The sequence below is a fragment of the Andrena cerasifolii genome, chromosome 2 (assembly GCF_050908995.1).
Source record: "Andrena cerasifolii isolate SP2316 chromosome 2, iyAndCera1_principal, whole genome shotgun sequence".
Lineage (NCBI taxonomy): Eukaryota > Metazoa > Arthropoda > Insecta > Hymenoptera > Andrenidae > Andrena > Andrena cerasifolii.
Genome location: NC_135119.1, coordinates 9031840 through 9278546, shown reverse-complemented (window position 1 = coordinate 9278546; position 246707 = coordinate 9031840). Strand labels below are relative to the sequence as shown.

General features: G+C 39.1%; 18 protein-coding genes and 4 long non-coding RNA genes across 47 annotated transcripts; 9 read left to right on the top strand and 13 right to left on the bottom strand.

The window, feature by feature from the left end:
• Positions 1-13125: 13125 nt before the first annotated feature.
• Positions 13126-20861, top strand: Su(dx) (Suppressor of deltex). Of its 4 annotated transcripts, none has more exons than XM_076807377.1 (12): positions 13126-13254; positions 13744-13867; positions 14154-14591; positions 15486-16419; positions 16539-16770; positions 17047-17357; positions 17451-17693; positions 17767-17926; positions 18425-18699; positions 18779-19004; positions 19399-19495; positions 19579-20861. In XM_076807377.1, the coding sequence occupies exons 2-12, from the start codon at positions 13810-13812 to the stop codon at positions 19749-19751; spliced, it is 3147 nt and encodes a 1048-aa protein (XP_076663492.1). In that variant the 5' UTR covers positions 13126-13254; positions 13744-13809; the 3' UTR covers positions 19752-20861. The 4 variants fall into 4 exon arrangements, with proteins under 4 accessions (XP_076663492.1, XP_076663490.1, XP_076663491.1 ...); XM_076807375.1 differs by having other exon boundaries at positions 13144-13321; XM_076807376.1 differs by having other exon boundaries at positions 13144-13321; positions 13729-13867.
• A 2388-nt stretch (positions 20862-23249) lies between these two features.
• LOC143378862 (uncharacterized) lies at positions 23250-27631 on the bottom strand. 2 transcript variants are annotated; one of them, XM_076830890.1, is made up of 4 exons: positions 27434-27631; positions 26590-26794; positions 25862-26199; positions 23250-24081 (listed from the first exon to the last, which is right to left on the bottom strand). In XM_076830890.1, exons 1-4 carry the CDS (start codon positions 27492-27494, stop codon positions 23900-23902), a joined length of 786 nt encoding a protein of 261 aa, XP_076687005.1. In that variant the 5' UTR covers positions 27495-27631; the 3' UTR covers positions 23250-23899. The 2 variants fall into 2 exon arrangements, with proteins under 2 accessions (XP_076687005.1, XP_076687004.1); XM_076830889.1 differs by having other exon boundaries at positions 23253-24081; positions 26590-26815; positions 27434-27628.
• A 14034-nt stretch (positions 27632-41665) lies between these two features.
• On the top strand, positions 41666-53955 carry LOC143366455 (uncharacterized). Its single transcript, XM_076807551.1, has 5 exons — positions 41666-41895; positions 46501-47340; positions 47761-47878; positions 51750-51882; positions 53203-53955. The coding sequence occupies exons 1-5, from the start codon at positions 41805-41807 to the stop codon at positions 53389-53391; spliced, it is 1371 nt and encodes a 456-aa protein (XP_076663666.1). The 5' UTR covers positions 41666-41804; the 3' UTR covers positions 53392-53955.
• LOC143366456 (uncharacterized) lies at positions 53946-61654 on the bottom strand. Its single transcript, XM_076807552.1, has 3 exons — positions 61025-61654; positions 55657-55980; positions 53946-54225 (listed from the first exon to the last, which is right to left on the bottom strand). Exons 1-3 carry the CDS (start codon positions 61301-61303, stop codon positions 54025-54027), a joined length of 804 nt encoding a protein of 267 aa, XP_076663667.1. The 5' UTR covers positions 61304-61654; the 3' UTR covers positions 53946-54024.
• On the top strand, positions 57904-124352 carry LOC143366457 (uncharacterized). The gene is made up of 4 exons (XR_013084738.1): positions 57904-58858; positions 122067-122280; positions 122556-122665; positions 123057-124352. It is a non-coding gene; the product is annotated as an uncharacterized LOC143366457 (long non-coding RNA).
• Positions 67880-118442, bottom strand: Dnt (tyrosine-protein kinase Dnt). Its single transcript, XM_076830546.1, has 8 exons — positions 117867-118442; positions 84483-84610; positions 76400-76806; positions 75674-75859; positions 72980-73118; positions 71758-72050; positions 70323-70482; positions 67880-69021 (listed from the first exon to the last, which is right to left on the bottom strand). The coding sequence occupies exons 1-8, from the start codon at positions 117964-117966 to the stop codon at positions 68773-68775; spliced, it is 1662 nt and encodes a 553-aa protein (XP_076686661.1). The 5' UTR covers positions 117967-118442; the 3' UTR covers positions 67880-68772.
• Positions 124353-128709: 4357 nt separating the features above from the next.
• Positions 128710-131869, top strand: LOC143366476 (uncharacterized). 3 transcript variants are annotated; one of them, XM_076807593.1, is made up of 4 exons: positions 128710-129168; positions 129555-129614; positions 129729-129783; positions 130820-131869. In XM_076807593.1, the coding sequence occupies exons 1-4, from the start codon at positions 129032-129034 to the stop codon at positions 130904-130906; spliced, it is 339 nt and encodes a 112-aa protein (XP_076663708.1). In that variant the 5' UTR covers positions 128710-129031; the 3' UTR covers positions 130907-131869. The 3 variants fall into 3 exon arrangements, with proteins under 3 accessions (XP_076663708.1, XP_076663707.1, XP_076663706.1); XM_076807592.1 differs by lacking the exon at positions 130820-131869 and adding an exon at positions 129846-130109; XM_076807591.1 differs by having other exon boundaries at positions 128721-129168; positions 129555-129783; positions 130820-131112.
• Positions 131870-132595: 726 nt separating this feature from the next.
• Brn (beta-1,3-galactosyltransferase brn) lies at positions 132596-135577 on the top strand. The gene has a single exon (XM_076807587.1). It carries the CDS (start codon positions 132596-132598, stop codon positions 133973-133975), a length of 1380 nt encoding a protein of 459 aa, XP_076663702.1. The 3' UTR covers positions 133976-135577.
• Positions 135074-138605, bottom strand: LOC143366478 (microtubule nucleation factor SSNA1). The gene is made up of 4 exons (XM_076807594.1): positions 138454-138605; positions 137127-137219; positions 136722-136921; positions 135074-135702 (listed from the first exon to the last, which is right to left on the bottom strand). Exons 1-4 carry the CDS (start codon positions 138488-138490, stop codon positions 135586-135588), a joined length of 447 nt encoding a protein of 148 aa, XP_076663709.1. The 5' UTR covers positions 138491-138605; the 3' UTR covers positions 135074-135585.
• Positions 138606-139962: 1357 nt separating this feature from the next.
• On the top strand, positions 139963-141763 carry LOC143366474 (uncharacterized). Of its 2 annotated transcripts, none has more exons than XM_076807588.1 (4): positions 139963-140100; positions 140188-140402; positions 140480-140725; positions 140843-141763. In XM_076807588.1, the coding sequence occupies exons 1-4, from the start codon at positions 139963-139965 to the stop codon at positions 141099-141101; spliced, it is 858 nt and encodes a 285-aa protein (XP_076663703.1). In that variant the 3' UTR covers positions 141102-141763. The 2 variants fall into 2 exon arrangements, with proteins under 2 accessions (XP_076663703.1, XP_076663704.1); XM_076807589.1 differs by having other exon boundaries at positions 139969-140108; positions 140196-140402.
• LOC143366475 (transmembrane protein 223) lies at positions 141514-144010 on the bottom strand. Its single transcript, XM_076807590.1, has 4 exons — positions 143638-144010; positions 143216-143481; positions 142126-142268; positions 141514-141722 (listed from the first exon to the last, which is right to left on the bottom strand). The coding sequence occupies exons 1-4, from the start codon at positions 143802-143804 to the stop codon at positions 141570-141572; spliced, it is 729 nt and encodes a 242-aa protein (XP_076663705.1). The 5' UTR covers positions 143805-144010; the 3' UTR covers positions 141514-141569.
• A 3006-nt stretch (positions 144011-147016) lies between these two features.
• On the top strand, positions 147017-169328 carry LOC143365976 (uncharacterized). 14 transcript variants are annotated; one of them, XM_076806621.1, is made up of 9 exons: positions 147017-147169; positions 147250-147308; positions 150147-150170; positions 150641-150983; positions 151694-152023; positions 152698-152917; positions 153668-153802; positions 159004-159060; positions 165457-166277. In XM_076806621.1, the coding sequence occupies exons 2-9, from the start codon at positions 147300-147302 to the stop codon at positions 165494-165496; spliced, it is 1158 nt and encodes a 385-aa protein (XP_076662736.1). In that variant the 5' UTR covers positions 147017-147169; positions 147250-147299; the 3' UTR covers positions 165497-166277. The 14 variants fall into 14 exon arrangements, with proteins under 14 accessions (XP_076662736.1, XP_076662743.1, XP_076662737.1 ...); XM_076806622.1 differs by having other exon boundaries at positions 147027-147169; positions 147226-147308; XM_076806628.1 differs by lacking the exon at positions 150147-150170.
• LOC143365998 (uncharacterized) lies at positions 152783-153670 on the bottom strand. Its single transcript, XR_013084644.1, has 2 exons — positions 153382-153670; positions 152783-153303 (listed from the first exon to the last, which is right to left on the bottom strand). It is a non-coding gene; the product is annotated as an uncharacterized LOC143365998 (long non-coding RNA).
• Positions 169329-171639: 2311 nt separating the features above from the next.
• LOC143365975 (glucose-fructose oxidoreductase domain-containing protein 1) lies at positions 171640-173198 on the bottom strand. The gene is made up of 2 exons (XM_076806619.1): positions 172529-173198; positions 171640-172445 (listed from the first exon to the last, which is right to left on the bottom strand). The coding sequence occupies exons 1-2, from the start codon at positions 173013-173015 to the stop codon at positions 171772-171774; spliced, it is 1161 nt and encodes a 386-aa protein (XP_076662734.1). The 5' UTR covers positions 173016-173198; the 3' UTR covers positions 171640-171771.
• Positions 173199-174605: 1407 nt separating this feature from the next.
• Positions 174606-184148, top strand: Cds (CDP-diacylglycerol synthase). Of its 2 annotated transcripts, XR_013084632.1 has the most exons (11): positions 174606-174871; positions 175874-175998; positions 176116-176212; positions 176334-176510; positions 178114-178316; positions 178391-178547; positions 179556-179708; positions 179791-179922; positions 180003-180137; positions 181280-182464; positions 182670-184148. XR_013084632.1 is itself a non-coding variant. In XM_076806613.1 (10 exons), the coding sequence occupies exons 1-10, from the start codon at positions 174803-174805 to the stop codon at positions 181367-181369; spliced, it is 1338 nt and encodes a 445-aa protein (XP_076662728.1). In that variant the 5' UTR covers positions 174606-174802; the 3' UTR covers positions 181370-184148. The 2 variants fall into 2 exon arrangements, 1 of the variants encoding a protein (XP_076662728.1); XM_076806613.1 differs by having other exon boundaries at positions 181280-184148.
• Positions 184149-186028: 1880 nt separating this feature from the next.
• Positions 186029-193348, bottom strand: Bbx (bobby sox). Of its 4 annotated transcripts, none has more exons than XM_076806602.1 (8): positions 192890-193348; positions 190309-190509; positions 189633-190088; positions 189371-189558; positions 189151-189273; positions 188955-189062; positions 188547-188875; positions 186029-188028 (listed from the first exon to the last, which is right to left on the bottom strand). In XM_076806602.1, the coding sequence occupies exons 1-8, from the start codon at positions 192914-192916 to the stop codon at positions 187940-187942; spliced, it is 1521 nt and encodes a 506-aa protein (XP_076662717.1). In that variant the 5' UTR covers positions 192917-193348; the 3' UTR covers positions 186029-187939. The 4 variants fall into 4 exon arrangements, with proteins under 4 accessions (XP_076662717.1, XP_076662720.1, XP_076662719.1 ...); XM_076806605.1 differs by lacking the exon at positions 192890-193348 and adding an exon at positions 192534-192847; XM_076806604.1 differs by lacking the exon at positions 192890-193348 and adding an exon at positions 191361-192086.
• A 245-nt stretch (positions 193349-193593) lies between these two features.
• On the top strand, positions 193594-200353 carry Crn (pre-mRNA splicing factor crn). The gene is made up of 14 exons (XM_076806588.1): positions 193594-194266; positions 194358-194447; positions 196474-196634; positions 196782-196978; positions 197048-197349; positions 197765-197879; positions 197957-198132; positions 198232-198332; positions 198396-198507; positions 199142-199288; positions 199366-199442; positions 199521-199638; positions 199726-199986; positions 200070-200353. Exons 1-14 carry the CDS (start codon positions 194231-194233, stop codon positions 200241-200243), a joined length of 2067 nt encoding a protein of 688 aa, XP_076662703.1. The 5' UTR covers positions 193594-194230; the 3' UTR covers positions 200244-200353.
• A 1801-nt stretch (positions 200354-202154) lies between these two features.
• On the bottom strand, positions 202155-202526 carry LOC143378802 (uncharacterized). The gene is made up of 3 exons (XR_013088362.1): positions 202451-202526; positions 202300-202407; positions 202155-202256 (listed from the first exon to the last, which is right to left on the bottom strand). It is a non-coding gene; the product is annotated as an uncharacterized LOC143378802 (long non-coding RNA).
• Positions 202527-202916: 390 nt separating this feature from the next.
• LOC143365979 (inositol-tetrakisphosphate 1-kinase) lies at positions 202917-206365 on the bottom strand. Of its 2 annotated transcripts, none has more exons than XM_076806638.1 (5): positions 205931-206365; positions 205663-205761; positions 205457-205598; positions 204471-204607; positions 202917-203980 (listed from the first exon to the last, which is right to left on the bottom strand). In XM_076806638.1, exons 1-5 carry the CDS (start codon positions 206039-206041, stop codon positions 203393-203395), a joined length of 1077 nt encoding a protein of 358 aa, XP_076662753.1. In that variant the 5' UTR covers positions 206042-206365; the 3' UTR covers positions 202917-203392. The 2 variants fall into 2 exon arrangements, with proteins under 2 accessions (XP_076662753.1, XP_076662754.1); XM_076806639.1 differs by having other exon boundaries at positions 205674-205761; positions 205931-205945.
• A 158-nt stretch (positions 206366-206523) lies between these two features.
• LOC143365953 (uncharacterized) lies at positions 206524-214225 on the bottom strand. Its single transcript, XM_076806564.1, has 6 exons — positions 213897-214225; positions 212747-212913; positions 208055-211477; positions 207104-207140; positions 206811-207002; positions 206524-206696 (listed from the first exon to the last, which is right to left on the bottom strand). The coding sequence occupies exons 1-6, from the start codon at positions 214089-214091 to the stop codon at positions 206667-206669; spliced, it is 4044 nt and encodes a 1347-aa protein (XP_076662679.1). The 5' UTR covers positions 214092-214225; the 3' UTR covers positions 206524-206666.
• A 5858-nt stretch (positions 214226-220083) lies between these two features.
• On the bottom strand, positions 220084-222272 carry LOC143365995 (uncharacterized). The gene is made up of 2 exons (XR_013084638.1): positions 220371-222272; positions 220084-220339 (listed from the first exon to the last, which is right to left on the bottom strand). It is a non-coding gene; the product is annotated as an uncharacterized LOC143365995 (long non-coding RNA).
• Positions 222273-223704: 1432 nt separating this feature from the next.
• Pits (Protein interacting with Ttk69 and Sin3A) lies at positions 223705-245541 on the bottom strand. The gene is made up of 5 exons (XM_076806607.1): positions 243905-245541; positions 226431-226582; positions 226099-226285; positions 224053-224297; positions 223705-223952 (listed from the first exon to the last, which is right to left on the bottom strand). The coding sequence occupies exons 1-5, from the start codon at positions 244614-244616 to the stop codon at positions 223812-223814; spliced, it is 1437 nt and encodes a 478-aa protein (XP_076662722.1). The 5' UTR covers positions 244617-245541; the 3' UTR covers positions 223705-223811.
• Between the last annotated feature and the right edge of the window lie 1166 nt (positions 245542-246707).

Genomic DNA, 246707 nt, shown 5'->3' with positions numbered 1-246707 from the left:
AATGTGAAAAGAATAAAATAATGTTGAGAAGGAAGTTGATGTATTCAACATCTTGTACTGATGTCGATAATTCCAATTATACTTGTTATAAAGTAATTATGTATAAGGATTGTGCAGGTGTGAAATAAAAAAATTTAATAAATTTAACCGAGAATACCTCTCGTCCGTGGTCGCATTCAACTTTATCGATACAGAATCGTTTACGGGAGCACAGACGAGGTATAGGATAGACCTATCAACCAATGCATTTTTCTGTCACCGGTTTGGGGGAGTCCTAGAACCACCTTACCATTTTTGTGTCGCATGCAACGTTACCGATGAAGCCTCGAAACAGATTGTAACGCTACGTGTGGTAGGAATTAGAATTCAAGAAGTCAGTCGAAACCCGCGATTTACAAATGATTCTGTTAGAGTAACAATTTAAAGATCGTTTTATAAACGTATTCCGTGCAACGACCGAGAAAGAAGGATCGCAACAAAACAAGAACACATACGCCTTTTAACCTTGCTATTCTATTCAGGTTTATTTAACGCCAAACAAATTTATTTAACATAAAAATTTATATAAACAACAACATTATTTGTGGAAGACATGTGTTCATGAGTTCAAAATCATCGAAGAAATCGACGAAATGAAATAAATCACGCAAAACCATCGAAGAAATGCATGAAATAGAATAAATCATGTAAAACCATCGAAGAAATACCTACCTGAAAGAGAATAAAATTCTGATTAGATGTCTAGACCGAACCAAACTCACTGAATGTAAGTTTCGCTCGATCTGGACCCTTAAACTAGATCGTAGGCTTTAGCTTGATATCGTTTTGCAAGTCGCAATGCTTGAGAAACGTTACCAAGGAACCGGGCACACCAACGCGGAGGTACCTACGAAAGTGACCCATCCCGAAACAAACACCGATCCCATCCACCCTCCATTTCAATAAACTCATCGCGTCCGTCATTGCTTGCAATGAGGGAAACGATGATTTGACTCTACTATTAGTGACAACCGCGAACGCGAAAGCGAAATCGAAAGAGAGATAGACTGACGATTATCGTCGATCTCTCTGCACTTATACAAGGTACTCGTATTCTACATTCTACGGCATGCATGCTAGTACATCTTAGCTAGCTACCAAGCTAGCATAATTCTAGGCCCTCTCTAGGGCCCACGAGCTAGGCCCTCTCTAGGGCCCATGACTAGGACCCTCTCTAGGGCCTATGCCGAAGGCCCTCTCTAGGGCCCATGACTAGGACCCTCTCTAGGGCCCATGATTAGGACCCTCTCTAGGGCCCACGAGCTAGGCCCTCTCTAGGGCCCATGACTAGGACCCTCTCTAGGGCCTATGCCGAAGGCCCTCTCTAGGGCCCCTGTTCTGGGCCCTCTCTAGGGCCCACAAGCTAGGTCCTTTCTAGGACCTAGAATACCAAGCAGCTGAAAATTGAAGCTAATCGAAAATTTTACTTTACTTTCGCGATGAAAAAGCAATTAGAGCACCGGTGCTCTGGACAAATTTCCGATACGCAAAAGGTTGACTTTACTTTCGCGACGAAAAATCAACACGAGCTCCCGTGCTCTGTATAAATCATAGATCCGCAAAAATTTGACTGTAAATTCGCGGTAATAGAACTCTACACAAGAGCCGCGGCGCTCTTGAAAATATATGGACGCGAAAAAAGCGTGGACTCTACGATCGCATTACCGGCGACCATAAAAGATCTTGCTAGAATGCAAGATTGTTAGGAAGACTAGTTTCATTGAGACCCATTTCAAAAAATTTCGCGGTGACTCTACTTGACTCGATCGATCCGATTATTTTACGAATTATTATTAATCGATATAAAATTGTAAGAATCGCGAGCAACAATTGTATTGATTTATTTTATTTTTTATTTTGAGACAGACACATGCATGTCACTATCTACGAGTACCTTGTATGGTCAGCTCAATCGATGCTGCTCTTTCGAACACACATGCATAACGTTTAGTGGCGCATCTTATATAATTGGCATTAGTTTCGGGAACATTTCTACGATATTTCGTGAATATGATTTAGAAAAGGACCACGCCATAAGGCTACTGCCTAGACGCCCTAGACCATATTCGCGAAATATTGCATAAGAGTTCCCCAAACGAATACCGACCATGTGAAAAGGGCCTCTGCATGTCGTGCATTTGTGTTGGAACGGCCAGAATCGAAAGAGCTAAGTAGCTGTACTACATGCACCCCCATTCAAAGAATGATAAAATGACTCACCGTTCGCTGTCATCATCGGTACTGCATCTCTGCAAACTCGTAACCCTCTGACCAGCATCCCTGAGACCAGCTCCCCTCTGATCACCATCCGTCTGACCAGCATCCCTCTGACCAGCAGCTCCCAGACGAGCACCCCTCAACTCAGCCCCAGCTTAGCTCTCAACGTTGCAGCTGCAGTTGGACTCGTGCATGACTCTACTTTCGCGGTGAAAAAGTTATTAGAGCACCGGTGCTCTCGACTAGCTTTACTTGCGCAAAAACACTGACTCTACGATCGCATTACGGGCGATCACAAACACTATAACTCAAACCGACAATTTATATTTAAACAGCAACTTTTAGCGCTCCTGTTTATTAAACGCGCACATTTCATCTATTTCACATTTCATCTATTTCACATTCCTTAGTTTCTGAATGTGTTTTTGTTGGGTAAGGTCTTTTTGCATGCATTATGTAGGAAGCTTATCCTACCAAATGCATTGCGTGCCTTAGGTATGATGCTTTTCCTTCCAAAATGCACGCACAAAGATTACGACCCACTTATACAAGGTACTCGTATTCTACATTCTACGGCATGCATGCAAGTACATCTTAGCTAGCTACCAAGCTAGCATAATTCTAGGCCCTCTCTAGGGCCCACGAGCTAGGCCCTCTCTAGGGCCCATGACTAGGACCCTCTCTAGGGCCTATGCCGAAGGCCCTCTCTAGGGCCCATGACTAGGACCCTCTCTAGGGCCCATGATTAGGACCCTCTCTAGGGCCCACGAGCTAGGCCCTCTCTAGGGCCCATGACTAGGACCCTCTCTAGGGCCTATGCCGAAGGCCCTCTCTAGGGCCCCTGTTCTGGGCCCTCTCTAGGGCCCACAAGCTAGGTCCTTTCTAGGACCTAGAATACCAAGCAGCTGAAAATTGAAGCTAATCGAAAATTTTACTTTACTTTCGCGATGAAAAAGCAATTAGAGCACCGGTGCTCTGGACAAATTTCCGATACGCAAAAGGTTGACTTTACTTTCGCGACGAAAAATCAACACGAGCTCCCGTGCTCTGTATAAATCATAGATCCGCAAAAATTTGACTGTAAATTCGCGGTAATAGAACTCTACACAAGAGCCGCGGCGCTCTTGAAAATATATGGACGCGAAAAAAGCGTGGACTCTACGATCGCATTACCGGCGACCATAAAAGATCTTGCTAGAATGCAAGATTGTTAGGAAGACTAGTTTCATTGAGACCCATTTCAAAAAATTTCGCGGTGACTCTACTTGACTCGATCGATCCGATTATTTTACGAATTATTATTAATCGATATAAAATTGTAAGAATCGCGAGCAACAATTGTATTGATTTATTTTATTTTTTATTTTGAGACAGACACATGCATGTCACTATCTACGAGTACCTTGTATGGTCAGCTCAATCGATGCTGCTCTTTCGAACACACATGCATAACGTTTAGTGGCGCATCTTATATAATTGGCATTAGTTTCGGGAACATTTCTACGATATTTCGTGAATATGATTTAGAAAAGGACCACGCCATAAGGCTACTGCCTAGACGCCCTAGACCATATTCGCGAAATATTGCATAAGAGTTCCCCAAACGAATACCGACCATGTGAAAAAGGCCTCTGCATGTCGTGCATTAGTGTTGGAACGGCCAGAATCGAAAGAGCTAAGTAGCTGTACTACATGCACCCCCATTCAAAGAATTATAAAATGACTCACCGTTCGCTGTCATCATCGGTACTGCATCTCTGCAAACTCGTAACCCTCTGACCAGCATCCCTGAGACCAGCTCCCCTCTGATCATCACCCATCTGACCAGCATCCCTCTGACCAGCAGCTCTCAGACGAGCACCCTTCAACTCAGCCCCAGCTTAGCTCTCAACGTTGCAGCTGCAGTTGGACTCGTGCATGACTCTACTTTCGCGGTGAAAAAGTTATTAGAGCACCGGTGCTCTCGACTAGCTTTACTTGCGCAAAAACACTGACTCTACGATCGCATTACGGGCGATCACAAACACTATAACTGAAACAGACAATTTGTATTTAAACAAGTTCGAAAAAATTTCCTTTAAATTGCAAGGTGTCACGCAATTCAGACTTTGAGAAAAATTTCCAGCAGCCACATTGGGCGCTCAATGAATTCTGATTCTGTCTGATAGAAAAAAGGAGTGGCCTCTTCGGGCGTTTAAGGTTTTTCAATCTTAATGTATGGAAGGAGTAGCCTTTTTGGGCGCCTAATGCTTTTTAATTCTAATGTACCATCATCAGGTCTCATCCTTTTTAATGTTAATTAAAAAATACAGCAGCCTGTTTAGGCGCATGATAATTCCGAATTGTAAAAGGAAATAGAAGCAGCCTCATCAGGCGCTAATGGCATGGAATGCCAGAAAAATTCCAATTCTACTCTAAAGTGTTAGTAAACCCTAACCCAGATCTAATTCTTCCCTGAAACTAGCAACGAATCTCTTAGTGAATTCTTTATTAAAGAATTCACCAGAGAAAACCTCGGCGAATCCCTCGGCGAATGTTTCGATGATGCGCTTAAAACTGGACTTGCCTGGCTAAATTTTCTAAGTTTCGCAGCACACATATACACTATACTTCGTTATACTAACCCTTTGGACTGTGATTGCGGTATAAGGTAAAAAACTACTAAAATTATTTCCAAAGACTTTACTTTAAAGTCCAAAGGGTTAGCATGCGCGCGTAAGAAAGATAGACGAGAGGTTCTCGTCGATCTTTCTACACATATGCCATTACAATTTCTTTCGCATATTTTAGAGGCACACTTGCACTGGTTTCAAGTGACAAATAGACGCTAAGTATCTCATTGCAGAGATAGAAAAAGAATTGAAAAACGGACACGGATTCGCCGTCGTGAGAGATCTCGAGCTGCTCGATACACTCACGCATTGCAGTTGCACAGACAAAACGCTAATACGCGACCACCATTCATCCAGCCCCCCATTAACGGGAGTTCCCCACTAGGGGCCGCGCCTGAGGGGTCAGACTCACAGCAGCCCGCCTCACAATTAAATCACATGCAGCTGCAATACGCGCTCCCATCACAAAGCCGACAATTTGCACAGGCGAGTGTATCGTGCCCGAGCATCTTGTGCTAATTCAAGATCTCTCCCGAGAGCGAATTATATTACCGGAAAAAAAGAAAAGAGAATTGAAAGTAGGAAATAGAAAATACACTATGACAAGTCTGTAAAAGTATACTAAATGCGAAACGACACGGTGCACGGTGAAGCTAATTGTAAGCAAAAGCAAAGGTAAAAGGCGTCACTCTCAACAAGCAAGCGTACCTCTACCCTTAAATCTAGCCTATCGCACTCTTTACAATGAGCCCTAGTGGCATAATCTATTGCAAATATGCACTTGCGTAACTTTCGAGGGATATGCGAAAGCTAAGAATCTCCCGATTGAGATTGCAAAAGAGACTAAACGACTAAAGGACCGAAAGGCGCGGCGCGACGCGAACATTCACCCTCGATCCACCGAAATTTCGTTTCTACATGGCATGCTCCATATCACGACTTTACACAGCCATGGCGAGCGTGACCGAGAACGAGAACTGTCGCACATCTTCGTCTAACAATGGTCCTCTGTGTAAAGCCGTAATAAGTTGTACCCAGCACAGCCGGCCTATGAAGGGCGAGAACACCATGCGCGAAATAGAAATCAGTGATCGAAGGCGAATTGTATTTCTAGAAGGGTGTGTTTGGCACTCTTATATTTAAAAAGAACGAGGCGGAACAAAAGCTTATCACTCGAAGTACGCAAGTGCATTTCTGAATAGATGTCCAGACCGAACCAAACTCACCGAATGTTAGTTTGGCTTGATCTGGACCCTTAAACTAGATCGTAGGCTTCAGCTTGACAACGTTTTGCAAGACGCAATGCATTGGAAAACGTTACCAAGTCCAGGCACACCAACGCGGAGGTACCTACGAAAGTGACCCATTTCTACGAAATATTTCTGGTCCATATTCGACCAATGCATTTTTGAAAATTTGGAAAAATTCTTACGACTAAAGTTCTTAAATTAAAACTTAATGGACTCTAGGACTATGGCTAGTTAAAACTAAGCACACGTGCAAGTTCTTCCGCGATGTATAAAATTTGTAGGTTTAGTGGCTTAAAGTTATTTTTATGCAAGGGAGAAAGAAATTTAAGTTCATATAGCAGCCACTTTGGCGGCAGTCATTTATTATTATACTGTTATTTTATAAAGGGACCATTTGAGGTCGAGATATCAGGTGGTAAGAGTGGCAATTTTTGATTTCTCGTAATATTACTACCAGTGTGTCTTAATATTTAGCACATGCAACGGGCAAGCAAAACTAGCGAGCATAATAACCAAGTAGTACCAAAAATTACTGTCATTGTTTATTAAGAGAATCTAATGACTCGAATGTAATTACTGTTAAGAGAGAAGATTTGAAAGAACTCGCACGAAAGAGTTCAACTTCAGAAATGTAACTCGTATTCGATACATTAAGCATCCGGAATGATTGTGAAATTAAAGAAAAGAAGTTTAGAATGTTTGAAACGCGATATTAAAACTCCTATCGCGAATTTAAAATTTATTCATTGTATTTTTCTACGTGTATTAAACATTTGGAAGTACACGCATTAAATTTTACTATTCGCGAGTACTAAGTACGTATTCGTGGTCACTATGCTCGCTACAGTAATCATTATGTTCGATAGCATACAGAAAAATTCAAAGAATGAAAAAGTATCACTCACCGTTCGTTGAAAATAGTCTCACTGACAAGCATCCCCTTTTAGCAGTAGCTATTCGATCTGCAGGCGAATGTCCAGCAGTTGCAGGGTCAGTACCCCATAGAATGTGTCACACTTCCAAATATGTCACATTACTTTCGCGATGAAAAAGCAATAGGAGCACTGGTGCTCTGAATTAATTCTAGATGCGTTAAAACACTGACTTTACGTTCGCGTTCACATTACTAATACGCAGGGCCACTGTGCACTATCGAATACTTTATCGCGAAATAAGCACTGATTCTACAATCGCATTGCACACGATTACAAAAGCAGTTCATGTTTTTAAACATATCTCAACAGTGGAAAGATGTGTTCGGACTCGAGTAAAGCGTTTCCAAAATAGTCCTCTAGGTACTGAGTGTAATGTAGTGGAATCTCGTTGAACGATCTCCCACATAGTCCAGTTATCGATGAAATTTATGCAGGAATCGAGAAATCACGAAATAATATGTACACGCACTCACTGATGCGATCACCGTCGCGAGTAAAGTCGAACTGACAGAGGTGACACCGCTTGGCAATGTTGTGACGTAGGGGTTGTTGGCGGTGTTATGGCGCTCGACCGACTCCCAGCTAACTGGAAATTCGTCAAGGCCAGAAATAATTTTATGTAGACACAGTAATTCCACGATGAAAAATCACTTAGAGCACCGGTGCTTTCACTTAAATAGTTCTGTATGCGCAAAACATTGACTCTGCACTCGCGTCCACACAGTGCTCTATGAAATACTTTATCGCGAAATATGTACTGACTCTAAAATCGCATTGCACGCGGTCACAAAAGCACATCACATTTCTAAACATCTCTCAGCAGTGGGAAGTAGTGTTCGGGCTCGCGTAAAATGTTTCCATAAAGGCATCTTGGTATTGAGTGTAATGCAGCAGAATCTTGTTAAACGGCCTCATACATAGTCCAGTAATCGATGAAATTGATGCACGAATCGAGAAATCACGAAATAATATGCAGGTACATTCACTGATCCGATCGCTGCCGCGGTTGAAGTCGAACTGTCAGCTTACACCTTTCGTGAATGTTGTCACATTGGTAGAGGTTGCTGTCGACCTCAACTGTTTCCCATGGAAGTTGAAATTTCACAAAGGCCGGAAATAATTCTATATCGCAATGTCCATTGCGAAATATGTACTTTTCGCAGCTGCAGCCATGCACCCTGCTCTTTCTATGTATACATATATGTCTTTCAAAGTTGAGGAGATGTGATCGGACTCGAGTACAGTGTTTTCAAAAAAGTCTTCCAGATACTTATTTTTAGTGTATTGCAGTAGAATCTGGACGATCGACCTCCCACATATTCCAGTAATCGATGGAAATAATACATTAAGATAGGTATACCATGGCATTTTAAATGTTCATCCGTCCGATCCGTCCTCCGACTTTGGTGAACGTCGTTATTGAACTCCATTATTTCACATATCTTGAGAATTCCACATTACTTTATTTTATATATTTATACATGTGGAAGGAAGGGAAGGAATGATTTATTCAAACATTTCGAGTTACATTTATTTTTACATTATATCAAAGTATTACTATTTAAAGAAATTCTTGTATCTATCTACTTATTTAGGATATTTGACAATCGCAGCAATCGCATCGGCTCTGTTCTCACCAATTACCAGGTCTCGCTACGAGGAGGTCGCAGCGTTTCGAGGCCCGTAGAGAGACTGCCTATTTATGTTTTATTCAGAAAATCTAATGACTCGAATGTAATAACTATTAATAAGAGAAGATTCATAAAACTCATATGAAATATTTAAACTTGAGAAGCGTAACTTGCATGCAAAACATTAAGCATCTCGAATGATTGTGAAATTAAAGAAAAATTGTTTAGAATGTTTAAAACGCGATACTAAAACTTTTATCTAGAATTTAATACATATATATATATAATCGTTTTATTCGGTAGCATGTAGAAAGATTGAACGAGTTGAAAAGTTGCACTGCTATCTCTGCAGATCGCCCCCCCCCCCCAAGAGTAATAAAATAGAAAATATTATGACATTGTGTATAATTCTGTATAAATAATTAATGTGAATTTAATTATTTATACAGAATTATAATTAATGTGAATTTAATTATTTAGGTTACAGTATCAGATTGAGATATTAAAACATAAGTTACAAGCAAATTTTAAATCTTGTGAAAGAGGGTTAAAAAATGTACTTATGTACTTTTACATATTTCGCCCCCTCCAAGAAAGGCTCCTGAATCCGCCTCTCCAGGTGGCTCGGCTGCATCGGGGGGAGGGGGATGGACCCGAGTTGAAACCCTGACCAGGTCCTCAGCAAGTCCAGGAAGTCCAGGAAGTCCAGTAGGTCCAGGTAGCTCGGCAACTGCAGGGTCCCCGGAGGTCCTCCAGGCCCGGAAGACCGACGACGACTGAGTACATGAAGCTCTGTGAGCTCCTTATCTAGACTTCGAGGAACGATGTCTCCCGATCAAAACAAGGTCGACGGTTAATTACAATTGCGAAATCCAACGAATTCTTCGGCAAAAATGGATTTTCTGCTAAAATATACGTTCCATTGGCTATTGCTATGACAAATAATGTTAACAACATTTACCCTAACCGCCCAGTAGAAATTATTATTAACTTTGATCGATAGAACTTGAGATATCAAGCAATTAGTAACATTTGATCTTGAATTTGCAAATGATTTTCTACGCCGAATGAATTCTCTTTTATTCTCAATGTTTAATTGTTCGATACATTAATGTTAATGCTTATACATATCATCTAGTATTATTTATAATGAATAAATACATTTTAGTGGAACTTGGTGTAAATGAATAGTTGCAGGAATATTTGGAGAAATATGAGTGACATACTTGTTTCTCCCCCTTAGTTACTAAGATCGACGAAGTATACGATAGAACCACGGTACTCTATGAAACACTTTTTGGCAGGCACAGGCACTGACTCTACAATCGCATTGCACACGATTACAGAAGCACTTCCTGTTTTTAAACGTCCTTCAGTTTCTGAAAAAGTCTTCTAGGTAACGGGTATATCTAAATGGAATCCTGTTAAAAGGCCTCCCACATGGTCCAGTAATCGATGAAATTTATGCGCGAATTGAGAAATCACGAGACAATATGAACTATGACGTGCACACACTTCACTGAACCGATGAATTTCTCAGCGCTAGACAAAATTTTATTTCCCAATGCGGGTTTCAAAAGTAACTCGACTTGCAGTTGCATCCATGCACACCACGACACTCGTGCATCATGCAACCTTCTGCGAGTCTTTTAAGAATTAGATTTTACTGTAAATTTTAGTGTTGGCCATAAACTAATACTCGTAGCCAGTAATATCCAATTATTATTACTTCAAAAGTGCATTAGAACCTTGCGGGAATGTCAGTAACAGCGTGAATTTTTAATACTTTTCGGCGTACGATACGTGAAAAGGTTCTACTACACGCAAAGTACTAATAAACAATGTCATCTTGCAACTTATAGCTTGCATGGGCTTTGAAGAAATACCATTTTTGTGCTTCATAGTGTCTTGATCCCTGAAATGGATTTTCGGAGAAAAATCGGCGTGAGTCGTTGACAAACCGAGCCAAAGCATAGCGTAGCAAAAGCCTACCTGTGCCAAACTCTCTCTCTAAACGAGTCACACGTATACAAGTACGCAAACACCTTTCAGCCTTTCAACACATGTCAGAGTAGTTGCTGAGTTGAACGCTGTTCATGAGCAGATGCCACTACATTCAGACCTCAAATTATGGGTCGGTAATACAGTTTGGGTGGCGACACGAACATCTATAAGGTGATAGGTCTATGCTGTACCTCGTCTGTGTTGAAACCAATTATGGCGAGGTAAGAGATACTTTTTACCGTGGGTCGGTGATAAGGATAAAGAATGCGATCGTATTTGGATCGATTTCGTTTATTTAGTAATTGAAAAGTAATTTAGTATGCAATTCTTCATTTGCAGTGTTTTCATTTTTCTTAGCAGGGGCAGTTATTTTTCATGTCTATTAACTTTACCGACCTGTATGAATCGGTGGAATATGGTTCTCAGAGTTACCGTTTTTAAACATACAGTGCGCAACACAAGTCACAGTTCTTTCACGAAGTTGTTACTTCAGAGGTGGCACCAGGGGGGCCAAGCTTCCCTCTTACGAAAGTTGAAGCAGAGTTTGTAGCGCCTCCTACCAATGAGGTGCGTACTAAACTGTGAATGTGTGAATTGGTGTGAATCGGGACGTATGTGTATGTGTATACGTGTAATGTACCGTTTACTTTAAAACCTGTCCACGGATCGTCGCGCCAGCGACACGTATGCAGCAGATAGAAGGATAAACATTGAAATTGAATATTTCTTCTTTTCTTAGGAAAAGAAAATATATTCAATTGCTTTGTATATCCTTCTATCTGCTGCATACGCGTCACTGACGCGACAATCCATGGTCAGACGGCCTTAGAAAGGGTAAACCAGGGAAAGTGAGGACACTTCCTCGTGTCTGCGCCAAACATTTCTAAATGACGACGGTCGTCATGGTAACATTTCACCAACGTCGAAAGGTTGTGTGTCGTGCTCACTGATACACGTAGGTATGTGTGTGTGATGTACCTAGCGCCTCCTACCAATACGGTGCTAACTAAACGGGAAAACTTCAGCCAAACAAAGACGGCTTGGTCCCCCTGGTCCCACATAACACAGCCCAGATAGCACACGTTTTCTATAAGCCGTCTTTAAAACGTCTTCAGACGTCTTGAAAGTCTGAAAGACGTCTTGAAAGTCTGAAAGACCTCTTAAAGACGGCTTATAGACGTCGTGTGCTATCTGGGAGACGTGTTAAAGACATCAACTGTACGTCCGTGTTAGGTCTGGACGACTTTAGAACGTCTTTTGGGCGTCTCTAGACGTCTGTGTGCTATCCGGGGTTCTGATCGCTTTACTAAAAATGATTTCTACTTAGCATAATAATAACCAAAGACACGATTAATATTCATTAGAAAAACATCGACGGTATCGTTATCATCTCTACTTCAAGTTTAAATTTTATTGTAAATTATTGAAACTCAAGGTCGTAATACAGTTATAAAATTTTGTAAGATTAAAGAAAAGGATGTTAAATTTCATGTACATTTTTTTAAGTCAGTTAAAAAAAGGAACAGCTTAAATTCAGAATCTAAAAATTAATTTATAGTATTATTACTTGTATTAAAAATAAATTGTTTTATACATATTTGAAAAGCGGTAATATCACAGACGGTATAGTGTACCTCTATACCTCATCTGTGATAATAAATCATACCATCACTATCGATGGTCCAACTATCGGAAACTATCGATGATCCAACTATCGGAAACTATCGATGGTCCAACTATCGGAAACTATCGATAGTGCACACGTCTGTGTGCTACCTGCACGGAAACGTGATTCCCAACGGTGTAGCATCTTTCCGTGTGGGGAACGGCCACCCACATGCACCTACACTCCATTCCATATAAAAGGGGACCTGCGCTTCTACCGATTTGCGACCGATCTGCGCACTCCCACGGATCTGACACACGTGATTGGTCGTAGCACTTTCCCTGCCGGTTTCCTATCAATCAATCATCAGACACGTCGAGTAATTTAGTAATTTTTCGGGTGTGAACACTAAAATTTAGTCAAGTAGTTAAGTAAAACAATGGTAAATTATTAAATTACTCGCTACTCGTCTAAATTACTCGACGTGTCTGTTCCATCCTTAAAGTGGAATGCAGTGTAGCGCTGTGATTCGCGCCACAGAACATCATATCATAGATGGGAATACTTCGCTTCGTGCCTCTTTCACTGTGTGAGTGCGAGCTGTTCGACATTCATCGTCGCCCGGTGTATACACACACCTACACACATGCATACATATTTTGTTCAACTTATGGTTGATTTGGTTTGGTTTAGTTATGATTGTAGGGAATTTGCAATAGGGACTTAATCTGCTTTACATTTTGTCACATGCTACAAAACGCACACACGCAAATCAATCGCGCTAGTGTGTACATGCATATGCGCATTTACGTTTAAATATATCTACTTTGTCTAGTGATTTACATATTACAAAAGATTCCTACCTTTGACGTATGAAAAGATGGTGACCTACTGATAAAGAAGTTTTGTGATAACGAATAACATGATGCGTAAGGAACGCCTTTCAAAGTGAATATATTGGTAATACATGGAACAGGAGATGCACTGGAACTGGACATATTTCACGCGATCCATTTTAATTATATCCGTGTGTATTGTTATCTGTTTGTTCATTAGTCAAGTGCTTCATTGCTCAATCGTCTTGAACACTTAATGATAATAACAATGTTTTTAATTCGATATCGATAATATTGTAGACTATTTCTCGATGTATTGCGTTCTACAATAATGCACCTATTTGTTATTAATTTTATAGTCTGGATTTTATAGCAGCATTATATTGTTCTGTTTATTTTGTCAAAGAACAATTTTTCCGATAGATTTTCCAGTTTTACGAGCTTACACAGTGGTATAGAGATTCAGTTGACCCGTATAATTTGTCATTTCAACAACAATCTTGCACTTCGTATTAGATTCTGAACTCTTATTATATGTGTATAATAAAAAAACGTTCGTATGGATATTCTTGGACATCAACAGTTGCACTTATTAAAGTTATTTCTATTCCAGGTAACACTACCATATAATAATCAAGGAATTATGAATTCTCATAAACCAGCATATTGAATTTTCACAATGTCCCATTGTGAAGAAGACGTGGTATCATCTGGTTTCCACCAATTAAGTGTTACAAGTAGGTTATAACTTATTTCGGGATAAAGTTTAATTTCACCGTATTCTTGAATTTCTACAATTACTCGAAGTTGTACTTCTATGTATTTAAAAAACAGCGCAGCTGTATATATGAATTAAGTCATACGTCGAGGGACGTTTGACAATTCACGATATAGAGTGCATTAATCTGCACTGCTTTTATAATAAATAATTATATTAAACAATCCTTGAAATTCTAAAGACACTATTCTCACGTATTAATAAAATGCTTTTTGCTTTTCTAATTAAATCTTTTCGTATTTCAGTTGAAGGTGCTATATTAACAAATTCAACTTTTCTAAAACCTAATCCTTATATAGAATTTTCCGTCGACGACAAAAGCCCTCGGAAGACAGAAGTTTCGAAGTCCACATATCAACCAAAATGGAACGAGGAATTTACGATACTTGTGACCCCACATTCGCAGTTACACTTTCGCCTATTAGATCACAGTACATTTCGAAAGGATACATTGATAGGGGAGAAAAGAATAAGTCTCTCTCAAGTGTTGTCTCATTACAATGGGAAATTGGAGAATGTGGAAGTAACCTTTGATCTAATGAGCGAAAATAAACATGATTCTCAGTTGTGCAAGGTTGGCGAGCTGATTACAGTATTCGACGGTTTAAGAATCAACATGCCAAATGTTCCGTCATTAAATATCAATGAACCATTGTGTCAGACACAGTGTATGTCTTCTGATGGTAAGGAATATAAATGTTGTATCGTCGCGATGTGAACTGTTGCATTGCCGTAAAGTGAACATAGCTCAGCATAGCTTTTGATTTGGAGGGAAATTTAAACTGAAGAAAAGGCGAAGAACTACACGAAGTTGTTGGTTTTTCTTGCAATTTTTATTCCCATCCAAATCAAAAGCTATGCTGAGCTACGTTCACATTGATCCGTGAATGATATGTTTTTAACCCTTCGGTGGGCGCGCTCTTCAGACTTGCATGAGTGGGCGCGTTGCGGCCTTTTACACCGCGATCGGAGGTCTCGTTGTTTTACCACTAAATTTAGGCAATTTTAGGTCTCGCAGAAGAAAATCGAAATTACATTAGTTGCTTAATAATATTTTTTTCAATGAACATAGAATATTAATGGCGATGAAGATAATAATAAGGGAATTAGTCCACATCCATCTGCTGCTCGTTTTTACAGTAAATATACGAAATATAAAATTTGCGGCTAACTGCCGCGGGCGCGCCTACCGAAGGGTTAAAGTAAGGTAATTATTTAGAAGTTTTCCATCCTCACCGATTTCAATGATTTTTGGATATGTTATCAAGATCCTGAACAACTTTCTCCTATACATGTTACCGCCGCACCACCTTCGTTTTCGCAAATATCGCGAAAACGAAGGTCGAGCGGCGGTAACGTGTATAGGAAAGAGTTTTTCAGAATCGTGTCCCCGACAACATATCCAAAAATCATTGAAATCGGTGAGGATGGAAAACTTCTAAATAATTACCTAAAGTAATTCCTGATCTATAATACCTAAGTATTTTTTCAATATTAGAGAAAAAAAGAGATCTCAGATACATCAGAAAAAGATTTAACAAACAATTTTTATTCAAACGTATGTAATGGCATTTTAGGTGTCGCGAATAATGATGCGACTAGTAATCGTAGCATTCTCAACGGAGGAGTTCGTGCTCGCATGAGATTACACGGAACAGAGAATGTTGCATCGAATTCTTTGTCGAATGGACATGCGGTATCACCTACGGACAAATCTGTTGTCTTTTTATCAGGGCGTCACGCGGTATCATTATTAGATGGACGCCAAATATCTCGAACAGATATGTCTACACCTGGAACAATAGATGGACGAATTGGTGGATCCGCAGAACAGTTCTCTAAGATTTCTGCCTCCGAAGGTCGTAATAATATTTCTCCAGTAGAGCAATCAATGTTGCCTGGAGCAGTTGGAATATCCAGATCGGACCAGTTACTCGCAACTAACATAGACATACGTTCCCATAATAGAACAGAGCTGTCTGCTCCTAGTGGACGTAACTCTAGAACAGAACAGTTGATAACGACTCCCATTACAGACAGTTTTGGAACTGTGAGAGCGGATCAACTAAGTACTCCTTTGGTAGATGGATGTGTAGCTTCTAGAGTAGACCAACCTACGAGTTCCACTTTAACGGATGATCAGGGAATTACGCACTTGGAACAGCCTGCGCTATTTACGTTACCAGATGGAACTAGCATTTCTCATTTAGAGCAAGCTGGAGCCTGTCAGACCGTTCAAAATACTTCGGAACAATCTACAGCATTACCAATGGCAGAAGGACGTAGACTTCCTCGCTCTGACCAGACTACAACTGCTACGTCAAATGCTCGTTCGAATCCTCGAATAGTGCAACGCGTAGCCTCGTTGACGGGTCAGACTGCCGTGCTACCTGGCCAGTCAACTCCTCAGTCTGGGTCTTCGATAATACTTGCGGAAGTTGAGCCTGCAAATCAATCAGAAGAACCTTTACCACCTGGTTGGGAAGTGAGATATGATATCTATAGAAGAAGGTTATATTATTTTAAAACATTATATAATGAAGTCATTTTTTGTTAAATTTGAATAGTTCGACAAATCGACAAGAAATATGTAACGTTCTTTCTTTTTTCTTTGGCACATTTTTGATTAGATATTATGTTGACCATAATACACGAAGTACCGCTTGGGAAAGGCCACAACCATTGCCACCGGGATGGGAAGTTCGTCGAGATCCAAGGGGTAGAATTTACTACGTGGATCATAATACAAGGAGCACTACGTGGCAAAGACCAAATACAGAAAGATTACAACATTTTCAACATTGGCAAGGTGAAAGGCAACATGTGGTGCAACAAGGTAACCAACGGTTTCTTTATCCTCAAGTAAGTAATAAATATTATACAATACAAGAATAATTATTATCTAAATCAGGCTTGGGAATTAAGCGAACTTGGCGGCCGATTTTCAGAGGCAACGCCTCCTTTCTCCCGCTGCGCGTCTTGGCCCCCGCGGCGGCCTAGGTGCTTGGAGCGCCTCCGGCCCGTTGCCTCTGAAAACCAGCCGCCAAGTTCACTTAATTCCCAAGCCTGATCTAAATATTTAGGTTTATTCCATCTTTCTAATATTTAAAATGGGTATGTTAATTTTAACACGTATAGGCTCACGGAGGTCAAACAGCTATAGCAGGACCGTCCACATCAACGGCTGATGACGATGATGCTTTGGGGCCATTACCCGCTGGATGGGAAAGACGCAAACAACCAGAAGGAAGAGTTTATTATGTGAATCATAAAAATCGTACTACTCAGTGGGAGGATCCTAGGACTCAAGGGCAGGAAATTGGAATTGATGAACCACCATTACCAGATGGTTGGGAGATACGATTAACCGAAGACGGAGTCCGATATTTTGTGGATCACAATACGAGAACAACTACTTTCCAAGATCCAAGACCTGGCGCACCTAAAGGGTTTGTACAGTTTCGTTAATACATCTTGAAATATTTATTCTTCTCTTCCTTTTCCTTTATTATACTGCTTATCGTTATATTACTGTTGTTTAGTCCGAAAGGTATTTATCGCGTACCAAGAGCATACGAAAGATCATTCCGGTGGAAGTTGTCGCAGTTCCGTTTCTTGTGTCAAACCAATGCATTACCGAATCACATAAAGATCAGTGTTAACCGACAAACATTATTTGAAGATTCATATCATCAAATAATGAACGCAGAAGCTTTTGCATTAAGACGCAGGTTATATATAATATTTAAAGGCGAAGAAGGACTCGATTATGGGGGTGTTTCCAGGTAAGAATAAAAAGATTCTCACGATGAAACATTTTTTAATGAAAAAAATACAAGTAACGAATTCTGATTTCAGAGAATGGTTTTTCTTATTGAGCCACGAAGTATTAAATCCAATGTATTGCTTGTTTGAATATGCCAATAAAAGTAATTATAGCTTGCAAATCAATCCAGCATCTTACGTCAATCCAGATCATTTACAATATTTTAAATTCATTGGAAGGTTTATAGCAATGGTATAGTATTAATGATTTCTGTTATGTATCATGTAGTATTAATATTATCAACCCTCGCCTGGCAGATACAGGGTCCGTTCGGAGCCATTCTAAATATCAGACTACGCGCCTTATTTATTATTAGTATTACTTCTTGAAAGAGTCGAGAATTTTAGACGACAATGCGCTCAGTGATCCGCCGTTCGAGGGTTAATAATTGCCGCTCCCAAAAGGACTGTATTCAATAGGAGGGTGCGGATCGTCCCGAGGTTCGGGTTCCCGGCTCTCGGGACGGTTCGGAGAATTTCGGGCGCGATCGGGCGAGGTCCCGATACTTTCATATTGCTCGAGATCCCGAAGTTTTGGGATCCCGAGACCGTCGGGATCTCGAGCAATACGAAAGTATCGAGATCCCGCCCGATTCCGCCCGAAAGTTTCCGGCCCGTTCCGAGCCCCAAATATCGGGTATCCGCACATCCCTGGTATTCAATATTGCATTCAATGACCGCATTTTTGTAGGCTCTTTATCATGGACGGTTTATCTATAGTGGATTCACTATGCCATTTTACAAACGAATGTTGAACAAGAAATTAGTTATGAAAGATATAGAATCTATTGATCCAGAATTTTATAAATCTCTGGTGTGGATAAAAGAAAATAATATCGACGAATGTGGCCTGGAATTATATTATAGTGTTGATTTTGAAATCCTTGGTCAAGTAATACATCACGAATTAAAAGATGGTGGTGACAAAATTAGGGTTATCGAAGACAACAAAGAAGAATATATTAGGTATTACTCTTAAGATTTCATTGGTTGCATGATATTTTAAGGAGAAAAGTGATTCATTGGGCATTACTATTGCTGAAAGGTTGATGACGGAGTGGAGAATGACAAGAGGTATAGAGGACCAAACCAAGGCATTTTTAGAAGGATTTAATTCAGTTGTACCACTAGAATGGTTAAAGTATTTTGATGAGCGTGAATTAGAACTTATGCTTTGTGGTATGCAAGAAATAGACGTGGAAGACTGGCAACGCAATACAATTTACAGACATTACACGCGAAACAGTAAACAAATCTTATGGTTCTGGCAGGTTCGTTATTATACGTGAATATACACTGTCGTTTGCAAAAATGTTGCCGAGCAGAAACTTGGTGGCCCGATCGAGTGTATCCTCATGGGCCCACGGTTCTCTAATGCAGTGGTAGAGGTAAGGCACACGTGTTGCTGCTATTGGCTGACGTGTCACGTCAACAAATCGGTCAGCAGCACCGCGTGACGAAGAGAGCGATGGATGCAGCGTGTGCCGCTAAGAACCTACGAGTGGGGAATTGGGGGGTTCCATGGCAGAGAATGGGGCGGCGCGAGCGAGGTAGCCCCGTGCCCCGCTAAGCATCCGGCCGTCAACATTTTTGCAAACCACAGTAGTAAGTTTAGAAAATCAGTAAATATATGTACTATTTATTACATTCGTGTATTTTATTTAGTTCGTAACAAGAACGGATAGTGAAAAACGAGCTCGGCTTTTACAATTTGTAACGGGCACATGTCGAGTACCTGTTGGAGGATTTGCAGAATTAATGGGTAAATATTACATTCTCGCAATGGAAGGTAAAATGATTAGCTTTAGATTTGCCGGTATGCTTATCCTGATTTTTATGTTTTAGGGAGTAATGGTCCCCAAAGATTTTGCATAGAAAAAGTAGGGAAGGACACGTGGTTACCGAGGTCACATACATGCTTCAATAGATTGGATTTGCCGCCATATAAGAGTTATGAACAATTAGTAGAAAAGTTAAATTACGCGATCGAAGAAACAGAAGGTTTTGGTCAAGAATAATTGCAGCTGTTGTTAAGTATAATATCTAACTGTGTACGGGCTGAAATCTAGTGTAATGATACAAGGTCACTATATTTTTGTTCGTTTTATTTTCGGTAATAATGTATAAGTTCTAAGTAAACATCTACTTAGAGTTTATGAATACAGTAAGCGAGGTGTATTGGAAATACTGATAATTCCATATGAAATTCCTGTAGTAGCTGTAATTGAAAATGTTTTATCTTAGGTTCTATTTCACTTATTTTCGGTACCGCAATTAAAACGAGAAATTTAAAATTCGTAGAAAATATCAATGAAACGCAAATAAATTTATAGAAGTACACGTAGCGAAATGCTAACGAACACTTTATAGAATAAAATGGTAATGAACTTGCCAAAATAAACACAGGTAGTTCCTTTCTACTTTTTATTGCTGGAATTTTTAAATATTTTCGTTAAAAAAAATGGTATTTTCTTACAAAACATTTTTCTCTAATCTGTATAAATGGCTTTTAGTGTGTACAATATATAAAATTATGAATTTTTTTATTATTTCAAACAATTTATTGTATCAGTGAAATCTATTAATTGTAATTTCTTAATCGAAACAATTTATTGATACTTTCTATGATGTGTTGATGATATTGTCCAAGTATTAAAGGGTTTGGAAATTACAATAATAAATATTGTACATATTGATTATTAATATGTAATATATTATAAACAATTAACAATTTCATGGTTTGTCCTAGGTAATTAGTCATAATATACTATTATTTTTCTGTACATATTGTATAACAATGTTTACGTAATTTGCAAGCAAATTTCTTAACAGAATTATAAAATCACTTATATGTATGTATCTTATGATTGATCGAATAATTTATATTAAAACTGTGCTTGTGTTTGTTATTACAGGTTTTATAGTAATGTGTCTTTTTTCGACGGCTTTAAATTAAATCCTGAAATAAATTAATATCTGTGATACCAAACATGTTCAATTCTTAGGATTATAAACATGGAACTTGTTAATTTGTTTATGAGTAATTTGTGCGTCCGTGTGCGCGCACATGTATGTACAAATAAGTATTGTAATTAATGTAACAAATAAATAATGCATTAATATATATATATATATCGCATATATATATATATGTATACACTTGCATGCATGCAGTACAAAACTGTACGTGTGTATTCACAAATTAAGTACACGCAATGCATACTGCAATACCAATTTAATGTTTGCAAGATAGTTATGAAAGATATATGGTACTATTGAAAAAATTAAATACATAGTGATTCGTTTACATGCTTTTTCAAGATTTATAAATACTTGTATCACAACTTTGTATAGTGTTTCCTAATTAAATTGTGGGCTCTATTTCCGAAAACCCCCATGCTCCGAATTGGCTGAAATTTTGGAAATAGGTTCTTTTTTGAGAAAGATGATGATTGCAACATCGACGAAATATAGGGGCGGTATTCTCAGTCGCTACTTATTCTTAAGGAAATGCTTAAGCATGCGGCATCCTTTACTAGCTACTAGGTTAGTAGAGGATGCCGCATGCTTAAGAATAAGTAGCGACTGAGAATACCGGCCTAGGATATACCTATCACAGACCAGGTATAGGAGAGACCTCTCATCCTATTGTCACAGACGAGGTATAGGATAGACCTATCAAACAATGCATTTTTCTGTCACCGGTTTGGGGGGTCCTAGGCCGGTATTCATAGTCGCTGCTTATTTTTAATCAAGTGCTTAAGCATGCGGCATCCTCTACTAACCTAATAGCTTAGTAAAGGATGTCGAATGTTTAAGCATTTGTTTAAGAATAAGTAGCGACTATGAATACCGGCCCCTAGAACCCCCGTACCATTTTTGTGTCGCATGCAACGTTACCGGAGAAGCCTCGAAACAGATTGTAACGATACGTGTGGTAGGAATTAGAATTTAAGAAGTGTAAAATTGGGTCATTCGAAACTCGCGATTTACAAATGATTGTGTTAGAGTAACAATTTAAAGATCGTTTTATAAACGTGTTCCGTGCAACGACCGAGAAAGAAGGATCACAACAAAACAAGAACACATACGCCTTTTAACTTTGCTGTCCTATTCGGGTTTATTTAACGCAAAACAAATTTATTTAACATAGAAATTTATATAAACAACAACATTATTCGAGGAAGACATACTTTGATGATGTAGCGCGGAAAACGTAACTTGGTATATGTATTCTTTAAGGTGCTGGAGCAGAGAGGACTTTAAAAATCATCAAAAACCCACCAGTTACAGTATCTCGCTGAAATATTCCAAGTTTCACTTAACCTTCTATCTTAACGCTATATTCGTATTCTGGAGTCGGGTAGGAACAATCGAACAACAGTTCAAGGTACATTTATTCTAATATTCTACCAAAGTATTGCAAGTTAAAGAGATTTGTACATCCAACTACACTGCGTTCCACATTAGAGCGTACTTGTTTCGCGTAGGGATACACTGTTGATTGGTAGTAATCCGGCAGGGAAAGTGCTACGACCAATCGCGAAAGTGCTACAACCAATCGCATGTGTCAGATCCGTGGGAGCTGCGCAGATCGGTCGAAAATCGGTAGGGGCGTTGGTACGCTCTTATATGGAACGCAGCGTTGGATGCTGTTCACGAGCAGATGCCACTATATTCAGACCTCAAATTATGGCTCGGCAATACAGTTTAGGTAGCGACACGAACATTCATAAGGTGATAGGTCTATCACTCTATCTTATACCTCGTCTGTGGTCTATTGTATACTTGGTCTGTGGTAATATCACCTAAAATTAGTGAATCACAATAGTTATTATGCTTGGATAAAATCGCTGTAGCCCAGCGTCGGTAAAACAGAAACCTGGTAGTTGGTGGATTGCAAAAGTCATCAAATTGCAATCCATCAGTGATTCTAGAGATGTCGCGGCGAGTTCAAGATCATAATTTAACCTTCAGGAATCTTTAATTCTCCAGCCTTCATCCAGTTAATCGGTAATGTATAATTAAATTTATTCCACAAGGCCACATCATGCAAATTCAGAAGAACTAATGATTTTTCATTCCATGTGATTTGTCACATAAATATACTGATTTATTTTAAAGAAATTAAAATAATCTTCCGCAATACATCGCCAATCAATTTCCACTTAAACGACCTTGTAAAAATCGTGCGAAGTTTCTTTCGATAACTGATCGTGCTTATCCATTGGATTCATCTGTTATAACCTGGAAGCGTTTCTAATGAAGTAAAAAGTAACTGAAACACGCAAACCGAAATGCTGCATTCAAAAGTAATTTCGTACGTCCTTGTACTTAAATACCTACTAAAGATCAGTGATTTCGTAGGGCTTTCTTGGTTATGTGTATTCTTTTTACAATACGTATTTTGTTTTCGTGATATTATATAATAAGTATAATTAAAACAACTAAAACCACAGGATATTAATAAAATTTTGTATTGATTTTTAAGCTTTTATTTGATAAATAATACATTACAATTGACTATCGTACTTTAGTATTTCAATGTGTAGTTCAAAATGGTAGTATATGCGATATCGTTTCCCTCGCTGTACAGCTTTATTAACATACAATTTTATGATTTCTTAAATCTTATTTACTTGTGCCACTTGTTACAATGTGTGTATTATTCACCATTACATGAGGTGCAATGTAAATTTTGGTTAATATTTAATTTCCTTTTCTAAAATGTACAAGTAAATTATTGTAATGAGAGGACTTCTAAACAATTTTACAATTTGATGAGGTTCAATCTTATACACCTTACATTCGAAAGGCACTGTTGAAGGTACGATATCATTTCAAAACTTCAATTAAGTTTAGGTAAAACCCACAGCGTGTCAAGTTAAAACGAAATTTTTAGACTCAGGGTTTGTTAATGTTTCTTCTATAAATTTAGTAACAAGAGATTTAATGCAAAAGAATTTCAGCAGTATATTGTGAACATAGATTTATGTGTCACTACTATGATATCCAGAATTTATAAAATCTCCAAAGAATTTTATTTTTTCAATTTAATGAATGAAAGGTTAAAACAATTAAACAACAGCTGGAAAATTAATAATAATTACTAACATTGAAAGTCAATTGAATGCTTCCCTTCGGCAATCACATTTCTAATTTTTTGTTATTTTACATCGTCGTAATATGGCCTGTAAGTGGGATGCCAGTTGTGTATATGAATTGTTGGTTGCCTGTTTTCCCATCTTGATTGATGCGTTGATATGTCCAGTCTAATTGGTCTACGACTTTGTTCCCGCTGTGGTTTAAACTCAATTTCCAATTTGGGTACACGCGAAGGATCTTGACCTGCAAAATTGCAGAATATTAATCGTTTGCTATCAATCAATAAGCGTGGTTGCAGCCATTAGCTCAATAAGATATGTATTACTTTATTAGTAAGATACTTATTAATTATTTACACTTTATATAGTATCCCTAGTAGCATTTCTGGTTGGCCCACAGTATCCCCAAGTTGGAAATTAGTTGGCCATCAAAATGCCAACAATAAATGCTACTAGGGATCACACCAATGTTACGTAACCAGTCTTTTCGTAACATTGAGTCACTAAAGTTGCCAACATATTAAATTTCGATGAAATTTGATTTTCTCAAAAATAGAGCCACATTCAAGAAATAATTATTCTAATAATTTCTGCACATTAATTTATCTCATTTGCATTGTACCATATTTACTGACGAATTTAGCTACATTTTGGTTAGATGCGCATGTACCAGACGTTTTCCAAATCGATTTTCTTATCCAACAAATTTTATTCTGTGTCATTTAAAATATTGCGAGGAAATGCGGCTCAATGTACTATTTTATCCAAATTCTGTATGAACGAGACTGATTTAAATATATAGTCGTAGATATCATTAGCATTAGGGCTGGAACTATTTGTCGAATTTTTCGGTATTCGAATATTCGAATACTTCAGATGCTCAATTATTTGACGAATATAATTCGGATATCCAAGTATTCGAATGCTATTCGAATGCCCAAGTATTCGAATACTATTCGAATGTCCAAGTATTCGAATACTACTCGAATGTCCAAGTATTCGAATACTACTCGAATGTCCAAGTATTCGAATACTGTTCGAATGTCCAAGTATTCGAATACTATTCGAATATTTAAGTACTCGAATACTGATGTATTCGAATAGTATGGGGTGAATTATAAATGAAGTTCTGTAGATTCATTTGTCAGGGTGAAATCTTGTAAGTTAATTTTGACCCACTTCACCCCATACTATTCGAATAATAACATTCGAATACTCAAATATTCGAAGTTTATTCGTAGCATTCGAATACTTGTAAAATATTCGAATACTAAATTATTCGAATAGTTCCAGCCCTAATTAACATCTAGTAAAAATGTGTACACATGTCTGGAATTATTATATGGGTTACAGTTGAGTTGCCACTGCATATAGTGACGGGAGCCTGTAGAAAGCAAACATTGAAATCAATCTTTTTCAAAAAATTGCAAATGGCGCGCCCTATGCGTTTAATAAATTACTATATAATACCAGCTTTACCACTCGGCTTCGCCCAAAATTTAGATTCTGATTTTACAAGAGAAAACATTTTTTGTTTTTTTCTTGTGGGTGAAAATGGTCACATTTATCTGGATTAGCTAGGCATAATGAGCTGGGACATATTTCGTAACCCCAGAGTTTCCCGTTCATAAGTTTTTAGGGGACAGACAAACGCACAAACACTTTCTACCTTATATATTAAGATTGTGCACTAATATACAAAATTTGAAGCAAATCAGTGACCCAAATCGTACTGACTCCCCTTGTGAGTGAATTGAAACACATTTCTAAACTAACTACATAAGTAAGACATAGGCCAATGCTAGAAACACTATATACAAAAATACAAACATAAATAGCGCAATCAACATTCGACGTATGATCTGAATCAAAACAAACGTGGGAGCATTTAAGTGGGCCCTGATACAGCAGCTACCAGATTAAAATCACGCATATACGTGCCAGCGGCCGCTAAAGTGTTGATGCCAAAGATACTGTCTAGGGAACGTAACAACAACGATTATTTTTATTAGGATTCCTGTTACCATTAGTGTTGTGATTTGAATGAACGTTGGTCCACGTCAGTTGCGTGTGATGACTTTGCCCTGGGAACCGAATATTCGTCCCCTGGGAGTGTCCTGCGTTTGCCGCAGTGGACGAAGCTGAAGAGTGCGTAGAACCGGCAGATGACGCGGCCGCAGATGCTACATGGCCAATCCCGACGACGCCGGACGAAGAAGCAACCGCGTTACCAACACCAAATCCTTGGCTGTTCACATTCCCTTGATGAACAAGATGATGTTGTCCGACAGCTTGTGCCACAGCGCCAGAAACTCCTGCTGATCCCGCGGCGAACGACACTGATTGACTTTCCGAAATGGCCCTGAGAAAAAAGCATTTACATCCTCTCCGATTACACAATCGTCTCTGTCGTTATCTGTGCTCACGTTAGAATATATTGCTGAAATAGAACCTAAGAGACACGTAAGAACGAGTAAATGATTTTGGAAATATTCGATAAAGACCAGACAAGAGTTGGATCTGAAATTGAGAGTTGAATAAAAATCTCAACAGCCAAATTTAGGTTGTTCACAACTGTAATTGAACGGCGTGCATTTTCACTCTGATTGAATTTTTATCCCCCGCTCAATAAGTCGATTTTTCCACGCGAAGTGACTAATTGATTTTCAATTACGCGCATGTTAATTTAAATCCATTCTTTTCCCACGCACAGTCACATCTTTCTCTCGTTTCCCCGATGAAAAATACTTACGCATGGTTGAAGCTGTTGCTTTCAGAGTAGCTAATGCCACCGGGGCCTACTTGGAAGCCCAAAGAGTGAGCATTGTTCCCCGTGTTCAGGTTGATATTTGCTGTGATCGGGATAGACAACGATCGTCCGTTCTTCGCGTCAGGTTCCTGGATGACTTGCTCCGGTATCAGCTCTGGTGGCGTGTTCCATAGTCGTTCGTCTTCTTCTGTGAGAAGAATGCGATCGTCTGCGGCATGACATGTTCCATCGTGACACACTTACATGGGACAAAATATTCCAACTGCCTAAACTTTTACCCTGGTTCGTTCCGTTCTTAAAGAGAACAATATTAAAGAAAAGAAGAAAAGAAAACTGTTATACAGCATCTTCCCTTATTTCCTTTACTCTGCTACTGCTTCAAACTACTTTCTACAGTGAAGTGAATGGTAAATGCAGAAAAGTATGTATGTGTTGAAGTGTTTGTCTCAAGATCGTCGAGTATTATCAGTATTTTCTATTTATTAATTTTTATTGTTTTTTTTTGTAACTGCACGCCGCGCCGTGTGCGGGACTCTTCCAGTCGCTACTCTTAACCACAGTCACTGAACGCCTATGGGCGTTTCCCGCACATACCACATGGCACTGAACGAACGAATGCGTGCGCTGATGACAACGAAAGGGTTAATTAGTTGCTAAACTGCGTCATAGGACGTTCACTATTTATTTGGTACGATTTCACAAAAATTTACGCGAACCTGTGACAGAAATCTCAGGTTAAATGTAATCGATTGCGAGGACTTTTAGAAAACGAGAATGAACCACGCGATTCATATTTTTTTTAGCTTAAGAAGATTATTATTTTTACCTGCCCACGCGACTAACAATACGAAACAGAATGGTACGACGTGAAGGCTGCTCCTGGCCATGTCTCAGAGCGTTCTGACTTTTGCACGCCTCTCCTACGCCCTTTTTCAATAAGTATGAACGACCTTAAAGTCCTGATTGATATTCACCGTGTGTCCACCCACGTAATACTTTTCAACGAACAGAGTTACAATCACTCCGATGACTCGCACGCACGCAGAGAAATGTGATTTTTCGGCGAGTGAGCAGCTTATTTAGCAGGCTGCATTTTTTCAGAAGCAAATAACAATAATAACAATAGTAATATGGCTTTATTGCGCCACATAGAAAGTAGAATAAAAACGAAAAAACAAAGCAAAAGTAAATAAACAATGAAAGAGATTAACAAAGACAAGGATAGTGGTGTAAAGGACGAGAATCGGCGAAGAAGTATTAGGTTTTTATTAAATTCCACCCTGATATTGAATATTACGTTCGCATGAATTAATTAGCCTTATATTAACAAATGCGGTGTGGAGATTTGGCCACATTATATATACCATTAATTTCTATTAATTCGTGCTTAGTTGCCCACATATTATTTTACACAAAGCAAATTCCTAAGCGCACAATTTGCTTATTACAAAGAATTATTATATACAGTTGAACCTCGATAACTCAAATCTCAAGGGAAGGGGAACAAAAATCTTCGACTTATAGAGATTTCGGCTTATCGAGTTTTCGAGTAAGAGAGGTTCAAACGAAAATTCGACTTTTGTAGAGGTGATAATACAAGTCGGAGTTCTTCTAAATTCGAGTTGTAGGGGTGAAATATATAATTTAACATGCAAAATATAGATCGAGTTAAGGAAGTTTTATTTCGAGTCGTAGAGGTCTGGGTTAGGTCTGTCTTTTCTTTTTGACTTTTATCCGGGGGGCTTATGTTTGAGCCCATGCGTGGGTGGGTATTTTTTATTACTATTTAAGCGTAGTGAGTGGAATCTTTTTAGCGTAGTTTTTAGTTATTTTTATTTATTTTTTTTTACTCTAAGATCCTTTTACTCCTAGGTTTAAGTTTTCAGTGAAATACCACGGCGAATACCACCAGCCGTGGGTGCACGGCCGTAGTGTTTTGCGGTCAGTCTGCCCTATGGGCGGCTTTTGGAGGGGCCTCACCTCCCAAAGGTAGCGGTACCCGACGTACTACGTCGGAAGTTCCGGGTACCACCCTGGGGCCTGCCCTTGGAGGGCGTCAGAGGGGGTTTTTAGTGGGTAGTCCGCAATCTTTTGCGGGTAGTCCCACATAACCCCGACATCAAATGGGGTATGCGTAAATGCATTTTCCCCCTCTATAAAAAAAAGGTCTGGGTTAGGTTTTATTTCGAGTTGTAGGGGTGTTTACAGCGGAGCGGAAGGGAATGAAGAAAATTTTCACCTTACAGAGGTTTTCGAGTTATTGAGGCTCGACTGTATTTTACAAGAATTTCTCCACTGGAATTTTATTAATGTCCGAAATTTTACTTCAGCTTTTTATTTATACAGCTTCATATACAATTTAGTTGATGTCAAACTCGACACTATAGAACGCCGTGATATGTACTACCATGCAGCTATAAATCACATTATTATCTCATTAAATCACTATTACACTATAAAGTATATTTCCAACCTCATGATCAGCGAACTCTCATCAGCGCCCTCATACCCGGGCTTCTGTCCCTCAGAATTGCTTTCCACTTTCGTGCCATTTTCCGCGCCATCCTGACGAACCGCTGGCGCGTTACTCTCATTGTCAGTAGTATCATTTTCGAGGCTTCCAGGTCGCTCGGCCTTTTCCAACGAAAGGTTGTATGACTGCGGTTTCGCGGGTTCCTGTGTTGCGTCTGAATTCGCTGCTTTTCCAGGTCTCTCTGTCGACTCTGGCTTTTCACCATTCCCCTCTGTCGTACCATTCTCCTCGTTACCATTCAGGGCCGCGTGAGTCTGCGCATCATCATTTTTTCGGTGCCGTCTCGCCCTTTTCATCCACTTTGCCTGGCGCTGCGCTCCCTTTACCAACGCCCGCCGTAACCGCGCCCGTACTGTCGCCATTTATCGTTGCAGAAATGCTTTGTGCCTGGTATTTCTTTGAGCCTTTCGACGTCCCTTCCTTTTTATCGTCCGCAATATCGCTAGTCCCTGGCTTCATTTGGTCGTCTGTCACGACTTCGGGTACTTCCTGAGCTTGCTCCCTGTCGATTGCAACTGGTTTATCATTGCAAGGGGTTCCTTTCAACTTTCAACTGCTTTTTACAAATTTTAGATGCTTCGCTTTTCGGCAAAGTTATAGCAATACAAAGAGGAACTTACATCGCAAAGTTGAAGAAATTTTTTGTAAAATTGACCGAGTACTTTTTATACTGCTATAACTTTGCCGAAAAGCAAAGCATCTAAAATTTGTAAAAAGCAGTTGAAAGTAGAAATTCCGCGCTTTCAAACGATATTTTCAAAATATCGCTACGACTATTCTTACCGGAGTTGTGACCAGGTGAACTTGCCCCTATTTTTCGGGCTCCTAGAGGTGATCCTTTAATTAATGCGAGGAGTGTATCGACGCATCACAAATATTATAACGTTAATAAGAAATTCAATTTAGAGCTACAAATAGTATTAAACTTTTGTCTAATAGTGTACTTTTGTACTTTCTATATCGCTTCTTATGATTCCTTGCCGATAAATAGTGTTGAGTCATTCGCGGATGTGAATTTCCTTCGTGTCGTTTTTTCTTTTTCGCCCTTAGCGATAACGGCACTTTAATAGCCCTCCTCAAAATTTAGATGGTTGCAATCAAGCTTCATCATCGGCTCGGCAAATTAGAAAATGAATTTCAAAGCGAATTTAAGTAACCGCGAATATTACCCGCGACTTGTTATTATTACTTGGATCAAAAGGCACCGATGTATTACAGTGCTGCTCGAAGAAATACGTGCGTCATTGGATATCCACGAACCGTCGGACGATTGGGCATATTGTAATATTTAATCATAGGCATCCACGATAAATCATATGAGATAATCAATGTTACGTCTGCCATGAAATGATGTAGATACGTTTCTTGGGTTTTAGTCGCTTAACGCAGGTGATTCACGTTATTTATTCTCTAAAACCATACCTTATTCATAGCTGCTAACTCCGCTATATATGCACTTTCGGCCACACTTGGTTCATTTACAACCCGCAACGATAAAACAGGACAATCGAAACTTCTCAATATTTCTTAAAATTCATGCGGCGGATTCTGCCGTAAGCTGCGGAAGTTTATGCAAGCATGATATTTATTACGATAATTACGACCTCCCTATTTTAAGAAAATCGAACACACTATATCGTGGTCGCTACTGTACTCGAGCTAAGTAAGTTCTGTATACGTTAGAAATAAATAAACATAATATTTTTCAAATAAAAGATATATCTTGAAAACCCTCTTACGACAAAACAGATTTTTATCAAACTTTCACTTGTTTAATTCTTTTCTATAAACATGCATATTTGCATAAGCATCCACAGTCTACTCATCATTCACAAAGCAAGTTCGTAGGAACAGTAAGTGGGAAAATATTCCTGGGATAATAATTTTCACGAAAACACCCTCGTTTAGCCACGGTAGCCAGGGCCGCATGCCTCTACGTCAGAATGGGTGAGCGTGGACGCATGATGCTAGTGTGGACTAGGGCTGGGACTATTCGAATAATTTAATATTCGAATATTTTACAAGTATTCGAATGCTACGAATAAACTTCGAATATTTGAGTATTCGAATGTTATTATTCGAATGGTATGGGGCGAAGTGGGTGAAAATTAGCTAACAAGATTTCACCCTGACAAATGAACCTAAAGAGCTTGATTTATAATTTACACCAGGGGTGCACAGGGAGCCGTTTTTAGCGCCTAGCTGCGAGCAACCCGCCTGTCCCGTCGCTAAGGTTAGAATTAGGGCTCTTGATACCCGGTGACCCGGGCACTCGGTTAACCGGGTGACACCCGGTTACCCGAGCGCCACCCGGGCCCGCGGGTACTACGGTTACGGGTACTCGATACTCGTATGATACGGGTAACACAGTTCGACAGCCATCCCGGGCAGCAAACTTCAGAAATCGCTTTCTTCTCTCCCCTGTCACGCAACGTACTATTACTGGATTATCTCCATATAAGAAAGGATTTAAAAGGGCATTTGCGAGAAAGAAGACAACGAAACGCGTGTATAATTTTATGTAAAAAATGAATATTTTGGTATATGGCGCGGTCTACCCGGGACCTAAGGCCCTCGCTCGCACCGAGGAAGCGAAACTGTGGGGTGGGTAGGTCTTTCCTGATGATCCGGGGTAAAAAGCATGTCAATAATCCGTGGACCACTGTAATTTGTCTTTCTTTCCCTCGCTACACCCTGTATTGTTCCTAATTCATACAACCTGACCGACTCGCTGTTGTATTAAAAGATCACACGAGATTACTCGCGGGGAACATCAACACCCTTACGTGGAGGGACGCAGGAAGAAAAAGGGTAGTCCGCTCACTGCGTCGTCTTCCCTTCAAATTGGAGACGGATCCCTTGTCTCTCGAGTTGTTGTATTCCGTATTACTTTTATTTTATTAAATAACTTTATACAAATAACGGAAACTAAGGCGATTACAGATAAATACTAGATTATAGATTCAGAACTAGATTCTCGTGTCCAGACTATTCGGACTGAAGTGCTCAAGTGCTTCTGACTGGAAGAATTGCGTGTAATATATATATGTACGGTTTTCGGTAAGCTGAAAAGTGGGGGTTGTCCTGAGTTTAACGGTCGTTAAGGGATGAGGCATAGAGATCGAGGTTCAAGGATGAGTAATAGGGTACGGATAAGGTCATAAAAGAAGGACTTCAGGATGCTTACTATTGCTATCTGGAAAACTAACGCGCTGACTAATACTTTATATAGATTTAAATGACGTTGGTATACAACAGAGTATATAGGTACACGCGCTGAAATTTCAAAATAAAAGCACTCCTTGACGTATTCCGTGCGAGAGAAGTTGGGCTTGAGGTTCGATTGGCCCTAATCTAATCAATCTGCCCCGCATCCGTCCCAAACAGCCACTCTTTTGAAGAGGCCCTCTTCACAGCAATATCTCCTCCCCAAGGCCCACCTTTTCTCGCACGGAACACGTCAACGCGTGCCTTTGCATTGGAATTCGAGCGCGTGTTTATACTCGAGAGATAAGGGATTGGTGTTTTTATTTGAAGAAAGGACGACGCAAGCGGAATCGCGCGTACTCAGTGGACTACTCCTTCTTCTTCCTGTCTCTCCACAAGGGAGAGTTCCTTCGATGGCATCTTTACGACTGCGGATTGGGCTAAGCTGAGCGCAGAAGTTGGCGAAGAAAGACACATGGCACTTTTCACCCCTCCGCATGCGTCAGTCGTGCGCGCTTAGCCTGCTCAGCGTATAGGTGCGCATTCAGGTCTGGATCCGGCTTTAGGGGGACATAGTTCGACATAGTAGCGATAAGTGCTCACAAGCACTGATAAATATCAATGGATGCATCCAAGGGTGTCTTCACCACGGGAAAATTATCCATTCTAATTATCTGTAACAATACATTTACTGAAATTACAGTTTCTGAAATTAGTTGTAGTTTTCACGTTCATCTTTTTCGCTAATGCATTTTATCATTATCTTATCGTATAATATCGTCAGTTCGAATTTAGTCAAGATATTTGATAGTGGTTGCGATACAATTTTATTTTGTTTCTCTAAAAATGTAGGAGTTAAAATCAATTGCGTCATTGTAAGAAAAGAGAAGGTTAAATAGGCGGTGTAAGATCCGTATTATTACCACAGTAAATCCCCGTTATGAGCCCGTTCTTACCTCCCGTTAACAGCTCGGCGACTACGAAACACGCGTTTCTTCTGTTCCATAAATGCGGCATGCGAACAAATATTATGCGCGCAATTTGGAACACCTATCTTATAAATAAAATTCTATTCCAATTCGAAAACTGAGTGAAATTATTAATTCTACAACTTATAAGCTACCCTATAATCTATTACACATTCTACATGAAGATTTAAATTAAAAAAAAAAACAATTAAAAATAAATCGTCGAATCCCATCGGTATTAACTCGGCCGCTAGCCGAATTTCACGGAGCTGGCGACGTGTTTAATATTACAATTTCTTTCTAATATTTTACATGAGAGAATGATACTTACTCTTATCTATCTACAAAATTAAATATTCGTATGTATTGAACAAATTTCTGTAATTCCTAATAATCCCTAAAACTATATTAAAGTTACATTGTTAACGAAACTGTTCCACAAAATGTTTCATAACAGGTACTTTTACCTTATCCATTACAAACTAAAAGATTCAGTTAAGCGTGCAGATCGGCCGTGGCCGCGTTAATAAGAATGTAAACAAAGCTCCCATGGGAGTATCCGGACCCACGACGGGCGAACGTGTTCGTGTAACATCTGCTACTCTCTCCGAGGAACAATTTTTCTCTGGACAACAACCACGCGGCGTCAAGTTCGAAACAAAAGGAATCTTCACCCGAAGACTACGAGTCGTGATTCTTGTTACGCAGGCATTGTGAGACAATGAGCCCACGTAGACGTTATTTCGTAATTGCGCTGGCTTGACATTGAACCCGCGAGGCAGATGTTATGTACATACATATGCACCTGACCTTCAGAGACAATAGACACCACTGGTAAAACGAAACGAGCGACTGTCTAGAGCCACTGCGGGATTAATACGCAGAAGGTAATCAACTTTCGCGTTTGGGTATTTCCCGTCGTCATCATTCGACCGTTCAATGGCAAGAAATCCGTCTGCCAGCAATCTGATTAAGGATTTACGATTTTACGTAAAATCTTCGGTTTGCTCGGTGTTGCTGATAGCTGTCAGATGATGGCTCTACGAGATGTTTATAATTATTATCGTGCACAAACGCAACAATTTTAATGTTTGCTCAATGATAAGGAGGTCATTGATGCGTTGAGCTTTAAGATATTACTAATTTCGTTCTGTATATAATAGATATTTATTTACTAATTTAGTTCTGTATGTAATAGATATTTATTTACTAATTTAGTTCTGTATGTAATGTATATTTATTTACTAATTTAGATCTGTATATAATAGATATTACTAATATAGACTAATTTTATTTAACATCGAAATACAGGGGGTAGGTTTGTAAATTATTGTGGCTCCTTTTTTATTCTTCTATACATTTTTGGGTAAAATTTAAAACACCGAAAACTGTTGAATTTCGTCCACTCAAAGTCGTTCAGAGCACACTTTTTATTTTCAACTCCATAAATAAAGTAAACTCGTTTGTCCGAATTACGTTAGGTGACAAAACATTGCATTAATAACACTGTCAACAATTACTTAACAGTACAAGGCACACGAAAAAGTAATTGATTTAGGAAAAGATAAATCCAATAAAAGCTCCTTATAGAGCAAATATTTCTATTTAATTTCGTTTTTCTTGTTTGGTTATATGATTTTTATTGCTCGAATTATTCGCAATCAAAGCAACAAAGGTACTTTTCACTTTGCACACCTATAACCTGGGAACGCATGATCGTAGAGAAATTTTCACGAGTGTTTTGGAAAGCTAAGAAATTTCCTTTTCGAAGCCCTTAAGTAGCCAATTGAATGAGATTTTTTTTCATAGTATAAAATCTATTTTAAAATCATCCCAAAAATGGCATATTCTCCATTCCTTACAAAACATGATGCCACTTCAAAGAAAATTATGGAATGATTCAAGTGTCCACGTTTTTTTCCGAGTTAAAACTACCCACAACACTGTGCAAAAGGCCACACCGATTTGAATTTTTTCCGTATGTCCTAGCTAGAATATGCGATATGGTCTAAAAAATTGAAAAATCACCTGTCTTCAGAGATGGGCAAAATCTTTATCCAAATAAAAATTTCAAATAACGAATAAAAGATAAAAAAATTATTCGTTAAAAGATAAGTTGAATTATTGGAGCCTCGAATAACGAATCAATTTTTTTATCTTTTATTCGTTATTTTAAATTTTTATTTAGATAAAGATTTTGCCCATCTCTGCCTGTCTTACGCTATGTTTCTCTTCAAAACCCTTTCTTTTGTTCTCGTAGATTTTTAAGCTAATGTTTGATTCAGGTATGCGTAGAAGTGTCGGACACTTCTGAGTCTTTCGCGGATGACCTGTTGGTCAAGACTGTTTTACGTTGACCGTGTTGGGCTGACGGTACGAAGAGGAAGACTCAGCTCTCTGCATGTTCCATGGCTGAGGAAGACGTGGCCTTGAAATTCGGCTGCAGAGAGGGTGAATTAGAAAGCCAATCCGGGTTAGTCAAGGACTACGAGTCCACCCTGATTGGCAGAGCACGCCAGTGGATTCCTGCTGACGGAAGTGTCTGCCTGAAGGCTAGCAGTCCCGCAACCCCCTGGGCCTTTCGCGGAAGTCGTCAGAGAGGCGGCCCCGACCTTAGTGTCCCTCGGAACAGATATGCGTTTATGCCTGCCGTGACCTAGCCCATTCAGGGCGGATTAAGACTTGCCCTACGGGACATTCCATGCGAACTCGGACAGATTTCGGAGTAAGTTTTCGTAGATTGCTGAAATTTGAATATGCTGTAGTCTTTAGTGATATTTAAACGTACCTCAAAGGATTTTTAAAAATTTTGAAAAATTACGATTTTACAGCTGTTTGAAGGTAAGTGCTAACTTTTTTTCAATACATTATAACTATGGAATTAGTAAACGGATGGAGATGAGCTTTACGGTGCTTATAGAGAAGACATTGAAGTTTTAAGAAAAAATTATTTCAGTTTAAAAAAAAAAATTCAACAATTTTTGTGCAATTATTTTAAACAAATGCAGGTTTTTAACATCGGGCGCGATTTTAAAAATCTAAAAAAAAAGGAGAATATAGTTCTATCCTTTCTCTTGATGGACAAATTTTCAAAAATGTGGATATTGTTAGTTAAAAAAAAAGTTAAAAAAATAATTTATAAAGTTTTTATTTTAACATGGAGACATCTTCAAAAGGCACCCCGATGCCTCCAGAAGGGAATCGCCCGCCGGCGCCAGGGTAGCGAGGGATTTTTACCCACTAAAACCCCACGGCCACTATGAAATTTTTCATAATTTCCATGTAAATATCTCTATTATTAAGGCCCATTGGCAGAAACGCACGGACACCTATTTACTTATTTTCGAAATAGATCCATCGTGCCAAGGCTCATCAAAATCGGTGTCTACCACATGGTGTCCTCCCCTTGTCAGTATTAATCGTACGTTAAATGCAGGGCCCAGTTAGATACATACTTTCATTCAACAAACTTTTATATTAACTTCTGATGTTGCTAAGATTGAAAATCTTTATCATCTTTAAAAAGCAATATTAATGATAGATAACTTATGTAATTTGATTCGATATTTAAAGTTTATCCGAATCCTCGTTAGTACCTATACTTAACGTAATTAACTAATAATTGTTGCATTCAAGTAATAGAGATTCCACTGTATTTCCCTTTATCCATGTCGTTACTTCGAAAGAATATTTTCGTCGATTTCGTAACCACTCATTGCTTATACCCTTTTTTCACTACGAGCAAGAGACAACCGTGCAACGTGAAAAATTGTGCAACGATATTTCAACGTATTCACTCTTCTGTTCTTCAGAGGAACCGTTTTGTCGACAACAAATTCAACGAACGGATGATCAGAAGGTATCGATTTGTTCGTTGCTACCCAATAATCAATTAACCGCAGAATTATCTTAACCGATGCGCTGATTGAGTCGACCAAGAAATACGCGCTATTGGTTGGCACATGTTTATGTAAATTTTCGCTGTTTTTTGAAAAAAGAAGAATCATTATCCTTGGTCGATTGCCAGGTACAACAGGATGCAGCAACGATGACGATTCGATGTACCGATTATTATTTATGACTAATATAAAGTGCGATTTCTCACCATTGACAGTAATAAGGAATGAAAAGCTGATTTGTACTATGAACCGTTCGAGTAATTTATTCTGATTCATCCTTTCAGAGATCTCAATATCTGAATATTTCTGTCGCAAAGTTTTCTGGTTTAAAATCCTCAAAATCGGCCCCATACTTCTTCGAAAGGAGATGCAAAAATTGCCGTCTGCAATAATTGATTATAAAACAAAAAATATATTTCTATAATCTAAGACATCCTTAATACAATTCCAAAATCTCATTAAATTATATATAGTAGTTTTCCTTTAATTAATTCCTAAAGATCGCCTATTTTTTGGGGCTCTAGACCGGAACCTCCCCTTAACGATGCACTTCTTCTGCAGAGCGATTTGCTTAGACTTGAAACTTGGTGTGATACGAACAAGCTAGGCTTTAATTTATCAAAATGTCATGTTATCCGTTTCTGCGCGAAAGCTGACGTTCTCTAGTTCAATTACTCGATCAATTCTACATCACTTATCCCTGTAAATAGTATTAAGGACCTTGGCATTGTATTTGCTTCCTCCCTATCGTTCCGCTGTCATTGTCACAATATATTTCTCGAGAAATTTTATAATTGCTTATTACTTATTTCTCGAGAAATACTATAATTTCTCGAGAAATTTTATAATTGCTTATTACTTATTTCTCGAGAAATACTATAATTTCTCGAAAAACTTAAGTCTAGGAAAAATATTATAAGTCTCATTTATTTTCGTAAATGAATGTATTACTAAAACTTAGAATTTGCTGTAATTCCTATAAGAGAGCTGAATGCAGAGTACCACTCACGTTTCATTTCGTACGTAGGTATTCTTTGACCACGCTCGACCTCTCCCAGAGAATTTTTAAATGTTTTGGTCATTCACGCGCCGGAAAAAAAACTGATGATTTAACTATGTGATTTGGCTGTTCGACGTTTAGGGTGTCGAGCACCGTCGAACGCCAGTCAGTGTTGGCGCAAATAATGATTTGTGCCTCTCCCAAAATCGAACGGTGCTTCTACGATTCATATTACGTAACATAATCTTCCTCAAAGCGTTACTTCACAATTGTGCGTGTTTCCCAGTCGCGGAGGAATATTATTGAACTTATTAGTTTTCTTTTTTTTTGTTCTTCACTGTCACAGGGTTATCGAGAATCGATGCAAGCGTTGCAATGGAAACATTACGGACAAGACGAAAGCTAGACTTTGTTTGTTTGATATTCTAAACAATTACGCTAAAGACTGAATTTATTCGGGGAAAAACAATTTTTTGCGATTCGATTACGTTGATACCCTTTGACTAGATAGTCACATAAAAAGAACGTTAAATTCACAGTATTTGCATGATTTATTTCCTCATTGATAATTTAATTAACTAAAGCAAAGGCAAATGAAGAGATTCGTAAAACAAATAAAAAATTGCGAGGGGATATCCGGAGACCCGTATGAATCCGTCAGCGGATCGAAAGTGAAATTTGAGATTAAATTGTTTATAACAAATTCATGGCACGTTGATAATTAAACTGCTGCCTCGATAATTAAACATAAAGCTGTGATCTCAACAAATTTGATTGCACAATATTTTCCGTATCCATTTGAAACTCTCACAATAGGACTTACGCCACTTTGAAAATAAACTTTTTCATCACTTCATTAACCAGCATATTTTCGTTTCACAAAATTTTAATGACTTTAAATATATTAGTAACTATTTGCTTCAGAATGAAAAGATCGTGTAAAAATGTAACTATTAAGACAGCTAACTCGATTTTTCTGGAAAATGGACTTACGCCACTTTCAAAATAAACGGCTCATATATCAAATATGTTGAACAAAAAAGGCAGTTGTAGGTTGAAATGAAGCTAACGACAGAGAAATGAAGAATAGTCAACGAGTAATAGCTAAGGTGGACATACAAATTATTGAATTTACAATTCTCTGAACAATTTTCAGGTACTGTATTTGATGTACTTAGTCGTTATTTATTTAACTTTCCCTTAATTGTGACAATTAGCTTACAAAACAAATTTTACCATACGTGTCTTTGTCACTTATTTAAAAAGAGCTGTAATAATTTTATATGAACACACTATTACTTCTTGAGAAAGTAACCAGTGAAACTAAACTTTCGGTATCTTAATATATACAGCAGCAAGTGTTTGTGTGTTTGTCTGTCGCCTAAAAAGTTCCGAACGGTAAACTGTGGGGTCACGGAATGTGTCCCAGTTCATTATGCCTGGCTAATCCAGATGAATGTGACTATTTTCATAAAAAATAAATAAATAAATAAATAAAAAAAATAAAAAAATGAATTTTTTTTTTATAAAATCAGAATCTAAATTTCGGGCGAAGCCGAGTAGTAAAGCTAGTATCTTATAATTAATACCCCACAGACCACAAGGATGTCCTGAGAAGATCCACATGGTCCCTGTACGTCCTCGTTAGGCTCATTAAATGTTGTAGGAAGGTTCCATTTACAAAGTGGGACGTCCTGAAGACGTGCTGTGCCAACATCCTCGGAACATTTTCTGAATGTCCGAAAGTAAAGTTAAATACGCCTAAAAGGCATCTTAAAGACGTTGCGAAGACCTCTTCGCCAGGTCTGGGTTAGGACATTAAGAAAACAATATTTGCCGGTGACGGAAATACAATATTAGGAATAAGAAAGAAAGAGGAAGATATAAAAAGAAAAGAAGAATAGCGCAACGGCGAGGTTTAGTCGTAAGACTGTTCCGAAACCTATGTACCCTTAATCATCTGTAAAACTTACAAGACGGTTGTTCTTAGAACATCTGAAAAGTTCTTCTAAACACTCACAAGACTTACGAGACGAATGTTTCTAGATCATCCGGAATTTAGGTCTTACGAACATCCTAGAGATGTTCAAAATGGACGCAGGACGTTCGGATATAAACTGAACATTAAGGGGGTGTACCCGTTCGAACCCTCGGAAAGTGTGTACATTTTGTGGATTTTTTTACAAATCAACGGCTCAATGAAAATTTCCCGTTTTTTTACTATCGTTACACAGTATTATGAACTACTTAAAAAAAAAGTTTCGGTTAAAAAACTATTGTTCTTTGGAAGTTATGCATACATGTCCGAAAGTCTTTCGATTTTAGGCGGCTAAACGTTGGGCCTGAAAACAGCTGTATGTCGTGTCTGAAATCAAAAACAATAAAATCTTCTTATAAAGTATGTCAATAGCTATCGTCTAACGGGGCCGATTTTGAAAATTTTGAAAAATAAAGAAATGGTGAGTGATCAAAGGTAAAGTTACATTTCTCTAAAAGGCCAACTTTTTTCTTTATAAATAATAAACGGGGAATCGGAATAAAAAAAGCCCTCGTTTGACGATGTGGAATCTTATTACGATCCTGCGTGCAAAATTGGAAGTGAATTGGTTGAACGTAGCGCCAGTTTTCAGGCCCAACGTTGGGCCGTCTAAAATCGAGAGACTTTCGGATATGTATGCATAACTTCCAAAAAACAATAGTTTTTTAACTGAAACTTTTTTTTTAAGTAGTTCATAATACTGTGTAACGATAGTAAAAAAACGGGAAATTTTCATCAAGCCGTTGACTTGTAAAAAAATCCACAAAATGTACACAATTTCCGGGGGTTGAAACGGGTATACCCCTTAAATGGTCAAATTAAATGGGAGGAAAATGAGCATTTATTTCCACCAACGGATCAATTCAGGGAAAAGGTAAAAAACTACAAATCTCAACAAGTAAACCAAAAAATCTTCTTTCGCCCTCCTGTTTCCCTCAACACGGCATTTCGGTTACAACGAGTGGCTGCAGTTTCCTTCAACTACACACACGCGGATAAAATTTGAAAGTCAACCGGGGAAATCGGGGGAAATACACGCTACGCATATACGAATCTAGTTAAATCTATCGAAAGTGTTCATTTTACGTGTAAAATCTGCCGCGGATTTCGTTAAAAAAATACGATAAATCTTTTCAGCCAAGCTTTAGTTACGACATTCATTTAAAATAATGGAATATCAATTCGAAGGGATAATTATTCGCGGTAGCGGAATATTAATTTAATGGGACAATCATTGGCAATAATGTAACAACACCCGTACGGTTCAACGAATATAACTCCCGTTACATTATTACCAACTTTTCACAATCCCATGCGCCCGTCCGTGCGATTTTCTGCGCGGACCAATGTGCCGAAAGGAGCGGAGGCAACGGAGCCGGTACGACCGAATGCTATATAAGTTGACGGCGGCGGCAATGGAGTCAGTCATTCTCTGACACACTGCGGCTGCGTCAGGATCATTCGAAATCGCGTGTTCGGTAGTGACAGCCAGCGACAGGTTTATACACTGTCTTTATCTCGAGCGCCGTCCAGCCGATTACTTGCTAGTAACATGGATATCAGGATCTTGACATTGCTGGTGTTAATCAGCGTCACTGGATCTATGGCCGACCTTCGCTCGCCTCCCCTCAGGATACGGAGAAGTGAGTAGCCGTTGAGTGAAGGCTAACAAACCCACACGCAGCCGAGCACGTAGCGCCTGATAATAACAATAACACAGAACAGTTGAACAATTTCTGTCTTAACAAATGTGAATGCACGAATTTCTTTCCCGCGATAGTTGCACTCTGTCTCCTGTTGGTCGTTAATTACGCACTCGTAGCTAACAGTCCCGATACCCAACAGGCAATTCTGACGTAGCGAATGAAGTCGTTCCTAAGCGAAGCGAGTTAGTCCCATGTGACACTTTGTTTCCATGGCGCGGTGTGTAATTCCATGAAAATAATACGTTTCGTGTATGCACAGCCGTGACTCACTGCGCGGACAGAGGTGCCGCTAAATCGTTCCGCGTCGCGATAGCCATCGAATATTATTTCCGAAGAAATCGTCTCTCGTTGCGTAAGCCAGCGATGAGAACAAAATTGTGTCCAACAATAAGTTACGTAATACGATCGGCGTGCATTTAAACCGGATTCCCGGCGGGATACGGGGATTTCAGGGTACTCGTGGAACCTGCAGCTGGCCGTACTTCGTGGACCTGTAAGATGTTAATTGATTTCTGATGGCCGGTGTTAAAAAAATTATTTTCGCGCGTCGACGAACACCCACGTGGCTAAAACTGTTCGCGGGGGCTTTACATTTGCTGGCGCGGAAGAAGGAGTCTGAGTCGCGAGCTTTTATTTATGGCGTGTATGATCTTTGAAGCTGATATTTTGAGGGAAATGCAGAGTTGGTTTTGATCTAACAAGGGAAGATCCCGAAGCCGAAAATTCCAAAAATTCTGAAACTTTGCGAATGTGTGGGGGATTTCCTCCGGATTATAACGCAATTTCTGTTTTTCGGTATTAAGTTATTTATACAAATATTTATTTAAAGTTATAGAGAATATTATTTCTATTCTATATTTTCAAAATATATGACTAATCAGACTCATTGACTTAAATTTTGTAGATTAATTAGTCTCAATAATTATTTAAATTGGGATTGATAAAGAAAGAGAAATATAATGTTGTAAAAATTTGACTTAATTCTTTGCCAGGATATTCGATATGTTTCCCTCCTGATCATGTTAATAAAATAAATAGTCAGACAAATCTTCGGAATAAAAATTGATTTCAGAGAATTTCCTTCTGATTACAGCGCAATTTTTGTTTACTGCCCAAATTCACCCGAAGCGGGTGAAATTAACCCCTGAAAATTCGGCTATCTTCAGATTTTGTGTTATAACGCGCGAAGTGTAAGAGATAGAAAAAAAGTTTCAAGACAAAAGTTACTTCTTTTAATTAGATCTAGCATTTGAAAAAAAAATTTTACAGTTCACGAGTTATAACCCAAAATCGGAAAATAATCGGATTTTCAGGGGTGAACTTACAACCCCTTAGAGTGAATTTGGGCAGCAAACAAAAGTTGCGTTGCAATCGGGAGGAAATTCTCTACATATTTACAAAGTTTCAGAATTTTTCGAATTTTTCGAATTTCCGGGTTGGGATGTTCCCTTGTAAGTACAATACACGTTCGCAGACGTCCTTGTGATAAGCACATTGTACCTACTGTAGTCAATTACTTTGCTAGGTAATTATATCCTCCTATTCGGGAGGGTTTATAGAATAACTTGACGCAACAAGCAACCGAATAACTATTACTGTTCCGACAGAAAAGATGTTCAAAGTTGAAAATTACCATTTTTTTTTCAAAATCGAATTTCTCAAAAGCTGAGGGTGATGGCGACAAACGGTTTGCGGATTCGTGTTCAGCGCTCAAAAATCCATAAGAAACGGCTATTGAATCAGACCAAAATGGCTGTTGGACAGTGTAATCGGTAAATCGGAAAGTAGATATCGTCTCGCAGGGAAATATTTTTCGCATACCTACGCATATTTATTACCACGCAATGAAATTTACATAAAATTAGTTCCCTTTTAATGTAGGAGCACGTGTACTAATTATTAGAATTAAAAGCAAACGGTAGCATAATTTAATAAAAACAACATATCACGAAGCTGTTTTACTTAATAAAATATCCGCGAAGTTGCACCACATTTTTAAAAATATTCAAATATTAGATTAGCAATTAATCGCAATGAACGATTAAGAAATTATTATCTGTCTGTTTTCACCAGTGCGAAGTACCGTCGGACGTTTGTGAATTATGTTTAAGTAGTAATATCGGTAATCGATATGCTTAAGTGTGTAACATTACCACTGTCATTCCTGCAGTACATTCCCCTTTGTATGGAAATGTCATGCGCATACATATATGCTGATGCACAACGAGCGAAGATAACTCGTCGCGACGTTTACGAACCGTCACCTTATTACATTTTCAACCTTGACCCCTACCAAGATACTACACTTTCCTTCAACTTCCTTTGCTTTTCTTATTTCTGGCTCTATCGCAACGCCGATATTACAATGTTTGTAATTTTCTTTTAGTTCCACTAGGTAATTCAATATCAAAACATAGTAGAAATTATTATACAGGATGCCCCTTACGGGGACTAGGCAGTCAGATCGCTCGAAAATAAAGTATTCTTTGGGAATTAATTACAAGGAGATGAATACAAATGGTGACTAGTACTTTTGGGTAATGTACTCTTTTCTTCTGCTGCTTACTGTTCCAACCAGCTCCTTTAAGGGGAGGTTCCGGTCTAAAAGTCGATATTTTTTTTTTATTTCATTCTTCGAGTGTCCAACATTTTAGGAATACGTGTTTAAGAGGATTTATTGAAATTCGTAAAATTCCCGAAGTTATAGGCATTTGAGTAGCGGCAAATGCATGGGCAACAACCGACCACTCGGCGCCCACGTAAAACTTTAAACGCGTTTTTCTCGAAACGGTGGGACCTGTATTTCCAAAAGTTATTATCCGATTCGACTGAAACTTTTTTTATTTTGAAGAATGTACTTCTGGCTAAGGGGGATACCAGACAAAATTACAAAAAATTGAAAATTTATAATTTTCAAAGGCGTTGAAAGGACAAAAGATATAGGGGAAAAGTAATTTCAAACTTCAAGTGTCGTTATTTTCTTAAAAGATGTCATTTTTGTAATTTGTCTCGGTTTCCCCCTAGCTAGAAGTATATTCTTCGAAATAAAAAAAGTTTCAGTCGAATCGGATAATAACTTTTGGGGATGCAGGTCCCACCGATTTGGATCAATTTTTTGACGCCTTGACTTTAACGACTCCCCAGTGCCGACTGTAGTGATTAATTATAAAACAAAAAATATATTTCTATAACTTAAGACATCCTTAATACAATGCAAAAAGTCTCATTAAATTATATACAGTAGTTTTCCTTTAATTAATTCCTAAAGATCACCTATTTTGGGGGGCTCTAGACCTGAACCTCCTCTTAACACATTTCGCACGGCTGATGTCATAAGATACAAACCGACACTACTTGCCATATACCTTCAGAAATGGCGGTGCGGAACGTGTGAAGGAGACCAGAGAATTAAGGGACACTTTGTATACGTTCGTAAATCTTTGGGGCAAACTTTACAATCGTCTATTTTATTCGGGAACTGTCTTGATCGTGTTCAGAGCGCGTTAGCTGCTCTCTGTTTACCGAAAGCCATCTTCCAAGGAATACCACGTTGTACGTCAAGTCGCCTGACAAATGTTGAGAAATTTTAGTGAAATCTCGAGTCGAGTCATTCAGCCTGTTCGAGAAACTACGATGACAGCATATTAAAAACCAAATATTTCTTGTTTCCAGCTGACGAGTTGTTTTGACGGCAAAAGAAACTGTTTTTCATTGATGATACTGAGTGGTTACGAAATATGACAAACCTAATACACTATTAGTGAAGCAGTTTACGATTGGATTTTAAGAATTTTTTTATTAAATAATAACTTCATAATTGCACGCTCTTAGGCTTATAGAAAAAAGTCCTTTCATGCAAGAGGAAAATCCATTAATTAAACAATAATATGTAAACGCTAATTATTTTATACCTGCTCGATATGGCCGAAAGAAATTAACCAATTTCCACAGGTAAAGAATTACGTCGAAATTAATTTATCGAATTAGGCTGAATGTATCTTCATTTATATTTTAGCCTACTACTAACAAAGTTCTCCACGTTCATTCTTAATGTTCCCGTTTATTCCACAAAGCAATGGGGAAACCCCGTTTTTATACAAACCAATTACTGTTGATACTTCAGATTCTTCTTAACAATTAAATGTGTATTATCGAATCAGTGTTACGTTGAAAACTTTCCTGCATGCATGTGTGTGTGTGTGTGTGTCACCCATCGATCGTTCGACGCAGCTAGATTTCCTATAAAAATAATAGGAAGAACACATACTATGGAGAAATGTTGGATTAAAAGGAGGCACAGAACGCGTCGACATTAACATCTGTGCCTGATTCTCGATGTGTCGAAACTGTTTTCCGTCCTGCATGCACGTGCCTGGTGGAGGAACTTTCACGGGCAGCGGCACTCGAAACGCATGTTGGCAGTAACACTGAAGTGTACGAACCCCCTCCCCCACCCCCTATGAAACCCACATCGCGACCCGTTTTACTGGGAATAATTAACCAAACGAAAAATGGTATTTTGTTTCTTTTCATCGGGCGAAGATGGATTGCAGGAAAGTGGTATATCACGCGTCGTGGAATTCGTTGGAATGCCGAGGGCGAAACGGGAGTCCCCGGCTGCTGAAAGCACTGCTAAAACCACTGCTACACCCACGTCCACCTCAGACTCATCTACCACTGCCTCCGCTGCACTCAGCACAAGTCCCACAGCGAAGAAACCAGATCCCACAACTAGGCCTGCGCCCAAATCATATCCCACGACCAGTTCCACACCTGATTCAAGTTCAACGACACCTAAACCGAGACCATCGACCGGATCTACAGCCGCCGCATCCACCGCGCCGCCCAAAGCCACGACAACGGCCACGTCCGCGACGTCGAAGAAAACGACGGATTCTGAAAAGTCAAAGAAGCCAGGATCGTCGACCGCGTCGCCGACACTAGGCTCGCGCATCGATTCAACCATGGACGAGCCTGAGGAGTCCGACAAGAAGCCGGAACCGAAACCTGACGCGCAACCGGGACCGTCCCAGGGAAGTCCCAGCTCGCTTGGATTCCCAAATCCCCATCCAGTGGTTCCTCCATTCTTCATGCCAAGCTTCGTTCCTGACACGGCGTTCCCTTATAATCCTTACGGTGACCCTGCGTTCAACTCTATACCAGGTCCCAGCAACTACGCATGGACAGGGACCAACAACGGAGCTGGGGCTGCATCGTCCTTTGCTAGCGCGTCGGCTGGAGGGTTCGGCAGTGCGGGCTACGACAAAACGCCGTCTGTCGGTGATCGCGGGGCATTTGTCGACAACACGCCCAGCGCGTTCAACGGCGCGCCTAACATGCCCAATGTGGTTAGCGCAGGGGGATACGGTAACAATAGAGAAGGTAATATTAAGTGGGCAAACTCCAGCTCAAGAATTCCATCCTGATGACTGGCGAATGAATAATGCATGCGTGCACACTGACGTTCCACTTTTAGGGAAATTAGTAGAACCTCGCGAAATCTGGGTATCTATAAGAATGAAAGTAGGCTATTTCAAAGGCAGAGTAATTCGTGAATGTATTATAGTTCCGCTTTGTTGATAGACACATTGGCTCAAACGAGAATGCGACACCATTTCGTGTGAATTTTAGCGCGTTATTTTTTCCTTTTTTCTGGCATAATGTAAGCATCGTTAGGTATCTATAGTTGTGTACAAAATTGCTTGAAATTTGGGGGATATTGAAGGAGAGACTTCGTTTTGATAGCTCGTGCATGTGGCTCCAATTCTCTAACACTGTCGACGCGTACCTTAATTTTTACAGGCACGGGATTCGAACCAAATTCATTCGTGTTCCCTGGGTACAACCTGGACGCCTTTCAGAGGCAAATGGAGGATCATTTTAGACAGTTGCAAGCTCAGTTCCAGCAACAGCAACAGTCGTAAGTTGAAAAGCTTTCACGGTGATATTGTTAATTGTGTAGCTTCGTATAATACTAATACCACTGTAGAGTAACACTGTTGTTACGAATGACTCACTTTTCGATGAAACTTTAAAGCTTACATAGTATAATAATAAAATAATACAATATGTATATTATTTAATATTTGCCAGTGATTACGGAAGTTACCTGGGTAAATAATTAAATTTATCACATTTTTTTTAACACAAGCAAATGCAAAAATCGAAGTATCTTATAGCGGAAAATATATATGCACTGTTACGAATTACAACAGTTAAATTCTGGTTATAAAATTATTTTTTAATAAAATTGTGTCCCTCTTTTTGTGTCAAGAACATTTAAGTCATTTACCACTGGGATAGGGACTTCGGTAGCACGAATAATAAGATTATACGTGTGAACTTTCTTGTTTGAAATCAAACTATCAACTGACGCTCCGCGCCGAAAAACTCTTCCTTTTTAAATGCTGGGTAGAGAGGTTTTCACCCTCTACCCTCGAATGGCCAAGATGGAGGGGAAAGCCCAAATATACACAATCCAAAGTGCATTGCTGACGAAGTCCAGACATTGGCATCGGCGGAAAGACATTACAGCGTAGACCTTGAAAACCCTTGGGCTTCACGATTTCGAGGACTGCTCTTGTGCCCAAGGGTTACTGCCTAGTCCCTCGCCAGATGAGCGTGTCGAGCTCAAGGGAGGTCTCCGCCTTAGTTGTTTGCCAAAATGCACGGCCAACATTCGGGACTACATCTGGGTTTACTTACTAAAACTTTCCCTGATCTGGCCATTCGTTACGCACGTAACAGCACACTTTCGTAATCAGTGCGTATAGTAGGGTGGAGTGAAAAAAAACATTTTTTTCGATCATCAAATTCTAATAGTGCGGAAAAGTTGCCTACTTGGCCCAATAAAAACGTGTAAAAAATTGCTATACTTTGTTATACCTAGTAAAATAGCGGATGTTTGGATTTCAGATGATTCCAACGACCTCGATACAAGGTCGTGCAACAATAAATGAAGGAGTGAAAGAACGAGTCTTACATCATAAGAGGTGCTCGAGGTGGTGTCCGTTTGCATTGACGCAACATTCCAATCACCGAATTGTTGAAGCCCGTACACTGCTTATCATTTCCGGATTGAATGTACATGTATAGTACACGTTGCAATGATGCGAACGGATACCATTTCGAGCACCTCCTGCGATACAAGGATCGTCCCTTTACTCCATTGTAATGTCGAATTTACTTTGTACTATTGGGAAATATTGTGAGAGCGCCATCTACCAAAGTAAGCTCTGTAATCGGGTGAATCGCGTTACAGGACTGGTGTCACACAAATATTGAAATATTGCAGTAATGTTTTTGTCATTAAATAGTCTGTCAAATTTTACAAAATCGATCATCAAACAGTCGAAATTCCCAATACTGCCAATTAAATGTGACAGCTAACCCGATTAGACTGCTTTAATTTTCGCCACCAGATGGCGTAGCGGAAATAAAGAAATGCCAATAGGTTGTCGAAAGTATCTAAACAACCGCTACTTCACTCGGGATAAAGAAATATAGTATGCCATTTAAAAGAATAGAGGTGACCTTGATATCTCCGAAAACCTTACAACTACGAAAAGATTATTATTGGCATGTTACGGCCCTCTCTACATACACCACACTACCTGTGCAATACGTACTTAAAATATTACACATCTGGCGTATTACATTAAATTAGATACCCGAGGCGAATATTCGAAAGCTCCAAGTAGTTTGACTTCTTTGGTTTTTCGAGCAACTTAAATTTTTTGCAGGAAAGTCGAGAAGAATTCCGTAATAACTAACTGGGTATATGACTGAATATTTACAGTCAGATCAATCTGGCAAGCCAAGTTTTTTCTCAACTTGGGTTTCGAGCTATTCGAATGTTTGAGTGCACACTCAGACAGGTTTTGCTTACGGGGCTTCCCTCAGCACACCTACTCATCTTAGCACACACATAAATACGTGTATGCAGGCTACAGATGGAAGCACGAAATATTGAGTAGTGGGGAGACGAAGCCACGTGTGGGGCTTCATCCGTAGCAACGCTGATTTAAAGTATTAACGATCCATAGCCTTGACACTTCCAAGAAAACTGATTCCAAGACGGATCATCCTTATTCTTACTTAACCTTCACTATTTTTTTGCATTATTAAGGCAATGGAAATTTTAACTATTCCACTGTGGCTATCATAATGCTTATACCTGGGAAATAAGATATACCTCATTATTACACACATAATCTCTGGAAAGTTACCGGGTAGAGTTTGTTTCATTTTTTACCTGTTACATGCAGTACCTATATACAGAATTTATTAGTACAGGCATATTAGTTTCCAAAATTTATTTCCTTATTCTTTCGACACGTATGTAATTTAAACCACTGATAATTAACGAGTGATAATGATATACTGCACGTTCCTTATACTTATACCGACAGGCCTTATTTAGTTAAACTATACATTGTAGCAGCTGGGTTAGGCCACTGCGAGTCCCGCGCGGCCCGAGCGACCAGTCGAGCCGGTGTGATTTCACGCAGCGTTACATTCAATTAATTTTCATTTGGCCAATTTTAAAACGTCCACGTTTTTCGAAACATGTCTATAAAGAGGAAAGACAGGGCTTTATCCTCCTATTTTTTCCAAAATTTTAAAAAGATGCCTTCAACTATAAAATTGCATTTGTTTAGAACAATTACTAAATAAATGGTGAAATATTCGTTTTTATTAAGTGGAATAATTTTTATTAGGTACTCTTAGATCTGCACTGTAAGCACCCGAAAGGTCACTTTTATCAGTTTATTAGTTCAACAGTTATAATTTTTGGAAAAATAGTAAACACTATATTTCAAACAGCTGTAACATCCACAATTTTTGACATTTCGAAAAATCCTTCGAGATGAGCAAGCGTAAAGCCTTTACGGTAAAGGTGCATTCCACGGCGCGAAACTCGCCTAGCTAAGCACCGTGGAATGGTACCTCAAGACTCACTGGAGGGGGCCGATTTCCCCTCGATTCGCCTCCGATTGCTTTGAATTTTCGATATGCTTTAGGGGACCGAAAAATAAGAAATACGTGTCTTTTTATTTTGGCCTGCTTGAATGTTTTGGGTGTGAGACTACCCCTCATAGTTCGTAAGGGGTTACAAAGTTGTGTTGAATAAAACTTTGCGGGCGCCACCTACTCTAATGAAACTTTGGGGGGTGGGTTCACCCCCTAAACATTCAAGCACGTCAAAATAAAATAACACGTATTTCTTATTTTTCGGTCCTCTAAAATATATATATAAAAAACCAAAGCAATCAGAGATTAACACCTGAAAATCTTATAACTTTGGGGGTTGGTTTCACCGCCTAAATATGAAAACGGGCCGCTATGAAAAAACACGTATATCTTATTTTTCGGTCCCCTAAAACATATCCAAAATTCCAAGCAATTGGAGGCGGGCACCAACTATTGTTATGAACTTTGGGGGGTGGTTTCACCCCCTAAACATTCAAGCAGGCCAAAATAAAAAGACACGTATTTCTTATTTTTCGGTCCTCTAAAAAATATCCAAAATTCAAAGCAATCGGAGGCGGGCACCAACTATTCATATGAATTTTGGGGGGTGGTTTCACCCCCTAAATATGAAAACGGGCCGCTATAGAAAAACACGTATATCTTATTTTTCGGCTGCCTAAAACATATCCAAAATTCAAAGCAATCGGAGGCCGACACCTGGGAACCTCTCCTTGTCAGAATTGTTGTGTACCTACCGAACCTATTTACAAAATGTGGAAGGTGAATCACAGTGGTTAATATGGTGTTTTTTTTAATAGGATTTTTGAAACAGCTAACCGCGTAGGCACCGATGGCTACTCAGGTGGTGGTTCCAACCCTGATGTACACAGTGCAGTCTCCAGCATCGGTTTAGGACCAGGTGGTGGCTATCAAGCCGGCGCCATCAACCCGGTAAGTTAGGAAATCTAATATAGCTGCTTACCAAGTTAAATCACTTGTGTCGCGTCCCGTTTTTGCGAAATCCAAATTATTTTCCAATATGTACATAAGTATCAACGTGTCCATACCGGTACAAAATCATTTCTATCCGACATTTGCGGATTTATACACTATTTTGTTAAATTATGTACATCCAGGGGATATAACAGTAGAATGTTTCCAAGTATTTAACAATTAGCTATTGATCTGGACATAAGTATAAACTTGGTCAATATAGAAGAATAAAAGAAAATTTAACAATTTTATTGTAGTTTTAGTACTAACTATTGTACCGCGCTGTATAAACACTGCAAGAATTGTATTTTTCCTGCAGCAATTATTTAAGAGTAATATACTTTTAAATAGTACAAATTTACTTGCTTTTGATTGGTAGTATACTTCGATGTTAACAATTTAAAGATGTATGCATATTGAGTCCCTATTTAATACCACATGTGCGCTGTAAAAAATCCGTTAATCATTTTGCTGAGACGCGCGCGTAATTATTAATTAAAAATGCTCGTATTAAAAGCAGGTAAATGATATGCACAGAAATTCTTTGGTAAAAAAGGCCCATAGACATGATTATGTGTTTTCATAGATTATAAGCACAGAGTGAACAAAGTTTCCTGCTCTGGTATAAACTCTGCAGTAGTGCTGACAGCGAATTTTACAATCGAGTAAAAAATTTCATCCCAATAACAACAAAGTTATCAGTTAATAATAATATATTAGGATTAACTTATTTACATATTTTTTATCCGAAACGCTACCGCATCGATTGCTACAAATTAGCCTTCTGCCAGATTAATATTCAAAATAACTTTTTTCAGAAATGATGCATGGTACTAAAAATGTCACTGTAGGTAATTTTGACTTATTTTGAGGTACAGTGAATTTCGTTTCACCCTTTAAATACACCCTTCGCAGCCGAAGGATTACCAACGTTCAACCAATTCATATAAATGAATTAAACATTTACGTTCAATCCCATGACAGAGGCGCTATTACTTTTATAAAAATACTAGCTTCATTACTCGGCTTCGCCCAGAATTTAGATTCCGATTTTATAAAAAAAAAAATTTTTCAATTTTTTTGTGAAAATGATCACATTCACCTGGATTAGTCAGGCATAATGAGCTCAGGCCCATTTTGGGATCCCAGAGTTTATCGTTCAAAAGTTTTTAGACGACAGACAAACACACAAACAGAAGCTTTCTGCTTTATATATATTAAGATAATATGTTCTTTAACATTTATTCTAATATATTCCTTTTTTTTTTAATGTTATAGGCTGCACCAGGAATAGTCTCAAGATTTTCTGAAGACCTTCCACCACCGTCCGGAAATAGTTACGGAGTATTTGCTGGCTCCAGTTCGAAAACCGTCGTAGGCCCAGATGGCAAACCTGTCTCGCATAAGATTTCCACGACCGGGGTCAACGACAATGGGAAGATTACATTCCGCACCGTTCACTATTGAAACCCATGTACTATCGATTCGATCTGCACAGAGAATAACCGCTTTACTGGAATCCACGCGTGTTGCACTAAAATGCAACAAATCTTTCGACCCCTCCTCTCTTTCCACTGTAAACCGCAGTCCTCTGTAACTCAGGGTTATGAACAATACTTTTAATCGTTTACTTATCAAATATACTTACACGATAGCCATAAAATACTCGCTGTATTTAAGCGCAACTGAAAGCATGGAACGCGTAGAATAGTGCACACTTCGACAGCTAATAGAGCTGCCGTCTGCTTCCAGGAAAGAGGCCAGTAGAGAATTTTAAATTTAAGGACGTAATACATAGACTTGCATTTCATAGTCGATGTTAACGAAGAAATTACTCCACCCAGTACGTCCTTTTCCTACCAGCTGAATTATTGATATTTCATCTATTTACTGACTTATTTAAGACGGGATAATTTGTAGCGTCCGTCTATTTAAATTTCAGGACACGCAATTCGTTGCGTACGCTTCCTCTCTTCCTCGAAACATGTTTTTATAAGGAACGAACGTCAAATACATCACTGTTTAATACAACTTGTATTTTATTAATCGCCATTGTAACATTTAGCACGAATGGATGGAAGAATCATGATTTGTTGCTTGTTACTCGTTGCTCCCCCGGTACTTGCTAAGTGGCTCAATTTTATCGTCAACAACGGGGTTGTTGTGTGGCCATCCGCCATGATCCGGGAACCTTCTGGCTGCAGTTTCTCCAGGACGATGGTAGCGCCAGATAGTCGGAGGACTTTGAAAGGTCCCTCGACCTTGAATCCAAGGTTGTCCGTCTCGATAACGAGTTTGAATCTGAAACGTTTTATTTGACTCCTTATTCGTAACGGATGGAGTATAAATATGGATGTGACATCAACATCTTCCGAGTTGTATGCCAATATGTTCTGTAAGTGGGAATAAGAAAGTATGTTTATACAGTGGCGGACAAAAAAGTTACCACTTTATCGAACCACCCTATTACTTTTCAATATCAACTCAAAACTGCAGTATGTGCCTAATATGCATATCCTGAAAGAGAATTAATTAAAAGCTGTATAAAAACCAGATGCAGCTTAATTCACTTAACTAACAAACAAATCTCTACATAACATTAAAGAAGACAACACACTTGTAAAGCCAACAAAAAGTTACCACCTTTCAACATGAATAAAAAAAATCTAATATTTTGTGGGGGCACCTTTTGCTTCCAGGACAATCTAAAAAGTTACTAAACGTGGTGACTTCTTTGCCCCAAAAATGCGTTACCCCGTTCAATGTCATATAACACTTGTGTGTGTGAGTTAAATAAATTCAAGTTTAACTGGATCTTATACAGCTTTAAATTCTACATTAGAATATGCATATTAAGCAGGTACGCTTAACTTTCATTACAAAAAGGTAACTTGAGATGCATGTACACTAGTGGACAAAAAAGTTACCACTTTTTTTATTCGTTCTATTTTTGTTATTTTTTAGCATACATTTGGGACTGTGGTATACAAACAATAACAAAAATAGAATAAATCAAGAAAGTGGTAACTTTTCCATAAGTGGAAAAATTCCAATTATTTTAGCTTCTACTTTTATATTTTTTATTTATTGCAGAAATGTAGTTTAATCGATAGAAAAAAGTTTTATTCTCTTACTATAATTCCTGTCTTCGCAATAAATTCCTGAAAATCGCTGAATTTATCGGCGCGCTAACCAGAATGACCCCTTAAGGATCCATATTTTTTTTCAAGAAGAATTTTATTATACATATTTTTGCGAACTCTTTATTTTATAGAAACCCACGAACATTAAACTATAAACTGTAATATTTTGAATAATATACGAAAACAACAAATACGAAAATTTTTATATAAAAAAATCATAAAACGGTGGCACGTGCCTGTTTTCCACTGGGCCCCTCAATTATATACAATTCGTTTCCACTTACAATTAGATCCTATGTGTATTAATTAAATAACGTTTCTGTCGATTATTTAAATCCCTTAAGTCCGCGACAATATTGGAATTCGAATAAAAATGTATGCAATCGCAGAGGTCATTGTACATTCCGTAAACAATAAGATGTTCCCTTTGTCTAGTCTATTTTGAAATGCCACTAAAATTCCACTTAATTGCACGAATTTAGTCTGAATTTAATAAAAAAAAATCAATAACGAATATAATTGAAAATGAAATATGGAACAGTAGGAAGTGAAACTAAGGGCATGTATCATTTGAACCGCGAACGTTTACCTGTGGAATGTCGTTATGCAAATAATATATCGGTGGATGTGAAGGATTCACGCGCTGGAAATCAGCCGGCTGGCTGTAAGTATCTTCTATGCCGCGAACTCCGTCAACAACTGGAATATCGTTCGTCTGAGAATCAGTCTCCAGCTTCTTTACTATTCTCACATGCACGTCAGTTATTTTGTTGCCTTCCTCGTCTCTGTGGGATGACACGGTAACCTCGCAGACAGCATTTTTGCATGTGAGCACGCTTGGTTTCGTTCCATTTCCATTTAAAACGATTTGAATATTCTTGCCACATGCGCTCGGTTCTTTCGTTGAATCATCCTAGAAAATACTCAATATGGTGTAATATGCTATTAAATTTACGCTATTGCATTTTATTCTTCTTTTTCAATAATTGCATTTAAATTCTACCGTCTATAATGACTTCCCTTTAGGGAATACAGTCAACCCTCCTGTAACGCGATTAATTCGTACCGCGTTATAAGGAACTCAGAATTACGCAAGGTAAGTTCGGGTGATAAGGCCCAGCAGGTCATAAGGCCCAGCAGGTCATACGGCCCAGCAGGTCATAAGGCCCAGCAGGTCATAAGGCCCAGCAGGTCATAAGGCCCAGCAGGTAATAAGGCCCACCTGTGATTTATCCTTGGTAGGTCAATCCATAATCTTGTTAACTATTGCTTTTACTACGAAATGTCACTCGAAGAACCCCCGCGCGATTAATATAACATTTGCCGGCTGTAAATTCAACAAATGTTTCCTCCGCGACTAGTATTAGGAGTACACATTGTCCAATTACTGTACAACTATAGGTATGTATAAGTATATATGTTGGCAACATATTTCCAAAAAATTGATGATTTTGTAAAGTGCACGTTTAACATACAATCTCGGCAATGAGGAAGTGACAAAGCGGATAATAAGGCCCACCCAAATATTAAGTGGGTAGTCGAATCGGTATATGTCTGCAGGTGATCCTAGTTAACCCCCCTGCTATCAATTCCCCGCATCCCATCATTTGTATAAAAATAAATTTTCCAGAACTCGTAATATTAATCATTTTATCATAAAAAATGAAAATTATTTACGTATAACGATTCTGAAGTAGGGGAGACCGGGGCTAAAAGTTCCGGGGGTAAGTTGTTCCGACGGCTCTATCTTCAAAATAAAAAGAGCGTTGTACTTTAAATTACTTTTTCCGTGTGAGTTGATCACGCCACTCTGTCGCCCACTTTAAAAGCATCCGCGACAGCGAATTGTATGGTTGTAAGCAAGGACCTATTAGTCGCGTACCAGATAAGTAAAAATTTTTCTATCATTACTTTTTGGTCTATTTCAATTATTTAACGTCGATATTATAGATTGATTCGTTTTTATGGATCAAATGACATTTAAAAACATGGTGTAATAGTGTTTATCGTTTGAATACATGTATAAGCAGAATAGTCTTTAAAATTACTACATGTGTCGGTAGGGGCTAGTTGTTACCGTGACTTGGGGCACGTTGTTACCGTAAAAACTTGCCCCGCCGCAAATAGGTCTGTGAAGATAGCACAGATTCATTTGTTCATCGTATGCCCATGTTTGCCCATAAAAAAATTCGTTTGCCCACCCTCCAGAATTTAAATAAAAAATAAAAACCTCGAAAAGAAGGGTACAGGTGAAGCGATCGCGTTAAAGTTCGATTTTTCTAGAAAATATTATCAAAATCGTTCTTTCAACGATGCAGTCCGTTAGTTTAGATGTAGAAGAGATTTGCCCATGCATTAATTTCGTATGCCCACCCTCCAGAATCGAATTATTAATAAAGATAGCCAAGAAGTGCGGTACCCGTTGAAGCGATCGCGTTAAAGTTCGATTTTTATGGAAAATATTATCAAAACCGTTCTTTCAACGATGCAGTCCGTTAGTTTAGACGTAGAAGAGATTTGCCCATGCATTAATTTCGTATGCCCACCCTCCAGAATCGAATTATTAATAAAGATAGTCAAGAAGTGCGGTACCCGTTGAAGCGATCGCGTTAAAGTTCGATTTTTCTGGAAAATATTATCGAAATCGTTCTTTCAACGACGCAGTCCGTTAGTTTAGATATAGAAGAGATTTGCCCATGCATTAATTTCGTATGCCCACCCTCCAGAATTGAATTATTAATAAAGATAGCCAAGAAGTGCGGTGCCCGTTGAACCGAATACCTTTCTGTTCGTTTTTTTCCGAATGAATTATCAAAATCGATTGTTCTTACCGTAAAGGTTAAAGGTGTTTGGTGACGTGTTCTCCAAGAAATGTTGCACACACTTCTTTCTCACTTTATTCGAACGACACTTCAAAAATTATTCACAGAAAAAGATATAACCTGACTTGTATATATGGCATGAGGTACTATCCACCATTTTGAATTATCTTTTGCCCACAAGTGACGTCACGTTTGACCGTTATTTTTGCTTCACTATGACTCGTGGCTTCATATAGACCAGGCCGTGTCTATAGGTATATATGGTCTAAGTGCAGAATAACATCACAGTGGTTTTCTAGTCATTTTTCACTAATTACCGCAATGATATCGCACAACGGAAAATAATATAATCTCACAGTTACTTCACAAACCGTAAATGAATGCACCATCTTGCAAGAGTTGTGTCCGAACTCTGTAGATCGACTGACTTTCGTGCGTCGTTGGAAAGAATCGAGAGTATCGCAGACATCTGTTTACGTTTCGGCACGTTCGATCACGACACGCAGCGCCGAGTGCCACTGTCGAAACGTAAACAGATATCTGCGATAGTCTCGAATTCCTCCCAACGACGCACGAAAGTCAGTCGGTCTACAGAGTTCGGACACAACTTTTGCAAGATCGTGCATTCATTTACGGTTCGTGAAGTAACTGTGAGATTATATTATTTTCCGTTGTGCGATATCATTGCGGTAATTAGTGAAAAATGCACTTAGACCATATATACCTATAGACACGGCCTGCTCTATATGAAGCCACGAGTCATAGTGAAGCAAAAATAACGGTCAAACGTGACGTCACTCGTGGGCAAAAGATAATTCAAAATGGTGGATAGTACCTCATACCATATATACAAGTGAGGTTGTATCTTTTTCTGTGAATAATTTTTTAAGTGTCGTTCGAATAAAGTGAGAAAGAAGTGTGTGCAACATTTCTTGGAGAACACGTCACCAAACACCTTTAACCTTTACGGTAAGAACAATCGATTTTGATAATTCATTCGGAAAAAAACGAACAGAAAGGTATTCGGTTCAACGGGCACCGCACTTCTTGGCTATCTTTATTAATAATTCAATTCTGGAGGGTGGGCATACGAAATTAATGCATGGGCAAATCTCTTCTACGTCTAAACTAACGGACTGCATCGTTGAAAGAACGATTTTGATAATATTTTCCAGAAAAATCGAACTTTAACGCGATCGCTTCATCTATACCCATTTTTTCGCGGTTTTTATTTTTCATTTAAATTCTGAAGGGTGGGCAAATGAAATCTGAGAGTGAGCAAACGTGGCCAGGTCGGGTACATTCGTATCCTTCTATTAAAAAATTGAAATGCATTCATGATGGGTGATGAAGACAAATTTTTTATTTTGTTCATAACTTTTTTTTGGAGGGTGGGGAAAAAAAAATTTTTATGGGCAAACGATGGACAAACGAATGCCGTTGAGTTTTTCCAAAAATTCGAATTTGGGGGTGCTATCTTCACAGACCTGCCGCAAATGTATAAATTGTTTCCGCTGTGCTTTAAGATGCGAACATATGAATGAAAGCCGGAAAGGGACACGACTTCGATCGAAGTTATGCGCAAAGATAAATAAAAACTGTCGCTTTTGGTTTTCTTTTAAAGATAATACATTTAGTTGGTCCGAACCTTCATAAATAACCATTATTAATAAAATTCTGCTTTAATTCATTAGAAAATGAAATATTTCATTAAAAGGCAACTCTTATATTTTAGTAACAACTTTCCCCAATGCGATAACAACTTGCCCCATATAGGGGTAAGAAGTTCCGCTTCGATCAGCCACAAATAAATTACTCTCTATGGGAAACCTATTACAATATATTAAACACAAGCTTAAAATCAGAAGATATAATAAATTTAACAAGAAATTAGTCAATAGTGAAGAGAATAACTACATTATTTTCCAGTCATTTTTTATGTTTTATCGAAATCGCAACTTTTAGCCCCGGCCTCCCCTAAGTAAAATACAATGTTATGCATTATTTATATTATTTTAGTCCTTTTATTAAGTTATTTCTGATTACATTACCATCGGTCGAAATGACCGACGTGCGCCTACTAACGTAAACTATTTGGCGCCCCTACTCTCGGGGTAACGAGGACGGTCATCCCTTCTACCCCTGTGGTCCGGAAGAGGAAGGGAGTTTTTCACCCTTGCGGCAACGTTGCGCGCAACGTTGCAACCATTCTGTAACTTTGTTGCAACGAGAGTGTGCTCTATGGGTATTAATTAAGTTTTAAGATGTTGAATAACTCCGAGTAATGCGCATAATTATTACTGGGTGTCTGAAACTACGGTGCAACAAAGCGAGCCCTGGCTCTCATTAAGCATTAAGAAATTGGAAATCTCTTATTGTAGTATTGCCTCTATTTCTTTGCAATATTCATGTCACTAACAATGAGAGTGTAATCCGCCATTCTCAATTCACTGCTTGTCATAACAAGCCTAGTCATTGCTCCAGGGACGTGATTAGGTATTTCTTGGGTTAATTGGAAAAATGGCCCTGAATATGTTTAAGAAATGTAGGCATTGTATTCGTATGCCCTGAATCAATGATAATAGCAAGGAAAAAGTACGAAGTTCTCTTTGAAAAAAAATGATAATAATATTGAAATATTATTCAAATAAAAATATTTAAATATTTTTTAAATTATTAAAATAATAATATTCAAATAATATTCCCAACATATTTTAATATTCATCTAAATCATTCTTTCATACAATTAACTACATCTTGACCATATTCGTATAAATCAATTAAACAGGGAACGTTTGCACATTCTCAAAACTTAATTATTCATCTCACGATTATTAATTTCTTAATTCATTAAAGGTGCTATTTAAAAATCATCAAGCCCGTGCACTAATCTGCTGTAATCAGTGGTCCCGAAGTAAAGTAATATTCTTACGTCAGATATTCCAAAGTAGAAACTTCATTTGCAACATAGAACCGAGAAAAAAATTAAACTGCAGTCCTTTGATTTTCAGTGTAATATCAATCTTTCACGATAAATTTCACAGGCGAAAACTATTACATTTCTAACAAACCGTGCCACTACTTTTCCGTCCAGCAATTAAGTACGAAAAAAAAAAAATCAAAAAGTTTACTCACTTGCGCAGAACTACTTGCCCTCTTCTTCAGATCCTCGGCCCTGGTGAAGCCATTCTCACCGTTTGGTCTGAAAACAAAAGAATCGGAAGTCTGATCGGATCGACCATCGACCTCGTTCAAGTTCACAAAAACTTTCGAACTGGAGTCCCCAGAGCTCCGTTCATCTTCTCGCGAGTCAAGGCCGATCTGCGACGAAATTCGCGCGCACGACACAAAGTTCACCACCGCGAATGCCATCCAAAGGACAACGGGGCTCGTTATTCTCGTCTGTTTTTCCATTCTTTGCTCGACTGGCACTGTATTTTCTCGCCGAGAGCTTGGACGGTCGTGCAAAGGAATCGTCTCCTCAAAGAAGGGATAAGCATTGTGACAGGATGTGTATAGTACAGTAATGACAATGATTACCGCACGCGTGTAAGAAAATTACAATGACCTCCGTGCGGCCGAACGCTGAAAAGAAAGAGGGGAGGATCTGACGCGCGAGAAGACCGCACTCGGGGAACAGATACGAATCGGCAATCCTAATTGCTTCCTGAAGCGCTATCCGAGGAACGATCTGAGGTAATGTCGAGCATCTCGATGTTACGACCAATTAACGCGACTCGTGTGGAAGCAACGATCATTACATGCGGGTGGTAAAATGGCAAAGAACAGTTCCCTCGAATAGCTCATGTTTCACCCTGCTGGAACAGCCAGCTGGAACCGCGTTGAATTTTGAACTGGATCTATCTGGTTCAACGCGGTACCACCTGGATTTTCAAGCAGTGATTTGTGCCAGTTCGAAAACGAATCCGGTTCAATGCGGATGTCCAGATCGATGGATGAAACAGGATTTGCATGTGCGAAATTTATCAATTTCTATCAGGAATTGCCATTTGTATAAACCCGGAGGTTTCGTATCTGAAATTGCGGATCAAAAATCTTGCGGATTCGATCTGGAAATGCCACGAGCTCTTTCGAGTCCGTCGCGATCCGGATTGGCAGAGCAAATAATTCACGGGATGCGTACCGTCGAGATTTTTACATGCACGTCCGGTTTGAAAGCGATAGAAAATATTTCATCGGGTTCAATCTGGAATTTACGGGAAGAAAACCGCGTCGATCCGGATTTAAAATTTTTTAATGCGGTTCGAACTGGCAGCTCCAGCAGGGCACTTGCAATTCCCGAATGGTACATCGCACAGGGTGTCCCACCTAAACCAGGCGATCTAAATATCCTGCCTAGTTGTGGCAATACGAACAATAATTTGCGCATGTACCTTCAGTGGTTCCGGAGAGTGAATACGTAGCAAGGAAAAGTTTCCTCTCGGTGTAATTCTTTCCTCAGAATTTTCAAGCTAACAGATCCTTTTCAAACGCAAGCACTATGCATGTATATACTTCATTCTCCTGTATCTCTAACCCGATGTCACGTTAAAATTAAGGTGACGTTGGGCGCGAAACAATAAGGTGAATTGTCCCAATTTCTGCTGATTTAAGAGGTAACTCGTCATAAAGAGGGTGTGGAAAATTTGTTTGCGATGAAAATTTGCAGAGTAATTGATTAATTCTTTAATAATAAATCAACTAGTTCGAAAACTATTTAAGAAAGATATTTCAAGATGTTCAACTGTTAGTAATTTGTAATTAAATATATAATGCTCTAAATGTTTAAATAATTTAGAATTATTTTCTTGCAACTATAGCAACTTAAAAAATCCGAAAAAAATACTACCATATTCCTTGAAGTTTTTTCTACAAAATAAGCCTATACCCAGGGTGATGCGGCTCCTATTAACGTCGCAGTGGGGTGGTAAATGCGGCTATTTTTTTTACTAAATAAATAAGTGGGCCCCTAATGTACATAGTAAAAAAAAACAGAAAAATGGGGAAGATAAGAAATTCGTCGTCGTCATTGTTGAAAGGAATTGTACACTCATTGACAATCTTTCACTAAAGCAGAATTCGGAAGAGGGATGGCGCGTGGCATTGCTCTCGCGTTGCAAAAGGAACTTGCTGAATGAACTGGAAAAACGCACAGACCCCGTAAGTGACATCGTGCTGCTCTTTCGACGCGAGAAACAAAGAGTGGCTACTACGAAATGCACCCCGCTGCAGCGTACGTAATCATAGCCAGTACACAAGGGTTGAAGCAATTTTAAATTCCCTCGTTCGCGTTTAACGTTTGGCTAAGCCCCTGTGTAAACCAGGGGCCCTGGAAGCTCATTGAAATTCGTTGAAGCCCTCGTCGCGACTACACATTCACCCTCGCAGCCTGCAATAAACGATTCCTTAATCATCGCTCTGGCTTAAGCTGAATTTAACAAGATGTGAAACGCAGTAATATAACCTTTTGTATTGTAATACGGCGGAAGTATATAATGCTGCGGAACCAAGGTGAATGAAGACGACGTTTACTGTTCGTAAAACGCTATTATACCTGCGTACTTAGGTAAGTATAAGTAGCCGGAATTAAAAGGGGTGTAATTATTAGGGTGTGTCGATTTTGTGGGGAAATTTGAAAATTTTGAAAATTTTAAAATGACTAGTGTCTAGAATTCCTTCCAAAAGGATCAAGAGACGCATTTTTCATTCAACATTCCAGATAGATTTATATAAAACGTGAAAATATAACAGTAACAGATTTTGCCACAAAAAAGAAACGGATTCGCTGACGCTACTTTAGACGCATTGTGCTATTTAAAAATAAATTTTAAAGCCAAAAAGTAATGTTTCGCTTTGTAATAATTTTGTATTAAATAAATAAATTTACCAATTATATTTAATATCTGTTTTTTCATTTTCACAAGTTTTGTATAAATTAGACAGGTATAATCATTTGGTTAAAGTTTTCTTGTGTTTTTCATAAATATTATTAACATTATCGCAAAACTATAATTTTTGCAATATTTTTTTCAATTTCTCGAGAATTCTCAAGAAATATGACCTCGTTTCTGATTTCTCGAGAAACAAAAAATATGGAGAAATCAGGAGCACTAGTATCTAGTTAACTCAGAAAGGAGAAGCTGCACTTTTGAGGCGTCGGTCGATGAGTAAACGTGTAATTATTTAGAACTGCATGCTGCGATAAATTATCCGTCAGGTGATGGAAATCCCGTTACGTAAATCTTCTAAATAACATGGCGTCAGAAGGCTGCCACAACATTGTATTCATAGAAGCAAATGAAAGGTTTAACAAAAAGGCTGCAACACGATTCTAAACGTAGCCGTACACTGTTCTACGTTTTATAGAGAGGCAGTGTCTGTTGTAGTTGTCTCACAGTTTCGGGCATCGAAGAACGTATGGAATAACCGTGCTAATTTATATCTGATTCCATAAATTCTGAACAGATACTGAAGCAGAAACTGCCTCTTTAGAAACTGTAAGAAAGGTGCGCACACGCTAAAGCTTAAACTGACAAGCTTTTCTCTTTCAAACTATCAAAACTATTAAACAGCAATAATATAATGTTCTTTAGCATTTTGGGCCCATTCCAAGGTCTTTGTACAAGACTCCTAGGGGCCTAGGGAGGCGCGGCGGCCAAAACGGAATCTCCTTCGTTTTCCCAAATAGAATAGTAGACAATTGTCCAAATTTTCAATTAACACTCTTCAATTCGGACAACATTTATCTGAAATTTCAAGTTATTTTGCATAGAGAGAGATTTATGAAGAAAGCAAATTGCTTCGAGCAAATTGGAGCATAAACTGAGGCATGAAAAAACATTAAGTATAAATTCTTCTTTGACACAATATACTTTGTGCAAATTTTCTACAAATAATATTTAAAAATAAAGTTGATCAGGTATTCTGTGCTTAATCATTTTAGCATCTAATTGTTTATTGATTAGCATCCTTTACTTCCTCTTGCAATAATCGAAGTTCATACATAAATATTTATTTTACTGCACTGTTGTTCTACATCCCAGATTTTTGTAATTAAGTATAGGCTAACTCGGGGTAATATGCCACTTCTCAATAATTTTTTAAATAATGCACAGATGCCGTTACCATTTGCGCTAATCCCGTTCAATTTAGTGTAAATGCTAAGGCGACAATAGATTTTGGCATTTTACCTTCTTTTAGTTCCAGCAAATTCTGGTAAGTTATAAAAGTATCGTCTTGATCCAATTTCGCACTGTAACTAGAATGCAGATTACACATTTGTGTGAACAGTTGTACAAGAAATCAATAGATTATGACAAAGTAGACTAACAAACGAATTTTACAGCCTCTCGCACATCCGTTTACACTATGTACTTTGCGGAGAGATTTTCAATCCTTCCTTTTATGACTGTGTGGAGTAATATGCCACATGTTTGTCGGTATAACATGCCACAAACTAATATTTTTACAACTGTTTCTATTTAATGCCATGGAGTTGTTTTTTTTTTTCGTATTAGAACCATGCCTAAGAAGTATGTACGAAATTCAAACCGTGCTGTTTGGTCAGACGAAAGTTTAAAGGAAGCCATTCGAATGGCGAAGGAGGCTCGTACTACAATGTAGAACAAATTTTGAGAATGTAGATATTTTTTATGACAATTTGACTGATGCAGAAAATGTGCAACTACTGTGCAATATGTGAACTATATTATTGCGATAAAAAGGACCTAAATGTGACTGGCTAAAAACTACTTGTTACAAAAAGTGGGTCGATGAAGACTTCGTAGAGATTGGGGACTGTTTAGTTTGTTAGAAATAGCTTTTTTTCAAAAATATTTTATATTTCATTAAGTTAAAGTATTTTGTTATTAGTTACTAATAGCTTGAATAGTTTAAAATATTGCTGATTCTCAAAGTTTGAGTGATTAGTTCGCACATCATAGCTTGTGGCATATTACCTCAGACCTTGTGGCATATTTACCCACCACTTGGGTGATATGCCACTTTCGAGGACTTTTCTATTTGTACGTTTCTCATTGAACCATAAAAGTTACGTATCTCTACTTATTAGTCAATATACAGAATTAGTTACACTTACATATGGTTTTATCTATTTCCCTGTATCCACTTATACTTGTGAGATATCGCGTTTCAAAGTTAACTGTGGCATATTACCCCGAGTTACCTACCTAACAATAATAATACATTTCATATTGAAAATATGTTTTAATTAATTAAAAATAATCGCGATATTCTCAACAATTTAATCAGAGATTAAATTTATTGTAGCTACTTAAGTATAGCTAATAGGTATCATTTGCATAGTTGGAATGAAAATATTCAATATTATTTCTAACTTACTCGAGGAAGTATTTTTTCAGCCGGAAAAACAAATTAAATAAAAAATATTCAACTGCAGATCAAATAATGGAGTAAATAAAACAGACGTCGTTTCGTTCTTTAAATAAACTAATGACGAACAATTTTATTCAAATAAATCTTAGGTCTGGGCCAGGTTATGTTCGAGCGATTGAACTTTATTTGGCCGTTCAGTCGTAGGCACCGTTTTTCGCGCTTTTACACACGTATTGTAAGATCACTGGCATCCGGTTTCCCAAGAACCGCGGGTACGATGCGCTTCCAGACACATTCACTGCTGATGGAGCGTGGAAAACGGAGTGGCTAATGTACCATGCCTAATCGGACTCGCGTTATTGAGGAATCACTAAGGGCTGGGCGTATCTGCTCACCGCTGGATACCAACAATGCAAATATGCGAGAAATTTATGTGCTGGCACCCCATGCATTCCCATCATTTCCACAAGGCATATCTTGCAGCAAACTTTTATTTACGATCCATCGTTTTATCTTCGTGAATCTGCTCCTCGTGGCTCAACGCGTAAGGTAGAGAACAAAATCGTAATACTAATCTAGCCTGCTCACGGCACAGAATACGATTATAGTTGTAATAAATTTTTATTTCAACGAAGACATGGTGAATAGATTCATGTTGTAGAATCCAACTGATTGATCGACCTGTTGTGGGTTCTATGGAAAATACTAGACGCAAACATTCTTATCCATGATGTGCTGTTCCGTTAAAGAGGATGAGAACTCCATTAATATTTTATAGGAAGCTTCGTACTCCCATGGAACAGAGTAACATACCGTGGCCAACAAGAGGTTAATTATCGACAATTATGGTACTTGTGATTCGCATACCTCAATCTAGATTCTAGATTAAACTGAATCTTCAAGATTTCAGAACCTTAATTAATTTCACTTTGACTTTACTGCGTCTACATTTCAGTGGGATTAAATATTTTCCTATCTGCACAGAAGTATAAGGTAGGTGCCTAGCAAGAGATAAATGACCTTTGAAATTCCAATTTCTTGGCAGCTATTACTTTGAAAAAGAAATGTCTTATTAACAAATACAATTGGTTTGAAACTGTTTCAAGATAATGCCCAATGTTTTGCTATGAATACCATATATTTCAGTCGCCCAGTCATAGAAATGCGAACCTCGAAATTTGTGCTTTTTGAATTCGTTTGGCCACGTAAAGGGGTGACAAAATAATTGTGGCAGTGTATCCACCAGAAATAGAAGAAGAAAGGGACATCGGGGAAGACGATGTAGGTACTCCCGAAACCCATTCTTGCACGATGCCCAGAGAATTAGATAGCAGCAGGAGACACCAGAAAAATTAGGCCCAGCCTCCATCTGTCATTTTAAACAAGACGTCGGAAAGGTGCCATTAATTTTGTCAACCGACGTCCCGGGGCGTGCAAGGGTGCACGAATTACAGGAGTCGTTTACGAGACGATATCTCACGCTTTGATAAACGATTTCCGAGAAAGCAGAAACTCTTTCGGCGTTCTTCCCCCCCGTTTCTGTTGCTTCAGCCACGGTGAAGAAGAATCCCCAAAAATAGCTTGGCGAAGGAACGGACCGCCCTTCGTGGGAAAAAGGAAGAGAAACCGGGAGAGCTTCGCGATACCGTTGGATTTACGCTGCGAGGGACAATGAACAATAACAATCGTGTATCCATCGGTTTATTGTACTCGTGACGCCTGCTATTTGTACACTATATCGTTTCATCTCCTACCGATGCCTTACCCCCATCTTCTATGTACACAGATTTCTCTGGAGTCAGGCGTACAAGCGGCACGCATCATTTACAACTAACGGGTGCATACGCATGTATATTACACGTACATGTAAAATATGTACAAAAATACAAGGATATTGGCACACTCGAAACACTCACGCGGCAAGCGAAGCGCGTCCCGCGTCGCCGGGGATTGCCGTCGGCGGTTTTATCGCTGGATTATACGACTTCCTGAGCACGAAATTGGCAGCCGACGGTGACCTACGGTTCTGTCAGTTTCTCGGAATATGCTCGGCGAACACGTATCGCTTGGCGGATATTTGATTCAGTCTTAACGTTTAAAAATGGAAGCTAGGCGCGGCGGCGCGCGCGTCGATCTGCGACCATTACTCTTTGCTGCCAGCTATTATAAGAATTAACACGCGCTACATGCCCGTGCCTACTTAACGCCGTATAGAACAGTTTGCTCGGCAAGATCTACAAGAACGACTTACAAGGCAATTTTTACGCCCGGTTTGTAAAAAATTCGCTCCTTCTTCTGTATAAAATAATGTGCAGAACTATTTAAATACGTTTCTACAGTCACAGATATTTGCTAGACTTTCCTGGCGATCTTAACATTAATTTTAAGTACTGCTGTTATATGTGTATGTACACCTGCTCAAGACTTCTTACACCAGCATCTGGCTGCGCTGTATAATAAGTTTTGGGAAACGTCTCGAGAACGAAACTCGCGCTTCTTTTTGCTCGAGTCGCGCGGCCTTTTCGCGGTTACACGTATCTGGTCAACTGAGTGTGAAAGTCTTGAAGGCACACGATCAGCTGGCTAAACGTCGGCCTCTCGTCCCCTGACATCGCCCAGCAGTAAGCCATCACCGCGAACAGCTCGTCTGGACAATTAATTGGTTGGGCCAGTCTATATCCATCTCTGAGGTACGAGGCCATTTCAAACGCATCCACTTCTACGTACGGTTGCTGCGCCAGCGTCGTCAGCTCCCATAACAAGACCCCGAATGCCCACTGGAAAATCAGCAAAAGCATATTGTCTCACTTCGACGACGAGCAATCTGTGACTGTCGCGGGCTTCCCACCACTTTCTATCAGTTTCCTTCAATTCCTTGTACCTTCCATAACAGTTATTAGTTTCAGCACGTTGGGACCGAAAGTGTGCAGATGAAAATGTATCACAAGGGAAGATCCGGAAAACACGGGAATTCAAAAAATTCTGAAACTTCGCGAATATGTAGGGAATCTCCTCCTGATTACAAAGCGATTTTTGTTTGCTGCCCAAATTCATTGTAAGGGGGTGAAATTGAACCCTGAGGATTCGGCTACTTTCCTATTTTATTTTGTAACTCGCAATCTGTAGGAGATGGAAAAACAGTTTCAAGACAAAAGTTACTTGTTTTAATTGGGACTAGCATTTGGTAACTTATAATTCTTAGAGCTCGTGAGTTGTGACAGAAAATCGGAATATAGCCGGAATTGAAGAGGTCAATTTCACTCCCTGAGAGTGAATTTGGGCAGCAAACAGAAATTGCGTTGTACAGTAAATCCTTGTTACGAGCAGTGATGCCAGAATCGTGGGGACGCGGGACCAAATGCGTTACCCCCACTATGACCTACCGTCGTCCCCCACTTTCTTCCCACCGCACTGCGCGCAAGCATATCCCTACCCCTGTGCGCGTGCGTCGCCTGTTGGGCTGTCGAGTACACGGTTAATTGGGTTAATTTTAAAAAAGTTATGGGATTTTAAAAAGCGTCCGAATATTTTCGTTACTTACTGTACCTACATTTGAGTCATTCTCAAAAATATTAATTAGAAACGAAACACCTAGAAGCAAGGTACCTTCATTGGCGAAGTAAACGAGGTCTGCTTTAACGAAACCAGATAGCTTAGTGGGACATTGAGAACACTTACTTGACCCCTATATTACTTTTCTTACACCTCCTTCAAAACATGCATTGCGCTGAACAAGCAACTTAAGATAATCTCTGACTAAAGTGCACTTTAGTTGTAATCGTGTCAATTGAATACAGATAGAAAGGAAAGTAGAAGGTTTGATTTTGTATCAAGTATCGGCAGAAAATGAAGAGAAAATAAATGAACGCTTAAATTACAGGTTTCTAGTAAGCACTTAAAATTGCGAAACAAAGTTTGTTAGATCTACAAATGTATGTTCAGATTAAAAAAAAACCATACAGTTTCAAAAGTAAACTACAGGTAAAAGTAAATAAATATCACTCGATAATGTACCTATTAAATATAATTGTTAATTAAATAAATTGTTGAATTTCTAATTAACAGACGCTTTACTCACCACATCGGAGGCAGTGCTGAACGCCTTGTTCAGCAGGCTTTCGATCGCAAGCCATTTGATCGGACGATTCTCGTTGTCGCCCAGACAATGGTAATCTTGAGGAAACAGGTCCCTGGCCAGAGCGTTGTCCGTGATTTGAACCCTCAGATCATCGTCAACGCTAATAAAATGGAACATCAATCGTTAAACGTCTCCGAGGCGTCCCGTGGCTTAAGGGGACTAGGCAGTCGAAAAATCGATTTTTTTTATTTTATTTTCCGAAAGTACTATCATTTCTCAATAAAATGCCGCTTGATTTATAGTAAAATTCGCAAAATTGTAGATTTGACAGCTAAAAACGTGAAGCGGCAACATATAGCGTCGCCTTTGCTCAGAAACTTTAAACGCGTTTTTCCCGAAACAGTGTTCTCGAAACGGTGGGACCTGTATTTCCAAAAGTTATTATCCGATTCGACTGAAACTTTTTTTATTTTGAAGAATATACTTCTGGCTAAGAGAGAAACCAGAAAAAAAAATACAAAAAATTGAGGATTTATAATTTTCAAAGGCGTTGGAAGGGTGAAAAATATAGGGAAAAAGTGATTTCAAACTTCAAGTGTCGTTATTTTCTAAAAAATGTTATTTTTGTAATTTGTTCCGGCTTCCCCCTAGCCAGAAGTATATTCTTCAAAATAAAAAAAGTTTCAGTCGAATCGGATAATAACTTTTGGAGATACAGGTCCCACCGATTTGGATCAATTTTTTGGCGCCTTGACTTTAACGACTCCCCAGTGCCGTCTGCAATGATTAATTATAAAACGAAAAATATATTTCAATAATCTAAGACATCCTTAATACAATGCAGAAAATCCCATTAAATTATATATAGTAGTTTTCCTTTAATTAATTCCTAAAGGTCGCCTATTTTTTGGGCTCTAGACCGGGAGGTCCCCTTAATACAAATGTTAAAAGACGCGAGATAGGGGCGAGATGGGGCACACGCAGCAAGCGTAGCCCGATTTAAAATTAGTCGATTGGCTCGCGCGGGGCAACGCAAAAAGTCGCGCAAGAAGAAGCTGCCGCGAGCCCTATTAAAGTCATCTCCGCGAGACGAAACAGTAGCGACGGGTAATTAAACAGACTCGAGCCGGTGTATTTATTGCTAATTAATACCGCACGGCCAATTAATTTCGTAACGAAACGTAACGACCCCAGGTTTATGGCGTTTCAACCGATGCTTCACTAAAATATTCAGCAGAACACGCATCCTACGGAAGGTGCTCCTTGTACGCAAATAAAAGTTCGAAATAATAGGTGTAATTGAGGATCTCCGTACTAATTGGGCGCTTCGTTAAGACTTGCCGATTACGGCCCGAAATCCGCCTTCCTCGCGTGAACACGAAGGCAAATGTTTTTAGTAGGCGTGAAGCATCGAATAATTCCCCTGCGTACTTACACGCAGTTCCTAGCGGCCAGATCTCGGTGCACTAGTCTCTTTCTGTGAAGATACTGGACCCCTTTGGCGGCCTGAAGGGCCATTTCCACGACTTCTTGCGTAGTGAGAGCCCTCGGTGGCCCTTCGCTGTTCAACTTGCATCTCAGCAAGAACCTCTTCATGTTCTTGTAGCCGGTGTGAGGATACAAAAGAAAAGGCGCGCTTCTGTCTTCGATGGAAACACCCAAAACCGGGAGCAGAGCAGGATGGCTTAAACCGTACAGCGCTAAACCCTCTCGCAGGAGGAGGGCGACCTAGAGGAGCAGAATTGAAGTGCACATTAAAACGTTGATGCTGCTGTTTAAAGGTAATTTATTGGTGACACTTTGAAAACTTTTGTGGGTGTGTTCTATGATTGCAAAAGGTATGCCATTTTATTTGGGCATTCTGAACATTTTTATTGCTGTTAACACTGGGGCTACATCAAAAATGTGTCTGAAAGAAGTAATGTGTTTTGAGGGAACAGATGGAATGGTTGACGAGATGACATTCTTCCAAATTGTATATCGAAAGGATCTGAATGATCTATAGCAATAGGGTGTGTCGATTTTATGGGTATATTTAAAATTTTTTAAAATTTTAAAATGACTAGTGACAAAGTACTTAATGCTGTTTTTAACTCTGAATCTGAAACTATCTTCAGAAATTGATTTGAGTGAGGTTTAGCTGTTTCAAATCACAGATAACACATTATTTTCTGTAACTGTTAATTTAGGTAGTTGACCATTTGGTTTTGTCAACTATCTAAATGAACGGTTACAGAAAATAATGTGCAATTAATTACACAATTACAGTTTAATCGTAATTTGTAATTAGATTACATTTCGCCCAACTCTGTATAAGAGTAGTCAAATTAAATGCATCTTTCGCGTGAATTTTTTACACGAATATTTACTTGCATAGGTAGACAAAACTACTAGAATAAAATGGCCAGAAACACCTTCAAGTGTTAAAACAATGATTTGTATGCCAGATTGGAGAATAAAGAGCAGTGCAGTAAACTGATTATTTGTGCCATTTCGTGGTTGCGTGAAATCAAGAGGAAATACCAGAGCACACATAATTGTATGCTAATATTCGACCAAGCTAATTATAAGTCAGTTTGGAGGAAATTCTGAATAATTTAATTAACGGTTTTCAAAGGAGATTGCCTTAATTGGCGGGAGGAGGAAAAATTATTTACTTGCGATTGCGATGCATGTTCAGCAGCAGTTTTCACTAGGACATCCCTCGGGGAAGACGCGCCCTCTTCGTGATAACTGCCTCTATACACGCGACCGAATGTGCCCTCCATTTCGATGCTGAGAAGGCGTACCCTGCATCTGTAACAAGTGCAAAACGAGATTACCTCGAGATTCGTGACTTCCAGCATCACCGAAACCGATAATTATTCTGTACAAACTTTGAAATTCTCCTTTACGAAATTACCGAGAAGCTGAATCGATCATCTATTTAACTACTGAAAGCAGAGCCAAGCCGACGTTGACACAGACTCCAGCGTCCAAGAAGGTCAATGCACTTGGTATTTTTTTTTTTACAAATTCATGAATTTCAAGGATTTTTTGACACGGGCCATAACTGAGACTCTATTCTTCTAACTAGGACTCTTGCTATCCGGATATCCGAGTATCCGGATTGCTCGTTATAACTCGAAATCCGGATCCGAATATCCGGATATCCGTACTTGGATCCGAGTATCAGAGTACCCGGTTTCGGATATTTTATCATCATGGCTGAATAAAGCTTTCTTTATATCGATTCTAATTATAGAGAGCATGTTTAACTGAAGTGATTAAAACAAGAAATGCGAAGGTTATATTAAGGTTATTTTATTTACAGTTATACATACACACTAAGATAATAACTTCCTATTTTGGTATGAAAAACAAGTTTATTTACATTTTCCGGTGACACACATGATCTTTTGGTGGTTACAATATTATCCGCTGTAAAGTAGACCCTTTCCGAAGTTACTGATGTTGCAGGTATGCATACATAGGTATTTTTTTGTTAAGGAAGCCATTTTTGGAAATTTAGTTTCTCTTAATTTCCCTTAAATACTCGGGTACTCGAATATAAATTAAATAAGTATCCGGATATCCGAATATACATTTTGTGGGTATCCGAGTACTCGGATACTCAAGACTCGGATACTGAAGACTCGGGTACTCAAGACTCGGGTACTCAAGACTCGGGTACTCAAGACTCGGGTACTCAAGACTCGGGTACTCAAGACTTGGATACTCAAGACTCGGATACTCAAAACTCGGATACTCAAAACTCGGATACTCATGACTCGGATACTCAAGAAAGACTCAGATATTCAAGACTCGAATACTCAAGACTCGGATACTCAAGACTCGGATACTCAAGACTCGGATACTCAAGACTCAGATACTCATGACTCGGATACTCAAGACTCGGATACTCAAGATTCGGATACCCAAGACTCGGATACTCAAGACTCGGATACTCAAGATTCGGATACCCAAGACTCGGATACCCAAGACTCGGATACCCAAGGCTCGGATATCCGTAAATCCGAGAAATAGTAAGAGCCCTACTTCTAACTTTTTATTTGAAAAATTATTTCAATTTTAGTCGCACATATTGAAGTAAGTAGGAGACAATTTTAATATTCTACAGAGAAGTTCTTAAGATCTTGTTCTTCAAAGTGAATTGGATATACCTATTACTATATAAATTATGAGGCGTTTTAAAAACGTTGCTGAAAGTTAGAGGAGTTTGATAGTTCGATCGATCGTTGAACAGTTCTCTGGCGCTTTCAATGTGCTCGAGCTGGCTAGATGCAAAGATTTCTTTATTCTGCCTTCTACAGGAACCCACTTAACCTGAAAACGCGAGCCGGCGTTCTGTCGTAGCATGCAAAAGCTTTGTTAAAGGAAAATTCTTTGAATTAAGAGACAAAAGGTTCTAGGTAATTCTGAATTCACTAGCCAATTAGACGTGTACTAATAATATTTTCAATAAATCTGCATCACAATTGATTTAATTTGCATTAGTAGTACGTATTGAAAGATTAATAACCTCATAAAAATAAAAATGCTTTTATTAATTAAGGGGTGTCCCTACTCTGACGGCCCGAAAAGAATGCGATACTTGAGATTCTTTTTAAGAGAAACCCTCAAATTATATTAATTAAAAACTTTATGCCTACATTTCTACATATTTAGACATTTAAAAAAAAATTAAAAAAACACTAACTAAAACTTTAAACGTGTTTTCTCAAAACGACTTTTTCGAATTCGTTAGCATGATATCTCAAAAATCAATTACCCGATTTACTTCAAACTTGGTATATATCTTCAGCAGATGTCCCATTCTCGTTGATACTAAAACTAAGTCGGTTTTTGCAAAATTAAACTTTTGCGGCTTAAACAACAAGCGATTTTTTTGCAGAAATCGATGTCTGTTTTAGACGTTGCCATTTTTTTTTTAATTTTCTGTATTTCTCATTTAATCTAGTTTAGGCGATAGCTACACCCGTACAGATTATACAAATTTTTAAATTTTCTATTTGAGACAACTACAACGGCTGATTTTAAGCTAACAATGCGCATATGATTTTTGTAATACGCTCTATTTCAAGCCCTATAACTCCGCATACAACCACTATTTTTTAATACAATTTTTTTTTTCATATTCTCTAAAGATTGACAAATGAAGCCACAAAGCTGGAAGTAAATATATTTAATGGTTTTGTTTTAAAAAATTCCCAAAGTTAAAAAAGCTAAAAACAAATTCAATCCTCGGCCTCGCAGCCGCCATTCTCATTGCCCTCAGCCTCGGCTCGTAACACTTCCATTCATCAAAGTGTTACAAGGTTGTAAAACCAATGCCATAAAATTCTACGCACCTTTGGACTGTGATTTCTTGAATTCTCTCATGCAATTCTCGACTAGGCCGATCGTCCAGTCTTCTGTAAGCGGAAGTAGAAGTTGTTGATGTCGGTGGAGGTGTTTCAGAAGACAGAAATGTTTGCGCAGGTCCGACTCCTGTACCCCTTTCCACGCTACACGCCGAACTGAGACCCCTCGATTCTCTGCAAACATGAAAACAATATCCTCGTTAATAAAGTTTCATTCATAAAGTAAATACTACTCACTGATCTAGTGACATGTAAATATTATTATGAACGTAATAATAAATCGCTGTATCAGTTTTAGGATGAATAGTAATCAAATCAAATATACATGTTGGTTTGGCCAAAATGTCTTCTCGTTATTTTCAATATAAATTTTTTTTATAAATTTCTTTTTAACTTGGGGAAATCTTCAAAAGTCACCCCGACTCCCTCAGAGGGGAATCCCACGGGGGCGCCAGGGTAGTGTGGAATTTTCACCCATTAAAACCCCACGGCCACTATGGAATTTTTAATAATTTCCAGGCAAATATCTCTATTATTAAGGCCCATTGGCAGAAACACTCGGACACCTATTTACTTATCTTCGACATAGACCCAGCGTGCCAAGGCTCATCAAATCTACCTCATGGTGTCCTCCCCTTGTGAGCTCGCAGTTTGATTAAACTGTCAATAATCTCTCATAGAAATAAGGGACATAATGAGAGGAAAGTTACTTACTGAAGGGGGTCACGATGTCTCCTATTTTTCTTATCGCGTACGTAGTAAGCGATGACCAGCACAACAATGGCAGCGATGAAGGCACAGGCGCAACCGACGGCAGCGTAAAACACTTGCCCGCCAGAGGAGGAGCCAGAAGCAGCCACCAGAACATCCTCCGCTCCTATGTTACTCGTATCTTTCAAGCAGATTTTCTTCCGTTTGAAGTCCAGGCTTGTCGTGTTCCGTCTCGATAGAGAGACGTTTATTCGAAGGCTGAGATTGACTTCCGCGTCGTAGGGGCCGCAATGCAACGCCAGAGCCCAAGTCTGCAGCCCGCCGACAGGGATTTCGCCTGCTTGAGATATATTCAGGGAACTGCTTAGGGCTGACGGGTTGCTGATGTCCACCAGCATTGTATACGGCAACTGAAGAGAATAGCGAAAACTTGAGAAAATACATACAAAATGAATGAAAAAATGTTATTTGGGCGAAGGTAAAATGTTTTATTCTACTGCGGGGCTAGTTGATACGTTATTCTGTTTTCATTTTTTTTCATTTTTTATTTGAATTAATTACTTAATAACAAATATGCCAAAATATACTTTGGTCCTTCCTCTTTAATATATAGTAAGCGAAAACTTGAGAAAATACGTATAAAATGAATGAAAAAATGTTATTTGGACGAATGCAAAGTGTATCAATTTATCCCACTGCGGGGCTAGTTGATACGATATTCTGTTTTCAATTTTTTTCCTTTTTTATTTGAATTAATTACTTAATAACAAATATGCCAAAATATACTTTGGTCCTTCCTCTTTAATAGATAGTAAGCGAAAACTTGAGAAAATACGTACAAAATGAATGAAAAAATGTTATTCGGACGAATGCAAAGTGTATCAATTTACTCCACTGCGGGGCTAGTTGATACGATATTCTGTTTTCAATTTTTTTCCTTTTTTATTTGAATTAATTACTTAATAACAAATATGCCAAAATATACTTGGGTCCTTCCTCTTTAATATATAGTAAGCGAAAACTTGAGAAAATACGTACAAAATGAATGAAAAAATGTTATTTGGACGAATGCAAAGTGTATCAATTTATCCCACTGCAGGGCTAGTTGATACGATATTCTGTTTTCAATTTTTTTCCTTTTTTATTTGAATTAATTCCTTAATAACAAATATGCCAAAATATACTTGGGTCCTTCCTCTTTAATATATAGTAAGCGAAAACTTGAGAAAATACGTACAAAATGAATGAAAAAATGTTATTTGGACGAATGCAAAGTGTATCAATTTATCCCACTGCAAGGCTAGTTGATACGATATTCTGTTTTCAATTTTTTTAATTTTTATTTAAATTAATTACTTATTAACAAATATGCCAAAATATACTTTGGTCCTTCCTCTTTAATATATAGTAAGCGAAAACTTGAGAAAATACGTACAAAATGAATGAAAAAATGTTATTTGGACGATCAATTTGGATATATCAAAACTATTTACTTTTTCTCTATATAAACGAAACCAGTTAAAAAACGATTGTTAACGTCAATGTACACACACGTCCGCTGGATCGTAGGAAAGAATTGAATAACAATCGTCATATATCTCGCTCAAATGGAGCAACGCATATACGGTGTCGAGATAATTCGTCTGTATCAACTTGCCCCCCGTACCAACTAGCCCCGGTCTCCCCTACCACAATTTCTTGCGGTTATTGAAAAGTTCTCTATGCTTAAATGTGCCCTTTTGAGAAATCACCCCCCAAGCATGATTTCACTACTCTTCCAAAATGATCAAAACGAATAAAAAGACGTTTCACCGACGCTACTAAATCGCAATGCCATGCGTTTCAGCGCCATCAACGAAACTCGCACGCATGAACTCGCAATATACCGCATCGAGCCACGCGTTTACGCGCACCCGTTGCGAGCGAAAGGTTTGTGCAATTTCCCAGCGACTCCGACCGAAGCCTACCAGACGTGCAAATTGCTGGAAACTCCTAATCTGCATAAGAACAAGGGTCTGCGCGAAACCCGGAGGAGAACAAAAGTAGAGAAAGAGACAGGGGATGAAGAAAAGACAAAATAGAGGGACGAACGGTGCATGAGCATTTCTTTAAGACCACCGAATAGACGATGGGCGAGAAAGAAAGGGGAACAACGCCGTGGAGCGCGAGGGACGAGAGTAGAGCTATTACTCGCTCGTAATCACGCGAACGTTGAACTCTTCCTATAATCTGAAACGTGCCATTCTGGGAAGACAATTTGCGTCGAACAGAGGGCAAAGTGAATCTGGAGGACCGCGGACAACCTGCAGGCAGGGCGACGGCGACGGGGAGCAAGTGGAAAGAAGAAACGGCTGAAAGCAGGAGGGGAACAAGAAAGAGGGAACAAGAACAAGGAGCTGAGGAGCAAGGGATTCGGTGGAAGAGGGAAGGCTAGGCCAAAGAGAGAAGAGCGCAAGAGGGAGAGCCCGAGGCTGATTACCAGCTCGCAACGATGATCGGTTCCCCAACTTGTAAGTTGCAAGTAGTTGCAGAGAAGGCACACCTCGTCAACCTGCCCCGCTTGTTGTTACTTCGCTACTGCCGATACTTATGCGCGCCTAACCCAAACTTAGCCCTGACAGCGAGTACCTCTGTAAACCTGGCTAACCGTTCTATTTCAACAGTCGGAAATTTTTACGCTCTTTTTTCTAGTTATATCTGCGAATCACTCGTAACGCTGTAGAATACTGTGCGCATCTCGCAAACGGACAAGCTTGGGGGATGATTTTCATACAGGTCTCGCGAAAGGATTTTATTCTTTGGACTTCGGCGAAATGTTCTGGGAAATGAGTGTTGTTTGTTTTATGAGGCGATTCAATTTTGAGAAATTTATTTGGTATGGGTACTTTTATAAAGAAACACCTAAGTGTCTGAATTTTTAGATTTTAGTTTCTACGGTTCGGTGTATGTAGTAAAGGATCAAGTGGGTAAAGAAACAGGTAATTGTAAGTGATTTTTGCGGTGTATTCTGAACTTGGAAATACCGATGGTAAGAATGTTTCTTCTTCGGTCTCGCGCGTTTCGTATCAAGTATTTAAGAGATATGCGACGTATAAACTCGCCTTATCTAACACGGAGAAATTTTTAAATGGCGAGATAACTCGTCCTCCTCAGTTAACAGGTTAATTCGCATGAAACGAGCGAAAATCTAATTGGGTCGCTAAAATATCTGTACTGCTGTAAAAGTACAAATTATATCAATCGGCTAGCACCATTTGAGAATCCGGTTGAGGGTTTTAATGGAGCCCTTCGGAAGCCAACCTGATCAACTCCGCAAAGTAAAGAAATAGAAGAAATTGATAAGCCGGGCACTTATTATGTGTTTAAGTAGGCATCTACTGAAATTGAGAGAGCAGAAAATGGAATTTGTCAATTGGGCATTTGAGACGCTCAGTTGAAGAACATGCAACTAGTGTTCCTTCTCGAGAATTTCTCGAGAAATTTTATTAATGCTTATTTCTCATTTCTCGGGAAATACTGTAATTTCTCGAGAAACTTAAGTCTAGGAAAAATATTATAAATCTCATTTATTTTCGTAAATGAATGTATTACTACTTAATATTAAAACCTACATGAATTCCAATAGAAAATCACAGTACAGAAGATTCGATATTATTAACTGCTGAAGGTGCTCTTAAATTCTTATTTAAAAATTTAGAAAAATTGTATACTCAATTAAGTACCTCATGAGTTTCTTGTGGCTATTAAAGAAGAAATACAGAAAAGAGGAGATAAGACTATTGTATCCCGTATAAAATTTTTGCATGATCCAGAATTTCTTCCAAAAGTATGAAAAGACGCATTTTTTCATTTAACAGCCAAGCTAGATATAAATAAAGCGTGAAAATATAACAGTAACAGATTTTGCCAGAAAAAAAGAAATAGATTAGCTGACGCTACATTAGACGCATTGTGCTATTTAAAAATAAATTTTAAAGCCAAAAAGTAATGTTTCGCTTTGTAAAAATTTTGTATTAAACAAATAATTTTACCAATTATATTTAATATCTATTTTTTTCATTTACACAGGTTTTGTATAAACTAGGCAGGAATAATCGTTTAGTTAAAGTTTTCTTGTGTTTTTGATAAATATTATCAACATTATTCCAAGAATATAATTTTTGCAATATTTTATTCAATTTCTCGAGAATTCTCAAGAAATATGATCTCATTTCCGATTTCTCGAGAAACAATGAATCAGGAACACTACGTGCAACGGATTTGTCTAAGGGGAGGACCGGTGCAGCCAAAAGTCGTCAGTTTGATTGGCAGGTAGCCGGTGTGTTCCAGAAGCGTTCGGGGACACTCAGTTTTGTCTCTCAGGTGACGGATGTCTCCGCGCTGGTCATCAGTCTCCAGCTTTCTTCCTCCCCTTCTTCTTTTTCGTTCCACCGAGACAACTCGAAGAAGTGGCTGGACCACTTTGTCCTACTCTCGGACCTGCTCTTCTTTTTTCTGCACATTGTCGACGAGTCAATCCGACACCGTGCCGCATTCTACCCACTTTTCGCCACCACTTTGTCAAAGTACCTTCATCCTCAACGAGAAGGTACTGACAGAGTTTTCTTGATATCCACAAACGGGCGATTTACTTGCTAGTGGCTGTAGATATAACCCCCCGATCTTTCATTAACACCAAAGATAATATTGGTTTTCTTACGAGAAGAAGTTAGTCTAAATACACTTAAAAGTTGAACAGGTATTTATACTTTCCCGCACGGAACATTTATTTAGAGGGCACAGATTAGTACCCACGCTTTGTCTTTTTCGTGTAATTTAGTTTCATTGGATGTTTGCTGATGCTTTCATTGCACGATCGTTTATGCATTGTTGCAAATGCGACATTCCACGCGAAATCGGACACTTTTTGGAGTAACATTTCGGATGTGGCTGAAATTTGAATACGTTGTAGTCTTCAGGGATACATAAACATATCTCGAAGGATTTTTGACAATTTTGAGAAATGTCGATTTTACAGCTGTTTGAAGGTAAGTGCTAACTTTTTTCCAATAAATTATAACTATGGAAGTAGTGAACGGATGGAGATGAGGTTTACGGCGATTTGTAGAAAAGACATTGAAGTTTCAAGACAAAATTATTTCAGTTTCAGAAACCAATTTTTTTAACCATTTTTGTACAATTATTTTAAACAAATGCAGTGTTTTAACAACGGGCGCGATTTTAAAAATCTGAAAAAAATACAGAATATAGTTCTATCCTTCCCCTTCATGGTCTAATTTTCAAAAATATGGGCATTTTAAAATTGACCTTGTAAAAATTGTGCGGTACCCGCAGGGTGACTTTTAGTTTTTTAAATGGAATGCTATATATTTGTATCGTATATTAATACCGCCACTGTACGTCTGATAATCTTTCCCCGTTCATTTCAAACGACCTATTTCTGGTACTATTAACTTAATCATAGAACTTGGTTATCGATCGCAGAAGATTCGATGATTCGTTATTAAAAATTTCCTCGAGGACAGCACAAACTGATAAATCTTGGAACGGTCTTAATAAAAGCGTTCTTATCAGGAAGAGAGCCACTCGGAGGTTTCATTTCGGTAAAATGGCGAATATTGAAGAGCTTCGTTCGATTCTATCCTCTCTACTACAAATACATATTACGGTGTAGAATGTCCTGACTTCACGCGGTTACTGTACACTCGCATTCATTTTGCAGACACAAGTTACCGCGTGGAACACAGAATAAACTAAATATTACAAAATTTAAGTTAATGCAATAAGCTAATAAGAATATCAACTCCATTTTGCATTTATTAGGTTATTTATTTTTCATTCGTCAATAGCAAGTTATTACAGCGTGATTTATTAAAAAAAAATCGTGGACATATTTAACCATAATACTCATAAATACATTTATACGAGCAAATTCTATGACAACTACACGCGTTGTTACATCTGTCCCCACGGAGAAGAAAATACGAAGGTATACATATATCCCTGTATGAATAAGAAAATTTATCAGTTTCTTTTTTTTAGACTGCATGCGAGTATCAATCAAAGCAACAAAATCGCGCGCGATTTCGGGGAATGCCAATACCGCGTTATACTGAAACAGCGTTAAGCGGAGCAGCGATAAGCGGGGGTCTTACTGTATTAAGATTCGTTCACTAAGATGTTATCTCTGTGACTTTCGAAATGATAATTATGATAATTATAATGACAAAAATTAATGTAGAATTTTCAACGGAATTTTAAAACCGGCCATATTCGTGGTACGTTTAGTGTTAACGCGCGTCGAAAGCTGTGACTCGTACCGTAAACTGGGGGAGCATTGGCAGCACGGGGTAACATTGGCATAGGGTCATTTCGGGGGAGACGCACCACTTTTTTTCGATTGCTTATGAAGTCTTAAATAAATATAACTGAAAATTTAGGTAAATGTAGTTTGATTGTTTATTTCAATCTCTTTGACAAAGTAACATATTAAATATATGAAAACCTTGTTTTAATATTAAAATACGCTTTATAAAAAACTTCGAAAAAGTGCATCTAACCCCAGACCTGAGGGAGAGATGCACTTCAGATTCGGGGGCGATGCACCTACTTGTTGTTACCCTCTTCTCCCTACTTTCATTCATTTTTTTCTCTTCTACACATATTACAGAGGGGAGGATACATGGTGCATGTTTCGTGGAGCTACTTTAAGCACTCCGGGCAACGAATCCAATTTACTCACCGCTCACACAATTCTTTCGCCTCAAATCCAACGCAACGAAAAGTTTTTTCAATTTTAATGAACTTAAACCGCACGATCGATGTGATTCGTTTAATAAGGTTATGTTTGTAGATAAGAACACGCGTCTTAAGCGTTGAAACAATGATGCCACTTATGTAGTGTGGTCGGAACAGGAAGTGGTGCATCTCTCCGCTAGGTGCGTCTCTCCCGGAATGACCCTACCCCGAAATGAAGAAGATGACTGCAACTTCTTCCCACCCGTGACGCCAGCAGCACACGTGCCATTTGTCATCGGTGTGTTATAAACATGAAGTAAGGCCGGTCTTCATAGTCGCTACTTATTCTTAAGCAAAACCAGCGGCCATAGTCGTGATGGAAAACACCGGTTCTCGTTAGATCACCGAAGTTAAGCATCACGGGGCGGTGTACTGGGGAAAGATGGGAGACCGACCATCATCTTTCTCCCGGTGCGCTGCTGCTGGGACCCCAAGGAGAGGGGAGAGGGATAAACAAAAAATTGGACTATAGTTCGTTGGGCAATGTAAACAAAAATAAGCTTGAAACGCCATCCTGCTTAAAACACAGAAAAACAATAAAAACAAACGTTGCCAATGTTACCCCGGCACTCTAACATTTTTAACATGTATTAAAGAAGGAGAAGGACAAAAATTGTATGCATTTTGACACTTGCAGTACAATCACAAAAGATGCAATGTTACGATAGGATACTTAAAGCAAATGTAAGCATGTTAATTTCTAAATTACGTAACAAAATGTTTCAAAAGCCTGCCAATGTTCCCGCAGTTTACGGTAATTGTCAGTAGACGGAACAGAATCGAACCGCTGCGCCGTTGCTTCGTGCCAAGAACCTGGGAAACGGGAAGGACCAGCATGCCTCGGTAATCCGGATAAGTGTGCCTCAGAAGGAGGCGTAAGAAACGGGGGACCAGGATCGAAGAAGGATTTCGAATGGTTGCTCCGTGTCCGTTCAAGCCTGAAGTGTGCTTCGAGGATTCACCCGACCACGGTGGGTTTCCGTCCGCGAGACGCGCGAAGTCGTGGATTCCTCCGTTAACGAGCGAATTCATCGTCCCTTCGCCCTGGCTGATTTTGATCCGGCACACCGCGCCATCAAAGAAACGTAAACGAGAACCAAAGTACGCGGAAGATACGGCAGCCGGTAACGTTCTGAAAGCTGACGTGGCCTCCCTTTTCCCATTACCGTTTCGCGATTTTCATACGCCTCAAAGTCACCCTCGCTTTTCAAGTCCCCTTCCCCCCCTCCGGAGGATTTACATCGACGGAACTGTTTCGAAGGCTCGCCAAAGACTTTGTGAAACTTACCGGCCTGCCAGCCAGATTCTCCCAGGTGAAATGCAGCTTGTGAACCTGCGCTGGCACGGGGACGACGAACTTAATCGCGTACTCGTTTATAACGCCCTCCCTCACGTAAAACAATTCCGCCTGGAGACCTGCAACGAAAAACAAGCGTTTCTTTTAGGGAAATTCTTGGCACAGCTGTTGGTACTCCACGTCGCCTTCATGCACGTGGATTACGGAGTCTTTTTAAGTTTTATGTCGTTACCGTTAGAAGGAGTGGCGAAATTCTTTCAGCGACTTCTTTGATGCGTTGTGAGAAACGCAAATCTGTCTGGGTGTAACTAGAATAACTTGGTACTGGGGTGATTTTTGTCCCAACGGTTTTGATCCTCCTTTCTAAGTTCGATAAGCAAGGTAATCTTTTAATTGTTAGGACACTCGCGACTTTGGACCGTTTTAGGGTAGGAACAATTATTTTGTGCTCAATCGATAATTTCGTGTTCACCATGGTTCGTTTATTGTCGTTTAGATAGGTCTGGAAACAATTGCGTTCTCTTCATGACCGATGGGTACAGTTATTAGTGGAACATTCTCAAGAGTCTTATTTTATATTTTCATAGCAAGCATTATTGGACTTACGTAAAAAAAAATAACACATTGCGAAGTGGAGACGCATTTTATATTTTTTAACTAACAATGCCTGATGGATGGAGATTATGAACATAGTTTTCTTAACTCCGTTTCCAGGTGCCATATAAAAAAAAAATAGTTTTCAATATTCACTTTTGCAAGAGATTGTATATTTTAGAAATTAGATCTGCAATTACCAACTTTTTACATGGTATAAAGTAAAATAAAAATACGTATAGCTTGTTTAATACATCACTCTCTGCTTTAATGAAAATGGTAGAAAAACACGTATATCTTATTTTTCGGTCCTCTAAACCATATCCAAAAATTAAAGCAATTGGAGGCCGACACCTGGGAAACTTGTGAGTACACGGGCGCGCTCGCCGGCACTTTTAGGCGCGAGTACCGGAAGGTTAAGTAAAGAGTGTCTATAGGATATCTCGAGGGACACACGATGCAATGTCACGGATCTGCGTGAGCGTAAGCGATGGCTCGGATACCTTACGTCTGATCGCACTGCAAAATCACAACTTAAAAGTTATCAGGTACCCGAGGTTCAGATGTAAGCATTGTTAACCCGGCGGGAGGCGCACCCCATATTGTAACACAGGTTGTCGCTACCGGGTGAAGAATAATTGAAACGTGAAAAACCACGGTTTCAGAATATATTTTTTTTAACTTTGTAATTTTTATGTTAAAGTACAGTGTTTTAAGAATCATAGAAAATTTATGAAATATCTTAAAACCTTTGTTAAAATTCTTTAAAAAATTGTAACAAAAACTCAGTCTTCATATTTTCGCAACTAGCGCCTCTGTGGTAAATTTTACCCACTAGCGCCTCCCGCCGAGTTAAGCAAGAAAATCCACTCCCGAATCGCAAATCGGGTCCCGCGATTTCGGATACCCGTACACCCGCAACGAATACAAATCATGTGAACTAAAGTGAAACAGGAGAAAAAGACCCTGCTTCTTCTTGCAACGATTTACCCAGCGCGAAAGGATAAGTAGCGAAGGCAGAACCGCCATTGTCTTGAGGGAAAGAAGGTAGTTTCGATTCAATGGGCTTATTATTTTCTTGCTCGCGCTTTTATAACGCTTCTGCAAGTTTTAAAGTAACAATGAAATGCAGGCTTTGCCCTGCGTCGCTTAAATCCGCCTCGTGCTCAAAGTAAGTTTCCCGTTTCTTTAGACAAAGTTGCTGTAAGAAAGCAATTCATGTTTTCATATGCATTAAATTCTCTGTCGCGGCCCTCTGCAAAGACACGGTGTGCAAAGTAATTGCTCATTTTCAGTAAAAACTCTCTTATATCTTACAGTAAGTGATGTATAGCAAAATATGAACCTTACTTTTATTTATGCAAACATTGAAATACCCAAGGTACTTCGTAATAGAATAAATGGTTATATTTAACAGGTAAAGGATTTGAAAGATTGTATTTATATTTATAGTGTTAAAATAAGCCTTATAGTACGGCGGGACGTAAAGCCATTAACTTTCGAATCTCCAATGCATATGCAACACAATACAGAGATCGAAGGCTGCTGCGACTGCATTTATAGGTGTACAAAGCAATAGTGATATTTGTAGGAGGAGCTGAGAGGTCGGGGTGCAAAACAAAGGACTAATAAGAGGTGTTTGATTGCCACCCAGCTAATAATAAAGGTAACGCTACGTGACCTACCAAACCTTGAATCTAATCATCGCCATCGTCATAGAACTGACACTGTGGAGTTCCCCTGCCCAGTATATCCGTAACTACCTAACTGATTATAATTGCAAACAAACATTCCACATTTAATTCTACCCGAAAGTTAATCAATATGCTACATACTAAAAAAAAACATTTTTTATTGCATTAATACTTTTCATTAGCAAGTGCCTTTAATTTAAAAAAAAATTAAAACCGACTTCAAAATAATAAAAATGAACTAAAAAGTTAAAAATAATTTTTTCCCTTACTTAATCTACAACTCTCATATTTCTTCAGTCCGCGCCTCATCATTTGCACTGTGTAAATCTGGCGGCGACTTGAACAATATGAGAGTCGTAGATTAAATAAGGAAATAAATTATTTCTTACTTTTTAGTGGACTTTTATTATTTTGAAGTCGGTTTAATTTTTTTTAAACTTATTTTTTTAACTTCATTTTTTTAAAGTTAATAAAAATAAATTTAAAGAAATTAAAACCGACTTTAAAATAATAAAAATCCACTAAAAAGAAGAAATAATTTATTTCCTTATTTAATCTATTGTCACCTAAATATTATTAGTTTATGTACGTCAATATATATATATATATATATATATATAAACATCAAAAAAGGGGACAAACATAAAAAAATACATACGGGTCGAATCTATAACCTCCTCCTTTTCGAAGTCTGTTAAAAACGGCGATCCAAAAACTAAAACTTTTGTATATTGGCTAGTATTTTGAGTACCAAAAAATTAGATAGCTATCACTGTTGCAAGTAATGTACTTGACCTTTTACACTTTACGCATTCTACTAGGTCCAGGACACCCTACAAAAAGATATTAAATACATTCGCTCGAAGGGGTAACGGATAGACCCCGAGCAACAACGACGTTCATAAACACCGTGGCAATTCGATGTTACGCTACCAAGTAATCCCTAGGCAGGGTTCGCATTCAGGAGCCGCAAGGTTACGTGGGCGAGTCGGCGAAGAAGGTGGAGAGAGAAAAAAAAGGCAAGAGGAGGGAACGAAGAGGGGAAGAAGGGAAAAGGACGCGAGCACACATCGTGTACTCCTTTCGAGGGTATATGCTCGTTGTATCAGATAGGACGGTTAACGAGGCACGAGTTGGATTTTTAAGTCACCCGAAGACAATGTGCCGTGCCCCCACAATCGTGTCTTTGCTTTTGGTCCTTCTTCTTCGTTCACCATCCCTTGCCCCACGGCACCATCGGCCTTCGGCCTTTACCGGTTTTCTGCATCAGATATCACATACCCACGACCTCAGCGCTGGCCATTCCTCCAGCCCAAACATCTCTCGCCTTCCCTGCTGGCGACCAAGCGCAGTGTGCGCCCGTCGTAAAAAGGATGCCGGATACCCAGTGGGATCCACTCGGGAAATAATTACCTTCGGATCGTCGAAACCACGCTGGGTTATCGCTGGTAAAAATCGAACCTTCGTCCCTCGTGAGTGGGACACTTTTATAGATGCCCCGAGTATTGATGATCCTCACTTTTCTCGAGGGTCACTGCGTCATTGAGGGGAGACCCATCCTGGCTGCCGGGAGCGGGAGGACCGGGGACCATTCTCCAAACAATATGGTTCCTCGAGAAGTCCCTCCCGATATTCGAGGAAAGATTGTCATGCTCTCTCGGAGTCGTTACAATAGACAGCTCCTGATAAAGATGCTTCTCAGAACTTTCGTTGTAAGAATTGAATTTGAATAGAGTTTCGAGGCTGGTGTATGAGATTTGCGAGCACAACGTAGCGAATTATGCGGCTACTTTTGGTTGAAAATTTAGTCGTATATTATTCTTGGCTTCGTTGCAAGGTTTGGCAGGCAGTTCAGAAGGGTCGAGTCATTAAAGCTCTTATATGTGTCACTTGTTAGACCGCTGTTGAAGCATGCGTCGGTGGTCTGGAACCCAAGACATAAGCTATACGTAAGCCTTGTCGAAAGGGCTCAACGTTAATTTTTGAGACTGGCTTCGAGAGCTTCGGGTTGCCCAATGTGTTTCTACGACCATGATTATGGTCCGACACTTCGGACGACAAGGATTGCTACCCTAAGTGATCGGAGGCTTGTTCCGATCTGTTGTTTCTTTATAAGTTAATGCACGGTCAAATTGACTGCCCGGAGCTCTTGGCAACTGTACGCTTTCACGCGCTCCAGACCCCTGTTTGTGTCTAAGGAACCTGGGTACTTTATATTAAAAAATATTCCCAGACCTAAAAAGGCTAGGTTTATCTACGGGAATGTAAATAATGGTTCGCAATAAGTAATGTGATTAATTAAAATGTAAGCTGTAAATGGAAATATTCTGTAACTTTTATTATTATTATTATTATATACGGGGAACAAAACCCTTTAGAGTACATAATATACAGGTAAATAGAAGTAAGATTAAACCAATAAAAAATAAAAAACAATAAAACGCTACAGCGAGGTTGAAAGATTATACCAAGAGTTGGTCAGACAATTGATTCCGAAGTGAATTTTGAGATATACAGAACAAATCTATATCCGCGAGGCACCGATTGACCTCATCCATGGCACGGTTTATGGGATCGACAGTATAGTGGTGATATTCCGGTATCTTTGGCTCAAAGAGGGGGTCTCGGACGCAATGACCGTTCGAAAATAAGAATGAACTTTTGAAAATACTTTGTGTACTTTAACTACACAGCTGATCCCATCAATAGAGCTATGTATGCGGCGAACCAATATCTCACTGATATTGATGTGTTCTCTACATCGTGTGATTCATTCCGGCACAAGTTGCTAAGTCGACTCACTGAATAACTCTCCCCGATGCGTAAGCACATATGCTTAGATTATTAGAATAAGTTACCAGACTCATTTCTCTTTGTACTAGTTAACATGTTTTGTATACTAAAGGGTACTCCCGTTGATGATAATAATAATAATAATAGTAATAATTCTTATTACATGACATCGTTAATAAATATGTATTGCAGAATTGGATAATCGAGACAGGTAACATTCATCCTGTAACGAGTGACCTGTTTCGATTCGCAACAGAAGTTGCGACAATCTACCATTGACTTCCCAGTCGCTTCCGATTCGTTTCAACGAAACAACCCTCGAAACCACAGGACACGACGCGACGAGTCGAGCGCAATCATCGGCTTGGCTTGGTAGCCTAGCCGTGACCTCGTTACCAGCTTACGTGTCCTTAAAGCCCTTATCTAGTCAAAGCTGCCGTTGGATCTTCTTTCACGCATTTATACGGGAACTTTGCATGCGGCTAACCGAGGGGTGGCGACTACCAAAGATTCTTTGATGTCTGGTACGCCTGCAGCGGGCCAAAGTGCAAGCAAGGCCAGTAAAGGGAAAAGAAAAGGATGAAGGAAATGCTGAAAGAGAGAGAGAGCCCTTTCAACGAAGGCGTCGACCCTCGACAACGAGTGCCAGACACAATTGTCACGAGGGGCTCCACGGCACTTGGAACCTTTTCCTCTTGGAACATGTACGATCTGTAACTACAGCGACTGACGCGCCTACCAGGAGAGAACTCTCAAACTGTTACGGATCTCTTACAGCCTGCTGACATCCGGGAAACGTGCGGGATCAAAGCTAAGGAACCGAGGAAACTCGGATGGCCGACAGTGGCCTGGGCTCTGCGAGCACGCTCGGCGAAACGGTATCGATCAACGGCGTCTAGAAGATGGAATAAAAGTGGAAAAGACCCCTGCGAGACTTCCCTGACGTGCACTTCTTTCTGTACCTCTGACTTCTTTGATATGCTTACCGAACGCGGTATAGAGGAGTCAGTTACATCGCAAGTAGAGGAGAGGGCACGAATATGGGATAGCCATTTTATTTCTTGGTGTAGGAAGCCTCGGAGCAGTCATAAATAGAGAAATCCAACACTGAAGTTTGGAGAATTTCGTATGGAATGTGAAACATAAATATTGTAGATCTTACAGAACTTTTGAGTTTTTTTTTTTTACTTTTCAACGAAATAAGCTATGAAACTGTGTTAAAGCATTAATAGAAATGTATCATTGATGTACAAGCATAACAGAACATCAAATGTAATAAAACAATCATATTTAGGGTAAACTGCACTAATGCTGGCACTGCACTATCAATAAAGTGACAGAAATAATACGAATTCAAATTGAAGTTGAGTAGAAATTTTTAAATACATATAAATACTTTTAAATAGTTATATAATACATACGTTCGATAGGGATGATAATTAATTTCAACATTCTGCCAGACACAGTTTAATTTCATCAGCAGTTTCCAAAGTAAAGTTTTTAATAAATTAACACCCCATAAATTTAGTTCTATTTTCTACTACTCCGCAATACATCGTTCCATTAATACATTCTAACTCGTCTCTAATTGTTTAATCTATAATAAAGATAAAGTAGTTACGCAATCAGGGTAAACTGCACTAATGCTGGCACTGCACTAATCATTGGCACTCCCGAGTAAAAAGTCAAATATTAAGAAGTACAAAGCTGAGAAAGTACTGTTTTTTACAATTTCTTATTTTTCTTTCACTACAACACTGCAAAGTCCAGTAGTTAACCTACACACTTTACATCTAGCAACACCACAAAGTGGGACAAAGTGCTGAGTTTTAGGTGTTTTCTTAAAATTTTGGTAAGGGGTAGATAACTATATTTTGTCATTTTATAACTAAGTAATGGATTGAAATACAGATTTACTAAGTGTCGTGGGTATTTAATAGTGAATGAAATAGTCTGTTTAAACACTTAAAACTTCGCTCTTAACTACATATGTTTTTCAAATTTTAGGGTGCCAATGATTGTACTTTTATGCCTATTTTTGTTTTTCATTGGATATTTTTAAAATAACAGACTGAATAGGTACTCAAGATGATTTATTTTAATGAGAAATCCATAATCATTGATAATAACTGAAAATGAAGGCCATATAAAAACAAAAAATATAGACATTCCAATTTGGATTTCTGCATAGGGTGCAAATCATTGCATAGTTTACCCTATTTTGTTTTGCAATAGTCGTATAAGCACTGCTAAGCACTGGATCCACAACTCGCCTTTAAAATCTTCGGAAAAATAAAATTTTTCCGAGTACCTATTTCATATTTCTACCAAATTTCCATTTCACTTCTTCTCATTGTATCATAATTAAAAGTAAAATCTACTTTAAATCTTTACTAATATACTAAAGCTACGATTATTTAAAAATCACAGAATAAACCAAAGTAAATTCCACTTTAATAAGCACTAGAAGCTTTCTGTTACGGCTGAAATGCAAAACATCCATTGAACAAAAGAACGATAACTGTCATCATACTGTCAAAACTGTGTACAGGTCAAAACCTTGGTGTCTCATATTCCTACCCTATCTCATATTTCAACCCTTTCCTCTACAGAAACGCGGAATACAATGCTGCATCGCATTGGTCGGAAATTGTATCGCTTATATACTAGTAAAACGGTTCCATACATAATGTTAACCCTTCGTTGACACTCTGGGTGTGGGCCACCCATAAGCTGATTTAGACGCTCTGTACCTTATATATACAAAATGAATACCTTTTCCCCAAAGCTGACTTACAAACTATTTTTTCTCTCAAAATATTATATCCGAGCAACAACTCTGAAGATTTTTGGCTTCCAATATTGAAATTTGTAAAAGTTACAACCATTTAAAGATTTTCCTCGTTTTTCCTCAACATGTGGTAACCCAGAATTTTTTCTACAAAAACTGTGATGAAATTTCAATAAAAAAACTATTGGAATATATTCCACAGACCTTAAAACTGATCCATGATTTTTTTTATGACGATTGGATTCTTTAGATGATAATGGCAGTTGTCCAAAAATTGCTCTGGGTGTGAGCGACCCAGGTATGTCAAGGTTGATCGAAAAAGGAGGTGCGTCGACGAAGGGTTGAAAGGAAGTTGCGGAAGAAAAATAACAGCACCTGGTATTGCAATTTTCGACAATTTATGGAATATTTAAAGCCGCTTTAACGTAGATTAAAGATGCGCGAAGGATAAAGGACAAATAGAGAGAAGCGAAACGATACGAAACTTTCTACACGACGACTTTTTTGAATACATTACGCGCTTCAAACTGGTTCAACACCACAGCGCGACACGTAGGTGCGTTTAATATTGAGCACCCTCGACGACTGCTCAGAGACGTATTATTTCTGAGGACAAATTCCTCGGAGGTAAAAATACAACAGTGATTGTAAGATAATCTGACAACCGTGTGCTCCATTGAACAAAGGGGTAGCTTAGATCTTTCCACGCGAGACGCTTCTAGAAATTCGAAAAAGCCACGTGCGATACCCTAAAATTTCCTGCGCAAAGGCTCTTAATGTCGAGAAAATTGTGAAATACGAAGACTACCAACCTGTGATACAATTATTTCAACGCGCTTGATTTTCATAAACACCCTACTTTGCCGGCACTCTGTAAATTCCGATATCTCGACGGCGTCGGAAGATTATACTCGATTCCCCAGAAATGACTCCGATGAGCCTACAAACCACTGTGTTTTTAAGGGCTGTCGCGATGAATTCATAAAGTTCTAAGGTGTTCGACCGTGCGACGAACAAAAGGCGGGAAAAAAAACTTCTGGCACAAAGGTCCGAGACAAAGACGGGAAGCGCGCAGGCGTCTTCGTTTGGCGAGGCGCGAAACAGCCGGCAGAATTTCGCAGGGCACCGTGTCCCCCGCTGTCAAAATATAGTATAGAGGCGAGTTGACGAGCGAAGCTTCAAGAGTCGCGTTATAAAGAGGAGCAGAAAAAAAGGGCCCGTTGAATTGCGGCCTAGCTGCGGGGGCCCCGGTTCTCTGCCCCCCCACCCGCCTGCTCTCTCTCCCTCTCCCTCTCTTCGCCTCCCGGGGCCCAGGGCTTTGGGTCAGAAACCCAACACCTTTCGAGCTGGAAACCCACGGGTACGCTTATAACGAGGCCTTTCCCTGGCCGAGGGGTTTTAAAAGGAGATGACGGCGGGTGGCGGGGGAATATAGAAAAAGGAGAAGGCAGAAGGGTGAAGTGCAGGTCGAAGGAACAGGAAATATTAGGTTTACACGTCGTGACGCCTGCTTACAATGCACCCGCCCCGATTTCGCTCGAACGATTTCACTGCGACTCTGAACCATCGACCTTTATGCGTACGCCGTCGCGTTTGAACCGAACACGCTTTGTGTAAAGTACATTTCGTTAAGGCTGACGAACGTTCAGGGGGACATGACGAAATCGGGGACAACGGTTCGTTGGGAAATGGAAAACTCACGATCCAATTTACGCAACGAAACGTCTCTTTCGAAGATGTACAGTGACGGGCAAAAGAAAGTTTAAAGTTGGTACCCGCGCGCATGAATATTAGTAACATTAGTACTAGAGTGCTTTCCTGACGTTGGTAACAGCGATCTAGTCGGCGGGCATTCTCCCATTCTATACGACATAAAAAGTCTATTCTTTATGCGAATGTTTTGCTATAGTATGGGTAGTGTTCCTGATTTCTCTATATTTTTTTCTCTCGAGAAATCGGAAATGAGATCATATTTCTTAAGAATTCTCGAAAAATTGAAAAAAATATTGTAAAGATTATATTTTTGGAATAATGTTGATAATATTTATCAAAAACACAAGAAAACTTTAACTAAATGATTATTCCTGTCTAATTTATACAAAACTTGTGTAAATGAAAAAATAGATATTAAATGTAGTTGGTAAATTTATTTATTTAATAAAAAATTTGTACAAAGCGAAACATTACTTTTTGGTTTTAAAATTTATTTTTAAATAGCACAATGCGTCTAATGCAGCGTCAGCGAATCTATTTCTTTTTTGTGGCAAAATCTGTTACTTTTATATTTTCACGTTTTATATATATATCTAGCTTGGCTGTTAAATGAAAAAATGCGTCTTTTCATACTTTTGGAAGAAATTCTGGATCGTGCAAAAATTTTATACGGGATACAATAGTCTTATCTCCTATTTTCTATATTTCTTCTTTAATAGCCACAAGAAACTCATTAGGTACTCAATTTAGTATACAATTTTTCTAAATTTTTAAATAAGAATTTAAGAGCACGTTCAGCAGTTAATAATATCGAATCTTCTGTACTGTGATTTTCTATTGGAAGATGTGCTTATACGTATAATTAAACTAAAAAAAATAAATTTATTTTTTTATTTGCTGAAAGTTGTTTCATTTATTACTACATTCAGTACCAAATTAACTATCTACGTTCAATTGTAAAAAATATAACTCTTTTTCGAGGACCGGTCATTTGTCACGGTAGGAATAGTTATACATGGAGTGTAGGTACGAATAGTGTTAAGTTTCTCGAGAAATTATAGTATTTCTCGAGAAATAAGTACCTAATAAGCAATTACAAAATTTCTCGAGAAGGAACACTAAATATGGGTGCATACTTTGACGAATAAAATAATTCCTTGTATTTGCAAGTTATCAACCAACTTTGCCTGTTTCTCTAAAAATTTCATCCCTGACCACCTGATACGCACCACGATACACCCTCAGAGGGCAATTGAACCCTCCTCCAAATTTAACCGCATGCTTTTCTCAAATAGTGTTCGTCCTGCTTCTTTTTCCCGTATAAAATGATGGGAGGCAGGTGTTCGATGAGTGAATATTTCAAACACCGTAATGAAACATGTGCTCCGCTAAATATGTTCAAACGTTTCACCATCGCGTAACAAGCATTCCGCGAGGACGCGTAAGCGGCTGTGCTACTCGCTCGCTTCGGGAAGCAGAGGCAGCGCTCAAAACAAACTTCATCTCGTGGATGTGTATGCGAAACTTCGGGGCTCCGCGTTCCCGAGCACAGCATGACCGGACGCGATCAATGATTTACGGGAAATCCAACGTGAATCTACGACAGAGGGAGGAGAGGCTTCCCGCGGAAGCTGAAACTCGTCAGGCCGATCCAAAAATGATCCGCGAGGTGAGGTTAACGACCAGATCAGGCAGCTGGTTCTCGCCGATACCTCGACACGCAGCCCTCGGCAGATCTAATAACGTATCCACGTATGCCTGTACAAACGAGTCCGCATTTATATGCGCATGCACATGTATGCATATAAACGCGTGCTGCCGCTGCATGGGATATTTTTCACTTTCGCCAGTGCGTACAAACGACGTGGGCGTGCGTATATACCCGGTGCGCGTATGCATGTGGCCTTATATCGCTCAAGTCTCACCCGCGTGCGGGGCACAGTGCCGTGCTAGCGCAGCTGTAGAAACGTGCGCTGCAGTTTCGCAGTTTTTTCAAATTATCCATAACAAATTCTTGCGCTACGCAGTCGATAATTACAGCTCTGCTCTCGCCGTCATTCACACCGTGGATACTGGAAGTCTATTAACGTCAGGAATAAAGAATGGCGAGACATTCGCTTGGACGGTGAACACAATTTCGATGGTTTCTGTATTTCCATCGAGGGCTATTGTTATTCTTATTACAGTGCAAACAGCAACACCTTGCCCACAGCATCCTTTGGCAAATACAAACTATAGTTTCTGGGAACTTATGAGCACCTTCGGTGGTAAAACGAGCGGGGTTAAAGTTTATATCTGCAAAGGTCGTCACTCGTACTGTCGCCTGTTTTTCACACTCGCAGCTATCAGCGTTGATCTGCTGTCCATTTTCTTGTATAATTTCTGATTGTTGCAACGGATACAAAGCCTTATGCGAACCATGTAAGTCGATCCAATTCTTTGCTTTCTCGCTAACTCCGTGAATATTTGGTAGCATAATGCAGTTTTCTGGCTACATTCGAGGTACAAAGTGTAGGAAATCTTGCTCTTTTAATGATTCCTCGGAGCCACGATTTGATCGTGGTGATTGAAAGGAACTCGAATGTAAAAATCGTCGAAGTGTTGTATTAAGTACGAGAAACTTTGCGGGCCATTTAGCGACGTTACTTCCATTGTGAGCATGTTTATAAGGGGCTAGTTGTGCTACATTAGGCTCACCCTCTATACGTATAATACAGAAAGCTGGCTGCTTAGCATATATCGAACGAATACGTGGGCTCTTCCTCCGCCGATGGGGGTCTCTCCTGAATAACCCATAAGTCCTGGCCAAGTCCTGGACGTCGTTTGTACTCCCCCTCTTTCCTTCTCATTTTATCCTCCTCCATTATCGCAAGACCGATTCCTTCTCCGTCCCTCCTCACATAGGTCACATGCAGGAAGGCGTAACTTCACACGACACCAGTTATAATTCACTCCAGAGGATCGTAAGCAACGAGGGACAGAGGAAGACGGAACGAGGAAAAAAGGAAAAACGAAAGAGTGTAAGCATACGCCCGTTGAGTTATTTCGTCGTTTCAGGGATGCCTTTTCGTGTCTTTGCAGAACTTAACCGTCTCTGCTTTATAGCCTTAGCTAGCGAAAGGATTAAGGGGTTATGCCTAGTCGGGCGGTCGAGAAGAGGCGAATATTTGTGAATTTTTTTTTGAAGAAGCGGAAGCGTATATTTTTACAGAACTTTTTGCGCTTAAAAGAGGAACATTTAAAGAACATTTGGTAATTTTTTCGTAGGAAAATATTTACGTTTATAATAAAATACTGTTTCTTGTAACAAAACCCCACCTATGTATAACATATTGATCTTCATTAAATTATTTAACTATGTTCCACCATCTCGACTATCTTCAGGTTTTTATATATAATAATTCGATAATAGAGCATTATTCTTAATTTTTTTGGAGGTGGTCACTCAAAGGGTTGTTTCCATAAACCACCTCCAAAAAATTAATTTTTTTTCTACCCTTAATCATTGATTTATAATTTTTAGAAAAATACATGAAGTACAGTTAGTACGTAGCTATTTTTCGTTTTTTTTTCATTTAAATATCTTAAGTAGTAACCGAGAAAAAAAATAATAACGTTAAGGGCGTTTACCCCCGTATTATCCTTAAACAGGGAGGTAGCGATCTAAAACTTTACATAACGGTGTTTCAGGCAAGGAGCATTGTTTAAAAAATAACAACTCCAAGAATCGGCACGAGGCCGTTTGCCCATGCTTACCCTGCTAGACCCTTGTCATTCCATTTCACTATTATCATCTTGTAAAAAATCTAAGAATTTGTGGTTCGATTAATTACTAGATTTTCAATCACTTCGCCACATCCCATTCCAAAGTTCTATACCCAATAAGGGCGGCATCGAGGAAGAGGTATTTGTGGTGAATCGACTAACGAATACATTGGTGTTTATACAATAGCTATTCCTCAGTAAAAACCAAACTACAAATGACATGTTTTACTTAAGTATCTCATTCCTCCTTTTCTGTACCATTATCTCTCATTTCCAGTTCCACAACGATCGACATCAACGTGAACGTCTCAACAAGAATGCAACAAACACTTGACAATAATTTCGCGCACCATCGATCATCGCTCAAACTCTTTCGCACTAACGACGTGCCCATTTATCTTCATACGTCCGTGCGAAGTATGTTTCGCCTCGGTCGCGGTTAAATCTGGTTCATTGTCCTGTGGACGAACAGCAGCGGCAAGAGATGGACTCTCCGCGCTATAGGTAACCCCCTCCCTCCCGGTAGTTGCCGTTTATTTGTCGAGGGTAGAAAAGCAGCGAAACGGGAAGCAAAGCAAACTGGCGACGATTCGGGACGTGATTCTGGCATCGGGAGCTAAAATAATATTGTTCCTGACGTGTGCACCCTCGAAATGCGATTGCGAGCTTTCGTTCAGGCCGCTATATCGCGCGCGGTAGCGATCGTAAAAGCCCACCGAACGAGGGCTGACAGATGGGTGGGCTGATTGAGACGTTGTCGCCACTGCGCAGGGGACATATGGCGCCGTACTAGCAATCAGAACTCGGACGTGAAGAGGATTACGCGACGACTGAGTTTATCGTGACGTTGGATCGGGTGTCCTTTCGTTCGGGCACGTTCATGTCCTTCGATCGACAGCGCTCGTTAAGAAGGATTCGCTAGGAAGTCGACTCCAAAAGGACCGGCCCATCCTGATCCTTTCGAGCCTTTCGCAAGCAATCTTCCTTTTCCTCGGGTTTAATCCTTCAGGCTGTCGGCTCCGCCACGTCCCGCTAATCCTCTTATTTCCAAATTACATAACGGGGAAATTCCGTTCAGCTGCTGCTCGCGACGAGGATCTTTCTTGGCGAATGTACGCACTTGATATTATTACGGGATTAGAAAGCTTTCTTTGAAATACTAGCGGACACGGGTGTGAGTGGGGTGGTGGGTATGAAGGTAATAAATTTGTTGTATTTGTTAAGTGGGTTTGTAGATTACGTTGGTTCGTATCAGAGATGGGCATTACTTAAATAAAAAAAATATTTAAATAACGAATCAAATAATACAGGCTTTATCTTTATTTGAAATAAAAATTACTGAGAGTTATTTGTATTTGAAATAAAAATTACTGAGAGTTATTTGTATTTGAAATAAAAATTACTGAAAGTTATTTGTGTTTGAAATAAAAATTACTAAGAGTTATTTTTATTTGAAATAAAAATTACTGAAAGTTATTTGTGTTTGAAATAAAAATTACTGGAAGTTATTTGTATTTGAAATAAAAATTACTGAGAGTTATTTGTATTTGAAATAAAAATTACTGAAAGTTATTTGTATTTGAAATAAAAATTACTGAAAGTTATTTGTATTTGAAATAAAAATTACTGAAAGTTATTTGTATTTGAAATAAAAATTACTGAAAGTTATTTGTGGTTGAAATAAAAATTACTCTCTACTCCCAGAGTTATTTGTTATTTGAGCTTCAAATAATTTTCAAATACAAATGAATGAAAAGATGAAAAAATTATTTGAAGGTTAAAATGAATTCCCGTCAAATAAAAACATTATTTGTGGCCGGCGGATAAATTCACGTCGAACAAAAAAAAAATTTGTTAAGTACGTTTCAAATACAAATAACTTTCAGTAATTTTTTTTTTATTTAAAAAATAACTATGAGTTATTCTTATTTGATGAGATAAACTTTTTGTCTTTTATTCGAAATCAATTTTTTATTTGAAATAATTTTTTGCCCATCTCTGGTTCATATAATGTACTTGGGTATATATTTTTTATGTATGTGTGTCTAAGTTATAAATAATAGAATTATTTAATAGTGTAGAATACACTTGCCAGGTCCAAAAGCGTAAAAATAGGGTTTCCACGTATTACACTTGCAAAATCTATTAACAGTTTAAAAGTATGACCTTACAAATATAATTGTTACATAAGTTATTTACCTAAATATAAATATTTATGAACGCATTACGAGTTATGAATCGCGCATAAAAAAGGAATTGCAAAAGAGCATTCTAATATGTATTAAAATTCTCTTTTGTATGTCTTATATGTATATACATTTGTTATGAGCCAAAAACAATTAGAAATGTTATTTTATCGCTCATATTCAAACTCATATAAAACAATAGATTTAACAAGTGTTCTAAAACTAAAATTCTTAAAAGCTTCCGAAACAGTCCTAGTACAATACATATTTTCTATAAAATGTACGCTTGCTGTAAACTACCAAAGTTTAGTAAACCCCCTATACCATCTCATTTTCATCGTTGCACTAAAAGGAAATATGGTAAAAAAATTATAAAACAATCAACAACTGTCCAGTGTCCAAATGTCCGCTTGAATCACAGCAGTGCGTAGATTGTAGATACCCTTTACGCAGAATGTACTGAAATGCAAACGCTTCGTGGACCAATCATCGTCCTGCGAAAGCGATCCGCCGATTTTAACCGCTAGAAATGCATCCGTGAAGTAATGAAAGCATTTATTGCGCCTTTCAAAGATACAGTCGCTAACATTAAATCTACCGAGGTGGTGTATTAAACTATATCCTTGCAAGTATGTATAAGCCTGCACTTACATATCTGGCCATATTCCCACAAGGCTCAAAGCTTAACCCTCTTCTCCAGCGGTTACGCGGTCCACTTAGACCCAACCTGCGTATCAATCTACGTATGTTACTTCGTATAACTGTTAAAGTAAAAGGGAGACGAAATAAAACAGACTTTTACTTGCTGAGACACTATTCCAGCTCTTAGATTCTGGGGATAATGTTTGTTCGACGCTTTTACACTGTTTCAAGCTCGCGATACAGGCGTGCACAGATTTTCAGACTACAACAAGGGCAGAATCGAGCATGTAACGCTTATTATACGAATGTGAAGGCAGTTATCGTCCAAAATGGAGCCTATACTGTAGACTTGTACAGTGTCTACTTATCCATCACGGATGCCTGGGCTGTTGACTTGTCGGCGATGCGCTCAACGATGCTACTGACTTTGTCCCCTACTACTTTTACGTCACTATGTTTATCCCTGCAAACCAGGATACTCTTCTTCCATGCCCCCCTCCGACCATGGCTGAACGCACCCCGAATTTCAAGGAAAGAACTGACCTACGGGTACACGTGTTCCCCGACAACCTGGCCGCTTCTCTTCATGTCCCTGGAGAGATCAATCTTCCGTCAGGGGGCCCACTGGCTGCGCTGAGGGTTTGTCACGTGCGATTTATTACTAGAGACTGCCGGGGGATGAGTCCTCCTAGAATCTCGAAGGACGATCACGGACGAGGCGAAGGAAGGACGCATCGAACATAAAAAGGCAGACCATCCCCCGCTGTGGAACACCCGTAGACCCCGGATGAGATACTATCTATGGTTTCGAGTCTTTGAATTTTTAAATGGGGGGCCTCACCACGTGCTCCTTGCCCTGGTGCCTTGATAGTTTCAGAGACGCGCTCGCAATTCCGCCTGCTGTCAGGAACGTGACATAGAACAAGACAGTATACTCTCCGAACGCACAACCGTGTTTGTGCTTGCGTACGTGCCACTTTTCCGCCTCTATTTTTGTGTCTAGCGTAACGTATGAACGTGGCCTTTGTGAAGGAGCGCGGCACCGCATTCGAGTTTTTAAATAAAATTCCTTTTCATGAAAATTGACAATGATGTTGTCGCGAATGACAGGACACAATCGCACTGTGTGTTATTGATTTTTTCCTCGCTTTGCTTCGATTTTGATTCTGTTGAATTGAGATTATTTAAAGCTTCCGTGACCAAGGATTTAATTCCTTCCGATGGACTGACATCGTAGGGTCACAGTTAATGTTCCTGATTTCTCCATATTCTTTGTTTCTCGAGAAATCAGAAGTCAGATCATATTTCTTGAGAATTCTCGGGAAATTGAAAAAAATATTGCAAAAATTATATTTTTGGAATAATGTTGATAATATTTATCAAAAACACAAGAAAACTTTAACTAAATGATTATTCCTAATTTATACAAAACTTGTGTAAGTGAGAAAATAGATATTAAATATAATTGGTTATTTTTACGATGAAGCGTGGGCAAAAATGCAACGATAAGAATCTTTCTGGGTGAAATAAAAAAAATCATGATACTGAGGGGTAATACAAGCTATTTTAATGATATAACACTTTAACACTTTGTATGTATCTTGATCTAAAAAAAAAACGACACGGAGAACCAACGAAAATTTTTCTTATACTGCTGAAAAACATCAACCGCGGATTACTACTCTGATGCAAGTGACACCGCAGTGAAGTTTACGTCAAATTACTGGGCACTAGTGTTGACATGAACAGGAAAATAACTTGCACGCGTAATGCGTTTAAAATTTGGGCAATTTGATTTGTCCCATTTAAAACCTGTCCCTTTTATAGCACCTCTCCCCTATATGGGCAAAACAAACCATACCACTGGTGCTACAATGTTAAACAGGTTTAGCAAGGTAAGCTGTCGAATAAAAGTGGCAGCATTGAAATAAAACGATAAACATATATCGCAGTCTTACTTGATAGCTTTCGACGCCTTACAACTAACAATTATTTTACTGAAATAGTGTCCAATACAGTGTTCAAATGCGAAAATTTTGGTCATTTTCAAGTGGCTATATCTACGCGAAAAATGGTCGCAAAATTATTTTAACGCTTGACGTTTCTAATTTTTGAATCAATGACTCAATTTTTCTTCATCCCTTATGATTCTGTTTTATCAAGATATAGTCCGGGGAACGAAGTTTCAAATTTTTTACCCGTTTGAACGTATACGAAAGCCAAGAAATTTTCCTTTCGAAGCCCTTATTATAGTGGCCAATTTAATCAGATTTTTTTTTCGTAGTATAAAATCCATTTTAAAATGATCCCAAAAATGGTATATTCTCAATTTCTTAGAAAACACGATGCGACTTCAAGGAAAATCGTGGATTCGAGCGTTAAAATGCATTTTTTAAATATTCTTTGCGACCATTTTGCGCGGAGATACAGCCATTTGAAAGAACCAAAATTTTCGGGAAATTATAGTGTTCCTTTAAGGGGTCATGCTCAATCAAGAGGCCGAAAAAGGGTGGTCTTTGAAAATTTTTTACTCAAAAGCTATAACACATTTCTCAAAAAATCTTTTTTCCTTTTAAAGATTGCATCTAGTACCGTGCATCGTATTTTTTTTATTTAAAAATATTTGTCAATAACTAAGTTATTGTCCATCACTCGAAGGTTCTCTAAAAAAAAGGCTTCTGCGGTGACCACTGCTGCTCGATCATCTAAAATAGAAAATTCAAAAGAATTTACTTATTATATTATGTTATCTAGTATTTGAACGAAGGATTTTTTCGAAATATTGATTTGGGAAAAAATGGCTGATGTTTAAAGTAAAAGTTTCAATTTTTATCATAAATTTTCGTCAATTAAAAGAAAACTAAGCATGGGGTAAAAAAATCCCTCGTTCAAATACTAAATAATATAATATAATAAGTAAATTCTTTTGAATTTTTTATTTTAGATGATCGACTTTCGAGCAGCAGTGAAGCCTTTTTTTAGAGAACCTTCGAGTGATGGACAATAATTTAGTTATTGATAAATATTTTTAAATAAAAAAATTACGATGCACAGTACTAGATGCAACCCTTAAAAGGAAAAAAGACTTTTTGAGAAATGTGTTATAGCTTTTGAGTAAAAAATTTCCAAAGACCACCCTTTTTTCGGCCTCCTGACTGAGCACGAACCCTTAATTTTGAACAGCAGTTTAGAATATGTGGAAACAATCTATCGTTAAACTTTAGGACACGATGTAAAGGTGGCGATAATAATGATAATAAGGTTGTTGCACAAATGAAGAGAGAGAAGGAACATATACATATATTTCTTATTCATTGTCGCCCAAGTCAGAAATTTGAAAAACGAGTTCCGCCACTTGTATCGCAGAAGAGTGCCACGTATTTTATCATTCAAGTTTACCATTCGAATTAAAGAAGTTACATTTGCATGTTTCTCCACAATAGAGCCGCCACGTGACCCCGCAATTTGCAGGAGTGTAAACCAAATTCGGCGCAACTGTCAGAAACTAGCGTAGAAATGCTGACCACGATTCCCGAGCGACTAGTTTTTGTGAAATGCAGTCACGAAACGTCGAATTATCCGAAGCTTCCAGAACGGCGGTATTTTCGAGTTCCCTCCTTCCACGGTAGTTAGTTGGAGGTAGCAGGCGAAAGGCGAGGAGGGGTATACCACTTAAGGACCCATTTGTCAGGAACTGTTTGTGGTCCTTCGAGTTCTTACTTGCCGAGTCACCTGGTATAAGGGCCGATGCTTTGATGTCTACACGCCAGGGGAAGTCTCCCCGTCACAAACGCGTAGTTAGTATTGGAGCGAGCGGTGTTTATGGATTTAAAGGAATAAAACGATAGATTCATTCTCCCGAAGGTCCTGAATCACGATCTTCTATTGAATCAGGGGAAAGCTCCGCGGCTCGAAACTACTCGAAGTGCGCGAGATGTTTTTCTCAGAAGATCCAGAAGGAACGACGACTCATCTTCGAGAAGCAGATGCTCGTTAAGATCCTGTCACTCAGGACCCTCTATGTGGAAGCCAAAACAGACCCAGCAACGGGGATTAAAAGATTCTTTGCATGGATAACGCTGAGAAATTGATGAACACTTTCTTTACCGTACAAGAAGAGGACGGGGTGGAAACGACAAGGGAGGGAAGTGCAACTCGGTCGAACTTAATTTTAACGTCACTTTCTTGCGAGCCTCTATCGACGGCTATGAAGAAGCTAGACGACGCATTGATTCGTAAACGTCCGCATCTTGGTTCTCGATATCACCGAATAGACATTATATTCGCTTCGTTCGATGCTCCTTGTACTTATGCCCCTAGAATCATACTCGAGTATTCGTGAGAGATTAAATTTAGGAAGCATCGTAGAGAAACAGGTCCCCTTGGGACGCGTATCTTTTTTCATGATAGCTCTTGACAGAAAGCTCCCGAGTGCACTTGGGAAACTAGGGAACAGCATTTTCACCCTCCCGCTGTACGTACACATATCTGTGGCCTCTGGAGGAATACGAGGTCCAAGCAACCGTCAATCTTGTTATAGTTTCATTAGATTCACGATGCTCCCTAACTTTATTACCATCTGCTTCAGGCTGATGCATACGTAAAGAAATCTATACCCTCGACAAGTCCCTCCATCCAACCTGTTCAAGTGAAACGCAGCGAAACGAATTAATTCCTAAAATATTCAGGACCTTCCAGCCGAAGAGAGACTGCTGGATGCTGTTTGTACAGACATTTCAGTCAGAGAATATCCTCGCTTTTGGCGTGGAATGCATCGTGGAGCCACACTCGAGAATCAGTGTACCGCTTACCGAGCGGTAAAGAAACACGAGCAACCACTTGACTCTCTCTCTCTCTCTCTTCCCTGGGAAAAGTTACACGTGTTTCGTATCGAAACTCCCCGGAGTCGTCGTTGCAGGATTTTCTTCTGTCGCGCGTCAGAAATAAAAAGAAGAGGAGAGGAGAAGAGAGGCAAGGAAGGACGCGCGGGAAGAAAATCCACGGGGGACCCTCAGCGTCTCCTCGAGCCAGGCTCCTCATGTAAAATGTCCGACCAACACACCCCGCAGAGTGTGTCCCTGGCACGTAAGCTAAACGAGACGAGCCGGCGCACACCAGCGAAAACTTAAGGCGCGGATCTTAACGAGGAGTCGAAGATTGATGCGGACAACGGTGCAGCATCCGCCGGCCGGTCCATCTTCAAACCGTACACGAGAATTTCTACTCTGCCTTTCCCTGGCAACGCGTCGCCCCCTCCGTCGTTTTGTGCATCGACAGATACCATCTTCCAACATTTCTGTGCCACCGCAAACACCGTCTCTTTTTTTACACCACCACCTGCACGTACTTGCGCGAGTCATCTGTCCGCCTCGCCAAACGGGGCACTACGTGGCTATTCAAATTCCCAAAGAATTCAAGGCGCACAGTGCTGCGGTGAATGATTCGGATTCGCCATCTTTGTTTTCTAAACGGTTCGTTGATGGGAGCGTGTATAATGGGATTTTTGGTGGTTCAGCAAAAGGCGCTTGTATTCTGCGGTAAATTTAACGGGCCAGCGCAGTGTTTTATGATTCCGCGGAGCCGCCGTTCGCTACGCCACTGTGCGTGCATAAACGTTTTCACGGAGCCTCGGCGGGACCTTTGAGGCCGCCCCACTCCTAAAGTAACATCACGAGGGGCCTGTCAGGCCCTAACTAGCTAAGGTCGGGCTCGAGCCGGACTCACACGAGCAGAACACCGCCTCAGGCACCGGATTGTTCCGAGTGCACATTACTTTCGTGTTTTGACACGGACTTCTGACGGATGATGCTCGTGCGCGAATCGTCGCCGTTTGACGTTTTCCTGATTGAACGTATTAATTCTGCAACGACCTTACCTTTCGCCTACAAGTCTCTCGAATGGTAAGTTACTAGGCCCAGGAATGTTACTTAACATTAGTTCCGATTTCTAATAATAACATCTTGATTAGACATCTTCATGTTTTTTATCGAAAGGTTCTATTATATCAATGATAGAATGGTTTCCATATTTTTTTAATAAATTCTTTAAAATTGCAAAACTTTTTACAGTCGAATGAATAATTGCTTTTATTACCCCCCGCCCTTGGTAGTTCACTGTTGGTTGGGTACCATCAAATAGTTTCTTGGTATCATTTATGATCCAAATATATTTTTCAATTGACAATTATTTCTGTTTAATTTTTTGAACATTTTACATTATGTTCATATTAATTTGGAATTAGCGCATAGGAGTAGCGCACACTATCCTTCTTAAATAAACAAGTTCGTGTTAGAAATGGTCAAAATTTTTATTTAAATAAAATTCTGAGTAACGAATAAAAGTTAAAAAATTAGTCGTCATGTGTCGAATAAAGGTAAAGGTACTTTTGTGTCTAGCTAGAGCTAGTTGCAGTGTCTTCAATCTAGCTCTAGCTGCAACTCCCACTGTAATACGTCGAATTCAGTGTCGCGGACTGCTCTAGGCAGTTTCGAATCTTCCGGAATTTTTTTTTAGAATTATATACACTTGATCCAGACATAAAAGTGTCGTCGCGTAGACGCACCTTAACTCTGCTTAACGAACGAATGACGAATAATTTTTTTAACTTTCATTCGTTATTCGAAGTTTCATTTAAATACAAATTTTGCCCATCTCTGGTTCGTATCGAGTATGTAAATGTTTTTTATTCGTTTAAAATTAAAGCAACTCATTCGTATGGATCGCATGTGACAAAATTCACAAAATGCTCTTTTTAAGAAACCTTAAATTATGAATATTTTTACCCGATTTTGAATACCTAGTTTATGCATCATCTTTCTTAATGCAAAACGTGAATTCCAAGAAAAATAGTGAAAACAGTACGTCAGTAATTCTCCATTTCCTCACAATTTTATTAGCAATACTTGAATGAAAATTAAAAGCTTCCTGCGCAGTTTTTTTTTAGCTAAAAACGAGTAGGTAGCTATTACAATTCGTAGAGTTTTTTTAGTTGAAATTCACTTATGATTTACGAACGCATTGTAAATATAAAGTCCAATGTACGATATTCATTACAGTACCCTCTTGTAATTAAAACTTGTGTTTAAAAACTTCGATTGTAACGTCTCAGCCCAATAACTAACCATTTATTAAAAAGTATCGTCGCGTTAACGACAGAATTACTTTTCAATTTTGGATGTCATTTGTCACAATCCTTTTTAATCGTCCAATCTTCTTTGAAAGGTTACAAGGAAATTGGGTGTGTAAACATAAATAACCACCATAAAATGATTCAAGGAAAGCCAGTGAAAAAAAAAAACGGCGAATGCCACGCGTTGCTGCATACGCAGCTGCTGTACTATCGCAATTAATTACGGGGATAATAAATTAATCATGAAACAGCTGAGATGCATTACAGTCCGCGTCGTTAGAGCGTTGCTATCAGCGACAGTGGCGTTAAAAACTATTATTCCGCGTAAATATTAATGAATAAAGGAAAAGTTACTCCGACGTGAGAATAGTGTTCCTGCGACCAACGGGCGATAAATTATTAATTACTCCGCGCGAAGAATCTTTCTTAATCGGCAGAAAGTGTGCCTTTATATACAATCGAACGAACCAATTCAGCAGCGGTGTCCTGTTGAATATTCGATGCTCCAACATAGTTCGCTTGCCCATTGCAAAAGTTTGAGAAATAGGAATGCAACACCGCGCCGACGGAATTCAGAGTTATCTTATCCAAAGTATACGTTACAGTCTGTTACACGATACTGGAGTGGCAGCAAACTCGTAGGGCTGGAATAATTTCTGATAGGCCCAAAATTTCGATACGACCCACAGTGGTTCGAGTATACTACATGCTAGCTGGACAAACTTATTTTTTATATGGGGTTCAAATTGTTAGAAATAAACCTGATTCGTATCACAGTTCATTATTTCACTAAAAATATCAATAAAATGAAAATATGCCTAATTCAATGAAGGAAAAAGAACAAAACGACAGTATTGTACTTTAACTATAATTATCAGTTATAACGTTATGTTTATTCCTGTAATTTCTGAGTATTCTGTGGAATTTTAAAAAAAATCGAGCCAGTTGGCTCACCTAACGTAAAATGGCTATTGTTGTTATATTTCGGACTCTATAATGTAATGTAATGTAATTAACAAGGAATTAATAGTTATAAGGCCCACTTATAGTTAATCTATAGTACGTGCAGAGTCTGAAATATAACAACTGTGCTATTTCTCCTGCCGAGCGTCGCACTCGAAAACAATTCACAAAATATAGTCTTGCAAATTTTTGCAGATCGATCATGTCATTAAAAAAAACATAGAAAGTCTCTAGTTTCCGTACATTCAACCCTTGTTGCGTGGAACGACTTGGAACATAGTAAAACACTGTTTTAATAACCATTTTATGTTAGGTGAGCCAACTGTGGCTCGAAATTTTTTTAAAATTCCACAGAAAACTCAGAAATTACAGGAATAATCATAATGTTATAACTGATAATTACAGTTAAAGTACAATACTGTCGTTTTGTTCTTTTTCATTTATTAAATTCGTCATATTTTTATTTCATTGATATTTTTAGTGAGATAATAAGCTGTGATACCAGTCACGTTTGTTTCTAACAATTTGAACAGCATATAAACCCCATACCGCCAAAAAATAATTTTGCCCAGCTAGCGTGTAGTATACTCAAACGACTGTGCGACCTAACGAAAAGAACCACGTGAAGAAAAAAGTCAAAGACTGTACATACGAGAAATTCGGATAGTACAGAAATACAATGAACCTGCACAGCTACTCATGTACGTAGTACGCAGTACCTAACCATGCAGATGTAGAGTGTAGGGAGAAGACTCTGAACGCTCCAACGTTCAGACAAGGTACTTTAAATTTCTAGTTTTTTCAATCGTAAAAAGGTAACGCGTTTCTTGCAAGCATCCTCTAAAAGTCCGCTTGATGTTTGATTCACGATAAACCGAATTCCAGCCACCCTAACCCACCGTGCGTTCTTGCTTCGTAATACTTAAGTGACCGAAGACTGCTTTGAGGACGTACAGGGTCGATAGCCATGATTAATCAATATCTTCATCGGCAGTTCTTTCCATTACGATTGCGCCGAATGAGGCAACAAACTGGAACGCACTCTCGATCCCCGGATCGATTTCTTGCCGCGCTCGATCGTGAAGGAACGCGAGCCGAGGCGGGAAACCTTATAGTAAGTACCGATATTGGAAACCTCCTTCTTCCAGGAAGCGTGAGCGCGGCTGAAAAAAGCCCGTGGTCCATATGGAGAGCGACTCGAGGGGCCCACCGAAATCGGTATCGGAGGCCCTATCTAAGGGGACCCGTACGCCGCGCAGCGGCGTGGCCATCGGGCTGAAATGAGAAAGCAACGAAAAGGAGCAACGCGACGGGGCGACCCGTGAGGGCAACGAAACCAAAAAGGCTATCGATTATTCGCTGTCTAAACAAACTAGACCGGTCCTGGGCCCCACTACCCCCACCTTACATTTGCTTAACAAGGACCTCGTTATGATATTTTATTGCATCGCCTGTACATTACGACGCGGCCTGTCGATTCTGTGCGAGCCTCGTTTCATGTTCGACATTTTTCTTCGTCGACGCGTTCCGCGTTATCGCGAATCGGCGACAAAACAGTGGTACCGATAAGAGAGCAGGTCAGAAAAGAATCGACGTAACTTCTCAAGTGGAAATCTCGCACTCCGCGGTGGCTGGCGATACCTTTTAAGAAGAAACCACTCTCAGAGCCAATCAAGTTACAGTTGACGTAGTAGCGACTCCCTATGACATTTACATATCCCTTTGATCGCGTGCTTTACCCGTGGCTTTGCGGTGCACACTTCTAGCTCTGACGGGGTTGACTTTTCCAGCCAATAAGTCTGAGTTCTCATTTTAAAAACACCCCGCACAAGTCTCGCCATTCGATCTCCTCGATCGAACCGCTCGACATGAAAGCCTCGCAATCGACGTTTAAATCGCACATCGCGGCGATTCAGCCGGTGAAGCCACGGGCCTGCAGCAAAACCCTTTGGACCGCGCGTTTGCGCGCGCCAGAGCAGCTACCGGCAGCCCGAATTTACAGGCGCGATTTTAATAACGCCGTGCCTGAATGGCGAACGGTGCCAGCCTGATTCCTTTCATTTGCTCGAACTCGGCGCGCCGCTGAGCACAATTCGATTTCACACGAGCCTCTTGACGGAGCCAGGCGCTGGCAAGCCAGCCGGAGAGAGGCTGTACGTGCCACATGCATATGGAATATTACGCGTGGTCGGCCGTGGAACGAGGCGCAAAGTGTGCGCCTGAAAATGCGCAATCCCACGCGCGAGCGCGTTCCCCGCAGGGGCGAGTACCCGCCGATACGTGGCGCTGCTTCAGGTGTCGTCAGAATACACACGCAGAGAACTCCTCCCCACGTCTCCGCCGTTTTGCATAGCGTGCGAACCGACGCAAGGCAACCAGCTGAATGCTTTTCGCGGATCAACGAGCCGAGAGCGAATTATCCGGCGCCGTGGAAGCTATCAGGGAAATATTGGAAAGTTCGTGGCGTTGAGTGGCTTTTACCCCGTTTTCTGCCACGACGATTCTCCCCACGCAACAACGTCAACGACGATTCCTAGTTAGCGGCGCCTGCACGTGAAATCGGGCCGGAGAATACGCGGCACGGGAGGGGGTGAGATAATCGGGAACGTGAGAATAAAAGTGGCGGGGACCGGTACATACGTATTAGAGATCCCTATTTCACGTGTATTAAACGTATCTGTCCCTGAATCCGTGTGTCTTTTAGTACACGGGTACCCGTGCACTATTTCACGTGTATTTAAATACACGTGAATTTAGATACTCGTGTATTTATAAATACACGTATATTAACGTGTCCGTATTTTGATTCGTCTGATTTTTAATATCTACAGATATCCCAGAACTCTGGGGGATTGCGAAATTCATAAAAGAATTAATGTATTTAAATATATTTACTAGAATAATACGCGGAAAGTATGGTTTTACAAATTTTCAGATTGTAACTAATAACACAATTATAAAATTAACGAGATTTATTTAATCGATTACCTATTTTGATACAAAAAATTAAGGCATTACTGGTGATAAGCGAGCTTCTTTTTAGACGCAACGATAATCCTTAAAATTGACAAACATCACTCGGTTTTATTACACTTATTGCTTAAGTGACCGCCATTGCCCATTCTCCCGTAGTTAATGCCCAATTCTGATCAAAATACGCAAATACGTTGATACACGTGTATTTAAGTACACGTGAAATAGTGCACGGGTACCCGTGTACTAAAAGCTACACGGATCGAGGTACGGATATATGTAATACACGTGTACCGTCTCTAATACATATGTGCATCCATAGCCAGCCCAGTTTGTTGCGTTGCTTGAAATCAGCGGCGCTGCTAGTCAGATTTCAATCGGGTCGTTAAGGGGGTATACCCGTTTGAACCCTCGGAAAATGTATACATTTTGTGGATTTTTTTACAAGTCAACGGTTTGATGCAGATTTCCCGTTTTTTAACTATGTTTACATAGTATTATGAACTACTTATAAAAAAAGTTTCAGTTAAAAAACTATTGTTTTTCGGAAGTTACGGATACATGTCCGAAAGTCTCTCGATTTTAGACGGCTAAACGGTGGCCCTAAAAACTCGCGCTACGTTCAACCAATTCACTTCAAATTTTGCATGCAGAATCATAATAAGATTCCACATCGTCCAACGAAGGCGATTTTGAAAATTTTGAAAAATAAAGAAATGGTGAGAGATCAAAGGTAAAGTTAAATTTTTCTAAGAGAAAAATCCACCTTTTTCCTTTATAAATAATAAACGGGGAATCGAAATAAAAAAAGCCTTCGTTGGACGATGCGGAATCTTATTATGATTCTGCATGCAAAATTGGAAGTGAATTGGTTGAACGTAGCGCGAGTTTTTAGGGCCACCGTTTAGCCGTCTAAAATCGAGAGACTTTCGGACATGTATCCGTAACTTCCGAAAAACAATAGTTTTTTAACTGAAACTTTTTTATAAGTAGTTCATAATACTATGTAAACATAGTTAAAAAACTGGAAATCTGCATCAAACCGTTGACTTGTAAAAAAATCCACAAAATGTATACATTTTCCGAGGGTTCAAACGGGTATACCCCTTTAAACCTATACATCGGCTGGTACGCGCGCCTAATCTGGCCCCGGATTACACAATTGTCGCGCGGGAGTAATCGCGAGTTCTAGGACTTGCATCGTTCTCTAAAGGTGAAATCTGACGGCACGTGGATCGGCGAGCTTCGCGCGAGACTCGCCGAGCCTACGCACCGTCAAAACGCTCAAAGCTCGCCGACTCGCTAGCCTGGGCGAGCCTAGGTGAGCCGAGCCGTCTCGCCGAGTCCCGAGCCGTGAGAACGCACATGGATCGCGGATTCGCGAGCCTAGGCGAGTCTGGCACGAGACTCCCCGAGCCCACGCAGCGTCAGAACGCTCACGGCTCGCCGGATCGCGAGCCTGGGCCAGCCGAGCCGGCTCACAGTGGGACGGATCGACGTTTAGGTAGGCATTCAGTTCATTTCTTACATATTTCATCATTTAATGATTATAATCTAAGATTACAGGTAATATATTGTATAATAAATATAATAATCATTTTTTTTCTCGTCGCTCTTTTTAATAATGGGACTTCAAGAGTCCCTTCATGTTGATCTCCATGTATAAATATGGAAATCAACATGGAGGGACTGTTGAAGTTAATTTGGCAATAGAATAGAAGTGTTTATATTTTTCATTGCAAGAAAAAAACGAACTAAAACTATTCCAATGTGTAAAAGCTGATCCATTTTCTAAAAATGGAAATCTAAAATTTTTTTTAGAATATTTAACTGAGGAAGCCCAGAACGTCCGAAATAATGATTTTAAAAACTACTACGAATTATACGCAAAAAGAGCAGCCGAAGAATGACAAATCAAGATGTTCTAAATAATTTATTAATAAGCCCCGATTCATATATATGGATGTATATATATGAAAATCAACATGAAGGGACTCTTGAAGTCCCATTATTAAAAAGAGCGACGAGAAAAAAAATGATTATTGTATTTATTATACAATATATTACCTGTAATCTTAGATTATAATCATTAAATGATGAAATATGTAAGAAATGAACTGAATGCCTACCTTAACGTCGATCCGTCCCACTGTGCGGCTTACCGATCCACGTGCCGTCGGATTTCACCTTTAGATACACAGCATTCGTTATACCACTGTAGCCATTAGAGCTCTTCACGGGCGCCACTGTAAAAAGCTCAACTATGAACCGATTTAACAAAATTCTTAAGATGAACTCTGACGGCAAGTACATCGGCCAGCTTCGCACGAGGCCAGACTCGCCAGCCTGGGCGAGCCGTCTCGCCGAGTCCCGAGCCGTCAGAACGCTCGTGGCTCGCCGATGGGACCACGCGAACTGTTGCGAGCCGAATTTAACGTAACTTTGTAGGTCCATAAGGAGCCAAAAAGGTATGACCCATGTCTGGACATGTCTGTAGACAATCGCTAGCTGATGAGATATTTGACAATAAAGATCGTGTCGCACCCTCTTCACGAGTTACCCAGGCACTCTGGCATTTGTATGCTTTTCCGTGAAGAGGACCAAGCGCGACGAAGTAGCAATACGCGTTCGGGACACGCTCTCTTGAGAGAACACCCCCGCTGTTGCGAAAAGAAAACTTAACCCTTAACTGGTATCCTGGGGTCGCTCGTGACCCCAAGCACCCAAAGTTCGATGTACAATTTTCGGTTGTCTAAGTTGGTAAACTGGATTTCTAATTAATTTTATAATAATAGTTTAACTTTCTACGCTTCTATTATTTTCCACATTACCTAAGATGAAAATATTCATAGTGGTTGCTCTAGTGTCGACTTTGCAAATTTCTGTGTCCTTTTTTATTTGGGGTCTGCCACGACCCCAGTGTACCAGTCACGTTTGCCAAAAACAGTATACCAGTTAAGGGTTAATTTCTTCGTAATATTTCGGAAAATTTGGGGGATTTATTTCCCCTCCAGCGCAACACGTACCAGGCGCTTCTTCGTTCCATGTTAACCTTTAGAGGGTCGGGCTGGCCACTACAGTGGCCACCTAAAAATTTCGATATATGCATAAATTTTAAGTAAATAATATTAACAATTTCAACGAAAAAATCCCGGCTCTCTAAAGGTTAATAACGCGTTTTTTTAGACATGCTACGTACCACATGTCCGTCCTTGAGTATCCAGGAATAACGTGATAAAATTTTAGGAAGATCGGTTTAATAGGTCTTGACTTTTGCGCGAACATAAAAATCGGCTCTCTCTTTATATAACAGTACAGATTGCCCAACTCTAATTCGACTAACATAGTTGGTTGGGAACTACCTTAGCATATATTATCCAGTTTTATGAATGATAAAATATTCCCCTCGAGTCGAGCTTTTCTCTAGATCGACCTATAAATATATCAAATGGCACACTATTTAAACCAGTTCAGTAAGTCATGTAATGGATTCGCTGAATGAGCAGAGTACCGCGATAATTCATTAGATGGCTTCAATTAGTACTACGAACGTTTGATGTGTTCCATTATTCACTGTCCAGTGCTCAATTATAATGCTGAACATTACTACTTGTAATGAACTTTCAATCGTTGGTTAAACTTTCACCAGCGACTCGTACTCCAATGGATTCATTAAAGTGGCTCAATTAAAGACCGTCCCCTAATTACATGCCAAGTATTCGCATTTAAATTGCATCGGTGCAAAACACTCATTCCACGGCTCGAAGAATGGGTAATCTCGGAAATTTTCTTTTAGAGAAAGCTACAGGACGCACTTTTGTGTTAATTAATATACAGGGTGACCCGACAGGTTGGTGCCAACCAGCAACCCTACAGACCCATACGACGGAAGAGTGTCTATTTTAAAACTTTACTTAACGAATAACGAATCCCTGATTTCTTGTAACTCCTTATAACGCTCATCCTTTCCTCGTTTCGCAAACTGCATCTATCCCACGGTGTCAAATTGACACAGTGGTATAAGATCGATGGAATGACAAGGTAAACAGTTATTTTTCTATATTTTCTTATTTAAATTCATGAGTGAAGATTTAACATTTTTCGCAACTTTCGCATAAAATAAAACGACGTGCAGGACACAGCGGCGGATTTAGGAAAAAAGGCCCAGGTGGCAAACGTTCTGAGGGGCGCATTTTTGGGGGGAAGATGTAGAGGTGGTTTACTAAAAGGGGGTAAGTGTACAGAAAAGTATAGAAAAAAATAATGCTAGATAAAATCATAGTTTCTTTCTGAAGACAGGGACTTAGGGGTGCTTCTCAGCAGGGGCCCATTTTTCGGGAAAATAAAGCGGTAGTGTACTAAAACTGGGCTCAGTGTAATAATTCCGGGAAAAAATGTAGTTTGGATAAAATCAGAATTTTTTTTAAGGATGGGGCCCAGGTGGCAACTGCTCATCGGCCGCCCTGTTAAATCCGCCACTGGCAGGACATACTGCTTCTTCACAAGAATCACAAATAATAGAACAGAATAACTTATTACGGGAAAACTGCGTCAGATTGGCACGAGGATGAGGGTTAAATAAATCATTTTCGGACATGGGTTCATATAAACTTTTCTCATCTATTTGACCTCCTGAATACGCTGTGTTAATTTGGCATCAACCTGTCGGGACAGTGTCCCGATAATATTTTCCTGCTAAATGAAAGGGTTTTTTTTTGGTATCAATTTATCATATTTTCTCTCATATTACTAACAAGGGAAGATCCCGAACCGGGAAATTCAAAAAATTCTGAAACTTTGTGAATATGTAGGGAATTTCCTTCTGATTACAACGCAATTTTTGTTTACTGCCTAAATTCACTCTAAGCGGGTGTAATTAACTCCTGAAAATCCGGTGATTTTCCGATTTTATGTTATAACTCGTGAACAGTAAAATATTTTTCTTTACCAAATTATAGATCTAATTAAAATAAATAACTTTTGTCTTGAAACTTCTTTTCTATCTCTTACAGTTCGCGAGTTATGACACAAAATCGGAAAATAGCCGAATTTTCGAGGGGTTAATTTCACCCCTTCGAGTGAATGTGGGCAGCAGACAAAAATTGCGCTGTAATCAGGAGGAAATCCCCCGCATATTCACAAAGTTTCGAAATTTTTTGAATTTTTGGGTTCAGGATCTTCCCTTGTAAGTCCTTTTACAAAAATATCGCCATACCGCAATTTTTTTTACAGGTAGTTGATTAGGGGCGGCTTGTAATATTTGTTGTAATTAATTAAGATATGTTTGTTAAATAGTTCTGAAGTAACAAATAAATATTCTATAACTATTAAATTTTATATGATTTCAAATGTTCCTAAAAAATTTATTTACAAATACAGTTAAATAAACAAGTTTCATTAATTATTCTGTATCGAGAAGGCCACAAGTATACGTCCTATCTGAATGTATTGAGAAAATAAACGATACATATATGATTCAAGTCAGAAAATGTTTTGTGCCGCGTTTCGACCCGAAATGCCCCACTGTGCGTCGTGTCGACAGCGATAACGTTCAACCGAAGTAAGAAATATAATATGTATATCGCTAACAAAAAATTAAAGTGTTTCGAAACACATTATTTACAAGAAACAGAATAAGTTACCGAGTACATTCGAAGAATCCGGGAGAAAAACGATCATAGTCGCAACAACTAAAATTTTCAGTAAATATTTGGAAAATAAACTTTACGAACTCCGTCCCTAACCCCCATTATGCACGATCTAAAATTTAATATTCTTCTATTTTACAATCCACCTCTCAATCTTTTTAAGAACACTCAATATTCTTGAAAGGTCTGTTCATAAACTGTATGAAAGTAAAAATTCCGGAAGAAAAATTCGTTCACCGGCACAGCTTGGCCCTTAATTTTTCAGAACCGTGCCCATCTTTCCTCCTATTATACTACATTTTGATAACTTCTCTTAAGCTCTAACACGTGACGCTAACCTCTCAATTTCGATTCAGAATGGCCTACGATCATTTCTCCCCTAGACTTTTCGTTTAAAATAGCAAACGGCACTGCACCGGAAAGTTCAAGGCGATTTAGCGTGGGCGCAAAGAGAAATTCGAAAGAACCGAATAGTTTTGCTTACCCATTAGTTTCCATACTTCTGCTTGACTGAGAAAGAGGTTGAAGTAGCTTGCACCTGGCCGCACGAGGACGGACAGCAACACTGCCAATTTTAGGAGCATCGTGGCCACCACGTGCTTAAACCGGTCCTAACGCGTATTGTACAGCACTCGTAAACACGCGTCGCGTTACGCCGTAAGCAACGTTAAAGTCTTCGAAGTCGACTCATGTCCACGGCAATCGTAAATTATCACCGATCCCGCGAGTGTAGGGTGCACGTGACAGCACGAGGTGTACAGACGAGGATTCGCTACGGTTTGGATCGTGTCGTTCAGCCTCTTCCGACCGACCGGACCTTTTGACAGTTCATCGCGTGAAACTCGAGTTTTGTCGCGTAACGGCACTCCGGGTGTCGCGATCGTGAAATGCTGAGCTGGCGCATCGGCAGCGTTCGTTCGACCGCGAGCGAGCGTGCAAAACGAACGAGGGAAACGAGGAACATGTAACAGAGGGCAGAGCTAAGGAGCGAGAATGCACGAACGAAGGAGCGCGCAACGGTACCTGCCTCGTGAAAGCCACAACCAGTTGTGTGCTCCGACCGCCATGGGTCGACCGAGGTCGACGCAGCCTCGCCGAGCCGAAACTAGCCGAGGCCGGCCGAATTCGGCCGAGGTCCACCCACGAGAGACGCTCGGTTCCAGGCGCGTCGCGCGGATCGGATGACCTCGGTCTTTCGTGGCGACGACAGCCAAGGGGAGAATTAAAATTGCGATTCGCAAACACGCCGAGAAGATTTACGAAAGGGTGCAATCAGCCGGCATTTCCAGAGATACCGGCTACTCGCCATCAAAAGCCCACTGGTGCGTGCTTCTCGGTGGGTACGTCTTTCGGGGAAAGTCGGGCAAGCAGAGCGAAGCTGGCGAATCAAATGCAGCGCGCGCTTTTGTCTCGAGCCCTTGGTTGTTACTTGTTGCATTTTCCCCGACGCGTAGGTACTTATACAGCTACTAGGGCGGAGCGATGCTATACAGGCGAAAGTTTAAATTTGAATTTTCCGTTGGCCTGGATGCGGGATAGTTGTCTTTTGATTGATCAAATACAACTGTAAAGAGTTTTTGAAGAAATATTCATGTCTGCAGGTTCCTTTTTCTCCTAAAAATGATTATATAATCATACTATATAGGCGAAAATTTAAATTTGAGTTTTCAGTTGACCTGGGTGCGGGATAGTTTTCTTTGGATTAAACAAACACAACTGTAAAAAAAATTTGGAAAAATATTCATGTCTTCAGGTTCTTTTTTCTCCTAAAAATGATCATACAATCATACAATCATACAATCATACAATCATACAATCATACAATCATACAATCATACAATCATGCAATCATGCAATCATACAATCATACAATCATACAATCATACAATCATACAATCATACAATCATACAATCATACAATCATACAATCATACAATCATATCATCATATCATCATATCATCATATCATCATATAATCATATCATCATATAATCATATAATCATATAATCATTTGATCATATAATCATATAATCATATAATCATATAATCATATAATCATATAATCATATAATCATATAATCATATAATCATATAATCATATAATCATTTTTAGGAGAAAAATGAACCTGCAGACATGAATATTTTTCCAAAATTTTTTTACATTTGTATTTGGTTAATAAAAAGATAACTATCCTGCACCCAGGCCAACTGAAAATTTAAATTTTCCACTCCGCCCTAATAGCTACCTTTGTGTAATGATTTGCTTTTGAATTTCGAGATTCGTGACCCACGTAAAAGTCTCTATTGGATTGTCTATTAAGGTGTGTTAGTTTTATGGGTAAACTTAAAATTTTTGAAATGTTTAAATCGACTAGTGACAAAGTAATGCCGTTTTCAATCCTGAATCTGAAACTATCTTCCGAAATTAATTTGAGTGGGGTTTAGCTACTTCAAATCACAGTTGAAAAAAGTAAAAATTAAGTAAGTTTTAACTACAAAGTACATATTCATGTACTGCTTAAAGTAAGTCTTGCTCGCATCAAAGCATAAAAATGAAAATAAAAATATGTGGAAATTAGTATTTATTACATTCACATGAAAATGTATGGAAATGTATATTTATTACAAAATGAAAATATACGTAACTTTATCAACAGAAAATTAGAAAAACTGAAAAATTTTAAAATAAGTACAAATATTAATTTTTTATTTTAATTATATTTTTTGTGAAAATTCGAAAACCCGTTTCACCGTTTTTGGGGAATAGTGGAATTCGAAAGACAGTTTTCTCAAAAGTCTTTAAAAATACTTTTTAAATAATAGCAACAATCTGCTGTCCCCAACATTGATTTCTTGTTCAGTACATATTATACCCTTTCAACAGTACCTACATTGTACCGAATATTACATATTGCCATTTGGAGAATGTTATACGATGTTATTCAAAAATATATGCCACATTATAACATAATCTATTAAAATTATTATTCTTTTCTGATCTGCCCACTTTTACATAAGTGTACTAGATTTATACCGTTCAATAATTCAATAAACTTAACATCAAACCGCGAATAATGATCGTATATTTATCTAATAACAATATTTTTTTTTCAACTGAAACAAGATTTCCAGTCGTTTGTATTACAAACAGTGATGTATGTATACTCCAACAGAAAATTAACTTCTATCATCCCTGTCGACTATAGGTACCGACATCACCGCGCGATCGAATTCACGTACTCGATATACTGCCATACGAATCGCGTGTGTATTTAATCGGCACAGATTCGGCTATAATTTCTGTGCTCATCATTTACATAATTTCAGATCCACTAGGGATGGCAAGAACGCCCACGTAGCCTTTGCGAATCGCGATCTTCCTTCGTCCACCTCTTTTTTCTCTCCCCTCTAGTCTATCAGGGCACGCTTGATTACGAAACGTCGTTATTACGAGCCATAGGCTAAAACGAGATGGGAGTATCTGCTGCGAGGGGGAGAGAAACAGAAAGCGAGAAGGGACGAGGGAGGGTGGGTGAGAGAGAATGCGCGCAGCGCGAGGCTCGTTTTGCAAATTCGCGGTTGATTGAAAAGCTCGCGACCAGCAAAAGGACGAGGTAACCGAGGACAAGGAGGGAAAAAAGCGACAGTGATTGCTCTGTTGTACAGCGTGCATCGCAAGGAGCATTGCTCGAGCGCGTTCATGTGCGAGCTCAATCTCTCGCCGTTGCTGCTTGGTAGCTGCCTGTAAGAAAAGCAAATTCGTTCCATCCCCTTTCCCTCTCGTCTCCCTTCCACTCCTGTCTCGTCCAAGTGCTCGCCACGCGGACATTAACTTATTTAATCTCGATCATTATATGGTTCAGGCCATTATTATTTTATATTTTATCGATACCACCCCCCGAGGGTATCTGTACTTTCCGCGCGTATGACTCCAACACTGGCGCATGATGTATAGGCATTTATCGATGAATATCGCGTAACTGTTACCAACTTATCGCATATCAAGCACTCGAAGTGAAACGATTTTGGAGGAGATTACAATTTAACATAGTATCGTGTGCAGAGCATATTGAAGCAATATATATGTATTCTCCTAGTCCAATGTACATATGTATTCTCAGATGGTAAAGATTTTTCTTAGAAAGCTACATTCCATCATAAGAGAATGCCTTGAAAGTAGTCCTCTTCTTAGAAAAATATTCGACGCATATTTAATTAATTCGCAATCGTCCATACCGAAGGGCGGAAAACAGCCCTCAATGTTGTGCGTCAAAAATATATTTTATCAAATATCTCGGGAACTATTTGATGTAGGAATATTTGTTTTCGCTCGTGTGTGTGTGTTTTTTTTAAAGAAAATATAAAAATAAGTTGCACTTACGGTCGTTGCCAGAAATGTGTTGCTCTGAAGACTATATCGTGTTTATCGTTGCAAAAAATATGGTAACTCTGAAAGCCATATTATTATCAACGTGGAAAACCTTAGGTACAACTTTTCGATAGTTCTGAACAATTCCAAGAACTACTTATCACCAAACTTTCATCAAAATCGGCGTGTACGGGTTTGGTGTTTCCTTCATTTGGTACTACTGTCCACAGCACAATTATTGTAGCAATATTTTCGCCGCTGAACGCGTTATGAATACAATGTACAATATAAAGGACTGTAATATATTGTGGCAGATATCGTAGAGAGGACGCCGCGGCCTGTGCTACGAAGCTCCATTTAATCTAGAGCAAATATAGGACGCTTCGCTTAAATCAAGACGGAGTCAAGAAGGGAGAACAGTTTCCTTTGTCGGTTCTAATCTGGACAAACAGTTGTATATCACGGTGGTATCATCCAGATTCTTGTTTTATCCGCTTTTATCCTAGAACGGCTACCGAAGAATTTCAGGTGAGCAGAAATACCTTTAAACTTTTTCTTCGTATTTTAAAAATTATATGCGTCTCCTGATGAACGCGTATTTAATTTTCTTTCAAGGAAGATGAAAATTATAGGCATAAATCTTTCTCTCCTATTAATAACAATTATTGCTTCTTGCTCTTTCTTCTTGTGCAAATAATTTGCAATTCAACGTAAATGAAATAAAATTCATTGAGACAACTATCACGTGATTGATGGTGGAATAATATTGATTTATGAATAATACGTTCTGATTTTCCATTTAGATGCAGGAGAAAAAAACAATAACTAGGATCCAAGCGTAATGATTAATAAATTAATAAATTTTTAAGTAATAGTCGTGGTCATACATCTTACGGAGATTTTCGACACCATGGTGACTATAACACTTTTACATGTATTATATATAAATAAATAATAAAAACATTTTTTCTGTTTCGCAGCGCCAAGTATTTTGAATGAAATGTTTATTCGTATTAAAATATTTATTTGTATTTATCATTACCTCTATGTACGTGCAGCTCATTTTGATTTCACATATTTTTTTATTTTATAATTATTATTATCTTCTATTTTTTGTGATTTATTTGCTTCCATGTACTTGGCGTAATTATTTTACTCTTCTGAAGTTTTTTATGGAGATCTCACTTCTTTTTACAAAGATAATTTACATAGAGAATGACTTCAGATAATTTTCAACATTATAAATTATTATTATATTATTAATTGACGACTGTATTCGATCGACTGAATTTGTCTCTTTTTAGGACACGTTGGTGAATGGATCTAGAGTTTCACTCCCGCGCTAGTTCTTATCCTACTGTTGAAACATATTTCCGAAAAATTTGCCACACCATTGGTAACAAGGAGGCCGCGTGACTGGGCAAATGCTTGTGTCTGGTAGTGTACGTGTCAGTCATGTCAGGAAGGAAGAAGCGGAGTTTTCTGCTTGTCCTGAAAAAAAAGCTGGTGGCACTATATCACACGAAGGTTTTTCCGCGCTCTGAAAAGCTTTCTTTGCCCGATCGTGGCGCAGACTCCAATTAACGTTTCCCGCCCTGTCAAAAGAGCCGACACGGTGCGCTTGTAAAGTGAATTAAAGCGTGCTCCGTTTGCTACCGCCTTTTACAACGTTCACAGATGCAAATCTATGCACGTACGGCTGCTTGGTCCCCGTGCCCACGCACGATGCCGTTCTTTGCGCGTCTGTACGTATTCTTATTCCTTGCACCCTTTCCTAGGTCCATTCACTCCACTGAAATGCAAAAAAGGCCCTATCCAACCTCAGATAGCGTGGTTCAAGGAAATACGGGCTGCTCTGAAGTTAAATTTCAATTAACGAGGCAGAATCGTTTGTACGTTTTAATTGAGCTTTGTGTACACCCATTTTGCTCATGTACGCTCGCAAGCATATTTCGGCTCCCCGACTGACTATTTTTAACATCCCCAAGTCTTTGATCCTTTTGCAAATGTTTCAGCGGCAGGAATGAAATATCACGTTTGAAGATTTTGTAGCAGCTAGTGGCTTTGATTAAACGCTTTTAAATATCAGGCGGAGAAGCTTGGAACAAAGATTTCCCAAAAAATTGATCAAAATTGGTGGGACCTGTATCCCTAAAAGTTATTATCCGATTCGACTGAAACTTTTTTTATTTTGAAGAATATACTTCTGGCTAGGGGGTAAACCAGAAGAAAAATGCAAAAATGACATTTTTTAAGAAAATAACGACACTTGAAGTTTGAAATCACTTTCCCCTATATTTTTCGTCCTTTCAACGCCTTTGAAAATTATAAATTTTCAATTTTTGTATTTTTTTCTGGTTTGTCTCCTAGCCAGAAGTGTATTCTTCAAAGTAAAAAATGTTTCAGTCGAATCGGATAATAACTTTTGGAGATACTAATCCTTTTAAAAGGATTAAATTCCTAAAAGGTTGAACATTCGAAAAATGAAATAGAAAAAAATCGACTTTAAGACCGGAACCTCCCCTTAAATATTTTGCAGCCCTAAGTTACTGGTCCTGCACAGCTTACAAATCTGCTTTGAATAAATTAAAAAAAAAAGATACTCGTATAACTTAAATATCCAATAAAAAGTCCTGAAAGTTTAAAAAAGATTCATTACGTAGGTTGCTTTTAATAAATTTTCAAAGATACCTACTTTTCCGGCCATTACAGTGGTGTCCCCTCTTAAATGGTATTTTAAGCAGAAATATGATTTAGTTGAATGCATTGAGTTTAAATCAATTATGTCTTAATGGTTCGCAAAAAGAATTAGAAAGTTCACGAATACTCCACTACCCCTATTTAACAATAATCTTGCATTCTGCTCCGATCAGATGGAAATTACATTAACAATTTTAAATATACAAAAAAAAAATATATGAAAAATGACTAAAATAATTAAACTTTGTACAGTTTCAGAAATGTTCTGCTAAGAAAAGAATCACCCATCTATTAATATCAAATTCGTTTGTCACATACATGCGATGGTCTTCAAATATGAACCGCAAGTATACAAAGCACGTTAAACCAAATGAAAATGTCGATAGAAAGGTAAACCGGCGCGCATCTATAAATAAAGGTACACACAAAACAAATCGCGGTTGTATGGCTTTCATAAAATGCGGCGCACTCGTCTTCACCTGATCTGACGACGGTGCAAAGGGGTTGAAAGTAGAAATTGCAGCAGGCCAGGCATACAGGGCGGGGGGGGGGGGGGGGGAGGGGGAGGTGGGCCTGAAAATAAGAAGATACAGATAAAAGGGGCTGCCTGCACGTTGGACTAACAAGACTCAGGACTCAGGAGCTATTATCATAATTGTGGGCTGCAGGCAGCGGCTGTGCCCACAAACCAGAATGCCTCTTGTCTCATCTACCTCCGTTTTCTCTTTCTTCTTTATTGCACACTCCTTCGTCCGCCGTTCCTTCCTCCTCCCCTCCTTTCTCGCGTCTCTTTAGCCAAACCCTCGTACACTCGCATTTTGCGCGTCTCCTCGCCGGTCTTTTGCACGTGCTAAAGACAAATGGATCGCCTACCAAGACATTTAACTTCTACGCCACGCATTTCCATTTAGATTAAGAAGCTCCCGCGATATTTCAGGCATTCCCAGCGAAGTAAGACGCGGCGCACCAACGTGGCTGCACGTGCGCAGACATTCATAAGCTTTAATCGCAGCGTTGCGTCGTTGGGACTCGTGCCTACGCTTCGAAATGAAGAAACCGTAGCAAGTGTCCTTAAGAATATTGAGGGAGCCGCGGATACGTACACAATGCTGGTGTCTATTCAGAAACAATGCTAGAATCCAAGACGTAACGTCTGTCGACCGTCGTTTCATTCTCCCGTGTCTTTACTTTCCCTGATTGCATGGCGGGCTTTGAGATCCTCCCAAGCCCTGCGCACCCATTTTGGCTTCCATCGTAGGGAATGGTCTGGCAACGTGGGGCAAATCGACATCAAACGTCAACAGTGCAATTCTCGTAATTCTACACCTCGTGCGAGATCGCGCAGAGAGCTGCCTTTTGAAATTCATTATTATTAAATTCGCAGGATCCACCTGGTCCGCGTACGTGTATCGTTCGAATTAAATTTATCTTCGTCCGGTTACTGCGGGGATTCACAAAGAATCCTCGCCGGTAACGTTTCGTCCCGTTTGCTGTAAGAAATCGGTGCAAAAGGACTTGAAAAACGCCAACCTGCTTACGTGCACGAAAAAAACCGTTCCCCGATCCGATCGAATTCGCGGAAGCAATTTTCAGGAACGCTGTACAGATTTATTTGCCTTTGGGTAAGTTATGAATATCCAGGAGAGAGTTATACCTGCAGTACACAGAGGGCGTGCAATCAGTGATTTCGCCTCTGAGTTGTACTTCTGAGATTTATATTTCATGCCCAAACACATTTACGAAATATCCTTTCTTTTTACTTGCCACAAGCGTGCTTCTTCCGTCACCCCTTCGGGCAAACACCATTGGCGATGAAATATCGCGATTTCGACGCATATTGAAAAATCGAGAAAAAAAAACGTAACTGACTATTATTTCTGAGGTTACGTTTCAAGTCTTTCCACCGCTGTATATTTCGACCAGCCGAAGCATGCGGCCGATTTGCTGTTTAATCTTCCAGTACCTATCGTACCTCACCTCGCCTCCTCTAAGTGGCGTGGCTAAATAGTTTCTTTTTGTTTTGCATTTCTTCCCGTGTGTTCTTTCAACAAGAGATGCCAGGGGCGTGTATGTTTGTTTATCCTCGGTGTACCCTATTATTAGGGGCCGGGGCTCCTTGAAAACCGAAGGGCCCACGCTGATATTCGGGCCTGGAGAGACGAGCGCGCATCCCCTCCCTCCTCTCTCCCCTCCAGCGCGTCGTTGGTCCCTCTTCCTCCGAGTCGTGTCTCCGTCATGCTTTATTCCGCGAGTAAGAGCAGTTCGAAATGAAAGGGATAGGCAGATAAATTTGAAGGGGGGCCCCACGGTTCCCCGGCGGGGCCCTTTTGCCTGCCTCTTTAGATTCTGATTTAGACTCTGCCGCATTTTAATTTATCGCCGACGATCGTGTCGATTATAGAAACGCCTATTCGCGAGAAAGGAAACGATCCCCGTCGTCACTTATAAGCAGCTAATGCGCTCGTTGGAGAGGTGTGCATATGCCGCTTCTGGGACGGCTTTTAAGAAGTCCCACCTCGGTGTCTTCTGGATGCGCAGCGAATATTATTGTTACAACCACAATGTTGTTATTCGGGCACAGTGTTTACCTTCTAGGATGTGTCCCATAGGAAATCCATCAATTAACCCTGGTTGGGCATTGCCCGTGTCAGATATATTCATACGCCCCATTTTTTTCACTCGATCCTGCTTTGGTAGGGGGATTCGTGGGATCTTTCGTCTCCTCTCTGGCTGTACAATGCGCCGCTGATGACATATCCTGCAGCTCCCGCTATTGAATGGTGTCTGTTTGCGCGGACGACACGTGACGCAGCGTTGGGGACTCCTGACGCAAGGCCGCACCCTACGCGTGCGTTATTTGTTTAATTTAACAGTATTGTGGCGCGGTGTTTTCGCCCGTGGACGCTCGATTTATTTCGCCCGTGCCTATTTCCTGCATTTTTAACGTGGGAGAATATAACGATGGGAGCGGGTGTCACTTCCGCCGCGTTTATTGCGGGCTTTTGGTGGGGTCTCGTGTGAAAATCTGTGCACGTTGCGTGGATTCATTTCATATCTTGTTACTATGTACACGTGCCTGTATTTATGTGCGTGTTTCTTTGTATGGCCATATTAAATTATAGATTTAAAACGCTATTAATTAATTATCTGAATTGCTTTACATGTATAATGCGTTGCTGCAAACGTTTATTCTTTGGTCTGTTGTAATGGTAAGTGTAACAGTTCTTTCGAATTTGGTAATGTTAAAAAGTGTAAATAGCTTGTGTTTGATCGTAAATCTTTTTTCTACAATTACCAACTTACAGATAACCGTTTTGGCCGGTCATGAATTACCGGCTATCGACGCGGACGGCCGCATCTGGTAATATCGCCCTAAGCGTCAGAACCAGCCAGACTAAACTTCCGAAAACACCCATGCTCCGAATTGGCTGAAAATTTGGAAACAGTCTCATTTTGGGCGATACTTCCGAAAACCTGTCAAACCCGATTGAGCTGAAATTTTGAAAATGGCTACATTTTGCATAAAAATAACGTTTGCGAGAAGGATTTTTGGCGACTCGAAAAATTTTTTTTTACCATTTCACTGTCGTTCCCTTCCTTATCGACCGCGACTGATCTCTGCTCTAGGTAGACGCCTTACTCACGGGGCTCCAACAATAATGAAACATCCCACTGAACGACCGATCAGTATCAAGCTGATATCGCTTTCTAAGTTGATCTTTGTTTTATAGATTTTAGGAGATTAATAAGGAGAATGCATTGAATAACTGTTGTATCCGATTCTCCGCTCTGTCGGTAAGGTAGGGAACGACATTATACATACCCCCTTAATAATAAAGGAATCCAACTCCCTCATAAACAAAATGTAAACGTAATTATTTCTTGATGTACTCCGTAAAGGCGAAACATGTTAAATAGGAAACAGGTGCAAAAGGGAAACGCTTCATATTTGGCTGCCACTTTCTCTGCTTGCGACGCGACAAACATTCATCATTACACACCACTGCGCTTGTACGAAGCAGCAGCCAATAGAAAGAAGGCGTATGCTACCTCGTCGTCTGCTGCGGATCCTGCTTGTCAGGGTCTGCCGGCAGAACCGTAGCTTAATGCGGACACAGATGACCCATGAACCTAATGTTTAGGTCCATGGATGACAGCGGATCTGCCGGCAGGCTCTGCTGCCAGCTTTGGTTATCAGGGATAAAGATGCAATACTTGATGATAATGATGTGGAGAAAGAACTAATTCTTAATTACACTTACTGATTTTACAAAAATGCGGTGTATTGAACATACTTGTGTACATACTTACAATACATAAGTATACCTACCTGTTTTTCAAGGTTACGTAGAATTTACAATCTATACGTATGTATCGTTCATTTAACTACTATGGTAACGATTATAACATATTTCAGTTCATATAGTGATATGACAAGCTTCACCTGTTAGTAACCAAATTCAATATATTATGTGATACGCATAAAAAAAATTTTCAAGTATTCAATTACAAAGTTACGAATACATAATTACTAATTTAATACATAATTTGATAAAACAGTGACATAGTTTTTGCGACAATGCTGTGTAAAGTCGAATCAACGAGGGGCAATGGCGTGGCAGAAGCAATTGGAAATTGGGGATTTTCTAATAAAGTCTCTAGTCCTGGACGAGAATTGCAGCGCTTAAAATATCTTTCTGAGAAAATGGCTTGCATGTATGAATTGAAAATAATAAGATTTCTTTTTAATATTTATAACAAAATTAAAATAGTATATTGTAGACAGAGTGATTTAACACGTAAAATTAAGCGGGAAATATGGAATAAAATTTTCTTCTAACTCCTTTAATTTTCGAAAACATGAAGTTCGAATATCGGCCATAGAACGGCGGTGTCGGCGGATGTGGGCTTTTAAAAGTGTCTCGTAACACGTATCACTCTATGGCCGGTATTCATAGTCGCTACTTATTCTTAAGCAAATGCTTAAGCATACGGCATCCTTTACTAGCTACCCCGTATAAATGATGATCTAGGTCCTTGATATTTATATACAACACTACTTCAGAAATGTTTCAATAAAACGTAGTATTGAAACTTTTCAGGAAAACTAGCAAACCAATGATGTGTGTAAAGTACAACTGTAAGAATGATCCAGAAGCTTGGTATGTAAAACCTAGCCCTGAGGAGTGCAAACCAATTTGGACATTTCCTATAAAACGACCACTTATTACATATAGTTCCACCGCTGAAATAATTATGACTTCTAATTTAAATAGCATCGGGACAGACTTGTTACACATTATCCCAGGACGAAGTTACGTGTTACAAGGGGTACGTATGGGGTACAGCACTTGATATTGCAGAAACATTGCTATAATATTAGAATACTGCAGGCACCACTGGAATATTTCTGCAACATTCTGAAAATACTACCACGCAATGTTGCATTAAAAATATTTTGGAAACATTCCTGCAATATTATGAAGCAACAATCTACAGGGGTTCTACAGTGTGTTTTTTTTATCTGAATACGCTAGAATATCTCGTAGGCCGTTGAAGATATGAAAAAAAAAATTTATTATGAGAATACGATTACAAATTACATTTTCGGCACTACTGAGCGAAATGTTGCAGAATCATTGCTGCAATCTTGCAAAGAAGCGGACATAAAGATGTTTTGTAGTAACATCTTCGACATACATATTTCGAATCTTGCATAGAAATGTTAGTGAGATGTTTCTGCAATATTGCGTGCCGTATGGAGTGTGGCGTATATCAGCGCTGTCCAAGGTCGCTCCCGCGTAAAGTAATACGGACATGTATCGGCCAGAAACCAAAAGGAACCAACTGATAAGAGAATTGTTATTTCGGTTTTTTTTACGAAGCAAATGAATCACATTCTATAGCCATTCCAGAGCCACATATATTGATGTAACTGTATGAGAACCGACGACTTTTGTAAGAATAATTTATGTATCTTCAAATGCCTACGAAATATTACCATGTATCCGGATAAAACAACCATACTACACAAGGTGTCCTATCTAAATATGTTTTTCAGTTGTGATGATACAAAAAATGTTTCATATGTCATTTGATGGATATCAAAGGACAACTACGCTACAAGGAATACCATCTTCTATGTCATTCAAATGACATATGAAACATTTTTTGTATCACAACTGAAAATGATATTTAAGTGGCCTGTTTTATGAGGGACATCCTGTATAACTTCATGTTTTATGAAGGGTATTTTAGTCCTAACATACACAAATGCATAAAATATTTTGCATTATTAATTGTTTATTAAAATTCAGTGTATCGATTAATTTTCAATTAATTATTTTATTTGCTGTTTGTTCTATAGACAGATAAGTGGTATCGCCGGGGCGCAGAATGCCACCCACAGCCGAGTTGTTTGGCACCACAATGTCCAAGGCCATACTGTTGTTGAAAGTCCGTTCATTTTATGGATTTTTTGGTTCTGAAATTAAACATGTACAGGTACTGCGATATGGAAGGTGTGCGGTAAATAAATACACAAATGATTTCTATACAACTGAGTTCATTTGCTGTTTAACAAAAAACAATAACGTAACGCAATAACTTCCAATACGATAATGTTCGCCAGAATAGTAAAATCCAGTTCTTTTCTAGTTTCTAGTTCGGAGCGAAGGCGCGAGTATGTACTTACTACAAATTACTACGCATAATAGTTTCTTTTCCTAAAACCTTAAGCATTTGCTTAAGAATAAGTAGCGGCTATGAATACCGACCTAAGCACTCAATGCGTGAATCGGAACAGACCATGGACATAGGGATATAGGGACGGAGAAATAGTTGCGGGGGGTGATATCCTTCTGAGAGGGGCGACGAGGTAACATACGCCTTCTTTCTATTGGCTGCTGCTTCGTACAAACGCAATGGTGTGTAACGATGAACGTTTGTCGCGTCGCAAGCAGAGAAAGTGGCAGACAAATTTGAAGCGTTTCTCGTAGTGTGGTATGCAGTGCGTATTCACCTCATATATTTTAATAATTATATTTGTCACAAATTGTCAATGGAGGGGGAACACGCCACGCATGCGCAAGATGACGCCGTGACGGCAAACCAATCAACGCCAAGCTTGATTCGCCTTTCACTGACAATTTTGTGCATCAAGAACATTCCCGGCAACCCTGCTCCCAATAAGGTGTGCTCTTCGCATCCTTCCAGATTAGCCAATAACGTGCCGTATTGGATTGTCAACCAATGTATATAATAGTATAGAATTAATTTCTCAATATTTCGATAATGCGTCCGTACGCTTCCATATGCATTCATATACATACATATTTTAATATGGCGGAAAGTGGGAATGCGCAGTAGAAACGTAAATGAGCTGCTGAGAGCCCGAGAGAGCACACTTGATATCCTTACATCACGCGCGTATGCATGTATGTTGTATGCACATATATACATGCCACACGTTAGAAAACACTCGTCTGTATGTATGCATATGTTCACACCAACGCTCGCTACACCTACCAAGTTGGCTGAAAGAGGTCAATTCCCCTTCCGACGTGTGCTTTAACCCCCGCGTACCCTAAAGTCTAGCTTATGCTCCGTCCTTCAGATAATCAGATCTATGGTCACTACCTAGTCGCAGGTGACTCTCGCGGCCAGGCAGCGATCAGCACTACATACTACATATCACTGGCATATCACTTATCAGTACTGCAGTACTTTATGGCACTTCAGCAGCGATCAGTACATGCATACATAGCCGAAGGAAATAACGCGTATTAGACGAAATCATCTATTCTATACATCATTATGTTCGGCAGTGTATAAGCTGGCATAAGCCATTAAAGTAATGGAGAACCGACAATAATTATTTTAACCAGTATAACTAATTGATAACATGCATTGTAAATACAGTTTTGAAACTACGTTTTAGGAGAGAGAATTATTTATTTAATTCAGACTCAGTATGAATAAAATAAACTGTATTTTAACAAGTCAGTTATAGCTCTGTAAGTATTTATTTATATACTTCTTAACGTAAACACATGTGTATGTGCACTGTAAATATGTAATATCATTTCGCAGGACTTGTACATACTCAGAGAACAAAAGTTATGTAATATTCTATTTCGCAAGGATGTATTGTTTATTACGACCTTGTTTCCAAAAGAGTTTTCGACTTGCCTCAAAGATCAAGCTGAAATATGTTTGCATTTGCATTGCTCTTATTGTGTTGCTCGATTTCTTGGGAGCGTTCACACATTTCCTCGAAGTCACATATGATTCTAACTTCGTTTATCCGTACGAAGGTGACGTTCATGAATTTGTAAATGCATTACGGCATAATCAACAACCCGCTGTTAATCCCATAAATGAGTACAATTATACATACGTGCTGAACAACAAAGAAAAATGTGTAGATGCGGCGTATAGCAATTTTCGTGTTGTGTATATAGTAAAATCTGCGATAGAAAATTTCGAGAGAAGATCAGCGATTAGAAACTCCTGGGGTTTTGAGAAGAGGTTCTTTGATGTACCTTCGAAAACAGTCTTTATGTTAGGCCTACATCCAAACGATGATGAAGTTCAAGCAAAAGTAAAAGTGGAAGCAGCAAAGTATAAAGATATTATACAGTCAAATTTCACGGACTCCTACTATAATAATACTATTAAAACTATGATGAGTCTGAAATGGTTAGTAAAATATTGCTCAAATTCAAAGTTTTATATGTTTGTTGATGACGATATATACGTCTCTGTGAAGAACGTTTTGAGATTCATAAGAAACCCAGCTAACTATCCTGATTATCTCAAGGAACCTAAGAAATTTGAAGCTCATAAGAGAGAAATTAAAGATTCCTATGAGAAAGAAGAATCAGATGTTAAGAATGTAATTACACAAAAGAATATTAATACTGAAAAGAATAACAATTCGAATAAAATCATTCATGCATTAAAAGAAAATTTTCGCAATGAAAACATCCCAGTTGCAGTTTCTATGCCTATTAATACCATTATGTCAGGGTACAAAACAAATAGCAAAGTATTTAGGCCTATCAAAGCAGACACTATGAACACTGAATTTACATTAAGTAGACGAAAAAGGCAAATCTTTGATTTCGAACTGCCAGAAGATGTTAGATTATATGCGGGATTTGTATTTGTGTCTTCACCTCATCGTCATAAATCTTCCAAATGGTATGTTCCTCTTAGCGAGTACCCTTATCATCTATGGCCACCGTACATTACAGCTGGCGCGTACATATTGTCGAAAGAAGCGCTTCTAGATATGTACTATACTAGTCTTTACACAAAGCATTTCAGATTCGACGATATTTTTCTAGGCTTAGTTGCAAAGAAAGCAGATATCGAGCCCTTTCATTGCGAAGAGTTTCATTTTTACAAAAAAGATTATACAAAATTTAACTATAAATATTTAATTAGTTCTCATGGGTATGGAGACCCAGCTGAGTTATTAAATGTATGGAACGAACAAAAAGCTCTTGGCAATGCCTAATGTTTTAATTGCTCTCAGAAAAACTCTATTTTAGTGTGAATAAAACATTAGAAAGTAATGTACAGGAGCAAAGCTAATCAGTTTACAGTATTAGATAAAAATGACTGTGGTTCTAGACCAATCGCATTTTTCAATAAAGGCTTCAATATGTTTTTACGTATTCCTATTTATGCCATCTACATTTAACTATTGCCATTAAATATATATTCATGTATTCCCTTTCAAACATGATTAAATGCGATTTTGTAACCAGAACATCGTGTATACTTAAGGGGGTAGGTTACCCTCGATAGCCCTAAAAAAGGTCATTTTTCAAACGCAAATTGTAAAGTGATGAATAACAGTAGAGAGAACGTTTTTTTCTTGTTTTAATCATTACTCTATGAGCTTTAACGCCAAAAAAGAAAAGTCTAAATATCTTTATGTACATAAAAGTTGTGAGTAAAAACGTGAAGGCGTGCACCCGGTGCACCGTTTGATGGTGAAAAAATGTCGAAAACCGCTTCGACGATTTGGATGAAAATTTAATGAGAGATGCAGAAAGCCATTCCCTCCGATGTGACGGGAGCAGATTTTCAAAGAAAAAATAATACAATTTTTATGTTGAAAAATACGATTTTATCGATTTCTTGTATGAAAAATATATATATATTTTTTTTTTAAGAATATATCTCGAAAATCTGCTCCCGACACATCGTAGGGAATAATTTTCTCCATCTCTGATTAAATTTTCATTCAAATCGTTGGAGCGGTTTTCGAGATTTTATGTTCCCCATCAAACGGTGCACCGCGTACACGCCTTTACGTTTTTACTCACAACTTTTATGTACATAGAGATATTTAGACTTTTCTTTCTTTGCGTTAAAGCCCTTAGAATATCGATTAAAACAAAAAAAAACGTTCTCTCTATTGTTATTTATCAGTTTACAATTTGCGTTTGAAAAACGGCCTTTTTTAGGGCTGTCGAGGGTAACCTACCCCCTTAACTTGGGTATTCTTGATACATATACATATATAATAAGTTATTCTTCAATCACAATAGATCTCATAAGATAAATTAATAATAGTCTCCAGTTAGTAATGAATTATATATAAGCATTCTTAATAACTTTTTACAAATCTAATTTATTGTAAAATGCGTATAAAGACAGTTTAATGTTGAAGACAGACTTAAATGTATTAGTCAGTCTTCAGTTACTTAAGAAGTCATTATGGCAGATTTAAATTATTACAATATATGTATGTAAATAACATAAAATGTAGAATCAATATTAGAACGGTAGAATCTTATATAAAATAATAATATTCAGCATATGTAGGTATTATTTAGTTACTAACCTCATTAATAGGTACAAAAATCACCACTGCATAAGACTACCCTACAGTCAAAATGAAAATACAAGTTTGTTATGAGGCAACAGATTAAAAAAAAATTATAAATTATATTAATACGGATATACGATACATATGACAAAGATTTCAAGAGATAACTTGCGGGTTTAAAAGAATATTTACAATTTTGTACTTATTCAACTATTGTGAGCAGCCGCGATCCTATTGTACTTATATTTAAAACTTCAACAAATATATTTTTGAAATTCATGTGCTTTTTATTGCGTATTTGGCCGGTATTGTTGTTTCTCCGCACTTGCTTTAACTAATGTTTGATCTAGATTTGAAGCCTCTCTTTTAATCATATTCAGCAAAAGCTGTGAACTTTCTAAGATCTGCAATAATATTCAGGTTTATATGATTTCCCGTGTTTCATTATAGTGAAACTACTTTTGGAAACATCCAAACTTGTATAATAATGAAATAGAAACTACAGTGGCGTGCAAAAGTATTGGGCCACCCTTTAGGCCAGTATTCATAGTCGCTACTTATTCTTAAGCATTCGACATCCTTTACTAGCTACTAGGTTAGTAGAGGATGCCGCATGCTTAAGCATTTGCTTAAGAATAAGTAGCGACCATGAATACCGGCCTTAAAATCGCATAACTTTTTTAAAATTAATCCAAACGACTCGAGTTTTTTTTTGAGAAGCTAGAAGGATTAGTTTGCTAAGTGACGTGATTCGTCGTTTCGAAAAAAATGCACTTGGTCCGAATATAAAAAAAAATAGATAAGGCCGTTTTTTAAACTTTTTTTTTATGAGCCTTAACGAAAATTAAAAAAAAAACGTTTGTAGATTTAAGTAAGTTATATACGTGCCTAAAATTTAACCAAAATCGGTTAACGTTGCTCTGAGCTATAAATACTTAAATATCGCAGAATAAGGTCGAAAATCATTGATTTCGTGAAATTCGCGATTTTCAACCTTATTTATGCGATATTTAAGCGTCTATAACACAGAGCAACGTTAACCAATTTTGATGAAATCTTAGGCACGTATATAACTTACTTAATTCTACAAACGGGTCTTTTGAATTTTCGTTACAGGCTCATAAAAAAGTTTCAAAAACGACTTTTTCTATTTTTTTTTGCTATTCCAACTAAATGCATTTTTTTTCAAAACGACGAATCGCGTCACTTAGCAAACTAATCCCTCTATCTTCTTAAAAAAACTCAAGTCCTTTGGATTAATTTTAAAAAAGTAATGCGATTTTAAAAGGAGGCCGAATACTTTTGCACGCCACTGTACATACAATGTTTAAAAGATTATATGTGAGATAGAACTTTAAAGACTTGTTGTAAATATAAACACCTATACAGTTTTAATCGGATATGAATCATGAAACGAGTATACCTTGATATACGCTGTTTCTGTATCAGCAATAGTTCTATCGTACTCATTTCTGACTGCTATTCTTTTAGTTAAACCGTCGTTTAAGCGTGTCAGTTTATAAGATAATTTTTCTATTTCCCTTTGCAAATTATTTTTGTCCTCTTCTTGCGATTCAATTTCGGCTTGTAACTCTGTGCGCCTTGATTTCATTTCTTCCAAACCTAAACAGAATGAAAAGACAATATATTGAATGCATAACCTTCAATCATTCGCAGGTAAAATACCGAACAAAATAGTTCGCGCGAAGCTTCACACTAGTTTTGCGATTATGTTTCGTGTGAACCAATTAACGGTAAAACAACATCTTTTATTCGTCGCAAAAGTGATGATGAATTAAACATAAAGTGTAGGTTACATCGAATTTACATTTTACAAGTTCTTGATTGTACGCTTGCAAAGCGGCACCGTGCTGAGACATTTCAAACCCTCCATACACAAAATAATAAAGTGACAATATGTCTGTAACAATGAAAAAATATTCTTCATCTACAAAATAAGATTTACTGTATAATAATTTATTTGTAAACCGCCCGAACACATGACATATGCAAAGCCAAACAAACGTTTTAGTTTTGGCGCGGAACCCAGGACAAATTATTTTCAACGCATGCGCGATTGTCAATGCGAAAATAGTCGTAACTTAAAAATCGTGGGATGAGCTTATTAATAATAATATTAAATCTCGTATGTACCTCACACAAAAATGCAGCATTATACGAGATACTTGACAAAAATCTTAATAATTCCAGCCTGCAGAATAATGTATATTTCTATAACAAAAAAATATTTTGGGACCAATATGTGTATATATGCAAACCTTTTTTAACATAACGTAACGTTACAGCATCACGCGCATACATATGTTTGCACAAAGAAAAATAGCTAAATAACATTTTATACGCACAAATATTATAGGAAAACTTCAAACTTATAAATACAGTTTCATTATATAAAAATTATATTGCAGCACCTATTTAAATATTCGGTAATTATTTAATGGCTAAACTCCCAAAGCAACCACGTCGTTATCCTATCATCTTTAACAAATCTTCTTTGAAGTTCAGATTTCAATACCTATTTATCCCTGTAAATCGAGTAACTAGTATAGAATTCGGAGAAACTTTTTATAATAAAATAGGTAAGTACTGCAACCAAGAATATCGAAGGTGTTCTCCGCGTTGCCTTTTAAAGGAGTCGCGAAGCGTTTTCGCCCGACGAGCTACAATAAATGCACCTTTCGCTCGGAATCTTCACTACGGCAGAAAGCGTGAAAGCTGCAGAACCGTGAACAGCAGTCGTGCCGAGTCGTGCTCTACCTACACCGACCGATCGAACGTGAATATATCGGTACTCCTTATAAACAGTAGGTACTCGGCATGATCTCGAGTGTACCTTTCGACACATAGACGGGCAGTGTTTCGTTGCAGTGCACAATGCACCGAATACCGTTACTACTGGTACGGGGAAAATTAAATACCGAATATGTTACGGTGTTACTTCACGTATGATCAATGCCTTGTGATGACGAAAGAAAAACATTTCGTGCATGAACGACGACTCACGACCACTTGAATTACTTCTGTGCAAAATCTCGATCGATAGCTTGCAGACCACCTTTACTTTCGACAGATTTCTACGAACATGGATATTTCAGGTACGATGATCTTACGATTAATCTTACTGTACTGTTTACCGAGATCTCTAATCACGGCGGAATTTTTATCACCCATTCTCACGCGTGTCTTTTAGTCATCTTCGTGTTTTATTTTAATCGTGCATCGAACAAATGAATAAAATTCCGATAAATCGCATAGTAATGTGCACTTGGTCCTGGTTTGACACGATTTATGGCGCTTGCGCAGGTAAAAGTTCCAACCTTATCCTTTGGAGTACATACATACCTATATATATATATATATATGTATATTATGTATATATGCACTCGTGACGTATAGATTTTACTGGATTTTACGTCCTTATTGAATGATACGGGTTAGAAATGAGAAATGGAAACTTAAGAGCGTTTAAAATGATAGAGTTGGAATAAAATACTCGATCGTTTAATTTCGTCTCCGATTATTTTTGGTCGATGCTTGAATTCAATTTAATTCGTTTTTTTGCTAATAAAATTTTTATTACCAATGAAATTAAGATTTTCCTATGCCCCCGATTTATACGACGGAAATGGAGAGAATTAAATGCGTAAATTGTAGAGATTAATGGTGACAAATACGTCCGTAATATGTAGTCCTATTACCGATCGAAGATGCACACGACCTTGTCAAATGACATCACGATACTAAATAAGGATTTCTCTATCGGCGCAAATGTATTACGACATGCGCCATACAATCGAGAGATTCTCAGATAATTGCATGTCTTACAATTCATTTACAAAGGAGGCCACTCCCACTCTGTTGCCCACGTACCGTTTGAAAAATGCAATTCGCATCTTTATATTAATCTCGTCTCGTAATCGATAGGTTGTTTGTACTTGATGTGATGTATTGTCCTTATATTTCATAATAAATACTAATTACCAATAACAACGAACCGTATTTGTATAATTATCTTGTATCCTAAAAACACTATTTACTATAACTACGATACTGAATAATGATTCTTCTTACAGGAAATATACTGTAAATAATATTCGTATGTAAAATCAGGATTGCTCGTTGAAATCTATGATACAGTAATGTTCTTTTGTATTATTCAATATTTATTAAGTAAGTTTTGTTCAGATCTCATGTTCCTTAAATATGTAAAGTAGATTCGAAATGTTATAATAATAATTCAGATTTAACCGCTACCTGTTTTTTTATATATTACATTATACATACTTGTAATATATACATATGTATATATAATACAAGTATATGTATATATATATATATATTAGCTTTACTACTCGGCTTCACCTGAAATTTAAATTCTGATTCTATAAAAAAATAATTTTTTTAATTTTTTTTTGTGAAGATGGTCACATACATCTGAATTAGTCAGGCATAATGAGCTGAGGCACATTTCGTGATCCCAGAGTGTATTGTTCAAAAGTTTTTAGGCGACAGACAACCACGCAACATATAGAAGCTTTCTGCTTTATATATATATATATATATTGCATAAATGATACATAGCTCAAATGATATGATATACATCATGAAATTTATAATTTCTGTACCCCAACAGGAGTATTGCGATGACTCATGCTTCGAGATACTTGGGTTACGATACTAATTCAAATCGAGAGTACTTAACAGATGGAGATGAAAGTCATCGTGCTCCATCAGATCGTACAGTATCTGAGTACATTGTATCTGCTGACCATGCTACAATGGCAAGTTACTGATATCTTGTAACTTATACACCTGTAACTCGCATATACACTAGCAATTATACATTAGATTGTGTTTAAATTTCATAGGCAAAAACAATGAAAAAAGACCGTCCAGAGAAATATGAGAAAGAAGAAGGAAGACGATCAAGAAGCACGCACAACAGTCGTGGCTCAGTATTATCCGGTTCTTCCAGGCACAGTCTCCATCCTCTTAGTAAAAGCACGTCGCATGGTAGTATATGTGACAATGGCTCAGATATATACGTTACGAGTGCCGCGTACAGAGCAACTTCAGATATAAGGTAGCGAATATAATAAAATGTAACGCCACTTGCGCGCGACTACGTTATAAACATTTCTGCCATCTGTCCCATCGCAGTCTAGCTCCAAGTTCAAGATTGGGTCATCGGGCACCTAGTCACTGCAGTTATGGTTCCGCGAAATCAGTAAAATCGCAAACATCCAGGAAGGATGGAATTATTATAGAAACCATGTCGACCCCTAATCCTTTCTGTCCAAATACTAAAGGAGTATGCTGCCTCATGTTACTCCTCAATCTGGGTTTAATTCTTGTTACGTTAGGCTTCGTTATAGTAATTCAATTCTTTCAACCATTGATAGTTTGGTAAGTTCTTATGATTCCGTACATATTAGACGTTTTAGTAACTAACGATTTACATTATCTTCAAAAGTATCGTAAGTACAGGAGAAATTGTTTGATTGATATTGCTGTTTCTTTCAGGATCTTGGGAATAGTGTTTCTCATATTTGGATTTTTAACTTTGATAGGAAGCCTCGTATACTGTGTACATGTATTCAGAAATGCAAAACACCCACATGACATTAACCCAGAGGACCTTTATTGGACAAGATATTGGCAAGGACATGTGGGCTCGGCACCTGAAGTGTATTACAAGGCAGAAGATAAATATCAAGATGATGGGTACAGCGATCGTTTAAGCAAATACTCAAATAAATATTATGACCGTCAAAGATACTAGAGATAATATATACAGTGGCGTGCAAAAGTATAACTGTATGTCTTATGTTTTACGACTTTACGTAAACACATTCAGCGTGTTTACATTGCATATACAGCTATCAGAAGAGTATAAAGAAATAAAAATATCTATGGTTGAATTAACTTCGGAGTAAAGAAATTATCTGTCGTGTATTATATTAATGTTACTAACATATTATTTCACTGACAATGTAACATGTAAAATTATATTTTGTATAAAATGGCAAGTTATTTAATTTATATGCATATGTGTACATCAATAAAATAACAGTTGTAAATGACAAGTGTTTTGAATATTGTATATAATCACCGAGACAATTAAGAAGCACACACAAGTCTTTGTGACACATTTTATTTATATCACGTATTGCTTATATAATTCTGCTACATGGTTTGAGTAACCACATTTTATTTAAAAACTCGTAAATATACAGAAAATAATTTATCTTTATTTCCAACTTCTTGCAACACCAATGGTGTTATCGAATAGTTTTCCATTTAAAAATCTTCCTTTAGAATCAAGTAAATAATAAAAACGTTTGCCTTGGATCCTGAGTGGCAAATAAGTGCGTAGGTCACGTCTTGCAACCGCAGATCTCACCTTAAAAGTCAAATTTATTTTTCCAAAGAAACTAATTCATTTATACATACCATTTTTTTTTTTTTTTAAATGTAACCTCCCGATTTAGATGTTAAGTAAACTAAGAATGTAATACACAAGTAAAGCCACATAACTCTCATAAGAGTTCTCTAGGTTTCATAATTAAAAAAAAAGACAAATTCATTAAAAGAAAATCATGAAACTTGCAAAATAATTAGGATATTATCATTATATAAAATATTACACGAAGTGTTGCATAAAATTTATTATGTGAAATATTTTACAAAGTTAGAGAAATGTTATGAAATAAAGAAAAATTCATTCGGCAACTTTGCCCGAGTTTATTACTAGATAAGAGTCTGTAAATCAAGTCAATTCTTTTATGAATATGGTCAATTCTTACCTTCTCCACAGGAACAGTTATAAGTCTTTCGTTGTTATATAAATGATGCGTAATTATAGATACATTTTTACCACCTTTGTGCAATATGATGTATTTTATAAATCTCTTCGTTGACATGTGTAATGCAGCAATGACAGTAGGTCCTAAATATAAAAATACAAATGTGAGGAAAGAGAATTGCATAAATAAATTTGTCTTATATCTAAGACGTAAATGTTTATAGGATTTAATTGCTATAACAAAGAAATTTCCAAATTGCAAGCACAACATTAATCATGAATGTATAAAGATATATTATTCAAATTATATACAACTTAATATTATACCCATGTACTTATTACATATATTTTACACAAATTAGAACAGATTAAAGAATTCACCAATATACATAAGCCATTTCATGTTTTTCTTTTTGGATTCTTTTGTGTAGTTGCGCATTACTTTGTGCAGGATGAGTCACATAACTTGTCCACCGCGAATAAAGTATTAAGCTTTATATGTTCTACACCGAATAATAACAGGTGTATGGGAAATCAATGGGCAACATTTTGAGCACCTATTGTAACTAAGATAAGTAGTGAGACCACGAACAATGTTTTTGCAAATATCTTACTAATTATTAGGTTCAGGACAAATAAAGCTTAATACTCATCATAAAATCATCTTTTTTATAAAACGCATGCTTTAGAAGTTATTTGGGATGGACAAGTTATTTGACTCACCATTTATATTCTTAATCGAATCATTGAATACAATTGAAACATGGAATCTAAAACTGGTGAAGAAGTGACGTAACAGTTGTTACAAAAGTTTATAATATTTCAGAACTGTTATTCTTAAAACTAAAAATTTTGTCAAATGCGAAGACTCTAGCCATTGCATTGACACCGGTTTAGAAATTAAAAACAATAAATGAGATAAATACATTGCACGTTATATTATTATACTTTGAATAATGCGCTTAATCCTGAATCATATACACGGGCATCAAAGATCTATGAATGCGCTAACATTCATATAGGAATAAGTTTTATATATTTACATAAATAAAATTTTTTTCTCAAAAGATTTATAATTCATACATGATTACCTGCTATTACTGCGAATATAAAATATATTATTCTTCCTCCAGTTACTTGTAAGTACCCTATCCAAGATAAATCATTCGACCACATTAACTTCCATTGTGGAGTATAACAATAATATGCTAAAAGTGCAGAGGAACATATCCATCCAATAGAAAAAAGTTTCAATCCCATAAAATACGTAGGATTTTCATATTTGAAAAGTAGGACATTGTTCCGCACATTTGTATTTACATGTAACGCGTCTGACTTTGCTTGTGCAATTGAATTCCTGTGTACATAAATATTGGAAATATTTTAAAAATCGTATAACATATGTGGTTTGTAAATAAATTCTCAGAAATTTCCAGTTATATTCAGGCAAAGAAACGTTAATATCAAAAAGCAAAATTTTTTCTACATAATTTATGTAAAACTTCAACATTACCTTGTACTTCTTACTTTAAACGCATTAGTAGGGGAACAATGATAAAATTTACAAAACACGGGATCTTTAAATTTACCATTTTTTGCTACTGTTGCATAAAACAATTGCAACTTATTCATCAAACCTGTGCATGTAAAGGTATTTTTCAAATGTAAGGAATTAAACATTATTCCAGTACAACCATATAGTCTTTCAACGTATTTTTATATATAAACACAATCAATACCGGTGGTATCTAATTCTTACTCTATATTTTGCTTAACATCCGTTTATATAATTCATGAAATAAAGTATATTTTATTTTGTTTATACTTCTAGGTTATGTTACAGCCCCTCGTCAACTAGTGTGCGTGACACGCACACACAGAGTTAGGGGCGATGGGGCCTAAGTGTGGAGGGGGAAACACCTACAGGAGCGATGCTAATGTGTGCACGAACTGACGCCAGCGCCAAGCCAGTGAAGTGGCCCCAACGCAAAGCCAGCTACTACCAACCAGCGTCGCCGGGAAATAGATTGTCGACGCGGTTGGCCGTGGCTGGCTTCGCGTTGGGGCCCTTTGACTGGCTTGGCGCTGGCGTCAGTTCCTGCGCATATTACCACCGCTCCTGTAGGTGTTTCCCCCTCCACACTTAGGCCCCATCACTCCTAACTCTGTGCACACAGTATGTATGTATTGACAACCGTGCTGTGTGCTTGATAAATATGAGTATGCCTATGTATGTACATGCATACGTATTCGATACTCTCGTTTCGATACCAAGTACTAAAAGTACTAAAAGCAGCATTGTTTGCGGTTGCGATATCTTCTTGGTAGCAAAAGAAAAGGAGGGTTATCTAACTTGATTTTTTGTACATCTGCGACGACGGAATGCCGTGCGACAACCCCAGTACAAAAGAGAAGTCATCAATTTTTTTATATTAATAAAAAAGAACATTGTATTCATTGTGATTCGATACAAGTATCGATATTTTTGTTTCGATACACGTAAGTATCGATACTTTTGTTTCATAGAGTATATGGCCGATATTCATAGTCGCTACTTATTCTTAAGCAAATGCTTAAGCACGCGGCATCCTCTACTAACCTAGTTGCTAGTAAAGGGTGCCGAATGCTTAAGCATTTGCTTAAGAATAAGTAGCGACTATGAATACCGGCCCGTATGAACCACCAATCACCATTGCCTGCAGTCTATGCACTCAATGCGCGAAACGGAACACACCCATATCCTCTTTGCTCATTCACGCGCATGCGCCGTTGTGGGGTCTAGTGATATTCATTAAAAATATTAATTAAAAGATAATTGCTTGTGAACAAGTAATAAAAGTAAGTGAACCTTTGTACAAACGATGACCGATCGATTCCATATGAAATTATTGGTGAACAATGAAAAAAAATAAAATGAGGGGCTAGGTGAATAAACAAAATTTCAGTGAAATGTGTTTAATTTATTATAAATCATTAATTGTGGACCTCGTTCCCCGCAGTGGAGGAATGAGTTGACCGTGGAGGAGATCAGTAGACCGGGTACATGTGCCTGTGCTCGTTCCCTCCCATTACAACGCAACACAGTGGTCGACGGCACCGGCGGGACCGTGAGTGAGAACCGGGCAGGGGCTCTGCCCATTTAGAAGCGACGGTGATGGGAGCGAAGTTGGCGCGTAACCCGCAGTTTCGCCCTAGCGTTATAAATAACTATGATTTCCGGGGGAGGGAACTTCTTTCCCCCCTTGGAAAGGTACACTTTTTGGCAAATTGGTGGAGGGTCGGGGATCTTGGAGACTGGTGCAGCGAATGTATCGCTAGATTGTATCTCGTGTAAGTCGGGACATCTTCCTTGTCTGATTCCTCCGTCATAGGCGGTTACCGTGGTTGGTTTTAATGGATGCAACCCCCACATAACCTCAATCCCTTCCCCGGAAGCCGAGGTATCCGTTAGGGATTTCCACCATGTAAAAAAATTTTAAAAAATGTATAAAAGTATCATTTGTCTGTGACTTCTTACACTGTCTTATAGTATACTGGAAATCTTTGAATTACACCATTAAAATTAGCGTATATCGTCGCGCATGAGCCATTGCGCGCGACTATGTAAATATATATAGGTATGTACAGATTACAATATTTTCTATGTATAAAAGTTTGATTATTTGTTATTTGCTAATAATCATATAAGTAACTATTAATAAAAAAAATATAATTATTTGCATCGTTATGAACGAAAGGTAATTATTTACAAAAGGTCAGTCCTCACCGATTTCGATGATCTTGGAATATGTTGTCAGGGGCAAGATTCTGAACAACTTTTTCCTATACAAGTTGACATCGCCCAGCTTTAGTTTTCGAAATATTCGCAAAAAAACTGTGATCAGTAATTGCAGGTTTTTGGTTACAGATTTTTGCGAATATATTGAAATTCATATTTCAAATTTTGCACATACTGTATCATTTTCGCACCAAGTGTCCCAATTTAGGGGGGTAAGTAAAAAATAAAACTAAAAAAAAATTTGACTCCTATAGATAAGGACCGCCTTATACATGCTTCATTCACGACCGTTTTCTACCTTGAGTTACTTTGTTTACTGTGATCATAATTCTTGATTTTGATTGTACTATTTCTTATAAAATATTTGCATATAATGTAAATTTACTTTATTTAATATTAAAAATAAAAAATAATTTAATTTTCTTTTCCTTATGTTATATACGGTATATATATATATATGTACATGTAAAGTTTTGACAAAATATCAATGTATTACCCATGTCCATGCCCTGAATAATACGATACGCAAATGATAGTTGGAGAAACGTCTTACAAATTTAATAAATTGATTTGATAATAGCATGCATGATGTAATTGTACAATAAATAAATCAAGAACATATATTCGTTCAAAATATTCAACTGAGATTCTTTAAAGTACAGTTGAGGACAGTGAAGGAACACTTGAGACTGCTTGAGAGAAATTGGGGTTATGTGACGCGTGCAAAGAACAGTTATGCTCTCCAATCCCCTCCACTCAGCAGGGATCACGAAAAATTACGAATCACTGTGAAAAATCACCATCATTAGGAACGATCGTGATCAAATCACTCGTGATTCATAAACTGTATTTAGTTCTAGCCATTTCTAAACAATATATATGTAGTCCTGGAATATAAATATTTACTTTTGTTCAAGGCCAACAGTTCTATATATTAAATAAAAAAAATATTGATCTAAACATTTTTTTGTTTTAAATAAAGTATTGCCCGTCAGGTAATTAAAAAATTAAAATATCCAATTATTTCGGTTTTTTAAAAAGAATACTTAACTGTTCATGAAAACTGCCGCATACACACATCAATCTAGTGACTTTGTCGTTGAATTCGTTAAGAGTGGCAACATGCAGCGCAAAATTTACGCTTTCCGTCAAAAGTGTTCAAGGTGGAAGTCGTTGACGCCATTTCGTTTCTCGTTTCGCTGTTAGCGTCACGAAAGTTTTGTCCCTTTTTCTTTAATTTAATTCCGCCAAAACGTCGCAGTTACATGTAAGTAGTAATGTAATATTGCAGTGAAATATTCGGCACTACAAAAAGTCGTAAAGAAATATCCAAATTGTTTCTTCAAGAGATCCACATATCACCACTTACGAGCACGCCAAGGGCCGGTTGTTTTTAGATGTCTCTTGTACGTTATATTACTCATATTATAATACTATCTCTCTAAAGTGGAAGTCAGTAACTGATCATGGTATTGCTTATAATAATGATAATTCTGTTTGATCGAGTGAAAAAATGTTCCACTTAACGAAAAAATCTAGCTTCCATGGCCTTGAAAAGTATATAAGCGTCTTATGTTTGACGATAATGGACTGCTACAACTTTTCAAACGTTCTTTCTTTTTTCATTTATCTTACTTTCACTTTACACAATTTACAAATCTTTTAAGAACCAACTAATTATTAGTGACTTTGTAAAATAATCGTTTGTCCTAATTTTTTTAAAGAAATGCAACATTTTCCCCATTCGTAGCGTAAGACACCTGTTGTTAGTTAATGATAAATCGCATTAACTTTTATACATCTTAATAATATTCCTGAAATGCTGTAGTTTCTCCGTTTCAGGAATTTTCAAGGAAATATACATATGTAATGCTTGTATGTAATAATTTCTCTGAAAGGTACTGATTTTTAACACGTATGTAAGAATATCACATGTATATGATTTGGTTTTATTCACAACATTCAGTTCTGCTTATATATATATCGTTCCAAATTTCTCTAATTGTAGCTCAACATAGTATATAAAAAATTTATGTTCAGCTTTTTTAGAATTAAGCTTACAAAGCAAAAAATATTGATTTATAAAACAGAAATGAATCAGAGTTTGTTTAAATCACATTTTATTATTAACACTTGAAAAATGTCTTTTGAAATGTTTGTTGATTTGCCACAAGTGAGTTTTAAGCGCAAATAGTTATAGATGCAATAGTTTATTGTGTACAAAAGAACATATAACATTTGTTGGAAATTGATCACAATCTAACAAATTCTTGAATAATGCAATTACAGACAATTGCTCAGTATTAGCTCACTTCATACAAAGCAGTGGCGGATTTAAGAAAATAGGCCCAGGTGGCAAATGTTCTGAGGAGCCCATTTGGGTGGGAAAGGAAATGGGAGTTTACTAAAAACAGGTTAAGGGTAGTAGTACAGAAAAAAAAATATAGTGTTTGGTTAAAATCATTTTTTTTTGGTCATGGGGCCCTGCGGGGCCTTCTGTGCAGGGGCCTAGGCGGCAACTGCTCATCAGCCGCCCTGTTAAATCCGCCACTGATACAAAGTATTGTTATGTAACCAAGATTCAGATGTAGAACTGAATATTTTATGAAACTTACATTTTTTTATCTTTTGTCTGTATAAAACTTGTAATATTATCATCAATGTATAGTAACATTTTTTTCTTTCACTTACATTAAAATATAGCATAAATAGATGGGCACAAAATGTAATTGTTATACAGCAGATAATACTAATTCTAGATTTTACAGAAACTACTTTGGTAGTAGCTTATATTAATTGATGCGCAAGCTACTTATAATATAGCGTGCGTACACATTCAATTATTCCTTAAATGATTGAAAATACAAGTAAGTTGTTCGTACATAAAAGTTAACATTGCAGAAGGAATATAATATAAGACCTGAAATTTTTCATGCAATTTGTAGAGATTACAAGGTCATATTAATTTTTTTAAAAAATGAAACTATAGTTTTTATTATATGCATTTTATGGTACATTGTTGAGGGGTATTAGAAGCAGTCATTGAAATACATTAAACTTAATTATCATTTTCTCTAAATACTATTTTACAGTAGTTTTACTGTAAAAGGAAATGAGGAATAACTGAGATGAAAAGACATCGGCGAAACGTTCAGTCGTCATCCAGGATTGCTCGCGAGGCGTGCCATTGACCTTTGTTGTTTACGTTTCACCCGATTGACGTACCACGAGTCTCACTCGTGCTTTTCATCTTTGGCCTGATCGAGAAACAGTTCAGAGCAACTATTATGTTTGATATCTAAATTTGCATCCTTTTGGTTTATATTCTTGATGTTGCTGCTTACGTCTATATCAGAGTTGACTAAGTGGTGGCCCACGAGCCACCAGGAGCACCTTCACCTTGCTGAACGGCTCCCTCCGTACCTACCAGGCTTTGACATTCGCAGTGGAAAAGAGAAAGAGGGAAGGAGGAATTCGACTGTGATTGTCAGGTTGTGGTAGGTTTGGGGGAGCCATTCAGCATGGCAGTAAGGCGGAGGTGCCCCCGGTGGCTCACAAGCTACCAGTTAGTCAATCCGGATCTATATCTTCTAATCTTTCTAGTAACTACTGATTAACAATATCCTGATATTTAACCTTATATATATTCTTTCTTGGTGAAGTTGCCATTTCAACTAGACTATACATACTGAAAGTACTAAGCAGTAGCATACCTAATAATCTTTTGGGGTCACCGTGACACCACAAGAAACTTTGAAAGGGTTTACAATATAATGAACGCGACTAGGGTATTATAATATTTCATAGCACACCCCGTTTAATTATTTTATAGCCACACAGTGTATGCAGAATAAACTTTTAGGTATAGTTTCATGGTGGGGATTAGATGAATGGGTCGGGTAAATATGACCCCTCACACCAGCAGCTGATGGTTGTGAAAATAATGCCAAAATCTCCAAGTATTAATTTCATGAAAAAGTTTATGTCTGACATTATATTTTTCCCTTTAAATGTAATAAGATTTACATCATCGATTTTCTTATATTCTCAATAGTTTGAGAAATAATTGCGTGTATTTAAACACATTCAGTATGAAAAAGATTAAGAATTTATTAGAAACGAATGGTTTTAAAATACGTTTTTACAATTCATTGAGGTTTTGTAAATGAGTAATGTTGAAATGAAATGATTTAAAAGTAAAATCACAAACATATTAAGTAATAAATACTCCTTTCTTTTTTCAGAAAATGGTTTCCTCTAATCAACCGGTAAGAACAATGCTAATAGTAAATTGTATTTCTTATTTTCTTATGTTTAATAATATTATTGTTTATTTATCATGTATAATATATCCCCACTTTAAGTAAAGTATTCGCATAAGTTGAACTACATAATTTGTCTGTAGGTACGTAACAAGTTATGTTTTTCTCACATTTTTTTTTTTATGTACACTTCGTTAGAAGCTTCAAGTAATGTATAAAGTTTAGTGTTAATGTTAAGTATTTATTATTAATAAGCTCAATAACATTGCATTATCATAAGAATAGTGCGATGGTTGTAATAATAGCGAAAATTTGAGCAAGATAAAATCTCAAATAGACACCATACTGTTGACAAACAAGAGTATGGTCGATTTTAGAGGTACAGAGTAAATATAATTTCTTTTTTAATTTGTATTATGAATATGTATATAAATACAATAAAGAAATATTACTAATTGTATATTTCAATTTTGCAGAGGAAAACAAAAATATTTGTGGGTCGGTTACCAGAAAATTGTCGCAACGATGAGTTGCGACAATTATTTTTACGTTTTGGTGAAGTAACGGAATGCGATGTCATGAATCGATATGGGTTTGTCCACATGGCGCGTGAGGAAGATGCAGCTGCAGCGATCAAAGCGCTTCACAATTCCAACTTCAAGGGTGCAACCATCAATGTGGAACAGTCTACTGGCAAATCGCGCGGCGCGGGAGGAGGACGCAGGGATGGAGACAGAAGAGGTGGACCAATGAGAGGTGGTAGGGGAGGACGAGACGGTGGTAGAGACGCTCGTCCGGGACCATACAATGATAGAAGAGGTCAGTAGATATTTTCATACCATTCTATCTTCACAATACTATTTTCTCATTGCTAATAATTGCGTCACGTAAAAATCCAATTATTCTGTGAAGGCTTTCTTCTCAGAAAATAATATGCTTTTTATTCCACACTTAATAGAAATTCGTTTTTATTCTTGTTCCCAGTATAAAATGTGACATTGGTATCGTTTAGAACAGGCATGGGAATTAAGTGAACGCGGCGGCCGATTTTCGGAGACAACGCCACCTTTCTTCCGCCGCGCGTCTTGGCCCCCGAGACGGCCTAGGTGCTTGGAGCGCCTCAGGCCCGTGCCACGTGAACCGCGCGTGGCGCGTTGACAAAACAAAAACGCTTCGAAAATCGTGCTCTCTGGAACGATGTGGAAACCTATTAATACAATGTCGCCCCGATGCGTCACGTACGGTTCATATGGTACGGGCCTGAGGCACTCCAAGCACCTTGGCCGCCGTGGGGGCCAAGACGCGTGGCGGGAGAAAGGAGGCGTTGCCTTTGAAAATCGTCCGCCGCGTTCACTCAATTCCCAAGCCTGGTTTAGAAAATTAGTCTGTGCGGCTGACTTATTCAGAAATTAGTTCATATGGTGTAGTATAAAGCAGTAAATTGCAATGAGAATGTAGTGTAATTAAAGTAAATATGTGTTTATAATGCAGACTAAAAAACCAATTCTTTATTTCGGCATGCTTTGCAGTTCTTCCGATCCAACTCGTTGGTTACGATGGATCTGCTGCAGGTGGCGTCGCAACGGGGTACACCGATTACAATCGTGGCGCTGGAGACTTTAGTGGACGTGGAGCAGACTTCAGTACTGGCTACACCGATCGCGGAGCATACGGACAAAATGTGGGGAGCGCGGCAATGGGTTACACATCTACTGCGCCTGGAATGGGAGGTGGATACGGACCAGCAACCGGAGCTGTTGGAGGATATGGACCAACTGGAACAGCTGATTATGGGAGAACCGCTGACTATACCCGCGCTGCAGATTTTGGAGCTAGAACAGATTATGGTAATTACACTGGTAGATGTCTTTTTTTTACTCAACTCTTGTCACATTCATCAGGGCCGGCTTTAAGGGGGGGAGGGGCAGGCAGGGCGTCCGCCCGGGGCGCCGAATTTGTAGGGGCGTCGCTATATGCGTTTATTCATTTATATCCGTTCTGCTAATTGATTTTCGTGCTTTTGGAGGGGCGCCATGATAATTTTGCCCGAGGGTGCCAGGTATACTAAAGCCGCCCCTGACATTCATAATTAAGCCTCTACATTCAAATGCAGCTCCCTTTGTAATAAAGCAAAATTGTTTCCGAATTTGAATATCACTTCCAACAAAATATGCTAGAATTAGTACCCCCCATTTTTTTTTATAACAAGAGGGGAAATCTAATTCACCACAAAAATTTTGACAATTTTTTTGCGGCGAATCTAAAGTGAAAATGAGAAAATATGTATCCGAGAATTAACAATTTAAATAACGTTAATTTCTGATTCAGCATCTCTGAGATATTTGCAATTGTTACTGCGCATACTTCGATCTGTTTTTGTGTCGGATTATACAGCTATCTGTTTTAGAGAATTAGACATCAATTAAGTAAAAACCATACTTGATGCGTGGAGAATAATTTGAATAAATTAAGCTTAGCAGGGCCGCAATTAGAAGCGTGGTTAGTCTAATACAAAACTGTATCTGATTTGCAGTAGTTGGAGGTGGGATGACCGGAGACTTTAATCGTGGTGCACCGGGTCCTATGGATTATGGACGTACTGATAATTTTGGTGCAAATCGTACAGTTGATTATACAGCTAGAAATGATTATGATCGAAGCACAACTGGACCGATGAGAAACGGTGGTGGCGCTGTTGCCACTACTGGGTATGGAACAGGGTACACAGATGTAGGATATGATGAAAGTCACTGGTAAAGTAATCCATCTTACTCACTTACCAGCTTTAGATTTAGTTTCACGATTAAACCCGTCAAAAATGGTTACATATTACCACTTATATTTTCGCTAACATACTTGAATAGAATTAATTCAGCAGTATCGTTTCAAATATGTATTTAGTTATTGGAAACTTAAATTAACATTTCCCTATAAAATTTAAGAACTTGATGCTCCTTGTTCACAAATGTCTTGTGTATCACGTACGTGACAAAACTTCTCGAGTCTTCAACATAAGCATGTTGCAAAGAAGCTCCAAAAATTACTAAAGGAAATACGTACTGTAAAAGAACGAACCTTTTGCAGCCTTTAAAAGTACAAACGCGACAGTTACGAATTGAAATTTCATTTTTATTCTAACCTGGAATGCTTATGCTAATTTAATATTTGTATGAATGCCTTGAACCAGTTGAGGCATTGGGAGCAAAAACGGGTTAACCCATGTTGAAAAATAATAATTTTACCTATTTTATGTGACAGGAAAAGCCTATTGATTAACCCGTGTTTGCTCTCAATGCCTCAATTATGTTTGGGAAGCATTTTGGTGAATTATCCAGGATAGAATGAAAATAAGTTAACATATTCCAATTGTGTAAGACAGGGGCTATCCCCGGGCCCGCCCGGGGAAATGAGGGGCGGGCCCGGGGAGGGGGGTGTCAGGGAGCTTCAATGGCCTACGACAAGAGGGATGGTCCCTCTGTTAATGATATTCCTCCATTTAACAGGCCAATGAGTACTGGACCCAGCTACAGCACTGGGGCACCTAGTTACAGCACTGGTCCTGGACCACAAGCAGACATGTTTAGTAGGAGACCTGGCAGTGCAGTCCCTAGTGGTGGATATCCGCCTGTTGGTGGAGGGTAAGTGAAAAATCCATATACATATTAATTTGTGCTATTCTCTATGTGACAATAGGTCGCATGTTTAAAAATAAGCGTTGTTTAGAATATACAGTATCTTATTTCTTACCATTATATTTACTATAATTCAAATTTTTCCAGAATGCAAATATAGTTTGCGCCTTTGTTTATTCAAGATACTGGATACCTTAAGCCTATAGTGTGACTGGTAACCAAAAAGTGTGTCGAGATTGTTATACGCACGTGGAAAGTTCATGCCAAGGGAAATCGGATGGTACTATTTTATTTTGAAAATCAGACTGGAATGCCTTCAAAAGTACACTTAAAGTTCGTAATTGTAAGCTTGCCAGCAAAAAAAAAAACGGTAGCAAAGTCGCATCTGATCGGAATGACTTGGAAAGAATACTCGTGTGTGTCAGCGATATCCTTGAAGATCAAGTCGCGGAATGTGTTTTTTGCTGTTTAGTCAGGCTACACAGTAACAAGGAAAACATTTTGCGTGTTGGTTTTCAAAGACATTGTTGGCGCGCCTCCTGAAGTCTTTCCATTCAGATGCGAGGCTACTGTTTTCTTTGCTGATAAACTTGAAATTACGAAGTTTGAATCCGTTTTTTTTATAACTATTCCCATCTGACTTTCGGGATAAAAATGGTATCATTCAATTGTGCATGACGTGCGATTTCCAAAAGTGTATGTATAGCAATTACAACATATTCTTTGGTGCAAAAGTAATTTAGGCTTATTATTGCACTTTTTTCTAACTCGTACGTTCTAATGATCTCTATATATTCAAACTTCTCAAACAAATGTACCTTCAAAATATATTCCTTTATAAATCAAATTAGATAACTTTGTACAGTTAATGAGGGCGCTGTAGTGAAGTAGTAAATTCGGTTGTAAAATGGCGGCACTAATTGAGATAGAGAGACCGAGATCTGTATACGATATCCATTTTTTGGGTTCCGTGCACTTTCTAATGGTATTAATTCTTTGTCTGGCAACGAAAAGCTGGAAATAATTGCTCGATTTAGTTCCTAACCGTAGACGGTGCGTTAGCAATTTTCATTTTCTATGATTAATGTTTTCAATCAAATGACATATGTGTCCCTAGATCAATCGTATGGGCCGATACTATTCCTACCACATTAGCGTGAAAACACGGCAATAGCAGGGAACAGATGGGGAACTTTCGACGCGAAAAGTCGTCATTGCCAGTCAAAGAGTTAGTGGAAATTTAATCAAAATTTAAATAGTTTACACAGCCCGCAATGAGGGCCAAGTGTTCTATTCTCCCCATTTTTTTAAGCCGTTGGACTCGATACTGGAGACACGTTCACTTTTATGCCTAACTTATTTTATGACTTCACTATGCATACAGTAATACCGCTCAAAAGTACTTGATTTCTTGTTATATGTACGTTTCATAAAAAAAAAAGAAAGAAAATAGAATGTAAATAGATTGCCACCCATACACTAATAACTTATATTCAATTTTTCGCTTGAAAATTGTTTAATAGCGTCTTACTGTTAATAATATTACATTTTATTATTGGCTATATTGCGAGCAATTGTATTGTTGCAAAGGAAACGTTTGAACGACCAAAATCAACGATCACAAAAATGTTACTGGACAAAACGGTTACCCAATAAAATATGAACGCTCCTACAATTTTATTAATGTATATGTATATCTTACATAAAAATATTCTTACGTGTCAGAATATTTTTGAAATGCTGGAATTAAACACTATAGTGCCGAAGTTTACTTGTATAGTCTATTGCTCTCCTCCTCCACTTTTAAACACTCCTCGAAGTATGCGAACCTTCGATCACGTGCAGTTGACGCTTGACTTAAAACATCTCCCCTGCGACAGTTCTGGTCCTTTCGGATGCGTGTACAAAAAGACGCCTCCGGGTCGTTTCGATTACGCGGTACTCGTACTCAAATTCGCCGTCTCTTCAAAGATAGTAACCGAGGATTTTCGTACAACGCGTTATAGAAGGACGGTCGAGCTATCTGATTTTTACACGCTCTTGTTAGACAGACTGTAACAGCGAGGGATCCAGTTGTTTGGTTACTACTTAATACATAGAAAATCACACGACGAGAATGAATAAATTTTATATTTCTGCCACCTGAAATAACTGTTTGAACTCGTTAAGAAAATTCTTAATTAACCCCTGAAGAAGTAATTGTTCGAAGCAATAAGAGAGAGTAATGCTATAAGAAGTGCTGTGATGTGTGCATATTAATCCGAGTTACAGTATTTGAATAGAAAACTAATCAAATAGTGAGAGTGCAAATGGGCGATGAGGGGTCGTTTATGACCGCATTCTCAGTTGAGGAAGTAACCACGTAGGGTCAATTAATATTCCTTTAACACGGCGGGAGGCGCACCCCATATTGTAACGGGTTGTCGCTACCGGGTGAAAGATACCCAAAATTGAAACGTAAAAAACCACGGTTTCAGAACATTTTTTTTTAACTTTGTAATTTTTATGTTAAAGTACAGTGTTTTAAGAATCAAAGAAAATTTATGAAATATCTTGAAATCTTTATTAAAGTTCTTTAAAAAATTGTAACAAAAACTCGAGCAGTCTTCATATTTTCGCAACTAGCGCCTCTGTGGCAAATTTTACCCAGTAGCGCCTCCCGCCGAGTTAACTATACCAATTTATAATCCTTGACCGCACCACTTGAGAGTGTCTCAAGCCAGTTATTAGTACCTATATCCGTTCCACGTACTGTACTTTGAAAAGTGAACACTCTGGCGGACATTGACCTTTCATCGAATAACGTCTGTTCGTGGCAGGCTTTTTTAACCACTTAAGCGATCCTTTACATTCAATTCATTAGATATAAAAATGTTATTTCCTTAGTACTGAGGCATATTTTTACGTCTGTAGAAAGAAACTAGACTATGCCTAGATATAGGAACGGTTCGAGCTGCTGAAGTCTCAGAGGCATAGAAGAGCAGTTTGTTATTGGCCTGGCAAGCTAAATTAGTTAAAGCAGTTGCCCAGAAAATGAAAGATTCCGGTTCAAATCCCGGCCCTGCCATCCAACAGGCCGACTCCTTTTCTCTTAAAGTTTCAAACATTAAGTTTAAATGATTCTTAACAGTGTTGCGTCAGGCCAGTAGGGACGATCATAACTAATTTTACGAATAAAGTTTAAATTATTAATTACGATTGTAAAAATATGCTTAATGAAAGGATGACAATAAAAATGGCTAATTTTCAATCTCGATGAGAATTAAGAATTTGTATAGGGTGGATCGATGCAGATACATCTGTGGTTCGGTGGACATTTGTAAAGAAAACTTTCCGCAAAATTGTTCATAACATTGGAAACTGGTGTTAAATTTCGTTCACGTTAACTTGCTCTGCTCGATAAGAAGAGAAATGTTTAGAAACAACCATGTGCCGCAAAACGCACCGTTTCGACACAAGCAACTGTTAAAGTTTTCGCAAGAGTCAACATCACGAAGCAACTGCTCGCTGAACTGATCCGATAGCTACTCGTGAGTTACTCCCACCAACTCTTGGAACTGTCTTGAACGAGCAAAGCTTCGGGCGGGCCACCTGCACTTGATGCGCGAGTTAAGGTCTTTACACGCATATCCGAACGTTCCGTTCCGCCATATACCTCGAAGAATTCAAGTACTCGTTTTTATTACGATCATTAAAAATACTCAAAATTATGTGTCATGCTTGTAATTTTCATCAGGAAATCAGCAAGTATAGCGAGGTCGTAAATAAGGTCTTTAAGGCCCCGGCACCCAGTGCTGTACGTGGTGCACTGTTGTCAGGAATGCCAGTAGGAATTGAATCTCAGGGCCCTGAGTGAGGCCCGAGCCCCTTCTCTGCCCATAGATAGATCTGCCAGTTCGCTCGAAGCATGTAAACAGACTCGCCCCACTACTTTTACGACCTCGCTATATCTCGGCGGATACTATACGAAATATAAAATTTTTGAATTTTCATTATGGCCTATTGCTGTCTTTGTCTTTAGGACTCTAGCTCAGAGGTGCACAAAGAACCGCTCGGAGCCGGAGATCTCTTTACGATTCTGGGCGCCGGGTCGGAGCCGAGCGTGGAGCCGTGAGGGTGCGACATGTTTCGCGAGCGCGATACGGCGAGCCGGCAAAGAACAGGAAGCCAAGCCGACCCAAGCGAGCCCCACCTGATCAACCTCACTGCACGGGGCTCCGAGAGTATGGCGCATCGTTGGAGTTCACGTTAACAGCTACGCGCTCGGCTCTGTGACCCGGCACCCAGAATTGCAAAGAGGTCTTCGGCTCCAAACGGCTTTGTGCGCACCTCGGATCTACACGCTACTGCTTGTGTGAGTGGCTACACACGCTCTAATTTTTGCGCAAACTTTAATCAATTTTTGCGCCGAAACTGTGAATTTGCGGCACATGGTTTCTTTTGTACTCTTTTCTTCTCGTTAAGCACACCAAGTTGATTGAAAATAAAAATTTATTATCACGTAAATTCAACATTAATTTTCAGTGTTTTCAGTAATTTTGCGGCAACTTTTTTTCTTTCAAATGTCCACCGATCCGGAGGTGTAGATTTACCCCTGAAAGAAGTGACGATTACTTTTTATACAAATAGTTCATAATAAGTATCGAGGTCCATTTCGTTATCTTTAGATGAAAGTCAATTTGCTGCATAATCGTTAAGAAAGTTCGCAGACAAGCTTACGGTAAGTTGCTGTGGAGTAAAATCAAAATACAATGAAAAGAAATTCCTGAGCCCTTATCTGGCAAGGTAGAAACTTTGTTACTTAACTGCTAACGTGGGGTCTAGCATACGCCAATTATTGTTAAATTTTTATTTGCACAATAAACTTTTAACTGTTTCTTCGGAACAAGGCATTGAAGTCTTTTCAGAAAGTCAGTATATTGCTACAAGCGATGCGAATAAAATCTTGTTTGTAAAGAAAATAAAAATACAGTTAGTTGTTTCGTATTCTCGCGTGAAAAAAAACGCCGAACTAAACAAGTATCTGGAACATCAGCATGGGGTGCGTGAGACCCTACCTCGCCATCTGGGGGTGGTTAAGAACGAGGTTAAAAATTGGCCATTTCTTACTATCGTCCTTTATCCTCATATATGTATTAAATGCCCATACTATTATGAAAAGAAATTTACATAAAGAAAATTACAAGGCTACTTAAATTTTGTTATAGTTATACTGAAGGATACGACAGACCAGATGCTTATGGTCCTCCGCGTGGTGGTGGACGGTAAGTCTTATTCTTTCTCTTGTTTATAACATATTACACTTTTTACACCACTGCGTTTTTCAAAGTGACACTTATCACACAGCGTTGAAGAGCGATATTAACTTGTGCGAGTGATTGTGTTCGTTCATCATGCGACCACGCTCTTTTTGCGCAATGTTTTTCATTCGGTTTGACACTGACCCCTCAGTGTACTCATGTTTTTAATGCGGATCGAAAATAGGTTGACATTTCCTGTAAAAGTATAAGGTGTGACACTTAGCGCGACGGTGAACATGTCTCTTGATCGTAGAAAGCGTGTACTTGTGTGTGCAACCACACACGATCGATTGCTGTCGTCGCGGAAATATGACGAGACCGTCTTGCGACTTTGCTAATGTTGAGTGTAAAAGAGAACAGAGGTAGTTCGTCATTACGATTGGATTCTCTGATGCTTAATGCTATTATAAATTTACATTGATACTCAGTATCCACTGTTCATTAATTTTCCGCATACTTTTATACGATTACCCAGTACTATCTTCTTTTACATATTTTACATTTCTTTTTTGCATCTTTTTTTAGGAATTGGAACTATTCTATAGGGTGAGACCGAAAGAGTTCGGTGGTCACAAGATAAGAAGGACCACTCTAACATACAGGGCGTTCACATAGTTACTAACCAGCGTTTCTCTGGTAAATATTAAGTAGGTAAATGGAAAAATGAAACAGGGAAAGGTTTTACTATTTTTTATAACCAACATAATAGCGTATGCAAAATTTTTATGTCAGCAATATTCTTCGAGAACCGAGGGTGGCCTTCAGTTTTTTACATGAAATGCTACATATTTTTACGTAGTATATGAAAGCGCGTGTCAAGACAAATTCAATCATGTACGATACAATGGCCTTCAATGTCATACATGGTCAGGAATGAAAGAAACAGTCCGAGTACTTCGTACCATTGAATTTACTAGTATTTCTTATTGATAAGGCTACGTAGCAAGTTTAATGCGACTTCCACGTGCAAATGTGTATTTCTCAGCTCTATGGATTATATTTTTGCTGGCTTCTGCTAATGCCCGGGATATCGATGCACACGCTTCCGTTATTCTTCTTTGTAAATCGTTTACATCTCTGGCCGGTGTATAGTAAATGATATCTTTAACAGTGCCGCATAAAAAGAAATCCAGAGATGATAAATCTGGAGATATTGGAGGCCATTTCACAGGTCTGTACATTCCAGTGCATTATCAATAAGAAATACTATTTAGTAAATATTTACTTTGTTCATTCCTGACCTTGTATGACCTTGAAGGCCATTGTATCACACATGGTTGTATATAAAAAAATATTCCATGCAAAAAATGGAAGGTCACCCTCGTTTCTAAAAAAATATTGCAAACATAAAAAATTTACATACGGCATTGTGTTGGTTACAAAAAGCAGTAAAACTTTCTCTTATTTCATCTTTTGGTATACTTATTATTTACTAGCAAAACCTTGGCAAGTAACTGCGTGAACACGTTGTATACATGTACAAATAGATTCTCAGATTAGTCCAGCACGAAATACATGTTTTCATAGTTGATTCTAGAATTATAATTTTCTAGCATTAACAAATTAAAATTCATTCTACTTGTGCACCAATAATTATGTTCAGATGCTCAATTAATTTTATAGCATTAACAAATTAAAATTTATTCTACTTGTGCACCAATAATTATGTTCAGATGCTCAATTATAAGCTATTTCAAAAACTACATGGCATATTGGTTTTTGGAATATTTCTCGTTTTATTTCTGCAATTCTGTAAAATATGAAAGAGTGTTTCGAATAAATATCACTGCGTGCATATTTATGCACAAAACTAAGTTCTACATGAAGTTGCAAAATTGTATATCACTCTGCTAATTAGGAGAAACACCACAGTGTTATATCTGCCGTCTTGGAATGATCCGGTACTGATACCGTATATTAAATTTGTAATATTTTGTGGAATATTTCTGTTGCATAGAATTTCTGAAAAAAATTATTTAAAGAATTAATAAGTCCTTTTTAAAACGAGCGATGATTTGCAGAGATTTCAGAATATTTAAAATCACCAATCTGTTTATTGGTAGCTACATTTCTGTAGGAAAATAAAGCGTTGTAATTGCATTTTCTATTGCTAATAGGTAGGGTTGCCATACGTCCCGTATTTTACTGTTCCCCTGGCCGTGTTTCCCTAGTAAAAGAGTAAAGTATTTCCAGAGCAAAATAAACCATTACCCACCCCCTTTTTTCATGTTTCATTTATTTAGCACTTAAACGTTCCGCATCAGTGCTTGGCAATTATGGCAACCCTACTGATAGGCATTATAGGGGTGATATCATTTTATTCGTCTTACAGCATACAATCATAGAATTGTTCGTTGAGGGAGATACATTAAGGCATACAAAACTTCTCATTGAACGATAAAGAAAGAATATCTTTCCTTATATTCGTATATGAGACGGCAATATCTGTCATGAAAATACTACCTCTCTTCTTTTGTGTACTCTGCGGTAAAAGTCCGTGAATTCAGCGCCTACGGAATTCGAGCTACCTGCGACTAATCGGGCGATAGTTTGGTAGATGATGCCAAATAAACCGTAATGCGTTACGACACACTGCGCCGCTGAACGACACGTATTCTAAAGATATACATATGCGTGCCTATCGGTCTCCGTGCCAATTATCCGTACGTATTCTCTTCCTCTTGGAACAAAATCGCGCTGGGAATAATGCGTATCGTGTTTCAAGATGTATGCCCCGAAGGGAAACCGGGTACGCTCACAAGCCAATAATTGCGTTGCGACATTTTCGATTGCGCCCGTTGCAAAGAGCATTACAACAACTGATCGAACAGGCAGCGGAAAATTTTCAACCATTACTGGAAAATTTTACATTCGTATGGTCGAGCACACATCGTGGATCGAGAAAATATTAACGAACGCTTGGAGCGTATTTTACACGCTTTTGCAAGAATAGCGAAAGGTGCCTGAATGCGGTGGTAAAATAACTTCAAAAAACATGTGACAACTTATCAGACCTGGGCGTGATTGGTGTTTACTGTTTACATTGGAAATACGATTTACATGGATTGTTCCGTTCTTTCAAATTTAGAGACATTTTGTTAAAACAATGAAATCTAAGAAGTCTTTGAACCTGTTTCATATGAAAAATAGTTTTTCTTTTTTTTAAGTTTTATGTGTATTTGATTGATAATTTTTAAAAAGTTTAGTCACACTGCAGGGCACGTTACGTGCAGCTAAACAGTATCTCACCGGGGATATTACGGTAACTGTCGCACGCCGATTTTGATGAAACTTTGCATAATTGTTCACTAGCGCGGCCTAAGGATTTGGGCGTATTTGATATTGGTACTGCTTTTCGACCTTAAGAGGAGAAGACCGTATAAATTGGACGAGAAATAGAAGGAAAATTTTTTCATAAATCGCTTCTAAAACATTTCAGAAATATATTCTCAAAGTTATAGGCCGAAATTCAACTCCGTATTGATAATAACATTTTATAAATCAATTGAAAAATTGAAAAAAAATCCATAAACCGCTTCTGAAACGTTTCAAAAATATATACTCAATGTTATAGGTCGAAATTCAACTGCGTATCGATACTATAGCCTATAGTCCGGGAGCCGGTGAACATTTTTAGTGTCTCATCATCGGGCGGTCTGCCAGTTGGGTCCGGGGACAGGGCCCGAGGACACGCCCTGGAACATGTTTGGGAGAGTCCCCGAGTCTGGCAACGCTTCGTGGGGACCTAAGTGGGACCTAAGTAGACCACCAAACATGTTTATATAAAAAAAATATATATCGACTCAGCGACGAGGCTGAAATTTGGTGGAATAATTGTTTATGTTGTAAAACAAATACAAAAAATAGTCTGGCAGCCTATAAGCGGTGACAAGACCTTGCTAGACGTTTGCAAATGAATCGAGCGTGTAGTCAAATCTCTCGTCGCGGCATTGAATTTAATATTAACTTTTATAAAAGATCGACGTTTAATACGAATGCTGAAGAGGATATGATGACTTTACAATTTTATTATATTATAATAAAAAAAAGATGTATTAATAACTATTTTACAGTAACATAAATTAAAATTTAAAAAATCTATTACGACGTCACTTAAGTTTGATCTTGTTCAGTGTCAGAATCATTATCTGAACTATGATATATTTCATTCCTGAAGTCATTGCTATCTGTAAGATCTTCCTGGTCAATCAAAACTTCACTTACGCAAGTTGGAAGTTGGTCACCTTCAAACCAAGCGAATTGTTATTTACTATAAACTTCTTCCCAGCCATGTTCGATTCGAGATAAATCGGTAGGGTATTTTAAATGGGCGTTTCTCCGAATACTCGTAATATACGAAGCCCGATGTTGATAGTTTACTTTCGTCGTAATAGAATTTTTTAATTTTAATTTATATTACTCTAATATAGTTTATTAATCATTATTATTATAATATACTAAAATTCTAAAGTAATCATATCCTCTTCACAATTGATGGTAAAAATCTTTTATAAAAATTAATATTAAATTCAATGTCTTATCACCGCTTATAAGCTGCCAGACTATTTTTTGTATCTGTTTTACAACATAAACAATTATTCTATCAAATTTCAGTCTCGTCGCTGAGTCGATTTTTTTTAAACATGTTTGGGGACCTTAGTGGTCTGGCAGACCCCCAAACATGTTTAAAAAAAAAATCGACTCAGCGACGAGACTGAAATTTAATAGAATAATTGTTGTCTTATCTTATTTTGTATTAAGTTGTAAATTAATGAGGGGAGTTTCAGCCTTGTCGCGACGAGTCGGGGACGCTCACAACCTTGACATGTTCGAGGGCGTGTCCTCGGGCCCTGTCCCCGGTCCCAACTGTCAAACCACCCTTCCGTTGACTTTCAGTATAAGGTTGATTCGACAAATGATAGAAAAATCCCGTCGCGATGAGACACTAAAAATGTTCACTGGCTCTCGGACTACTAGTGAGTCAGCGCGCTTCCGAGCGGCGAGCATACCAAAAACGCATTACAATCGCGTTTTTCTCGAAACCACGTTTTCAAAATTAGCGCCGGGGATAACTGAAAAATTAATTGACCAATCAACTTCAAATTTTGCACACATTTAAGTTTATAATATTCATCAGAATATGAACCAGAAAGTTTAACCAAATGATCAATTTTAACCACTGGTTTTAAACAAAACGCGATTTTTTGGCGAAAATCTCACCTAATTGTTTGAAGTTGCGCCATTTTTAAAATATGCAATTTTTTTACCCCACTTGCGGTTCGTATTCCTGCAATTGGCAGATAAATTTAAAAAAAATTATTTGTCTGTTTCACGTAACTACCAGAGACGCTACAACCGGCGCCGGTTTGCATCTCGAAAAAAAAAACTCATTTCAGACACTGCTCTATTTCTTTCGCGTTTATTACAATTTCACTGCCATAATTTTTTTTTCCACTTGTTATAATGTTGAATAAAGTACCCTTAAAGTGGCGAAAGGATTAGCGCATTGGTATCTTCGCAGAAAATTCCTAAAAATTCATACAAAAGTAAGCTGTTTATATGGGCTTCTCCCCTTAACGAAGAAACCACCCTTTTTATTCGAGCCATTCTTATTTGCGCGTAGCTCTTAAATTTCAAAAGCTCTTAAAAGATGTTTAAGACAAAAATGTTACTGTTTAAAAGGCCTATAATTCTTACCCATCCTCCTTTTTTTAGAAACTTTAATATTTTCTTTAGACGAATGAAGATGTAGTTTTATTTTGACATCACGACGGTGTATGACAATGTATAACTACTATAATTATTAGAGCAGGGTGCTTTCGGTGCACTCCAGAAAATATGACTGTGAGAACACACCAAACCCACTCGAACTGTATTAACATTACACAAAGTTTTAGCTAAATTATCGTGGACTAAAGTATTCTCATGAAACTGAACACTATTATATACAAATGAATCTATTCTGTTTCCTGATAAACTACGTACGTCACATACGACGTAAATGTACGTATGTGCTGTGTGAAGGGAAAGGCAAAGGCAAATTACCATCGCGAAAGCAAGTACGTTAAAAATACTTTACCCAGGTCTGGAAGTTGTGTCATTCGGCAAATGTGTGTTATATGCGTTGCGAGATTAGGAACCGAGAAATTAGGTTTCCGTCGTGCATTCCGTATTTGAGCGATAGGAACAACCGTCGTCGAAAGACAGGAAGGAAGGAAGAAAGAAAGAAAGAAAGAAAGAAAGAATTTTCCGTCGAACGAATTCGCGCACACGAGTGTTGCATCTTATACTTTCCAGCTTGTTGCGCCGCAAGGCGATGAAAAGATTAATTCTGCGATTTTTCATTTTTTGACCTTTTAGCTTCCCAGGTCCGGCAGATGCGATGCCACCGAGGTACTAAAAGCGTACTAAAGCAAATATGCTAAGAGCATGCGAAAGGCTCCCTTAAAAAATGCCTCTTTAGTGGTGGTCATTCGCTTACGGATTCGAATACCTAGGAACTGCCCTGCGTCCGACATACAGAGTCCATACCATTACATACGATACTATGTATAATGATAGATACGATAGATCTAATGTTTAACACTAACTTAAGGTACGGTAAGAATAAGAAGTATCAATGAGTAAACATAATCATTTATGAAACGCAACTAAGATTCTTTGGAGGGAAAAAAAAAAAACAGAAGAAGCAAGATGAAGATCGAGTCCCCCTCGCCGCCCATGAAAATTGTAATGTGGAACCGAGCAAGTTTATTTCTCGTTATTTTCTTTCCAGCAGATAGTGGGTATTCTTTTTGCGCGATTTTGTGTTCGTAGCTTTCTCCTGGTATTTCCTATAATTTTTCTCTCGTAGTGGTACAGCCCGACTTTTAAACGGTGTGGGTTGCATTGTCTTTTATCTACATTAAGTCACATAATAATTACACACTAGGATAAATGATTTCGTTATAAGTTTATAATATCTAGATCAGCAAGTTGGTGACTTAGGCTATTACACTAAAACAAAAAAAAAAAAAACGAAAAAAAAAGAAAAAAAAACATGCTGTATAATCTTTTTTTACACGTAAGAACTTGAATAATGTTTTAAATGTTCATTAATAAAGCAACAAAACGTGTTTGCAGAAGTTATCAATGTACCTTGACGGAATGAAAAATAAAATTCAAACGAATGCTTAGCTAAATATTCTAACGTATATTCACCTCATTACAATCTCCGTGCACCGCCCTACGATTCGCCGTAGACGTTCCATCCAAGGCATGCACACGTAATTATTCGAAGATCTCTTACCCTTTTTTGCTTTTACGTACTGATTATACTTTTTATTTGTGCTTCCCAAGCAAGAAACTGCTACTAAATCTCTCCGTTGAAATGTACGACGCTGATTAGTCATTACGCAGACGGGGATCGTCGAAGATGATTGAATTTAAACGCAAGATCAGGTGAAATGTGATTTAATCGGTCGTGCTCTATCCTCTGCCGTTCTCCAGCGAACCAGCTAGGAATAATCAGCGCGCGTCCAAATGTGGTACACACGTAATAATTATTTGAGTGACGTTTTGCATTACAACATCGCTTTGTCTTATTTCATTTCTTACAACATTGAGGCTGATATACCTGAGAGATATATATATATCCATTATACCTGCGGATTCAAATCATTCAGATCAAGGTCAATTGGTTTATAATATTGCTGGATTATAGGCGCATACGTCCGCATATTCTTCCTCTGGATTCCAGATTAAAGAAAATTTACTTCAAGTACTTCTTGCTGTGATTCCACTCTGTGAGTTCGTTCACTGCGCCGCTCGAATACGCCAGGATGCAACCAAGTTTCTAATACACTGGTTGTCCAATTAAAAGTCCAATAAGTCGATGAACTGAACGGTTGCCTAAGTGGAGATGTAAGAGTGCTAAATAGCAAGCAAGGAACAGAGAAAATGCTCTATGATTATCAGAACCATTATTCAAATAGTACCAGTAAAGGTGTTACAGCACCAACAGCTATCAAACTATACTTGCTATTTAGTAAATCTAATTACTGTTTACTATCTAAGCACAAACGTTCCGCGTGGATAATAAAAGACTGAAACCAGTCGTGAAATGTTGCGTAGGAATATTATAAACCTGTTGGCTTTACTCGCGATCATGTTATATTGGTTTTTATTTTTGAGAGTAATTAGGAGAGTGAAATTCTATTCTGTTCATCTACCAGTACTTTGAGGGGGCGAGAATGTTTAGACTTTTAAATAAGACATGGTAGAACACGCACCCGTGCGACGAAAAGCAAGGCGCAATGCAGAACGTCATTTGGAGTATGATGGTATCTACATGACTTGTACTCAGACAGCGTGATCTTGAATTATGCGACGAACCGCGTAAGCGCAGCGCACTCTAATCCTGGTGGCATATCAACATCGAATTATTGAAGAAACGATATCAAGTCGCTTTCCTATGCGTGTGGCCTGTAGATGCGACACTCTGGTGATTAATGCAAGCTTCGATATGCGGATACCGTGCTACAAATTGCGTTTGCGCTCAAAGCTGGCGGTGCTTTGAATTTAAACAGAAGGTATGTTCAACGCGTGCGCCCTTTACTATTTGCTCGTTAAAGCAAACAAATTAAAAAAAAAAAAGTACATAAGCAAATGAACAAAAGAAAAAGCAGAACGCGCTTCGCGCGCATTGTGCCTATATCAATTATTGCGAGCACTAAAGATTTATAATAGAAACTACAGAGAAAAAAGAAACGTTATAATCGTCGATTGTGAAAATACCGTTGCGAAGATGCTGCGACAGCGATTGCTTTTAGTGTTTAATACGCGTCAGTTCTAATTCCATCTCTTAATGAACAACCGATATGATCCTTTTTATTTGGACAGATGGTTCGTTTGAAGGTGTGGCAAGGTTCGATTTATTTTGCTTGTAATAGCGCCGTTACGGAATCTCACTTCTCGTCTCGCTGTGTCTAGCTAAATTTTCTATTCCGCAGTGTCCAATTCGGTTCCCTTCGATACCATGGTGTAGAAGCTATTTTTGGTTATTGCTTCGTTACATTTTTAAATGCAGTGCAAAGAGAAAACTGAGGCTTTATATATATTATATGGGCAATATATGTATACATCGCTGGTACTATTATTTACGATATTTACATGATCGCTATTGTAGCATTATTAATTACATGAAAATTAAAGGAACTCCTCGGCAGCTTATTTTTGTAACAGTTCGGCAAGAATATCTGCGTAATTCTCGATTATGTGGATGTCGGTTAAGAATTATATTCTCGATTAATTGCTGGCACTTATATTAGTCGCACTGGAAGACATGAAACGAGACAAACCAACGTATTGCATTCTCGAAATCACGACAGTTTCCAACGTATAACGGGATGGAATTAGAACCAAATCAATGCGAATACATTCTTTACATGAACTAACGATATATTGAGAGTACAGAATTTCACATAGTTTAAGATTTTATAATAATGTACATGCTCATACCTATCGTGAGCTTTGGATGAACACTATGCACCAAATAATACAATTTTTTTAATAGATTACAAGCGGGATGAGGACACGCTGGGGCAGTGAGATGAACTCAGATTGGGAGTATGAGTCCTAATATTACCAAGAACGTCCTTCCTGTACTCAGGTCGGGGGATCTCGTCGGTGAAGAAACATACTTGCAGCGGCATTGAAAGAAGAAAACGCAGCGGCAGGAGTAGAAAAGGGATCCCGGTAATAGCTGCATGTTCTAAAAGTGTAAGAATTAACGATGGTTAGTCCCATTATTCATTCTATCATTCGTCTAACATTTTTCACAGTAATACGTAAACGTGATACATTACTGTACTTCACTAATAAAACTTCTTTGAATATAACAGATCAATTCCTACATGTTACCAAATACGAGTTAATGAAATTGTAATTTATTTCTGTGGGTGAACTGAAAGTAAATGAATGTCTTTCGAATAAACATGACAATTTTAATGTAATAGACAAAAAACGGCTGCTGATACATACGAATTAACTGGGTGAGGTCAGCATTCATAAAATGAAATTTCTCGGTGTCACGAGTCTCTTTATGAAATGTATTTAAATTTCAATTAACGTGATGGTTTCATAAGAGTTACTGTAATATTCTCGTGTAAGAAGCATATTCAGTATTTCGAGTACTTTATTTCTTGTAAAATAATTAAACGAATTGGTAATAAATGAATTTTTACATAATAAAATGTATTGTCTTTCTTGTGTATTTACACTTGTAAATGTAACATATACAACATTTATAAAAATTAACTAGAATTGTTGTTGGGTTAGGTCTGGGTTATTCTTCGGAAAGTATGTTTAAGTAAATTATATAAAGAAAAGTCCCAAAATGCGCTAAATTCGAAATATTGGCACCAAGTTGACCCCATCATTGGAACTGATAACCCTGACATCCTTCCTGACCCATCAATGGCATTTTTTCAACAGATAATCAATAAACAGACAAGTTGGTACTTATAAATCTGATTATTTATTATAAAAAATATGTCATTAGCCAAGAGTGAGTAGTAAAATTCTTCTGCAGGTATAAATGACATCATTGCGATGGGTACGAAAGCTGTCGATGTTGTTTTTTAGACCTAATTGAAATAATATGGGCTGTGGTGCGGTCGGTCGACGATAATAGCAGAGCGCGCGGCTCGCCTACCTGAGACGGGGTGCAATGCTGTTTTTAACATGCCACTGCAACGTTAATTTTAAAATCTACATCTTAAAAAGAAGCCTCCAGTAAAATCTCGTTATGGGCTCATCTCAGCTATGCGTTAAGCGTTCGTTGCTATCGCCACCACTTCTTGGAATCCTTCAGTTGAGAGTGAGAGAACCCGAGAGCGAGCAAGAAAGGACGAAACAGAGGACATATGATCAGGGCCGGCGCGAGGATGTACGAGATTTTCATTGTCATTTTGTTTATATGGGTGTTGGATTTCTTTATTATTAAGCGTGCGATATAGTTGTTAGCGCCCCTTTCGGCTGGCGCCCTTATGTGGCACATAACTTGCATAATAGGTTTCGCCGGCCCTGCGTATGATACTTTGTCTCGCTTTGTCTTTCACGTCCTCATGCTCTGTCTCTCTCTCTCACGCCATCGGCGGCTCGGAATCGTCGACGCTATGCGTTAAGCATTCGCCGCCAGCCCCGGAAAATGTTCCTTTTGTGCCTCGTTTACACAACGGTCAAAGATCAAACGTTATGCAAACATGTGCCGGCAGGATGTATGCAAATGGAAATTAAATTTTGCATAAATGGAGTATGGATGGGCTGTGTTGAATAAGACAAAAAATTACAATTGTATTAAAAATTTTGCTTATTTATTCAACTTATTAACTACTGCACATCTGCATTGTGTAAAATTTGAAATAACGAAAGAATATATAATAAATTAATAGCGATAGAATAAATTAATGAATTGGTAAGATTTTACATAACAAAGCGTTTGTTTGTAGTAGAATTTATCGGTATACTGTTTTCTGGACCAAGCAAAGAAATGCAAATGTTTTATTAATATATGAAACAGTATTTCGTTAATATCAATTACAGAAGATTCTATATTTTTATAAATACTATACACTTACTCTTCTACGCGAGTGCAAACATATTAAAAAAACATCCAAAACACATGTATTCATTCGCATATTTACAATGCAATAGATATCTCTCGTACGATACCAAATAAAATAAATAGTTAAAATCTAGCTTTTAAATATGTTACTTTGCATTCGGAGCTACAGTCTTCCTGGCATTATTGAAATGCTTTTTTCCCCGGATTATCGGGAAAGACCTACCCACCCCACAGTTTTGCTTCCTCGCTGCGAGCGGGAGCCTGCGGTCCCGGGTAAGCCGCCCGTTAACTACCGAGAGCAATGAAACCATTGGGCCAGGTAAAATACCCGGTACAGAAAAATATAATGTTCATGTTTTTGATAAATGTTCATGAAAGTATTACCAATGGCTTTTTTAAGATTTCTCGATGGAACTGAGTTCAAACTCGGCCCATTTTTAGCGAACGTCACTACGTTTACTAATAGCGAATTCGGTATCTCGCACTGACTCTGTGCTGGTACCAGAAAATGACTTGGATTCGTTGATTCTTATAGAGCTATCTTCGTCTCTATCAGAAACAACTAATCCAACTCATTTTCTGGCATCAGCACAGAGTCAGTGCGAGTCTGATTTTCGAGAGTTGAGACCTGAGGCGGGTTCCTCGGACGGAGCGTGGTTAAGGATGAACCAATGGTATGCTACGCCGCACGCAATTCGTAGCGTACCAACTACTGTCGTTTGCAGAAAAGAAGGCGCCCGGACGCTGAGCGGGGCAAGGTCTGACTTAGGCTCCCACCGCCTGTGTACAGTTCGCCTACTTTGTACTGGTCGACGGTGTCGCGTCGGCCAATGCGAGCAAAGTAGCCCCCTTGCCCTGCTTAGCGTCCGGGCGCCTTCTTTTCTGCAAACGACAGTACCGAGGATTCCCCGGTCCCGAATCTTTCTCGATAATCCGGGGAAGACTGTGCCTTGTAGACGACAGTTACAAATTCGTAATTAGTAACTATCTGTCTTTCTTTGCTACGTCATTGTGTCGTAACACTCAAGATTTTCATGCAGCTGGAAAGCAGTGTTTATGTAACAGTTACATCATATCGAAATGGCAGTAGCTCTTACAGCTGCACTTAACAAAGGGTTTGGGTCTGGTTCTTCCGTTAAAATATTAACCTTCACCCATTCCCGTCGTTTGTTACTTTGCCGCAACGCGTCGATAACTGCCTGTACATATAAACCATCTTCAAAAGTTGACGCTGAGAACACTGGTTCTTTTATCCAACCTTTTTTATCCTCCACAGATTGAAATGCTTCTCTGAGCGCAGCAATCATATTTCTTAATCCCTTGATGTATGGTCTTGGAATGGAATCAGCAATAGGAAATGATACATCTTGCAAACTGTCCGTATCACGATACAACGTTTCTTCTTGCCCGTTACGGCAACCGTGTAGATCTCCGCCACGCGCAAGAAGATGATTACCCCCTCCGCATATTAATACCTCTTGGGACAGCTGCCCTTGCAAATGGTTGCTTAACGTTGCCGTCACCAAAGTGCCGCCGCTCAGTTCCATTTGAAAGTTACAGAAATCTGGCGACGTCACATGCCTTATTCCATTTATATGTTTTGTAGTCTGAGTGAAAGTACGAACTACCGCGTGTACTCTGGAGGCCCGTTGACCGATCAAATGAAAAATTAAGTCTATCACGTGGCTTCCTACCAGTGCTAAAATGCCTCCTCCCATCGTATCGTCGCATAACCAATCGTATCCTGTAAAAATACATAAAATTGTACGCAGATCAGCGTTAGTATCTCTCTAAGAAGAGTAATCGTTCAATTCGAAATTAACTTACCATTGTGCAACAAACTACCCATATGTACTCTAATTTCTATGACATTCACAGGGCCGTTCAAATACCCTCCCTCTAGAGCTTTCTTCATATGAACGAACGCTGGTAGGAATCTTAAGCTATGGTTGACGATACTTATCAAAGAAGGGTAATATTGCGCAGCTCGCACCATTTTTAAAGCTTCGCTTTGGCTCAAGCCAGCAGGTTTGTCGCAAACAACATGCTTCCCTATTCCCAAAGCTTTCACCGCAATTTGCGCGTGTAAGCTGGGAGAACACATAATAAATATCAAATCGACGTCTTTTCTAAGAAGTACGTCATCTATTCGACTGGTATGAAATGGTATTTCAAGATCAGTCGCGACTTCCGACACTTCCGCCAACGTGCGGCCCCAAATAGCTTCGATTCTGAAACCTTTTTCTCTCAGAAAAGGAATAATTATCCTCACGATACTTCCCGTACCAAATACTCCAATACCAGGCAACGTCATAGTGTGTTGTTAATGTTTCTCCCTACGACTTTGGTCTTTATCAAACAATAGTCAGTTTTATTCGTTTAAGTTTCAATTATGAAGGCATTCTAATAATTTACAAAATATTTACTTCTTCTAATCATCATTGATACTCTGTATTTACCAACTTTCATAACACTGACCACACTGACAATCATTCGTAATCATCGCCCCTGTAACAAAACAGAAACACTAATAGCGAATTCGGTATCTCGCACTGACTCTGTGCTGATGCCAGAAAATGAGTTGGATTAGTTGTTTCTGATAGAGACGAAGATAGCTCTATAAGAATCAACCAATCCAAGGCATTGTTTGGCACCAGTGCAGAGTCAGTGCGAGTTACCGAATTCGCTATTGGCATTTTCTTATTTCCGCTACGCCATCTGGTGGCGAAAATTAAAGCAGTCTAATCGGGTTAGTTGTCACCTGTTATTGGCAGTATTGGGAATTTCGACTGTTTGATGATCGATTTTGTAAAATTTGACAGACTATTTAATGACAAAAACATTTTTGCAATATTTCAATACTTGTGTGACACCAGTCCTGTAACGCGATTGACTCGATTACAGAGCTTACTTTAGTAGATGGCGCTCTCACAATATTTCCCAATAAGCTGCACACAGGGTGAAGAGCAGTGAACGGCGGAAAATACAGGAATAATTAAACTATTTCGCGGAGGGGGAATAACCAATCAGCGACTATGAATACCGGCCCTCGTTGTTGCGACTTGCGATCCTCGCCTTAGCGGCATTTAGCGTAAGTTCTTAAAGCGCGAAGTTCGAACTTTAAAGAGTTATGGATGAAGTTTATTACATTTGAAATTTGTCTTCGCTTCCTCCCTTATCGCTCGAAAACAATGTATTAATTTTAAAAAGAGGAACGAACGTACGAAGAAGCCTGTTTCTTCGCCTCGCAATTCATCACTGTCGTTGTAAAAGCACGGACGTATTACAATAAAGCCCAACCTTTGATCAATCTTTAAATATCTTTGTTCTTTTCTTAATAGTTCCGGTTAATATTCAATAGTTAAATTTAGTTCAGTTCAATAATCTTTATTTCCACCGAACTCAGCGGTTCTAGTGCCATGCAACTTTGCCAAATTTCCGAAGGGTAGCCAATTCCGGCGCCTAGTGTACCTTGCTTTATTTAAAACACCCGCACTTCCACGAGCAGAGCGGTTCAGCGCTCCACGGGCACCAACCCGCGTTCGCATTTCAATATCTCCATTAGGAAGATAAGCATCACTTGGCGGGTACTGGGGAAAGATGGGTGACTACCTTTCTCCCGGTTGCGCCGCTGCTGCTGGGACCCGAAGGAGAGAGAGAGGAGGAAAAAGATAAAGGACTAATAGTTCGTTGAGCAATATAAAGCGATATAGGCTGTGAAACGCCATTCTGTTTAACAGGAAAACCAAAAATACAAATACAAATACATTAAAATACGTAACAACGCTCAAAACTAGCGTCGAACGTCAGCATGAAATCACACCTTAAGCTTTCATTTTAGTTTTTTCCCCCATTGATTTTCCGACGGGACTCGAAATAAGCCGAACGTCGACCAACGTCGACGACGGCAGTACCCTGCGTTTAACCTGTCAGTTGCGTTGCGCGAACGTGATAGGTGCATGTTACGTCCGCTCTGTTCAGTTGATTATTTAAGCATGTAAATATGCAGTTGAGCCATACGAATCAGTGGTCGCAGTGCTGCTCATTACCTTAGGTTCTCGTGCCGAATACCACTGTCGTAAATCATTAACCGCGTAGAAAATGTCGGAGATCCGTAAAAGAACCGTCGGCGATGCGTCGGCAGAAGCGCGGGACGTCAGTGACGACCAGGTATATATAAACGTGCCTCTCTTGTATCCGAAAATCCATCCCTCGCTCGGCTGCGCAGCAGTTATTTCGCCCGATCTATTTTCTCGTCGTTTCGATCGTACCGCCCAATCAATCGAATTGGTTGCGCTGACCTTTGCATTTTGCGGCATGCATACATATTAAGATGATCGAATGATCGCTGTGACAGCTACTAGCTACGTACTTAATACTAAACCATTGTGATCACGCTGCTACGCTACTATTATTTTTACAACGTAGCTATAGGAGTCTTGCACACGTATCTTTTTTCTACAGCTATACATGTGCGATTTTAAATCTGTACTGTATCGTGTTTATGTTAATTTCGGCGAACGAAGCATTTCTCCGTTTTATTCATAGTTCTACTGCTGTTGCAAGACTATAAGTAGCATTCATTAAGAGATAATAATTTGATAAGAGAGAGAATGTCGGGAGTCTGAATTTCGATATATATAGGCACTTGTTTATATTCATTTTTGAATGGTATTTTTATTTAATCTATTTTAGCACGTAGTGAACCGTATATGCGTATGTTTTCTTCCTCATCTACAGAGTTATAAGGGCGTAATTATAAAACATTGGCTTATCTTCTCATTGAAGCCATGCGAATTCTGATTGACCCCTTTCTCTTTGATTGATAATGTCAAGTGATTCCGTGTTGTATATAGTGCATACCTACATATATACATAAATGTTTATTTTAATTATAATTCTTTTACACAACCCTATTGCTATCTCTTCTTCTATTTTTAATACAAAATAAATCGGAAGTTCCTTTTCATGAAATTATATTATTAAAAAGTAAAATATTATTATAGCCTTTAGGAATTAAATTACAAAGATTCTCCAAGAGCAATTGCATATATCCAATACTATCGTCTCTGCTTTTCATTCAATGCTTTTAATCTACAATGAATTAAGATTACACGTTCCGACACTTACGATTATATTTATTGCAATAACATTCATGAGTGTATCGCGCAGAAAGAAGACGCAGAGTCCGAAGACGATGCGAAATTGGAACTGGAAGACTTGGCTCAGAACTTACCACAAGGAACGGATCATACCCCACACATTTTGGATTTAGTCCTTTCCGGCTTACCCGATCGGTAAAATTATCCGAACGAATGAATTTAATTGTATAAAATGGCAAAGCGGATTGAAACCCTCAATTTAAATGCATATTCAAATCAATTTACAAAGGATATTAAATTGTTTGTTTATAGCTGGAAAAATTGGGTGATCAGAAGTATTTTTAGCTGGTTCATGATTGCTGGATTTTGTGGAATTATTCATATTGGACCATTAGCGCTGATGGCCACGGTAAGTTTCTTTTCTATCAATTGTCTAAGCTTCCATTTGTTTCAAATAATCATGTTAGCGTACGTAACTGCGAACGAATGAAATTTCAGTACTTTTAAACAGTATGCACGTTTGCTTACAGACACTGGTTGTGCAGGTGAAATGTTTCCAAGAAATTATTAATATTGGGTACGCTGTTTACAGAATTCATGGTTTACCATGGTTCAGATCTTTATCCTGGTATTTCTTAATTACTTCCAATTACTTCTTTTATGGAGAAAATTTGATGGACTATTTTGCCGTAGTGATTAATAGAACAGTAAGTATACTTGCACCATTTTTATCCAATGAAACTAATTTATGCCCGGCGCAGAGGAGCGGTTCGCGGCAGTTTGCCGCTGCGTTCATTCGCGGTGAAGCAATGCCTGCGTTCGTCAAAACAAACGCAAACATACCGCTTGAAGGCTCCCCCAAATCAACGCGAATTTCGCGGCGCGGAGCGGATCCGCCGCGGAGCAGATAAGGCTGCCCATAAACCACCATGTATAAAAAAACTGCTGCCTTATGTGATCCGCGGCGCGGAGTGGATATTCGCGTTGGTTTCGGGGAGCCTTCAAATTTATGTTCTGCTAACGTGCGCGGCAGATTGCCGCAAACCGCTCGTCTGCACCGGACCTTAAGAGGCTGTTAATAACAACACTCTGTGGTATATAAATGTAAGAATGGCACTTGAATCGTTTCATACATTTTTATGAACATTCCTAAGATCGGTATCAGATATATTGGCCGGTGAGTTTCGCGAGGGGTATTCTCCCACCTCACAGTTTGCCTGCCTCGGTGCTCCTTTTCTCAACGTTTTCTGACTCGCTCTCTTTCCATCTCGCTCTCGCCTTCGCAGAACAAGAGCGAGCCAGAAGTGGTGGGGCTAGTGCTAAGCTTCTGGCGTGTAGGCCGAACCGAGCTCTCAGCGTAGAAATAAACACATCAGAATAGGTGTGCGTTAGCTCCGAAAAAATTCAGGAGCTTTATTGGTCAGAACATTGATTCTTTCTCGATAGCTTCATCTCGTATTGGTCTACGCATAGCTCCGTAACGCACACAACTATTACGCTAAGAATAAATAACACCCAAACGACTAGGTTCAGGCGGAGCCGAGCAGCGTTTCCGTTACCCCACCATACCCTGCGGGGGCTGTGCGACTCCAACTGACAAATCCACGATCGTCAGATGGTGGTGACTGATTTCTCCTCGATCGCTGTTCCCGAGAACGAATTCACCAGTCAATATATCTAAAACCGACCTTAGTAGTTACATAAAATCAATGAATAAAGCTTCTCCAAGCGTTATCTTTGTATAATTTGTATGGTTTCCAGTTCTACTTTGTTAGGTTTCTATTCGGTTGTTGGTTCTTCCTCTTTTTTTTATCAAATGCCACAGGCATAAATTAACCAAAATGAAATTAAGAAATTTCTCTTTCTTTTGTTAGTATATCTAATAAATGTTGAGCTTATACTATTATATAAGACAATTTAATACTTTTAAAAAGCTAGGAATGTATGGTAAAGGTACCAGTAGTTGACCATGTATCAGTAGGTGACAACTTTTCAGAAAAAACGTGAGAAATAAGGTTTTTAGAGGTGCAACTATCTCTTTTCAACAGCGCGCCGCGGCTCCTAATACCCACAGTTCGCCACTTCTAAAAACCTTATTTTTCACGTTTTTCTGAAAAGTTGTCAACTACTGATACATGGTCAACTACTGGTAAATACATCAACCGAAATGACGTAAGTTTAGGAATTAAATTAAATATATATAAATAGTAAGTTGTCTGAAGTGTATGATAGGATAAAAGATTTCTAAAGGGAAATTTAGAAATCACATGAAATACTTGAGCAAGGAATTACTATTTCTTTTCTTTACAGGAATATTTGCGGGTACTTGTTACGTATCACCGTTTTATTTCGTTTTGTCTATATATTGTTGGCTTCGTATGGTTCGTATTATCACTTGTAAAGAAATATTATATGAAACAGTTTTCCCTGTTCGCTTGGACACATGTCGCTTTACTTATTGTTGTGACACAAAGCTATCTTATTATAAAAAATATTTTCGAAGGTTTGATATGGTAAGCCAGTTGTTTATATAAATCAATATTCTTTAACACATTATTCTGTAATAATACATATTTCTTTGGTTCAGGTTTATTGTTCCAGTTAGCATGATAGTGATAAATGATGTAATGGCGTACATGTTTGGTTTCTTCTTTGGTAAAACGCCATTGATTAAATTGTCTCCCAAAAAGACTTGGGAAGGTTTTATAGGTGGTGGTATTTCAACAGTTATACTTGGTTTACTGGTAATGTTACATTTTAATTTTCTAAGTAAAATACTATATATCGATGGCTTAGTGCATACATATCCTATGTCTCCTTTTTGCGTTTTTGAGAAAAACAGGTTCAATCATTCAATGGTACTTTATAATTAAATAAATACTTTCTGTGCCATATCATGGAAATCAAGAAAGTCACTATGCACATTGTTTGTCCTCTGGCATGGACATACAACATTTGTGCACCCAGCATAGTAGATTCAGGGACATACAATAAACAAAAATGTCATTTTTTACACATTTATAAAAAAAAGATAAAAATGTGATTTTTATACAGCATAAAGAAACAGTCAAGAACTATTTGTTGCATATAAAAAACTCAAATTTCATAAAAAGGGGACTTACAATATGTGTGCACTAAGCCATCGATACGTACAATCTGTTCCACAAGAGCGTGTTCCTCGTTTCTCCGAAAGGAATCATTAGATTTAAAAAAAAGTCTTTATTGCCGAAAAGTACGTTTTATGAATTAATACGCAATTACCTATTTAGTACATGGTCCAGTCTCCGTTGTTGTCGATAATCGCTTGACACCGTGTAAACACGCTTTCAACTAACTTTTCTGCATACTCCGAAGTTGAAGACCATATTTCTCGAATTTCTCGAGGTAACTGCTTGAATATACGTTTTCCTTGAAGCTTGTGCTTTATGAACCTCCGAATTCTCAAGGACCCACTCCTTCTTAACCCCTCAACGACCACCTCAGTATCTAGTACGCACCCTCCGTTTTCCACTGGTCGCCCGCCTCCGTATCTCGTACGGGCCTTAAAGCCGCATTTCCTACACCGCCCGGGAAAACAGTGGAGGTTTTCGTTCCGAAGACCCGGGCCTCACGGTCAGTTTTTCGTTTCAGGGGTCGGTCGTTGAGGGGTTAAAGTACAGGGCCGTGGCTACGAGGAGCACGCTCTTCTGTACATACTGTAGATACTGCTGTATTTTAGTGGTCTTACAAATTTAAATCAAAATATGTTTCAGGTATCGTATATCATGTGTCAGTATCACTACTTCGTTTGTCCTATTGAGTATAGCGAAACTTTAGAACGAATGACTATGGATTGTGAACCTTCTCCACTTTTTCAACCACAGGAATATACTTTGCCTGGTAGCACGCAAGTTCTATGGAAAATGGTAAACAGCTTATGAAATCATGAAAGCACGCGATGAGAACATATAATAAAAAATAGTTAATAATAATTACATTCTTCCACAGGTCAGTGGAAAGTCTACCGTAACTCTGTATCCTTTTCTACTTCATTCATTGTCAATGTCAGTATTTAGTTCTGTGATCGGACCATTTGGAGGCTTCTTTGCAAGCGGTTTTAAGAGAGCATTCAAAATTAAGGTAATTCCAGCAGATTTTTCTCACGTTATACCTAAGTCCCATTGAAAGTAAGATGTTTCTACTTTATATAATTATTATAGGACTTTGGAGATATTATTCCTGGTCATGGAGGAATAATGGACCGATTTGATTGCCAGTATTTAATGGCCACATTTGTAAATGTTTATATATCTTCGTTTATTCAAACCGCTTCGCCGCAAAAACTTTTACAGCAGGTAAAATATAAAGAATTACTTAATGAAATCACGTAGTTTTTTTAAGCGTTTTTATTAGAGCTGGAAATAATATTGCAAAGGAGTAGATCGAGGGGTCATACCTAGGTGGAGGACGAAAAAGAACGTCATTTTCAGGAATTTTTTGTGAAAAATGTGATGTATGTTTGTTACAACTATTTCCTTATTTTAGATGTACATATATTCAGCAACCCTCAGTAATTTTGTTGTAGGAAAATATTAAATAATGAAGGAATAACAGCCACTCTCGCGGAAGCTGTTTTTATAATGGCGCTGCGCGGTGAGCGCGATTTCTCTGAGCCGGATCATCTGAAATCAGAAAGTGAAGAAGATTCTGTTAATATATGAATTTATCCGGTTCGCGAACGAAGGATTTAAAAAAAAAATGATCTCTGACAAAATGGCGACCGTTTAACGCAAAATACATGACTTTTCGATGTCTGAATTGTTCGTTTTTCGTGAATTAAAAAAAGAGTTTTCGTCAAAAACAAAAATCCTTCGTTCACGAACCAGATAAATGCATATACTTACAAAATCTTCTTCACTTCTCGATTTCAGATGATCGGGCTCAGAGTGGCTGCTATTCGTTCATTTTTTAATATTTTCCTATAATAAAATTACTGAGCGTTGCTGAATATATGTACTTTTAAAATAAGCAAATAGTTGTAAAAAATACAGATTAGATTTCCCACCAAAAATTCCTGAAAATCACGTTTTTTGTTCGCCTGCCAACTAGGCGTGACCCCTTAAGAGAAATCGTGCATTAATTTATTAGAAAAATTCATTTAATACGACTATGACCAATTAAATGTAAAAGCCGTTCAGGACTTCCGTTTAGTACTAATTACTGCTATTAATATTGTTTTCAAAGTCTCTTAAATTTCACGTACTTCATTTGTGAATACAATTTGTGCGAGATTTAAGAAGCAGTATAACAATACTTTTAACTTGTCTGATTGATAAGTTTAAATTTTCATAGAATGAATTTATAAGCACGTCATATCAACAATAATTACAATTTGACTTTAAGCTGTAATTGTTGAATTTCAATTTCCAAAAATATGTTGTATACGTTATATAAGTTTGTCCGCACTTTACATTTATATCGACTTTATGTACTGCAGGTCTACAGTTTAAAACCAGAGCAGCAATTACAGTTGTTCCAAACATTAAAGGATTCACTAGATCACAGGGGTTTGTTGAAGGTTTATTGATGTCCTGGCATCAATTAAAATTATGAATTATTTGGCTTTCTTTTGTATAGCAAATTGTGTTGGAAAAGACTGCTTACTGTCGTTTCTAACATACACATTCAGATATTGTATGCAATGTATGTTTGTAGAAACAACATTAATCATAACTATGATGATATATTAAACTATGATGATAAAATTGATTTTATAATTAGAAAATTGAGAAACATGCAATATTTGCAACTTTTTTGCATTCCGTAACAAACAATCCATTTTCTTTCGAACAGAAACTTTTATTGAACTGTGATGATGATGATGATGATGATGATAGAAATTCGACTAGGGTAGATGTAGCATTTCTGGCCATTGCACTGTTTTTGGCCATGTGCATAATTATCTTGCTTTTAAATTGCTTGCAGATCATTATTATGTGGGGAATTTCACATCATAAATATTTTGTTAAGTATACCGCCAGAAATATAAGGTTACATTTATTGGTTACGCGGGAAAATATTATATTCTTTAAGCAGTGGCCAAACCTGGTACAGTAGCTTAAAGTGGCGACAAATGGTGCATCCACCCTACTGTAAGTGTTTCTTTTCTAACAATTAAACCAAAGATTGTCGAAAGTACATATTATGTGTTGTAGAGAATGAAATTTCCAAAATTCTTATATATATACATATATATATATATACACGATTATTTGTATCCTTCTTCTAAAAGTTAGAAGGTAATAGCGACTTTATCGGTGAAGATAAATTTCATATAAATATTGTTCCACGACCAGATAGATTTACTTGAATCGATCGGATCTCAATATATTTTTAAATCCTCATTATGCATTTAAAATCTGTAGCAGTAGAGACGAATCTCGTTCATCAAATTATTATAGCTAATTTTGTCTGACAAAACAATAAGCCTCTATATTTTCTGACAGAGTATTATCGATTGTATAATATTAATTCTCGTGTAAACTGTTTCTTAGTTTGCTACTATAGTTTATATGTTATGTATGTATTAATCTGTTCATAATTAACACGGTCACTATCTACGAGTCACATGTGAGTCGTCAGTGTGCGTTTATATGTACATCCATGTAAAACATATGTTTACGTACTGTGCCCCGATGGATAGAAGTCGGTCGAGAAACTCTAGGGCCCGATTATCAGGTCCGAATAGTATATCCCTATTGGCCGGCGCAACAACGCCGATGAATACAAAGTAAGCAAACGGGACACGGGCGGCGGTAGCCAATGCGAGCGAAGAACCCCTCGTGCCCCTGTGACATTTCAACCGACTTCTTTCCATCGGACCACAGTACGTATGTGATTCATTGGATAGTTCAAAATGAGATGTACCTGTACCTGTAGACGTATGGGGATATATTCCGAAAAATACTCTGACAGTGAACGTGTTACCCTTTAATCACTGTTAGTAGCAAAGATCATGAAAATAAATTATAACATTTTTTGTTATAGTCAGTGTCATGCGAACGTTCAGATTTTACGGAAGTACTAATTCTCGGCTTCTACTTACATTATTGCAAAAGATTCTGGGTAAAAGAAGCCTATTACAAATCTAGCGAAGTGCAATAATGTGATTACTGCAAATCAAAGATGTTATCTATATGTTATTAATAATCATAGATTTTACTTATATGTATGTTTAAAAAAATGTGTTTATGAACGTCATGACACTGAACATTGAATATCATCGTGTTTTAAACATACATCTGTAAAGAAGATATGATACAGAAGGATTACATCCACTTATTTTTAATTTTATAATAAGACGTTTTATTACAAGCAGAACAAGAAAAGGGTGAAATGGAAATGTAACTGTTTTTCACAGTTAACTATCTTTACTGGAATATTCGATTTTTTTTATTTTACATATGACGACTATCTGTGTCGTTGAAACGTGAAACAATTTCGAAATTTACCGCAAGATTGAGAAATCTTATTGGAATTAAAATATCGACACATTATCAATGGCTTAGTGCATCAATATTGTATGTCCACTTTTTGTGAATTTTGAGTTTTTATATACGTAACAAATAGTTCTTGACTGTTTCTTTATGTTGTATAAAAATCACGTTTATATCTACGTCATAAATTTGTGGAAACTAATATTTTCGCTCATCGTATGCCCTTGAATATTATGTACTATTATAAATTTAAACCTGTTTTTCTCGAAAACGCTATAAGTGAGCGTAAAATATTTGTGCACTAAGCCATCGATATGTTACGAAATATTGTGTTCCACCTTATTCCATAGTTGTATTTAAAATTGTGCCAATTGTCCATAGGAATAAGCAAATCAGCAAAAGTATTATGTGAATTACGTGAATGGATGTCAACATGGCACAACTACTTAGTGGTATTTTCGTGTGATTACATTACATTTCCAATTGAAATTTTTTGTATGCTGCATACAATTAATTCAAATACGCTTTGTAAGCAAATTACACTGTACCTAATTCCAAACTAAATATTTGTACTTTCCTTTATCATCGGACGCTTATACGTTAAGAAATGTTTCAATGTTGAGAATAAAATGTTTACATAACTATATGTGTACACAAAATGAGAGAGTACAGTAAAATAGAAAAATGGATAACTGTAAGTATATTTATTTAATAGAAAGCATAATAAAATGGATATATATGGACGGAAGATTTATGAAGTATCCAGTATGTTACTACTATCATAGATTCTCAACTAAATGGTGACTTAAGTCTAAATACATGGTGATATATTTGTGTAGTAGTACAAAGAAATAAACCATATAAACGTTATTCTCAATATTTTAATACCTACTATTATACTTGAACCTGTTAAATTTAAGTGTTTATTTATACAATTCAGACAGCACAACAATTTCATTGGGGCCAGGAAGTGCAGTTTATTAAATAAGGTAATATGTATCATAATTCTGTAAAATTTCATTCATCGAAAATGTCCAAAAGGTATTTTATTCTAAAATATGGCTATGGGACGGGAGAAGTCGTAGTGGATGGCTTGTGATTGGCGGAGTAATACGCATGCGGTGCGCTTTATTTGAAATGGAATACTGAATGCTTATATAGGGTGTATTCCAATTGAGATGCGATTTCATGCTGACGCTCGACGCTCGTTTTGAGCGTCAAAATCAGTTACGTGATCGGTCCACGAGACTTTCAGCGTCCACGCTCGTTTTGAGCGTCAGAACCAATCACGTGACTGACGCTCAACCAACGAACTGGCGAGTCAGAGTGAACGAGCGTCAACCGGACAAGTACGGAAAAGCTAAATAGAGTTTAGCCTTTTCGCTTGATGCTGAAAGTCACGTGGACCGATCACATGACTGGTTTTGATGCTGAAAACTCTAGACCTAAAAGTGCAATTTCATGCTGACGCTTGAAGCTCATTTTGAGCGTCAAAACCAGTCACGTGATCGGTCCACGCGACTTTCAACGCTCATTCACTCTGACTCGCTCGTTCATTGGTTGAGCGTCGGTCACGTGATTGGTTTTGACGCTCAAAACGAGCGTCGAGCGTCAGCATGAAATAGCACCTTTAGTTGCGCACTAAGCAGTGACGAATCTGAAGTTCTGCATTACTCATCACATTAATTATTAAAATATGCTTATATGCATACACTTATATATTACTTATATATATGTACTTAATATGAGCCCCTCAATTATGTTGTTTTTGAGGCTACTTTCATCGGGGAAGCATAAGGAACCCTGATAGCCAGATCTGGGCAGCAGAATCTGACATCAGAACCGTAGTCGTCTGTGGTGTCCGCAGATGGCTGCGTTTTGAGGTGCAGAGTTTGATTTCAGTGCCTGATGTCAGATCGGCAGCAGATTCTACCGTCTGCTACGGTTCTGACGTCAGACTCTGCGCTCTCATGCCAGAGCTAGACCCTGCTACCAATCTGATGTCAAACTGGAGACAGATGATTATCAGGGATCGATTGACGTCACTTTCGCAAAGCTCTGATGAGTAATGCAGAACTGCAGCAAACTTCAGATTCGTCACTGCTTATAATGTAGTGCGCAACGGTATACTCTCAGCCATCTTGTGCCGGTCAACTAGTGCTGTCATCTGCGGCTTCTTGATTCAAACTTTTCGTGGCATTTGAATATACATCATTTTGTATATTTCGTCATGATTTATGTATTTATAAAGGATATACCTATAAGTACTAAGTAGTGATTCATATAAATTAATCTTATTATGTAAAATGAAGCTTTAATATTACGATAAAAGGAAGTAAAAATAACATTATTCCTATTAGCATACGTCAGGAATGGAAAAAGCTCTGCAACTGTTAGTTTTTATCTTATCTATAGATTCTAGAATCATACACAGAACTGATGTGAAATGATATATGTATGTATGCATACGTGCGGCGAACTAGAATATAGTACAAGATGATGTATTTTTGGAAAATGACGAAAGTAACACGAATACACTTTACTACTTGCGTACTTAGAAGATTTATTTATATCGATGTTAAAAATTATTAATAGATACTTCATTAAACCAATTTCATACATAAATACAATAATTCCATGGCAGAATTTTGGAATTTGAAAAGAAGTAGCTTTGAAATCAGGTTTTGAATGATATTCTCTGCGAAATAAAATAATTTTAGCGATCGAGACACAATGGAACAACTTGGAGATTACATCAAAATATTATATCTTTATTATTCATATAAATGGTATACAATATATTACAAGTATATATGTATATATCTGTACAGATATACGTATATATGTACACATACATATATAATACAATATATATGGTTTGTGTAAATTATATCTTTTAAAGCTAGGTACATAGATGTTTGTGCAGTAAAATTCGAAACACTTTCCCTTGACTTTACCTTTGAATAATTCGAAATATTCGGACGCTGGCCACAAAGCCTCGCTATTAGTTATGTACCGTAACCACAATTAGAAAATGTGGAAGGTATAAATATAGAAGCCGAAAAAACATTTTTAATTGCGAAACGAATCGAAGAAATATATTGTTGGTCATTGTTTTAATATCTATGTTCATATCTCTTCAAGGCACATTTGAAATATAATCAGTATACTCATTTTCCATATTACAGAGGAATTTACTAACATTATTTAGTAGTTCCTATCATTTCACTAACAGTGTCTGGAGTTAGACTTCGATGAAATTAAGAAAGTGAGAAAGAAAAGGAGAGAAAATCAATAGAAAAATATAAAATATTAAAAACTCCTTTAGCCAAAATCACAGACAGTCCCTTACTTTCTCGAACAGAGCACAGAGTCGCGTTTTCATGGTCTTAAACACTAGAAATAATAGATAGTCGATATAAATATTATAAATATACATTCATCAAATTACATACATACACGTACACATACGCCACCCGATACAAAGACACTCGCTAATAATGAAATTTACATATTCCCATTCTGCATAAGTTACACTAATTACGTATGTTTACGTGTACGCACGTAAATAACGTATAAACAGTGGTCTTGCGTGTGTGTGTGTGTGTGTATATATACATATATATAAATATATATATACATATACATATATTTATACATGTATATTTTGATTATATCCTTTTTTGATATTCAGATCATGAAGGATATCTTTCATAATACTGCACCTATTTCTATGTACATAAAATGTTTACAGAACATAATGAATTATAGATAAAACGTATGCCGATGATAATAACAACAATAGTAACAAGTGACTTTGCAATTATTACGTGTTATCATTACTACACATAGATATGATAAAATGCCCTGCTCGTCGTCTTTGTTAAAGTTCACGGTTCTATTACTGTTACTCTTTTCAATCGCGTTCATAATAGATCGTATTAGAAAAATTAATTCGCAAGATAAAACCCTTGCTCCGCCAACATCACTGTACAATACACACCCAGCCAACGGTTTTTTTTTCACTTTATGCTCCACCTATATTTACCTAGTCAGGTCTCGTGTGACTAATCCTATATCCCTCCGTTGGAAGTTGCACAAGTTTCCCAATTAATATCAATATCCGGGCATTCTCTTTCCTCCGAGTAAGATAAAATGGCTATCATCTGCACTGCAGGTATTTATTAACAAGTATAGAATGTTCGACGCAATATTTTAATAACTACACGCAACGCAAAGTGAAAACTAGAATCTTTCTTCAAGTATATAATAGTAACAAGATTACTTTGTTAACAAACTATACAAAAAAATTATCGTCCATTCACCGCGGTCGATCGGGCCGCGGGACATTTATGCAACATAAAAGAAATATCTTTACACGTTGAATAATGAAATAATATTATATAGCAGTCATTATATTAATATTCACATTAACAGCGATTAACGACACAGATAATAACGATATTAACGCGGTACATCCTTTTTCGTCGGTTTGGAAACGCTATTATTCTCTTCTTTTAACAGCAATTAAAGCAATCAATTCACCTGATTAATTTCGCCGATTAAAAATTATATCTCGAAATAAACGTAATATGATTTTGGTTTTCATAGTTTATGGGTTCATATCACGAACGACTGCTAAATATTGAAAAATATATCTCTTATGTATTATTTTTGGTAAGCTTTGTTCTGTTGGCGGCAACCGCTGCGAGACATGCCAGTGCTTCTAAGTCCGGCGATGCACACCACGCTATTAATATTTATACAGAATAATTAAACTTCAAACACCAAATATAAGTCTTATTAACACATCAATTGTACCATTTTTTAATTACTTTGCAGGCAGGAACGTAAACTTACGCTCTTATAGTACTCGCGTGGAAAATATCAATTGTTATCGGTTTATCCTTTCACAGATAAAGTAACGTGCCTACGTTCCGGCCCATGCAACATAGTGTAACACTATTCCTACCGACACAGACGACCAAGTCAAACGACCGGTCGTGGAAGGTAAGACAGACTACAAATTTTTCTCAGAAAATAAACAATAAAAAAAGAAGTGAATATTGAAAAATGTATTATACGTATATTTGAGGAAAAGTCGGGAAGTTTAAAGGCGATTCAATTACATTGTATGTAGGAAATTCTAATCGAAATTTTAAAAACGATCATTTGAGCGGTCGTGGTAGGAATAGTGTTAATCAACTTTCGCGTCTATGTGAAATTCGAGTGGGCAAAGGGAAGGATATGAAAAGTACTTTTACTTACATTTATTAGGTTCCTCTATTTCGATCTGTTTGGAATCACTGGTAGCTGCCGCATTACGAGTAATGCTCTGCTTTCTTGCTTTCCTTTTCTGGCTTCCAACGAGAAGCGCTTTTTCAGCATCTTCTGTATTCTCGCGTTCTGCTTGCGGCATTTTGCAATTATTCTGACTATCGGCATTATAATTATTCTGGTACCTCTTGTTGCTCGAAGCTGATATTATTTTTTGTACGATCTTTTTCTTTTTCGTACGTTGCTGTTTCTTCTTTTCCTGAAATTCTTCTAAACTTAAGGATGGTAACGCTTCGATTTTCTTTTCTAAATTAAAATCCCTACACAGGAAAATAGTACATAAACATAATATACTTCCATCACGCGACACTTTCAAGTGGAAAACAACATCGGACTTACTCAGCTCGAAATCTTTTACGCGCAGTCCAGGGTCCAAAATCTATTTGTCCTTCCGCGCCTTCAGTTTCCGTTTCTTCTGGCTTCGAAGCTTCGATATTCCCCTCGGCACTTTATAAAATACACGCGGTATTTGTGTTTATTAGTGAATGCATAGAATAGAAGGCGCCAACAGCGAACGAAAGAAAGATTCAATTACCTTTCTACAAGATGCTCCAACTCGCCGCGAGAACTATTGCCACCTTCGCTACTCAAGGAATCTGTCTTTTCACTAACGTTCGATGAAATGGAATTTCTTCTCTCGTTCGTTTGTCCCTCGGTACTAATAAAAGTATGTTTTTTTTTTTTACACAGATCGCGATACGAATAACGAATTATTATTTTACAAAAAGCTCGAATGGAATGTCTTAAATATTTACCTACGGTTTCCAGTTTGTCGTTTTCTTTTAGGTTGCTGTCCCGACGCACCAATGTTCTTCATTTGCTCGGCAAGGAACTTTTGATAACGTAGACCTTTGCAAGTTCGTTCGCTTCTAAAATTAGTTTCCTCTGAAGGCATATTTGCGGTTAAAAAATTATTGATTTCTGTCTTCTCATCTTCTGCGTCCTAAACGCAATTATTAACATTAGTTATCATTAATAATATCATATCAAATTACTTTCGAGGAAAGAATTCCTTACGTATCGATCCTCGTTGTTGTTCGACTCGGTCCTTTTCCTTTTCTTTGCATCGAACAGATCAGCTTTACATTCTCTCTTCAGGTCAGGTGAAAAAGATAAATCTAAATACTTTTTTTTAGGAGGTTTCGGAACTTCGTTATCGTTCTCAATCACAGAGCCATTAACAGGAATTTGCTCGTCCTTTATTTGTGTCTTCTGAGGTGTAAACAGAGAACTGAGACCACCAATCTGGGATTCGTCAGCTAACTTCCCTGGCTGAATTGATTGTCCATCTCGTTTGTCAGATGTCGAGTAATCGGAAGGCTCGTTCTCAGATTTAACATTCTCTATAGGTTGCTCGGTAGAACTAGCTTCTGCCTTTTTGTTTGTAGGCCTTGTATTCAAAGTACGTAAAGGAGGTGCTGGTAATTTGTACCATTTAAAATCAGGATTTGCATTCAAGAATGCGTCTTTGTACTGCAAGACAAAATACAATTATTTTCTTTCGAATTCACTTACGTATGAAAGTTGTGGCAGAGAAATTTAAATTTTTCTGAGATTTCAATAAAACAGAAATGATGATAAACTGTTTTATGGCTGGTGGTAAACAGTAACCAATTATACGAGCGTATAATTATCAGCATGACATTCAGTTATTTTCTTACGCAAGTAATTATCAAGTTATGCTGTAATTTACCTCCTGCGCAAGATTCGTGTACGAACGCTTCTGATCCGGATGAAGGGTGGCCCACCATTCTCCGAGAACCCTCGTAACCGCCCGGTTTTCTAAATGTGGGAAACCAGATCTTACTGAACCACGGTGTCGTTTGCAAAAAATGAGAAATGCATTCATCGGTCTTCTTGCATGGTGGGCTGGTTCTCTTAGTTCACGTGGCTCCTAATTAACAATCCAAGATTAAATTTATAACTTTATTAAACGCTCAAATTTGCGTATAATTTATTAATAAGAACATTTGAAGAAAATAGAAAGGAAAAGGAATGGTTTTTTTTCAGCGTTATATGAATATTCCAAAAATACATTTTTTTATACTTTAGGATCATTATAGTATCTATAGAATTTTTTTAAAAGCAACTATTGTTAAATTTATGTGGTAAATTTATAATTTTATTAAACGCTCACATTTGGGTTTAATTTATTAATAATAACATTTAAAGAAAATAGAAAGGAAAAGGAATCGTTTTTTAAGCGTTATATGAATATTTCGAAAATACATTTTTTTATACTATAGGATCATTATAGTGTCTATAGAATTCTTTTAAAAGCGAGTATTGTGAGATTTATGTGATGTACATTTCGTGTTCAATAATTTATAATTCGTAAAATATGTTTTTTTAATATTCCCAAGATTTTAGCAATGCACAATACAGCACTTGTGAAGCCTTAGAGTCACATACCTTGAAAGATTCTAAGGTCACATATGCTTACCTGAATGTTCATATATAAAGGTAATCCATTGAAACCTTTTACTTATATCAGACACAGTTTAAAAACTATATATGTATATATTAATGTTTCGATTGATTACACGTTTTACCTTTACAAGAATTGCTCTAAAAAAATTTGTATCTACCAAAAGTAGCTAACGCAATATTATAAATAACAAGTCTAACCACATGTACGTAAAAATAATATACGCCAATGATTTATTATAATGCACACGATCGAATAATTATGCGAACTTCGTAAAATATTCCTGGCCCTTCGTGCTGTAAATAGTGTAAATTCACCTGCATGCTTAATCGAGTGTTATACAAGTGCAATCAGAAATATATAAACGTGAATCCCGCCACGACAGAGGATCGTGTACGTACATGACACATACACACGAGCGCCACCACTACGAAAATAAAAAGGAAAAAATAATGTTAGTTTCGGTCGAAAACAGTCTTTTCGTTATGCATCCTTATCTTTTCAATATTTGTACCTTAACGATAAGTCTGCTTTCATTGCGAAACGGCGGATTTTAAATGCATCAAATTTATAATTTCGCGCAACGTTACGAAATCATGCATAAATTGCAGTAGCATCAGTAAATCGTGCGGAAAGGGGGGTATTTAACTGCTGCGCGACGGCCACGAAAATGGACGAACGAGCGATTTTTCCGAAAAAAGATCCCGTTCCCCGATAAAACCCGATGAAAAATCATGTCTATTTACGGTGCAACAAGGAGAACGATCTACCGAACGAATTGGTAGAACTCAATGTCAGAGAGGAACGAGAGATTCCCCGTATTCCCGAAATACCTCGTAATTGCACGTCCAACGATCAAATACCATTAAAAAGATCGGTAGCCGCGACTGCTCGATCTTGAAAACGAAACATATCCGTCGTCACGGCAGGCATATGTTAATTTTCGTGTTCTGTCTAATTACATCGAGCGCGCAAAGTCCACGGTAATTTCCAATAACTGTCTAAATTTTAATATCCTCAGCTTCGTTCTCGCCTCGACGCGAAATCGCTATGAATTAATATGTATATATATTAACACACACACACATATATATATATACCTATATTATATACACTAATAATATGTATATATACGTATATATTATACACATATATATATTTAAAAGGAAAAAGGAAAGAAGACGAGGAAGAAAATGATTGCATTGTGAAAATTCGCTAGGGCACGTCGCTTGTACGTCGCAGCTTTCGTTAATGCTATTGTATGTTGACTGTATCGTTCGCATCGTCTGGCCCTGTCAAATTCGCTAGAGCAGTGGACGGGATTTTACAAAATTTCTTAACTAAGATTCCACGGGAACAGATGCGTGAAGGGGGATCGGAGACTGCGCGTTTTTCGCTGGATTTCGCGACACATATCCGATCGCTAACTGACAGCTGCTCGTGCGAATGTAAATACTGCATGCAAGCGATCTATACGTATTTCTATGCACCGATGATCTGGCAAATATTTGAATGAAGTGGAACGTCTAATTGAAAAATTCCAGTCCCCACGGGACAACGGAGTATCCTCCCATCGTCCATTCCCCTGTCCCTCTGGCTGTCAAATATTTATTGACGGACAACAGAACGCCAAGACGTCGCTGTCCGTTCTCAGTATGACTGGTCCGAAGGCATTCCTAGGAATACCGTTTTTTCTCACACGAAATCACCGCGAACGGGTCGCGCGTCCCACCATTCCGAATGAGAAACACTCGTTTCGACGATGTCGCGGACTTGTCGTTCGCGGAAACGTAACGGGAGCTCATTCGTAACTCGAGAAAAATACAATGTATTTCTCCCTACTCACCTTGCGTTGTTGCTCGTTGGCAGCCATTTCTGATTTCACTTGACAATTCACTCAGCGGCGCATAATAAAGATAAAGCTTCAGCGCTGAGTGCCCTCTCTTTCCCTCCTCGCCTTGCTTTCTTTCTCTGGCTCTTTTCTGTCCACGAATTAACCTCTCCTTCTTACGCGCTTATTTCTGTCTTTCTCTCGCATCGACGCGTTCGTCCGCGGCTGTTCCGTGCAGCCCACGTGAAAGAAAATTCTCGCGAAAAAGCTCGCGGTCCCCTGTCGAGCCTCCTTTTTGTCACCGACTTTAACGACACTGCACCCGATGCTTCGCTCGGATCGTACGAGCGCTGTTATTCTAACAATTCTATGTTTGCAACTAAACGTTTCTCGTGCAAACGTCACGAATCTACAAACGTCACTATCAAAACCAGTCACGCGCCTGTTTTCACTCTGGCAGAATTAACTTGAATTGGCCAACGGATCGTCCGCTGTATCGATTCATTTTATCAATCATAGATCCCCTTTAAGGGCGTTCGATGCTTTTGCCTGCTTCATAGGAATCTGCACGTACGTCAGAAAAGGAAATCTGTTAATGTGAGACGCATTTTCAGTGTCACCACGCACCGTGTTCAAAAAAGTACGACGTTCGCGCGCATAAATACACCGCAGTGTTGACAATTGACGGGATAAAAATCACTAGAAAGATTCCACATGTTTCTCTCTTGCACAGCTATTATAAACTTTTGAAACGAGTAAATTAACATTGGGAATATCGTTTTGTAGCAACGAACAAATGGATGATGTATAATTTGAGACTGTGGTATATTAAGTTTTAGTCACGAATCAAATATTAGTTCAAAATTCATTGGATTAATAGTGGTAATATGGAACAGAATCTATGACAAAAGATTGAAATAACAGTTGGCAACAGACTGTGACGAAAGAACGGCGCCATCTGGTGCAAAGTAACCATAAGCACGCTGCGTATGTGTGTAAACATATATATGTATAACGTGCTATTAAATTTATTCAAGGTATACATGTAGTGAAGGCGTTATTTGTACCTAACCTCAAACTGCAGAATATTCTGATAAGTAACAAGATTTATTTCTATGCGGCGTAAATTAATCTCGCGATGTTTCTTAAATTATTTTAACTGTGCTAAAGAATCAACTGTTTCTTTTTCGTAAAAAATGTGGACAGTGAAATAGGGCTATATGAAAGTGCAGGAAATACTTCGTACCCGTTTTTACGATTTTATAACTGGTGTTACGTACATAACCTATTCGAAACGTTTATTTTATTATCCCTGACATTTCTTCTGTTTGAAACGTTGAAATTAAAGTAGACACCATGGAGAAGTCTCAAAAGATGCCAAAAGTTGCGAAGGTACGTAACGTTATATGCGTCATTTATGGGTCTTTATATGCAAATGCAGCAATTTCCCGTACACACGAAATTAAATTAATTTTGGTTACAGGTGAAGAATAAAGCGCCTGCTGAAATTCAAATAACAGCGGAGCAGCTTTTACGGGAGGCTAAAGAGAGAGATCTAGAAATCTTACCACCAGTAAGAATATTTCCATATTCGTATTAATTACGAACTTGTTTATAAATTACGATCGAAAGGAGGCTGTACTTCCGAAAGGGGACCGGTGGCCGATCCAGATGAAACTTGGTGGATATTACAAGGGGTGTGGGAAGACCCCAAATATAAAATTTTAGCTTTTGCAATTAATGCTTTCAAAAGATACAGGGGTTATTGCGCATAAAACGGTACACCTTACTGATTTTTTTTAAGGGGGTAGGTTACCCTCAATAGCCCAAAATTAGGCCCTTCAAACGTGCAGTGGCGTGCAAAAGGATTCAGCCACCCTTTAAAATCGCATAAGTTTTTTTAAATTAATCCAAACGACTTGAGTTTTTTTGGAGAAGATAGAAGGATTAGTTTGCTAAGTGACATGATTCGTCGTTTTGAAAAAAAATGCACTTGGATGGAATAGCAAAAAAAATAGAAAAGCTCATTTTTTAAACTTTTTTTTATGACCCTGTAACGAAAATTAAAAAAAAAACCATTTGTAGATTTAAGTAAGTTATATACGTGCCTAAAATTTCATCAAAATCGGTTAACGTTGCTCTGAGTTATAAACGCTTAAATATCGCAGAATAAGGTCGAAAATCGCGAAATTCCCGAAATGAGCGATTAAACGTTTAAATGTCGCAGAATAAGGTCGAAAATCGCTGATGTCGGGAATTTCGCGATTTTCGACCTTATTCTGCGATATTTAAGCGTTTATAACTCATAAAGAAAAGTTTAAAAAACGACCTTTTCTATTTTTTTTTTGCTATTCCGACCAAATGCATTTTTTTTTCAAAACGACGAATCACGTCACTTAGCAAACTAATCCTTCTAGCTTCTAAAAAAAACTTAAGTTCTTCGGATTAATTTTAAAAAAGTTGTGCAATTTTATAGGGTGGCTGAATACTTTTGCACGCCACTGTATATTTTGAAGTAATAAATGAATATAGAGATAATTTTTGTTTTAATTCTTAAGCGTCATTTCACTGACTTTAATATGCAGAAAGAAAATTTTAAATATATTTATAGGAAAAAAGTTGTATGAATGTGAGAGCGTTTACACGATGCACTGTTTGATGGTGAACACGCTTCTGGACAGGTGAATTATCTAAAACACACAGTAAAGGCATTTTTAGAATCTGTAAGACAGTCTCCATCTTGTGCAGGAAGCAAAATTTTAATAAACAAATCAATATAATTTTTATGTTGATGTTTCTGATTTTATCCTTTTTTGTAGGAAAAATATTTTTTATCTTTTTTTAAAGAATTTATATTGAAAATGTGCTCCCAACACAGGGAGGAGAATAGTTTCCTGCAGCTCCCTGTAAATTTTCATTTAAATCGTTGGAGAGGTTTTCCAGATTTTATGTTCACCGTTTTGGAAAACGTAGCTTCTGGGAAATCGTGTTTAAAGTTGGACATCGTTATCCGATCTCATGTGTAGGCTCGTACATTTTTTGCTGTAATTTATTCAATTTTTGGAATTTTGAGGCCTGGTCGCGCTTAAAATACGTAGAAAATGTGTAGCTAGCGGAATATGCAAACATCCTAAAAAAACAATTTTCGAAAATTTTGAGGGTAACCTACCCCCTTAATCACTTTACCACGGTCCTTCCTCTTAACAATATTTCTGTTGACTTATACCGAAACAACGCATTTCACTTTCCAACTTGTCCCGGGTATTAGTATTGGTTGGAGCTAGACTAGTGCGAGGGGCGCGCGCCCGCTCGCGGGCGCGTAAAGCATGGTAGCGAACCAATGTGAGTTTGGCGATGCTAAAAATGAGACTGCAGTTACAAAATTTTTAAAATAAAAATGGGGTCTGCATCAACGTCCAAAAAAAATTTAACAATAATTTTTTGTTAATATTTTGGGAACTAATAAATACCCGAAGCTACAATTTTAGATGTGGGGTCTACACCCCCTCCCCTCCAACCCTTATCTCGATCGCCACCGGTCCCTTTCGGAATAATATCCGAAAAGAATTAGAATTATGCGTGAAAATATTTCTTTCTAGCCGCCGAAACAAAAAATCTCTGATCCCCATGAATTAGCCGACTACCAGCATCGAAAGCGTAAAGCTTTCGAAGATAATATTCGTAAAAATCGTATGGTTATTTCGAATTGGATAAAGTATGCACAGTGGGAAGAAAGTCAAAAGCAAATACAAAGAGCACGGTATGATATGTATAATTAATCCTTGTATTCAACGTTGCATGATACGATATAAATTAAGTTTGTGCTAATAAAAGAAATTGCTTTTCCAACAATAACGACGTAGACTATTCTGTAATATTTTGGAAAGTATTTCCGCTTCGATTTCAGGTCCATATATGAACGAGCATTAGACGTTGATCACAGAAATATTACATTATGGCTGAAGTACACAGAAATGGAGATGCGAAATCGTCAAGTAAATCATGCCCGAAATTTATGGGACCGTGCTGCTACCATATTACCTAGAGCAAATCAATTCTGGTACAAATACACTTACATGGAGGAAATGTTAGAAAATATTGCTGGTAAAATTTGGCCCTTTTAAAAATTCTAAATGTAACTTCTTCAAGTTATTAATCAAAAGATTCATTTAGGGGCGCGCCAGGTATTTGAGAGATGGATGGAATGGGAACCTGATGAGCAGGCTTGGCAAACGTACATTAAGTTCGAATTGAGGTACAAAGAAATACAAAGGGCCAGGCAAATTTATGAGCAATTTGTAATGGTACATCCCGATGTTAAACATTGGATAAAGTACGCACGATTCGAAGAATCTCACGGTTTCATAAACGGAGCTCGTAATGTTTATGAACGTGCCATTAATTTCTTTGGCGATGAAAATTTGGATGAAAAACTGTTCATTGCCTTTGCAAAGTTTGAGGAGGGACAAAGAGAAGTAAGTAGTATAGTAGAGCGTCAATTTTCCGAATCTCGATTAACCGAACCGTTGATTATCCGAACAAGTGCTACATCATCGGTATCCCCAATCGACCTTAAGTATAAGGTCGTGCTGTATAGTGTAAATCGACCCTCATTCCAGTCCGTGTAGTGGTACCGATTTATCGATTGACTTTTGCGTAATATAAATTAACGCAGTAGTACTCTTGTATTTAATAAGCAATATTAGGTGTGATTCATCTAGTTATAAACCGTGTAAAGTACATGCATGCTTTATTCTCCGAACAATTCGAATTTCCGAACCACCTCGGTCCCAAGCAGTTCGGATAATTGATGCTCTACTGTAAATGAAATTATATCGTTCCTATTAAAATTGTTATTACATTGTTAACTGCGCGTATGGCTTGTTGCAGCATGACCGAGCTAGAGTAATTTACAAATATGCGTTAGATCATATTCCAAAAGAGAAGACACAAGAGATCTATAAAGCTTATACTATACACGAGAAGAAATACGGAGATCGTTCAGGTACTACATTTTAACGTGATAATAGGAAATATATTGATTAATATTGCGTGTACGCGCGGTCATATTACTAATTACAGGTATCGAAGATGTAATTGTAAGCAAACGGAAATATCAATATGAGCAAGAAGTGAAGGAGAACCCTTCTAACTATGACGCTTGGTTCGACTACTTGAGATTAGTGGAATCCGAAGGAAACGTAGACGTTATCAGAGAAACATATGAACGTGCGATAGCTAATGTACCTCCAACCAAAGTAAGGAGCAAACACATTCTATCCAACAGTTTACTTCGAACTTACTATTCTATGCATTTTATACTCGCGCAGATATTGTAAACCCGGCATATTTTGCAGGAGAAACTATTTTGGAGAAGATACATATACCTTTGGATAAATTATGCTCTCTTCGAAGAACTTGACACTGAAGATATAGAGAGGTGTCGACAGGTCTACAGGTAAGTAATACCTTCTCCTCCGAAAACCATAAGAATTTAACTGATATGCTGATAAATTTTCAGAGCATGCTTGGAACTGATTCCCCATAAACATTTCACTTTTTCAAAGATTTGGTTGCTTTATGCATACTTCGAAATAAGGCAGAAGAATTTAACAGCGGCTCGGAAGACATTAGTGAGTATTCGATAAAAGAAATGTATCATTTTATCAAAATTAAATATATTACTAATAAGGGAACACCGCGAACCCGAACTCACTGATTTGAACGCAACTTTGTAGGTTTTTAGAGTGACTCAAAACAAGAACAACGGTGTCTTTCATTTGGGCCCTATCGCCCTTTAAGGGGGTGAAAACTAACCTCAAAGTCAAATTGGCACTTCCACTTTTTCGCGTATAACTCTCAAAGTTCAACAGACAGAAAAAAATGTTTCAAACAAAAGTTTAATGGTGCAATAAGCGCTACAAACTTCCGTTAACAAAATTTCGAAGAGTTAAAAAAAAATATATAACTGACGAAAAAAACTGTTTTCAAAATTTTGTTAACGGAAATTTGTAGCGCTTATTGCACCATTAAACTTTTGTTTGAAACATTTTTTTCTGTCGTACTTTTAGAGTTATACGCGAAAAAGTGGAAGTGCCAATTTGACTTTGAGGTTAGTTTTCACCCACTTAAAGGGCGATAGGGCCCAAATGAAAGATACCGTTGTTCTTGTTTTGAGTCACTCTAAAAATCTACAACGCTGCGTTCCAATCGGTGAGTCCGGGTTCGTGGTGTTAGTATGAATAATTTTATTTGAAATTGTTCTAGGGCATGGCATTGGGTATTTGTCCCAGAGACAAGTTATACCGCGGATATATTGATTTGGAAATACAGTTGAGAGAGTTCGATAGGTGCAGAATTTTGTATGAGAAATTTCTCGAATTTGGTCCAGAAAATTGCACTACATGGATGAAAGTATGTTAAACAATTCGATACGTTTATTATTATAATGGCGATAGTTCGTATTTACTTATTGAAAATTTTCTACACAGTTTGCAGAGCTAGAAACACTTTTGGGGGATGTAGAGCGTGCACGAGCCATATATGAACTAGCAATATCGCAGCCAAGGTAGAATAGTTGAAAATGAGTAATTCTCACTTATTAACTACGTTCCTGTATTATTATATTATTATTTAAAATTCATAGATTGGACATGCCTGAACTTTTGTGGAAGTCGTACATTGATTTCGAAATAGCGCAAGACGAAACCGAAAATGCGAGGCAGTTATTTGAAAGGCTACTAGAACGTACGCTTCACGTAAAAGTAAGTTAAATGATTGTATTAAAACCAGAACCGTGTAATTCCGACTTCTCTTATTTTTAAATAACGAATATGAAATACATTTTTTAGGTCTGGATCGCGTATGCCAAATTTGAATTGGCGAATTCAGTGTCAGAAGATGGTGTTGATAATGTTGTTTTGGCGAGAAGAATTTTTGAACGCGGAAATGATGCGCTTAGATCGAATGGTGACAAGGAAAGTAGGGCGTTGCTTTTAGAGGCGTGGAGAGATTTCGAAAACGAGAAAGGAGACGATGAAACTCGCGCCAAAATTATGGAGAAAATGCCTCGCAGGATTAAACGCAGAAGGCGTATCGTCGGGCAAGATGGAGTAAATAAATTCATTAGTTCATCATTAAAGCTTTCTATGGAGAAACTTGGCATGTTTGTTACACTTATCTCTTTGATTTTTAGAGCGACGATGGTTGGGAAGAGGTATTCGATTTTGTTTTCCCAGAAGATGAGTCTCAGAGGCCAAATCTTAAATTTTTGGCGTCTGCCAAGGCCTGGATGAAACAAAAGGAACTGATTGAAAAGAGTGAAACTAACCACAGCGCGTATACTACTCAAGCGGAATTAAATAGTTGAAGTGTAACTATTATTTCGTAAATATGAAGATTGTGTTCTCTATCTGTAAATAAATATTCTTCTTTTGTATTCTGTATATAAATGAATAAACACTTTTTAAACTTACAAAACAGAGTGTGATTAAAACAATTCTGAAAATTTTTGCCAGATTTTGGCCCAGGTATCAGGAGAACATGAAGCGAAAAGAGGTATTCTGAATTTCAGCTGCGAAGGCATCCTCGATTCTCTCTCCGAAGACGTTACTTAGTGCCACCTCTTTCGACATCATGTTCTCCTGTTACAAAGCCCAATTTTGTGCATTCTGAAAATTTTTGCCAGATTTTGGCCCAAGTATCAGGAGAACATGAAGCGAAAAGAGGTATTCTGAATTTCAGCTGCGAAGGCATCCTCGATTCTCTCTCCGAAGACGTTACTTAGTGCCACCTCTTTCGACATCATGTTCTCCTGTTACAAAGCCCAATTTTGTGCATTCTGAAAATTTTTGCCAGATTTTGGCCCAAGTATCAGGAGAACATGAAGCGAAAAGAGGTATTCTGAATTTCAGCTGCGAAGGTATCCTCGATTCTCTCTCCGAAGACGTTACTTAGTGCCACCTCTTTCGACATCATGTTCTCCTGTTACAAAGCCCAATTTTGTGCATTCTGAAAATTTTTGCCAGATTTTGGCCCAGGTATCAGGAGAACATGAAACAAAAAGAGGTATTCTGAATTTCAGCTTCGAAGGCATCCTCGATTCTCTCTCCGAAGACGTTACTTAGTGCCACCTCTTTCGACATCATGTTCTCCTGTTACAACGCCCAATTTTGTGCATTCTGAAAATGTTCGCCAGATTTTGGCCAATATATCAGGAGAACATGAAGTGGAAAGAGGTATACTAAAGGGTATAGCCGGTTAAGATGGTCAAATGTGCCCTTGAACCGAATTCGACTCACGATGAATCATTCGAAAGCTTATTAAAAAAGAAACATTTGTGGCAATTTTCAACTTCGTGTCTCCACCCGGAGGGTAGTAAAGGGCAAAAACAGGAAATCAGGCTTTTGCCGAATTTCTCCTATACTAGGGGATGAAAAATTTTGAAAAAAATCAGAGACATTTCTGTTATCGGGGCACATATTAGAGAATTGTTTCAAATTTTTAAATTGAAAAACCAAGTCGTGAAAACTAAAAAACGCCAAAAAATGCTGAAAAATGCCGATTGTGCATCGAAGCAGTCTTGGCACTATAATTATATTTTTACTGTAAGTACGTATCTTTGTTACTATTGTCCTGAATTTTTTTCAGATTTTTAAATTGAAAAACCAAGTCGTGAAAACTAAAAAACGCCAAAAAATGCTGAAAAATGCCGATTGTGTATCGAAGCTGGCTCGGCACTATAATTATATTTTTACTGTAAGTACGTATGATTGTTACTATTGTCCTGAATTTTTTTCAGATTTTTAAATTGAAAAACCAAGCTGTGAATAATAAAAAACGCCAAAAAATGCTGAAAAATGCCGATTGTGTATCGAAGCAGGCTTGGCACTATAATTATATTTTTACTGTAAGTACGTATCTTTGTTACTATTGTCCTGAATTTTTTTCAGATTTTTCAATTCGGTGCGCCGCAGTTAAAAAAATTAAAAACCGACTTTTTCGTCGTTTTTTCCGTGTCAGAGTAACTTATACGTCGAATTGCTTCATGAAATAAGTGTTTTATGCGATCTTCTATGTTTATGCGTACAGCAAAACATCATAGGAATTAAAGAAACTGAAAAAACCGAATCATTTGAAACTGTTATGCCCTTGACATTACTCCGACACGGAAAAAACGACGAAAAAATCGGTTTTTAATTTTTTTAACTGCGGCGCACCGAATTGAAAAATCTGAAAAAAATTCAGGACAATAGTAACAAAGATACGTACTTACAGTAAAAATATAATTATAGTGCCAAGCCTGCTTCGATACACAATCGGCATTTTTCAGCATTTTTTGGCGTTTTTTATTTTTCACAGCTTGGTTTTTCAATTTAAAAATCTGAAAAAAATTCAGGACAATAGTAACAAAGATACGTACTTACAGTAAAAATATAATTACAGTGCCAAGCCTGCTTCGATACACAATCGGCATTTTTCAGCATTTTTTGGCGTTTTTTATTTTTCACAGCTTGGTTTTTCAATTTAAAAATCTGAAAAAAATTCAGGACTATAGTAACAATCATACGTACTTACAGTAAAAATATAATTATAGTGCCAAGACTGCTTCGATGCACAATCGGCATTTTTCAGCATTTTTTGGCGTTTTTTAGTTTTCACGACTTGGTTTTTCAATTTAAAAATCTGAAACAATTCTCTAATATGTGCCCCTATAACAGAAATGCCTCTGATTTTTTTCAAAATTTTTCATCTTCTAGTATAGGAGAAATTCGGCAAAAACCTGATTTCCTATTTTTGCCATCTCTTTCGACGGCATGTTCTCCTGTTACAAAGCCCAATTTTGTGCATTCTGAAAATTTTCGCCAGATTTTGGCCCAGGTATCAGGAGAACATGAAGCGAAAAGAGGTATTCTGAATTTCAGCTTCGAAGGCACCCTCGATTCTCTCTCGGAAGACGTTACTTAGTGCCACCTCTTTCGACATCATGTTCTCCTAGCACGCAGTAAACGTAAAATAGGGGCCAATTAAATAAATATATATATATATTACAATAATTAATAACTTCGTTATTACGTATCTTTAATATTTTTATACTAATTTTGATGTACATTTTTATACTTCACTATGAAAATATAAATCCATTTTACATACATTAATCCCCACAGTTTCCTGTTACTCATTGCAAATAGAATATACGCAGACGAGTAATTAAAACGTTTCGATGTAGACAATAAACCGAGTTAATCCCTTTCTACAACAGCTACAATATGTATATGATAAAAAATAAATCAGAAACGTAAAAAAGTATTTCTGTTTGTAAAGCACAGATCTGTTGCGACAATTCGCGGAGTCCCTGAACGACTTGAAGACAAGAATGAATGAAGCTGTTATTATAAAAAAGAAAGATGTATTATTTTTTTAAACAATACTTCCTTATACTTGTTACAATATAGTGAACCAGGATACGAATTTGATACAGTTATCCATCCTCTTAATTTCACCTGTTACCTGTATTATTTACGTATTTGCCTTTGTAGAATATTTCTTTTTCTCGTCACTTTCAAAACCAGAGTCCAAGTCATCGCTCAAACACTTTTTCAACGTATAACCTTTAGAATTCTGCCGTGAATCAGCTTGCTCGTCTAATAACTTCTTGATGCAGCCTATCAACTGTTCGAAAAAGTTCGGATAGTCGACATATCCCGGAAATATATTCACATCTATAATGGCATATTTTCCAGTGTGATTCTCAATAACAACGTCAACACCAATTAAGAGAAGTCCAAACAGTTCCGTTACTTTCTTCACGATCTTTTCTAGTGTTTCGTGCTTGGGTTTTACTGTTAATGGAATGTCTTCTTCCGATAAAATGGACCATTTCGATTTAGAACCACTCTTAAACATATCGTGCGAGTTGAAAAATATTGTGTTCAATGCAGTACAGTCTTCTTCGTAAAAATTCTTAAAGCTGGGTCTCTCGACCACGTGAAAATGTTCACCGACTATGTATATCTTGTAAACGATTGCATTGTGATTGACGAACTCTTGGGCGACGCAAGGTGGCTGACAATTACTCAAGCCTTGTTCGTTAAAAATGACCATCATCTGAAAACATGTATTTAATCTAAATTTCTTTTACGCGACATACAGTTTTTTACAACAAACGAAGGATACTATTCCGAAAGGAACCGGTGGCCGATCCAGATGAGGTTTGCGGGGAGGGGTGTGGACCCTAAATTGTAGATTCGGGTATTTATTAATTTTTTTTTTAAATTTTTTTTAACGTTGGTGCAAGCCCCCTACCAGTGGCGTACTTAGTATAAACAGTGCTTAGAGCAAGCGTAGAATTTGCGCTCCCCTCGCCCCAGGCAAACAGTACACAGAAAGCAAGAACGTCCAGAGGGCAAAACCAATCACGTGGCCAACATCATGTCACGGTTGGAACCGTTAAATATTATGAAGTAAATCGCATTAATTGCCGAAGCTAAAATTTTATATTTGGGGTCTTTCCACACCCCTTGTAATACCGACCAAGTTTCATCTCGATCGGCCACCAGTCCCTTTCGGAAGTACAGCTCAACTGAAAGACACTTACCTTGTGCGCATCGCTGGAACCCTGAGCGATAAGTGGTTTGCAAAGAAATGGGAACTTAATATTTGCCATTTTTAACAGCGATATATTCTCGACTGTGCTGTTACTTTTAATTTCTACAAATTTTGGAGTAAATACATCTAAAAATTAGAAAACCACGTTAACATCAAGCGACTGTGAAATTATATCTACAATTAGGGTAAAGGTGCCAGTAGTTGACAACTTTTCAGAAAAACGTGAAAAATAAGGTTTTTAGAAGTGCAACTATCTCTTTTCAACAGCGCGCCGCGGCTCCTAATACCCACAGTTCGCCGCTTCTAAAAACATTATTTTTCACGTTTTCCTGATAAGTTGGGATATACTTCCGAATGGCCCCAGTGGCCGATCGACACGAGGTTTGAGGGGTGGGGTGGGGAGGGGGTGTGGACCCTAAATCTAAAATTGTAGCTTCGGGAATTTATTAGTTTCCGAAATATTAATAAAAAATTATTGTTAATCTTTTTTACAAACTATTTTTTTGAACTGCGTACACGTAGCCCTAACGGGGATCCATCCTGCCCCCGCCAATTAGCTGAAATTCAAAGCTAAATTTCTCGAAAACGAAGCGCGATATTAAATAATTGTATTCTATATTTTCGTCTTATTTTGGCCCATAGAAGCACCCCCGTAGAGTATTGACTATCAATAGAGGTATCCACCCTGTATAATAGGATGGGTCGCATCCGCAAGTTTCTGAATAAGTCAACAGACAAACTAAAAGTTTTTTTATTAATATCTCGGAAACTAATAAATTCCCGATGCAACAATTTTAGATTTAGGGTCCGAACACCCTCCCCACCCTTCCCCTCAAAACTCATGTCGATCGGCCACTGGGACCATTCGGAAGTATAGCCAAAAGTTGTCAACTACCGATACATGCTCAACCATTGGTACCTTTACCCTATGTATCGGCGCTGAAATTATATCGAATACTCTGACGATCTGTTTACCATTAAATTGTACATGTTCTTGTAAGATTTCGTACGACTTGTAACGATTTATTAAAATTCTAACATTGTCCAATGGGTCGATAACTATTATTTCAGGATGTTGGCACATGTACTCTTGAATTCTTGAAATAATTTCTTTGGCCTGGAACAGAAATCGATTGTTACGGCAGTCCTACTTATAACACATACAAAGAATTTTATCATACATTTTGATCACCATTTTCTGCGTGCGCTAACTTATCTGTCAGTTTGTATATAAAAACATGAAATGGTCCCTGAGGTTCGAGATCCGAGTTTATATCGATCTGAAACCAATGCCATAAGTATTCGTATACTTGTTCCGTCGTTACATGCACGTTTGTGAAATTAAATAAGAAAATACACATACATACGAACATAACCTAGCATTATCATAAAACCGTGTAGCAACGTAACTATTTTATAATAATTGAAAATAATGAAACAATTAGTTACCATTTTTAATAGAAACCCTTCCGACTCGCAAAGGTTATAAAAATCATTCCAATTAAACTTCTGTCGCTTCTTTTCGGATATCGAATAACCAATGACACACTTGTCGCACATTTTTATGCGCACTTACTATTTCTTTATATCCAATGTAAATTTATCCATTAAAGCGTATACCGTACATTATATTAATAAGCCGCTTTAATAAACTACACCTTATTAACACGTTTTCTACGAGAGGCTAATGTCAAGTAGTATCATATTTTCGACGAGGTGTGAGGTTATGTCTGACTCATTTTTAAAAAAAACATCTTTCACTGTGCCAACAGGTTCTACCCATATTTATACATTTTTCACTTGTTTTTTTTAGGGCATGTTTAATCTCGTATATCTATATTTTATGTATAACTACGTTTTTTGTTTTTTTTTTCAAAACTCGTACAATAAACGGTCGCAGGTTAGCGATATAGCAACCATGGTCACATTCTATGCATAGTTTTATTATTTATGCTTAATCACACGCAGTCATTATATAATATATGTATGGAAGTATCGTGGTGGTACAAATTGCTTATGATTATATTTACAACGTTTCAATCATATTACTAAATCATTTTTACTGTTCATTGGGAAGCACAAATATTACAGGATATGTCACCGGTGTTGCATCGTAAATTGCAATAATTGCACATACACTGCATTGATGTGCCTGTTTAACGCGCTTCTCGTAAAATCAGCAACTTCAAATTTCCCCCATACTTTGTATCAGAGACTGAAATCGAGTAAATCAGAAGATATAAAATGCGTCGCATAATAAGCACGAGTAAGTAAATCATAATTTATAAATATTAAATAAACGTATCGCTACTGGAACTGCTGGATTTACCTTTGAGGATTCGTTCCAGGAAGTCAACATTCTTTTAGTAAGCAAAATCGTAACGCTATCATCGCAGCCATTTGTATCTTCCCCGTCTGAGCCATTTTTCCTTAACATCCTAACTTCCCCGAGAGAATAAGAACCGGAACTCGGCATGTACAATTCGCCTTCGGAATGCGAAGTATCCGATAGTGTTTTAACCTATTTTGGAAATTTATTAATAGGAACAATTTGGTTATTTAATTATAAAGAAAAACGTCGTAATACACTTAATCAGTTAAATACTTTAATTGTTTCCTTACTTTATTTGATCCTATCGTAGATGTACTCTTGGACAATCTGTAACAGACGGAAGTACAACACTTGCACGCTATCACAAGCAAATAATACATTTTTAGAAATAAATATAGTAGGGTTCTATTTATTTGAAAAAAATTTTACTCGATGCTCGATCACGTGATCGGTCCACGTGACTCTCAGCGTCAAGCGGAAAAGCTAAACTCGGTTTAGGGTACGTGTCCCGATTACGGTGCTTTGACGCCGACTTGCTCACGAAGGAATTAATTATTGACTTCTCGTACTTTAATTTTGCTTGGTGCAAATTTATATTATTTTTTTGAACCTTTCTCTTTATTAAAGCAATTTTTTCGGGTTAAAAATGTTAATTTTTCATATTTTTTTAATTGAAATAAAAATACACGTTTTTGTCCCAATTACTGTACCCTGAAAAGTGCGTTGTCACACCCAATTGGGCCTCTCCCACTCCACATAAGTACTAGAAATGGTGGGGCTAGCGACAGTGGCGGATTTAACAGGGTGACCTATGAGCAGTTGCCACCTGGGCCCCTGCCCAAGGCAACCTCAGGGCTCCATCCTTAAAAAAATATATCCAAAATATATTTTTTTTCTGTATTATTACACTGAGCCCGTTTTTAGTAAACTACCACTTTATTTTCCCGAAAAATGAGCCCTTGCTCAGAGGCCCCTAGGGCCCTGTCTTCAAAAAGAAATTATGATTTTATCCAGGACTATATTTTTTTTCTATACTGCTCTGTACACTTACCCCCTTTTAGTAAACTCTTTTCATTTTCCTGAAAGAATGGGCCTCTCAGAACGTTTGCCACCTGGGCCTTTTTCTCTTAAATCCGCCACTGGCTAGCGACGAGCTTATAGCGTAGAGAACATATAGAGCTTATAGCGAGGGAGCACTGTACATTCAAGCAAATAGAGCTCCACTATACTCGCTTTCTTACCTGCCATTCTGATCAGGCGTACTCGAATGATCCGCATCGAACGCGGATAATAAAACCTTCCTATGCACTTCGTCGTACAGGTCCGATAAAATCTTTTCTCTGTTGAAGACGCTGCCACGGAACGAGCCCGTTTGATCCCTTGGTTCGTCCACTTCGCCATCGACTGCGTTGCTCCTTGCAGAAAATTGTCCAATTTCATTAATCCGTGACGACGATCCTCCTGCATTCAGTGATTGCTTTGAAATGTTCCTGGGAGATGACTGAAGAGACGCGCAATTGTGCAAGGAATCTGACGATGACATCTGGTGAACGTTATTACTCGACTGTGCCATAGTCTTTGCTTCATCTTCGGACAAATTATATTTTACTGGCTTCTCTTCTCCTTTCACTTCAGAAATCACATCATTCGAAGGTGACAAATTCTGATTAGAAACTGCGTTATCCTTACACGACCCGCATTGATCTTCTTCGTTTCTTCCTATTATTAGTGGCTCATCGATGGCTTCTGAGGCGCAGTTCGCAGCTTTCTTTACATTCCGCGGCATGTCTTTCTGCACAGCGCTGGCAGTATCGATCTCTTCGTTTGCAAGCCTTAAACAGGTGCTCCTAGAATTTGAACTATCATTGCCATTGCCTTGTACCTCGAAATCCTTATTTAATCTGTATTTCAGCCGAGCAACGTTTCGAATATTTCCATCGGGATCAATTCCGTCGTTGCTCGCGTTAAGATCATCTTGCAACGACTCTGCATCGCAATCACTCTTACTTCTCCCATCGGATGAGAGATCTCGGTGGCTCATCTCAGACACATCTTCGTCACTGATCGGTGACTGCTGACTTTTGCGATGATCAACAGTCTCAGCGTGGATATCGTCTTCGCCGTTGGGTCCACCGCAAGCTTTCTCGTCGATAATTTTCTCGTCTCGGTCGGTGGCTCCTGGGACCCTGAAATTTCCATTAGATGAAGGATATTGGATCTGCAAGTTTTGCTTGTCCGATCTCGCGCCTGCTGTTTCAACCGCGCGGACATTTATGGAAGCTGCGTCATTTGTCGATACATTTTCAGAAATCACTAATTCTAAGCTCTGCGACCCGGTGTTCAAGGCCTCGCTCTGTAAATTCTCCAATAAACCGTTCATCAGAACAGGTACGATTTGGTTGGCGTTAAAAGTGTTTCTTATCTTATCCTCGAGAAACTGCGCCTCCTCTTTGAGGACGCGAGCGATCAAGTGCTCCGCGATGTTTGGCGTATCCTTCAGTTTCGGAAATCCTGCTTTCAGAACGTCAGAATGCACCATATTATACAGAGACGCGTAATCGAACCTCCCCCTTTGCAAATCCTCCGCCTCTATTTCCCTCGTCGAAGTCGCATCGGGCTTGGAATTCGTAATTTCTTCAGCAACCTCACCGATGGAGGGTCCCGAGATTGCTTCGGGCATGTTCGCTTCATCGGCACTTTGCACCCTTCCATCTGCGGCCGACGACAAGGTGTTTATCGAGAAAGTTGCGAGACTCAAGCTGTCGTTCCCTTTCCGAAGGGAGCACGGTCCTCCTGAAGGAAACTCCTCGGATTCGAGAGCGCCTTTCGCTTCGTTACTGCCGCTTTCGCTGGACTCCGTGGTCTCTTCGTTCAATAGCTTCTTCGGTGCACTGAATCGTTCTTTCACCCTTGGATCACCTCGCGGTGGACATTTGCCAAGAGTTTCTGGGGCGACGTGTCTTTTCCTCCCGTCTGTGCCCCCTTTAGCGCGCAGAGACGACTTCGTGGGTGCGGGTTTCACTGTTTTCGTTTGCATCGCTTTGTGAGAGTGCGGCTCCTTATTCACGGAATCCTTTGTTCTTGGTCCCACGCGTCGTTTAGCTCGTAAATGAGAGACGTTCGTTTTTGCCACTTGAACTGCGCTTTCGTTCAGTACCGTCGAACTACAGGACTCGCTGGTTTCTGTCGTAGCCCTATTTTGCAGACGATACTCTTCGATCTCAGGCTTTAACAGGAGCTTCTCGATCGTTCTTGTCGATCGGACGACGTCGTTGATCATCTTGCTATAAGCTAGCAAAACGTTGTCCAGCTCGTTTATGGAAGGATCGTACAAGTCGTCCAGATCCTTCGATTCCTCTGCCTCTTCTGAGGACTCCGCGCTCGAAGCCACGGAATAGACGCCACTCTTTGGACACCTCTCATTCTGGCTGCAGTACTGTTTGAACACAGTTGAGAAACGTTCGTCGATCACTCTGTAACGTCTGTTCCTCTCCTGTTCCTCCTTCTTACCGATTTTCCGTTGCCTCCCCTTCTGCTGTTCCTCTGTTCCTTGGCACAGTGGCGAAGCATCTTCGCGACCAGTCTCAATTTCTTTTGAAGTCGCAGGAATATCTAATCGAGCAGACTCTGAGGCTCCCTTTGGACTCTCTTCTAAATTGGCAGCAGGTTCTTTGTCGTTGAATCGCACCTGCTTCTGGTCGCTTCTAAGCTCAGAAGATCTCTTCGTGGAGTCATTTATCCCTCGTGTAACAGCTTCCGCTTCTTGCTTAGCAGCCAAACTACCGCGGACGGGCGGTTGTAAAGTTAGATCTTCGTTTAATCTTCGATCACTGGAAGTTGTCGATACCAAGTTCTCCTTATCCTCTGAACTCATTGTCTCTGCCTCTGCTTCGTGTAACTTTTCTACATTCTCGAGGGATCTTTCATTACTTCCCAGCGAAATGTCGCTAGATCTTTCTGGGCTTTTCACTGGTTTCTCTACTGACGTTGAACCATGAACAGAATCGATGTTGCTCCCAGGTTCACTCAACACCTTCGAGTTCCTTGTCCGCTGTCTGCCACCGATTGCTCTTCTGCTACCCTTCGCGCTCTCATTCTTCTCCGATATCTGCACGAACTTCGCTTTACGCGTTGGAGAGTTAGGCTTCACAGAGCAATCGCGGCGAACCATGTACGTTCCCACGTTTGTGCTCTCTGGGACGAAAGAAGAATCCGGTGATATATGAATGTCCCCTATACTCTGTGCTATCAGCTCCCTCTGAATATTCACTGACGGGCCAACTTGAACAGAGAAATTATCCGTCTTCTTGTTCTTTTCAGCTTCGAAACTCGATGGACGTGCTTCATTGGGGTTCTTGGAATTCTGCCTGGCTTCAGGGACGTCGGCCACTGGCATCGACGGTCCAAGCTTTTGAACTCCAAGCTTCCCATATCGCGACAACTCCTTGTACCGCTCCTCAGAGCTTTTGAACCTGGGCGCAGAGAAGTCGATAGTCCTCGTCAACTTTAATGGAACATTTTCACTGTTCATGTATCCTTGGTTCCTTATGTCTGCATGGTCTCTGCCGATCCAGCCGTTTGCTTCTTGAAATTTATGCGCCACGCGCTCACGGATGTACAGCAATTGATCAGTTTCGTCGTCCAGAGGTCCTTCGTTTGAATACCTAAAGGGAGCATGATATTAGATCGATGTTTATGAGAAATTAGAGAAAACTGGATAAATAATAATACGACTTATAGGGGGTGAACTTTAAGGGGGGAATCCTATACTTTGGGCTAAAATCATAGCGAAATTTTAGATTTTTTTTTTAGAGAAACTAGCGATTCGAATAATCTGAAATTTGGAACGTGTTTTTGTACATCTTTGAAGAAGTTGTAGTTTTTTTTTTAGTAATTTTTAATAAGAAATATAGGAGTTATGCATGATCGACCATCATGCCGCCGGTGTCCGCTGGTGTGCAAGATATTTCTGTAACCACTGAACCGATTACCTTCAAATTTGGCCTGTATGTCCAACAAACATTACTTTATACTTTGATGAATCAGCATACCGACAAGTTATATACTTCTTTGATTACATAAGAAAATTGCCTCAAAATTGTATAGCAAACGTCACAATTTCAGACCATTTAATTTGAAAACCCTCCACACTCCTCAACAAATTTTTGTATTTTTTTCTGGCTCATGAAATTATGGCTACATATGTATACAGTGAAACGCCGTTTTATATTTCTGTTTTGGATTACCAGGAAGATAAATATCATGCACACCAGCGGACGACGAATTTTCGACAGATAAAACAGCTGAAGAAATGTTGAAGCAATAGTACCAATGTTTTCAATTTTTTTTTACACGTAGTATATGGGTAGATGAAAATATCTGCCAATTTTCAATTCTTTTCACTGGGCAATTTTAAAGAAATAAATTATAACTTGAAAGAATTGTGAAATTTAGGACATTCTCACTGCCAAAAGTTTAGCAAATGATGCTTGAAATAGCATTTGTAAAGTGAAAGATACCTTTCTAAGAGTAAAAATAAGACTCCAACTGTCGTTCGAGTTCCCTGCATCTAGATTTACTATGCGTAAGACGTAGATATTCAAGTATTTCAATTCTCATATACTTTTGTCTAATGTTGTACGTCCAAAACATCCTTAAATTTTGAAACCTCGCTAAGCAGGCACAGGGTCTATTTAGACCTATCCTGTATGCAGGTATATCAAGCTTCCCGTTACATCTTACTTGTTAGTATCGCGTGTTTAAGAAAATAGACATTTTGGATCGTAAGAATATGAAAATCTAATAGAAAAATTTATTCTGGAATGAGTATAACTGAAGTTATGGATTAAAATGGCCTGCGTATCCGTCATGCAATTATGTGACATAACATTCGTTGTGCAATGGTTGATGACAGTGGGTAAGAGACGGCTTACACTTTGATGGGTGTTTGCGTGCGATTACAATTAGTGATCATGCTTATTTCCTTGATCTGGATCTCTGCGTCTTTCACCAATCTTTCCACGTTCTCGAGAATTCCTGAAGTCTCTGGACTGAGGACCGGGGAAACTGGTAACGCGACGGCGGATCTATTAGTGGCAGGCTGGAAACGAAACAACAGAATAATTAGACACAGTACTTTTTCTTAATAATAATGTTTTCGATAAGCGTGGTTCGTTTGTTTGTTGCAGTAACGAAAGAAAAACGAGTGTTAATAATACCGATTTCAAAAGCATAAAAATGCACGGAAAAGGGGAAAATAAATTTTTCCTTTATTTAATCTATGACTCGCAATTTTTTATGTCGGCGACTCATCATTTGCACTGTGTAAATTTGGCGCGGACTTAAAAAAATGAAGAGTCCATAGATTAAGTAAGGAAAGAACTTACTTTTTACTTTTCAGTGCATTTTTATTCTTTAACCGACTTCAAAAAGGAGGAGATTATAGATTCGACACGTATGTATTTTTTAAAATTTTTTTTTTATATGTTTGTCCCCGCATAAGCTCTCAGCACATGGACCGATTTTGATGATCTTTTTTTTATTCGAAAGAGGGCTGTAACAATTTTCTAAACATTTTAAGAGGACAAAAGATTGGTGTAACTATGGGCACGTGAATTATACAATTACTTAGAATTAGGTGTAACGTTATTCACACAAGTATTTAAAACTATCGCTGTGTTGTAATTGTAAATGGATATGTTGTGTTATTATGATTATTTTTTACTATTAATTAATAAATTATTCACATAAGATTAGTTTCAATAGAATCGTAGACACAGGTAAAAAAGCTGCATTGTAAAATTCAAGCGCAAGAAAATAGCAATTACTAGCTTATCCAGAGCTTCATCCCCCCTCTCTTTATTTTAACAATAGATTGATAAATACACCTGCCGCATTAATTTCACGCATTAATCTTTTTCAAAATTTCGAAAAATCCTTTGAGGCACGTTTAAATATCACTGAAGACTACAGCGTATTCAAATTTCAGCAATCTACGAAGACTTGCTCCGAAATCTGCCCGAGTTCGCATGGAATGTCCCTCGTACAAAATCAACAATACTGAATTAAATGGAAAGAAGGTACCTGATCTTCATCGACGAGCCTAGCTGAAGTCGTTGGGACTTTCTTCGCGGGTCTGACGGCTTCTTCCGTTTTACGGATAGAAATTTTCGACGTTAGAAGTTTCGCACGGCCCCTGCCTGAATGAATCTCGTTCTTCGGATCTGCCACCGGCACGCATGATTTGCAATAACAATCTAGCGGTGATTCTGAATGCATCTTCGAGCGATCAGACGCGATCGATCGAGGAACAGGATCCTTGCGTAGATCCAAATACTCTAAAGCATCGTGTTTCCTTCTGCAACAAAAAACATATTTCCACGTTTGTTAGTGGAGTGCGACAAGTAGTTCGAAGGAATTCAAAATACTGCTATTTAGAATAATTTTATGTTAAATACAAATAGCAATCTGAATAATTTCATGAGCTTAGGTAAGAAAGGACTATTCTGTTTAATAAATAATGTTAACTTGACTGTAACCCAAGAGCAGGGGCTTTCGTAGATTTTTTTCTAGGAGGGGGTAACTTTGGGGTGACGGTGATGAAAAACATAATATTTAAAAAAAATGGGAGCCCGCTTGCTTTTTCGAACTCATTTCGTAGTGCCAATTTAATTAAAATTTTAAATCCGAAATTTAGAAATATTCACTTTTTAGTAAAAACTTAATAAAGATCAGTTTTTAAAAATAAGCGATTTTACTCAAAAGCGAGGGGAGGGGGGGGGGGCAACTGCTCCTTTTGCATCCCTCTCCCTGACATAAGAGGGTAGGCTTTTGTTACGGTATGCTTTGGCTCGGTTGGTCAACGACTCACGCGGATTTCTCTCCGAAAATCCATTTCGTGGATCAAGACACCGTGGCGTTCAGAAATGGCATTTCTTCAAAGCCCGTGCAAGCTATAAATTGCAAGATGACATTGTTTATTAGCACTTTGCGTACCCTTGCGAACCCTTTCACGTATCGTGCGCCGAAAAATGTATTAAAAATTCACGCTGTTACTGATATTCCCACAAGTTTCTAATGCACCGTTTAATCATTCCAGTGAAGTAATAATAATTGGATTCCGTTTGCCCCTAATATTAGTTTACCGCCAACACTGAAATTTACAGTAAAATCTAATTTTAAAAGACTCGCAGAAAGTTGCATGATGCATGAGTGTCTTAAAAGTTTGTCTAGCCCTGAGAAATTCATCGGTTCAGTGAAGTGTGTGCATGGCATAGTGCATATTATCTCGTGATTTCTCAATTCGCGCATCAATTTCATCGATTACTGGACCATGTGGGAGGCCTTTTAATTTAACAGGATTCCATTCAGATATACCCGTTACTTAGAAGAGTTTTTCAGAAACTGAAGGATGTTTAAAAACAGAAAATGATTTTGTAATCGTGTGCAACGCGATTGTAGAGTCAGTGCCTGTGCCTGCCAAAAAGTGTTTCATAGAGTACCGTGCCTCTACGTGTTAGTGATGTGAACGCGAATTCCCATAAGGTGATAGGTCTATCGTTTTAGCCTATACTTCGCCGATGTTAGTAACTAAGGGGGAGAAACAAGTATCTCACTCATATTTCTCCAAATATTCCTGCAACTATTCACTTACACTAAGTTCAACTAAAACGTATTTATACATTATAAATAATACTACGTGATATGTATAAGCATTAACATTAATGTATCGAACGATTAAACATTGAGAATAAAAGAGAATTCAGTCGGCGCAGAAAATCATTTGCATGTAACTTAAAATGTTGTTCGATTGTTCCTACCGTACCCCAGAATACGAATATAGTGTTAAGATGGAAGAATAAGTGCAAGTTGGAATATTTCAGCGAGATACTGGAACTGTTGAGTTTTTCACAATTTTTAAAGTCCTCTCTGCTTCAGCATTTTATTGAAATATACAAAGTTACAATTCCTTTGCGAGGTATTCCACGTTACATCACGAAAGCATGTCTTCCACAAATAATGTTGTTGTTTATATAAATTTGTATGTTAAATAAATTTGTTTTGCGTTAAATAAACCGGAATAGGACAGCAAGGTTAAAAGACGAATGTGATATCGTTTTATTTTCTTCCTCCGTTCTTTTCCGTTGAACGAAATATGTTCATAAGACGATTTTTAAATTGTTACTCTAACAGAAACATTTGTAAATCGCGGGCATTGACTCTCAAAACATAAACTAGTTTTACTCGTGCTTAATTCTAGTTCCTACCACGCGTAGCGTAACAATCTGTTTTGAGACTTCACCGGTAACGTTGCATGCAACACTAAAATGGCAAGGGGGTCCTAGGACCCCCTAAACCGGCGACACAAAAATACATTGCTTGATAGATCTATTCTATACCTCGTCTGTGCCCTTACTTAGCTCTCTCAGACTGAAAGAAGATAATTAAGGGGGTAGACACGGGTAATGCAGCGCTCTGTATACCGACATAATCTGGCCCGAAACATGGGTTTGCGCGCTGACGTTGTTTGTCCATATATGAGCAAATTTTGGGCTGGGCGAGGTCTCACTCGAAAGATGAAGGTTGAATGCAGCCCGCTCTGCTCATGGTTCAAAGAGATTGTGTTGATATGTAATAATATGAATGTCCAAAGTAGAGAAAAAGTGGGCGAAATTCACTCGCAGATTCCAAGCATTTGTACGTCACTAAAAGAGTTTTCTGACTCAAACGGTGAGCAGAGCGCTCCGCATTGAATCTTCTTCTTTCGAATGAGACCTCTCCCAGGCCAAAATCTGCTCATATAAGAACGAAAAACGAAAAATCGTGACTACATTCCCAAATCAGAGTTCCGTCATATTGGCGATAATACATAGCAAGTCACGTGACAAATTTAGTTGAGGTAGTAGATACGAGATGGCGCCCACTCGGGAGGACTGCCAACGTGGATTCATAGCAAAACTGAAACGATAGCTGGATATACGAGCCACAATAAAAGCATGATGCAGTCAATGTATGCATTTTCGGACGATTGTAGGTTAGGTTATATTCATTTTAGGCATACATTGACATAGGAACTGCTGGGAATTATATACATTTACTAAATTAACGCTTTTATCGTTACATATACATCACTTGAAATCGCTGTCGTATTTATGTATAGTAATTCAGGCAGTTAGAACAACAACGGACTAACCTACATTAAAAAAAAAATTTCCTATTGTATATCGATGGCTTACAATTAGTGCACACACATTGTATGTCCAGTTTTAGCGTTTTTGAGAAAAACAGATTCAAACATTCAATGGTACTATATAATTACTTAAATACTTTTTGCATTATTGTAATATAGGTATCACTGAAAGTATGTAATTAGTAGTATAAGTTAGAATCTGCAAAATTATAATAATAATTCGACAATAATGCTTGGAAGTTGGACATGCTATTGTAACCAAGTACAGAGGAGGACATACTATACTGAATGATATTATATAAAAATGAATGAAAGGAATAATACTGGAAATAATCTCACTTCAATATTATATTTATTTTTAAAGTAACAGGAATAAAAAAGTAATTCGCGGTAGATATAGGAAGACTTTAAATTTTGTTTATTTATTGTTACATTTTTCCAAGACTATTTTCATCCAGTAACGTCTCCGGAGAGCAAATCAAAGAGCGAGAAGTGGCGCAGATGTTTCGAGACAGTGACTGTTTAACGAAGAGACGCAGAAAAAAATAGTTTCAATACATTATTATGGAACCGTTTCCACCAAAAGCTACGTTAAAACATAGCATCGCATAGCATAGCTTAGCTTCCCGGTGAATTCCCGGCTTAAGCTGTGCCATGCCATGCGATGTTTAAAAAAAAAACAGCGTCAATACCTACATCATTTTCCACCACAAGCTACGTTTCTGTGCTATGCCTTTGCTATGTTTCAGAAAAATCGCTCGCGGGGCAATCTCGTGCTACGTCGAGTTAACCCGACAAAAACATAGTACAGAAACGTAGCTATTTGGTGGAAAATGATGTATTGAAGCTGTTTTATAAAACAGCATGGTGTGGCACAACTTACCTTAGCTTTTGGTGGAAACGCTCCCATAATAATGTAGCGAAATTAATTTTTTAAACCGTAGCACAGCATGGTTTACAAGAGAACATCCTGAACCCGAAAATTCAAAAAATTCTGAACCTTTGCGAGTATATAGGGAATTTCCTCCTGATTACGACGCAATTTTTGTTTACTGCCCAAATTCACTCTAATGGGGTGTAATTGACCCCTGAAAATTCGGTTATTTTCCAATTTTCTGTGATAACTCGGGAACTGTAAGAGATAGAAAAAAAGTTTCAAGACAAAAGTTATTTATTTTAATTAGATCTATCATTTGGTAAAGAAAAATATTTTACTGTTCACGAGTTATAACATAAAATGAGAAAATCACCGGATTTTCAGGAGTTAATTGCACCCGCTTAGAGTGAATTTAGGCGTAACTTTTGCCTTGAAACTTTATTTCTACCTCTTACAGTTCGCGAGTTATAACACAAAATCGGAAAAATAGCCGAATTTTCAGGGGTTAATTTCACCCCCTTCGAGTGAATTTGGGCAGCAAACAAAAATTGCGTTGTAATCAGGAGGAGATCCTCTACATATTCAGAAAGTTTCAGAATTTTTTGAATTCTCGGCTTCGGGATCTTCCTTTGTCAGCTTAGCTTAGCTTCAACGCCTTCCTCTAAAAATTTTCAGGAACATTGCCGAAAACTGTGCACATTTAACACAGCAAAGTTCACTGATCAAAACAAGCTTTCCCTCGATGCTGGACGTGGTGTTCCCCCTTAAGCGCGGGCCCCGTTGCGCAGGCAGCAGACAGCGGAGCGTGGCTGGCATTCGAGCCGTCTGGAAGAGGCAGATCAATATGACGCTCTTGCCGCTTTCGTGCCCTCTTCCTTCATCCATTACCGGGCTTTCCCACGGGGGGCTCTCGCCTCTTTCTCTCTCTTTGGCCCACCTATCGCAACAGCTGAACATTGGCATTGATTTTCAAAGTTCAGGAAGTCTTCCCCGAGACCCGGAGGGTACAGCGCCCGATGTAACCCTCTGCTGCCCGCCAGCGCACCGGATCGATACGGTCAATACCCGCGCAACTTGCGCAGAGAAATTTCCCTCGCGTCGAAACTTTTCGTTTGAACGATTGCCAGCGCGACAAACAGGCGCACCATGTGCATGATTAAAGGTAACACCGTGGAACGATGAGGCACTACCGATCGGTACTATCTCTGCTACAGATGTAGCAACTTTGCTAATTAGTGTTAGAGCCAGAGCTACTGTAGTATAGTTCCCGAGGCCGTGATGGAATTTTTAGTTAAAGGGGTGGGTTACCCTCGACAGCCCTAAAAAAGGCATCTTTTCAGACGCAAATTGTAAAGTGATAAATAACAGTAGAGAGAACGTTTTTGTCTAGTTTGAATCGTTATTCTACGAGCTTTAACACAAAAAAAGAAAAGTCTAAATATCTCTATGTACATAAAAGTTGTGAGTAAAAACGTAAGGCGTGTACGCGGTGCGCCGTTTGATGAACATAAAATCTCGAAAACTGCTCCAACGATTTGCATGAAAATTTAATGAGAGATGCAGAAAACCATTCTCTGCGATGTGTCGGGAGCAGATTTTCAGGATAAATTCTTAAAAAAAAAATCTAAAATCACACCTATTTTCAGCCTCCTAACTGAGCGTAACCCCTTAAATCCGCCACCGACTATTTGCTTAGGGGTATATCAGTAATTTTTTAAAAAAATCGGGGTGCATGATCTAGTCCTTAAGCCGCGTATTCATCCGAGCATTCGCCCTGTATTAGCTGCTCGCCAGACCACAGTGAGCACCGAGGTGCTCATGCGGACTGTGAATGAATCCTCATTCGTGGCGAATGCTTAGATGAATACGCGGCTCTAGACTGCACGATCTTTAGTTTTAATCTCCTTCGATTCATTTGCCCAGGATTTCAATAAACCAATGGCGTAGAAGATAAAAAGAATTCCTGGTGCATCGAAAGAAGCAAGTCAGACATTATTTATTAGACGTTCCACTTGCACGACGTCAAAAATATCTTCATATCGAATCTGACGTAACGCAAGAACATCCAATGAAACAGGAGCCCATAATGAAATCTTCAGTGCGATATAAAATTGCATAAAATAAAAACGACACCGAGTGGCCCACTATCGTGAAGGGAGCATTAAGGCGTTCAGGGTGGATCTTCGACGGAGTAAAAGACGCAATTGTTACACATCAACACATATATTTTTGCTTTTGCATGTTGCATACATACGATAAACAGTACAGTGTTACGCGTTCCTCGAGGTATGGTATACTAGAAAATTTCAATATCCGCTACTACAATTGCTATTCGACGTATTGTTTCGTACTCCCGCGTTCGTGTGTAGCTCTACACGAGGGATCATTATGGAAAACCAACGGAACGAACGATAGCAAAGCGTGGGAAACAACTGTGTCCGCGTAAAGGATTCGGTTCGCCTTCTATTTTTCTTGCCCGTTCGCGGAACACGCTGGCCGCGTTCTACGACGTTTGTCACCGATCAAAGGAAACGCGTGGAAAATCCAAGGTTTGGTCGTCGACAATTGAAACGTAACGCGGGCAAAACAGAGGCGCGGATACTTTTCGACTGTACAAGCAGTTAACCCCTCGCCGCACGATTCTTCCAAAGCTCGCACGCACCGAAACATCAACTTGCGTGAGAAGAAGAGAACAAAAAAATCGATCGAGTAATTATCAACAGATATACAATCAGAAACTAAATTAATAAATTAACCACTGCTTAGGAATCCCCCTGGTCTTTTTCTGGTAGACCTCAACCCCCACGTGACGCCGTTCGCTTCGATATAGAGCAGCGAGTCACGCCACGCGCGTGACTCATCGTTAAAAGGCGAGGGGTTACTATAGCGCGGTCGCAACGAAGCATCGCGGTTCCTCCTCGTGCATTTCCCAGCCTCGCTCTCCACTGGCCGACCGACGATCGAAACAGCCGGCAATTACATAAAAGCGCGCAGCGGGCAACGCACCGCTTCGAAACAAGCTAATAGAACGCCTCCCCGTGCGTCAGGAGCAACCGATCCTCCTCTTTTATCCGCGGAACATCGTTCGAGAACAGTCTCGCGGATTTGAGCAAACGACCATGAACGAACGATAACGAAGGACCGCAACGAATACCAAAAAAGAAAGGAGTAGAAGAAAGAACGAAAAGTAAAAAGCGAAAAGAAAGAATGAGCAACGATCGGCGCTAAGACGACGCGAAATCGACGACCAAAATTTGCTGCGAGAGGGAAAGAAGGCTCTCCGTCGCTCGCGAGGTCTCCTTTACACTCATTCCACGCGACGGGAACCGGGATCGTGTCCCGCGTGACACGGTTCGCGGTCGCGTGCGCTGCGAAGTTAAAAAAAAAAAAAAAGAAGAGAGAAAAAAAGGTGATCTTATCCGCGCGAGAAAGTGTCAACTGTTTTCGTCTGTTTTGCTTCTCCCTTTTCGTTTTTCTATAATGTCCCGTTGCTGTCGGAATCCTTAAAAACGAGCGCCGTAATCAATTTTGACATCGAAGGTAGGAACTACCTCGGGCTAAAAAATATCACGTACAGCCTCTGTAAGTATTGCTACGATCAATTGTGCTCTTTTTCTTTTTCTCTATCGGCCCTTTCCCCCTCTCTCACACGCTCATCCACTCTTTCCGAGGACGCATACTCGCATACACGCGTACATACAAACGCACGCACTCGCTGCCACTCATACTGGATCAATCGTCGTCTGTCATCGACTTTTGCACGATATTCCGTTACATGAATTGCTTACGCTACGCAGATTAGCCTCTACAGTCGCCTCGATTACTGTTCGCCGAAGCAACGTGATCAAAGGGGGCGCCGTCGGCGAGAAGGAGCGGCCCCGAAGTTCCGCCGACAAAGTTTCTACGGCTCGCCATCCGTCGACGGTATACAAAGCCCTACGGAGCCGGAACTCGGAGGTCCGCCGCGCGGCACGATCGCCGGCCCTGTCGCCCGAAACCCTAGCCGATATCGCTGGTTTGTACAAATATATTACAAAAAAAAGGAGCCGCGCTCACAATCCGAGGCAGAGCCCCCCATCACCGAGGAGCACGCAAAAAGATCCTCGGATGTATGTCTGCATTTTATTTCCCTTTTCTTCCTTCCATTCTCCTCCACCTCGTCTTTCCTTCACCCCTCCCTTTTTTTTTTCCTTTTCCTTTTACGTTTTAGACATAGCGAGTGTATGGTTCCTATTTGACGGGCGTAACTTTTTTCATCGGCGAAATGAAAAACCAAAAGGCCCTCTCACTTAAGATCTAGCGATTAAACTAAAGGCGAAAGTGGACGTTACACAATCCGGATTATCGATCCGTTAAGAGTGACTGGATAAGAACGATGCTCGACCCCCCACCCCCCACCCCTCCCCAAACAAAAAAACCCTCCCCCGCCCCGGGTTATATGTATAAATTTCTTCGGATACCAGAGACGAAAGTGTCCCCCGCGGGAAACACCGAAAGATATTGTGCTTTTCGGAAACGAAGGAGAACAGAAATGTTGGAGATAAATGAAATCGCGATTCCGTAGCGATCTGAACGAAAATAACGATCGAATTTATTTACGAACGGTTCGTAGTTTAATTCGCGAGAGAGAGAGAGAGAGAGAGAGAGAGAGAGAAAGAGAGAGAGAGAGAGAGAGAGAAAGAGAGAGAGAGAGAGAGAGTCGGAAAATAATAATTTAATTAGATAGTAACACGCAAAAAAGAAACGAATGTAAATTCTTTTGTACATTTAAAAATGGTTACTCCTTTAGCCGTAAGTTTTATTAGTAATGCTGGTATCTACACATATACACAATGTACAGAGAACCCGTACGCTTGGGTCAAAATATGTCCACCATGTTTCTCTCGTTCATTTTTTTTTCTTTTCTTCCTTTATAATACAACGAGTGTGTAATGGTAGGAGTAATAGTAGTAGTAGTCGTAGCAGTAGGAAGAGTATACAAATAAAAGATTAGAAAAGGGCGACACACCGTCTCTGCTCGACACGTTCGGAGAACCGAAGCGACGCACCTCCCCCCCCCCCCAACCCCCAACCCCCTCGGGCTTCGGTTGATCCGCGGAACGCGCGTTACAGCGCGATAAAAATAAAGTACAATATGCAACCGTCCAGATTTCACGGCATCGTGTTACGTGACAGTGTGTACCGCCTGTGTGTGAAGTGTAGTGTGTGGACGTGTAATGTGTAACGTGGACGTCGATGCGCGCCGCTGGCCGCGCCGCTGGGCGCGCGCTGGCGCGTGTACACGTCTCCCCCCTTGTGTACGTTGTTCCTTGAAAAAACCGCGAGAACGTACGCGACACAACAAACAAATAAAGGCGATCGTGCCTAAGTACAAACCCAAACCGTACACAATTATCTCTCTCCGCGATGTTCCTCTCTGCCTGTCGCACACGCTGCGCATACTCCTCGCCGGGGCGGACACCTTTGCCTGGCGTTATCGCCCTCGCGCGTTCACCGTTCTACGATAATCCTGTTATATACACGTGCGTGCAGGACCGATGCCAGCGTGCAAAAAAATGCCAAAGACTTTCTCCTCGAGACCAGTCGAAAACAAGCTTCGATCGTCTCTCGCCCTTGCCCGCGATCGATCGAAACAACTGTTGCCTCCGTGAGCCGTAACAACAGGCGGCGGGGATTTTACCCGTCGCTGGGACAAAATCGCGTCCACTTTCCCCGGCAACGTCGACAACATTTCGCGAATCCAATTTTAACACCGACAACGTCTTTGGCTCGAATCGATGCCCGTTGGCCGACACAGCCAACGTTTATCACCATTACCAAATGTGTGTGTTTTTTGTATTTTTTCGGTGAACCTTCACGGTTCCACCATTATATTTACCCTCTCGAGGAGGGTGCAAAATTTGAGCCCCGATTAAACCTTGCGCGAGAATCCTTAAGTTTCTCTCTCCTTCTTAACTTTCAGCCCGGAGCCTGTGGTGTCGTCGCCCAAGATAGTGGCTATCTCGCCCTGCATGAATGCCCACGGCACTTGGCTGTTGGCCAGCGGACACTTCTCGCCGCTTGGGCAATAAACCTGAAACAGCAATCAACGCAGGCGTCCGTTTATCAAGACGAACGAGATACGCAGGTATGCGGCAAACGGTTGCTAAGCCAAGGCGCGGGGAGACACCTACCTCCGAGCCGGCACCCTGTCTCTTTATGCTCTCCCGGCTGCAGGGGAAGCAGAATTTGTGGTGCGGCACGCTGGGGCACTGAACGAAGTGCGTGTCCTCCAGACGCTCCTGGCACAGGGTGCATTTCAGTATGGGCGCTGACACTTGCTCGGCACCAGCGACCTGGGCCACTGCTCCCTCTGACGATGTTGTTACGGTTGTGGACGACACGTGCCTCGAACCACTGGACCTCCTACCCGAGGAACCTGCCGAGTATCCGGACGTTTAGCTCCGATGTATTCACCGGGATACATACATCGTTAAGGTGAAGTTAAGGTAAGGTGTTACTACGCCTAGCCTCGGCTCGGCGCGACTTCTTTTCGCACTCAGATCTAGGCTCGCGTCGCTTCGGTTATTCCCTACCTGAAGTTCTCTGAGCTTACCTCGGTTCATGTGTTTGGTTAGCTGCTCAGGGAACCTCTTCCTGTGCAGTCGTCAATTCAGTAGGCTCACACTACGCCTCGCCTCGCCTCTCTTCCTCAAAATAGTCTCCAGGAAGAATCTGCGGCTCGGAGTCGCGCCGAGGCGAGGCGCAGTGTGAGTTAAATTGTCAAAATACATCAGAAGAGCATAGGAAGAATAAAATGAGCTGAGGCGAGGTGAGAGGTAGTGAGAGCCTACCTTAAAATGAGCCGAGGCGAGGTGAGAGGTAGTGAGAGCCTACCTTAAAATGAGCCGAGGCGAGGTGAGAGGTAGTGAGAGCCTACCTTAAAATGAGCCGAGGCGAGGTGAGAGGTAGTGAGAGCCTACCTTAAAATGAGCCGAGGCGAGGTGAGAGGTAGTGAGAGCCTACCTTAAAATGAGCCGAGGCGAGGTGAGAGGTAGTGAGAGCCTACCTTAAAATGAGCCGAGGCGAGGTGAGAGGTAGTGAGAGCCTACCTTAAAATGAGCCGAGGCGAGGTGAGAGGTAGTGAGAGCCTACCTTAAAATGAGCCGAGGCGAGGTGAGAGGTAGTGAGAGCCTACCTTAAAATGAGCCGAGGCGAGGTGAGAGGTAGTGAGAGCCTACCTTAAAATGAGCCGAGGCGAGGTGAGAGGTAGTGAGAGCCTACCTTAAAATGAGCCGAGGCGAGGTGAGAGGTAGTGAGAGCCTACCTTAAAATGAGCCGAGGCGAGGTGAGAGGTAGTGAGAGCCTACCTTAAAATGAGCCGAGGCGAGGTGAGAGGTAGTGAGAGCCTACCTTAAAATGAGCCGAGGCGAGGTGAGAGGTAGTGAGAGCCTACCTTAAAATGAGCCGAGGCGAGGTGAGAGGTAGTGAGAGCCTACCTTAAAATGAGCCGAGGCGAGGTGAGAGGTAGTGAGAGCCTACCTTAAAATGAGCCGAGGCGAGGTGAGAGGTAGTGAGAGCCTACCTTAAAATGAGCCGAGGCGAGGTGAGAGGTAGTGAGAGCCTACCTTAAAATGAGCCGAGGCGAGGTGAGAGGTAGTGAGAGCCTACCTTAAAATGAGCCGAGGCGAGGTGAGAGGTAGTGAGAGCCTACCTTAAAATGAGCCGAGGCGAGACGTAGTGAGAGCCTGCCTTTACACGGCGTGTGGCTCAGTAAATTTGACCCGAGACTCGCCGATTCCCGCACCGTGGGAACGCTTATGGCTCGCCCAAGTCAACTCGTGCTCGCCCAAGCTGACTCGTGCTAGTCCGAGCCGACTCGCCGAGCCTGGACGAGCCCAAGCCGACTCGCCGAGCCTGGACAAGCCTAGCCGACTCACCATGTCCCGCGCCGTGGGGTTGCTCATGGCTCGCCGACTTGCCAAACCTGGACGCGCCGAACCTGGGCGAGCCGAGCCGACTCGGCAAGCCACGCGCCGTCTAACTTCACCTTTACGATATACACGATGTTGGAAATATTCATTGCATCGTTCCGCTAAGTAACGTGCTACCACTTACATCTCTTTGGTGTTTGGGTATACGGTGCCCGATACCTTGGCCAAAGTAATTCAAACTCTTGGCGATAAATATTTCCAATAACGTAGCATCGAATAGAACAGAGAAACAGAGATCACCATTACCTGAACTGTTCGGGCTGTGCTGGGAACCTCTGGAGGCACTGCGCTGCTGCGCGTTCGTGGCCGTAGTTGGCGGGCTTCTACTTGTCGGGCTTGGATTGTTCGGCGGTTGTGGCACTGATTCCGGCGAGGCTAGGTTGTCGGCGACGGACATGAGAGCGGCCATAGGTGACGGGCCATTCGTCGAACCCTGGCGGACAGAATTACTTTCAATTTGCGGGTGAAACACAAAACGCCTGTGAATAAGTTAGCCCCGCGCGGTCCCCGCGAACGTCATTAACGCGCGCAGATGTATTCGCGAGCGAATGCCCTTTAAATATACGAGCTTAATTTACCTGGTGATGATTCGACTGTGAATTATCGTTGGTGCCTTCCTGCGCCGGCGGCGGCGGGGGCGGAGGGCTCGTTCGCGGACGAAGAGGGGAACCTCCGCCGTTTGCCGCCACGTTTGCTGGTGCCAATGGGATAGACGGGCCGACGTACGCTCCTGAAATTCGAGAAATTTCAGTGGATCTTAGCTGACGCTCCGAGACGGTCGATTTTATATACAGAATAACCAGGGCTGCCACCCTTCTCCGGTTTTCGCCCGGAGACTTCGGGTTTTGAAGCAAATCTCCGGGCTCCGGTTTTACTGGGAAACTCCCCGGGTTGCAGACCAAAATGAGACGATAAGAAAATGTGGTATTTTATACAATGGTACCAATTTTATATGCAATAAAAATTATTAATTAAAAAACAGATACTTTTAAATTTTTAATTTTTTGAGATTAAAAGAATTGCACATTTGTTTTCGGGATATTCGAGAACAAAACTTATTTTTTTTGCTTTTTCCATTTGCGGGTTGGAACGTGTGGCGCTTCGGGATTTATATGATGATATATGGTGGCAACACTGACAAGGAGAGGTTCCCAGGTGTCCGCCTTCGATTGCTTTGAATTCTGGATATGTTTTAGAGGACCGAAAAATAAGATATACGTGTTCTTTTAAAGCGGCTCGTTTTCATATTTAGGGGGTGACACCATCCCCCAAAGTTATAAGATTTTCAGGTGTCCATCTCCTATTGCTTTGGTTTTTGGATCTGTTTTAGAGGACAGAAAAATCAGAAATACGCGTCTTTTTATTTCCACCCGCTTGCTTGTTTAGGGGGTGAAACTACCCCTCAAAGTTCATAAGGGTTACAAAATTGTGTTAATTAAAGTTCATATAAATTTCATTTGCGTCATAATTATCCAAAAACCAAAGCAATCGGGGGCGAACACCTGAAAATCAATAACTTTGAGGGGTGGTTTCACCCCCTAACAATGCAAACAGGCCAAAATAAAAAGACACGTATTTCTAATTTTCCGGTCCTCTAAAACGTATCAAACTATTCTTATGAATTCTGGGGGGTGGTTTCACCCCCCAAATATGAAAATGGGCCGCTACAAAAAAACACGTATATCTTATTTTTTGGTCCTCTAAAACATATCCAAAATCCAAAGCAATGGGAGGCGGACACCTGGGAATATAACGGGACGAATGTAACCGAGCGATTGCCAATCGTCGAAAACCCAACGTCTATCGCAGCTGTGCTGTTTACATTTTCCCAGTAAAGATAATCTCTCGGGCATTTCCTACAACATAGTTTTTAATAAAGCAGTGATTCGGGTGGAAAGACAGAAATAGATATCCTTTGCCCTCGCACGGGGAATACCACGATTACGGTGAACTAAACGAAAACTCGACGTGCACGCGTAGTTTCATTGTTCACGCGCGAGTCGCCTCGCATCGATACACAGGGACCCCCGAACGGCGTGGACTACTCTTCGAATTATCAGCTGTGCCCGTCGAATCGATCGAATTACCGAGGGAGATTGATATTCTGACTGAGGGCGCCGTGGCCGGAGTAGGTACACGACTCTCCTTCGGCGCATGCGTGAACGGAATGCTTTTCGTGGCTTATTTACTTTTCACGACCGCGATCGTCACTCGTCGCACATGACAGAATGTCGAATATCCTGGTGTGGCTTAGTACTGCAGGACGTTACGAGGTTGCGCATTTTGATATTGTTTACGAAGCCGATTGTAACGTGTCCGACCGCTACGAGCGAGAAAATCATTAACGGGCGTCGCACGTGTACCCTTGTAAAGTTCATCCACTGTATATGTAGATATTACAACAGCGACGTACGCGACTGTATCGTATTGCGCATGATACTGCGCGATACTATATCATGATGAGTGTAATGATGTACAGTGTTGTGCACGGTACTTCGTTATATCGGATGATAACGCGGGTGATACTTTGGGATAGCACATGATAGCATGTGTCGCCGTATGATAACGCCTACGATGAATTATCATCCGTGTACTAACGAGTGCGCTACTTTGTGATAGCGAATGATATAGCGTGCGCCGGCACAGTATGATACCTCGTGGTATCCTATTGTAATACGTATGATACCTCGTGGTATCCTATTGTAATGCGTATGATACCTCGTGGTATCCTATTGTAATGCGTATAATACCTCGTGGTATCCTATTGTAATGCGTATGATACCTCGTGGTATCCTATTGTAATGCGTATGATACCTCGTGGTATCCTATTGTAATGCGTATGATACCGTGTTGTATCGTATCGTAGCGTGTATGACATTATGCGGCGTCGTTTGATAACGCATACAACACTGTGGTTAATGTTATATGTTATGTTTTATTGTTTTCCTGCGTTTTAAGCAGAATGGCATTTCACAAGCTTATTATTTTTGCCCAAGGAACGGACTTATATATTTATTATATATAGTCCCATTTTTCCCCCTCCTCTCTCCTTCGGGTCCCAGCAGCAGCAGCGCACCGGGAGAAAAGTGGTCACCCATCTTCTCCCAGTACACCGCCCGTGATGCTTGACTTCGGTGATCTAACGAGAACCTGTTTTCCATCACGGCTACGGCCGCTGGTCAAATACTATGGTAGTGTATGCTATTGCGTATGATGCTATACAATTGGTGTTATCATATTTGAACGATCTAATACTAGCTTTACTACTCGGCTTCGCCCGAAATTTGGATTCTGATTTTATAAAAAAAAAGTTTTGATTTATTTATTTCTTTTTTGTGTAAATAGTCACATTCATCTGGATTAGCTAGGCACATTGAGCTGGGGCACCTTTCGTGACCCCAGAGTTTACGATTCAAAAGTTTTCAGGCGACAAACACTAACACTTTTTGCTTTATGTATTAAGATATTTTTGTAAAGACTTGAAATTCTAACTGAAAATTGGCTTTTTTCCTTTATTATATTGAATATGTTATCTGTATATAATTGTAATTAATAATGCATTATCTTTCTTGTAAGTTAATCCAAAGATTGTTTTTCCTTCATTAAAGAAATATGCAGCGAAGGAAATTGATTTGGTACAATGATTGCATCATTAATCAGTCTTAATTACATAATTGTTCCAATACGGTTCAATACAGTATTGGCGGAAATTAGTTCATGGCAATACCGAAATGCTTCGTTGTAAGCGATTGTTACAGTGGGTAAAGCGTCACGCGATATTATAAGAGGTACTTTAAATTGTTAATTCGATTAAATCCGGCCGTTGAAATACCACACGTGCATTTCAATTGCCCATTTAAAATTTCATGAAAACGTGATCTGTTGGCTCGGGTCGGAACACGTTCTTCCTCCACTGGAGGACCTCCAGTTAATCAGTTATACATTAAGGAAGGTCAACAAACAAACGCCGAACATTTACTCTTTTTTGTATTCGCAGATGTTACGCCACCGCTCGAAAGTGAAACCGTTTATCTCATAGGAATACGTTAAACATTTCCGCCACTTTCAAGCCCCATTGTATACCCCCAATTAACAATAAAATACACTAGAATAAACTGATAAAATGCAACGTTTAGATAATCTCCCATATGAAAATACAGCACATTGGTTTGAAGTAGCTTTGATAAATATCGAAATATATAAATGAATGCGAGGAAATTGAGTAATATCGCCCTGTTGGCACAGTTGTTCTAATTGAATCACACTGATATAATTACGTAATTTAATTACATTGTATTTCAATTATATTGTAATTCACTTACAACGTAATTTCTGTATTAATTTTTTTACATGAGACGCATTAGGTGATTGCCGTTATTTTTTCCTTTAATATATATTGTAAGTTAGGTAGAGCAGATACATGTTTCTTTTCTTACATTTGTGTTTGAATGCAGGGCTGGGACTATTTGACGAATTTTTCGGTATTCGAATATTCGAATACTTCAGTTGCTTAATTATTTGGTGAATATAATTCGAATATCCAAGTATTCGAATACTATTCGAATATCCAAGTATTCGAATATTTAAGTATTCGAATAGTATAGTGTGAATTATAAATCAAGTTCTTTAGGTTCATTTGTCAGGATGAAATCTTGTAAGCTAATTTTAACCCACTTCACACCATACTATTCGAATACTGACGTATTATTCGAATACTATTCGAATACTGACGTATTATTCGAATACTATTCGAATACTGACGTATTATTCGAATACTATTCGAATACTGACGTATTATTCCAATACTATTCGAATACTGACGTATTATTCCAATACTATTCGAATACTGACTTCGAATATTTGAGTATTCAAATGTTATTATTCGAATACTATTCGAATACATCAGTATTCAAATGTTGAATAGTATTCGAATAATAACGTTCGAATACTCAAATATTCGAAGTTTATTCGTAGCATTCGAATACTTGTAAAATATTCGAATATTAAATTATTCGAATAGTCCGAGCCCTATTTGAATGTGGAAGAATGTAACAAAGAAGTTTATTTCTCTTCATACATTATAAATTTATGAATAATACCATATTCGTCACTCATAATAACTTTTTTTCTGTTCGAAACCTTTACCTACATATTTCTTTCCCACCTCTAATTAGCTCTCAATTTGGTTACCTTTTAATTCGTAATTACATTGTACTTTGCAATTATACTTCAATTACATATACGAATTCTGATGTAACTTAATTGAATGAGAGATCTGAATTACGAATTACAATGTAATTTAATTATTTTGTAATTATAATTCACGGAGTAATTCAATTGTAATTCTGCACAACTCTGCCTGCTGGCGGGTTGTCAATGCCGTATCTTTGAGCAGTGAATTATTAAAAGTCCATCGAGTTGCCACCGAATCGCTCGATTCCTGTTACTCGGGAGCACGCATTTCCATAGACACGTCTGCCCCAAGGAACAATTTTATCCGTCCAACATTATCGATCCTACGCAACGGAATTTACTGACAACGCACTACTTCTCGCTTATCGTCCCGTTATTTTTCTCCGCGTTGTTTACACGTTCCCGAACCCTCCCCCCACTGGGTACGGAGAAACGCATCGTTCGCCTAGCGCGAGATAAACCGCGAATGGATATTAAAAAGCACGGTTTCGTCACGTTCTACGGCGGACCGTGACACGCGATATCTCCGTCCCGTATCCAGGCTATTCTTCCAGTGCAGCACGCAGCATCCGCGCGTACATTCCCCCACCAGCCGATCAGAAAACAGCCAACAGCCGGCATACGAGTGACCGAGGTCTCCCGACTGCGGAGCGTGCGTGGTCTACCATCGAGGCGACGTGTGACCGGTACTTTTCCGTGACGCCGCGCCGCGGGCTTCGATAGAGAGCGAGGACCGCGCGCCTCTATCTATGTATGTATCTCGAATCACGCGAAGAAACGTAGCTGTGGCTTGTCCAAAGGAAGCGAGGGGGAAGGGGGGAAAGGGGGAGGGGTCCGAAGGGGGGATCGGCGCGGAGGGGAAGGAACGACGCATGCGCGCGCGCGCCGGCGGTTTTGTAACAGACGACATCGCATCACGTACGTAGGCGGCTCTCGGCTTAGTCACACTCTGCGCGCTTTGTATATTCGCTGGCTAACCGGTCGGCTATAGTGGCCTTGTTTCGAAAGTATGACCCTCCCCAGCGCGTCGTTGACGCCGTCGACGCGCGTTTACGGCCGACGTGTCTCTCTACACGGTGTCCCGAAAGTTTATTCTTAGGCAGTGTTTAGTAACTGGGGGGATAACCTTGGACGAACGATGGTTAATGAAAGGGCGGACAACACTGTACGTTGCGAGTCGGGAATAACCGAATGCTCGTTGATGCGAAATTTCGCGGGCTTTTAAACCGGAGAATAAAATGCTCTTGTGCTTTAAACGTGCTGCTGTACACGGCGCTTGTAGAGTTCCTTAGAATGTATATATCTACGCGACGAGGAGCTTTCGAAGGCTATTGGCTTGATGTTACTTGCGGAGGTTGTTCGCGAAGAGTTTCGCGACACCCTATATGTAATAGGACGAGTCGAGACATGCACGACGGAACGAACGCGATAATCGTCCAGTGACGTAGGACGAAGCCGATGTTACGTGTCTCTCTCCTGTATCTGTACGCGATCGATGCAGCATAGTCGGGAACCCGCGAAGCGTGGCGATCATTGCGAAACACAACTCAGGTTCGCTCGCTCCTGTTACTACCGTTGACACGTCGCGCCCGGGCGTTTCTCAGCTATCTCTCTCCTTCCTATGCGCATACACACGTGCTATACCATTAACCATTACCGACCTAATCAATCGAGTGTAAAAGGCAATCCTCGCGTATTTCCACAGCGCAGCTGGCTGGAATTAATGTTACTGGAAACCTATTACAACCAGCTACAGACTGATTAAAAAAAAAAATACTACAGCTCAACCAGCCCGATCAACTGCTCGAATGTTTTGCACCCTTGGAAGAAGTTTGAGTTACTTAATTTATTCAATGCGTAGGATACTTTTCAGATTACTCATTCGAGTATTCAGCTTGAATTTCGAACTATTAGTGTACCTCTCTGCTGAATGAAATTAAATTAGGAATAAGAAGAAATTGGAAAAATAGAAATCGTTGGGACTATTCTCCTATCAGGTTTATCTAGAAGATTAGCAGTTGCTGAGCTTTTTCTGTAATTACTCTTCAGTGAGGACACAAATTAATTTCCCATTGCCAGAGAATTCAGGGATGAAGAAACAATACGTACAGACAAGAAACAAGGAATAGCCCCTTTTTGGGTCCCACGATTTTGGAACTGAATTTTGTGCCAAATGATAGCTTATGATGAGACATCAGTCACTCGAAATTTTCAAGTTTAGGTGACAATTAGTTTCTGAGATATGAGAGGTGAAAGAAGTGAAAGTTCATTAACGCGTCAGCCCATACCCTTCGATGTATAAACTTTTATGTCATTCCGATAATTTAAACAATTATTTCCAGGGGTTCTGCTGACTGTTAATAACGAATTTGATCTTAGATTTTCAAAATTCAGGGTGAAAAAAATCAAGAAATATAAATGTCTGTGTAGTAATATAGTTTTTAATATATCGTCCACAATGTTGAATTGGCCATTTGATTTTTTTTCGTGAATTTTGAAAATCTAAGTTCAAATTCGTTATTAGCAGTCAGCAAACCCCCTGCAAATAATTGTTTAAATTATCGGAATGACATGAAAGTTTATACATCGAAGCGTATGGACTGACGCGTTAATGAATTTTCACTTCTTTCACCTGTCATACCTCAGAAACTAATTGTCACCTCAACTTGAAAATTTATCGGGATTCATGTCTCATCATAAGCTATCATTTGGCACAAAATTCGGTTCCAAAATCGTTGGACCAAAAAGGGGCTAGAAAGGCCTCATTTTGGGGTCACTCTTTCTGTCTACACTGCGTTCCATATAAGAACGTACCAACGCCCCTACCGACTCGCGACCGATCTGCGCAGCTCCCACGGATCTGGCGCACGCGATTGGTCGAAGCACTTCCGCGATTGGTCGTAAGCACTTTCCCCGCCGGTTTACTACCAATCAACAGTGTATCCCTGCGCGAAACGGGTACGCTCTAATGTGGAACGCAGTGCAGAATAATATTGTGCAAACATGCAAAATTATACCGACCGAACCGTTCTAACGTAATAAGGATATCATCTGCAATCGTTACGACACCCACGTAATAAGCCAGTATCGGTTTAATCCAGGAAACTTACAATTCCCAATAAAATAATCGTATCCCGTAGCACAGCGAACGAAATGAAAGAAAAGTCCGCTGCTGCCTTCAAAAATTTTCTCATAATCCATGTTTATTTCCAGAGTCTAATCTTCTGCCAGCGGTAATCTATTTTTATCGAAACGCGCATACGTAAACGTGGTTTCTATCTTTTGAACGGAAACGCTACACCCTTCCAGAATAAAAAAAAAGTTAGATAAAAAGACCAAGCCAATATGCGGCATAGATAATGCGAGAATAATATTCCACGACACTCTAGCGGGATCGCTAAACCTCCCTTGGGGGTCTGAAGTACAAAAACTGTACAGCTATCGCCAGCTTAGCCAGATATGCACTTCTGAATGGCCACGAAAACGGGAAATCCTGTATCGTCGGGGCAACAAATCGCGCGTATTCCGTTCCTAGAATACCTCATCCCGTGTAATTTCCGTATTCCTGGCTGGTCGTTGAAACAAGCCGTTAGGTCCGTTTCGAGTAGGGATCGGGTTATGGCCGACGCTTGTGGCTGTTGGAATCAACCGTTTTCGAGCCTGATAATAACCATTAATTAGCCTCATCGACGTAGCTTCGAGATACCGAACGGTTCAAGGCCAGGTAACAGAAAAATACTTGGAAGTGGGCATACACCGGTAAAATCAGCCACTACGCCGTTCCCGTTATTTCACGGGTATATCCTTCTCGCTATCCGCATCGTTCTAGCCACGGCTGGTGGATTATTTCAAACGCAGTTCTCTTCGATGGAAGTTTCGCTAACCTGTATCCTATAACGCGAGACCTACATCGACACTCGTGCTTTTTGCGATCCGATTTCGTAGAGCTTCTCGGCGATGCGATAAGATCTCCATCTGGATCGGGCCCGGCCAGATCGTGACTCTAGGTGGCGCTCTTTCGGGAGCTCGGAGCAGCATACCGTCAAGGACCCCAAGTTCCTGATCAGAACCCAATTCCTGATCAGCTTAGAAACAGCTTAGGATCCATATGAAACGTTGTTACGCTATGCGCCAGGTTGGGGCTAATAGACAGATGATAGTGTCGGTTTATTCAAGGTCCAACTGACGCGCTGCGCCTCAGAGTTTCCTCTATAGAAGCATTGAAACCAAGCAAGGTGGAGTAGTAAGTAGTGAGCATTTAATCTCTTTCTAGAAGACCACCGTGCAGGCCACAGGGTGAACGGAAAGTGAGGTCTGAAAAAGACCACGTGTCTTGTGACTCGATGGAATATCACCGTAAGGAATTTTTGCTATTGGCCAGGCCGTAACGGTCACGAATTATTTTATATACGTTCGCAACCGGGGAAACAACCTCTACCCGTAAGATTGCCAGCAGCAAGCGACGCACCAGGAGAAAAACGGTCACCCATCTTTCCCCGGTACGCGCCCACGATGCTTAACTTCAATGATCGAACGAGAACCGATGTTTCCATCGCGGCCACCGCCGCTGGTGCTGGTAATAGACAAGGATCGTCCTCAACCTGTGACAAAGGACCAACTCATAACTTCTCGTTAGGTCCACCCGTTAAACCTTTCCCGATAGATCCTAGCGCTAGATCTTCTCTCCGACCCTTCGCAATAGATCTTAGCGCTAGATCTCCCAAGAGGATCTTACCGCCTGATTTTCCCGCCAAATAACAGGGAAGCGTCGTGCCCTCAAGGGGTATAAAACCCCTGGAGCTCCACCGACGCCAGAGACTCCAGTACGGACTTTAGACTCGAACACACAGTCATTGTGTTACCCTTAAGCACGGTTTTCACCTTGTAACAAAAGTCTATCTCAATAAACTCTAAGCGTTACTGAGAAAGCACGACTGCCTTCTCTACCTCGTAACAACGTCCTGCAATTGCGGAAGAATATGCTACCTATATACATATAGCAGCCTTAGGCGAGTCCAAAGTAAAATCAATGAAACAACTTGCTTGCACTTCAAGTGCTAGATACTGCTGGCTGCCGTGTGAATGCTACAATTTGCTTCTATGTTTTGTCGGCCCAGTGGATGTAAACAAAGTCGCCGGGCGCGGCGGCCGACTGACCGAGGATACCGAAAATCAGTACAGTCATACTTTACTTAAGGCGCGTCTCCACCAGCGTTCGCGAACTGTTTACGAACGGTATGGGAATTGAATTTCCTATGGAATCGTTTGTTCGTGAACAGTTCGGGAACGCTGGTGGAGACGCACCTTTATGCATCTCTTGGGAATCGCTGCCTGAACGCTTTAGGCAATGTATGTACTTATCGGTATCCATTAGAGGAGTACGAGAACCCGAAAATGTCGGGACGGGTCGGGTCGGGCTGATGAAAATTTCGGGATTACCGAGAACGTCCGGGATTCTCGAAAGAGTCGGGATTCCCGAAAATTCCAAGGACCCGTCTAATGAATACGACATAGCACATTCAACGCATCGTAAGAAAAAGTGTAGAGGCATTGTTGATTTTCCGAAGTACAAACATCAGTCAGTCCTAATAATACGAATCACAACACTTTCGGGAATCCCGAAACCCTCGGGAACCCATCCCGATCCCGAGAAAAATTCTCGTCCCGACCCGTCCCGACATTTTCGGGTTCTCGCACACCTCTAGTATCCATCATACGTGAATCACGATACACGTATGGTCGTGTCAACGAACTCTAACACAGCCATTAAGAAGTGCCAAATGTCAAGTTCCGCATTTCTCATCGAATCTTCACGAAAGTGACACCAATCGATTCCTTGCGTTTTCCCGATGAAAATGATACCAAACTCGACATAATTCGAGCTATAATTAGCGAAATGACACTTTACATTAATTTGCAGGATTTAAAGCCAAATTCGTTAAAAATAGTCCGATTCACATGGAATTTGGTGCGTTTTAATCGGGACGACGTCAGGAATCCATTGCTGTCACTTTCATATCGATACGGTGAAAGATAAAGGATTTGGTTTTGTGAATTAAATGTCTCACGAGTACTTTTCGATGTCGCACAGTGGCAGAGTTGCCAGATTGGGCGATTTATCGCAATTTGGGCGACTGGTGTAATAAAACTGTGACAACTGTTTTGAAGAATTCGCAAATTCAGCGATTTCAAATTCTGTGGGCTTTGATTTGACTTAATCTGCTCCATCGTCGGATTTATAGCCTTCAAAATATTCTACTGTTTAGAACAATTTAAGTACAATTTAATATTTAAACGCATGCTTATGGGGGCTTTGTGAAGAATGTTTATTATGCTTAGCATTTGTATGCAAATTTTTTATCTTGGTAGCAGAAATGGGAACAGTGTTTTTTTTCCCGCCAAATTGCCAAAGAATCTCGTGGTCCCATTTTCAAGGCCCAAGGTCGTTACATGCAGATTTAATTATTAGCTAGGGTTTGTTGCTGTGATAATAACGGGCACAAGTGTACCATTAATCCTGATTCTTATTATACTCTCGGATAATGGAAATAAAAAATAAGTAATTCTTATAAAAGCGTAAAATTCTTTTTTCTTTTAACGATTTACTACCTTTTTCATTATGAAAAACATTAAATGCATTATCTTCGTTACATATGTCTACGTTTTATATCTATTATACTGCAAACAGCATCTTAAACATTTGTTTACTGGGATTGGCAGCACTGCTGCAACTTTGGTCAACTTTAATTTACAACCTTTTTTTCTTTCTGTGAACTGAGAACCATCCACGCCTTCGAACTCCACATATATTTCTCCGTTCACATGATTCCGTGATTAGATACAGTGTTATGGAGATAAACTCATGAGGTGTTTTAAGTGAAACTAATTGTTTTAATTAATCATTATAGAACATCAAAATACAGCTTTTGTAGTATACCGTTACATACGTAAGCAAGTATATTTCAGTTACTCGTATGTGCCATTAACGTTTTTTAATCTACTGCAAAGAATGCAAAGTTTATAACAATTTAAACTTTCGGAAGACTTATAAGAAAATGATGAAAAGTGATAGAGGGTGGACTCTTTTTACATGAAGGCTTACACAATTGTTAACAAGAGTATGTAAATTTCAAGTGCAGTCTCCCGCAGCTTCTAACTCTGTTCGGATTTTAACAAGTAGACGCCCGAGGGTATTCTGGCGTCCTGGAAGCGTGTAGCTTGCATAGCCGCTTGAAGAGCGATTTGGAAGGAGCGAACTGGCAATGAGTCAGATGTTTTCATTACGTGAACCTTATCTGTTGTGGGTATTAACTGTTATAAACACTAGATATTGGTTCTCTCATAGCATATTTCTGCCTCGTTTCATTAAGGTCTAAGCACACTTATCAGTTCCCTGCCGTCAGCGTGGTCGTAAAAAATATCGTTTGCTTGCCTTACAACGGAGCAGTTCCCATTTGTCCCTCTAGGGGCCGTTATGCAACCCGTATCCGTTCGGTAAAACTAAAAATTGGTTGGCAAAGGTATTTTGGCTTCTGCACCGACGGTGTGCTGAAATCGCTTGAGGGAGACCCTTTTTATGACCGTGAAGTGTTCTCGGGTCGACGAAGCTCTCGAACCGCGCGCTTAGGGAGTCCTAGAGTCATAAAGACAAATACAGCGTCGGCCATTCGGTAATAAAAATGCCAATTTTTATATTTCGTATTAGATCTTCATTGAAGTATCAGCAATGGATTGCTTTTGACTGCGGATACCTCTGAACAGTTGTCGGTGACATCAGTGAATTTCCTCCCGATTATAACGGAATTTTTGTTTGCTGCCCAAATTCACTCTAAGGGGGTGAAATTAACCCCTGAAAATTCGGTTATTTCCCGAATTTTGTATTATAACTCGTGTACTGTAAAATAATTTGTTTACCAAATGATAGATCTCATTAAAAGAAGTAACTTTTGTCTTGAAACTTCTTTTCTATCTCTTACAGATTGCGTGTTACAAAATAAAATCGAAAAATAGCCGAATCTTCAGGGGTTAATTTCACCCCCTTAGAGCGATTTTAGGCAGCAAAAAAAATTGCGTTGTGATCAGAAGGAAATCTCCTACATATCCACAAAGTTTCAGAATTTTTTGAATTTTCGGCTTCGGGATCTTCCCTTGTCAGTTGTAAATCAAGTAAAGGATTTTTTAGTTGCGCGCGGTTAAGCCGCAAGTGGATATAAGCGCTAGGGCCGAAAAAATCGATATACAGGTATTGGAAATTGTTTGGAACACACGAACCATTCAATGTCACCAGATAATTGTCCAGGAAATGAAAGATTAAAACGAGAAAACACGTGCCCTTTCTTTAATGTGCTACGAGACATTTTTTAGATTTTGCCTTTTCGCTTCGTGTCCATCGTATTGTCAGATAAACGTCTGATTACCGTGTACGAAACAACACAGTTTTATTTGAAAAATAATAAATTTAGGAAAATGTGTATACTCTTAATTGAACAGTTTGGACGATACAATTTAAATCTGCATCGATGGTAACCGGAACGGTATCGTCCAAGTGCTTTAATTAAGTAGGAGAGTAATTAATTGAGAAATATTTGTGACTTACAGTGAGTCACGAGATTATCGGGACAAGTTTGTTGGTTTGCGTGTAAAGTTGGATTTCTCCGTTTTTTTACATGATTGTCTGGTCTCCAGATAGTTTTATTTTTATTGTCGAATAGAAGGGGGTGACATGTGCTACATAGTTTTTCACTAATTCCAATAATTGTTTCTTTTGATCGATAATATTTTGTTTCTCAGGAAACAGTCTTCTGAAAATAAAATGTTGCACATTCTTTCTTACTTTTCACGCTGCAAAACATTCTTCAGGTACATTTAAGAATTTACTTCATTTTTTATTCTGATACTTTTATATGATGTCTCGTAAACTACTTAAGTTCCTGTTTACCAATTTCTCTATACGATATGGTACATTTGGCATACAAAAATACTTGTTGGTAATATTTAATTGTACCACTTTTAAAGCGGAACTTTATTTTCCACAACATAATTTTGCTGACTATCCACTGTAATAGCATAAAACATATAAGATTTCGAACTTTATTTGTTTTACGGGGGGCCATTTTTCAGGAAAATGTAGAGTTAATTTACTAAAAACGGTCTTAGTGTAGTAGTACAGAAAAAAAATATAGTTTGGATAAAATTATAATTTTATTAAAGACGGGGCCCTGGGGGTCCTTCTGGGCGGGGGCCCAGGCGGCAACTGCCCATCGGCCGCCCTGTTAAATCCGACATTAGCCCGCGGTAATAAGTTTGCAAGGTGAGAAATCCGAAAAAAAACTGTCACGCAGTTATTTCTAACCATAAGCTCTAAATTTTCATCCCCGCACAATGAAATAATAATATATTAAAAGCATTTTCATTTATGAACTTTCCGTTTCGCGTAAGGAAGTTTGAATGAAAATATCGTTTACTTTTTAACTATTTTATTTTTTCAGTTTCTGTGATTTCATGAGTTGTAAGCCCCAGCAATTGTTATCGTATGTCCGCAATAAACAAAGGAACTGTTACGCTATCCGCGATCCGCAATTTCGTATGTACGAAAGCCAATATAAATAATTTGGTGACTCACGGCACGCACCAGAGCAAATGCAACGCGAGCCGCCTGATACGACCATCGTCGACCGTTCGTCGTCAATGAGCCACGGGTGCAACGAAACGGAGCGCAAGAAAACGGGGGCCGCACTACAGTTACCTTCGCGATGTAGCGAAATATCTTGCGCCGCGCAGCCGCTCGCGAACCGGTTTTCGAAAGTATCGCGCAGCGACGCGACGCGATGGAACAGAAAGAGCGTGATTTACATAAAAGGAAAAAAGAAGTGTAAAGAGGAATAAAGAAATCACTTTCCACGCAGCGCTGTGCAGAATTATTTGAAAGCGAACAAGCACAGTCTGCGCGGCTATTTGGTGGAATATAAAAACACGAGAGAAGGCGGGGCGGGGAAAAAAATGCTGCTAACGGTCGCTAACGAGTAGCCGAGCCGATCCAGTCCCGTCCGTTACGACTGGCTGGCGGGATTACACGCTCGCGAGACGCTACTAACGCCGATGAGATTTGTATCGAGCAACAACGGGGCTCATTCATTGTGTCTAAATATACGGAGTGACGTCATTCGATTGGACGTCACGGCACGGCAGCTCGGTGTATCTTTTGGTCGTCCCATCACGTGCTCGACGTGCAATACGTCTCCTTTATACGCGTTTGGACGACTGCCGTTCGTCCAGAGAATGAAGAAAAGGGGGAGAAGAGGGGCACGGTGTAACAAAGGCTGTGCTACACGCGCGCACGGGCAGTTCGTTCTGTAGGAGGAAAGAGAGCAGGAAGACGTGTGTTTTACTTACTTCCTCCTGACTGTGACGATTCTACGAAACTATGGAGGTTCGAGAGAGCCGGCGTCTCGTAACCACACGACATACATGTGTAGCGCCTCTCGTTCTCGCGCCAGATGGCCACGCGGCGCACCGCCGAACGAAGGCTTTCCTATTTTTATTACCAACCGATAAGAACGGGCGAGAGAAAGACAGCTCTTCCAAGAGGAATCTGGGATATACGAGCGCATAGAAAATATACAAAATTAATTAGCAACGGAGAGGTCAATGTAGCATTGCAATCGTTGTGCATCATTGATGAAGATATTTGAAATTGAAGTTTTGGTAAATAGAAAGCACGCCTCTGATTATTTGAACAAGAATGTTTGTAGTCCTGGCGGAATTGGTAAAAGAGAGCTGCTTTTGAGTAGAAATCTCTTCACCTTGTTCATGTTCATTCACGAATACCATTTTTTTTTTTTTAATATTTTTGTATGTTGAGTAATTTTAATATTCTGGAGTACAAATCTCATTCAGTGTCCGTAGAAACTTATTTATTTTTATTTAATTTAATTTCGGCTTCACAGCCCTGAAATGAACTTGGTTTACAATTATAACCAACACCACTCATACCTTCCATACCCACACCTATATGAACTACTCCTAACATCCCATCCTACATCTATCTATACCTACTTCCAGGTTTGTACATTGGTTTTATTCGGCTATCGTACTTTTTCGCTTTTTTTTCTATATTTCTTAACCAGCTAACTACCGCTTCATTTTCCCTATCTTCTACTATTTCCATAGAAACTTATTGTTTTGTAATAAGATAAGATTTCTTGGTTCGTTATGAGAAATGTGATAATGTATTTTTATTAATGTAAGAGGAATTTACGCGTTAAGAAAAAATAATTCCCTATTCATGTGAATATATATATTTTTTCTTAACGCGTTAATTCCTCTTACATTAATAAAAATACATTTTCACATTTCTCATAACGAACCAAGAAATCTTATCTTATTACAAAACAATAAGTTTCTATGGAAATAATAGACGGTAGGCAAAATAAAGTGGTAGTTAGCTGGTTAAGAAATATAGAAAAATAGCGAAAAAGTACGAAAGCCGAAAAGAACAATATAGAAACGTGGAAGTAGGTACAGATAGGTCTGGGTTAGAATAAAAATAATTCCCTATATTCCCTTTATTTCTATATATATATTTATTATATATATATAAAATGCAATTTAATTCAAAACTTTCTTCTCGGAGTTATAATAAAAAATAATTGTTATGCTTCTATACATATTTCACTTTGCACTGCATTGCAAAGTAAATTATGATGACGATGGGCACCAATAATCATTAAAGAAAGAGTGGTTCAAATCAGAATTACATGGTCCAGGCGGAACTCGAAAGCACAAACTTCCGATTCGTAAGCTCACTTAACGCAAAAGTAATTGCCTCCTCAAGGTTATTGAAACGTAAACCCTGACATACTCTGTCGTTCTATTTCTTGTCTCTCGGTTTCGCGTTTCACGCTCGTTTGTTCCACCCGATTGTTCGCGTTAGACCCCTTTAAGCTCGCCGATTTAAACGGTCAGCGTACCGCCGTGTGCGGGAATCCCCCATTTCTGTTTATTAGACACACTGGCCGAACGCCCATCGGCGTTCCCCGCGCAGTCGGCGTGTGCGTGCGCGCACGCACAGCGCACGCCTAAACGCGTACGTGTTATGGTACTCCAAAGGTACTCCAAAGGTTAAAGACAGAGCAGGAGAATATCGAGGAAGAAGCAGAGCCGCCAGACCAATAAGACGACAAGCTACGCGAGAAGAGCGGGAAGAAAGCAAGCGTAACAGTGAAAGAGAAAGGCAAAATAAGTTCGATCGGCGGAACAATTTTAGTTGACTCCGACGCTCCTAGAAGTTCAAAGACGCCCGTGTATCTGGAAACAGTCGAGGCAGACAGCGAGGCTGCAAAAGAGAGGGCCGCTCGTGACGTCATTCGCAGTCAGGGAAGTGACCCTGATGGGCCAATTAATTTTCCACCAACTACCTCTTCTATCAAACTCGCTCACAAAATAAAGTAAATAAACCCTCCCCGCGAGAGTGATCGAGACATTTTCCAAATTTACAAAAACTCTGACGCAAAGTGTGCTTGAAAATATCACACATGAACGCGGCAAAATGTGCGACACCGTTTATACTTTCGCCCTGGGTTCACCAGAAGCTTCAATTTGCATCCGAGATCCTGACCAAGGAATGTTTCGCGGGGCGACCGAGGATATCTATAAACTGTCTTCCAGAAATTTAGTACAGCTTCTTAAAACAGTTATATATCGATAGCAGGGAGGTCCGTTCGCGGAGGCATCGAAATTCTGAGGTACCGTTACGATGGGCACGCGAGTGATGTTAAGGCGAGGAGAACGCAGGGAATTCAGATACCGGCCGATTCAACGGCGAAAACGTGTCCCCGGCTGTGGCATCCGCGTAACTCACCATTGGCCTTGAACGTGGTGGCGGTCTCGAAGCTGGGCGCTCTCACAGGATGCTTCTCCTTGCTTCTGTCCTGCACGTAACTAACCGCGAGGCTCACAGCTGGCAGGGAATCGCCCCTGGTTAATGGCGGCCTGACCGGATGCTGCTCCTCCAGCGAGAGCCTCTTGTCCGCGTGCTCGTCCTCGTCGATGGTGGATATGCCCCGCTTGAGCTGCGCCATCCCTCTGTTGTGGCTGAGGTTCACGTGATGCGCCACCGCGGCCAGGTGGGCGTTCGGGATCCTCACGTTATTGCTCCTCATTCCATTGGCGATGTCGTGGCTCTCCTCGTGCTGCCGCGAGATCTGCTGCCTGGATGTGCCGGAGTTGAACTCGGTGATGGAGTTACGATGGTGCAGCTGCGAGTAGCCGGCGATATTGTGGTGCCTGGAATGGCTCTGGCCAGTGTTCTGTATAGGCAGAACGTCCAGATTGGTGCCGCCGTTGTGCTCGGTGTGCCCGGCGGTTCTGTACGCCTTGGACGTGGAGGACCGGGCCTCTTGGAAGCCGTGCGCCTTCTTCATCTGCTTGGCCGACTCCAGGACCAGGTCTATCCTGTCGGCGCCCTCGTAATTCACGCAACCGCGGCACACGGGCTCCGAATAGTCCATGATCATGGCCCAGGGCATTCTGGGCAGATCGCACAAATAGCACTGCGTTCTCTTCCCCATCATTTTGCTCGGCCTCTTCGTCCGTGAATAGTCGGCGAGTCACGATGCGCCAATATACCCAGTGTATCACTCACATCCACTTTAAGCACGTCTCGGTTAATCCCGCTTCGCTTCCCACGACGCACACGGTACAACAACAACAAAAAAAACTCACAGAGCGTCGGCGTTCCTCTCGTTTCTCGGTTTACTTCGAACGCATATTCGGATCGAGAAACCGCCGGGGAGCCTCCGGCGAAACACTCGAATTAACTTCACTGCCGATCGGATTGATGGATCACTCAACGCTGCCCACAGTCTTGTCTTTCGCGTTCTCCTTTCCGCTCTCCGGAGTCGTAGCTACATGGATTGCGGACGCGCCGAATATAACGATTCGCGACAGAGAAAGACAGAAAGGGGGAGAGAGGGAGAGAGAGAAAGGGAGAGGAAGAGGGAGAGAAAGAGAGAGAGAAAGAGGGAGAGAGAGAGAGAGAGATAGAGAATTTGTCGGTTATTGCGCCGGGATTTCAGCGAACGCGTATTACGACGGACGCCCGAAGCGAGCGACGCGCCGCACAGGCGGAGCCGAGAAAAAGAAAGAGCACGTTCGCTCGGACGCCAGATATTTTTGCCACACGCAGACTTACCCTTGCAGCCGTTCGGTTGGTTTTTATCGTTAAATAAGGATAACGGCTAAGGCGTCATTAGCGCGGGCGGCGCAGGTAGGATGTATGCACAGTGACGAAACACACGGGGGGAACCCTGTATTCTGGGTTGAACACGAGACGCGAATATAATGGTATGCGCGCGACGACACGACGTGCGCTCGCTCGCCTGGCTGCCGTACGATCAGACGAACGGAGACGAACGCTCGAGAATGCGGCGGTAAAGCGGAGCTACGGGTGTCGCTCTCCTCCCCCCTACGGCCCGGCCGTGCCTCCCCCTCGCCCCGCCGCATCGCCTGCACGGCCCGCACGATTCGACAACGACGGCGACGACGACACAACGACGGCAACGACGCGCTCCGCCAATCGGGCGTTGTGGCGTCATGGTGCATGACGTCATAATCGCGATGCCGCGCATGCGCGCCGCCGGCTGCCCTAGGGGGACACGTAGTCAGCGACCGGGACTCGAACGCGAGGGAACAGCCAGCGGGGAGGGAGAAGGACGGCGAAGCGACGGTGGGAGGAGGACGGCGGTAACACGCGCGCGCACTCACTCGGCTATCTACTCCTCGCGAACCAGAGGTCCACTTTACACTCGAGAAAATCCTGCTAACGAACTCGCTCTTTGATTTTACATACGTGCTTGGATACGGATAAATGGCGCCAACGCGTCGCGGATTAAATTCCAGGTTATTTAAACCGCTGGATATTCAGCGCGACCGATCCCGGCCGTCTTCGTGAAAATATTTATTTACGCTTCTTATTCTCTTCCGCCAGCGATATTAACCACGCGAGTCTCGCGCGGGAGCGTAGAAATTGGAAAGGGCTCCACCCACGGTCTAGTCTCCGTGCGATGCCCCGCGAATTGACGCTCTGGCGTCGAGTTAAGCTGTCGCTTAATAAGAAATACGACACTATCGTGTTACCAGTCAGTTTTAATTAAGAGAATTACGCGCTGAAATCTAATGTCCGATTACGCTCTAATTGTGCTCGATGTTTGTTAATCTACTTAGCTGAGACAGCATAGCGTACACGTGTGTGTGTGTGTGTATCGTGGAGGTTACTATTCCGCAACTGTAGCGTTTGTGCCTTTTAAAACTATGTGCCTACTACTTCGGTGTACGTTTGCGGCAATTAGTGTTTACGTCGAAACCAGCGTTACATAACGATTAGAATTTTAAATGCCGTGTTGTTCAAATTTTTCTCGCGTTTCGATTTCGCCCCGTTTCAACGCGGCTCTCGTAGTACCAGCAATTGAGAAATCCACTCCCTTTCAAGAGTTTCGAGTAACACCTAGACTCGCGGATTCGATGCCCAAGTTGTGTTTTAAAAATATTTCATTCTTTCAACGATAAATGTAAGTTATTTGGGTACCTTAAAAAAATTAGGAACTACATGCACAATTGTTTGAAAACAAAATTAGGAATTACTCAATTATAGAATTCGGGGGCTG

What these genes read in the sequence shown, in the direction of transcription:
- LOC143366476 (XM_076807591.1), top strand. Translation starts at nt 129,032, where the DNA reads ATGCTGTGTAAAGTCGAATCAACGAGGGGCAATGGCGTGGCAGAAGCA. An exon ending in TCTGAGAAAATGGCTTGCAT is followed by an intron (nt 129,169 to 129,554) that starts GTATGAATTGAA and finishes GAAACTTTTCAG; the next exon opens with GAAAACTAGCAAACCAATGA. An exon ending in GAAGTTACGTGTTACAAGGG is followed by an intron (nt 129,784 to 130,819) that starts GTACGTATGGGG and finishes TTTGTTCTATAG; the next exon opens with ACAGATAAGTGGTATCGCCG.
- Pits (XM_076806607.1), bottom strand. Translation starts at nt 244,616, where the DNA reads ATGATGGGGAAGAGAACGCAGTGCTATTTGTGCGATCTGCCCAGAATG. An exon ending in CACAGTCGAATCATCACCAG is followed by an intron (nt 226,286 to 226,430) that starts GTAAATTAAGCT and finishes TCTGTCCGCCAG; the next exon opens with GGTTCGACGAATGGCCCGTC. An exon ending in GCACAGCCCGAACAGTTCAG is followed by an intron (nt 224,298 to 226,098) that starts GTAATGGTGATC and finishes GATACTCGGCAG; the next exon opens with GTTCCTCGGGTAGGAGGTCC.
- Bbx (XM_076806602.1), bottom strand. Translation starts at nt 192,916, where the DNA reads ATGGCTGCCAACGAGCAACAACGCAAG. An exon ending in CCAACGAGCAACAACGCAAG is followed by an intron (nt 190,510 to 192,889) that starts GTGAGTAGGGAG and finishes ATTGTTAATTAG; the next exon opens with GAGCCACGTGAACTAAGAGA. An exon ending in TTGGAGCATCTTGTAGAAAG is followed by an intron (nt 189,063 to 189,150) that starts GTAATTGAATCT and finishes TATTTTATAAAG; the next exon opens with TGCCGAGGGGAATATCGAAG.
- LOC143366455 (XM_076807551.1), top strand. Translation starts at nt 41,805, where the DNA reads ATGGATATCAGGATCTTGACATTGCTGGTGTTAATCAGCGTCACTGGA. An exon ending in TCCCCTCAGGATACGGAGAA is followed by an intron (nt 41,896 to 46,500) that starts GTGAGTAGCCGT and finishes CATCGGGCGAAG; the next exon opens with ATGGATTGCAGGAAAGTGGT. An exon ending in AAGCCGGCGCCATCAACCCG is followed by an intron (nt 51,883 to 53,202) that starts GTAAGTTAGGAA and finishes TTAATGTTATAG; the next exon opens with GCTGCACCAGGAATAGTCTC.
- LOC143365953 (XM_076806564.1), bottom strand. Translation starts at nt 214,091, where the DNA reads ATGCATTCAGAATCACCGCTAGATTGTTATTGCAAATCATGCGTGCCG. An exon ending in ACGCAAACACCCATCAAAGT is followed by an intron (nt 211,478 to 212,746) that starts GTAAGCCGTCTC and finishes TGCTCCCTTTAG; the next exon opens with GTATTCAAACGAAGGACCTC. An exon ending in ACGCCTGATCAGAATGGCAG is followed by an intron (nt 207,141 to 208,054) that starts GTAAGAAAGCGA and finishes CGTCTGTTACAG; the next exon opens with ATTGTCCAAGAGTACATCTA.
- LOC143365979 (XM_076806638.1), bottom strand. Translation starts at nt 206,041, where the DNA reads ATGTGCGACAAGTGTGTCATTGGTTATTCGATATCCGAAAAGAAGCGA. An exon ending in AAGGGTTTCTATTAAAAATG is followed by an intron (nt 205,762 to 205,930) that starts GTAACTAATTGT and finishes CATTGGTTTCAG; the next exon opens with ATCGATATAAACTCGGATCT. An exon ending in CAGAAAATGGTGATCAAAAT is followed by an intron (nt 205,599 to 205,662) that starts GTATGATAAAAT and finishes TTTCTGTTCCAG; the next exon opens with GCCAAAGAAATTATTTCAAG.
- LOC143366478 (XM_076807594.1), bottom strand. Translation starts at nt 138,490, where the DNA reads ATGGGTGATAAAAATTCCGCCGTGATTAGAGATCTCG. An exon ending in CAATCAAGAACTTGTAAAAT is followed by an intron (nt 136,922 to 137,126) that starts GTAAATTCGATG and finishes CATTCTGTTTAG; the next exon opens with GTTTGGAAGAAATGAAATCA. An exon ending in CAGAAACAGCGTATATCAAG is followed by an intron (nt 135,703 to 136,721) that starts GTATACTCGTTT and finishes ATATTATTGCAG; the next exon opens with ATCTTAGAAAGTTCACAGCT.
- LOC143365976 (XM_076806621.1), top strand. An exon ending in ACCATACAATGATAGAAGAG is followed by an intron (nt 150,984 to 151,693) that starts GTCAGTAGATAT and finishes CATGCTTTGCAG; the next exon opens with TTCTTCCGATCCAACTCGTT. An exon ending in CCTCCGCGTGGTGGTGGACG is followed by an intron (nt 159,061 to 165,456) that starts GTAAGTCTTATT and finishes TTGACCTTTTAG; the next exon opens with CTTCCCAGGTCCGGCAGATG.
- Cds (XM_076806613.1), top strand. Translation starts at nt 174,803, where the DNA reads ATGTCGGAGATCCGTAAAAGAACCGTCGGCGATGCGTCGGCAGAAGCG. An exon ending in CTTTCCGGCTTACCCGATCG is followed by an intron (nt 175,999 to 176,115) that starts GTAAAATTATCC and finishes GTTTGTTTATAG; the next exon opens with CTGGAAAAATTGGGTGATCA. An exon ending in CGCAAGTTCTATGGAAAATG is followed by an intron (nt 179,709 to 179,790) that starts GTAAACAGCTTA and finishes ATTCTTCCACAG; the next exon opens with GTCAGTGGAAAGTCTACCGT.
- LOC143366456 (XM_076807552.1), bottom strand. Translation starts at nt 61,303, where the DNA reads ATGGAAAAACAGACGAGAATAACGAGCCCCGTTGTCCTTTGGATGGCA. An exon ending in GGGCAAGTAGTTCTGCGCAA is followed by an intron (nt 55,981 to 61,024) that starts GTGAGTAAACTT and finishes AGTATTTTCTAG; the next exon opens with GATGATTCAACGAAAGAACC. An exon ending in TGCATAACGACATTCCACAG is followed by an intron (nt 54,226 to 55,656) that starts GTAAACGTTCGC and finishes AAAACGTTTCAG; the next exon opens with ATTCAAACTCGTTATCGAGA.
- Dnt (XM_076830546.1), bottom strand. Translation starts at nt 117,966, where the DNA reads ATGCTCCTAAAATTGGCAGTGTTGCTGTCCGTCCTCGTGCGGCCAGGT. An exon ending in AGAATCTGGCTGGCAGGCCG is followed by an intron (nt 76,807 to 84,482) that starts GTAAGTTTCACA and finishes TATTCTCTTCAG; the next exon opens with TTGCCGTATACAATGCTGGT. An exon ending in AGACATCGTGACCCCCTTCA is followed by an intron (nt 75,860 to 76,399) that starts GTAAGTAACTTT and finishes TCATGTTTGCAG; the next exon opens with AGAATCGAGGGGTCTCAGTT.
- LOC143365975 (XM_076806619.1), bottom strand. Translation starts at nt 173,015, where the DNA reads ATGACGTTGCCTGGTATTGGAGTATTTGGTACGGGAAGTATCGTGAGG. An exon ending in GGGTAGTTTGTTGCACAATG is followed by an intron (nt 172,446 to 172,528) that starts GTAAGTTAATTT and finishes GTATTTTTACAG; the next exon opens with GATACGATTGGTTATGCGAC.
- LOC143366475 (XM_076807590.1), bottom strand. Translation starts at nt 143,804, where the DNA reads ATGTTTAATTCCTTACATTTGAAAAATACCTTTACATGCACAGGTTTG. An exon ending in TTTAAAGTAAGAAGTACAAG is followed by an intron (nt 143,482 to 143,637) that starts GTAATGTTGAAG and finishes TTATGTACACAG; the next exon opens with GAATTCAATTGCACAAGCAA. An exon ending in TAACTGTTCCTGTGGAGAAG is followed by an intron (nt 141,723 to 142,125) that starts GTAAGAATTGAC and finishes TTGACTTTTAAG; the next exon opens with GTGAGATCTGCGGTTGCAAG.
- Brn (XM_076807587.1), top strand. Translation starts at nt 132,596, where the DNA reads ATGTATTGTTTATTACGACCTTGTTTCCAAAAGAGTTTTCGACTTGCC.
- LOC143366474 (XM_076807588.1), top strand. Translation starts at nt 139,963, where the DNA reads ATGACTCATGCTTCGAGATACTTGGGTTACGATACTAATTCAAATCGA. An exon ending in CTGCTGACCATGCTACAATG is followed by an intron (nt 140,101 to 140,187) that starts GCAAGTTACTGA and finishes TAAATTTCATAG; the next exon opens with GCAAAAACAATGAAAAAAGA. An exon ending in TTTCAACCATTGATAGTTTG is followed by an intron (nt 140,726 to 140,842) that starts GTAAGTTCTTAT and finishes TGTTTCTTTCAG; the next exon opens with GATCTTGGGAATAGTGTTTC.
- LOC143378862 (XM_076830889.1), bottom strand. Translation starts at nt 27,494, where the DNA reads ATGGCCAGGAGCAGCCTTCACGTCGTACCATTCTGTTTCGTATTGTTA. An exon ending in AGCAACAGCTTCAACCATGC is followed by an intron (nt 26,200 to 26,589) that starts GTAAGTATTTTT and finishes CTTTTTTCTCAG; the next exon opens with GGCCATTTCGGAAAGTCAAT. An exon ending in TTCAAATCACAACACTAATG is followed by an intron (nt 24,082 to 25,861) that starts GTAACAGGAATC and finishes GCAATTTTGCAG; the next exon opens with GTCAAGATCCTTCGCGTGTA.
- Crn (XM_076806588.1), top strand. Translation starts at nt 194,231, where the DNA reads ATGGAGAAGTCTCAAAAGATGCCAAAAGTTGCGAAG. An exon ending in AGATGCCAAAAGTTGCGAAG is followed by an intron (nt 194,267 to 194,357) that starts GTACGTAACGTT and finishes TTTTGGTTACAG; the next exon opens with GTGAAGAATAAAGCGCCTGC. An exon ending in GAAATACGGAGATCGTTCAG is followed by an intron (nt 197,880 to 197,956) that starts GTACTACATTTT and finishes TACTAATTACAG; the next exon opens with GTATCGAAGATGTAATTGTA.